We start from the raw sequence: 225,591 nt of genomic DNA, 5'->3' as shown, positions 1-225,591 counted from the left end.
AGGGCTACAAGGTGGCGTACCTTGACGGTGGTTGGCGCTGGTCGGCGGGACCGCGTCGCCGCTCGGGTCACGACTCGGTGGCAGGCGTTGAGCTAAACCGCCGACGGGCAGTCAAATATGGTGTTGCACTCGAAGGATCAACGCGGCAGCTTGGGATCGAACACGGTTCATGGTGCTGCGTTCTGCTGGCCGGTTCTCGCGTGGAGGCTTGAGATCGACCGGGCTCTCGTGTTTGGTCGCTGGGACAAGAGACGGCCCATACAGTTGAATCTGAATCGCTAAATCATCGCATGCGATCGCATGTGCTAAAAGAAGGAGAAAAAGGTCCCGTTCCTCGGCCATCTCTCTCTCGCTTGCCGCTGTTGCTCCACTCCTCCCTTCCCTTCCCCTTTTGTATGCCGACGGGCGAATGGGAGTCGTCGAGGCGAAACTCTCCGTGAAGGATGACGCGAAGTCATCATCGTCTCCTCCTCCACCGAACTTCTCCATGGATGGCGCGCACAGAGGACTCGCGAGCATGATGCCGGAGGAGAAGCCCTTGGACGTTGTTGGCGATCCCGAGATCCCAGAACCGGCTGACGATGTTGGTTTCGATCAAGATCCGGAGTCGCCTAAGAAAGGTGGGGAGGAGGGGGTGGCGGCGGTTATTTCCAATCTCTTTGACGAGGTTATTTCCGATCTCAACATGAAGCGGCGGATGTGGACACTATTGAAAAATCTTGTGACGATATCACATGTGAAATGAAAGAACATAATATAAAATCATCAATTCCTAAAAATATATTCAGATTGATGTGTAAAAATTTATGAAACAGAAAATCACGTGTGAGATAAATTATGTTAATAGGGAGATGCTATGAATGCTAACAAAAAACTAACAAAAATCAAAGGGGGTTAGGAGTTGGATAACGAAAAACGAATCATGTGTCGTCCGAGTGGAAATTGGTTGCTTCATTTTCATTTTGGTTGACGGTACCAATTTTTGTGGATAGTCTAAATTCAGGGTTACGATTACGGTTAAGATTAGGGTTTGGATCTAAGCCTTAAGGGATTATGTGGTCCCAAAAGAAAATTGGTTTTTATATCTTTTATCTATTAAAGTGAATAGTGCATTCAGTTAAGTACATTGCATCTCTTTTCGAGGGAAGGGGTGATGAATGCGCGGAGCGATGTCATTCGATTTATTGCAGGCAACGACAAAAAATGCAGAGGAGGATGTTTTACGTATCTGAAAATGATGGTTGGGTGCTTTTGTCGGAGCTCTCAGGAGGAGGGGGGGGGAAGGGAAAGGTGAAAGACACGTGGAGCGACGCATTGCAGGTGACGACAAGCGATACAAAGGGGGATGTTTTCTCTCTCTCTCTCTCGTTTACGACCCCTGGGCATCGTGGAGGTCTTTGTAATCAATTTTCAGTAAATTTCAGCCATGATTCTTCTAAGCTTTCCTCTGATAATCTGATGAGGTTTTGATAACTTTGTGCAATAATTGTCATCGAGATTTCGCATATGGATTAAGATTTTTGATAGTTTTTAACGGTTGGAAAATAAGCAAGCAGGGTATAACCCATATAGTCTTGTTTATTTTAAGCTAATATACTCATACATAAGAAATTAAGATTTTTGTTGGTCTAATCGCCAATCGAGAATGAATGTTATAGTGAATAAAATAGCATATCACTTATAGAGAATCTTGTTTATAATCTTATTTAAAAATAGTGTAGTCGATGTGGGAATTATTATTATTTTTGTATATTATTGTTTCAAAACTAATAATAATAATATTTATTTAAAATTCAGATAAGAACAATAAGTTAGTCTGAATTTGATTTTGAGTCGACATAATATTTTTATATATGCTTAATGTTTTTCTGGATGTATAAGAAAAACATTGCACATGGCATAACGGTTGATTTGTTGAACTAATTCATAAGATATCGTGGTCCAATGCAAAGGATAAAAGGTTTTTTTCTCTTACAATACATATAATCATGAAGAAGGTGTGAAAAGAAAAATGAAGGCCTTCAATATAGGCATGGCTGATTTGTTGGACTAATTCATAAGATATATGTATTATAGGTATGACTGCAACAAAAAAAAAGAAAGAAATAAACTATCTGAAAAAACAAGAATAACCACAAAACCACATAAAAGTCTCAAAACCAAATAACAAGTTCTCACCATAGATGGTTTGCTGAAGGCAAACTCAGACTTACTCTTATTGGAAGAGATGTTTGTTGAGAGGTAGAGGAAGTCTATGAACTGCACCAGACCTTCTACCTTACGTGGTAGAAATAGGGGGGTTGTAGCTTGAGAAAGAAGGAAGTGCTGGGGTGATGGATAGTGCCATTCGATCATCTGTTGCAGGCGGCAACAAAAACCGGGCAATGTTCTCTCTCTCTCTCTCTCTCTCTCTCTCGTCCGCCCCCGCCCTGTTGCAGGCGGCGACAAAAACCTTTGCAGCTCTTAGAAGGTTTCAAGTACTGAGAAATATTTTGCACCTTTGCAGCTTCTTTGCTAAAGTTTCTGATTGCAAACTCTTGTAACAGAGTCTCATTACTAAATTACTCAATGCAGCAATGATGTTTATTGTTTTTCTTTGTTGTTTCTATCTATTGTTTTGCTTTGATATGAATCTTATCTGTCTCGACATGCTATGCATACTATCTTCATCACAATGCCATTATTTTTATCTTTTGCTTTGCGATCTTGTTGAAGTCATGTCAAGCTTTCTTGAGTCTTCAAATTCATCAAAACAACAGCAGTTCTATATAATGACATGAATCTTCTTGTACCTGGTACAAATTACATTGTTGGATTCATTAGAAGTCACATCGTAGTCTTGCATGTGCTTTGGTTTTCCTTTTACCAATCTAAGCATTACCGATTATGAGGTTTCCTACTGATTCATTGCTATAGGGGTTTACAGCATCAAACTTTACCTGAGAGTTAGACGAGGCTATTTCCAATTTCAACATGAAGTGACAAACGTGGACATTATTGAAAAATCTTGAGGGCGACATCATGTGCGTAACGAAAGAACATAATATAAAATCTTCAATTCCTAAAGATATATTCATCATTGTACGAAGATTGATTGATGTGTAAAAATTCACGAAACAGAAAATCCCATCCTCCTAATAGTCTGACTTATTAAGTGTCTGTCTGTGTTCTCCTCTCTTTTCTTTTTTCCTCTCTGCCTTCCTACCTCACTGTCCATCGTAATTGCTTCTGCTCGGCAATGGATTAGGTCTTGGTGAGATTACATTTCTCTTCCCAAAACGTGATGATGAAGTGGGATCACGTTCCCTGTTCCCGACCATTAGCAACCATGGCATCATCAACTTCAGCTTCAAAGTCGAACCCACTTGCCATGATGATTCATTTCAAATGTTACTCAATCCATCATATCAAATATTTCCATTTATGATTCCGCATGGAATCCACCTATCTTATGATCTTACGAGAGGAGAAAGAAATGAGGCCATGTTATTTTATCAAGACTTTGAGGATTTACCTGACAAGTTATGCTTTAAAATTTATATCAATTTTGATTTATATATCTGCGTATATAGTCCACTTCTCGTTTACCATTCTATCCGAATTATATCATTCTTAGGACTAAATCAATTGCATGTCAATTTTCAATGAACCTTGTAAAGCTAGTAAGAGAGGTTTGATCTTGGTGCGTTTGTTCCGATGACCTAAATCATGAACATAGCTGTTTTGCACAAGTAGATAATTTTGTGTATATGGATTCTCTTCTAATTTTATATTATCGAGAGTCTTTGCGTAGGGTTATCGTATTCTAGTAAGTGGAGAAGAGAAGAGTCCTTGCTACAACGATAATCGTATTCTAGTAAGTGGAGAAGAGAAGAGTCCTTGCTACAACGGTATAAGGTTGCATCGTCGAGTTAGAGAAACAACCTCTCTATATTTGGAATGATGCATAATTCTTTTTATACATACATATATATATATATATATATATATATATATATATATATATATATATATATATAATCTTTTTCTGATAAGTACCAAATTAACTGGAAGGAATATTATCTTGAATATTATAATTTGATTTAGAACAACAAACGAATGTAGAAAGGAAGTAATATTAGGATAAGTAGCATCGAGTAAAAGAACTCCTAGGGATTCAACTACGTGGGAGGATCTGGGATTTGTTCTGCATCATTCATGGGCGTAGAACACTGGGCTTCTTCGGAGAATAGTAAGTTGGCTCCTCCACAATTTAGTCTGTCTTTGTAGATTTTAGTCAATATGGGGTCAAGATCGCATTAATGATGCTATTTGCATGATCATTAAGGTCACATCACCGGATGACCCTTCATAGTATGGTCAACCAGCCATGCTTTGGGTGGCATCAACATGAGATTTGTTTGTTTGTTGCAGAGGGGTTCACAAAATCAAAATCTTGATCATCATCACAAAGCTCAAGAATTTAAAGGACTTAGTATATGCTTTAATCGACTCTCATGAGCAAGTTAGGAAAGGGTCCTGTAATGTTTCAATATACTCTTCTCCTGATACCGTTTTGGTTTAATTGGGTGGCCATAAATCTTATGAACTCAAGTCAGGAAAAAGGTTCTGTATGTGTATGTTTCACTGATTATGATTATATGTTTTAAAGGAGAGACGTTTAAAAAAGTAACACAGTCAATGCTAAAGGAAGGTTACTTTTTTATTCAGTCACAAGTGAATGATAACGAGACATCACAACACAGACAAGACATGTGAGGCCTAATTACATATTAAACTAACTGTTGTAGTTAGATCGTTTAGTGAATACTAGTTTTTAAATTTAAAAAAATTTATATTAGAATCCTTATAATTATGAAAGTAAAATATCTAACTCTATTTATCTCAATCTCATTGATTTTATATTTATAGAAGAAAGTATCAAAACAATAAACAAAAAAATAATTTCAACGTTCCGATTACGTTTTCGATGGTGGTGGATAACGACATCGTTGGGGTTACGGGTGATTGTTGTGGATGAGGAGGGAGAGCGACTACGAGATGTGAGACAAAGAGAGAGGAGGAAGAGGACGATGCAGATGTCGTCAGCGTTGCTCGATAATTACGTCGATGCAGATGCAAATGCCGAGCAACCCTTTTGTCGCTCTGCATCTACGTTGGCATCGCTCGACAATTACTTAGCATTTGCACGCATTGCTCGACAATTATGTTAATGTTTTTCTACATCGACATTGGCGTCGATGCAGATGCTGAGCAATCCTTTGACTGCTCTGCATCTACGTCGACGCTGACACAGTTGCTTTGCATCGACATTGGTGTTGATGCAGATGCTGAGCAATCCTTTCACTGTCCTACATCTACGTCGACACAATTACCAAGCGACACCAACGACATCTATGTCTTCCTCTTCCTTTTCTCCTTTTATTTCACCTCTTGATTGCTCTCCGTCCTCATTCACAATAACCACCTGCGATCTCCAACGATATCATCGTTCACCATCACGAAAAATATAATTGTATAGTTAAAATTACTCTTTTATCTATCATTTGTTTTTCGTCAGTAAAACTAATGACCTAAATGTTTTACTATGAGGAAATTAATATCATACACCAGTTAACATCTACTCCGCAGCAACGGCGGCGGTTAACCATTGTATCTCGTCTGTCTGTCTGTCGTGTTAACAAGTTCCATATATTGTATGCAGCAAGTTATCTAGCTAACAATGATCCCTGGACATATCCATCTGTTTGAAGCAATGAACGTCTTTGCTTTATCCCCATGAATTGGTGTACAGGATCACAATATCAATAAATGAGCTTCCAACATATAAAAATCAGCATTTCTGTTCAAGTGGATGACGTAGGCACCGGGTGAACAGAGAAAAGGCAGATGTCCAAGACTTCATAGAATTACCAACCAATGGATGGAACAAACGAATTCCCACATGAAAGAGCAATAGTGGGATGGTTCAAGTGATGCAGTTTAGAATTGAATCTACGGAGCTCTCTCGAAGGGGTAAGTGTCATTGTAGCAGACATCCCAGACAGCTTCGACGGCATCCCTTGCAGCTGCATCTGAGCAGTGTGGATTAATTTGGACCGACTTTAAAGCCCGCCTTTTGACACATTCCTTCAAGCATTCCAAGCAGAGGGAAGCAAAGTAAGAATAAATAGTGATTTAAGCAACTCTAGGTCAGAAATCATAACCATTATCATATAACAACAAAACTTCGTATGCTGAGAAATCAAGAAAACAGAAAATGAACTGGACAAATAGATTGCATTGATCAGCAAAGAAGGTTTGTGCCACCAGAATAAACAGATAAGCATAGTACCACCAACTGGAGGAGCCAGCTTTATTTAGCTCTCTAGATTGTCTACATTCAGGTTTCTAGAAAAATTAAATCAATAAAAAGATGAGTGTTGTTTTATCTTATTTACACTGCTCGAAATTTTGGCGAATTCGATGAGAGTAAAACATAAAAACCATAAAAACCAGCATCAGCTATCCATCAGCAAATCAAAGTCTTTGGTGTTCTCTATGACAAACTCCACAAATTTCAATTTGTTAATGTTTGCAAGGGAATAAACATGAGAATCTATGGATTTTCTAAGTTGTTGCAAATGAAACATTTATTGGATGACCTCATTCCCCATGTATTAGAGAAAGCTGCAGGGTGGGTATGGCAATATCCATTACTATTTCTATCTGGGTCCAAAATAAAGATCCAAGCCGGGTAGTTATGATTGAATCTGAGGATTTAAATATCACCAGCATTCCTGGCATCATCAATGGCTGCATGATTCGTAGCCATGACAGACGCATTTCCATTATACAAGATAACAGAGAAAAACACCTCTTTAACAAGACAGCATAGAAGATCAAGATGGCCAATGAAGGAATTAAGGGAGTAAAAACCACCACACATCAGATGAATCACAGATGATGATGACAGTGCTACTGATCCAGCTTTTGTCAACCTCAATGGAGTGATTCAGGCATCAGTTACTCCGCACACAGACACTAGCACAAGGGAAATGCTCGTTGTGAGGATGGGGCAACACAGGTTGACATCATGATAAGAGAAGGAAAAAAATGGTTAATATGGAGTGTTGGCTGAGTTAGCAAGGACTGAATGTCCCATTTAGGCAATATGCCTAAGAACCAAGTAGCTGCCATCAGCACTGCATATTTCACAATAATTAGGTCTGTGGAACGATACACAGGAGACTGGTGCCATTCAGTACAGTTATCCTTGAACCAAACCATAATGAGGTTAATGCATCTCGATGCGATGGGACATGTATATCTAACTTATCACTTCCGGAAGCAGTAGAGTGCACTTAAAGCACATAAACTTAGTAGATTGACTGCCCGCATATCCATAGAAGCTTTTCAGAACATCACTAACATCCGGTAAACTATTACCAATTAACAAGTAGCAACATGACTAGTTAAATTACTTATACATATGTGCTCATTATAACAATAAGTTGCAATCAATATTATCAACATAGATATTCAAAATTTGCAGAATATGTTTGTAATATAATGGAATCAAGCATATTGCAATTCTCATGCTCTGAGAATAAAAGAAACTGATCATCTAAGATCCAGAGCAAAAAAAACTCACTTGTTCATGACCTCGTATTTTCATGAATCCGCGTAGCAGTTCGCGTTTGTAGTGGCAATCACCACTCAGGTGATTAGCACGAATCTGAATGAACACGAAGGACAGTTGCCTATTTATACTGTCTCACAAGAAAAGACAATTGCATACTTTCCTGCTAAAAAAATGATTATGAAATACAAAACTTCTGCCTTTCTGAAGCTTCACTTTACCTCAGAGCAAGCATGATGATAACAATTTTTCCAGTTGATGTTCTTTGCACGGCAATCATCATAAGCATGGATCAACTCATGAATAAGGACTTGATTTATTTCATCTTGGAAAGTCATATGATTGCAACAAATTGCTATCTGAAATGATTGGGAAAAAAACTTGTCAAAAATAGAAAGTAATTCTTACCTAATTATCACAACAAGGATAGTTAGCAATTGTAAAACTTAAATTATAAACTATAATAGGACTGCGGCAGAGTTCTGAATACCATATTGTACCAGTGTACCGATCAGCTATCGATACGATACGTACCAAGCTGTACCGCGCTATACCGACACACGATACACTAAGGTAAACCGATGTACCACTCGTATCGGTCCTCTATCAGACCGATTCATATCGCCCGTACCGAACGATACGGTACGGTACGATATTGCAAACCATAGACTGCAGAACTACTTAACATCTCAAAATATGAACTGTGATCTTGTGGGCCGATTCCACAAAGGAAATTAATGTATTAGAAGTTTTGCTTTGATAGTTTGATTTAAATTAGTTAACAAATTCAGTTTGAGTTGGATTGTTAGATGTTTTTAAATTATTTCATCTTATTTTTAAGTCTTCATTAAGGTCCTACATTTAGGATGAGCTTTTTCAAGTCTGAACTTCGAAAGTCCTAGGAGCTTGTGAAAGATGTTGACTCTGATTTCATTATGTTTCTAAAAGTTCTTGTTTATCCCCAAGTCAATTTTGCACAAGGAAGAAAATTAAGCGACTGATGTAACTCATTTTGTCACACATCGAATCTATTTTATGAATCATCATCATCATCAACAACAGCAACAAATTTAGTAAGCATGAAGAAGATGATTATGTCCACTATGGACCAGAAGGCTACTAAAATAAATCCAAGTCTAGTTATTTTCAATTTATAGTCAGATTGACAACCAAAAAAGCTCTATTCAGACCACTTCATGCCATCGAGCGGTCTTAGAGGAAGCAACATTAGCTTCTAACAGAAGTTCTATGGCCATTTGTCTACCACTCCTGATGCCACTGATATGTATTAGCTCATCATCATGCCATAGCATTCAAAATCTCCTTTGGACATGTCCAAGCCACCTCCCTTCAATCCATACTGTATTGGCATTATGTCTAAACCATCGCCAATATAAATATTTTCATTCCACTTTCAGTACCATCCTCATCCTATAAAATGCCCACTATTTTGAATCATCTAATTAATTTCTTTGGTTTCACTATACAGTCGAGTTCGCATTATGTAAGTTCATTGAGGTTTGTTCCCCTTTTTGTTCTATGGGTTGATGATTTGTCCTTGGTTGTCAATCAAACCATTATTAGTTAAAACCTTTAATTGGAGAGCTTTACTTAGTTTGAGCTTCTTTTGCACCTGAAAAGAAATACTAGACATAAATCGCGTCAAGAATTGGTCCAAAAGTTTCCTCTACATCAAAATTAACAAAAGAGCCAAAGGACTGAGATATGCCAGCGGCTAATACTATAGCAAGAACTAAAAGCAAATGAGGCAGAATGCTCCAATACCGGTCAGTAAATCTCAACTGAGAAGTGAAAGACATCAAAGAATTAAGGATATAAAAACTAGTCTGCTACTTTGTGAGAAGTATACAATAGAAGAAGAAGAAGAAGAAGAAGAAGAAAACCCCTTTGCCGCTGGTATAACCGCCGGCGAAGCCCTGATCCTTGCAGTTGAGCGGCATAAGGAGACGCACCCAGACCGGGCATCCGGCGTCTATCATGTGCTCCCTCAGAAACCTCACCTTGGGATCTGACCACAACCCAAAACATCACCAGAAGTCAGTTGTAATCCAAGAACTCAACGCATCGATTCAAATTCGTGCTACGCATGGTTCGCACGGTCGAGGCTCTTGTTGATCTTGTCGACGCACTGCCTGATCGACATCCCGCCATAGCGGGTGCTCGCCTCCACGCCCGTTCTCGCGTCCGGGACGGGCACGCCCTCTGCCGCCGCTGCCGTCTCCTCCATCGAAGGTGAGAAGAGACGACGGTGGAATCGCTCCTATTTGTTGGAGCGCCGCGATCGCACGAGTCGAAGGGTTTAGCTTTGGGGCTTAAGAGCACGCATCAGTCATTACCACCTTTCTACTCCTGTTTGTTTCGTCTCGACGAATCTACCCGTGTCACGATTGGAACAGAGCAGCGGGTCCCAGACACAACGTTTGAGTAAAAGGTATGTATTTTGGTTCAGTTTGCATAGGATCTTCTAAAATGTGGCCTTCATGTCTTGTCTCTATTTATTCCATAATATGGTTAATTAGCTTATTTTCATATATAATCAAAATTAATTTTAAGTATATGTCTTATTTTTAGAGAATCATATATATATATATATATATATATATATATATATATATGTGTGTGTGTGCGCGCGCGCGCGCGCTTTCCCAACCTCTACTATTCAGCCAACATTAATGTGCTTCATAACCATTCCATGAACTCCCAACATTTATGTTATGTTTCAGCAGGACATAAATGAAGGGTGGGCTGCTGCTCTCTCAGACATTATTTCAAACAGGTGGCGTGTGGTTGGTGCCCCAAACTGCTCACTGCTCCTCTTTCATCCGCAAGTCCTTTCCCCTTGGTCGAATTTGGTCTTGTTTTTAGCTGCTTGACGTCCTATTTTATCATAAGATGAAAGTTTCGACGGGTAGGAAGAAAATATGTATTTGAATTTTTGTTACCTGTGCAGGATTTAAATGCATTGATGGATTCGGAAGAGCAGTTGGATTACGGCGACGAGGAGGATGAGGAGGAGGATGGCTACGACCATCCTTACGATGATGTTAATGTCGGCCAGGGTGTCGCCGGGCCTGCCACTCCTTCCGGGAATGGTGGGTTACCAGATCGGGTTGCGGATGGGCCGACCGGCCTGGGCGTTCCCGTAGTTGGGCCGGACGGAAATAGATCCGAATCTGGCAGTGGAGCTTTACAACCTGAACTGAAGTCTGGTAGTCTTTTGCCTGGTGACGGTCCCGATGGTTTTCCTCGTAGAAATAACAGTGCGTCGGATGCGGTTCGAGAGAGTAATGGGGGGAGAATAGGCTTCCGAGGCAATTCCGCTTTGGCGCCATTACGCTCCAAGATCAGCGTAGATCCTAAGTTCGGCAATGCATCTCCGTCGCTACCATCAGATCCGGGCAATGACGGTGCCAAAAGCCAGCCACTGATGCCTCCAAACCCACCGGCTATTGCTACTGGGGATCGTCCGATGACCGATAATAGTTTGAGAACAGACGGCGGCCGAATGGATGACAATGGCTCGACGTTGCTCTTTGTTGGGGAGCTGCATTGGTGGACTACCGATGTTGAGCTTGAGAGTGTGTTGTTGCGGTATGGGAGAGTAAAAGAAGTCAAGTTCTTTGATGAAAAGGCTTGTGGGAAATCTAAAGGTTACTGCCAGGTTGAGTTCTACGATTCTACCGTAGCAGCTGCCTGTAAAGAGGGAATGAACGGGCATGTGTTTAATGGTCGGCCTTGTGTGGTGGTGTATGCTTCTCCTCAGACTCTGAAGAAGAAGATGGGTGTGGCTCACATGAACAAGAACCAAGCTCAAAATCATGCTCAAACTCAGGGGAGGAGACTAATGAATGAGGGAATCAGTCGAGGCTGCAGAATTAATCATCAGAATGGTGATGGGGGAACGAACCTTGGTAGGGATGGCTTGGGGGGTCGAGGCAGACAGAGATATCAAAATAGAGGCCAAGGTGGCACTGGATCAATGAGGGGAAGAGGTGGTGTCAGCTCAAAGGGCGTGGGCTGGGTGACCGGTGGCCTTCAGGCGATATTTCAGCAAGGACTCGCAAGGCCTGGATTTGGCAATCTTGCTGGGGACTTGATACATTCACAGGGTCTGATGGGTGCAGTTTTTGAACCAGCATACTTCGGTAGGGGAGGTCCTTCTGGTGGCTTTTCCGGTCCTGCTTTCCGGTCAATGGTGCCTCCATTCCATGCAGTGACACCACATGTAAACCAATCATTCTTTGGCTGTGGGGTAGCTGGAGCTGGGATGGGGATGATCAGAAGCAGTGGGATGGAAGGCCACTCCACAGGGATGTGGACGGATACAAGCATGGGTGGGTGGAAAGTTACAGATAATGGAAGAAGGATGAAGGAATCAAGGTATGGTGGGGATAATTGTGTTTCTGACTATGGACACAAGGAAGTGTCCCATAAGAGAACTGGCAGATCAAATATTCCACAAGATAAAGAAGAGGATCCAGAGCATGACTGGTCAGGAAATTTTGAAAGAGGGCATCTTTACAAGATGGAAAAAGACTGGGACAGGTCTGATAAGGAGCACTCAAGGGAGGAGAAAAATGGACATAGAGACCACGAGCAGAGAGATCAGGATTACAACAATGAGGATACCTTGGACAGGAGTAGTTCCTCTTCAAGGTCCCAAAGCAATTTTAGGATGGCACAAGAGGTTGACCATGGGTTTGGTTTGAGGGAAGCAGACTATGGGAAGAGACGTCGCATACCTTTGGAGTAAAGATCACCTTGTGGGTGCAGGCATCCTGATGGTTGGCTACTGCTACTTCTCACTGGTTTTGCTGGTGGCTTTTGACATGCAAGCCAGATCTGAGGAAAAAATTAAGTTAAAGATAGTGCTATACATTTGATACTGTCAACTTCTGTTGTTGCTTAAGGACATGCCTTGCTTCAAGAAACCGATATTTGTGTGCCTGAGAAGCTTGTTAGTTTTCCATAGCTTGTAGAAACTTCTGGAGCTTGGCCATTTACTGGTTGCAGCTTTGGCCAAATTCATCTTAAAAATTGACATACTACATAAAACATACAACCTAAAGACACAATTTCCTTTACTCAATGCAATTATGAATGTGCAGTTGGTATAGTCTATTTATTTTTTTGGATTCTTCTTTACTTTCAGCCAAACAGTATAGCTGTCTAAAGACATATCCTGTGGACATGTGCTTCTTAAAGACATACGTTTTACATTTTCAAGTTCAAAGTGATAGACTGATGAGTGTTGATGGATCTTATTAACTACGAGTTGCATATGTCTTTTATAAGGCCTGACTTCCAGTTGAGATTGGTTGATCCCCAATCTCATGTATGTCAAAGTCTCATATATAAGCTTTATGAAGTCAGTTGGATTTGCTTCTATATATTACTTTCATGTGACTTCTGTCTAATTACTGCTATTGAAATAATGCTGATGTGTTCTGCATCATCTTTTAAACCACTTCGCTTATAAGTGGGAATTGTTTGTACTTTCTTGTATCTTTTGCTTTTCCTTGTAACTAGTTTTTTCTTTCCTTTTTAAGGACCAGTTCCCTGTTATGTCATGTGTTTTGATCAGATGTTTCTAGGGCATCTATTACTGCATAAAAATATTTTTTTGGCCAGATATTTCAGCTAGGTTTTTTCTACTTGGCTGTCCAGATGTTTTGTGCTCAGCTGGCTACGTTTCTTTGGATCACATATTCCGAACTTCCACGAAATCCTATTCTTGCAGTAAGTCTGTAGAAACTATGATGACCAGTCCCATGGAAGTTATATCATCGAACTAGCAGTTTGTCTAGGTTATGCATACAAAATATGTGATTCATGAATAGGTACATTCATCTGCACAGATACATCTCTGTATATTACATTCTGGATGTTTCCCATTGGAAGATATTAGGTTAATCTTACCACATAGTATAACATATCATATGCCTTTATTTACTTTTTTGTTCTAGTTTGTCTTCTGGTGTCTGTTCCAGTTTAGTATTGTTTATTTTCTTATGGTGGATGTCTTATGCTTATCTTCTGGGGCATACACTAAGTTTTATTTTCTGTTCTCTTAAATGACACAATTGGGGACAATATACAAGTATGTTCCGACAAATTCTTCCTGTTTCAGTCATTTCTCTTTCAAAATAATTATCTCTCGACAAACATGAAGCTCCTGTTTTCAAGATGTGATTGTATAGATGATACAATCTCAAAGTGTCTGCCTTAATTATGTTTCACCAGTGCATTGTACTTGTGCAATTCTGCATGATCCTTCAAATTTGCTAAATGTCCTAAATCCTCTATTTCGTCTGACCTTGAAATAAAGAAAAGAGGTGGATTACAGGTTGGCTTTATGAATGCATCAAATTCAGTCGTATAGCACCAACTTGTTTGTTGTAGGAGACTGCTTAGGTTGTATATGTATGAGTCAGAGATTAATCATGTAACATTGCTCATGTAACATTGCTAAAAGCTTTTGATTAATCATGTAATCAGCTATTTGAACCTTCTTTTCCGTATCAAGCAGAATCTTAAGAAAGTAATTGTCGCTATTAGTCGTTTGTGAAGGGTGCACCAGTTTGATCCTGAAATTGGTTATTTTGTAGAATCTGCACTGACCTAAACTCTTGGACATATATAATTCATTTATTGAAATTTATTCACCAAATATAAAATCTACCACATCAAATGATGGCTTCAAAAGCTTAGTTTGACAAAGCTTATAGCTACTTCAAAAGGTAAAGCTTATGTTTTTATCTTATTTGAAAGTCGATTCAAATTTGAATCTTAATGTGGTCTTCTCTTCTTATATCAGTCAAGGAAGAGATCATTGATCTAGGCAAATAAATAATTTGTTGTGATGGTAACTGAATCAGACTTTACGAGATCAAGTGCATGTCGTTGGTGCCATTGGTTGCTACATGGTCTGGAAGGTTTCTAATTTTGCTGTTGCTACCTGGAGCACAATCTGCAAGACTGCATGATCTGTGGCATCACCTTGTTGTTATGATGTATAGTTTCTTGTTGTTTATGTCATCAAAGACTTACATCAGCATCACCGTACTGTTTATGTCATCAAAGACTTGCATCGGCAAGTAGGATTACTCAGGTCTTAAAGAACTTGTTATAGAGCTCATAGTGTTAGACCTGTCTGTGGTTTGTCAGATTTGCCATATTAGTGTTGTTGCAGCCGAGAAACTTGAGAATTTGTTTCCATGTTTTGTTCTGTAAAATATTCTGCACTTGTATATCATGTATCGGTCGAGGCCCGAGCATACAAAGAACCTTAGCTAGACAACCAATCAATTGCTTTTCTCTCTTCTCTTCCTTGGGGAGCAGATATGAATTATACATGTATTGTATTGTGAATTTTTTTTATTGTCGATCAATCATTTCTCTTCCTTGTATCAGTTATGCATGTCTTATATTGTCCTCTAAATTTGTGAAATATTTTGATTGTTGTGCAGTTCATGATGTGTTAGTCTATAGATTTCTGCATGTAAATATGTCAAAACAAGTGCCTTGTACATTTTGTTCCTTGTCCCTCATAGTCTGCAGTCTTTTGATGTCATTTTTTCCCCCCTTCTTCTCAGGAAAATTTCTTTGTGGTCATTTAATCTGAATTAACATGCTCTTTTTGGAAGTCATTTGATTTGATTAATTGACAGCTCGGAGATGGAAACACTTTTTTGAGTTCGTGTGACTCGTCTGAAGGTTTCCAAAACTCGTATGATCTTTCTTCCGTTACAGTTTCTCTGACTTGTTAGTTGACTTGCATCTACGTTAATTGATTTGTTGTTGCTGTGTATCCGAATAGTGTCTTCTGTTGTGTCTTTTAGTGCGACGCAATTATTTTCTATTGATTGCTTTGCGTTGGTATTTTTATTCTGTAAGTGGGACCCGCCGCTGCGGGTTGGCCGAGTCTTCGTTCTCTGCGGAAAAATACTATTTTTTCCTACTCGGTTTCGTACCCTGATATTGGTTCGTCGTCCGCTGGGACCCGGTTGCAGCTTCGGCGTCTTGGCCCAGCGACCAAACGCGTGCATCGGGGGCTCCTGGACTGAACGCTTAGGTGGGACCCGCCCGCCGTCACTGAGTCTTCGTTTCTCCGCCGTCAGGGCTACAAGGTGGGGTACCTTGACGGTGGTTGACGCTGGGTCGGCGGGACCGCGTCGCCGCTCGGGTCACGACGACTCGGTGGCGGGCGTTGAGCTAAACCGCTGATGGGAAGTCAAATATGGTGTTGCACTCGAGGGACCAACGCGGCAGCTTGCGATCGAACACGGTTCATCGAACTGCGTCCTGCTGGCCGGTTCTCGCGTGGAGGCTTCACATCGACCGGGCTCTCGTGTTTGGTCGCTGGGACAAGAGACGGCCCATACAGTTGAATCTTAATCGCTAAATCATCGCATGCGATCGCATGTCCTAAAAGGAGGAGAAAAAGGTCCCGTTCCTCGGCCATCTCTCTCTCGCTTGCCGCTGTTGCTCCACTCCTCCCTTCCCTTTCCCTTTTGTATGCCGACGGGCGAATGGGAGTCGTCGAGGCGAAACTCTCCGTGAAGGATGACGCGAAGTCATCATCTTCGTCTCCTCCTCCACCGAACTTCTCCATGGATGGCGCGCACAGAGGACTCGCGAGCATGATGCCGGAGGAGAAGCCCTTGGACGTTGTTGGCGATCCCGAGATCCCAGAACCGGCTGACGGTGTTGGTTTCGATCAAGATCCGGAGTCGCCTAAGAAAGGTGGGGAGGAGGGGGTGGCGGCGGCGGCCGAAAAAGGGGTATGGCCTGGATTTTCCCAGAGACCGGATGCGATCGATTGCGCATTTTATATGAAGACAGGGACCTGTAAATTTGGGTTGAATTGCAGGTTCAATCATCCCCCAAAAAGGAGACATAGGGTTGTGCCTCTCTTCATCATGTTCTTTAAGAGTTTCCTATTTCGCATCTTGATCAGGTTTTTAGGTCTTGCTTGTGCGTTAGTGATCGATTTATTTTCTTGATCTTGATTGCCAGGCCAAGCCGGAGAAACAATCGGAATATGTTCAGGTAAACAACTCTCATCAATAATTAATGATCTTAGCCCTTTGTGGTGTGTCTACACATCAAAAGAAAAGCGAACAAAACGGTAGTTAGCTTTGTCCAACCAATAATTAAAATGCAACTTTGTAGTGTATAATTTTCAGATGACAACAGGTTTTTTTTAAGAAAATCCATTTTGATATCTTTGTTTAATTCTTTTGTCGGCTTAAAAGGAAAAGTAAGCTTGTGCCTTTTTTACATGTTGGATTTTGCATAGGTTTTGTTTCCTGCTATGATCAATTGGTTTTGTCACTCTTGATCGCCAGACTTGTTGACATTTGTTAGAATTAACTGATGACACAATAATGGACTACAATCATGTATCTGAAACCTGCCGAAACAATAGACACCTAGCGACAAGAAGCTGTAAAATACCAAATCCCAGTATTTTCATTAATGTTAAGTAAGAAGAAGAACCTTTCTGTTTTATGAAATTGCATTGTTGGCCCATATAGTGGTCGCTTCTATGAAATTCTCCTGGATAACAAATTTTGTTGTCTTCTTCTGTTCTTGATTCACAATCAAATTCAAGTTTTTAGGCCCTGGTGAAAAATGTTTTATGAAAGAAAAAATCATGTCAGTCTATACTCCGTAGAGTGCCTGTACTAGTGAGAATATTGATGAATATACAGTGGTTAAGCTTGTCCATATAATTCTCGGTATAGAATTCTCTGAGAGCAAAGGTTGAAGAAAATTTTCTTGGGGTTTCTTTATTTAAGTATGTCTGGCTAGTGACGGAAACTTCTTTATCAGCATTTTCTTGCTTTATCTTCAATTTTTGGAACTGCAAAAAATAAATGATCCTTCATAGATTAAAATCATAGGATCTCTATTTTTAGTTACAGCAGTTTCTAGTTGACAGATCCTGTCTGTTTTAGAGAACTCTCTACCAAAAATTATTAAGTGGGTCATTTTGGACGTTCTTTTCTGAAGCTTTCGTAAGAACTAATACTCTGCAAAACCATGGTCACAATAATGAAGTGCATCAAACTATCTGTTTGGAGAGTATGACCGTAGCACTAAGGTGTTGTGAGCCTTTGGTTTCTAATGTATAAGGTCTTATCTCAAATGAATGTATGTCCAACTTTGCATTTGTTTGTGTAGAAGCCATTCTCCTTCGATAATGATAATCTAGTCCAATAAATTCCTTTCTATCCCTGTTGGGTTTTCTTGTAACCCTTATTTTGTCTTTCCCTCAAACCTTAGCCTACTTCTGGACAGGGTTGTAAATTTTACGAGGATAGGCTATTTATCACCTTATTTTCTGGGAATGGTATTCCTAATATTCCTTCTGGATTGTCCTCCTATGTATTTTCTTCGATTTTCAGCATTGATCCTTATCTTCTTACCAATGTTTCTTATGCTTCTATGACATCTGCATAACGCAACATCTAATTACACATAGCAGTTCATGAGGCCAGACGGTATACTGCCTTGTTGTATAGCAAGGGCATTAGCACATGGTAAACTATCCTTTTGTATCGTTCTTATGTACCTTTATATTCCCTTTTTAGCACCAAACCTGTCTCATCTTCCTCACCTTTTCCTATATATGATTATATGTTTTGTTCATAATGCATATTGGTTTCTGGCTAGTCTCCAGTTATGGCTAGAGTTCCTGTTGGAGATGTGAAGTGTTGGCATTATACTCATTGATGATTTAGTTATGTGTCAATATGAATGGTATAAAGCATAACTAAGATTTAAATTGTATTCATCAATATTGTTTTAACATGTGATGAATTCAGCTGATTTGTTAACTCTTAAATAGAAGTAGGCGGAACATATGCAGGAACACGTGGTTACTTTTAGCATATGAATAATCAAAATTGACTTGCCAATTTGTAAAGAATGTCAAAATTTCATAATCTAATGTGATATTGTTATGAATGAGTGATTATTTTCATTTTTTCTTAATTGTTTAAGACTATTAAAGCGGCACATAAGGGATCTGGTTCGGAAAAGATGGGTCAAACAACGTGCAAGGTGAGCAGTTTTTTTTTCTCCAACTGTTCTTTCAAGTTACTTATATTCATTTTGGTTTTCTTATCATTTTCGGTCACTATAATGAGTTTCTCACTATTGAAGTAGAATCTGTGAAATTCTTATTCATGTTGTACTCTGTTTTTCCTTTAAAAGTGAATAATTGTATTGCCAGGAATTTGGAAAGGTTGGTGAGAAGGAAAAGAAAGTTGCCCAAAAGAGTTTCAGGCCTGAGGTCAGTTTTTCTACAACCATTATTAGTTCAATTGGCCTTTAATTTTCATATCCAGTAATATTTAAGTGCTGCTATCATGATTGATTCATTTTGTTTATTTCTTCAAGCATGCGATCATAAGAATTACGTTTGCTATTTTTTCTAAGTAGAAGTATGACTGCAGTTTACATTTTCCAATTTATGTGTTGGTGTGACAAAGCTTTTGCTTTTCTTCTTTTTTCTTCTCCAAAGAATGCTGAAAAAAAGCAAAAGGGTACTGTACTAAAAAAGGTGGAGCAAACTGAGAAAAAGGTCAATATTCTTCTTATTGTTTCTTCTCCAACCGTTCTTTTGAGTTACTTATATTCATTTGGGTTTTCTTATCATAGACTTATTTTTCTTATCGTTTTAGGTAAATATAATGACTTTGTCATTACTGAAGTAGAATCTGTGAAATTCTTATCCATGTTGCACTTTATATTTCCTTTAAAATTGAATAATTTAATTGCCTGGAACTTGGAAAGGTTGGTGAGAAGGAAAAGAAAGTTGCCCAAAAGAATTTCAAGCCTGAGGTCAGTTTATCTACAACCAATATTAGTTCAATCGGCCTTTAATTTTCATATCCAGTAATATTTAACTGCTGCTATCATGATTTGATTCATTTTATTTATTTCTTCAAGCATGTAATCATAAGAATTGCGTTTGCTTTTTTTTTTTCTAAGTATGAAGTATGACTGCAGTTTATATTTTCCAATTTATGTGTTACTGTGACAAAGCTTTTGCTTATCTTCTTAATGTTTCTTCTCCAAAGGATGCTGAAAAAAAGCAAAAGGGTACTGTACTGAAAAAGGTGGAGCAAACTGAGAAAAAGGTCAATATTCTTCTTATTGTTTCTTCTCCAACCGTTCTTTTGAGTTACTTATATTCATTTGGGTTTTCTTATCATAGACTTATTTTTCTTATCGTTTTAGGTAAATATAATGACTTTGTCATTACTGAAGTAGAATCTGTGAAATTCTTATCCATGTTGCACTTTATATTTCCTTTAAAATTGAATAATTTAATTGCCTGGAACTTGGAAAGGTTGGTGAGAAGGAAAAGAAAGTTGCCCAAAAGAATTTCAAGCCTGAGGTCAGTTTATCTACAACCAATATTAGTTCAATCGGCCTTTAATTTTCATATCCAGTAATATTTAACTGCTGCTATCATGATTTGATTCATTTTATTTATTTCTTCAAGCATGTAATCATAAGAATTGCGTTTGCTTTTTTTTTTTCTAAGTATGAAGTATGACTGCAGTTTATATTTTCCAATTTATGTGTTACTGTGACAAAGCTTTTGCTTATCTTCTTAATGTTTCTTCTCCAAAGGATGCTGAAAAAAAGCAAAAGGGTACTGTACTGAAAAAGGTGGAGCAAACTGAGAAAAAGGTCATTATTTTTGTTTGTAAGTGGATTTGTTTCTTATTATGTCTACCAATATCTAAAATGAAGTACTATTTTTGTTTTTATTTTCTCGTCAACCTCTTATTGACAGGCTGTTGAGAAAGAGGAACAGACTCCTTCCAAAAAGATGGATCAGGAGAAGGTCAACATATCTTTTTACTGCTATATTTATTTAAAACTTTTAAATAAGTTTACATTTTCATAATAATACAGTAGCATTTTTTTTATGATTCTGGGTTTAGGGCTCGGAATTTATGGATTAATGTACCACACTGAGATGCATTGGTCCATCGAAGTCTTTATGAACCAATGTAATTAATGTAATACTTTAAAATCATGTTAATCTTAAAAGCCTTGTAAAAACATATCATATATCTCATGCTAGAAAAGAGAGATAAGATGTCTAACATTCTTTATTAAGAATGTAAATTTGGGTTGATTTATGAGTTTCCAAAAATTTTAAAAAATATCAATTTGTGCCTTTTTATAGAATTTGTATTTTCATATTATTTGGTATCTAAGTCTGGTTTGTGCTGCAATAGATGATGTTGTTGATCTTGATTTTCAGGTCACATTGAAGAAACAATGGAAGGTTGTTCAGGTAATACTTTGTTGGTGTCCTTTAGAATTTCTTTCATATAGATAGTTGATGTTATTTGTGCACATGCATTCTTTTGTATTTGGCAAGTCATTAAAATTGATTTATGCTGAAACATTCTATTTCCAAACAATAGGCTTCTATCTTACTTAGGTGAGGTCCTTTTTTTTTTATTGCTCCATTTCTGAATTGGTATGTGTAAACCCATATATATTTCAAGTTCATTACACTCCAACTTTGTTATCGCTGTCAGTTGTTTTTCCTTGAACCTTTACTTTCTTCTCATTATGGGTTGCAATTTGTAAAAGTTTAAAGCATTGGTTAATGATTGCCTTGTTGTTACTATCCAGGCAATGGCATATGTGGCTATATCTTTCCTTTTAGCAATTAGCACACTCAGTTATCATTTTTCTCATACTTGATTCTTATGCTTAAATGCTGCCATCAGAATGTAACAAGCAATTTAGTATAGAAGACCTTGTACATGCTAAATCAGAAAAATGAAATATTTAATTGCCAGATTAAACTGATGCAGAACACAGATCAAAAGTTTTTTTCTTGTATAAAAAATTTGTAGATATTATATTATGTGTGGTTCCCCTGTTATTTACTTGATACAAATGATTTAACATTTAAGTGATTCCAGACTAGGAAATGTTATAAGAGTTCCTTTATCAAGCTTTAGAGGACTGTTGAGTGAAAATCGAATATGAAATATAGTATTTATGTAAGTATTTTTTGGTGAATTAAGAGAACTGATATGTTTGTTGAGCTGATTCTTAAGGCATGGCTTGAGGGGAGCAAGACATGCGAAGTATTTTACTATTAGTTTTTTTTTTGGCAAAGGATAAGTGACGAAGGCAGGATTCGAGCCCAAGACCTTGTGATATACTATCAAAGCCTTTACCACCAGCTAAGCTAGCTAACACCTTCGAAGTGTTAGTTTTATACTCCTATAGATATGAAATTGAGTTATGTAATGGTGTCATTGTGAACATTAAACAAGATACTTAAAGCCCTTCTTCAGTCAGGTCCAACATGATCGGCTGATTATCTTCCAATGTACCATTGCATTTGCAAATGCAAGAAAAGTTAAATACTTTATTTTCTATAAAAAATCATTATCATCTTGGCAATCTCCTAATATCAACACAGGTTTCTACTTTGGATTGATGTTATCGTTGATCATGTTCTCTCCTTTCTTGTCCTAACTATTTAGAAAGCCGCTAGAGAAGAGCATGAAGAATCTTCATTGATAATGGAGGTACAAACATCATGCAGAGTAAGCAATTTCACCATTGACTTTGTTCTTTTATATAAAGATTGTACAAGTATTCTTTCATGTTTGTTTGACTTTCCTGGACCCATAAATGTATGATGCTAGTGTAGGTTTTTTATGGCCTTTCAGATAATTGTAGTGATCTATTAGTCTTGGAGTATATGTTGTAAGGTTCTTATTGGAATAGTACCTTTATTTGCTTTGATGTGGAATATTTGAAATTCTTGGAAAGGTTGATGAGAAAGAAAAGGAGATTGCCCATAGCTTCATGCAATTAAAATGCGAGGTAACATTTTCATAAAATCTTATAATTTATCATTGGTTTATTAATTCAGAGGTCTAGTTTTGTTTAAAGGGCTACATTTTTTATAATTTTTTGTCATGTGAACATAAGGATGTATGAATTGAGCATATTTTCCATTTCTAATTATGAATTGACTTAAATAAGTTAATTGGTTAGTATTGATGTGGTGTTTTTTCCCTCTTATTCTTCTTGTTTAAACTTTAAAGAAAACAGAGGAAAAACAAAAGGCAATCCTCTTAAGAACAGTGGAGCAGACAGAGATAAAGGTCAGTAATTTCATTCTTAAATTGCTCTTTCATTTTATTTTGTATTTGTTTAAAATGAAACAATTGAGCCAAATGGCCCAAATCATACAAGGCTATATTCTTTTAATGCCTTCTACTTTGGTGACTTGAACTGATAATTTGTTTAATTCTTTTGTGGACCTGATAGGCTGCTGAGGACAAGCAATCTTTTCCAGAAAGGATAGAGCATGAAGACAAGAATGTCGACATCCTATCATTACCAGAGGAGAAACAAACTCTTTTTGGAAGATCAGAGCAGCAAGATTACAAGGTCAGCATTTTTCCATACCATAAGTCCACTGTTATGGTCACCAATGATGCTAGCCAAGGTGATGGAAATACTAGAGGTCGGGCTCTAAGGGTGGAGTTGGCCAATTATACTGGTGGTGGTCATGATAATGATGATAATATTTGTGGTAGCAATGGTTGCAGGGTAGTAGCAGGACAGAAGTGGTAATGGTGGTGGTGGTAGTGGTAAAGTTGCTGCAATGGCAGTTATGGTGGTGATGACAGTGGCAGTGGTAGTGGGTACTGGTGGTTCCAGTAGTGGTGATAGTAACAGTTTGGTAATTGTAGCAGCAACGATGATGACTGTTGTAGTGGCTGGTGGCAGTAGCAGCAGCGGTCAGTTGTGGCAGTGACTTGCAGTGGTGTTAGCATTAGCTGTGGCAGGGTCGGAGGTGATGGTGGTAAATAGAAGGTGGTAGGTGGCAATTTGCATAATTACAAGTGGTGAATCTCAGGATAAAGAGAGATTCTATCAATAAATCTTTTATAGGAAATTGAAAGATCTTAACCTCTTCTTCTAAAAGTAAATTCTGACTTCTCCAAAGATTTACTTGAATGATGTTGCCAAACACCTGGAATTTTATAAAGGTTTAATTTTAATTTTGGCTTTTTGCTTTTTAAGCTACAGAAGACCTTTTGGATAACTAAACCAAACATGTTCAGAGAGTCCTAATATGTTATAGTTGTTAGTTGCTATAACTTGTATTTGGAGACTTCTAAGTGTCTCTTTTGGGATCCTTTTTGTGGATTATTAAGTTGTAATTTTTTATTACTACTATAAATAACAGCTTTATGTCCAAAATCCCAAATGATTAAGCTTGGGATGTTATCTTTAAGTTATGCAATGAATTTAGCTCGGTTTTGTAGATATTAGCTTTCCTCTTCCCTATTAACGTACCTACTTTTTGCTTGTTCTTTTGGATTTTCCATATTCATATTATCATTCTCATCTGATTTAGTTTTCATTTAAAATTACAGCACAAATAGATTTCATGAGAGAAGAGAAAAAACTTAAAAGTCTGTTACAGAAGAAACAATCACATGAATCATTATATCAAAAAGGATGTTGGTGGTTTGGGCTACCCAGAGGAACGTTTGCAACTTTGCATTACCAGTCATTTTATATAATGCTATAAGCCTCTGATATGGTGTAAATTTGCTTGTTATCTGTTTCTTAATCTTCAAATGAAAGGCTGCTAGGGAAAAGGGTAAAGAAACCACGTCAGAAAAGGGTGAACAGACAGAATTCAAGGTAATTTTAAAGCCTATGTTTGTGATGTTGTGTTGTTTATACTTTATACATTGGATAAAGTTCTGTATTGTAGACCAACCTTTAGATATTTGTTTTTCTCCTCATTATTGACATAACTACTTGTCTTTTTTTCTTTTGGATTTTCCTCATTCATATTATCATTCTCATCTTGTCAGTGATTTGAGCCACCTAGAGGAACTTTTGCATTAATATCATGTTATCTTACTGCCATGGACCTTATATGGTGTAAATTTGCTTGTTATTTTGTTTCTAAATCTTCATATGAAAGGCTGGCACAGAGGAGGGTAAAGAAACTACTTTGGGAAAGGGTGGCCTGATAGAACACAAGGTAAGTCCAGGAAGCTATAATTCAGATTTTTTTTATTTATGCAACAAATTAAGTTTGGTTTTGCGGAATGACTTTTAGATACTAGCTTTTCTCTTCCACATTGACCTGCCTACTTGTGAACTTTTTTTTTTTTAGATCTTTCACATTCATAGCATCATCCTCATTTCATTTAGTTATGTTTAGAAATTATATCGCAATTAGAGTGCATGAGAGAAGAGAAAAACACTCAAGATTGTGAAAGAAGAAACCAAGGTATGCAATACCGTACCGTACCGGTGTTTCGAGGTTGGCTCGGTATGGTACGGTACCGGTGTATCGAGCAGTACACCAGGGAATACCGAGCGGTACACCAGGGTGTACTGAACAGTTTTATATATTTTCTTTCTTACTGTGGCACTGTAGCATGTTCCGTCTGGTACCGAGCGGTAATACTATAGCACTGTAGCACGTTTCATCCGCGTATCGGTATGCCGTCAGACCGGTACGTACCGCTCGTACCGGGCGGTCCCCTTCGGTATGGCATACCATGGAAGAAACAATCCTATAAATCATTATTTCAATAAGTACAGGATGTTATTGGTGATTTGTGCCACCTAGAGGAACTTTTACATTACTATTCGTTTTACTTAATGCTACAGGCCTCTGATATCTTGTAAATTTTTTTGTTATTTTGTTTCTGAATCTTCATACGAAAGGCTGCTATGGAAAAGAGTAAAGAAACCACTTTGGAAAAGGGTGGACAGATAGAATGCAAGGTAATTTATAGATTTCCATGTATTTTACGTAGCTATTTTTTATCATTTCACACACAACTGTAAGAAATATGCACATGTCACAAACATGATTTTGTGAAGTCATTTTTGAATGCAATGTAAGTTATATATGATAAATTCTGCAGTTTTACACAATGCCAGGAGGTTGCAAGTATGGGAAATCCTGCAAATATGTTCATTCTCAAAAGAAAATGGAAGGCAATTCATCAAAATTGAACTTCTTAGGCCTTCCAATTAGACTGGTAAGCCTGCTATTTACTTTCATACATTTTGATGCTTTCTTTGCTTTGTATCAGACTTCTATGTAACCATACTGAATATGATCGTGGTCAATTTTCTTAGTTTTTGCCAGTGTCAGGCACCTACGGTTTCATATCATGTGTTGATGATTGCAGGGAGCAAAGGAATGCCCATATTACATGCGTACAGGCAATTGTAAATTTTCTACCAATTGTAGATATCATCATCCTGATCCTACTGTCGCAATGGTTGGACATGATCCTCATTCAGGATGTCAAAGTAGTGGATCTATGCAACAAAGTGCCTTTGGAGCATCAACAATGCCTGTGACACCCAGTCGTAGTCAAGGAACACTTAATGGACCAACTTCTTTTGTAGTTGCATCACCAGCCTGTTCCCCAGCTTCAAATTTGCATTCACAAGGGTTCCATTCAAATTCAGGATGCAATGGGTATCAGGTAATTTTTACAGTCCACGCGCTCAAGTTTATAAAAGTCTCCCCACTTTGCTTTAAATCTTTTTGTTTGGAAAGTTACCATGGTACCTCAGGTTCATGAAAATCCAACATAACATGAAAATGTAATATAGAAATCCTGTTGAAGCTTCAGTTTTCATACTGATATTCAGAGGCATGTCTACTTATTTCAGTGACCTGAATTTTAAGTATAAACACTGTTATCTTGAAGTTGTTTAGGCATTCGTAGTTGGTTGTTTCCAGATGTAGATTAGTTTCACTATACTGTAGCATCACTGGACACCAAAAAAAGAAGAAAATTTCAGTCACTCAATCACCTCTCTTAGATAAAAAACCTTTTGTGGTCTGCTACATTTTAGTGCAGAATATTCCAGTAAACTATTTAGAATTTGGTGTGGTTTACCTAAAAACAAAGTCAGGTTATGGAAGAAAGATGAAAATATTGATCATTCTAGACATATAGCCGCAAATGAACAAGTAAATGGAAAACGTGTATTTTGATGTTATGTCAAAATGTTATGAAAGTGATGCATGATGGTGGGTGGAGGAAACTAATAGTTTCAAAGGGAATGAGTAGATATTTTGATAAACATGTTGTGTGAGAGTTTGAGCTGCCCATATTGTTGATTGCTATTGCATTAAAGGGTTGTGGTAATAGGAGAATAGCAAAACTAAAGTGAAGGGGGCTTCTTGATGGAGCGATCTTTCTTTACATAAGAGTATATCAATAATTGGAAGCAGTGATAACGAAAGATGTTCACTCAAATCTTTGCTAAACATGTAATGTGTAATGTGATACATTTGCAAGTATAAAATATAACAAACCTGTTATAGACGTATATCTTGTATTCATTCATAATTTCATATACTGTTTGATTCAGTTTGTTCTTGTCCATTTTTCTGAAACCCAATCTATCAGCAAACCTGAAAATTTTGGTCCAACTTCAAACACACAGAACTGACTATGTTTGAATTGATAATATGATATGTTTGAATACCTTTAAGGCTTGTCAGCTAGCACTCCTGCCCCAGTTTAGTCCACATTGAAAGTGAGCAAAGCATATGATTAATTTATAGGTCTATGATTCATTTATAATGGTTTGATGGATGTACTCGTAAATTGAACTTAGCATCTTGGGCCATTGGTTAGTTAATGGGTTAGTTATCTCATCAAGCTGGATCATAATAAATGATATCAAAGCAGGCTAGCATTGGGGCATGAGACTCGAGTAAAAAGGGCATGTCATAGCATAGAATCATCATTGAGTTATGTCTCACATGCATCATGTTAAATTAGATTTTGTGCTATATTCAAGTCTTGATAAAGATGTCAAAGTATTTTTAAGTGGGAGAGGCTTAAGCATTTAAGCATCTTAAGGTAATGGTCCAGGCTCAACGATATTAATGGATCAATATTCCCATCATGCTGCTGCAGCATATAAAAATAATGCTCATAAGGTCTCTTCTTGCTTCTTTGAAGCAAGATACCATATTTCTTACTTGAAATAGGGGCTGAAACATCAGTTCTTGCTTATGGGAAGCAACCTACTGTCTCTCCTACTTTAAGTAGGGAGAGATTCACCACTTCTATGAAAGAGTCAACATGGTTGCTAGCAGATGCATTTCACTATCGCAGGCATAACAGTAGATTGAAACACAACTTACAAAGAAACAATTTTTCCGATGACGACAAAGGATGTCTTGTAAAATTCAAAATCGTAGTCAACATAGTAATCTTATCAAACTTGTCTGGAATGGTTTTGTTCAGGTCTCCATGACCTGTTTTTCTTTTTCAACCAAAGTTACATGTACAAATTTAGCTTCATCCATCATGAATAATGATGAAAATAAATGTGATTTCATTGTTCATTAGCAGGTGCACATCGATGAATATCCTGAGAGACCAGGTCAGCCAGAGTGCCACTACTACATGAAAAATGGGTTTTGCCCATTTAAATCAGTGTGCAAGTTTGATCATCCCAAGTCTCATCTTCCCACGAAATCCAATGGTGTTTCCATCCCCAGTTGCCCTCCACAATAGGAGTAGCGGCTATGGTGACATTGCAGATCCAAATGTTATGACAAGGTTGATCAGTGCTGAGACGTGAGATGCAATCTCGGACATTAGCAAAGCAATGAAAGTGATGTTTCTTCTCTATTTGACTGAAAACCTGAGGAGGGTCGATTGTTGCTACGGAGTGAAAGTTAAATATCTTCATTAAACGGAACTTTAATGTTCGTGTATGATAAAATTCATCGTAGCACGACATACCACTCAATATGAGCGGTACATATCGATCTGACAAGAGATCGGTACGATCAATATATGAGTACACTTGCATGTATCATGTGTTACGATTTGGTATAGTTCGTTATGTATCGTATCGATAGCTGATTGATATATCGGTATGAATCAGGTGAATTATGATGTATAGATTATATTTCATTTATCCTAATATGAACATAAAGTGAATTATCACTGCTATAAAAATTGTTAATAGCGGAGTAAGATTTTAAACTTATTTCTTTTAGGTTCTTTGGAATCTCATGCTGTCAAATACTCTGAAAGGAGTAGGTAGAACATACTACATGTTGCTCCATTTCCAAGATCTGAAACTGCTTTGGATTATCTGTGGCACTGTTCTACTATTTGCACAACACAATTAAGATTTTATTTGTATTATTATTAGCCTTAAACACTCTTAATTATCCAACAGTTCTGACGATGAAAACATCGAGGATATTAAAGTCGCACATTTGCCACATGGATAACAGAGTTGAGTCTCCCAAAACTACTACTCTACGGTATGGAAAAGATTTCTTAACGATAGATAGATAGATAGATATATATATATATATATATATATATATATATATATATATATCCCATCGAAATTATAAAAATCAAAAACGCTATTTGAGAAAAAGAAAAACATGAGATATTATATAATAAAAAAGAGAAAAAAAATTCTTTTTCAAAAAAATATCACCAACTTTAGTTTATTCAACATGAGACAAGAGGGCCTCGATCGACAGAGTAAATCATACTCATATGGCTCCCACTAATAACAAGAAACACAGTAATCATAAGAATATTAGGTTTCAATCCACAAAAAAATTAAATAAGTAGCTTATTTTTCAATCGATAATGAAACATAGCCATACTCCAATCGCAGTTGAAAGGGTAATAAATACAGTCTGACGAGGAGATTAAATGGGCAAGTCACACAATGTAAACTTTCTACAAAGACAACACCACAATATCCACAAGTAATATAAAACACACATCTCCTAAGCAATATATTGTTATATCACAGCCAGCATGAGATTAATTTCACAAACATCACCAGCGGAAATTATCTTCAGGTCATAACAAATCATTGCCCAAAGAAATCAATGTGAACAGCAATAATAATGCTTTTCTTGCAAACTCTGATCATTTTCCATTTCCAGAGTGTTGGCACACATGGAGATTGGATCTCTGCATGAGGCAACAGAGAAGTCAACAGTTAGCCTCGAACAGTGTCCATCATAAAGGTATCAAATAGACAGCAAGTCAAAGTCACCTGGTAATCTCTTGAGCTGTTCTTAAGCTGCTTATATGCTCAGAAACACACTGATATCAACACTGTAATTTTCCTTTTTTTTCTTTAATTTCATTTCTTCTTTATTCCCTGTATGTATATAATTAACCCGAATACTTGCTCAACTTGACTAAGATCAAACAGTGATAACCTCAAGGACGTAAACCTCCCTCACTCAGAATAGACCAACAAGGAGTGAAATGACACTTGTGTAAATTTCTTGGGTCATATTAAGCAACAATATCTCACATCACCAATTTCTTGAATGAAAGGTACGCCATACTGGTGCATATTCACTTCTCTTCATTGCTCTCATGTACAACCAGTGGTAGCTTCCAACAACCTGAACATAGATATTCGAGACAAAATGTCTCAACATACCTACAGTCTTTAATGCATTTCCCACACTGAATACACCTCGCAATGCAAACATCGCAAGCCCTGCACTGCTTAGAACCCTTTCCTCCACAACTCTCAGAAGAACAGTCGTAAACAAGCTTGTATTTCTGACACAACGGACACAACTCGATATCGATAATGCAGTCATCATCACAAGTAGGAGATGTGCGATCAGTGTGGTAGAACCTTGGTTTCTGATGTTTGGCTTGCTGAAGTTGCTCTGCACCTAGCAACAACTTCAACTCCCCATATTGTTCTTCGGATACAATGAAAAGCCTACCAAGCTTGAGGTGTTCTATTCCTGGCATACCTTGGGATTGCAATACTTTCAGGCTGTTTATAATGCCATCAAGACTTAGTCTCACACATCCAGGAACACTTAACTGCATGGGCCAAAAACGAATTGTTAATCTATCGTCACTGAATATAAACAACGTAAGGCCAAAAGTATGTAGAAAAGCATATCCTACTATGTTCTTGACGCTACAAGGGAATGTTAACTCAAAAATGGAGAATTATACTTTTTAACTCTCGAAAAAGTGGTCGCAACAAACACATGATCTTGATGCTACAAGGCATACACGATATACTATGGCCCATGCAGACACATATGTGGTTCATATTAGAATATCCTTACAAATAAACTAGCATATAAATGAATAATAAAGCTTCATCATTAAGTCATGGTCAATGTAAGAAATTATTGAAGGATATTTATATCGATTTAAGTATCCACTTAGGTCATAATAATAAAAATTCAACAAAACTTTACCGGCTTGATATACAGACCATGTGTAAGATTAAAAAGGAAAAGACCTAAAAACACAGCCCAATACTTTACAAAATATATCTAATGCACAAGGCTCCCTCCAAACCAGGTATTAGGGATGATAAAGGCAACCCAACTCTTGGTTTGTTTCATTTTTATTCGCACTTAATCAATGTGTGTAGCTTCCCTCACGCATCAGGACAGGTCTCCGAGAGACAAACCATGGTGTTAAGCCTCTAACAGCTTAACACCACGGTCTCTTTTGTCATAAATTTAAACAATATCAACAGCTAATTTATAGGTTTAAATAAACCAAGGGCAAGCCTTGGCATGACACTAAGCCTGCTCCTCTGCAACCTGGATGACCAATAATAAAATAGCCTCAGTGCTTGCAAAAATAAGGCATATATTGATGAGCCTAATGCACTAAGCCATCCTTCATTTTATTTGAATAGAAGGACGATCAATAAACATTTAGATTAAATGGAGTCATCATCAATGGACTAGAAGAAACCTATACATAGTACAACATGTAGTCAAGAAATGCATAAATCCTCCGAAAAATTGCAAGACACTCCATATGAAGACAACAATAAGAATAAAACTTCTAGATTGATGTTTAAAATTCTGATCTTGAATGGAAATAATTGGTCAAATGTGCATGCACGTTGACCATTCATATTTCGCTCCAGGAATAACTCATTTCGCTCCAAGTATACACATATAATCCAAAAAGTTCAAATGTCAAAGAAGTATGTTCGCAGAGTATCTAAATCTAAAACATGAAAGCACTTGTACATGTAAGTCTCCCTCGTAACATAAGTATATAACAAAGAGTCTAATGAATCTCTCATTAAAAAAAATCTTAACTAAGTCTTGATAAAATGTATGCTTTTTCCGGTTAATAATTAATTTACAGCAACAAAGAGGAAGCAACAGCAGAAAGAGTTCCCAAACTCCTTGAATAAGCTCATTACTCTAAATGGCTACACATGAACATTGATAAAAAAAAACTGACTAATAGCATGCATTACAATGATTATAAAAAAATAACAAAAGATATCATTCAGAAATAAAAAACAAAAGATCCACAATGATATTATATCTTTCAGCAACTTTAAATCACTTTCTTTAATTTCAAGATAATCTTATAAATTTCCAACCGAGTTGATAAGTCCTGACCCGCCAATAATAGCTTCAACCAAAGAACAAGTTATGCTAGACAAAACAGTAGATAGAACCCATGCATGGTATTGGCATGAAAATTTTCATGTCAGATGTTGTCACCAACCAGTAGTATCAGGTCACCTATAACAATGAGCCGTAATGGTAAAAAATTCATATCTGCCATAAATTTATGAGAAAAGAAAACGATCAGAAGAAGCAGCACCATCATATACAGAGACAATCCACATAATTTCTGCAAATTGAATTACAACGTAGGAGGAACATAACCAAAATAAGTTCAGGGTGATGGAAACAGTAAACAAACTGCTGCAAGATTTGCACTCATCGATACTAACCTTCCTCAGCCTTGGATTATTGTCCAGCACTCGCTTCAGGCCATCATCAGTGATCCTTGAACAACCCGTCAGGCTCAAGCACTGCAGATTCCCTTGAGCTCTCTGTGTTAGCCGCAGCAACACATCATCAGTTATCTTCTCACTTAGAGGAGAGTCGATATGGATACATCTCCACAAGAGAGTATCACTCTGAACAGCAAAACGCAAGGACCTGCAGACCCCTTCTACGGAGAGGAGATCCCGAACACCCAAATACCCGAGCGAGAAGAGCAGCCCCTCGTGTGGGGTACCATCATCTATGATGGAGCGAGCTTCTTCTGCACGATTGCAGTTTAAAGAATGTCCCATATCCAAGCCAGATTCCAAAATTTCATCTCCGGCTTCCCGAACAGACAATCCTGTGAAGTCCCCATCGTCCCAGCCATCACATTCCTCCATCCAACCATCATGGTAAAACTGAGTTTCAGGTGAATACAAGAGCGTCCACCCAAAAAAGTCACTGCCACTGACCTCGAGAAGGCTGGCTATCGCAACTCCCATACTGTCGTCAAGCCCCATCCCAAATGGATCATCGGGAAGCAGGTCGACCGGATCAAACGCACCTTCCACATCGGTCGACCCACTATCCCCTTCAACGTAACCATAATCACTTCCGGTGTCCCAATACGAGACAAGAGGGCTCCTCTCGCATCTCGATCGAGAGGACTCATCATCGGTATGAACAAACGGGGTAGAAAAGACAGAACAAGATGAAAAATTTAAGGCCATGCTAACGAACCCTAAGCACCCAAATTCTTTCTCGTTCAACCCAACTTGTGTATCAAAATCAAAAGAAAGAATTTTGATCTGTACTCCAATTATTCAGAGACGGTACTTTTAATCTGTATCTGGTAAGCCTAAGCTGACCTAATCTTCAGAACCCCAAGAAAACCCTCAATTTTTGATAGCAAACAAAAAAACCAGCCCCAAAAATTTCATTGAGCCCTCTTGAGCCGGACCCTACACGAAAGGAGATCGGAGGAAAGGATCGTCTACCAACGGCAGCACAAAAAAAGGATTAACAATCTAATCTAGCGCCCAACCCGACCCTAACACGTCTTCAACAATCAACCTTTCCCTCAAATCGATTCACCTAAACGGTACACAAAAATCTAAAAGACAGTTCCTTTTACCGGAGCAGATAAAAGGAGGGTAACGAGTCCACCACAGATCCAGCAAGAAAATCGCACGCAGGGAGACGAACTGATGGCGGAGAGAGAGGAAATCCTAGGGTTTCGGAGAGAACGGAGGCGAATACACCAAAACCTCTATTTCTCCCCTCTCTGCGGCCACGAGAAGAGGGTCGAAAGCGTCGGAGAAAGAGAAGGAACCGAAGGCGAATCTGCCGCCCCAATTTAGCCGCGTTGCTTTTATTTACATAGATCTCCCTCCCGAAGCCTAAATTTCGTTTCCAACACCCCCTCTAAATCCAAAATTCTACAGGGGCATATGCGTGACACCACTTCGGCTTTAAAATTCGTGCACAACACGGGCCGTGCGACGGAGTCGGAGCGATCGAAGAAAAGTACCAACTCGAGGGGTGTTTTTGCAATGTGGCCTTCCGTCGCCGTTCGTTCCGTTCGTTCGCTGTTCGACGGGGAGAAGGGTAGCGTCGATGGTTGGAGAGCCACCGACACGTGCCGACCCGCGGGACGGCGCCTGCTCTCGATCTTCTACCGACACGAGCCGGTAGCTCCGGGGTGATCTGGGCCGTCCCATCGGTTTGGATCGGATGACGATATGGTGGTAGATACGGACGGTTTTCGACCGTCGGATCGTTCGGATGATAAGATGGTTCCGTCTTCGGTCTGCCCGGTGTGTTTATCGAGGGATGAACGCGACGCGAGGACGTGTTACTTGCGTAGATGGACGGACTCTTAATGTTGTCTGTCACTTGGAGATGAGTAGTTCGAAGTTGTTTCTCGCGTTTCATCCTTGGATAGAAATATTTCAGCTCATCGGACCGATCTGCCTCTCTTGTGTATGTATTGTATTTGTTGGTGGTGAAAGGGAGAAACCTACACATTGCGGATATAGTTTGATCGGACCGGATGAGGAGGTCAACGTCAAGAGAAAGAAATTTGCAGATCCAATGCGTCGAGCAAATACGACTCGACTCGTTAGCAAACCTATTCTCGTCGTCGAGCAAATACGGTATCTTTATCGTCTTGCTTCTCGTCCAAGTCTATTCGTTTCGGGGAATGGATGAGCCTAATGGGATGGTGACTGCGAGGACTGCCCTCGAATGGTTGGTAAAGATTGCTTGCAGTCTCGACGAATAATAGAGTCTTCCCTCCTAATTAAATCCTCCATGTTAATAATGGAGATCGTTTTTCGTTTATAGATTTCAGATTTTAGATGTAATGCTATCGACAAAGAGTAATAATGATAATACATATGGATGCATCCAAGGAAAAGGCAGTGTGATCGAGAAGCTTTTGCTTGAAGGTTTACTTACATCATGCTGTGATACATTTCCTTCACGCCAAGGCCTTCTTCTTCCTCAGCTGTCACACTGCCATCATTAAAATGCAAAACTCGAGAGAGAACACGCGGTTTTCACGTTTTCAACATGGTAGATTTGATTGCGAGTTTGAAGATAACAAAAGAAAGCTATGATAAATGCGTTTGGTACCATGTGGATTACATATTTTAAAGAGAGCCAAAGACATGTCCTCAAAACTCGAGGCTGTTGTTTCTTACAGATCACGGAAAGGATAAACACTATAGCAATTATATGAACAGCAGTAACTTTTACAATTATTGGGAAACAATGTGACAGGATTTAACCAAACATCACAAGCACATGGTACTCATCAGGGGGGGCATAATAAAGGAGCAGACGATTTAATATCATGAAGAAAGGACCACAATAACTGTGGCTATGATCTCAGACTTAAAAAGGTGAGTGCAAATAACATAGTTCAGTCACATGATCACAAGAACAGAGAATCAAGCTGGCAAATAAGAAAGCACTAGTTTTCAATCTTGCAGGTACAACAAAAAAGAGCACTAGAAAAGAAGGTATGCATTTTGCTCTTGGATGCACAAGATTCCACAAAAAATGCTAATTCACAAGGCATAATGCGGAGAACAGAAGAATGAGATATCGGGAAAATGCTAACCATCTAAAAAATGAGACTCGAGGAAATTGTTTCCACACCGTTAGCTTCCCTGTACAGTTGGGAGGGAATATGTAAAGAAACCTATCTTATGAAAACAAAGCTAGAAGAATGACGACTTCATGCACGCACCATTTCACTAAGGGATGCAGAGTAATGATCCCCAGCATAGGATGCCAGCTGTTCGGATTACAAGGACCAAATCGGTCAATCCTCTATGTACAAATCATAATTAGACAGCCACCTTGTCACCAATCAAGCAGATCTACACACAACACCATATCCTTCTTCTGGGTGGGAAACCTCAATTTCCAAACTTGAATGTACGCCACGGAAAATAGACCACCTTGACCGCCCATTTAGCCGTCAATTAATTACCCCAAAAGGTAGCAAACTCTGCGTCCAAGAAGGTGACAGCCAAATCACTTGGGATGCATCATCTTCTGCAGATGTCAGAATCCTTAGTTCTGACAAGATCCAAGAGCAAAACCAGTGTATGGAGGAGAATACTGTCAATCGATCTCTCCCTCCTCGACATCATTTACAGGAGCACTTTTATGTTCAACCTCTTCCTCTTCTTCATCATCCACTTTCATGAATAGCCCGAGTCGCTCTAAAGGGTTACTCCCCCCAAGTCTGAAACCTCCTATGCCATCCAGAGAATAACCTGTGTGCTTCTCATTTTCAGCTGGAACTGTCCCGAACATTTCCAGATCTTTAAGAATCCGACAGTCTTCATTGATGTCCACTGTCTTCTCAATCTGCAATGACATTAGAAAAACTATGGTTAATAAAAACATACGATAAAGGACACTCGAAGAATCTTACCAAACATACACAAGTACTTGCCTTCAACAATGCCTGACGTGCTGCTTCTCTCTCAAGCTCTATTTTGCGCTTAGATTCAGCCGCAGCTGCAGCTTCAGCTCGTTTACGAGCATCCTCAGCAGCCTTAGCTTCTGCTTGAAGCCGCGCTTTCTCTATTCCAGTAGAGAACAAAAGTTCCTTAACAAAATGAACTTCAGTAACTGGTGCAAAGATATCATCGGTGATAATCATTATTACCTTCCCTTAGCTGACGCTCAATTTCCTCCCTCTCACGCTGCAGTTTTTCAGGATCCCCCTTATCACACTGAGCAGCAATATATATGACCAGTCAGGATTATGATGGTCACCCGCTACATGCATAAGAGCAGAAGTACTGAAATTGCAGCAGATTAGCCTCTGTTCAACTAACCTGACCAAGAGTTTTCTCCCGAGCTTTCACAATAGTATCAGCGAAACGACTCCTCAGTAAAGCAGCTCTATATAGCTTTTCCGGGGAGACTTTTCTCTCAGATGGTGTATGATCCCCTAAAATTTATAGGGGGGGAGATAAGCCAATCCATGCAAATAAAAAGCTTAGGACCCTAGGTAGTATATTTCTTCTTAGAAATTCATGCTTACCCTCTTCACATTCGTCAGATCCAACCAATAAGGGTTTAGGATCAGCATCCTTCTCTGAGAAATTCAACCCATTCGAAGGTCCTGCAAGTTGCCAATAGTTAAGTTATAGGACTGTTCAATGCAACTAAAAATACCTTGATTTTCTTTCCTTTCAAACCAACAGTTTCTAATATCAGAAACTCACGGTTCACATCAAATGGGTTCATTACATCACTTTTCTCTTGATCAGAACCTGCCTTATTTCCAGAATTTTTCTGATAGAGGACAGGAATAAAAAATTTCAGTCCTTAACTCTTTTTCTCAGAAGAACACATTTCTAAACAGTGCAAAAAAAAGAGAGCACTCAACGAAGAGGGGAAATTAGTTCTAGAGACACTATATTCATGGTCCAGAAAGCAAAGTTTGGAACATACCTTAGCATTCTTCGGAATAGTAACTTCATCCTCCGATTCGCTCTCGCTAGAACTATCGGAGTCTAAATACATGAAAAAATAAAGTTTAGGATCAACTATAATTGTCAAAAAAAAAGGAACTACTAAACGCATATGTAAGGCTACTAAAATGTACAAATAATTCAGAAGGCCAATGTTATTGAAAGCGCTTGCAGCACTTAGGTAAGCACTTAAGCAAAATAAGATATTTACCTTACAAAAATTGTAAAAAAATCTAAGCATAAAGATAATCATTGTAAAAATTTCAATCAAAACATGAGTTTTACATCATTAACTAGCCATCTCTAGATCACTCAATTAACAAAAATAACAATAAACACAATTTATTTATAAATCATTAAAAAAACACATTAATCCAAGAGCTCTAGTTAATGTAGAGCAGAAACATATTCTAGAAGAGTTTATTCTAGCCTAGAAACTCTATGAGTTGTGCAGAAAGATAAAAGAGTCATTTGGTCTTCCTAGGTATTAACCTTGGGATCCAACTTTTGTATTAACTGCTCCTTTTTTTTCTTCTCAACTGTGTGATAAGTTTTTTAAAGCTATTTATGTCTTCTAGAAGTTACATTTTGAGTTTCCAAAAGGCATACGCGTTCCCTAGAAGTCAAAGAAGGAAGCCTAGAAGGTTCCTCTTGGGAATCATTATCTTCATTGATTGTACTAAGGCTACTAAACCCTATAAATAGTGGATCTTGTCAATGGATGAAACAAATTAGATTTAAATGAAGAAAGTTGCATCTGCTCTCTTCTAGACTCTTACTCTCCTCTTTAATCTCACTCCTCTCTTACGTTCTTGCTCTCTCTCTACTTCTCTTTTTGTTCTATATTAGTTGGTAAGAGCCTAATAAGAAACCCGATATCCTTGCACCTCCAATGTCAACCCCTTGCATGTGGAGTTGGACTTTGGGGTGACTATCCCTACAGAATTTTATGCTTGGTAATTTTTGAAAACTTCACATGTATTTGTCAGGAAAAAAGTATATTTCGTTATATGGTGGCTTTCATCACTTCTTCCCCCATTTTCACCCCTTTTTTTATATATCACATTCTCTCTCTCCCCCCCCCCTTTAACCATGGTACCATTAAAATTTAAAACCTTCAAAGTTGTCACCCACCCAAAAAAAAGTGAGAAAAAATTGTAAGAACCACTTGGATCATTACACCTCTACCTTGTAGCAGTTAACAACATCATTAACAAAAGACAATTTGTCAATAGCATAAAAATCATAGCTAGGCGAGGTAGAAATCAACCCAATCTTGATGATTCCCAAATCTAACAGAGTGAGGTAGACACCCTTAGGACCAAACAAGCAGATCACAATACAACGTTAGATCACAACACAATGTTGAACAAGTTATCTGACCAACTGACCTAAGTCCTCAATCTTGAAAAGTGACCCATGAATGAGGAGGTTGATGAGTCGATTAGGCAATATAACCATTCTCCACAATCCATAACTATAAATCAAGTTATTTTGTTTACTCCCCAAGCTCCACTTTGAACGAATCCTAGATTTACCCTATGGATCACCTGTTCACAACTATGCTCCAACAATTCTCGAAGATCAAACTTTTGACCTTAATGATAAATTCATATACCCTGCTAGAAATCCATAAACCCAAGTAATGGGCCAACAAGTTCAATTTGCTAACAACCTAGGGGAAATGGCTAGAAGAGTTAAAGTGCATGTGCCAAACTTTAATAATAGGTTTGACCCAAATGTCTCTATTGACTAGTTAGATAATATGAATGACTACTTTGAGTGGTACCGAATGATTGAAATTGAATATGAGGTTTGCAAAAATAAAACTAATAGGGTCTTCTATGAAGTATTGATAACATGTCCAACATAGTCTTGAACACTTTCGTAAGTCTCTCATCACTTGACGGAAAGTCACGAAACAAAACTTATGAAAATTATTTGCCAACTACTTTTAGAGAGAATTATTTGTCAACCTACTTTCGAAGCCGACTGATCGAACAATTGTTAAACCATAAGCAGTTGAGTTATAGTGTGGATAAATATTTGGCTCGATTTAAGTAACTTTTACTTAGGTGTGAAATTGATGAGGACCAAATCATCACTGTCCAAAACTTTATTAACAAGTTAACACTTGACATCTAACGAAAAGTCTCACTTAGTTTTCCTGACATATAAGAAGTTTCTCGACGAGTCATTAAGACTGAGAAGAAACTTCAACAATATCCAACTTGTCAAGCATCTTCTCAATCTTTCAACAATGTAACCAATTCTCAATCAACCTAAAGTGGTGGCTTTGTCAAACCAAAAATCCCCATGACCAGCAACACCCCTAGCCTAATCATGATTCATCCAACTTGTTCGATCACTTGATTCTCAAATTGGTTCATGTTCAATTTGATGTCACTACTACCATAATAAAGGTCATATTGTCTCTCATTGTCCCAAACGTACGCTTACCTTAAAACAAGAACCAAAGGATCAAATTGAAGTAGGCCAAGTAGTTGAACTCGAAACCTACTTGGCTGATAAAAACAAAATAGAACTTGATAACCATGTCAATGTTACCTGCATCATTCTCTCTATTGGTAGTGTATCTAACGAATGGAAGAGGACAAGTATCTTCTATACTTTTATCCAAAGCAAGAGAGAACATGCAAGTTGGTTATACATGGGGGTAGTAGTCTCAAAAGAGTTTAAACTTTAAGGTAGAGTCAAATCAGAAGACATTCAAGGTAGTCTGGGTTGACAAAACCACCTTGCCCATGATTAAGAGTTGCCTGGTACCAATCAAAACAGGCAATTACCAGGATAGGATTTATTGCGATGTTCTATTAGATGGATGTTGCCCTCATCTTTCTAGGTCGGCCTTGGCTGTATAACCTTGATATTATCAATCATGGGAGAAGAATCACATGTGTCTTTTGGTATAAAGGTAAAAACATATCCTGCAACCAATGAAACAAAAAAAAAAGGGCAATCAGGAACTCTCAAGTCCCTTCCACAAGCCCCAACCACCAAGGAACTCCACTTACTAGGTCCTAAGTCTTTTTGTAAGACCATCATTGCTATAGATATTCCTAGCCCTTACACTACTCCTGACCTAACTCCTGAGGTTAAATCCTTGTTAGATAAATTTTCTGATGTAATACATTCGGAATTACCTAGTGAATTATCACCCTTATGGGAAATCCAACATGTTATTAACCTTATCCCAAGATCATAGCTCCCGAATCTCCCACATTAGAGGATGAATCAACAAAATATCATCAATCAGCTAGCCTAGAAACGAGAAGTTGTGGAAAAATGAAGAGTCTTTTGGTCTTTCTGGGTTTTAACCTTGGGACCTTCCTTTCATATTCAGTGCACTTTTTCTTGTCTTCTCGGCTCTGATAAATTTTGTAAAACTATTTAGGCCTCCTATAAGACATGGGTTTCCAGGCAGCCTAGAAGGTTACCCTTGAGCATCATTATCTTCATTGATTGTACTAAAACTCCTCAAATCCTATAAATAGTGGAGCTTGTCAATGGATGAAACAGTTCAGATTTGAATGAAGAAAACTTGCATCTTCTCTCTTCTAATCTCTTACTCCCCTCTCTAATCTTACTCTTCTCTCTCTCTCTCTCTCTCTCTCTCTCTCTCTCTCTACTTCTCTTTTTGTTCTACATCACACACCCCTCCAAAATGCCTTATCAATTAAATGATATGCATCATTTAGCTCTACATGTTCCAACATGCTTGGTGTTTAAAGAAAAAACAATTTGAATTAGAAGAAAAAGTAAAGAAGTTCACAAAATATTTTGAACTAGACCAGTTTTAGCATCTGGTTTATATTCCCAAAACAGAAGCTTCTATTGGAATTTCAAGTGGAGACGAGACGGGGACATGTGAGATGGAGTGACAAAGAAGACATACCTGGTAAACAATGTTGGCAGCAGAACAGCATCAAAGAAGAAGCATGGTGGCGTTAAATAGCGAGAGATAAGGAGCAAGAGGGAAAAGTACTGGAAGAAGGGAAGTGGAGCTAGTATAGAGCCAATAACTAGTTCCCACAAAACTTGAATATCTTAATAAATGGATGTTGAAATGGATCAACACAGAAATTATCTGATGATGCACATTTCATGCACAAATCCTTCTCTGAGATGTTCATATAATAGTAACTAGAAAATTGAAATCAGAGAGTGCATTATGTTAGGGGTCTTTGAGTTCATAATTTTTTTGTCAATAATGGTGGCATCAATGGAGTTTCAGTTCCTCACATAATGCTTCACTTTGTTGTCAATAATCTTATGAGGCCTGCAAGTTCCTAAGGTTGGCAACTCCTAGAAATAGTGATTAACAATTTAAATGATTGTTATTTTTCATTTTGATTAGGGACAATGATTGTTATTTTTCATTGTTATTGTCATTTTTCATTTTTCATTTTGATTTGGTAACTCCTAGAAATAGTTATTTTTCATTTTGATTAGGGCCAAAAGGCTCCAAGTCCAAGGCCATCAAACTCAGCCTAAAAAAGTGAGTCATCCACCTTAACTGAAGGGAAAATGGGGAACCAAAACCTTGCACTAAAGAAGAGAAATGTTCTACCATCAAAAACAAAATATGATGGCTTCAGGTGAGAATTTTCAAAATATTAGTCATGTTATTTATAGCCATTAAAACAACTTCAGTTCTCTAAAGTATCAAGAATATTAGGCAAAGCAAATCACTACAGAAGCACTAGCTCTTCCAAAAGACCAAGGAAACCACAAATGGTGCTCATCACCTCATCAATTATAATAAATGAACGATGAACGGAGGCTGATCTGTATATTTAAAAATGCAAACTAATGTAAGTATTATGGACAGTGACGACAATGAAGCACTATGTTAGCAGACATATCAATCGCAAGAACCAATTCCACAATTCAAGCAACTCATCAAACCTTACAGGCAGGAAAAGAAATAATGAGAACTAACCCCCCGTTGTTTATATCTTTGTTTACATAACATCCAACCCACATCTAATCCACAACTGAAGCCAGAAATGCATCACACAAAAAGGGTTGAGGATGGGAAAAAATAAAATGTGGAAGGAAATAGCGTACTTAGCTTACGCATAACTCTAAATCCACAAGCCATGGCCCTAAAAAAAATGACCCAAAAATTGTCTAATGTATTCAGAAGCCACAAACCATCATAAACACTTCCAAGTTACATGAAGATCTACACCTATATAAATCCACCACCAACAACCCCTTCCCCCCTCCCAAAAAAAAAAAAAACACCCATTCCGCTCCTCTTCTCTCCTAACAGCCAGACCGACATACTGGCATGACTGCTTAAAATAAAAACAAGAGCAAATGGATAAAAAATGTATGCATAAACTATAATGCATGCAAAGAAATACACACCACTGGAAGAACCTGAATCACTACTTGAATTGCTTGAACTGCTACAATTGACATTTGTTGCCTTTGTGTCCATTTGAATCTCCAGAGTAGGGTAGCTAGACATGGGAGGATCGTCACCACATATATCTACTTCCTCGTCAGCAAGATCATTGCCTGCAAATGAACAGGAAGGCACAAGACTAATTTTCTGACTTATTATAACTACACTTGTTCTTCAAAATACCATATACACAACGAGGGCAAACCTTTGCAAGGATGCAACTGTGAAGTGCTAACACCATTTTCATTCACTTGCTCGGCCTGGTGTCTCATTTCTCTCTCTTGCATATGGCTATCCAGAAGGTTCTGCAACTCAAAGAGTGTGTCATCGGCAAAAGATTCAATATCTATCTCTATTTCATCACTGCTTTGGTTTACATTGCCACTCCGTCGTCTCAGAAAATCAATAATGTGATCTGGTAGATCTGCCAAAAGCGACTCCAACAGTCTGGTCAGACTTTGTTTCTCCTCGTCCGTCATCTTGGGTTTTGTCCTCTTAGGCACAGGATTATTGTCGTCAGTAGGAGGCATTTTCCTCTTGCTGGAGGAAAACTCAGGCTTAACAACCTGAAATTCTTTCTTAATAACAGCATCCGCTGCAGCTAACTTTTTCTCTATGGTTTTCCACCGAGTTTCAAAGAACTTGCTGAGCTTATTTGCCATGATATGAACGCTATTACTAGGTGGGTTATAGGTCATTGCATTTGTGAAAGTGAGCCTCACATCTGCAGCAAAGCCCTGTGGGCTGGGATAGGCATCTGAGGATAATTTAGTGCTGATGGTGCCAAAGTCCATTGGATGCTTAATGACAGTGGAGTAATCTGGAATGTTCAGCTTCTCTACATCTACTGGTTCATTGAAGACCCAAGCATAGTGGTGTGTCATCAATCGACTGAGGAGCACCTCACATTCTTTCATCAACACTAAATTTGAATCGGTCACAGGAGGTGGAGGCACATTCGTTTTTGAAGACTCAAACCTTCCTGATATCCCACGCCTCATTTGGGAACCACTCCGCTGATCATGTTTTTTCTCACTGACATTAAACGAAGATGATGTGGTAATGCCAAGGGATGTCACACTCCTAGAAAACAGTTGCTTCTGAAACAACTGAATCTGTCCTAGCTCTGATCTTAGTCTCATTTTCACTTCTTCTCTCTGAGAACTAGACATCTTTGACAGGGAAATCACCTGCACTGGGACACCAAAATCATTGCATCTGGCCACATTTGCATTTACGCACTTCTTCCTCTTTGGAGCACTAGAATTATCCGAGGAGTCAACGTGTATTGCAATGCCAAAACCTTCTGATTCATTAATCTTCTCAGAGTTATGCTGGTAGTCATTGATGGAAACAGAACGATATCCTTGAGATAATTTCTGTTTTCTCCCCTTCGTAGCAAAAGAAAGATCATGTGAACTTCTCTTCATCTGTTTCTCTTTGGTGTACTCTAAAAGAACTGTAGGTGCCATACGGTAAATCCAAGACAACTGTTCACATCAGTCATTCAAAAAGATCACAAAAGATTATCCATTTTGCAATGAATGCAATCTATTTGCTGAAAATAATTTGGTCGTCTTTTCCTTTTGCAGTTCACTAAAAAAAAAAAATCAACAGGATGAGTGCATCTTTGTTCTCAGTCGTCAGCTGGGAGAAATATACAAGGTATCAGATTGCTCTTAATCATCCGATGTTTACATTCAAATATGCACAAATGAATCAAGTAACTATCACAACTAACCCTCAAATCCAAGCTTGCTGCCCAAGAAAATGTCAAAATCCTGATTTAAAAAATTTTATGCTTTACCAATCCACTCTCACAAGCAAAAGTCAATCTATAAATCCCTAAATACCTCAGAATCGCACCACGAGTTATCAAAGATCAAAATCCTAACTTACACAAAATTCTACCCTTCAGCAATGGAACTTTACCAGCAAAAGCTAATCGAAGCCTCTCCCAAAACCAGAAGCCAAACCCCAAATATACTTCTAAATCGTGGGAAAAATCCCCCCTACAAAATCGACCCAAACCTCAAAAGCACATCAATCAAAAGAAACCCTAAAACATAATTAGGTGCCGGGATCCAAAAAACCCGGTATCTCGATATCCGAATCCAATTTCGTCTATCCAAATCCAAACATGAGAAGGTACGAAAGCCCAGCCATATTCATCCACGAAACAGCAGGAAGCAAAACCTAAATCATTAAAGACCCAAAGCAATAGCAAATTCCAAAACCTGAATCGAAGGACGGAGCCACCGGGGGGGCCCTCTCAAGAAAAACCCTAGAAATCGAACGGCCCCTCTCTTTCCTCGCTTCGCGCCCGCCCCTTGGCCTCTCGCCTCTCCTTCTCCTCGACAACACGCGCCCACACGCGATCTCCCGAAGCCCAGCGACGGATAGAGCGAACAGCGACCGGATCCGAAAGCCATCGCCTGACCTATTTATAGGACCCGCGGGGTCGTCCTGGTCGGTGCTAGGAGACATCTGGACCGTTATTTAATCCGATCCGACGGTAAGAATAAGGTCTCCTGGTGTACGTCCATCTATTTCCGATGGACGGCCGTGATCCGATTCAGCGTCGGCTTCGCCGTTCAACCTGCGGAATCGACGTCGATGATTTGGCTACAAAGGTCACTAAAACCAGCACGTTTCTTTTGACTTAGACTTCTCTCGGCCTTCAGATTCCAAGCAAAAGACTCTGTAAATTGTTTTCTGCACTCCTTGCTCTGAAGCGACACGTGGGTGCGATCTGTGAGGTGTACGCATCCTATCGAGTTGTTTAAATTGTACTAGATGTGGCGCATCGTCCCAATCCCGAGCTGCAAATTCGGTGGGTCGGCCCGAACGGACCGAATCCGAATTGGGTTGGACCCGATTCAACCCGATCAGACTCGATCTCCGCTCCATCTTTATAATGCACCAACGAAGTTGATGTCTCCTCCGGAGATGCCTTTCGAATTATTGTAAATCAAAAAAATAATTCTAAAATAAAATCTTGAATTATTAAAAACTTGAATAATTAGTGTATCAAATATGTAATTAATTATCAACCGAATCACATATGTAATTATTTTCGGCCTCACTATACTAAAGATGTGAGAAGCCTTCCATAATGGATATTATGTGCATGTCAACAAACGCCACCCAGCGTTACTCCTTCAAATGCAAGCTTGGCCCCCACCAATGCTTCTTAGATGCTGTCTCGGCCGCAGCTTTCCTACGCATATTCTCTTCTAAGCAACGTTCAGAATGCGAACTCACGTAGAATCATTAGCAACGTTTCGTCAGCCCTGGTGGGCCCCGGGGAACTCATCCAATGGTTGCCCGGGTTTCTTATTTTGGAGGTGCGGCGTCGTAGTCGAGTGCGGCTTAATCAAATCATAGGCCGTTCATAAAATTACCCCTGGCATTACAATAAACCCCCAAATTGCCGCATCAATGAGAGGTTAATTATAGTTCTATGGTTAAGACTACCCGCCAAAGTAGAGTCCATTAACAATATAAATATGGTTAATTAAATGCTAATCAACCAAAGTGAGGTTGCATGTGTTGATTAAGGACTACTAAGGTTCCGAATTAAGACTATCGCTGCCAAATTGAAAGTACAAAGGCAAATAATTTCAACAATTATGTCATCCAAATTACACACCAAAAAATATATTTTCTTGCACGTGACATAAAATAATTGGTTTCACGTGTTAATTGAGGACTGATTGGCTTCCAAATTAAGACCAATACTACTTACTATGTATGTGTGTTGGAATTCTAATCGATACCAAATTAACAATTGGAAAAGTTGTGATTGCACGCACAAATTATGCAGAAAAAATTATCTTTTTTGCCACGTGGCATAGATTAATTGGTTTGTCTGTGTTAATTAGGTACTAATTGAGTTCCAAATCAAGACAGAATGATCTTTCTGCTTCCATGTATGTATGTGGAATTCTAATCTAACCCAAATTCAAGCACTAAACAGTGTGATTGCACGAATTATAAATGCCAAAATATATTAAAATAATAATTATTATTATTATTATGGATAGATTGGTTTCATGAGTTAATTAAGTGCTAATCGAGTTCCATCATTAATCCTCTTATATTAAATCCATTCTAATTCCGGTCCTGTAGTGGCATTCCAGTAATTTTGTGCCAATTATCTAAACGAGTAGAAGTAGTTGTTGCAGCAACAGCAGCTGTGAGAAGAGTGTGGCAACGAAACCGTGGAAACAGTTAAGGAGATCGAAGGAAGAGAAGCCCTAACGAGATCGGTGAGCGCTCTTCTTCCTCCGCTCCTCCTCTTCCTTCGATCCCTGCCAAAATCCGTGCAAATTCCCCTACGCGCGACTCACCCCGACCTGCGAATCCAGGAGAACTGGGGCCCTTCCTTCTGCGATCGGGTTTCCCGCTCGATTCCGGCGTCAATCTCTGAATGCTGCTTGTCCGTGCCACGAATTCGAGCTGAACGGGAGCGGTGACGCGCAAAGGCGCCAGCTTTTGCGCGTAGCCTCGCGGTTGGTGGAGAAACCCTAGGTGGAGGGGGGACAGATCGGAGGTAGTAGGAGCTTTGGGAGGTACGAAATCATGACATGTGGGATCTCTCGCGAGGGGACTCTGTAGTTTGTTTGAGATTCCTAGTTTTGTCCTGAATTGTTGCGGAAAGCTTGGATTTTTACCTAGAATGTCTGTCTGGTGCTTGATATCGGGCAGTCCTCTATCAGAATTCTGCAAGTTTGATGTGCTCTTGCTTCGATTTTGATGGTTTGCCACTTTGCTTGCTGACCAGTTTCCACTATTACGTGGCATTGTGTGTTAGAACGTAGAGAATAGTTAAGAACACGGCTGAAGCTGCCGACTGTTTCTAATTTGTTGTTTTCTGCATCAAAGAAGGTTTTGTTTGTTTTTTCTGCTCATTTTTAACGTTAGCATTTGCAAATTCTGTGTGATAGGCTGTTGCAGTGACATCGGCATCTAATCCTTCTGTATGGAAGGTTCTATGCTATTGGATTTTTTGGCATATGACAACCCGCATCGCCGAGCAAGGAGCCGGAAGGAATCTTGTCTGTAAGGAATACTGAAGGTGTGAAAGATGCCTCCTTCGCCCTCATCGAGGCGCTTTCCTGTGAGGGAGATACGGACGGAGGGTTTCCACACGAGGGGCCGCAGTTTAGAGAGTAAATTTCCACTGAGGGCCAAGGATGATGATCTTGTCCTGTTCAACGAGATGCAGAACCGTGAGAGGGACAACTTCTTGCTGCACTCTTCTGATGATTTTGATGATTCTATATGTAATGCCTCAACTCCACCCTTGCTTTTTGTTCTGTAGGTTTTCTTTATTTTGCATTCTTGTTCAGTTTTCTAAAACTGGCTTTCAACCGATCTCTTTTTTTAATGTCATCAGCAAAATTAAAATATTTTCCAAATTTCAAGCTTGGGATCACCATTCCAGCTCAAGGAGAGAGCAGTGATCTGCTCAATGCAGATGGCGAGAAACATGACTATGACTGGTAAGTTCCCCATATAAGAGAATCTGCATATTGATAACTCCATAGAAATTATTTTCTCCTCATTTTAAGTCCTTGTGAGGCACTTGGGTCTATTTCTATGTTTGTGCAAACTTTAATTGTATTATCAAGTGCCAGTACCTTAACAGCCAAATATTGAACCTGTTATAACTTCTCATGCTACTCTCTTCCTTTTTTAGTTTGATTATGTTGTATTCACTCAGCAATGCACAACACTTTTAATCATTGTTTGTGGTTTAGCCATGTGAAGTAATGACTAATTAATTTCTTGTTACCAAGCAGGTTGTTGACTCCTCCTGAGACCCCCCTATTTCCTTCGTTGGATGATGATGAGCCTCAACCTACTAATGTGTCCAGAGGCAGGATAAGAAGTCAACCCATTTCAATCTCAAGAACATCCACGGTATAACTCCCTTTTGTGACATTGATCTTGCATGTGTAACCAGTTTTTCCTTCACATTTCCCCTCTTTTGCTAGCAATGTCTTTGATATCTTTTTATGTGGTCACAGAGTGAGAAGACTTCGAGGACAAATAGGAGCAGCGCAAGTCCATGTCGATTAAGTTCATCTCCAACATCTAGTAGCAGTGTAACTCATTCACGAACTAGACCATCTTCAGTTCCCCGCTCTAGCCCACTTCCTGTTCCACGATCAGCAACACCCTCACGAAGACCTTCCACTCCTCCAGCCAAGCCTTCACCACTGACTCAAAGGTCTTCGACTCCCACGGTACGGAGGATGAGTACTGGGTCCACTGGGCCGGCATACTCTTCTGCAAGGGGAACATCCCCTGTAAGGACAAATCGTGGCAATTCTTCCTCACCGAAATTGCGAGGTTGGCAATCAAATCTTCCTGGATTCTCCACAGATGCACCACCAAACCTTCGAACTTCTCTAACAGATCGGTCAACATCACGTGTACGGGGTTTGTCTCCTGCATCTACAAATGGAACAGGTTCATCAAAATTTAGAAGGCAGTCAATATCACCATCTGCTTCAAGAAGTGCCAGCTCATCACAAAATAGTGAACGGAACCCCTTTAGCTCTATTAGTAAGCCATCTGTGTCAACTTCTTGCGATGATGATACTGATTCACATGCTTCTGTGGGAGTTTCTCCTATTGCTACTACAAGAAAATATGGTGCTTTTGCAAACAGCAGAGGTGTAATGTTCTCCAAAAAATCTTCCAGATCTTCATCTGCGAGTTCTGTACCAAAAAGATCCTTTGATTCTGCACTTAGACAGATGGTAAGGTATCAATTGTTGCTTTTTTCTTTCTTTCAATTTTTTTGTTACATTTTTCACAAAGTAGCATTGGCGTGCTGCATTAGGTACATGAATTCTGTAGCAGTACAGTATAAGGTTAGTGATGAGCCAAAAGGTACCATACATCTCATCACTAACCCCAGTTTTATCAACTTTGGCTTCTGTAGTAGCTGCATTGGTCCTTGGGTCACTTGTATTCTTCACAAACCTGCTTGCTTGCCAATCATCTCCATGTGGAGATGATGGGAGAAGAAGGACAGGAAAAATAGTGAAGAACTTAAGGAGGCTTCTATCTCTAGGGAAAAGTATCATAAATATCCCTATGTAACATCAAAACATAAAAACTATTCCTCCTTATGTCAGGGTAACATACACATCCCTGCAAAAATAAAAAAAAAGTGCCAAACATATCCCTCTTGTCATCCCCATTAACCTGCATCAATTTGAATGCTGGTGTACCAAATTTGTTCGTCAATTGCTCTGTATCGGGCGATTATCTTTTTAATCATAAGTTGCTGCTATAGTTGCAAAACAATAGCTAAATTTTTACCCTTGTGGTTTTGTACCTTATTATTCTTACTTAACAGGTTCTTAACCATAATCATAATTTCTAGAACGTCCTCTGTGTTTATGTTGCCAACCTTAGGGATCTCCAGATCTTGGAAGAGAACAGACAAAAACTGAAGAATTCATGATGCGAGGGACTGAAATTCTCTTCAGGATGCAAGCTACAAGAATTTATGGATCTGATGACAAACAGAATATACAATTACTGATTTGCATTTTCTACTTACTATCATATGAACAGTTTGCCTGTGAATGATTTACGCATGAGCTGTCGCACCATCAGATAATTTCCGTAATAACCCATATGGCAGTTACTAGGAATTATATTGAACATTCATCAATGAGATATTTAAAATATTATTATGCTTCTTAAAATTAACAGTCTTCACTTACCAAGTAATCTGGAGTAGTTTTATGAGAATTAGTCACATTCCACATAAGCTAAAACCAATTTATCAGGATGAAATCTGTCTCAACATTCTTATTTAGCATTCCGAATTTTATTAATATATTTTCCATTTAGCTGATTATTCTAATGCTTTTCCTCTACTGAAATTCTTACACAATCTCCCTGTGTGTAAAGCTTGTCCAGCAATTGCATAGATAGCAACCTTGCATGAATTGTATTCTTGTTTTTTAAAGATATCTAAACATGAAGCTAAAGAGGTGTCTGCTAATGCACGTTTATCTATTTCAAGAAATGGAAATTATCATATGTTTTGATTGCTTATGAACTTTTGAAAGCTTGGTACATTACTTAATATCTTCTCGATGTTTGCTTGTTTGTCTTAACTTGATGAGAATTACAACTACTTCGTTATATTCACTTGGTGTTGATTCTTCTGTCAACCATACTCTTTGCACTTACTGAAGTTTCTATTTATTCTAATAATCTGTAGGATCATCATAAAGCTCCTCAAGACATGTTCAGGCCATTGTTATCGAGTGTTCCTGCCAGCACGTTTTTTGTTGGGAAAACAACCAATGTGCATAGACCTATGTTCTCTCGGTATTCTTCACTTACAACTAGCAGCAATACAAGCTCTGAACATGGTGCCAGCGTTGTCCCTGATTTGGAGGACAATGACCATGACCGGAGCATTCTTACTGGTGAATTGGAGAAGACACAAGATCCTTCATTCCAGGAGGAAGTGTTTATCTTAGATGAGATAAGTGAACACATTGGCAATGACACTTGTTCTGCAAAACTTCAAAGTGGTAATGAGATTTCTGATTCAAGTGTGCGCAATAAAATTAACACCAAGTTGGACCATTCTTCAGGCAATGATAGTGATTCACTAAATACGGCAGTTGCTTGTCGAGGTTCACATGGTGCTGAATGTTCCAAGATTGATTCTAATGAAACAATGAGTATTTGCTTGAAATGTGATAGACACTTCGTGGTCACAGATGTAGATGTGGATGTTTGTGAAGAATGTTCTGGAACATATGGATCGATTGGTTCAGAAGAACCTCGGACTATACGAGTTGGAAACCAGAGTGATAGAAATGACACAATGGACCCCAAGGTGCAACCCCAAATAGAAATACCTGAACTGACTGAGATTAGAACTGGCATTGAGCCTTGCCAACATGAGCAAAGCAGTGAAGAAGTAAGTCATATCTCTGTGGACAGTGGATTATTTCTGTTGGCGAATGATAAGAGGGATGAAAACCTTTCTGAACAGGAAGTCCTTATACCAGCTGAATTGTATGCTCCAGAATCTAGTAGCAACTATGAATCTCAACAATCACAGCCAACTCCCAGTCAAATTGACCAGGTTGACAATTCTGAAAGCACAGGCATAGCAGTAGTTTTGATGAACAAGTCAAGCAGCAGAAAGTGGCCTGTCGTGCAAGGGAAGGCCTTTTCTGCTGCAAATATATTTCTCGCTGAGTCTTCTCATGGAAGAGATAATATCAATGTCATGAAGCATAGCCTTGGAAGGGATAGTTCTTCTGCTTCTTCCTCTCTTGATATGGGATCACGTGGACAAACAGATGGCCACACTCTACGCCAATTAAGCAGCACAAAGTGTGAGACACAGGATGCGAGACGTGAAAGTCATACTGGCACCCAGGGCTGTGGTCCACATTCGAAAACTTCAAGTATTGCCATAGAAACACTGGTCCATTCCCAAATCGAAGCTGAAGAAGTTTCATGTAGTATTATTGGAGCTGTTGAGAGTGATGCCATAGAAAAGATACTATCGGATGCTCAAAATCCAGAGAGATCTTTTGGAGATAAAGATTTGAATGTGATGAAGCATACATCCACCGAGCAAGCTGTTGTAGGCATAAATGTGTCCGGCAATGATGATACCTCTTTGGCAACACGTGTCTTGCCATCACAATCAAGTCAGCATATTAGTCTTCAAATGTGTGATGATATAGTTGAGAGCAGTGACTCTTGTGAACATGCTAAAGAAGTACTTTCCGGTAACAGCAAGAGGAGTCCAGAAGTAGAGGCACCAATTGCCACCCCAGATTCATCTTCCATTGAAGGCAATCATACGCCGAGCGCTACTGGCTGTCAAGATGATGTTGCTGACGTCGCAACACATTGCTCATCTGTTGCGACATTAGACGAGCAAAATGATATGGTCGGTTTCCAGGATTTACATGATGATTGTACATCTCAAATGCCATACTCTGTGGAGGATTTCCAAGAAGATTCCATTTCCACATCAGACAAGGATGTGTTGATTTCTGAAGTGGAACCTAAAATTGCCGAGGACCCTTCTAGTGGTATGTCATTTAAGTTATTATTTGTCCTTTTATAATAAACTTTTATAGACAAATAAATTGGTCTTTACTTTTTGTATTTATAAGTAAAAACTTTATTTGTTACTGACCATGGACTCTCACAGAAGAACCAATCATAACGGTCGAAGCTCCAAGGAAAATTGTGCAAAGAAGTTTTACTCTGGAAGAAGCAACAGATACCATACTGTTCTGCAGTTCTATCGTCCATGATGTGGCTCACAAAGCTGCAACAATTGCGATGGAAAAGGAGTCGGCTCTATACGAGTCTTCTTATCGGGCAGTTACATTTATGGGAAATTCCGTTTCCAATAAGAAGGATTTGCAAAAGATGGCCACCAAAAACAATCACAGGTCACGAAAGATTAATCGAAAAAAATTGGCAGCCACCAACGAGATGCCGAGTGTGGAGGTGAGAGACAATGTCAAGAACTCGGAGTTGGCATCTTGCAACGCTGAGGCTTTACACACAGGTGAGAGTGTGAAGCCCCCAAAGTTGGAGTCCAAGTGCAACTGCACAGTGATGTAGTCCATGTTAAAGCTGCATTATTCATCGGATTCCTGGCATTATAGCCCTAGCATAAGTTTCTATATTCTTTTTTTTTTGGAGAATGAGGTGTTTATATTTTTTCTTTAGGAGTGTTAAGAACACCCCACAGATTCTTGTAAAAGATAAGCGTCTCCTTGGCATCAGGAATCAGAGGGTTTGTGGCAAGATGCTACCTTTTTTCTTGGTAGGGTGGTGTTTGATGATGTTGTTGTTTTCCTGTTTTCTTCAGGAATAATGTAACCTATGATATTCTTTTGTAAATTTTGTGCTTCTTTGTGGCTTCGATGGTCGGTGGTGAATAGTGAATGCCCTCTATTTTGTATTTTAATGCTTTCTCTTTCTTTTTTTTTTTCCTTTTTCCCCTCCTTTTGATGAGAGGGATTATTTATTTAATAAGAGTGCCAAACATTTTTTTTATTTTTAAATCCTCACGGTTACTACTTTCTGAATTTTTTGAGCGATTGTGGAATAATTTTGTTTGGCGATCAAATTTTGAAGAACAAATGATGTCACGATTATTCGAGAAATAACTATTTCGAATTTTCGATGACACGAATTGGATGAATCGGTGAGTCATTTACAGACTAATTTTCAAATTAGGCATCAATCTTCACGGAGGACGAACAATTGTGGTGGGATCCAAGAAACGACGGAAGAGTTACTGATTACTGCACCATTTATGACTGATTTAGGATTAATACGATGATTACCAGAACAGTTGAATCGGAACACGAGGAATGCCGATGCTAAACTAAATCAGATTAATCCGGCGGGTTTTCTCTTTTCATGTGAAATCGCACACGCCCTTTCCGCCTTCCCTTTGAACATTATCCTACTATGTTTGTTCCTCCTAAATTACCAACTTTCGTATTTATTATCTTTACATTTAAGAACCATTAATTTTTATTTCATGAGTGCGATGGATGTACATTAGAGGGAGGATTCTAATACAAGAAAGGGATCCATATATATACTTAAAGATCAAACTATTTGGAGGGGTTGTTATATAGATGTTCTTTATAAAAATTTGGAGGGGCAAAAATACCATTTACAATCTTCGGAAGAATAGATATGAAGACTTTTTTTTTTCTATTCAACAAACTGAAACCTCGAACAGAAACACTTTTTCACTACAGGAAGAACTATTACCACATTAATGGACTCGCAAGAATCCCAAGGGACATAATACTCTACTGTTTAAACCGAACACCAACTTGAATTCAATTAGGATAGCAGTGGAAGGGGTTCATACCGATCATCTGGGCCGCAGAGAGGGAGAGCAGGGAGATCATCTTCAACAGGCAATCCTCCAAAGATTGCTGCAACTTTTCCGAATCATAGAAAATAATGGTACAAAAAGAAAAAAAAACAGTTCCATTTGCTGGGGAAAACTTTGTAAGGAGCACTGCACTGAGAAATAATTGATGTCAATGTTTCCAGTCAATATGAGAATGATAGGTTAGTTTGAAGCTCCCCTTCTTGATATATATATATATATATATATATATATATATATATATAAAGGAAAATTATCTGACTGATTCTTAGGGTCATCATAGTAATGTTCATGAAAGAGCCTTGTGAGCCTGGGAGGCAACTTCTCTTGAGGGTTTCCCAGCATAATGCCATAACCTATCATAGAAGACAAGAACACATGATTCTTATTTCAATCTTTATAATCATATATTGAATAATGATTTTAAGGAAAAAAAACTGAATGTTTTTATTCATGTAAAAAGAAGCAACAAGGGACATGATTCAGAGATGACCACTGCCAAACATCAAAGCAGACTAAGGCTTGCTGCAATATGTCATTAATTATTAGTACTTGGAAGGTTCCTCTCGACCCTTTTGAATCACATCCCAACTTAGCAGCAGAGAATTCTACATAACAGGCATAGGAGAATGGAACAAACAAGAGAAACCTTTATGATCACCTTTGCTGATAAGAGTTATACAGATATCTTTTAGTGAAGATCGCCCTGGAACATCTATCTATTTGCCTTTCTAGCAAGATATCGTTCACGGGCTGCCTGAATTTTACTATCCATGGAACCAGGTGTACCACTGGCATCTACCGCTTGCATAGATGAATTTATCGTTTTGTTCTCGAAGGTCTCATTATTTTCTGAAGCACCAGAGCCACCACTGTAAAGTTAGAAATTTATAAAAATCTTGAAATATTAATTTCGGTAATTTTTAAATAAAAATTTGAAAGCAAACAGCAAACAGTTCCACTGCACATGAAGAGGAATTATATGGTAAGGACTTCTGAAAATTTCTCCTGGTCAAGTGGATTACCTCAGCTTGTCAATGTTCATCTTCTCCAGTTTCTTTGAGATTGGTTGGACCCATGAAATTTCAACTGCACATACGTTTCTCATAAAAGGCCGAGAGGTATTTATGAGTTCATGGTAAACAACATAATCTGGCAACTGTCCATCTTCATCAGCTTCTAGCACCGAGGATGGATGAACCTGAAATGAATGGCTTCAGCAAATCATCACCACAAAGATGTTATAGGACAAAATTAATTATTAGTGATTTGGCAAGGGCAAAAGGCAAGAAGTGGGCACAAGATAATTCTGACCTAAACAGTGCCCCTGATGTATACAAATTTTAAGCATAATTCCATAAAATCAAAAGAGGATTTTGCTGATGACATGAACAACCTAATTTGTATTGCCATTTTCTCTGACTATATTGTCCACAAACTATTGACCTAGAAACTACATGGAACTATCCCAAGAATAGAGAAAGCAAATATGCAGTTAAACATCTAAGCTGCAAATCCTTCTATCTTCTGTCACTGAACATTAAGCTTCCACATCTCAGTTTCCTTTTCAGTGTGCTATTTGTTCATATATTTAGTTATTTAGTACAGCACAGCTATAACGAAAAGAAAATTCTTTTGCTCAGGTTAATTGTTTTTATCATCTTTCAACTAAAGTCATAGTGAATTGTTTTTATCATAATAAAAGATTTAACATTTAACTAGAATTTAATCTACAGACCAGAAAGGTCTGTCACTCAATCACAAGTTGAAAAAATGTTTCAGATATAAAACTCATTGATGTACTTAGAAATGATTATAAATTATGTTTAGATACTTGAATTTTCCACTGAAAATTAATCTTGCCAAGTGGCATGTTGTATGAAATCTTCTTACATTGATTACAGATGCAATGGTATAATAGTCACTTATGATGCATGCCATATGGAAATACTTGATTGTGAATAAAATAAGGGTTAGACAAAATATGAATGGAAGGTAGCACAAGAAAGTCCAGACCTATATAAATCACAAACATAGAACAAATTTAAATGCAATTATATGAGAACATAGTCGGAGAATTTGCTATTAAGTTTAATCTACATTAAGAGGAATCTGTTTTCAGGGTCTACATTACATGATAAGTTTTGGAAATGAGGATATTCGAACCATGCAGAGTAGACAAGCCATAGAATTATTATTTGATCATCATCAGAGAACTAAAAACTATAGCAGAAGTACATATTAAGTTCCGCATTGTGTGCAAAAAAAAAAATCCACATGGTATGTTACCATATGACTGGTGTAAATTAGGAAAATCTTGATTTTAGTGTAGGATAAGTCACAAATACCTGCACAAGTTGCGACCTGTAACCAAGTGTATGATAGCCATTGTGAAGCAGCATCCGTTCGGCCAACTGATTTCCGTAGCCTCTGCATAAAGCTCTCCTGAGCTTTTTGTAGTCTTTATCACTTTTTTTTTGCCGCATGCCTGATTCTACGTCCAATGACCCTGTATTTCAGAAACCAGTAGCCTTGTAACGAAATATTAACAAGCAGAGAACAATTTATGAAAAAGTTTGTTGCTCTGATAGAAAATAAAATGACAGGAGATCATCCAAGACGGTAGGTATGGACATATTCAAAGGAGACTTATAGATATGATTGGATAATGCCAGTCGGTTAACATTATTCATGTAAAGAGAGAGAGTGTAAGGCCTAAGAAGACTGCTAAAAGCAATATAAAGATATTGAAAGCTCTATATTTTCTTACCAAAGTACCAACCAAAAGGTTTCATATCCACACACTGTCAATTCATTGAGGGTCTAGGGTGACCGAAGTTCTAATCTGAATGTCTCCAGTCTTGAAAAAAATTCACCAGCAGATCTGGAAAATAGTGGGGTGGACTAGTTTTTGTGCTCTATTTGGATTAATTAATAAGGCCACAGTCATGATACCAATTTGAGTCAATTTGGCTGTAAGATATCGAGGGAAAAGAAAACGATTGTTCTCTTAACACAGATTTCTAAAGGTCAGGATCCATCTTTATGAGAAATATACTTGTATGTATGATCTAATGGCTAATTTTAGACCATGACAAGACAGGAGTAATGCATATACTGTACAGTTTACACCGAGATAGTAAATTGACAATACAGTAGAAAAAACTAAATGTACTAACTACTAAATATCAGTGGTTTCATTAGGCACTCAGGCGCTCACCTAGGCGCTCGGGCGAGGCGAGAGGCCTGAGTGCCTCGCTTCGTTTCCAGATGGCATGCTTCAAAGAGGCGCGCCGCCTGGGCGCTCGCCCGAGCCCAGGTGTCGGGCGCTTTGAGCGAGCGCCCGAGTTAAACCAAGCGATCGAACCAACGTTTTAGGTCTGGTTCGATCTCCGGTGCTTTAGTTGGTTCAATCAATCTAACTAAAGCACCGATATCAGCCTTCCTCTTGCAACTTCCCACCTCTAACCCTGCTCGCCGCTCCTGCTCTTGCTGCCGCTACTACCACTGCCACTGTCGCCGCTCCCACTGCTACCGCTACCACTGTTGCCGCTAGCTGCTCCCACTGCTCGCTTCTATCGCCGCCACTATCGTCGCTCGCCACTCCTGCTCCCACTGTTCACTGCTACCGCTGCCACTGTCGTCGCTCGCTGCTCCCGCTGCTCTCAGTCAACAGTCTCGATCTTCCTCTTACTCACACTCTTCTCACTTCATATATTATTAACAGTATACTACTAACTGTATACTAGTAATAGTATTTTTATTTATTAGATTAATAATACATTATTTTGATTTGAATACTGTTAATTTTTTTATTTGAAATTATTGTTATTGTTTTGAATTTTAAGACTTTTTGTTAATGTGATATTATAATTTTACAAGATTTTCTTAATTTAATATCATACTTTTATTTAAATAATTATATTTATTAATTATATTATATATTTTTATATTGCCTCACTTCACTCGGGCGAGCGCCTAGCGCCTCAAGCGTTTTTGGACCTTAGCACCTAGCGGTTTTTAAATCACTGCTAAGTATGAAAAATCAAATAAACACCAATGTAATAAATTGACCTTTTCCCAACTTCTGTACTATCTGAGATAGTTGCTTCCTCACATCCTTGCTAAACATCATGCTGCGGACCTGCAAAAGGTCCAAGTATTACTAAATGACATATTCACAGCTTGAAGCCAGGATGAAAATGTGACAGTACATTATTAACATAAACAACATTAGAAAGAGATCAAGGGCAGAGCTCACTAAAAAAATTGAACCTAAAAATTAAATATCGATCAGCTATGTTCATAAACCATTTGCAATTTTAGATAACTGATGAGGTATTATTTTCTAACAGGGAACTTACAGATCAACTTCCACAAAACCACATGAACTATGAAGCTGGAAAGTTGAGAAAAGATAGAACCTAAGGGAAGAAATAAATGATATACTTGATGACACTGGACTTTTTCCACCCATAACTAGATGAGTCACGAGAGAGAGTATAACCAATTATGTTGTAGAGGTGAGCTTTATTATTAGTTGGAAAGAAATGAATATTACAAGCAGATATAACAACATATGAAAATGAATAAAAAGAAGTCAAATACTATACAAATACTCACACATTTAAGCAATCTGAAGGTTTGACAGAGCTATCACAGAAGCAGACATGGAAGCAAGGTAAAGGCCCAAGGGCACAAGTAATAGGTCTTAGATAACCGTGTCTGGCTACTTACCACCATTATACCAGCCTAATATGCGCACTCTGATAACTAAACAGAGTAGACAAAACTTAAATTTCAAAAATGTGGAGAAGGAGTACTAATATAAATAATAATTGGAGAAGAAACAAAGAAAACAATCTGATATCCTAATCTTACTCCATAGTCCATAGCCTAAGAGTTTATCATCAGCTTTTCAGCAGTACTGAGCTTAGATATTGTTTACGGACAAAAAAATATATATCACATGATAGACTTGATCGCAGTAAAAGAACAAAACTCAGACATATGGATTGAAGATCAACAAGACAGAAGCCGTTCCATGACTCTGTTCGCATCAAGACCTTACATGGCCAAACAACTGCATACTTGTTGGTTAGAATTAGTCACTGTTCATCCAAACGAAGAACCAAAACCAATTTATAACCTTTAATCCATATTGGACACAATGAACCCAATAGATACTGTGTCAAGAAGAAATAGATGAACTATCTTGAGTCACTCGACTTACAATCTGGGATCATAACTACAACACCAAAGCCACAATTGAGCTACTCCATAATGTGGAACAAAATAGATGGCCTCTGCCATTAGAGAAATCCTGTTGATCGTTCATTAAGAATCAATCAGGTACGTGAAACCTTGAATTTATTATGTAGAAATTACTTCTCAAGCAGATACCAATGATCAGAATGTGACTAAACTGGTGATTCAACAGAAACATGAAAGCATTCCTAGTCCATCAAATGGCATCACAGAACTGGCACCGAAGCTAACATGAAAACATGCCATCATCATGGATGTTGGTTTCACATTGATATTACATGTGGCCCTAGTAGAAGACTAATTCAGGTAAGATAACTCTCCAAAATCTTCGATCTATGCAGTATGCATAACCATCAAGTACCATGAATTTTTGAAGTAACAAAAATTGTAATATACCTGCAAGTCATTGTCAGTGCACCAATTTGGATCATAGTCGGCTCGGTCCCAACTTTCATATACTTGAAGCAGTTGTATATGGTCACCCCACCCAGAACCATCTGGTAGTTTGGAAAATGATTGTTTTCTCTTCTTCTCTTTGTTTTTACTGTGCATGTATTGTACGGTGCAAGATGCAACAAGTCATTCAGCTCTTACACAAAGTTTATTTAGGCATGAAAAGTTATAGAATATCTATATATTTCAAATCCAAAACAATATCACCAAAGTAATATATAATTTCATTGTTTTATCACAGAAAAAAAATGAATAACTGTACAGGAGAAACTTTTGTGGATGTTCAAAGAAAATAACTGATGACTGACAAGCATCTTTGGATTCATATTCTGCTAATTATATGCTTTTTTTTTCTTTTTAATGTCATTCGTCATGAAGTGCATGAGTTAATGACACACAACACATTCCAGAAAATTCAACTTATGAATTATACAAAATAACAATGGAGGAAGCAATGGGAACAATGGAAGAGGAGGAGACAAGTACTAAGGACAGGCTGGGGGCGACAAACAACACAAGAGAATGGACTATGACATTTTAGGATTAAAAATGATAAAAATAGAACCGGACGATAGGCCCTGTACGGTATGTGGGCCATCCAAAATTGGATGGTCTGCATGCCAATTCATGCTTGGACTGGTAAATACTGGCCAGTACATGTCAATCCCGTATGAAATTGCATATCTTGGATGAATCACAACATGAGTAGGGTTCACCTGTGAGTAGGACGAATTGCAACTTCTGCTGATAGCATAGATGTGACTGTCAAAGCCTGAGACAAACATCCCAACTCATTTGCCTCAATTAAAGTCCTTGCAAGCGAGGGTTCCAATGGAAGCTCTACAACATAACCAAAAGGATGGCACTTAGTCAAGGGAAAGTGTCAGATGTGCATGATCCAGATAATTATACCCATATAACCACACTCATGAAATGTTTCATGCAATAGAAGATTAAGAGTACATACATGAATTCCTAGCAAATTAAAACAACCCCAGTTTACTATAGCAAATCATTCAATTAACAGCATTTACTAGGTTTACATATAAGAGTGTTCGGACCGTTCCTTGATTAAGAGAAACTCAAAAAGTGATCTCCAGAAAATGATTACAATTGTCGTTCAGAAAGATTGACTATTATAGAGAAAATGATTACTATCTGCCCATGGAAAGTGCAACTTGAAATATTGCAGGAAGCTTAAGCCCCAATGACAATATCCTAAATTAATCTGTAGCTGACCCCTACACTTTTTTCTTTTCTTTGATATGTACAATGTAACCTAACATCAACATAATGCCTTTTCAGTTGTCATGATTCAGATAGTTTATGTCCTAACATAAAATATTATACATGCATGGATATTTACTGCAGGCCAGTATACATTTCTTCAGATATTTACTGGTGCTTGGTAAATAGTTGTAATTATGTAAACTATTCAACTTTATGAGAAATGTAAACCCTAATTTTTATACTTTTATTCTGTTAAAATTACATATCAACAAACCAAAGACAGTGATATTTTGACATTTTTCAGATTTTAATAAAATTTTGAATGTTTCAAAGTTTTACAAAATTATAAAATTTTACATGGATCTCCAAATCCTTTGCTGAAAGCTTAAAATGTTAAGCTGCATGATCCTTTTATAAGTTTTATTTATGTTCAAACAACTTGTCACAGGAATTCAATTTTCTAATGTGTAAGGTTTTGCGACAACTATTACAAGCTGTGTCTTGATTTGGAGGCACTTCAAGCAGTCTCCATCAGTTCCTGATCATATATTTGGTTATATCAGTTTTTCTGGGAATATTTCTATGCTGCATATATATGCTCTGGAATATTTGAAAGGCATAAACCTTTTATTTTTAATTTAGTGCACTTGAGAACATGGTGACTTTGTAGCATAAGTTTTCTAGTACATCTTCTTGTTGTTTATTTTTAGAGCAATGCTTTCCAAATCATTTATACCTTACCCATCTACCTACCTGCCTTATGATTGGAGGCAAGGCCAATGTGCGACCTATATATCAGGTCATTGCTTACTATAATCACAGGGAAAGTGAGACAGTTAAGTGACAAATGGATACCAAAACTATCAATATCTATATCATCTATTTTTCTTTAAAGAATAAGATAAGAGTGTCTTTTTTTTGTGGAAATGCAGTTGCCCGTTCAATGGATTCGTAGAAAATTTGTATGCAATCATCTTATGTTTTGAAATAAACTGTTTTATCTAGAATCATCAAGTGAGCACCTTTTTTCATCCTAAACAAATGAAGGCCGAAAACAGAGAAATCATCAGTGCATTCAGGCATGAATATTTTGTATTAAACTCTTACCAGCCATAGCTTTTCCAATCTCAGTTATCTGTCCATTTTCATCAATTGCATCAATGAGGTATAATTGCCTTAAAGCATCTTCTAGTGATTCACCTGCGGCAACAATAGGCAGCTTAATATCTAAAATTAGGTTATTGAAAGAAGTCCATTTCAAAGAGAAACTTTCGTAGAGAATTTTATTGTCCTCCAACATCAACTTATTAATTTTGGTGAACAAACCATCAATATATCAACAATATAAGCACCTAAACGAATAAACAATCTCATACAAGATCAACAACAAAGAATGAAGTTCTTACGTGATGGTGGATCCAGAAAATCAAACTTCAAGATATCAATATCAGAAAGACTTAACGACTTCAGGTAAAGAACACTTCCAGCAAGAGATGATCGCTGAATTTCCGGTATTGTTGCATCAAGAAACTCCTCATCATAAACAGCTCTAGGAAATAACCGGTAACACTTGCCAGGACGAGTCCTTCCGGCTCGCCCAGCTCGTTGATCAGCTTGAACTCTACAACAATTCACGCCAACAATTCAAATCAATGAGTCTTGTCTGACAGCCAATCTGATTATACCTAAAATGCTTAATGGTTCAATTTCAAAGCATCATGTCCAAACACAAGAATAGTGAGTAACATCATTCCCACTCTCCAACCAACATGAGTAGCATTTTCTTTTTATTTCAAGCCATTTCTGTTACCATGGAAAGAAATTTATTGTTTTTTAATTTCCTATATGCACAAAAATAACAACAAATATCTACCATCTACAACAACCTACATGCACAATATAGCATCACTTATAGAACGAATGGACAAGAACGTGAATAGAGTACCAAGACAAAATATCTGGACACAACCAACCTACTTATCTGCACGATATCAAGAGAATACATTCCGGTCGAGGGGTTATATTGGCGCTGCTTCACAAAACCAGAATCAATGACATACCTAGCATGAGAAAATAATCAAAATATTATGCAGATCTTAACTTAAATCCAAAGCCATTAATTCAAGAGGAAATATAGTATATGCATAAAGGAACACATTATTCATTTAAAAGAAATTGGAGTAATATCTAAATTTGTTTTCAAGGAGATGTTTCTACCATTGGACTTTTCCAGTGGGAATGAGCGCAACATATCTAGTATGGCCACTAATTGGTTAAAAATCATAACATGAAATCTGCTACAGCTGATATATATACAAATTATTGATTATCTAATACAGCAGGCAGTGATGAGGATGTTGTTTGGTTTGATGCTGATTGCTCATTAAGTTACCAAATTTATTAAGAATGTCAAACATGTCATAATTATGCAAATACAACTTAGACAAAACTCTAATTTTCACAAAAGATTTACCCATGAACATCATGCCACACACAAAGATTATTGAGATACTAGAGAAACACGAGAGAGTTCAAACAAGAAAAATGTACAATCTGATACATTGACAATAATCCAGTCCAACAAGCTGTCGTGAGAAATCCAATTAGTTTCAACAATTCTTTGTATAAATTTCTGAGACAAGCAACAAATTAAGACTACAAATTACGTTGGAGCATAGATGTAAAATATTTTCAGATAAGAAAATTGATTACAAGACTTCAAAAGAGTATCCTAGTAGAAACACACATAAGTTACATAACACAACCCACCAATGAAGATTATATTAAACTAAGGTCCATCTTTTGTCCCGTAAAAAAACAAGTAACCTCCATTTAAAACCGCTTTTCCACAATTACAAGGAAAAATATTTTTGTCAATAATGGTTTTTTATAGTTTATACAACAATCGTCAACAACAATAGTGGTTCTTTCAACTCAAAGACATTATTCTCAATAACAAATTTCAAATAACATTTCTGGATATACATTTCTGTTGTGCCAGTGATATCTTCTGTTATCAGTAACAACAAATGTCATGCACAATTTGACTAATCATACATGAAAGAGCAATTAATTCAAAAAAAAACCAAATGCAAATGAAATCTAGCCACAAATAACTACATGGAATAGATCCTTACACGATACCATCAACAGTGAGAGAAGTTTCAGCTATGTTGGTAGCAACAATAAACCGTCTGCAGTTTGGTGGTGCTGGACTGAATACACGAATCTACGTTATGAAAAGCAAATGTGAGATATCAGCCATAATATTGATTTTAAGGTTCAATGATCTTAAGATATATCTACCAAGTTTAATATCTCACAGACAAGCAACAGAGTCACAAAAGCATCTTCTTTTTTCTTACATGCCACTTTAACAGGTCATGTTACACAATGCAACATTCAGAAGTTATTATGGTTTTCATATAAAAAGCAATCTAAAAAAAAAAAGAAATGCAATGCAGCTGAAGCATCACAAATATCAGCACATGTATACATAACGCAAATATTCTACATGCAAAATGCATGTCATCCTGTCCATAGAATTTATATGGCATAACATATTCACTTAAGTGAGCACAACATCTGTTTCTTTTTCATCACTGAAGAACTGCAAGGCAAAATCTAGTGGTACCAAGTTATTTAATAATGTTGAAAAGAAGAAAAAGAAAAAAAAAATGTAAGTGTAATTGTAATTGTACCGAGTTGTTTAATTTTAAGCATTACTACAATTTTACTTTCACAATGCAGATTTTATAATATAATGGTGCAAGATTTTTTGGTGTTTAAAGATCAGTTGTAACTTGTAAGAAATAAAATCCATCAATTACTCCATAGTGATAGTGGTTATGCAATCAGTTCTAACAATACAGTACTAACTAAATCAAAGTAATGCTCTCTAGTGGGTCCATAAGAGTAGTATTTATCATTTGTACAGTTGGAACTTGCTGCCTTTAGTTATCACATTGTAATGACTTCAGTTCACCACGTCTCAAATTACTGATGCTCAAGTACTAGGAAAAGGGTTCTAACACAAGGATAGATGTCAGTGCATTCTATAGGGTCAACTATTAACAACAAGAAATAAATGGGACATCACGAATAAATGTGAAACACCATTTTTAAAGAGAATATTGGTGTTTTGACTCATGTACTTGGACGTCATAAAAGCTACAAAAGATAGCCTTGACACCAACTACGCTGTATGGTTACAGAACAGCCAATGAGAAACAATATATATAAGAGGTTGGGCTGCTAGCCATGCATCTGCCAAATGCTGACTGGTACATATGCTCCATGTACTCTGTTGTGCTCAGCCTCTTATGTGCTAGGCACATGCTAGCCTTCATAGTTTGACATGGTTGTACATGAAAATTGGTGAGTCAATGTTCGCAATATGTTGGATTCAGAACATGAATACAAATCCAGTGTAAGGCTGTGGCAAACATGAAACGTACAAAAAAGAAGCAACTGCTGGTTATGACATGGCAAATCCATAATGAATTGTGGATCTTAAAGTGGAGTGGCATTAATGGGAAAGGTGAAACATAATATAATTGTTTTCATGGTAAATTAGTGTTAGAATCAGTTGAAGGTGAGGAAAAAAATTTGAGAAGGTTTATATGGTAAATTAGAAAGAGAATCAGTTAAAAGTGAGGAAAAACAATTGAAAAGGTTTGAACATGTCACAAAGGACAATTAAGTGAATAGGTAAAAATAAAGTTGCCACAACAGATGAGAGAAAGAACAAGACTGTTTAGAGTTTGTGAAAAAGAACATAAACCTAAATACAGCAGAGAAGGATTTGTACAATCTAACTCGAGGGGTTGTGAAACATTAGCATACTTCCCACGGTAAAAACGCTATTATTCTTTATAGTTTGAAAACTAAAAGGAAGCCAGACCCACTGTCTTATGTCAGTGGAATAAACAACCATGCCTTTTGATGAAATTGATCAAATCCCTGAACAAGCTTATAATACATGAAGAAAAAGGAAATTTATGTGCTACATCAGGTTGAGCACATACAAAACAGATTTAGGCATAAATGTGTATCACAGTAAAATTTCAACTGAGGATATGCATGCTCAAATGAAACATGTACATGCACTTTAACTCATGACACCAACACCACAAACAGTTATGCAGCTGACCGTTTCTTTTTTCAATTAAATTAATGTTCATGTCAGAAACTTAAAGTGACTTCCTAATATCTACCTTATATTTTTTCAGAAACTAAAAAGAAATGTAACTATAACTCTTACAGTTTAATTTATTTTAACTGCATATCGTTATAACTTATAACTTATATCAATAAAGTGATGTGTACATGAAGTACACAAATCTAAAAATCAGTTTTATCGATGTGAGTCATTATTTAATCTTATAGAAAATTGAAGAAAAAACCACTTCCAGGCTAACCAAAATAAAGCACCAGACACTCCCACGTATCTAAAATTCAAAGACTGAATAATTCTGAACAATCATAAAGTTTTTGCATGCACAAGTCTGAATGTAGCACGAATAAAGGAACCATAGAAACTATAAAGTTTTGGCTTTCAGAGCTTTATGTGTGGGTCAATCAGTCGTCGCTTTCCTCCCCAGAAGCATTCAAGTACTAGTCTAAGCTTCAGGTAAATATATCAAGCTCTCGAGCATCAGCCTCATTCATCTTCACGAAAGTACAAACTAGAAAGCAATATTCAAACTAAATTATCTCTTAGGCTCAGTTTTATATAATTGAAAATATAGATAATAATATTCATTTAATCCTAACAATAGGCCATCAAAGGATCCATTGATCTCACAAGTTTACACATCTATTATAAACACCTCAACTATCAAAACTAAAAAATTAAAAGATTCCTTCAAGTAATGTTTTTATAGTAAATAGAGTTGCTAAATGCAGACAACTGCATTTTATTGGATAGTGAGATTCAGGCCCATAAGAAAATCAACTGAATATGCTATAATTGCTCAAAGGTAATCAACAACCAACATGTTGGTGTAAACACACCCAGCAGAGTAACCAGTGAAAATGTAGGTAACTGATACTAAAGCAACAGTAATGGTACTTTGCTGCAAGACATGCAATTAAAAATCCATTATAAAAAATAGCTAGATCAACCAAAACTATGATCAAGTTAGATGATATTGCCTGCAATTCAGGTGGTAAAGAACCATGAAGTGGAAAGACTATAGCATCCATGCAAGAACCTTCCTCAAGGTTTTGAATCTTCTCCTCCAGCTTAAAAACCATTTTATCAATGTCATCCTATATTAGTTAGAAATTTGTTTAGTTTATAAATATAATAACAAGAAAAGAAAGCAATAATTCCTGTCAAATTCACGAGGTAAAACCGTAAAAGTATAATATTGCATGGCGATAACTCGGTTATCTGAAGATAAAATTAGCAGAGAGGTGCTATGCCAACAAAACCATCAAAATATGTAGAAAAACTCATAGGCAAAAGCTCACCTGTCCTGTCATAAAAATCAAGACATCTCCAGGCGGTTCACGGACATGTACATCTGTCAAGAGCAATATCGATGGTTGATATAAGATATAAGAGCATAACCTACAAGATAACAAAATATCTAATAGGCAAAACATGTCAACATACAAGCCTCTTACATGGAATTATCAAACAGGTTCCAGAGGCAAAATTAGTTGTCATCATATTCTTAGAAGTAAAATATTTGTTATTATTGAGTACTATAATTGCATAATTTATCAAATAAGTAATGGCAATATATACACTATATACCACAAAGAACTAGTTTTTCAGTTTTAAACTTTCCTACATTTATAAAAAATCATTGGCTTTTTGAGCCAACCTTACATGAAAAGTAGCATCATTCACAAAATTTACACATATTTGTACACTTAATGAAACAGAAAACTGAACAAAAATTAAGATTAGGCTAGATTACTGTGCCATGAGTTGTTTCCCACCCTTTTAAAAACTAAGTGATGTACATATATCCAAAAAATATTAGATTTAAAAAAAATTCTATAGTTTATACCCAAATTGTTGCTGGTTCTTTTGAGAAAATCTTACATAAACAGTGGCATATATATATACATGTGTGTATATATACATGTGTGTGTGTATATATATATATATATATATACATGTATATATATATATACATGTGTATATATATATATACATGTATATATATATATATACATACATGTATATATGTGTATATATACATGTATATATAATTATATATACATGTATGTATATATATACACGTATGTATACATGTATATATTCACATGTATATATATATATATAACAAAATGTGTATATTTCCAATTCTCTCTCTTTGTTGTTTCCTTCTTTCTGTGAAATCATTTCCAATTCTGTGTATGTTCTGGAGTAAAATTATGAAATCCTACCAACTTGTAGACAGTCTATTACATTGAAACTGACAATTAAAGAAGTAGAATCAGCAATTCAAACTTCAAAGATGATACCTCTGCATATAATAAGGTTCACAAGGAAATACTGGGTGCACTGAGTGGTATAGGCCCTACACCAGGTTTATCACCTGGTTTATGTCAGCATACTGATAAGCTATTGGACCAGTATTCGAACTGACAATTCCCATGTTGAAAGGGGGCATTAAAGAAGCAGAATCAGCAATTCAAAGATGATACCTCTGCGTATAATAACAAGGTTCACAGGTCATACTGGGTGTACCGAACGGTATAGGCCCTACACCAGGTTTACCACCTGGTTTACCTGATGTCTGCATACTGATAAGCTATTGGACAGTTATACTGAACTGTGACGTATGGTATTGTAAACCATGGATAATAAAGCTACAGGATGGAAGTTTGATTTCATTGAACATTTTTGTATCACTAAGTACTGCTCATGCTAATTTCAAGAAGCTGTATACTATCTAGTATTTAGCCCATTCCGTAATAATTACTTTCCTTCTTTCTGCCTCTCTCCATCCCAATCTTCATTGCAACCACAAGTTCTAAGGAAAAAATTACATTAGTATTGAATTCTCCATGTGCATTACATATAAATTTGATGATAGGACAAAAGCCATAACAGCGAATCAAGCAAATTCTCTAACTATGCTTGGTTACTGTCATTGTCAATATTCATCTCGCTCTATGACAACACTTGCAACCAATATCTGATTTTTTAATATAGTTACTTTCTTTTGCAAGTAGTCAGTAGTCACTATGGTTTTCTCATAAAATCTCATATGTTGCATCTATAGTGAACAACTAGGAAAGATAAGTATCGCTTCGATAGGGGATAAGATAAGAGAAAATCATTTAAGATTTTATAAGCATGTCCTTATGAGACCTCCAAATGCAATAATCAGAAAAGGTGAAATAATTAACATTAGTGATATGAGGAGAGGTAGAGGAAGGCTTAAAAAGACTTTAATTGAAACTATAAATAAATATTTAAGTACTCTAAACATAACTAAACATATAGCTTTTTTATATATCTCAATGGCGTCAAATGATTCATGTAGTCGACCTCAAATAGTTGAGACTTAGGGCTTTGTTGTTGTTGTTGCTGTTGCTGCTGCATCTATAGTGTTTCATAAAAAATATCAACCATTTCCCATGTCCTTGACCAAGTTTTGTTAAAACGATATCAGTGACATGGTCTTTTTGGTTTCTTTTTTTTTTACAATAAGAATTGTATCACTTGCTATTTACTTTGCTATTGGAACTTGGAATTATAATGACATATGATATAAAACAAAAACATACTAGCAACAAGAACATAAGAACCAAGCTTTTTTCAGAAATCAACACCACCATGTAAAACTATGAATTTCATATATTTGAAAAGGTAATCAAAGAATATGGTGGGCATTTTATTCCTACCTAGAGCAGTCTTCAGACAGCATTCGACATAATTTGTGGGTCGTTCAGTTCTGTATAATTTTTCCACAGGGAATAATATCCCTGGGACGTTTAATACAGGGCATCCGGAGAAAAATCTAGATACTTTGACACCATCAAGGGTTGCAGAAGTGATGAGAACTTTCAAATTTGAGGAGCGTCTATTGATTAAGCGTTTCATTAAGCCCAGCAATATGTCACTGCCAAAATGAACACCATAATAAAAAACTAGAATTACAGAATGCATAAACAACAATAACGAAATAGTAATAAATTACTAAGCAGAAAATAACTAACAATGAACAGTTGAATTCACATATTTAATGCATACATGAGACCCTGCTTGCACTTAATAAAGAAAATTTGCCCAGTGTCATAACATCCCATTGAAACTATCACTACACATGCCAGCACCAAGCCAACAAATGCAGTAATCAGAAAACCTAGCCAGCATAGAGGAAGCATCGCATGAAAATGTATAGAGTAATACCAGGTTGATGTCATGATACGGTAACTCAATTGCTAACATTAGAACACAAGAGCAGTTTTCTTTCCATTATTCATCAATGTGCATGTGTTCAAACAAAATGCAAAGTTTATGAATATAAATAAATGACTATTAACTCTTCAAGCAGCATAGGCCTTGATGAGGTGGGGGTGTTCTATTAGTCAACATATTGAACTGTTGGAATAACTAGAACTGAAAGACACCAAAACATTTTGTATTCATACAGCAGCTCAATTTCATATGAGATAGAGTGGATCTCTTATTGCTTAATTACTTCAAATTTAAGACAGATCAAAGATTCTTGAAAATCTTTATATACAGATCTTGTCCATGTTCCTAATCAAGACCCTTCTTCTATAACTAAACAAATTTAGAGTGCTAAGTTAACCTCCAACATAAGTTTGTTACTTAACATTAACACACACAATTTATTGCGAGAATAGAAGCTTTCAAAGCATCATCTTTAGATGCACATGTGTGCCCCTAGATCATGAGGTCTATAGTCTAGTTTTCTTACATTTTCCTGTTTCCTCAAACATCTAGGATAGACACTGATGACCCTGAAGAACAGTAAGTTTACACACAAACTGTGGAGCATATATAGCTCACTACTTTTGGGGTTTTGCATAAAATTAGAGAAAACTATTTAAACATATGCTACGTATTAAGCAATTTAATTTCATTAAATGGAGTACAATGTACGAATATAAAACTACTTCCAACAAACACAGAAACCATAACCACTCCTTTCATCAGATGAAAAAGGAAAAAACATGCCCAAAATTCTAAATTCTAATACCTTGAACTTTGTGTAGTGCTAGTTAAGAAAAAGTCACTTATAAGACTGAACAAAACAAGTGTCATACGTGTTCAAACTGCGTTCATGAGCTTCATCCAAGATAATAACTGAGTACTGGTTAAGTTCTGGATTAGATAGGCTTTCTCGAAGAAGACAACCATCAGTTAGATACCTGAGCATTGTGTAAAATGGAAGTTATTGCAATATCCAAATTATACACCAGAACAGGTTTATCCAGATATAAATGCTTTCTGCAGAAGTCCAATCTTTTGCTTAGCCCACTTCTTCGCCAGATTGTACAAATAATTTCTTACTTAATGCAGGTTTTATCAGAAGTCCGATCTTCGAAACGAATTGCATAGCCCACTTCTTCACCAAGTCGAGAACCTAGTTCAAATGCAACCCTCCTGTGGAGGACAAAACAAACTTGTTAATCCTAAACTAAAGTTCACAGCAAAAAGCATGGATGTCAGTAATATCAATACAAATGTGAAATCTACATTACAAAATTATTGTTGGGAAATCCTCTAGAAAAACAAGCCAATGCGCAATTTATTTCACAGAAACTTGACAAGTAATATGATAGAGAAGAGAACCACTTATGAAGAATGAAAAGCAAAGGATAAAAAGCAAAAACTAGAAGCTCTACCTTATTCAATCACCCTAAACCTAAAAAAAAGTTGGACTGCCTGCTTGGTCCTGTTTTGATCAATTTTTGGCTATCAAACGACTCACTTTCCAGATTCCATATGTAAAATGACAAGATTATGTTAATAAGTCATTTAAATATTAACATAATCATACAAATTGAAAAGAAAAACAACAAAAAATAGATATCCAGTAAACATCTAATGTTGGTAGATGAAAACTGCTACCACTCACTTTAGAAGATATAATTACTCGACTTAATGCACTTCAAGTAGACCTAGAAAATTTTGTCATGAAGAAGAGAGGGGATGCTGCTTGTATCTTATTGTTGAAAAAAGGGTCTCATATCGTAAATTCAAGATGGAGAGGGAAAATGCTTGATGTGAGTACCGGTTAAGTCAGAAAGAGAACTTAAGAGGTTTTTGCAGATACTTGAAGAAGGAACATAGTATCTCTTGTTTGTACAAAGAGAAATTTGTTTCCATCACTCAATATTTTCCTTTTCACTCAAGGAAAACTCAGTGTCTGGAGGGCCACGTGATGGATAATTATGCAATCCTTGAAGAGAAAAAGGCAGTTTATTGAATATATGGAAAGATTGACCAATTACTCCAATTCATATATAATTATGATGATATTGAACATGTTTTAACAAATATCAAAGAAATAAAGAATGCATACTAAAATGTTAAGAACTTTGTGCATAAGACTGCATATGAAAACAGCCATATGTGATCAAAACCAAGGATTTGACAGTCATGATGATTCATTATTACCAATACACTTTAAGTTTGAGACATCAAAATTTCTCTTATTTTTATTGTTTCAAACAAAGCGTTCTTCGGTATCCCTCCTCTCTAGCACCACCAATACTGATAGCTCATGTCAAACATTTTACTTAAGCAATGCACTCATAAATCTTTCATGCACGACTCTAAATTACATTAAACAATTTTCCCTAATTTTGTCCCTGATTTGTGCTATTTCAAATGTCATTTTTTCATGGTAAAACCACACATCATCTCCGCAACATCAACTTTTTTAATATGTCATGTCCTAATAATTCAAAAATTTTAATGACAAAACAAAGGTGACCTTGTAGCTATAATAACAACAAGCCACCAACGTCCCAACTATTTCAAGTTTGCCACATGGATCATCTCCCATCATTCAGTGGCAACATCTGTAGTCCCAACATTAGCTAACCAATTAACCGTTTTATAGAATATATAATAGACTTGTAAAAGTTGACTTTAACGCACCAATTAGGGGTTCTCCTAATCAAAATTTGGAATCTCTACTCTCTATCGGTCCAACCAAGTACCAGTATTAAACATATAGCTAAATACTGCTGCAGCACAATCTTTTTTTTTTTTCTTTTCGATCACACTGGGTAACAAGTTGGTATAGTACTCGATATATCTATACCATGCCGGTCCAGTAAGTTGCTGAAAGTAAAACCAACTTGAGATTTGGACTCTTGTTCTAATAAGGATTTGGTTTTAAATAACAGTACAATATATTGAATTTTGAGTGTTGATTAAGGGTTCGCTTACCATCAATTGGGATTTAGGCTCAGCATTATTAAATGAATGTAGAATAGTAAAACTCATTAAAAAAACTACATATAAATCAGTTAGTTATTATTAGTCAAGATTGCATTTAGTGAATTTGAAAAGTAAGTTATAAAATGATTCTTAAAAACAAGCTTATCAATTCGTTTGATAAAACTACTTCATGAATTGAATGAAATAACTAAGCTACTAGTTAGTTCTAGAAAAATAATTTGGGAAGCAACTACTTTTTGGTGTTTTGTCTGTCATTTCCTTTTCCAATAGATTTCTTTAATTTGCCTATCTTCTGCCTAACACTAGTTCTTGCTAATAATCTACAGGATACTAGACCACCAGTTACAAAACAGTCTTAATGCCTCTGCCTCTCCCTTTTTAACCCTCGGCAGTCAGTCCTGCAAACAATATCTTCTCAATCTTAGTCTTTTTGTTGATTATGACGTCCAAGATATTAAAAACATTTTCAAAGTTTCTTATAAATGTATATCGACTAGGCAACTACACCTTCAAATGTTCTCCATAAGTTGTTAAAGCTGCACTTCATATTTGGTTCATAGCTCGAATTTAGATGAATCCTACCCTACTATCATCGTTAACGCGGCATCTGTTAAGACATCCTGGTGGCAAGCGCACTGTTGAGCAGTTGATTCATTACGACAGAACATACAAACAAAATGAAGAGAAAGAGAATTTTCGAATCCTAGAGTGGATTCAGAGTTCAGAAACTCCATCTTTGGCAATGGTTCCATCGGACAAACAAGCGCCAGAACGCCCGCGTTTCTTGACCGCAAGAAAGGCGTGAGGGTTTTACCTCGCGACGGTGACCGCGGCGACCCGGCGAGGCTGAGTGACGGCGATCGCACCGGAACGGGTGTACCCCCGACGGTGCAAGATCTGGGAGAGCTGCGTGCTCTTCCCGGAGCCCGTCTCGCCGATGATCACAACCACCGGGTTCTCCGCCACGGTCTCCGCTATCTTGTCCTCGAATTGGAGGATGGGGAGGACCGCCATGGACGCGGAGAGACGGTTGAGGATGGGTCGGACGCGCGCAGAGTTAGGGTTGGGGGGTTTGCGTTTGTCTTATAGATTTGGCTCCACACAACCAACACATTTTTTTCTTTTAATCTATAAAGATGTAAATGGAACTCTTCGAACATCGACACCGACGTGATTGACTCTATCCATCTCCACGTATATGACATAATCCAATACCTATTAATATTATAATAATAATAATGATAGCGTACAAGATGTTTTATCTAGAAAAACCTTTAATATTATTTTTTTAGCAAATAACTCCTCCTTAATCGATTTTTATTTAATGATGCTTTTTTTTTTTTTGATCCGTCGATGTCAACGCCTTCGTCATCACTGCTCCCGTCGAGAGTAGTATCTTCTCATTTTCCTTCCCCTTCTCTTCGATCGTCAACCGATTCCTCTTCGAGCATAAGCACCCATGGGATCGACACTATTTTCGTTGTCAGGGGCTTTCGCCTCATCATCTTACCTTTGCCCTTTATCGATACTTTCATCACTTTTGATCGAAGAGGGAGGAGGGGGAAGAAGAAAACGAGAAAGAAGGAAAGGAAAGGGGAAGATGTTAAATTATATATCTCTATATTAATTAAATAAAATATATTATATATTTAATCAGATTTTGATTATGATTATTATTCAGTAAAAATAAATTTTAATTAAGATAGTCTTAAATGATCGAGGAACTAGACAAGAGATGAGGAAAAAGAAGCAATAGAGGGTGGGGAGGGCGAAGAGCTAACAAAGTGATGTGGTCTCCCCTGAGGTCGATGATGAAGAGCTCAGAGAGATTGACGACGATACTGAGATCATGGAAAAGATTCAAGAAGGCGATGGGGAGGTTGTCATGCTCCCTCAACAAGGAGCTCTTTTATCAAGAGGAAAAGGGGAGTTCATCAATCGTGATTACAACACTACCGCCACTCTGCACGATCCTCATGGAGGGATCTCTTTGATTGTGAGGAAGAGAGAGTGACAGAGGGCAACACAAACAAAGATGAAGAAGGAGGAGCAATGGAGAGTGAGAATATGGTGGCATTAAAAGGTAGAGGGGATGGGGCGATAGCAACAGTGCTAAAAGGTGGAGAGGGGAGCCGAATGTCACAAAAGATGAGATGAAGTTAGCAAAGAGGAGCAAGAGAGGGTGTGACAAAGACTAAGGGGGCAACGTTGCTCGTGGTGGGAGTTGGGGGCTGAGCCGATGGTGACGATGATATTGGAGATAACAATTATCAAGGGTGAAGCTTATTTTATTTAATGATGCTTATTTTTTATCATTTCGATAAAAATATTTTTACCTCACCACCCGCTATTATCGATGTCATCGCTTTCGCTGTCATTGTCTCTACTCCCATTAAGAGTAGTATCTCCTCCTTTCCCTTCCTCTTCTCTTCTTCGAGCATCAATCAATTCCTCTTCGAGCGCAAATACCATCTTCGTTAATAAGAACTTTCGTCTCATCATCTCACATTTGTCCCTCGTTGGCACTTCTATCACCTTTGATCAAAGAGTGAGAAGGGAGGAGGATGTTAAATTATGTATCCCTATTTAATTAAATAAAATATATATTATATATTTAATCATATTTTGATTATGATTATTTATCAGTAAAAAATATATAATTATGATATAATTCTTTAATAAATGATCATTCTAAGAGGAATTAGGCAAAAGATGAGGAAGAAGGAGCAATAGAGGGTGGGGAGGGCGAAGAGCTAACAACACAATGTGGTCTCCCCAAAGTTCGATGATGGAGAGCTTGGAGAGGCCGACAACGATGATGAGATTATGGGAAAGATTCAAAAAGGCGATGGGGAGGTTATCGTGCTCCCTCGACTAAGAGCTCTTTGATCACGAGGAAAAGGATTGCCCATCAATCGTGATTCCAATACTACCGTCGTCACTCCTCCTCACGAGTCTCATGGAGGGATCTCTTTGATTATAAGGAAGAAAGTGTGACGTAGGGCAACATGGGCAAGAATGAAGGAGCATTGAAGAGCGAGACTATAGTGGCATTAGAATGTAGAGGGGATAAGGTGATGGCATCAGTGCTAGAAGGTGAAGAGGAGAGTGGAAGGTCACAAAAAGAGAAGATGAAGTTAGTGAGAAAGGACGAGGGAGGCTGTGGCAAAGACTAAGAGGGCAATATCGCTCGTGATGGATGTTGAGGGTTGAGACGATGACGATAATGGATATAACAACTATTGAGGGTGACGATGACTAGTGAAGTGTCGAACATATTTTTATCAAATTGATTACAAAAATATTACAGATAAAAATTAATTAAAAAGCATCATTTGATAAAAATCTAACATTAAGGATAGTTTTTAAAATAAAATGCCGAGGTAAGAGATAAAATTGCCACATTTTAAAAATAGGATTTGATTAGAATCAGAATTAAATTTATAATCCGATTAAAAATTAATAAATTTCAAATTATAATATGCCAATTGCCACCTTAGTTAAATAGACCTTCGATCTCATTGTTTTGGTTGAAATCCAATAAAGCGAATTTAAATCTTATAAATTCGCTTATAAAAATGATCTTACAGTTAAAGAAACAGAATTTAAATCTTATAAAAATGATCTATTTATTGGATGAATCAGTCATGTTATTCCATCGTTTTTTACCTGATTAAATAAAATACTTAAGCATATGAATTTTTTAAATTATATTTTAAAACTCAAAATTTGATTACAATAGATTTTTTAAACTTTATCCTTTTAATCTGTTGTTTTAATGTCTTATTTGTTTTCTTAATAGAAATCCATACACACTTATTTACTCTTTGACTTAAATTATGCCCTATATATTTACTACAGAGTAGTTTGATTCACTCGAGACGAGCGATGCATTTCTACATGCTTAAGACCCCAAGAAGACTAACATCTAACCTTGAAGGTATGGGACAAGCAGAAACCTATCAACAGAGCTCTGACTTCAAGATGAAGTCAATGCAACACACAACTCTTCTTCCCACCTCTAGTTGAGCTCGCTCCCTCCCTTCCCCGATGCCGCCCTCGTCACGAGCCTAATCCCCCTCACCCAGAGCTCGGCCGCCGCCTCCCCTCCCTCGCACACGAAGTGCACCTCCCGCTTCCGGGTGGTCACCACCCTGAACAGCCCTGGCTCGCGGGCGTCGCCCCTCCCCTTGCTGTTCCTCACGAACGCCGGGCTCGCCCCCACCTCCGCCTCCCTGCACACCACGTTCCTCCGCCCCGAGCTGCCCCACCGCAGAACCCCCGCCGCCGCAACCATCCTCAACACCTTCCCGTGCGGCGGCCCTTTCCCGCGCCTTGTGTGCTTCTTCACGTGGCCGCCGCGCACGACCAGCACCCGCGCCAGCTCGTCCAGGATTACGCTCTCAGCTTCCTTGCCGAGCTTCGCGTTGCTCCTCGCCAGCGAGAGCGCCGTCTCGCCGCGGCGCGTCTCGATGTCGCACCTGGCGCCCTGGAGGATCAAGAGATGGCATGCCTCCGCGTGGCCTTCGCGTGCGGCGAGCATCAGCGGTGTGTAGCCGTCTCCATCGAGGGCGTTCACGTCCCACCCCGTCTTGGACAGGAGACGCAGCGCGGCCATGTCGCCCCGCCGAGCCGCGAAATGGAGAGCGTGGAACCCCCCGGCACTCCCCTTCTCGAGTGCGAGCTCGAGCATCGCCTGCTCGAACATATCATGGTTCTCGTTCAGCCTGAACAGATCAATGGCCGTCTCTCCTGCCTCGCTGCGGAGCCTCACGTTAGCGCCGGCGAAGACCAAGACGCGGAAGGCTTCCACGTGACCCTCTTTAGCCGCCACCATGACAGGGGAGTACCCATTCCCATGCCGTTGGTCGATGTTGATGTCCGGTTGTGTCAGTAGCACTTGCAAGGACGCAACGTCTCCGTGCTGGGCTGCGAACATGATCGGGGAGAAAACCGATGGATCGCTCGATCTAGGAACCGTTCCCGAGCGAATCACATCGAGGACAGCATGTTGGAAGCCGACGCTCCAATTACTGGAAGCAGCAATTGCGGCAGCAGAGGCACCGGCCAAGCTCTTTCGACCGAGATCGGCGTCGCTCGACGCAAGAATTCTGAGGCAGTCACCGCGCTTGTAGCGTGCGCATAGCATCAGCGCCGTCTCACCGGCGTCGGTTGTCGAGCTCAAGTCGCACCTCTTATCGACCAAGACTTGCATAACGGAAGCCAGGCCGAGCCGCGCGGCCATGTGGATCGGCCGGAACTCGGTCTTCCGGCCGGCCCTGACCGGGAGCTCGCAGTCGGCGCCGCAGGACAAGAGGGTGTCGACCGCTCGAGGGTTGCCGCAGAGGATGGCGTGATGGAGGAGGGTCCGGCCATGATGTGGAGCATTAGGGGAATGGTGTTGCAGGAGCAAGCGGAGTATGGTGCCGGTGGACTCGAAGTACTCGACGGCGCACCACGCGGGGGTGTAGGGCTCGGCGAGCCCGGCTCCGACGCGGAACTCCTCACCGGTGGCGGCGTCCCACGACCACGCACCGAGTCTCACCTTCGCGTCCATCCGCGCTCCGGCCTGGATCAACGGACTCATCATGAATCCATCCATTCACGTACTCTACCGTTGCATGAGTGGTCGCAGTGTGGGAAGTACCTGTAACAACCGGCGGACGACGGCAGCCTGACGGCCGACGATGGCGGCCACGAGCGCGGTGCAGTCGACATTGGTGTGCAGCGCTGGCTTCAGTGAACGTAGCAGCAAACGAGATGTCGCGTTCGCGTCCACTCCACACTGCAAACAGATCCCCCTTGCAAATCAACCCAAGCTCCACTGGTGGACCAAATGCAATCGCGGATGGAACGGTGGCAAGCATGTACCTTGATGAGGCCATCGACAACGTCGACGAATCCCCGAGAGGCGGCCGAGACGAGCGCATGGACGGCGACGCGGGGGCGCACGAGATCGGATCCCATGAGAAGCTCCGCGAGCCGCGCCCTCCCGTGCAGGCACGCCTCCACCACCCCTTCCTCGCATGCTGGCTGCGATGCTCCGGCCTTCAGCAACACCTCCACCACCTCCGCGTGGCCCTCCCTCACCGCCGCCGTTATCGCGTGGCCCCGGAACAGCTTCTGGTTCACATCAGCGCCTTTCTCCTTTACGCACCACCGCCCAGCAATCGAAGCCACCAAAATTAGCCACCAAGAGCAGATTTTTAAGCCCGAGTTACATCATAACTCCGCTAATCGAAGCAGCAAAAGCATAAAAAAGAAGACGTTGGTAAGATAAAAAGGAGCTCCACGACTGTAGCACGATGATCTTTTTCCCCCCCTTTGTCTCTTTGTTCTTTATTTGGTCGCTCATCATTCTGGGCAGTACCAACCATGACAAAGAGTCGGAACAAGGGGGTATGGGACCGGAGATCTGAAGCCAGCAACTAAAGATATCGATACATTTCTGTATTCAACACTGGACTGTACATTTAAGACGCAGTGTCTGCATGCGCCGACGCTGAACACGCCTATCTCTTCACCGAAGCAGGCGTTCCGAAGGAGAACAGCTGGAGGCAGCATGACACCAGAGAGCCACAAACGTACGAAATCGTACAGTGCAAGTTTGTTCGATGGTCTATTCACCACTATATTGTCTCTCTTCTTTAATCGTTGTTTGGGCTACCACATTACGTCAATCAAGAGGTATAATCTTATTGGAAAACTGTGGAGCAATCACAACGAAGGAGTTTTGAGCAGGGCGGAAGACGGGAAGTACCCAAACGAGAGGGATGGGAGTCGCATTAAAGATGAAGAGGGAGACCACGATGATGTCTGCGAAGGATTCGAGGAGATCTCGGGATGGCTCCACATGTCGCCGTCCAACAAGAGGAGGGCAATCGAACGGTCCAGATGAGAGGTCGGTAGCCCGTGATACGGCGCCGCGTGCGCTGTCCCCTCTCCCATCGCTTTCCTCAGCCCGAATACGTAGTGGATAAGCCACGTGACCGGGGCACTCCCAGTCGCAGCTACTGCGGAACTCAAGAAGCCCCTAATTGCACCCCCCCCCCCCCATTTCATTAATTTCCTCAACAAATTAGAAATTTAGTAGGAATCAATCCGTAAGGAGGGTACGAAATTGACCACAATGAATACATGCTAGTAAATGAAGAGAGAGGAGAGAGAGAGAGACGGGGGCACAGTTTGCCAGCTAGGTGGAAGCATTCCACCCCTGTCCGTCGCAGGCGAGGCCACGCGAATCACGAGGCGGAGAATACACGGCCAAGATTCTGCCACGGAAGATAGCATCGGCGTCAAAGTGGACGACGGTGAGGCATCGGGAAATTGGGAATAACGGAACAGAAGGAGATGGATTTCTTATGGGGAAAATGAGGCTTATCCTCTAAATTGAAAGAAGAGTACACTAATTGGGTGTAACTAAGATCAGATCCGAACCCGATAACCCGTCCATTATGTACGAGGGATGTGTAATTTCGGATCAAACTGGAATTGGAAACCCAACCCGAGTTCGAGCCTATTTCTAAGTAAATAAGAGAGCGAATAAATGCAGAAATTAGCGCAATAATTATCGAGAAGAAGAGTAAAAATAAATGAATAAAAAATATATCTCCGTTTGATATACGAGAAGAAAACGTTGATCTCCAAAGAGAAAAAGGAATTCGAAGTAGGGGAGAGGAGATCGCACCAGGAGAGTGCGGACGAAGGGGAGATCGCCTGCTTGGGCGGCGAGAAAGAGAGCGGAGGCGTCGGTGCGAAGGTCCTCCCACTCCACCCGGACCTCGTCGGCGGCCTCCTCACGGAGAGCCACCTCCACCCGGCGTCCCCGCAGGCACACCGCCCCGACGTGGTTCACGTCCACTGCCGGGTCCGCGAGGCACTCCGCCGCAGCCCTCGCGTCTCCGCGCTGCGCCGCCTCCACCAGCCGTTGCGATGCCGCTGCCGCTCCTCGACCTCCCGAACCTCCTCCTCCTCCGCATCCTCTGCCCGTCGAGTGGGAGAATACCGCCATCTCCGCCACCGATCGGGGCCACCGACGAGGCATGTGCTCAGGAGTCGCCCCTAGCGCATCGATTTCCGCCTCTTCCCTTGTAGATCTTTGGGTCACTACCACTGCTTCTTCTGCTACTGTGCTCTCTTTCGCCTCGGTGGGTTACGGTTCTCGGGAAACTTGAAAGGAGAGGGCGCCAGGGGAAAGAGGAGGGGGGTGGGAGTTAATTTATAGTGGGAGAGTTAACCGCGGTTAATGAACGAGGCAACAGAGTTATTTCTTTTCTTTTTTTTTTTCTCTACCTTTTCTTTTACCCGCAAGCAGGCGCGACCGGCGGGTCCCACTGCGGGATTCTCGGTACGGAGGAGGTCAGTGGTGGCGGTGGTGGCTCCAGATCTGACCAGGTTTTTCCAATACATTTTGTAAGTCGGTTGAGTGAAACCAAGTATTGGGTTGGTAATCAAATAAATTAATTACAAATTATTTGATTGTTCCAATGTCTTTAACTGGTAAATAAATTTTTTTCTAGTATGAAAGTAAAATTTTTATGAAGAAATATTTCACCTAAGGCTCGAGTGTTGCAACACTTGTTTCCATGCTGGTAATGTAATGGCTTCATCGGAGTTCCTACTCAAACATGTCAACAGTTGTCTCTAAGCTTCACTGTGGACGTGGACGAGTCTCGTGTATGTGATCACAGAAAGAATTCCAGGAAGCGTCAAATATTTTTCTATGACCAAATAAAAATGTCAAACGGTAGAAAGAATTATAACAAACCAACTTAGTGTATGGCCTAAAAAACAAAAAGCCAGAACGCAACCTATGAATCTTAAACTGGTCAAACACAACATCCCAAGGCAGGGAGAGGCATTGCTCGGCATAAAACTTCCAATGTTTCAAGAAAAGAAAACAAAACAAAGGCAGGCTTGTCCAGATGAGAAGTACCAATAGACATTGGAGTGAGGAAGTGCTGTGCTACTCGTAGGGTGGGGATGGGGATTGGGGACTATGATTTATTGTTGCCCTGTACCACCTTGTTCTTCCTCTTGTTTCGGTAGGTACCCGTCCGATCCTACTACACTGTGCTCTCCTGCCATTGATGGCACCCGGTTCACTCCCCTAGGAACAAAATCCCAATGGCCTTTGGGATGTCCCTCCTCATCAACCCTAACCCTCTGTTCAGGACTCAGCTGACCATCCACCCTACTCATTCCAATACATTTCTTTTCACAAATTATAGGCACGACAATCAAGAAAAAACTTGCATGTAATAGGGTAACATTCAAATTCTTCTAAGAAAAATATCACACTGGTTAAGGAGTAATGTGCATAGCATAATCATCAGAGTCGAATATCATCTAGACAATGAGAAAATAATAAATATAATAAGAACACATGAATATTCTTTAAAATATTCAAATATCTTTGATGATAAATAAAAAGGTTGATGGTATTTTAATCGATTTAAGATTTAGATGATCTAATTAGCGAACCAAACCGATCGAAAGTGTTATTCGATTTTTAAGATCCACTTAACTGGATTTTATAATCAGGAGATGATAGGTCCACAAATACCTGTTTGAGGGTCCATCGAGCTGCAGCTTAGCCGAGCCGAGAGCCGAGTTCCAAAGCACGTTGTAGTACCCGTAAAGCAAGCGGATGCAGCCACGTGGCTGTCGTCGTCCCCGGCAATCTAAAAGCGCCGGGTTCGCCTGCCGCCGGTCTGCGGTGCACATGAAGAAGGAAGACATGAAGGATTAAAGCGGATACCATCGCCCCTCTTTCTCTCGGTCTCTCCAAGATTTTGTCTCATTAGAAGAATAGGTCAGGGAGAGGACTGCAGGCCAATAATATATGTATGAAGGGAGAGAACGGAACAGGCTTTGTGGCCGGATCTCGTGTGTCATTCTGCCTGTGTGACAAATGCGGCTATTGGAGTTATTCACCGTGAAAATAGGAGGAAGCTGCAGTGCAGTGCACCTCGCTGTCTGCAACTAGTCTTCGTTGAAACATGTGAAGAAGGATGACGGTGTCGATTTTACCTATCACCCCGGAGAAAAATTAACTGTATTTTCCATAATTGGTGAATCCATACAGTAATAAGAAGAAAAAAAGAATTGGACTTTATATATAAATAAAAATATATATTATGTGATGGGTTGAGTCATCTACCATCGTGAGAGAGTGTGAAAGCCATAAATCAAAAGAAGTCTTAGATGGAATGACATCGATTAAAAATTAAGAGGAAAAAAACTCCTCATACATCGGAAAAATATATACATGTTTGTCAATTAATCAAGATATGAGGATGATTTTAGAAGTGATGATCAGAAGGGTCATTGATTTCAGTTCTACCCAACGGCCAATCTGACTGAACTCACAACTCCCCCAGTTCATACCACACAAATGGGAAACCAGAACCCTATAACCACAGGAGATCTGGAATCGTGACCCAGGAGCCGATCGACCTGAGGAGGAGAGTATCTCAAGGCATAGGATCCCCGAGAAAGGAGACGTGTGCACTCACATGCAGCGTGTCAGTACATCTCAGGAGATAATATTCCCAGCCACCTTATAATTTGCATGGGTCTGCATGCCATCACCCTCCTCCAACAACCACCGTACGTCCATATGCCTCAATGTCGATATGCACTCATAATAAGTCAAACCTATCCATGCATATATGTACCAGATCATGGAAGATAAAGGCTTAGAATATGTACCTTGGTTGATGTGTTTGTAAGCTGGATTATGGTCATTAAGATCTTGTGGGGGCAGCACGTCACATGCACCATTACGACTGGGTTAGCACTTAATTCTGTCGCATTTATTTGCCTTGGGATTGGTTTACGGTGAGAGGAGATCGACATGGCAGGAAAAGAGTCGTCTTCATCATGGCGATGGTCTCCGTTGAAGCTTCTCCCGTAAACTTGTGTCGAGTGCTATCTTCGGCAATCTGCTTGCATGAACTCCTTAAGGTTATCCCCATTTTGATGGTCGATTAGTTGTGCTCTAATTAATGGGGAATTAAATGCGATCTTATCATAGCACCAAGTCCATTCTAGTCCTAAAGTATACACCATTTGATGAGATTCATCACGAGGTATCGTCCACACAAGCACTCAAGGAGAATCTTGCGAGGGCTTTTTACCCTTTCAAGGTGGACTATGCTCCTTATCAAACACTAGCTCTTCAACTCTCTCTCTCTCTCTCTCTCTCTCTCTCTCTCTCTCTCTCTCTCTCTCTCTCTCTCTTATCATGGTTTTCTATGAAAGACGAGTATGGACTCTGCCATTCCATTACCATTATATGATATAGATGATCATGCATAGAGATGCGCAAGCATTAAGATTATAAATGCAGGTTCTGCTACCTCCATGTCAGCCTTCCCGCAGCTATTGCTATCAAACTAATATATAGCTATGTATCTCTCTGCATCAGCACACGTTTAACAGCACAATTCCATTGTCTTCTCTAAGTTAAAAATGATGTTCTACTCTACCATAAAGTAACTTACAAAGTATGACACTTGTAGGGTTTGTAGCAGCAATGCCTGAGCCAACTTCTTCCTCTTGGTGTGTATAAATCTCTGGTGTCCTCATGCTTTTAGATGTACCATCTAGCCTAAGCCTATGGTCTAGACCATATATGCCTCACCTGTTTGGACCTTGAAAGCACTTGTTATCCAAACAGATAAGAATAACTAGCTTGTCAAAAACTGTGTCATGCCTCTCATTTGTGGCCTTCCAAAAACTTGGCAACTACTCTAGGTCTTAACCCTTAGCCTTCAGCTCACCCTATGGAATAAAATGCCCTTATTAAAGGAGGCCCAAACCCTAATCTAGCCTTGTAGGCATGTATCTCGAGACCTTCAGCAGGACATCTTTGTCCCACTGGCCAAAGCATCACCTAACTTCAGGCCTACTTCACTCCCACCAATCCCTTTTCTAGCAGCTCTTAACAAGAAGAAAGTGCTCTGTGAATTACAGGTAGACTTCACTAGATCATGGTGACACTTGTTGTGCTTACAGTAGTGCGGGCTCAAGTTGTCCTCTTATAAATAAATGGTTTTGAAGGGTGTCATCATGGTCCTTCCAACTTTAGGATGGAGACAAAATCATGGCTAATCCATTGGTTCCATCAAAAAGGTCCCTTCCATGGTGTTTTGGGTCTATATAATATTGAAGGCTCATGAAAAACCTATGATTGCATAAAGTGCAACTGAGGTGAAAAAGAAAAACCCAAAGGGTCTCCACTCATGTTTGCTTGTGTACCAAAGCTCCCAAGCCCAAGCAAATATCATTCCCACTCAGTCTTCCCATTCAATGTGGTCCTCCTTGTTCTCCCCTTTTAATGCAGGAACTATGTGTGAGACATTACTCAACAGAAACGGAGATGACTGTAGAAACAGACCATGGAAAAATAAATACACAAACAATCATGATTCCTCATTCAATGGAATTGAATGAGTTCATGATGCTAGACGTGGAAGTTCTTTCGAAGGCCATCAGGTCTCATGGAGTGCTACACCCTTGCATGCACAGTCCTCCTGAAAGATCTTGAAGGGAAGGTGGACCATTGCAGGGGTAACCTAACTTAACTAGCTGTGCCACCATCTTCATCTATAAAACCGGGTTTCAGTGGGTTCTTTCCCAAAGAGAATCTGCTCAGAGTGCCAATATAAAATTTGACAGTTAGGAAGACTTCATTTGATTCTTTTGCTATTCTATTCCAAGACTGTTGTGGTAAACATGTTTGAAGTTTGAGCCATGACCTGCCCATCATAGACAGCATCTTTCCTACTTCAACCTCTACAGTCATAAAAGATCAAGAAAAGTAAAGAACTGCCACCAAGGAGTCAAATGTCAACAATGCACTATAAATTTTATAGTATACTGACCCGGCTAAGTACCTAAGCTACCCGAGAATTAGGTGCCTATTTTTCTATCCAAGCCCGTGTTTAATGAATCGAGTAAACTCCAAAAATCTTGGATCTAACAAAGTGAAAGGACCTTAGTTAACTATCTTTACATTTCCACAAGTATCTGCTCAAGTTGTGACATGGTTATAACAAAGTTAATGTTCCGGTCACAGCACCATACTTGCAGAAATTCTTGTCGATTTTTCGTGACTGGCATCTAAATCTGATAACAATTAGCCGCAGCTTAATGCATGCTGAAAACAAATAGCATCAGTTATTCATAACCACTAAGATATGATTAACTTGTAAGAAAGAACGGTATCTAATAATCTTTGTAAGTGGAAGAAAGGGAAGTGTTTGAGAGAATGTCTCGACGAAAGTCTAAGCCACAGACCTAATATATATCGTCCGGCTCTCTAGCGATGTGGAACGATTCCTTGGTCGTCCTCATGTATTTTACTAACAACCTTAAACTTGAGCAATCTCATGTAGAATCATGCCCTATCCTATCCTATCCTATCCTATCCACCGGCGCTTGAATCTCGATTAACCACGCCGTTCACTAAAAAGCAAGAGAAGCGATCTAGGGCAGAAAGCCTCCATAAACTTCCGTCCAGAGCACGAAGTAATAATGGAAAGAAGACAGAAGACGTTTCTCGCAATTCTGGACCCGTTTTCTCGAGCGATTAAACGAAACAAAAAGAGAAACCGACAGAGGAGAGGAGGGGAATACCGGGTTCGGAGAATTCTTCCCAGGCGGAGGCCATGGCGCGCGGAGGGATTCCCCAAAGCTCGACGGCCCCTTCAAAGCCGTGGGGGACGCGAGCCTAGCAGCGCCAATCCATTTTGCTTGGTTAGAGCTGCTACCGGGGATGGATACGGCCCAAATGCGCTCCCAATGTAGTCTAATTGGTCGCTTGGGTTGGGCTCCCAATCCGAGCCGAACCATCATCAGCTATATATAGTAATATATAATACACACCATCAACAATGTGAAAATACTAGCAATTACACTGAAAGAGCGCATTTTATGTATTTTACTATGTACTATGCCAAAAACAGATAGTATGATAACTTTGTTCTTTTTATGAGATTTTGCTATCTTTACGAGAAGGTTTTTGTTGCATAAGCACCAATTCGAGTCGTACAATACATCCTTTCATTTTATATATTTTTAAAAATTCAGCATAAACCGATGTATCAAGTGTCGATACACTAGTACGATCGATACAATATCCTATATTCTACATATATCAAGAAATGATTCAACAAAAAGCATAACACCAAAGATAGATGACACACTAAAACAGTCGATTGTTTACATACGACTATTACAGAAGGTAAAGATGACAAGTACCATATTTTGTGCCTGGTAGATTACTAGAAGTACCACATGAGCAAACCAATAGCTGCAAGTCCAAAACAAGTGCCTGGGTTTGCATACAAATTATAGCAGATAAAGATCAGACAAATCCTACAATCCGTCTCTTTGACTGTTTTTCTACTGCATAGAAACGAGAATAAACCTCACTTATCCTTCCCCAGCATTGAGCGGACTCTCATAGGAAGCCCGTATAGTCGGATGAATCCAGCAGCATCAGCCTGGTTATAGATTGATCCAGTCTCAAATGATGAGATGTCCTCCCTGTACAGGCTGTACGGGCTTTTCCGTGATGCGACGGTCACTGACCCCTTGTACAGCTTAAGGGTCACAGACCCAGTAGTGGTCTCTGTGATCTTCTCCATGAAGGCATCCATGGAGTGTCGAAGGGGATCAAACCATCGGCCGGCATACACCAGCTCGGCGTACTTAAGTGCAAGCATGTCTTTCATCTGTATGGCCTCCCGGTCGAGTGTCAAGGACTCCAGCTCACGAGCAGCCGCCCACAAGATGGTGCCACCTGGGGTTTCGTAGACACCACGGGACTTCATACCAACCAAACGGTTCTCAACCATGTCTATACGTCCAATACCATGCCTTCCACCAATCTCGTTGAGTTCTGAAAGAAGAGATGCAGGGGACAGCTTTCTTTCATTGATGGAAACAGGTATGCCTGATTCAATCCCAATTTCCAAATATCTGCATGATGTTTCACTAATTATTTAACAGAAAAGGCAAAGGTGCATGGCATGCTTGAATAGTCAAATAACCAGCATACACATCATACCATCTATAGTACTCTAACACGTCACATATACACATTTTGAATGTTTTAGAAACATGGCTTATGGATAGTTAATAGCTTATAGTAGCGCTTATGAACACACTAAGCATGGCTTAGTTACTTGTCGGTCTGTTTAGGCATAATGGTTATGGTGACACAACTGATGTGAAGAATAAAACACTCTTAATAATTTAAAGGTAAAGTTAATCAAGAAAGTTTGTGATATTCAATCCAGCGTCCTCTGCTTTAACATTCATAAGCTCTAGATGGACTGCCTATAATAAAACCTAGAAGGCCGATTTCAAGGTTGAGGGATCTATGAAAAAGAGTCCTCCAAGCACCCCTTGTACAAGGCTATCTAGATGAAGAGGAGAAAAGACAACATCCCAATAGCTCCACATGGATTATCTACTAGGCATAAACTATATGTAAAGTAACCAATTCTAGTTCTTTATTAAGGTATCCCCTTTGATGGAAATCAGAACACTATGTGTCTATTTCAGTTTCCCACATTGCTCAAGCAGAAGAACAACAAAGCCAATGAGGAAATTTTTGAAAGAAATTAAATTTTAGTTTGATTGAAGATTACAAATCTTTTGATTAAAGATTCCACCTTTATAAGAAAATACTATCATTATAGAAAGATGAAAGCCTATCAATCAAATATATTATAAAAAAACCAGTAGATTAAAATTTAGTTTCCCATAAAACAATCATGTTTTATCAAATCTTCAAGTCTTTCTTTCTCTTTTTACCAACTCTATTCTCAATCCCTTAAGCTAGAGCACGCTTTAAATTGTCTTACATCACCCTTCTTACTTGAGGAACTTATAAAGGTGGGATTTAATCAGCAACCAAACTGCATGTCAAACTAACACTCATATATACCACCGACTTCAGATATATATCCATAAGTTTTCACACTGAAATACAACCACAAATCTACATTAGCTACAAATCAACATGCACAATATCATAACTATCATCAATGTGAGAAACAAACACAACAGGAAAAGGCCCCACTTACTCGGGTTGATTAGGTGCGTCTTCTGGATCAACACTCATCATGTACATGTCTTTCTTTGGCTCATTCGCTGGGTCCTCAAGAATGTCACCCTTCAAATCAGAAAATGAACTTACAATGGCCACATAAAAAATGTTTTTTAATCTTGTTACACACTCTGGTATTTGCAGCATAAAGACTATGTCGAGTGATATCAATATATCTTGTATCTACTAGCATAGTTCTTGGAGCCAAAAGTATTCAATTGGAATCAAGGGATGGTATATTGTATTGACCTCTATTAACTGGTTTTTGAGCAAACAAACTCAGTTAAACCAGAAGTTAATAATAGAAACTCGTGTCAGCGACTTTAGGTATACAGTTTCTACTATTCATTCTATTGTCAGCAACTTTAGGTATACAGTTTCTACTATTCATTCTATTGTCAGCAACTTTAAGTATACTATGTAAGAATGCACCCATCCCCCCAAACTAGTCTTAACTTGTTCCATTTTCAATTGTTTATGGTTTTGTCACTTAATACAAATGCCGACAAAGAAACAAGTGATTGGATAAAGAAACTGGAAAAGGAAAGGACAGCTTAGAGACACTTCATACAAACAGCGTCATAAAACTAAGCACAGAGTTCAATAAATGAGGAAAGCAAGCTACTCAGTTGTCTACAAGATTCAATTAAACCACTAAGATTCAATTAAACCATGTAAATAGATATAGACAGTATAACAACCCAAGCTAGTCATCCAAAGCAAGTGAAGAAGATTAGCCAAGACGAATAATTTTTTGCTACTATGGTGAACAATTCCATCTTAATTTGATAACATCATAGAAAAAGATGAAGTGGCAGAGATACCTCATGGCTAAGGTGCCAAAGATTCCGATCTCGGCTATAAATTGATTTCTTTGTAACGGGTATAGGAATATTGTGTTTTTTCGCATATTCAACAGCATCCTCTCTCCCTGTTATCTCCCATTCCCTCCAAGGTGCCACAACTTGAAGTTCAGGGTTTAAAGCAAAGAACGTGAGCTCAAAACGAACCTGTGGCCAAGGTTGTGATGGAACAAAAATGAACAAGACATACATTTAGAAGACCACAATTACTGAACTACAAGTACATACCTGATCATTTCCTTTTCCTGTGCACCCATGTGAAACAGCATCTGCACCAACTTCTTTAGCAACATCAACCATTGCCTGACATTAAAATAAAGTTTTCTCATTTTTGTGATCAGTCACAGGAGTAAGAGTAATTATCACTTGGTCATTCATATGTTAATACAGTCATAGTCAACATATATCACTTGAACATTTTGAACTTGCTTAAATAGGAAGAGAGATGGCAGACTGTAAAAATGTTTATCTTGTCTAACCTGATTCATGTTATGTCATGCTGCTGGATGCCATCTACATACACAGTGTACGATGAAATTCCCACCAAAAAAGACCCATTCATATCACCATGCCTTATCACATAGCATGTGGGTGCACGCTTTGTTTGAGTGGCATGCTGACCGTGTCATCATCAGTTCAACAGGATGTGCCACAAGCCATGTCATATTGTGACATAACTATATGCATCCAAGAAATGGGTTCATTAATGCATAAAGAGCATAGGACTTAGTTTTTATGTTCTGCAGCATCAAAAGAGAAAAGGAAACCATAGGAGGGCAATTAAAAGAATGTCATTTATTAGTTGCACCAGTAACAGCTACTGACTCACCAAATCTTAGTAAGATTCTCTTCAGTCTTCACCCTCAGACATCACTCTCAAGGTTCATTGTACAAAACCAACCAATCACGACCACCTAAATCTATCATGTAGATCACAATTTTTGTGCCAACTTTTCATTTTCAGTATCTTTCTAACAACTTAGTGGTTTCTCCAAATTGCAACCCCAAAGACCAACAAAGTCTAAACTAATAGATTCTCTGAACTAACATCATCAAGTTATGTTCACATATTAGCACTTTTTCAAACATTTGCTTTCTCTCAATTTCAGATCCTAAAAAAAACACTAGGTGGTTTCTCAATATTGAAGGCACCAGGGTCTGTCGTACCATACTTTACCGACGTTTCGACCCGGACTCAGTACCGGTACCGGTACGGTGTACCGATCACTGTAACACCTACGGTGCTACAGTGCGGACCGGTATGTACCACCCGTACCGGGCGGTACGATCCGGTATGGCAGACATTGGAAGGCACAACCAAGAAAGTTTAAGCTCACTGCTATGTAGTGCCTTCGTAAAATTATGCCGGCGTCTAGCACTTTTCTGAACATTTTTGGATCAAAAAAATCAAATAATATAAGAAAACAGAAGACATATTTGTCTGGAGGATGATGAATATTGGAAATGATATGATGTTCAAAAGATCCTTCCCAGTAACTACACATAAATCAATAAGTATTAGTTTCTGGATTATTTCTTCAGTAAGCTCAAGTGTATCATGTAAGCATGTCTAGGTGCCAGGTGCAACTACATTGACAATATAACATAATCCCTAAAGACGTATCAGAAGTGATAAGGTATATTTTGGGACCGGGCTATGTCACCATCAACGCCGCGCCACATCACCGCCAGGTCCGCAAGAGAAACACTCCCACGTGCTAAGCCAGGATCCGTACCAAGGCATTCCTCGGTACATCTCGTCCCGGAAATCTCGGGACGACGCCGTCGGGCGCCGTTCCACGCGTCCTGGGACGGCGACCGCACAAAGGTACCACCTCACCCCTCGAGGATCGGCCGCCACGCCAAACCCGCGTATAGCCAACCCTCGTACAGTAGTATAAAAACCCATGGCCAGTATCCGACCAGAGGGAGGCAAAAAAAGGAGAGAACCAAGCACTCACTTACTCATCGAGGGGCCAAAGTTGGGAACCACCCGACGAGGGCCTTCTGTGCAAGAAAGCGACCACCCCTGAGCCACAACCAACATCCCGATCGAGAGACGCCAACCAACACGGACGATGCCAGCACCCCGTCCAGAGGGTGTGACCAACCTCGACAACCACCCCTCAGCCACTGAAGACTCCCGACATCAACCCGCGGACCTGGCCGTGCTGACTCATCAGCCACGACGCATCAGTTCATCAACACTACTTGATAAGGAGAGCAACCACCCCCTTCCAAGGCGCAACCATCGGCAATCGAGAGATGTATTCCTTCAGACGAGTCCAACGTCCCGATCGGCGCCCAGTACCATCTATTCAAGAGACCGGACACCATCAAAGTGCTACCGTCTCGACCAAGGGACACCGACCAACATCCCGACGATAACGCCCGACCTACGATCGATCAACCTCGACGACCCGTTACGCCGATCTTCGACTCCCGACATCGACTCGTGGACTATGCCATGCTAACTCATCAGCCACGACACCTCAGTTCATCAACAAGAAGAATACAATAAGTAATTGGATTGGCCATAAATCATCGAGATATATCAATTGTCGAGAATATCTAGATCAACCAGGAACTGGCTAGAACAAGTGGAGCCAAGAATTGGTGTAAGCTGTAAGAATTGGATTGATGGCCTAATATAAGCAGGCAGGAACCAATTGTTTTCAACAAACCGATTCTTTGAAACAACTGGTTGAGTCCAATACGTTCCTTGAAAATTCTTAATTGACAACATTTATGCCCAAGCATAAGCATCACCTTGGCTATAACAGGCCGAGCCATTGAAGTTCCAAGCAAATATTTTCTTTCATACACTGCACCGGCTCGCAAACAAGGAAATATATAATCCTGAACAAATTCCTCCTTTAAATCCTTTACAACAAGTTGGCTTGCACCACTAGCCTTGGCCTTTTGTTCCAAGCCATCCATCTCCAGGTCACCCTGTAGAGGAATAATCAACACACAAGGAAAAAATAAATGATATGTATTTAACATCTGTGGGAAACTAATGTATTTAAATCTAACATGAAAAAGAAAAATCCAATGTTGATGGAAGCAAATGGACCAATCCGACAATAAGGTTCCATTTAATTCAAGAATTCTTAAAGAGAATAAGTAAATTATTCCAAATAAGTTAATTACTTGTACCTTTGTTGGGTTAAAAAAATCACAAACAAAATATATCCATTTAACCAAAACGGAATAGCTAACATGAAAAAGAATAATCCAATGCAGATGGAAGCAAATGAAACAATCTGACAATAAGGTTCCATTTAATTCAAGAATTTTTAAAGAGAATAAGTAAATTATTCAAAAAAAGTTAATTACTTGTACCTTTGTTGGGTTAAAAAAATCACAAATAAAAAATATCCATTTAACCAAAAGGGAATAGCTAGTGTTATCATTATGGGAGAATAGGTTAATCTGTTGATCACACCATTTGACCAAATAACTAACTATAACCAATCAACTACTTAAAACAGGGCAGTTGTTTCATAAGTTATTAAAGGATAAGTCCTTTAATTCATCACTTGTTCTTCAACCCAAGATTCCCTAACTAATGAATTGCAAGTCCATTACTTCAGTTAAGCACACAAGAACAAACAAAATTGTGTCAAACATTTAGGCAGCCTCCTATAAAGGAGGCAATTAAAATTTGAAGACATGAAAGATTTATAGGGAACCAAAAGCACAATCAGAAAATGAAATCTTTAGGCTATAACACATTAAAAACCTAAAATCATGAATCAGTAATAATACAAGCGCATTTTTCTTTAGTAAAACACAACATATAATGTACCAACATAGAAATATAAATTACACACTTGTCCAACATCTGCAGTGAAACACACAACTTCACATCCATAGTTCTCCCTGCAATTTATAAATGTTAGAAAATGATTCAATAAATGTTAAAATGGGCATATGGACTTGAAACGTACAAGTCAAAATATCATGAACAACTGCTTATCCACCCAATAACATTGAAGAATCTTTCTGGAATATCAGAATTCAAAACCAACAGAAATTCAAGGGGACAAAACAACAAAAATCCAAAGCATGGTACACTAAGGCATATGTTGTATAAAAATATAACAACAAGCCGTGATGTCCCAATTTGGGTCGAGCTACAAGCATCTTTTCTTTTCATTGAGTTCAAGGCATGTCTTTCATGTATTCCAAAATATGTTTGGCAGTGCATCAGGCCTTTTTTTTTTTTCTTATTTTCAATTACCTCAAAATAAGTGAGCCAAGGATTCACTTCCTCCTCTAAACCGCAATAGCAAATGCATTAGTAGAATGCACAATTACAATGGCAACCACTAATAGAAAAGAATATTCTTATAAAATACAAGTTATACCTTAACCAAGGGACTATCACTGAGGTGTCCAAACCACCACTATAAGCTAAAACCACTTTGTTCAACTTTCCACGCAATCCACCACCACTGTTGCTACCAAAAACATCAGTAGTTTTGGAAAGCACATCTTTATTTGTTTCACCGGTGATAACATTTTGAACACCTGCATATTACAAAAGCAAACAAATTAAAAAATCCATAATACACAGATGATATCTTTTTGCCATTACATGATACCATATTGTGTTGGCAGACACATGCCAAAAATAGTTTAGTCACATATCAGCACCTCTAACATGGTTCAGTAGAATCAACTCACATGTCTATCAATACATTTGAGCATGATATGTTTTGTTTATGCCGGTGCATGCCAGAAAACACAAGCCAGCAAGACAATACGACATCACCTATATCATGGTTGACATATTGTACGCCCACGACATTATAGTTTGTTTCTTGCCCACGTGTCGCAACAATCAAATTTAATGTTATGGTGAATTTGTTGAATCTTTTCAGCCAAAGGTCGTGGAATGATCTCGGATGTGTCCATACTTGTGGAGCAGTTAGAATACATGAATTTGTATCCGTATGATTAAAAAATCCTTTACGAAAGCACGGATATATCTTCAAGTCACCATCGCCAATCATGAGTGCTCCACTCGATAGGATAACAAAATAAAGTTCTCCTTCCGAAGGAACTATAATTATGGAAATTCTTTATATCTTCTTTGGCCTCCCTCTGCGTATGTATTTAAAAATATGACAATGAGCAAACTACGTGAAGGTACTTTGCTAATGTCTAAGCACTTAAACAAGAAGTTACAGACACTTCTATTTACACTAGTGCAATCACTGACTTCAGTTTAAAGAGATACACAATGGTTTTACCTATATGCCGTTCTGCATGGTTATCACTATTTTTTGTTTCCCCAAAATTCAGAGAAGATTACTGGCTGGAACTTGGGAATAGCCAAACAAAATGCACCATGCTGATATCTCACGTAGAAAAATAAAAAGAAAGAAGATCATCCGAGTGGTTATACCTTGATTCCGAGGTACATTCTTTTTCTGTAGACCTTGATAACTCATCACTTTACCGTAAAATCCACTATAACTTGCACCAATCTAGGGACACGTGAGCTTAACTATTAATAAGTTGTTCTAAATGCACAAAGTACAATTAAAAAATGAACAGAATTTGAAGTAGCAGATTAAATGGCTTCAGTACCCCCTGGAAGAAGCACAATTTCCTCTGGCAGCCAAAGTTATTCCGATGAACTGGCGTCCCTACATCACATTCGATGGATATATTTCAATTATATTGCACCAAAACATCCTTAATACGCACCGGTTAACAAAGAGAAAGCGCAGTTTATAGTATATTTGAGAAGATTTAAGAAGGTGCAAATATGATATTGCGTTTGTCTCGGCAAAAATTTCTCCGGTCGAAATCCAAAAAAGGAACCGAGAAATGTTTCGAGAATGAATTGAAGCGTTCCAAATCAGCAGAGAAATGCGAACTTCGACGTCAATATGGCATCAACATGCACCAAATCACCGTCGAGAACCCACTTTTAGAAGCCCAGAGACGGAGAGAAGAGCGAGGAGAAACGGAGATGAGATATGGGGCCACCTTGGAACCCGATCTTGGAGGACGAACAAGCACTGTTCGCCAGCAACTGAGACATCCCCGCAAAGGACCATCTCCCGAAGGACGACCTCGGCGGCGATAAAAAAGAGTAAGGAGGCCCGAAGGCAAGCGCAGCCGGACTTAGGGTTTCTCCGTCGTTGAAACCTCAGGGAACGACATACGAAACGATTGCGATTACGACAGGCCTCCTCCGACACGAGTCTCCAAAGTCGCTTCCCGAGTCAATTTTGCCACGTCAATGAGTGTCCAAAGTCGCTTCCCGAGTCATTGTCGTAAATTGGAGCCGTACGATCGACGATGGACGGTGTAGATCCATTCGTCGTGTAAAGTTTGTAAGTTTTGGTTCTGGTGGTATATTGTAAATTATATATAGACTTCTTTTTCTTATTTGTTCATAGCAAATTTGTACATAATTGATGTGACATTTGATTGGATATAATTATTTATTTATTATTTATGATCAATTGCAAGGTCGTTAAAATTATTTATTTTTCATATGGCTCAACTTAGCATGATTAATCCATACTTTATCCTTTGGGGTCATGAGATAGGAGTCTTGAAATTAAATCTTCGGAAAAATAAAATTATACGCATCATTTTGGGATCCACATTGAAAAGGTGAAGTCATAAAAGGGCCTAGTAAAAAATATATATATTATAGGACTAATGATGACTAATCAAAATCTAATCTTGATAGTGTTTGATCATGTGCTTATGATTCTAACCAATATTTTATATAATACCCTTTTGATTGATCATGTGTTTATTTTGAAAAGACAAAACAGATACATAACCAATATTTTATAAAATTTCCTTTTGGATCACCATCGCAAAAGCAAAATCATTTTTTTTTTTATGGGTCGTGATCCATTTTAAAACATATGATTTTTCCGTACCATCATTTAAAAAAATATAACATATTAAGTATGAGTAAACAGATATTAGAATCTACTTACGTGACATGACATGTTGACTCATAATAAATTATTAATATAATGACATTCATAATTTAAGTTTAAAATATTTATTTTAACTCTTGTGGTTTTAATCATGAATCACTTAAATCTTTATGGTTTTACTTGTGTCTAAAATAATTTATATATTTTAAAAATATAATATATAAGTTATTTCTATCGAGTTTGATTTAATAAACGTTAGAATATGATATGCTAACTTATAATAAATCATTAATATAATAATATATATATATATATATATATATATATTAAAAAAATTGATATCACCATCAATGACATGATGAGATGTTATCATAGAAGCAACCACCGGTAATAGTATCGAGATGTTATTGGCTAGCAAGACATCGTAGGCACACAACTTCTCCTACCCTAACGGCAAACTTAAGAGCTTTTAGTCATATCTTAGGTGGATGTGCGTTGCCCAGTCAAATGTTATGTTATGTATACAATCGTTTGCTAATCCTTCTACCTCCTCTTGGGTGGCTATGTTCATATTGCTTCCCACTTTATTTTCTCTAACGCTTTCGCCTATCGTGCCTATGATATGATGGTTCAACTCTCCCTTACCTCGACCTTTGACCTCTCATATCTTTATCTCTTTATCTTCGCCTGTCGCTACGACTTTCGTCGTTTCCTCTTATTCGACAAGATAGATATTTTTTAAATATTTAAATTATATATATCGTTATATTAATAATTTATTATGAGTCAATTTGTCACGTAAGCAGACTCTAACGTTTGTTAACTTAAATTTGACGGGAGGAATTTATATATTATATTTTTAAAAATATAGTGGTTATTTTAGAACAAACAAAACCATAAGGACTTAAGTGGTTCATGAGGAAAATCAAAAGGGTTAAAATAAAATTTTTTAATTTAAATTATAAGTATTATTATATTAATAATTTATTATGAGTCAATATACTGATTAATGAGAAAAACTTAAATATTATATTTTTTTAAATATAAGAATTATTCGAGATATGAGTAAATTATAAAAACTTAAGAGATATATGAGTAAAATCACGTTAAAATGAACTTTAACCCAGCTTTATCACGACTTGTAAAGACAAATCGTAACTTAGTCACGTTCGACCGATTGCATATGGCTCTCGTACGAAAAAATAATATATATATATATTTTTTATTTTATATAATAATATATATTTTTTATCGATATACACAATATCGTGATAAGTCTCGGTGACTTATTTTATTTTCTTTCTCTTATACCGATGTCTACGTAAAATCTCGATCGATTAAAAATATTCATTCTATTATATTTCGAATGGTAAATAACTATATATCTCATTAAAAATGCTACGGAATATATATATCGCGTCACCCTATTTTCTTAGATAAATAAATATTTTAATTCGTTAAATAGATCATAAACTAGTTGCGCTATGGGTGGGTGGCTTTCACATCTCAACCGATCATATATCTCTCACAATAAATCAGATTATTATAATAAAAATATTACTATGTCTTTATTCCACACGAGTAGATCAAGTGGAAAGTTAAACCAAAAAATAAAAGAAAAAGAAGGATGCGAAATAATAAGTCGAGAAACCATAAACAATAATCGCCGTTCCAAAACAATAAAAGCGTTATCCAATTAATTATATAATGCTCGTCAATATATACTAATTATAAATCATATTACCATTGTTTGATACAGTAATGGCATTGACGCCTTTCTTATCTTAATAATTTCAATTAAAAAGCCACATATATATATATATATATCTATCTATCTATCTACCTAAAATAATTCATTAAATCACCTTTAAAAAAAAAGAAAATACTTTATTATCATCTTCTCGATCAAGCTTCTCGCTGCTCAAGAACAATCATCGTACATTGCAAATTTCTTACGTGCTTTTAGATCAAGTTAATCAACCCACATCATTCAAGAATCATCCAACAAACGAAGAACGAAACCATTTTTTTTTCCTCTAATTTTTCAAAATAAAAAAAAAAGTATTATAATTTAGGAATATTCAGCATCTCGGAGGCGCCGCCGCCGCACACCGATCCGATACGCTTCCGAGCGGATCCAAATCCCTCATTCGGATCCTCGTCTCCTACGCCCGCAACCCGTATGTCCACCCTAAGTATCTTGTGCGGCGGAGCAACGAGCTCGACTCCTCCTCCTCCCCCGAGTCATCTCATCTCTCCTAGAGGGTGGATTCGTTTCCTCGATCGCAAGTCGTTAAGGTGAGAACGATTTCTTCTCCCTCGCAGAAATATCGATTCCGTCTCTCCAATCCGTTCTCGTGGTGTCGAGTTTAAGATTTCTTCTTCGTAAGGATCAGAAAGATTTGGTCTTTGCTGATGGCGTCGCCGCTCATGGCTTCGTGCTCATCGATCTTCGGCGCAAAGGTGCGATCTTTCTCGACGGTGCCCATCTCATACCTGGAAAAAAGTGTCTGATTGGTCTCGTCCTTGGCCTGCAGAGCGGATCGAGCTTCACCTCGTGTTTTTCGCCTTCGATTAGAGCACATAGCCTCCGAAAGCATGCTTTGAACAAGGTCCTCGCAGTCATGGCGCCCGCGCGATCTCCCCGCTCTCCGTCGTCCACTGGATCAGTCGGGAACCGTTCCTTTTTATTCGGATGTCTCGAATGCTTGTGACGTTCCCTTTTGCTGGTTTATGGTGCTTAGGATACGTTCTATTTGTGCAGGTGAAGCATGCGATGACAATGACGGAGAAGATTCTCGCACGAGCATCAGAGAAGTCTCATCCGGAACCTGGAGAGAATATCTGGGTGAATGTCGATGTCTTGATGACTCATGATGTCTGTGGCCCCGGGACTATTGGGATCTTTAAGAAAGAGTTTGGCAAGAATGCAAAGGTAATGACTAGTTTTGATTCCTATGGTTGTGCTGAAGTTATGGTTCAGGAGTCTTAGACTTCTCTTATACCCAATTTAGTTGCGAAACTGGTTCTGCATGAAATTACCTTTGAAGCAAACGAATTGCTAGGAAAGTTATGATACACTATCTTACTGATGTTATGTCTCCACATGGAAAACCATATCGTTATTCTTCATCACCCATGCACAGGCTTGCAGTAGTATCTGTAGGATGTAAAATGATGGCCTGTCATGGTCAAATCTTGTAGTTATTGCTCATGGTATAACATTTTTTTTTTCTTTTTGATTTCCACCATTACTTATTTGGTATGATTATGACCACGATGAACTTCAGGTGATTCTTCTGCCAAAATCCTGATGCACACGAACCTCCTCTGTCGCTAAAGCTTGTTTTTCATATGCTTGCGTCATCTCATTGTTTCTTTTTCTTTAGCAATCTTTGTGAATCATTTTATGCTTCATTGAACATGAAAACGGCATGATACTTATCCTAGTCTATTGCTGTGTATCTTTACTCCTGTGTATATTCCCATGTTGGTGTTCCACTCTTATGAACATCTGCTGATAATATAACTGTTACCAAGTGCATGTATGAATTAGATGACAACAATTAGAATATGATTTGTAGTTTTGAACATTCAAATAATGCTGTGAGATTGGTCGTTGGTGACCTCTGCAGCTCAATTGGCAGGTATACTGGTACTTGTAGAGCAGTACCCTCATTACTTTTCGAGATTTTCTTCATGAAAGTGATTGTCTGATTAAGTTAATAGGTATTGTGTTGTAACATTTTTTTTCCCTGGTTCTTGCTTCCCGATGTTGACATGAAGGCAGGAAATTCCACATTCAAGTAATGAAAACGAGCTAAGCATGCAGAAGAGATAGTTTTGCCTTTTGAAATACTGGCATTCCTTTAAAAAACTTCTAGGAACATTGTTCTTCACTACTCCTACTAAAGGATTTTTTGCATATTCTATTGGCCATGTACACATATATAACAAAAAAAGGCAGTCCCTTGAAGCACCCATTTTTTTCAGCATATTTGCAGTTTCATTGTAAGCTTCAAATGACAATTGCATAAGCAACCAAGCTTATCTTGGAGGAAGTTGAGGCCGAGTTTAGGACTATATAAAAAAAAAATGAAGTTGATCTTGAGAGCATCCTCTTCTGGACTTCAGCTGGTAACGATTACATCGAGAATTCCTTCATATAAAATAAGAAAATAACAGTTTTGCATGCTGTCGCAGATGACTTATTATCATTTAGAAGTTGAAAATCTACAGAATTACTATAACCATCCCCATTTTCTCACTCTTTTGGAATATCAATATGAAATTTATAAGAACTTCAATCATCATGGCTATGTTAGCTTTACAGCATTGCTCAAAACTGAGAAGTTTTTTGGTTATTTTTTGTTTGAATGTTACTTTAGGTTAGCCCACTAGATCTTGTGCCAAATGTTGAATCAATAGAGATTCAGGCCATAAACCTGCTTACCTTAATTCCGAATGATCAATTGGATCCAGTCATTCTCTTGTTCTATTTGAAAATTAAGATGACTGCAACTGTTTGTGTTCTGAACTGCAACATTCTGTTGCCAACTTAATGATGTCCAGCAAAATATCTACAGAAAATTTGCCATCAATAATATACTTTGGAATGAAATAACTATATATAATTGTAGTAGATATTTCAGTTCCACCATCACGGGGCATGTCGATGACATCCCAACATGTCACATATCTAATGACACTATAGAGTATGGAGTTGTGCCAATTGACACAGGCAAGGTGCTCAGTTAGGGGTATTCCCAAACACGTAGTCATGTCTCAGGATTACCTTGCTGATACCATGCTAGCACTTTGCCAGTCAGCCTCCATGATCAAAATGTGCATCCTTGTACAGTCTTGCTTCTTGAGATTCTTGTGTGGTATCTTTGAATTTATTCATTTAGTGTTTTTCTTAGGGTACATTGAAAGCTTTGGAGCTTCTGTCTAGTTGCACATGCTCAGGCCATTGCCTGTTGGTGTTCTTATGGTTTTATTCCGTGCTGTCCGACTTTCTCATGCATTGCAGTTTACACTTTACAGTACTATGAAAATGTGTGTTTGAACTTTGACAGCATTTCAAAGTTGCTATGCTTTCTGTATACTGTTCTGTTGTGGCATTTAAGGATGTGCTCTCTCTTCTTAGCACTGGTTGAATTGTGAATCCCAGGTTTGGGATCATGAGAAGATTGTTATAATACCAGATCACTACATTTTTACTAGTGATGAACGTGCAAACCGGAATGTGGATATTTTGAGAGACTTTTGTTTGGAGCAGGACATTAAGTATTTTTATGATATCAAGGATCTTGGTGATTTCAGGGTATGGGATGTTCTTGATTTTTTGGATGAATATCGAATTCTTCCCGGCATGCTTGTTACTTTATGTATAAGTTCCTTCTTTAAACATGCAGGCCAATCCAGATTACAAGGGTGTATGCCACATTGCGCTGGCACAAGAAGGCCATTGCAGACCTGGAGAGGTTTATAGTGTTTTAAAATAGTCATATCAAATTTGGTTCATGATCTATATCGTATTATGTTCTAAAGGCTTCAACTGTACAGGTTTTACTTGGCACAGACTCACACACATGTACTGCTGGTGCTTTTGGGCAATTTGCTACTGGAATTGGCAACACTGATGCAGGTTTTGTAATGGGAACAGGGAAGATTTTATTGAAGGTCTGAAAAGTCTCCATTTTGATGTTCATGAATGTTTTCAATAAACCATATGATCTGGGAAGATTCTACAGAAGATCCGGAATAGCTTACTTTGTGATTGTATGTTTTGGGTAAACCGGTTTCTTATTATTATTATTTTAATGTAATTTTCTTATTACAAGTTACGACGTTCTCTGTTCTTGAATAGAAGTACCTTTCACTTTTAGATGATAAAATGTGTCAGGAATTTTTTTTCCCACAAATAACCTCTTGTCAATCACTCTTATCAACCAACTCTGATTTATGGTCATTTTAGATTAAACTGCCTCTGGATCCATTTCACTGCCAACAATACAGTTAGTTGTATGTTTGACCATAGACTTAATGAGACTAAATAGTCTAATATTTACATAAAAAACTATTAGAAGTGACACTCGGATGATCAAAGTATATCAATTGTTTAATTTGTTTTAAGTTTTCCAAAACCAAATTTCAACATCTAGTGTTGGCCATGCGTGCTCTACTCGTTCTGTAGGAAGAAGCTCTAGTGTGTATGCCCTTACTCTTGCAAGTTCAAAGGTTATTTCTGTGACTAACTTTGATTACCCAATAATATAAACTGAGAAGTTGTTTTGTAGAAGTTCAAATTTTCTCTTCTAATTCCTTGCATAACAAGCTCTTGAGTGTTTATGTTGCCTAAAATTTTAGTAGACATGCAGGAATCCTTCTTAATGTCAGTATGTTCAGCGCATTAAAGAACTTTTCGTAAGATCTTCCTTCGGGGGTGTGTGATAGTCATTTATTATAAGTTTGATTATGGATTTGCCCTCTCAAAATTGTAGCTGTGAGTCTAGAATTACATTTAACTTCAGTTAAATACAAAATCGAGGGCCAGTCTTGTTCATCCTGGCAAACTAAATTTTATAGCTTAAATAAGTAGATGGAGTGATCTTTTTCTTCTAGAAGTTGATTAACATGATAAATTGTTGTTCTAAATTGTGATTCTAACTGGTTGTTAACATTAGTAACTGTCATCTTTGTCAATCGAGAATGAATGATTATGAGTGTGAAGTACTGGGAGACTATGCTGGAATTACGTTGAGTTTTGGAAATGCAGTTAAAAGCATATATTTGTCTTTTCTCACTAGAACTATTATTGTTCAAATTGATAGTTCACTCTCCATTAAGCCTTCTCTTGGTACTTCGATCATGTTGTATCAATTACATGATAATTCCTTTAACTGTTAATGGCTATAATTTCAGGTTCCTCCTACCCTACGGTTTATACTAGATGGAGAAATGCCGAACTACTTGCTTGCCAAAGATTTAATTTTGCAAGTAAGTTAAATTACTCTACCTTTGGTTGAGTCCTTGATAGTGGCTAGTTGCCTTCTGGATCAAAGGGCAATTTATCTATCTCTTTCTTTAAGAATTTGTTTTTCTCACTTTGCTCTTATCATCCAGATTATTGGTGAAATAACTGTTGCTGGTGCAACATATAAATCCATGGAATTCGTTGGCTCTACTATTGAAGGACTAAATGTAAGTGCTACAACATACTACATTTTAGGAATTTATTTGATAACAATCGATTTATGTTAATTTTGCTTAAGATGGAGGAGAGGATGACCTTATGCAACATGGTTGTTGAAGCTGGGGGAAAAAATGGGGTGGTTCCTGCTGATGAAACTACATTCAAGTACCTTGAGGTATGAATGTCATTCTTGCTATGATGTGAATGTGTCCGGTCAATGTTTAGTTAGTATGTGCTAGACATACTTGTTTAGATTGCAGTTCTTATAGTTCTATGTTTTTAAAGATAGATATACATTTGAACAAGCCTCCATAGTTTGTGCAATTATGTGAGCTGTTTGCTTGATATAAATATTGCATTACCTTTACCTGTTTCAGGATAAAAATTCCAAGAATTTTGAGCCAGTGTATAGTGATGATAATGCCAGGTAATTGTGAATTTAACTTTGTGGAATTTTCCTCCTTCCATAGAGGTTCCATCGGTGTGTCATTCATCTTGAAAGAATCCTGTTTATGGATTCTTTTTAACTTAATTCTGATGCTGCTTTCAATTGGTAAATGATTCTGATAACCAAACAAAATTATCCCCAAGAACTATTAATGACGATTGTAATTTATAATTAGAGTTAGAGATGTATACTTTGATCTACTGATACCATTTTTCCTAAAGCATCTAATGGGATAAGGCATTAATAATATAGTGCCCAAGAATTTTATCATAGACTGTTTTTTCTCAACCTCATTAGTCATTTACAAGTAATTAAGGTGTTGGAAGTCATGGGACTTGGAGAGAGTTATGAATTCGAGTAGGTCCCTGCATGTTTTGTTTTGTTGTAGAAGACTACCATGCATCTTCCTTCCAAGCAGACAATCTTACATCAGTTGCCAGTTTTATCCTTTTACTGTTTGAATTTGAGTTTTTTTTCCTCAAAAATTCACTTGTCATAATTGTGCCCATTCTTCACTTTTCCACCATGATATTCTTACATGGTTCTGGAAGTAACCACTGCTTTTTGTATATTATTATGTTTTGATGTTAATCCTGTCAGGCTAATTAAGACAAATAACTTTCGTTCGGTCAATCTCCAAGATCTTATTTGTTTATTAAATTATAATCTATCTTGCAGATTTATTCAAGAATATAGAATTGATGTGTCCAAGTTGGAACCACTGGTTGCAAAGGTGTGTAAACATTTTTACTGAGTCATTCTTTTGATTCTCGTGGTTATTTTACATTTAGAGTCCCACCTTAAATAACATGAAGCATAATTTTTATCCTCGAGTACTGTCATGCTAACTAGTTTCCTTGACTCCCTGTTTGAATATCCAGCCACATTCTCCTGATAATCGTGCTCTAGCAAGAGAGTGCAAGGATGTCAAAATTGACAGGGTCTACATAGGCTCTTGTACTGGCGGAAAGACGGAGGATTTTTTTGCTGCTGCAAAGGTGTTCCTAGCTTCGGTAAGGGGCTTTGTGTCTTTTTCATTTTCTGTTATTGATTTTAGTTTGTCTTGAAGGATATCTTCTGTCTGCTGAAAAGGATGATTAGACAATGCTGTAGTTCATTCAGATTTGCACAATTGATTCTGCATTCTGCTTCCAGCAGTTGATTTATAAATTTAGTTACATGACTGATTATATCACAATGCATATTAAGACGTGCTCAATAGTAACCTGAAATTCGCTCATGTTTTGCGTTGATATCTTGCAAGTAAGCTCTTTCTTGATGTCTTATAATTTTGATTTGAAACTCCCAAGCTTATGCAGATCGAGGATTCAAGTACCAAATGGTACCGACCTTACAAACCGGTACTTGTTGATCCGACCTCATATGGGTACATGGTATGCTGATGATATTGAAGTATTAGTATACTGTACCATATGATGTTAGCGCTAATTACAAATTACCCCTGTAGTTATCTACCTTTAGCATCTCTGTCCCTACGTTTTAAAAAGTTACATCGACATCCTTATAGTTATGAAAGTGAAACATCTAGATCCAATTACTCTAACGATATCGATTTTACTAACAGAAACACGAAAACAAAGGGTAAAAAGATAGTTTTAACGTTCCAATTGGTGGTGGCAGACAGCGACATTGCTGGGGGTTGCCGGTGGCTATTGTGGATGAAAAGAGTGATGACGAGAGGTGAGAGCCGCTTTGCATTTGCATCAGTGTCGACACAGTTTCCGAGTAACGAAATGGCCACCGATGTAGTTGCCGAGCGACACCGCTTTGCATCTACGTTGGCGTCGACATAGTTGCTGAGCTACGCTGCTCGACATCTGCATCGATGACCCTTTCATCACTTGGCAACTGCGTCGATGTTGACGCAGATGCAAAGTGGCCCTCACCTCTTGTCGTCGCTTTCCTTATCCACAACAACCACCCGCGGCCCCCAACAGTATCGTCGTCCACCACCACCAACTAGAATGTTAAAATTATCTTTTTGCCCTTTGTTTTCTTGTTTTCGTTGGTAAAACCGATGACGTTAGGATAAATGGACTTAGATGTTTCACTTTTGTAACTATAGGGATGCCAATATAATCTTTTAAAGTGTAGGGACCGGTATGTTAAAGATAGCAAACTAAAGAGGGTATATGTAATTAGCTCATGATGTTACTATGCTTGTGTGACAATGGACTGGTCTTCGGTAGGGAAGATACTTGAATCCTCAAAGCAGATTTCCTTGTGGCTTACGCATAAAATGAGTCTCATTTATCTTCTGTATCCAAGAAGTGGCCAGATTTTAGAGTTGAACATGTATGTTTGTTTTGCTAAGAGAAGTTTTGTGGATGCCACTCCTTTATAATAGATCCAGGACTAGTGAGTCACAAATTTGCCAGTTTTGTTCGACTCGCCAATACTGATTGGTCCCTACCAAACAGTTTAACCAAAAAAATGAGAGTATGATTGCTAGTTAGTTTTGTTGGTAAAGGCCTTAGTTCTGATAGCAAGGTCTGGGATTAAATCCTGCCATCTCCAATTACCTTGTCAAAAGGTCAACAAAGGGGTAAACTAAAAATTGAGAAAGCAAAACTTTTTGTTATGATCAGGTCATCAATGTGTTGGATAGCCCACAGTATGAGAATTCTGCACTTAAACAGTATTCTTAAAAAGGGATGGTAGTTTACTATTAACAGCCGAGATGTTGTATAATGTTCCAGAGTATCTAGTAAAACTTGTGTTTAATTTAGTTTACTACAAACAACTATTCTATTAAATTCAAGGGAAGATAATTTAAATGTGATTGTATTAGACTTGTAGGTATCTAATCGAAGGGCAAGCTTTGACCTAGATCTTATCTTATCTTCAGGGAATGGATATCTTGTCCTTAACAAGAAGCATGAGTGGGAGTCTGGACTTGCTATGGATTATTGATGCATGTTGAAACATAATAAACCATAGGTTCGGAACAACAGTAGAATTTTGTTTCACGATATATAGAATATCAAATTGTTATCAGTTTCAATAACAACCAAGTCAGGACCTTCATGACATTTCTTTAGACTCTAGATGTACAAACCTTTGAAAATCAATTCCTGTCTATGATCTATTTGACTTCAATGATTCCAAAACATAGCAAACATGCGATATATATTCCTTGTATAAACTACTTTCTAAAGCACTAACCATGATCACCATAAAAAATTAGCATCAATATTTGTGTTTGGACTTTGGAGTACATTTATGATTGTATTCTACTCATATGATTGGTTGTTATAAGTTTTATATATAATGATCTTAGATGGCCTAATATCATAGAAAATTGAAAATAAGCAATTACTAGTTGCTGTAGCATTCTGTCATGTCCTATGCCTGTTGTGTCTGTCCATACATATTTCGAGTTCATTTTGGATCACTTTTCTTGTAGTTCGAATTTTCTTTGTTTATCTGAAACATCAGATTAGCTGATGGAGCATATTAGAACCTGTCTCCTGAAGTTTGAAGATTGTCCATGCATTTTGTCATGATTATTTTATCTGTAACATTTATAGCTGATTTTCACAAGTTAAGTGATGATTCTGTTGTTTATGACCAGGGGAAAAAGGTTAAAGTTCCCACTTTTCTTGTTCCTGCCACACAAAAGGTAGTAGCAAAACATGATGTCAGATTGAATCTGTGTAAACTACCTACAAATCAATGAGTTCGTCATCAACTTCTGTAGGTATGGATGGATATATATAGCCTTCCTGTACCAGGATCAGGTGGGAAGACCTGTTCTCAGATATTCGAGGAGGCTGGTTGTGATGTTCCAGCTAGCCCTAGTTGTGGGGCTTGCTTGGGCGGCCCTCGCGACACTTATGCGCGGATGAACGAGCCACAGGCAAGTTACAGCGGTTTCATGCTGCATATCGATCTCCTCTTAGAAATCACTGGGTTTGTTTGATCAAGATCTTGATTGCATCTCGGTCTATGATCCAATTGCTCTTTTGTCTCTTGCAGGTGTGTGTTTCCACCACAAACAGGAACTTTCCTGGCAGAATGGGTCACAGAGAAGGCCAAATATATTTGGCTTCGCCATATACTGCAGCTGCTTCAGCTTTGACAGGATATGTTGCTGATCCCAGGGACTTTCTCCTGTAAAAGGAATGATATCGTTTGTTTGTTTCCATCATCATAGAGTCTGTTTGATGATATATATCATCTGGTGTCTCATCCAATATGTAACATTAGAGAAACAAATATTTTGAACAGAGCAATCATGGAAGTCATAACAGTCACCTCTATATTTATGTGAAGTCAATGATTTTGCTATTTATGCCTCCAAATTTATGTTTCATTTTCTTATATATCCTTTCAAATTTGGAGTTTTATGAATATATGTTCAAAATCAGGAACTTGAAAACATGTCCTTGCAGTTTATTCTTTGGAAATTGATATGGCATAGGCTTCCTACCTACCTTATCTTACCTTTGGATTTCTTCAGTGTCGATAGAATCCTTACCCTTTTTTAATTTGATATCATATATCTTCTGGAAATATACTATGAACTATCAAGATGTTTATCGATTAAGTTAGATCTTTGATTCATATGTTACTTATCATTTTACCTTAAATGAGCAAATATTTTAATTAAGAAAAATAATTCTATTATGTTATTTTCTATCAATTTCATCGACAATGATGAAATGTGCTATTATTAATATACTATTTAATTATATTAGTAAATTTTCAATTTATATGTTCTAACGCTTATAATAAAATGCTCGTTCATGAAATCATATACTCTATCTAATCTTATAATGAAAAGAGATAAGATTTATTTGTCTTCATGAAATCTTATATTTTTATAAAATTTTATATTAATTGTTACAGTGTTTAGATATTAATAATAATAAATACGTAATATAAATTAAAGATTTAAGGATCACTTTTGGTTGTGTATATCTAACCGTTTAAACGGTGCCTTCATTCGACCGTTGCGTCTGCCCACCCTCTTGACATCACCGTCCTCGGCCTCCTCCGCCCGCTAACCGCTGACCCGAGTGCACCCGATCCTTGGACCACATCCACTCTCCTCGTCTCCGGCGTCACCAGCTATTCCTTCCTTGCTGCCGAGGCCGCCGTGCTTCTGCTTGTCTCTGTTGCTTCTCCCATCGCCTTTCAAGCCGTTAAGCAGATCCACCGCGTCCAAAGTGATCAACACCATCACCTCTTCGATGCACAGAGCACGCGTTCCAATTTGGTCTTAGTCGTGCATAGGCTTATGGTGGTTTATGGTGCTTTTCCTGACAGATACGCCTTCCCGGTTTTGTTCTCTTTATGTAGAATGCTTGTTCATGTGCGTACGGTCCGTGGGGAATACATCGAAGCAGGGCTTCTGTTTGATGAAATGCTCATCAGAGACGTGTTCTCCTGGGTCGGTTGGTCTCGGGGTATGTGAAAGGTGGGTTATTTGGTATGCCACTGGAATTGATAGCTTTGAAGGACGTGGAGCAGGACGATGTGACTCTGGTTAGCATCCTTGACATCCGTGGGACATTGGTTAGCATTCTGGGCATGTGCTTGAGGTGCAAGAGTTTTTATGAGCTTTCTGAGAGGCATAGTCCCATGGATTAGTTTTATAAGTAGGATAGTGCAATGCAAGCATCCATAAGAAGCAATGAATGGCTAAAGTAAAGTGGAGCTCAAGAATTTTATGTAATTACTTGGTGCAAATTTTTTATAAGGGAGTTGTTAGGCTAGCCATTCTTGATGCATATGAGCGTTGGATCATTAAGAGACAAGTACAGAAAGTTTGCATAGTTAAGATGAGACTGTTGCAGTGGAACTCTATTGATAAATGACTTTCAGAACAACAATTCTGGTTCTCATGCAATTTCAGATGCTAATGCTGTGTTTTTGATAAATGATTGGACTTAAAAAATAGATGGAATGATTTTTGTCTACGAGAAATAATATTATGCTTAAAATAATCATGGGACTTCACCATCAAATTGCACACACAAAGTTTATGATGTACACACGAAGTAGGTAGGAAAGCTTCACATTACACATCTTATCATGCGTAGGATAATATGTCATCACTAATTTCAACTTTTTGCATGGTGCAGCATAGGTCTCTCTTAATCAGAATTGAGTAACTCCTGAACAGTTGCAGTTCAAAGAAGACCATCACATCCATCCGCTGACGGCTTGGTACCTTTCAAGCAAGATAAGGTTTATGAGCCCCCGTATGGATTTTTAATGATTTTTTGTGTTATTTCTTAATACAAACACTCCAAAAGGTCAGTTTGCTTTTTGATATCTTTTTCTTTATAGGACTCTGATAAATGGAGTTGACATTAATTTGTATGTTTTGCCAATGTCTCAGTGGTTCTGGATTAAATTTTCTTTTTCTTCCTTCTAGATTAAGTTGAACAATTACAGATCAGAGCTCAGCTAATTTCTCTTAATTTTAGAACTAATTCTATTTTACAGAAGTATTTGTAGAGGAAACATTTGTGGCTTTCAAATTTAAGGAACTTAAGTATGAACAAAATCAAATGCAAGTAAAAGCTCATCGAGGATGTATTTTAGGAGATTGTATTATGAGAGAATTTGTGATTGTGACAGAAGAAATGAAGGTTGTGATTGAAGGGTTGAACTGACCAATAAATCGGTGCCATTACCGATCCTAACAGAACTAGGCCTTATTCAATTTTCTAACTACTGTGCTGGTCTCTCTACATGACTTCATGACAGGAAGGGCTGAAGTGACCTGGAAATTGTTAAGGCCAGTAAAGAGGTGATTATTTTCTCCTGGTTTAATGCAATGATGCTAATAACTGAATTACCATCAAGCCATCTGGGATATGTCAATTGGTGTTTGGTATCATCAAAATCCTTTCAGATCCCCAAAAACAATGTGCAGTTCCAAATGATGATTCCTTGGAAGTTTAGGCAGGTGTTTTATATATATTTATATATATATATTTATTTATCTGATGTACCTTCTTCCACCACATCCATTCTCCCTCTGGCAGTTGAAGAACATTGCAGCTACAGGATCCCCAAGGTTAAAAGCTGCTGCAAAATCCCGCGTGTTGAAGTTCTGTCTCCATCCAGGTGCATACATGGTTTGGCAGACAGATTGCCGGAACAGAATGAACACGAAGCGATGGATCCCAGCAGTTGGCCGTGGGCTCTCATAGGAGACAATCTCGTTGCCTAAAACACAAGGTCAGAATTCATTGCAGTTTTTACTTGTAGAAGTTATACCCTCATGGAGCTTTATACTTAACATAGTGTACATATCCTTCCAAATATTTGGACATTGCATGTATTATATTATTTATTACTTCAAATATTTAAAAAATCATATATGCAACTGCTGTTAACACCAGTTGAAGAAAGATATATTTTTTTAAAATATTGAATTTTGAAGTAGCTTAAATATCTTTTGATACTTTCTTTAAGAAGCTACTTATTTTTGGAATATATGAAATAATTTTGAAGGGTATTAATGTCACTTGGAGCTTCAGCATTATTGTATTAGTTTTGACAGAACCTCTAAACCTTATAAATAAATTTATTCAAAAATTGAAACATGATTTGCGATTATTTTTTAAACACAATGCTGGTGTAAATGAACCCAATATGGCATAAGATCATTAGTGTAGCTTTTGAGTGGGTTGATCTTAAAAGATCAGCCATTATTCTATTTCAAGGTAAAGCATCTTACTTTGCAAATTAATGCTTATATTTGCAAATAATAAACTAGCCATTTTATTAATGAGCCATTTAATTACAAATAACTCCTGTATTACATGTCATATTGTGAGTAGTGAGCATTGTGTTTTCTCTAGAAAAAAATATGACCGAATATGAGGTTTGTGTTAATGCTTATTTGTTAATGAAAAAGTTTATGGTGGTTTTCTCACTCACCATAGCTTGCATTTGATGTTTCTGGGATATCTGTCACCAACCTAGCAGACAACAAAAGAATGATTATTATATCCTAATTCTCACCATATTTATATGAGAGAATTACTTGCAATCGTAACATGTTTATCTTACCAGTGCAGGTACTCTCTTTTTGTTGGATTGCTAGGGCTTGGTGCATCAGGGTCCACCATCACCTTATTATATCATGATCATTAGGAAATAGCAAGACTGTTTATGACAAGATACATCAGAAAAGTAATGTTGTACTTGATCTTAGGATCTGTTAACTCAATGTAATGTGATACTGACATGAAGAAGAAGCGATCATGTAGCAAAACTCATCCTTCTACTACTAGTGAAGCAGACATTACCAACTATTCTTAGTTAGATTGGATTCTGTTCATTATCAACCCAAATGGATTGACCATGGTAAAGAATTAGGGTTGCTGATAGTTGTTTCCTAGAACCAAGATTTCCCTTTTCTACTTATAAGTTGATATGCTTTCTGTGTCTCTGGCCGTTGTCTTGTCCTTGGTCTTTTAGCCAACAAAGTTGAAAAAGTGAGGATTTATTCCCATGGACTGATAAAGTCAAACAGTCTTATCAATCCAAAGAAGAAAAGGCCTGAACAGTGATTGCAAACTCCAATGAAGATTCTTTGACTGCTGTCCTTGCCACAGAAAGAAAACATTAAATCTTTACCAGGGTTGGGCTAACTCTAGCTTGTTGTTCCAATTGGATTAGATTTAGTTGGAATTGGACACATGCAACTCTAACACATTTCACTGTTGATCTTGATAGACTCCATAGATTAAACTCAATTGGTACTTACAAGAGTGTAAAGGATCCTCGAGTTGCGTCCTTTGATCTCGACTCTTGGCTCAACCGCAACCATTGACGGTTTGAGCTCACACCCATTGGTCAACTCCTTGTTGCCATAGGACACCCTCATCGTTGCCGACCTGACAAATGGGTCCAGCACGTCACCTACGACGTTGCCGACGACAAGTGGGTCCCTCGACATGGTCAACCAGAATGGACTAACTACCACCACGGTTGCAACAAGAGAGCGAGTGTTGTTGAACTAGCTGGGGAGCTCAGTTGGGCCTTGGCAGTGGCAGGGTGATGATCCATTTATATAGGAGGAGCCTAGTAATGGTCCAAGAATCTGGTTATAATCAAATTATAATCTATCCATTTATATGGATAGCTGTGGATGCAATTATTTTAAGAGGATCCACCCCATGGGCCTCCACTAGGGATAATGGGAGTGGGGATGGGGCATGACACCATTGTGAATAAAATCATCTGGCAGAGTTATTCTCCAGATCTGGATACTCTTGAAGGGGAGTGAGAGATGATGCCAATGGAGAGGAGGTGGATTGCCTTTTGTCTGCCTGCCTTTAAATACCTTTTAATGGCTCCTCAGGGATCCACCCGGCCATGACGGTCGTCCCCGGTCTCAAATAAAGGGGAGTGAGCTCCTTTGGCAAGTAAGAATCTGATAGCTTTTGCTTTGGGGGGGATTCTTTCGACCTACCAAGTGTTTTATAGTTTGAGACCATGGCAAATGACTTCAGGTCAAGCATGACATTCCATTTAATGGTGTAGCAAAGAGGGTGAATCTACGCAGCAATGTTGAATTGTGACTAAAAAGAGATCATGAGTGAACCAGGGCGGGAAGATGCTTTTCTTGCAGGATTTGGTTCTCAGAACATGAACATGTTTTTTGGGCTTCGGTTAGTGACTGTAAACTGTATGAGTACACAAGGAGGATGATCAATTCTTGCTGAACAACAGTGTAAGTTGAGAAAAAATTGTATAAAGAAATCCCTATTCATTTTACACTCTTGGAAAGATCCTTTTAAGAAGTGTCATGTGGGTGTAGGACAGTGTAAAAAAGCTTAGGATGAGAGGTGGGTTGTATCTTTGCTGATTTGGGGTGGACATTATGTGATATCTTATTTTGTTTTGGGGAATGCATTCATCATTTCTAAATAAATCGTGTAAAACTGTCGCTTTCTCTTAGGAGAAGAATTATGCAAATGTTTCTACAGGTTAGTATTTTCAGACGTAAAAGTATATCTGAAATCAACCACACACGAGAGAGAGATGAAATCCATTAAAGGAAAAAGATCATGGTTTGGCCATTCTGAGGTGCTTGAAAACTGCGGGCATGCCACCAGTACCAGTTCGAAATGCTCTTTTTGCATACATTCTCTATATTCTCTCTGCCAATGGAAGCTCCTTTGAACTTGCATTTTCTTAAGCTGGATAATCATCTGGTTTGTTCTCAGGTGGTTTAACTGCTTACGAGCAAATAAATGTTGGATGGTCAACAAATTTTTCAAGGAATGGACTTGATATATCAAGCTCAGTTAAAATCTTTGAATATATTCTTGAGTCACATGTTATTTATGATTGTTGTCACTTGATCCTTGTTCAATATGCAATGGCAGGTGATCTATGTTTCCCATTTTCCATTCAAGGCCAAACATTACCAACTGTCAATCTAATAGAAAGAGAATTATATGTCAGCTTCCAAGGTAACTGCTATACAATTAACAACTTGTTTTTTTTGGTCAATATAGTTCAAATTTTAACAAAAAAGAAATGGATTGCAGGTTTATGTACCATCAGAGACATCTGAGATCTGTGGAAGTAAAGAATGGCTTGAACAAGCTTTCGGTCAAACAGATTCTCTGGTAATCCACCTAACTGAGATGTATTAACTCTAGAGCTAGAAGTAATTTATGAACCATAAAACAAGTTGTTGAATGTGTTGGATTGCCCTCTCAATATATATTAAGTTCACAAATGGAAAATAGATTATTTCTGCATAGAGTATGAAGTGAGCATCCCATCAATGCGGAGTCCGAGGAGGGTTAGTGTACACAGAGATTATTTCTTTATAAGGTAAAGTAAAAGGAAAAAATACACAATACTTAAGCAATATAAGCCAATCACAGACTAATGAAAAGTAAAATATATTTTGAAAACACAAGGAAGAAAGTGAAGGTATAGCATGATGACCTTCAAAATTAATATTGAGAGTGTGGTTGGAGAGGCATTCTTGAGCATGGCCTGACCTAATATTACTTGTGTTCTTGTTGCAATTTTTTTATATATGATTATTTATCTATTTATCATATTTTTTTAATAATTATCAACACATGCTAATATTTTTTAAAAAATCCAAGCTAACACTTTGCAATCTAACTGTTCAGATACTTATGGAAAATTATAGAACATTAGTTTTAGCAGGTATCACATTTAGGCATCTAATATGATGGTTTTCAAAAATAATAAAATAAATAAAAATAGAATTAGTCATAAATAATTAAAGTCCTTTCTATAGCAGAACTCCATATTACCAAATCCTCTCTATAGAATGATTCTATATTTCCAAATCAATTAAATTTAATAAAACCATAATTTTAAAAACTACATAAAAAAGAAAATAAATATGATTAATTAGAGTCATTCCTGTAGGACTCTGTGTTACCGAAGTCCTGTTTATAGAAGGACCAAACAAGTTAGCTGCAGAAGCTTCTATCTTAGAAAGTTAGAAAGTTAAACAACTGGGATTTATAAAAATATATTATATATCTTTACTTCTAGTAAGTGTTAGATATTATTTATATAATTATTTAAAAAAATCAAAAAAACTTTTGTGAGTTTTTAAAATTATTCTTTAATTTTAGAAGGTTTTCTTGATTTTCTAGATCACTTAATAGAGAAGTTCTTCGTACTCTTCCAAGCAACTTTGGAATGGGAAGAAAACTGAACAATTGAATCACATATAGATGAGCATTGAAAATTTAATTTATGCTAAAATATAAACCAAGGAAGTAGATCAATCTTCTCTACTTTTTAGACCAATTTATGCTAAAATTGGTGGGAGTCTCGTGTACCTTTTAGAAAGAAAACATGGGAATAAGGATGAGCATTTGTTGAATGAGTCACCAAAGTGTCACCAACGAACTTTCTATTCTAAATCTTCTGATTCCTGTCCCACTTCCAATTCTAAATAAGGATGGATGAGCAACTTATGCATTCTGGAACTACTTGTCACCAATATATTCTCAAATTACTTCACTTCAATCTTAAATAACTCAATTTAGGCTCAGGAATGACTTGTATCAGAGTCAGCTAGAAGAAACCTAAAGCTTAAACCAAGTTAAGATATGCTTACTTGGGTATGTGCTCATTATCAAACTTGAGGCAATTATCCTACTCAGATATGACAAGAATCAGTTTGGATTGGCTTCATCAAATGACAAGACTTCATCAGATGCAACTGGGATGGTTTTTGTTGAATTCATGCATCAAAGGTACAAGGAAGGTGAAGCAAAAAAAAGGTTTGTTGTGTGCTTAGTTTATATCAGTGGGTTTCACCAAACTCCGTGGCGGCAGAATCATATATTGTAGCTGGATGAAAAGATGTTACATGGGAGCAAAAGAGAATCCATCAGTTGTTCTCTAGGAAATCTTAGAAAGATATAGTGATCAAGAATAAAGGAGGTGATTGCATGGGCATCAGCGCACAATCATCAAAAAGACAGATGATCCGCTAAAGCCTTGAGCTGCGGAGAATAATATTCCTGACTTGTTCTACCTAGCTTTCTTAACTTAGATTAGATGCAGTTAATCAGGGTTAGTGGGTCTTTGCATGTGTAGTTTATTCATGAGTTGCTGTGTCATGCATATGATTGGATCTACAGGTCTATATCATCTACAGATCTACTAGCTTTACTGTTTCTTCTACAACAGTAATGCTCAGTGATTCCTTTTTTGGCTGTCATAGAAACCTTTAACTAGCCTAGGAAGTGTTATATCAGATTATTCCAGGTATTTAGCTGTCAAAAAGCTGGTTTACGAGTTTTCTTAGCTTCCTACAATGAGTAATGTTCTCATTTTTTCCTGCAGCAATCAACAGCTAGTCATGATGTGCAAACCCTAGCTATGAGATGCTTGGGATATCCCAAGCTGATATGCTGAGATAGTATTTTATTGGACTTGCTGTTATAACTATCAAAACCAGCATCCACAGAAGGATTATATTCCTTTGGCTTCTATTTTATTGTAGAATCTGCACTGTAATCAGAGGACAAGATGCAATCTTAGTAGGCAATAAATACATAGGTGCTCTTAGGATTGTTGACTAGATGATATATTCTCAAGGAACATTACTACACCAAAAAGTATACAAAAGCAGCCAGATGTTGATTCTCCAAACAGAGCATATCAAGACTAAAGCAATGGAAGCCCAGACTAAAACCAAACTCTTGCTTGCTTACCGGTGAGTTTGCCCTACAATTTCTCTGTGAAAGTACAATTGACAAGAATTCCATTTACTTGTGTATATACTTCACATGTGAGCTGCACCACCATTTTAACATAAACTATGTTCTTTCTCAGCAGATCCTTGTTTGAAAAGATTGAAATATTGGAGGCAACTGCAATGTGGCTGAAACAAATATATATTCTTCCCAGATAAAAGTTTCAGAGCTGCAACAGCTAATTTAGTATTCCATCACAAGCTTGTCAGTGTATGCAGCAGATGATAATTGGAATCAAGAGGCAACCTTATGCCTTGTTTATGTTGCAGTCACCTTGACACTAACTTTCTTTTACCATCGCTGGAGGATGCTATAACAATTTTGTGCTCGAGGAAGCTCTACCATTGATTTGTATCACAACTCATCAGCAGGGCATTTCTCATGAACTTCTCGATCAAACTATTAGTAGAAGAGATATTTTAGTTGTTCTATTTTGGAAGAATAGCCACAGAGCTAAATGTAAGACTAATATATCAGAAGATTGCAGACAGGGATTATATCCATTTTTGAGTTGAAGGAATAATGGTTTTCCACATTACAAATGGGTTTCCAATTCTTTTTCTCCTTGGAGTTGATGTTGCTGTGATAGCTGTTGTGCAAAGTCATTTTCATTGTCAATTGCCACATTTCAGAACTCCATCAACTCACATCTATTTATTGGCATTAGGGCCCAAAACTATTCAAACAACCGAGTCCAGGAACTGATTCAGGATACATCCACACAAACCCTAACTGGAGTTGGTTCTCCTGAGGCTAAGAACACCATGCATTTCTTAGTCTGCAAGCAAGATTGACATCCTCTCATGTTACAATTCTTGAAGCCATGCATGGAATTAACACCCAACACTTTGGTTAAACCTCGGAAGCCTTAATGTCGTAGTGACCAAGGTATGCAGTACCGAATGATACCGTATGGTATGGACGGTACGTACCGATCCAATGAAATACTGGTACGTGGACCGTCCGATACCACTACAGTGCTACAGTAATGAAAAAAAATAAAATTGTTCGGTACACTGATACCGTATCGTATCGAGTCCGGATCGAAACGTCGGTACAATACGGTACGACGAACCTTAATGAATGGAGTAATACATAAACATCATGTCTCATATGCCGACATTAATACATAAACATATATATACGGTACAATACGACGAACCTTAGTGACAACATACATAAACATCATGCCTGCAATAATACCAAACCAAATAAGATGAATGGAGTCTTTGAGTTAAGCCTCGGTAATCGTAATGGCCTTCGAATCCTCTAATCCCTTTTTTTGGTTGGTTGGTTGGTTGGTTTTTGGTAAATGACAAGGGGTGAGGTTAGAACTTGATCCTTGAACCTTACTAAACTCATGTCATGACAATTCTAGTTACTCCTACAGCATATGCTCGTAGAGGAGGCATTAGGATCAACTTTTGATTAATGAGTTCTTGCTATTAATCACAGTTACTAAACAAAAATGAGCACCAAAGAAAGAAAGAAACAAAAAAACATTAAAGAAATGTATGACAAAGAAGAAAAGGATGAAATGAGATTAAGTTCATAAGTTCATAAATAGTTGAAACCGTATAAGGGATTAGGTTAATCGAGATTCGGAGAATACAATATCAGAGAACCGAAGCTGAGTTGGCCATATCTACGTGAACAGTCAGCAGGTGTTGGGGATGTTTGGATTCTGGTAAGATTCTACATATCTTTCCCTCAATCGCGGTCGATATCGTTCCGGAAGTTGGATCAAACAACTGCTCCCTGTTGATGTCTTCTCGTTTTGCTGATCTTTACATATCTCATCATCAACTCGGTGTCTCTTCTTTGCTGCTTTCCTGTACTCCAATGGAGGGCCTCAAAAAACACGGTTTGAAGGTGGTGCCTTTTTCTCTTTCCTTCTCATTATGATGCCTTTGATTTCCTTTTCTGTAATTTGTTCGGCGAGTCGGTAGAATTTTGTGTGATGGATTTGACTGATGTTGGACTCGTTGCAGATCCATGTGCCCGTTCGTGCCTTGCGTTCTCTTGTTGGGAACTTGAAGGAGAGATACAGGAGAGAGGGGAGGAGTACAAGGATCTACAGGTGGTTTTCGTGTGCCAGAAACACGAGGAAGAAGGGCTCTCTTCCTCGCACCGAGAACGAGTTCCAGGAAGAACCGAAGCAGCAGAAGAAGAAAAAGGATGATGATGGTATGTTGATTTCTGTGGACTTCGAATCTGATGTTGAGTATAATTTAGTGCCGGCTTGATGCTGTGGTTCTTCTCGTTCTTGCTGTCTTTGATTCCTTTCTTATCCATATAATCTCTCTTCAAATCTCTTAGATCACTTTAATGACATTATTAATTTATAGGAAAGATAAAAGGCTTTTAGGACCAGTATCAAATATTAAAGAGTTTAAGGCTGCTACCAATAATAGCTGAATTAGAGATTAATTTGGCCCCAGAATTAAGAATATGATGTATAAAAAAAAAACAATGTTTTTGGATTGTATCAGATCAGAATACGGTATGCAAGGTTTGCAACACCGTCTCGTACGACACAGTACGAGCAATATATACCTGTTTATGGACTCGGGTATACGTGTCCCGATACGGTTGGTATAGTATCGGATAATACAAGCTCTATATCGGGTAATCTTTTATATTTTTTATAATATATTTTAGTCTTTTTTCTAAGGATCGATATGTATTAAGTGTTGGCACACTAATACAGATCGATACGGTATCACTGTGAATTCTACAATCGAATAATAGTAAAAAATAAGATGAATTCTATGGTTTGATGTCAGCTCTTGATCGGATTGATAAGTACCAATTGGTGCATACCAAATGCATTTGTATTCCTTCTCCTAATGGAATCATCGTACTACTGATCCTTTTCTCTTGTCTTAATTTTCTTCAGGCACAGAAGACTCTGTAGAGGCATCTTCTACGCCGAGAAGTAGTGAACTTGAAGACCATCCTCCGACTCCTATTGTTGCTGTGCCTGAACTATCTTTGCATGAACTGATGGAGAACACTGACAATTTTGGGTTAAGATCAATGGTTGGGGAAGGATCACATGCGAGAGTCTACTATGCAGTTCTAAACGGCAAAGAAATTGCAATAAAAAAGCTTGACATGCCACAGAAACATGAGACCAATTCTGGTTTCATGTCACAGGTGATTTGCTGCAATGATTAACAATATAAATTGAGATACAATAGTATCGGAGTTTGAATCTTTATCATCGTATGAAAGATTCAAACTTGTCTATGTTGTGTTCTTACCATGCACTTCATCTTTCGATGTCAGCTCGCATTTGCATCGAGATTGAAGCACAGGAATTTTGTACAGCTGTTGGGGTATTATGTGGAGGGAAATCTGCGGCTGCTGGCTTATGAGTTTGCCGCCATGGGATCTCTGCAAGACATCTTGCACGGTGAGCATCATCTTCTTCTTCTTCTTCCTCCTCCTCTCATTTGCATGAGTTGGAAGCTTTGGCTGCACCTTCTTCTTCTTCTTCTTCTTCTTCTTCTTCTTCTTCTTCCTCTCATTCGCATGATTCCATGTTGCAGGAAGGAGGGGTGCTCTGGGAACACAACAGAGGCCTTTTCTTGTGTGGGAACAGAGAGTGCGGATTGCGATTGATGCAGCAAAGGGATTGGAGTATCTCCATGAGATGGTTCAGCCACCTGTTGTGCATAGGAACATCAGATCCAGCAACATCCTCATATTTGATGACCGCAGAGCAAAGATTGCAGACTTCGATCTGCTAAACCAGGCTCCTGATATGGCTACACGCCTTCTCTCTTCGCGGGTTTTGGGAACCTTTGGCTATCATGCTCCTGAGTAATAGCTCAAAAATCTCTTTCGTTTTGATTCTTCCTCCCATGGAGTTATACCATCTTCCTTGCTTTGATATCGTGATATAGATGAAGGAAGGTGAATTTTTTTGGAGTGATCAATGCATCAAAACGTAGGTGGGATGATATGTATTGAATTTGGCTTTATGGTGATCTTAATGATTCTGATAGACAATAAAATTCACATAATCTCACGATGGATGGATGGATGGATGGATGGATATTAGGATTCAGATTTATTTCTGAAGGAAGTATTTAGGACATTCTTGCATCATTTTTAGTATCAGAATTTTATTGGACTTGTTCTCCTAGTAAAAAGCATAGGAGTAATAACATAAAAGCTCTTTCATTTGGTTCTTCCTTGGAATTTGGCTATCTTCCTTGCTTTAATCTTGTGAATGTAGAAATTCTATGCTCTTGTTCTTCAGATATTAGATGATGACAGGTGAGACATTTAGAACAATCGATGCATCAGACCTTAGGTGGGATGGCAAGTATTGACTTTGGCTTATAGTGGAGATGGAAGACAGTTTTGTGGTCAAATACTTTTTCTCCAGATTGGTGATCTTTATGATTTTTTATAGATAATCTTAAGAAAATTCATCACTAGAGAAACCACCAGCCTCTCTCACCATGAAGAGCTGATGATCCTGGATCGATGTTAGTATTCAAATTCCTTTCTGAAGAAGTTTATAGGAGATTTTTGCATCCTTTTCGGCATGAGAATGTTGAGTAATAGCACAAAATCTTTCATTTGGTTCTTCCATGGAATTTGAATCTCTTCCTTTCCTTAATCTTGTGCTGGTAGAAACTCTAATCCTTCTCTTTAGTTGGGGTGATGACAAGTGAATTGTTCAGAGCAATTACTGCATCAAAACTTAGGTTGGATGACATGTATTGAATTTGGCTTGTGATGGATTAGTGCTTAATGACCATCAAACCAAAAAGGAAGATATGATCTTAATGATTCTGATACATAATATGATTCATCATAAGAGTTTTTGAAGACTAACAAATGCTGATTTCTCCATCCTCATTTCTGAAGAAGATGATAACTCTTTAGGAGCTTGTTTGTCCTGCTGGTAAAAACTATATGAGATGGTAATGTTCGATGTTGATGCAGGTATGCAATGACTGGTGAACTGACCCAGAAGAGTGATGTTTACAGTTTTGGAGTTGTGCTTTTAGAGCTTCTAACAGGGAGGAAGCCGGTGGATCATTCCATGCCTCGCGGTCAGCAGAGCCTTGTTACATGGGTGATTTCTTTGTCTTGCATCCCTTCCCCCTCCCCTTCTTCTTCTCATTTGACATGTTCTTCTTGCTTCCTGCATCCATATAATAGCATTGCCAATATGTCACACAACAAAGAAAGAATACCAATGGTGTGTCATCATTCTTTTCTCCAAAACCATAAATGAGCAACTTCTTTACTACATACATAACTTGGAGAGACAATTAGCATGCCATTCTCTTCCTCCTCAGATGATCACTACTAATCTTGCTTATTTTAGCCTCACAGTAGGCTTTCTTTACAAGTTGCAACCTAAAACCTCAGTTTGCCATTCAGAAAAATAGATGCACATTGAACTTTGTCCTTCTTCTGTTGAAGGCTTCAAAAGTTTGTTTAGCTTATTTGACCAGTGCTAATTTTTTCCCCTTCAATGTAGGCAACTCCAAGGTTGGGTGACAAGAATAAGGTCAAACAATGTGTTGATCCAAGGTTGAAGGGACTCTATCCACCTGCAGCAGCTGCACAGGTATAATATATATCCATGTGTGTCCTGCCATGCTTTTATATTGGTTAGATTAAACAACATTGAATTGCACTATAAATTAGCTTCTCTCTTTTAGTCAAAAGTGAGAAAAGACTTAACTTAGTATATAATAATTTGAAGTATATCACAAGAAAATTGATTATATATTTTAGATCAGTGATTTAGTCTCAACAAAGTCGATAGATTATCCCATCTGATAGTATGCAAACATCACTGACCGATACCTTAAGCTGCATATTCTTTTCTCTTGGTTGTTTCAATTGATCTACTGCTTTGTAGGGGTCATCGATGAGATTTAGTTCTTTCTCAAGAAAAGTTGAACTAGATTAGGAACTTCCTACAGGAGCTATCAGTTTGACTGGTTTCATTCTCTGCAGTTTGCACAAGTGGCAGCTGAGTGTGTGGAGTATGAAGCTGATCGCAGGCCGGACATGAGCTCTGTGGTCAAGAAACTTAGGAAGATTGCTGTCCAACTCTCGCTGCCATGATTTGTCATCCTGGAGCTTTTGTGCCTGCATCCACCAAGCTGAATTGAAGATGAACTTTATGTTTGAATTTGCTACATGATTGTTCTATACTCTTTTTTTTTTTTTTTTTTTCTCTTCTCTTTCATGGTTGCCAATCACTTAATCTTTCATCTTAACTAAATCCTCTTCTGCTGCTGCATAGAACAGATATAACTGTTCAGAAATAAAATTGTGTTTCACACAATCAAAAAAAAAAAAGAAGTATTGGCTTGAGGAATTATTTCCTCTCTTAGCATGTTTTCACAAGATAGAAATTACCTTTTTAACAAGTCTTAGTGTGCAATTAGTATTGCTTATGGTAGCATCTGAGTTGTGTGATCCAAACAATTTATGAGCTGCCATTTATCTCACTGCCAAATGTATTGCTTAGTTAAGGCTTTTATATGATGTTGATACTGATATTTAGGAATGAGGATGATATTGTGGCAATACTTCAAACGGAAATAATGTATCGAGGCCTTAGATGATTCTGCTGATGAGCAGTTGAAGGAAAACAAGTTCTATAAAGGATCACTTATACTGAATAAAAATGAAATAGTTTGTTTACATATGAAACTACTTTTGTAAAAAAGATTTATAGAAAACACTAGTAAAATTTTGCAATAATTTATTTCAGTGATGTGTCGAAATAAAAAAACTCATTAGATGTAAGGTTCAGTAGAGAGAACTCACATACTAGAATTTCTATTATATGACGAAATTACACAGGTTTTGTGTGTGTGTGTGTGTGTGTGTGTGTGTGTGTGTGAATATAAATATTATATATATATATGTGGAATTTTAATATTTATAATTCTCTTAACATAATTATACTTGCATCAAAGAAGGAGCGCTTCAAGCATTCAATTGGAGTTGTGACATCCAACATCAGTCACCGCTCAGGTTCCCATCTCATGTTAAGTAATAAAACAAGATAGACTAAAGAATAAGGTTTAGCAAATGGGAGAAGAAAGAATGACTGAACTAAAATGTAATGTACATTTGAGGTAGGCTTTCGGAAATCACTACCGAGTGCAGAAAAGTTCATTTCACAGCATGCTGACTTACGAAGAAGGCATCAAATGCATGGCAGAAACAGAGTCAGGACCATTGCTTCTGTTCCACTGGAGCAAGAAAACCAACATTTTCTCAAGTAAGTTTAAGGCGATGTAGTGGTTCCAACTTCTGATTTCCATTGAAAACCTTGTCGATCCAGGAACCAGCAAGAAAGATGTGATGACCATGAGCATTACACAAGACATACGTCAATGCAATGTAACTGGAGTAATTAATCCATTAAAAGAATATAGAAATGTGCTTCCATATTTTCACGTAAATATAGCTGAAATAACAATATGTTGCTAGGAGAAGTCTAATTTTTGAATATCATGACTGATGTTTGATCAACCTGCTTGAACTGCTGACTTTGTTCCTTATCTTGTACATCAGATCACAATAAGATTTTCCAACAGAAGCCAAAAAAAACTATTCTTGGTAACTCATTTGTATTTTTTTTATCCACTCGGTAGCTCGTCTGTGTTCTATAGGTCAATAAAAAAGAACTCTCCGAGTATACCTGTTGCAAAAAGCCACTGCAAAGTGAATATGCTGAGCATCTCCAAATTTAATCCAAGTATCAACTGAGTTTTTAGTATATAGAGGCAAGCCACAATGAGCGCGGTAAGTGTTCAGTTTGATTCTGCTGAAATTTAACAAAGCAAACAATACTTCAATTTTTCGATTCATATGATCATTCAACTTTAAAATAAGTTTTTCTTTTGCCAAGTTGTGCTTGATTCTAATGTTTTTGACTGGAATTAAGCATTAATTCTGGTGAAATGTCATCTCATGCTAAATGTGCCTAAACTATTATATACTAGCAACATTTTCAATGTATCCATATAAGAGAATACCTGTGCAAATGAATTGCCAAGTTATACCTAAGCTGGGTGTCAGATAGAAAGCACAAGATATAAAAAAAATTAGAAGAATTAACTTATCTGAACAAAATACACTAAGCTCTCGTTATGCAAAACTTTCAATCCATTTGCACTATTCATTTCCAAAGGTTGTTTCCTGTTTTTCAACACTAGAACCACCCACCTCATCCATGGACAACCAAAATATATCTGTTAAGACCCCTGATTTGTTTGTCCTTCAATTTTTGCCTACTAAATTAAAAACTAACCTAGGAAACCCCAAAACAATGGATTCAGCCTAGAGCCTAGGCAGTAGTTTAGGTGACTTGGCAGCAGGGACAACAAACTCAGCAGAACGTCATCTCATCCTTTCTTTTTTTTGGTGTCAACTAACACATTTGATGGGAGATGTTATAATTAGTATACTTAGAAAATATTATATAACATACCCTGACTCTTATGGCAGAAAGATGAATTTATAAAAGCACTTTATAAAGACATTGTAAATTAACCTGTCTCACATGCACAAAATACATAAGCGACACAGTATATGTGCTGCTTAAATTCATAACATGTTCATAGACGAATATAAGAAATTCATAAGAATGAATATGTACCATATTAAATATAACTTTGACCCTTTTACTACCAAGTTACTAGCCCAGGATATGGCTCCCATACAAACAGTGTTTTTGCACAAAACAAAGTTCACTTAAAAATTATGCTATACTTTTAAGTACTTAGCTCTACACATCCATATTCACAATCTACATAGCTAAAAGCAATTTAATAAGATAAGATGAATGAACTGCACCAATGGTGTTCAATTAATATTAATCCTTATCAAAATGCTTCGCTATTATTATCACATTAATATGCATCTTAGTTTTAATAAACACACCTTAATTATCATATGGTTAAGTTTTATAAGGATCAGAGTGATGCCTCAAACATGACATCAAATGGGCAAGAGAGGCTGTCTCTCATCATGTCCAATGTGGTGGCTGGCCTGAAAGAAAGCAGATATCATGCATAAGGATTTGCCAATTCATAATTAACCAATTGTGCTACATGTACAATTGTCTTACATCTTCAGCAGCACCAGCAGTCATGTCTATGAAAGAAGCTTCCTTTGACCTTAAAAACAGACACAAGAAAATTAGTAATTTATAGTAGTTTGAATTTTGAAAAGGTACTTTATCAGTAAACAAATGTAAACTAGTATGTTCAAAATCTGAAATTTCTTTATTAAAAAGCAATTCAAAGTCTGAGACCAAATCTTTAAACTGCAAAGTGAAGTTATTTCCAATAATTACTTTGTGGTTGGACCAACTTGTTAATAAAATATATTAAGACCATTTCCAATGAGAAACATATTTAAAAAATGATAAAATCAAATAAATAGGTGATTAGGATCTCTTGAGTGGTACTGTTGTTGTCAAGATCACTTCTGAGACAGAAAAGGTCAAAGAATTAAAAAATTGAAAGGATGTACCTTGGATGTTGATCTTCCATCATCTCTAATTTTCTAAGTGGTGTCTCATCTTTTACTTTCGCAATCGGAGAGAAGAACTGACAGAAAATGTGTCAAGATTTTCAAAGATACAAACACGTGGAATAAATTTAAAACCTAAGCCTGGTAAATACCTGGTGCATAGATATAAAAACTATGGATAACCCCAAGATGAAGTTCATGGTCAATGTATGACCAAATAATGCAGCAGATGCGATGCCAGTAAAAGTTGTGGCAACAGTAGATGAATACTTCTTCAAGATTGTGTCTGCAAGCACCATTAGCACAGAAAGGTTAAGTCTGAAAAAAAGGGGAAAAAACACACCAAATATTTGCAAAAGAAAAAAAAGTACTTAGCAGTAAGTGAACGACAAAAAGCACATAGCAATATACCGGCATATTTGAAGAAGAATGATGAAAGTATGCCCTGTGCTGCATTGTTAAATATCAAAAACATCGTCGCCTTTGAGTGGCCTTCGAGGATATTAAAGCTATTAGGTCCTGTAAATGTTTAAAAAAGTGAAACAAAAAAAAAAAACAAATATCTCTGATCTCTAGTAAAAGTTATCAGCAACTTGCAAACAGCGTGCAAAGATATTAAAACACAAATTATTACAAACAATCAACTGAACATGTATCCATTAAATTCTTAGCAATCCAACCAAACCAAATCTCTGATGGAATGAAATGACAAGAAAACAAGAATATTAAACTACTGATGTATGTATATCCAATTTTGTGCCTTCCACCCAGCAAGTACATATATATAATGGACAGAAACCTCTATGTCTGAAACTCTGAATTAGAAGGAAAACTAACCAACAATCAACAAATCAACATATAAATATGAAGGAGAAGATAAGCATCTTATGGTTACCTACACCAAAGGCCATTTAAAAGAGCATGGCAAGATTCTTGGTATAAATCCACACAAGAGGTGCAAAAGTCATATTAATGAATATTGGTGATTGTTAAAAAGGTTCCCAATCAGAAGAATATGAACTTGTTGGTATATTAAGAGTTAAACTAATTTAATTTAATATTCCCAACTTTTAGGACCTCTTAGCTGTGAGCATAACATATAAACAAGAATGAAACGCATCGGCTGAAGGGTATAAGAGGTTTAATGCCAAAAACAATGAAACTGCAGGGAGTTGGATCTAAGATAATGCAACTGGACCAAGAACTCAAGATATCATAAAACTAAGTAAACTTCCAATTAACTAAGCCTTTGACTGTACAACTTTTACAAGAAAAGAGATCATAAAACCAAGTAAGCCTTCCCCTAAGGCTTCATTGTGCACATGCAATTACTTTATTCATGAGTCAGATATATGAACAGCAAAAAGCTGCAGCCTTTACAGGAAAACATATAGTTTGAAATTTTGTGGTTTAAGTAATGAAACCACCAACTGTCAATCAAACCATTGAGATTTTTATATTAGTGACTGAAGAATATGCATCAGAAAATGGATTACTATGTATTGAATCATGAAGGATGTGAAGCAGAATTTATATAGGTAATTAGTTATGAATTTTCCTACTACTAAAAATGAAGGACCACCTAATACCTCTTTCTATCTTTGAAAAATCCGTCAATTCAAGTAAATTATTTTCTTGCTTTAGGATCATTAAAAGAAGGTAAAAGGAACTTAAATGAGTCTAATATCCAGATTGAATTACACATTAACAATTTGTTCTCCTTTGGGGTTTTTCTTCTTTCGTTTGTATTTGTGGTCATACATATTCACACGAGTCACCTTTCTGCCTAGAATTTGCATAAGCACAAATTTGGCACAATCTTTAAGAGCTTTGATGTCACACATTGACATCTAACCAACAAATTTAACAAACCATGACAGAGCCTTTTTGATCTATAACTATGATCTATAACCAAAACTATATAGATTTATCAAAGCTTACACTAAATAGAAATGTAGTTTAGTTGGTGTATTTGCCAAGTTTCTAGTCATAAATAACAGACATCATTGATTCTCAACCTTGACGATCTATCACTTCTTTTCAGGCTACATCTCTCTTCCCTTCAAAAATCATGTTTGCTGACACTTCTTTATGAGCATGCCAGGTCAAAAATTACTTTGGGTTGGCCCCAATATTAGAAGCATAGGAAAAAGGGCTGAGGAATTCAGGGAAATGTCAAGTTGCCTTTAGTAGAGCAAGCTATGGATCGATCCGTATGGGGTTTGGATTCGACAATCTGTCGATTCGATACTTTCAAATGGAAGTTTGGCGAGGGAGAGAACTATGGTAAAAAGACCAAGCGTAAAAACTGAAAGAAAACAGCCTCTATTGTTTGTAAAGTCAAAGTACTAACTACGAGGCTTGAAACAATGGAATAAAAAACGTGATAGTAAGTTTATGGGTGCGTGAGAATGCAGGTTGTCTTTAGACAGCACCCCCGGTATGTTGCGGTCACTGTCGTTTTTGGTCTCATCTCTTCACTGCAGGAACCTCCTCCTGAGGTTTAAACAGTAGACAGTAGGCATTGAGGACTTCTCACAGCAGCTGGACGAAGCTTTGGGGTGGAGCTTTGGGCTGCTGGAACTTGCAGAAGAAGGCTACGGCTGAGAGGAACTGGCTGCACTGCATAGAATTCTTCCCTTCTCTTCTCGCTGTTCTTCACTGCTCTAAGGCAGGAAAAACTAGGGCCGACTGGGCTCTTTACCGATGGCTTCTTGGTTGCTTTGGGGGATGCTTTGGATGGGGCTCTCCTCCTTTTATCGTTATGGAAGGGGTGGAGTCCTAACTAGGTTAGGACTTAAGAGAGTTTTAATGCAGTTAGGACTTAGAGAGTCCTAACTAGGTTAAGACTTAGAGAGTCATAATGCTTTTGAGTCCTAATATATTTAAGACTTGGAAAGTCCTAATATTGTTAGGATTTGTTTAGCGTTGGCGCATGGAAGTTCTACTACTATTAGGGGTTGGCCCCACCATCTTCATGTGGTTGTCCCTATTTAGGTGAGGGCTGCCCTAATCCTAGTCCAACTAAGATTGGGATTGAGATTAGTAGGCTGCTATGATATGGGCTTTGCTTGGCCAAATAAGGCTTTGAGATTTCATGAGTTCCATCAATAGAGCTTGGCCAATTCAGTTGAGGGCTATTGAGATCGTCCTTGATCATGGATATGGAGCCAACAGTAGATATTGACATTGTTAATGCAACCTTGTATAGAAACTTTATCATTCTATTATATATCCTAAGAACACATTAGTATAGCAAGCACAAGAATAATGTAGTCAGAGTTAGATCCACTCAACTCGTGTAAATGATCGATCCTCAAAAGCATATCAACTATGTCTAGCCAATATTTATCATACTTTTTAATCAACTAGAGGCAAGATCATGTACCTTTGAAAAGGGCAGTCCCTACAATGCCCAAAAAGTTGAATATTGCACCATATCCATACAAAAATAAGTTCTGAAAGATGTAATAAAATATTATGACTCTCTTCCTCCAGCTATTCACCTGCTGAAAAAGTAATTGGCAAGGATACGTTCAGTTATAAAAAAGCCAGTCACCTGAAGGTAAATACTTGTTTCAAATTGGCTTTTCAGAGCATATTCATTGTAGACGGAGGCCATTGATGGAACAGTAACCTGCAACATCATAATACAAAGTGAACATGAAAGCAGAACTAATTATATAACCAATACCATCAAGAATCTCTGTACATCTGAGGTTTCACTTAAAAGCAGCTTGTTCAAAACACATAAATTGTTCATTCTCTAACTTGTTAAAAATAGAAATCTTCAAAAAAAAAAGCTATTATGAAGGATGGTGACACTCCAAGAGGTCACATTTACCAGTTGGACTATAAAGCAAAGGCAAGGCAAAAATATTGATAATTTACTTATCATTACTCTACATGATGAGATAACTAACTAATTAACTTTGTTGAGCCTAAACTACTAGTCCGAAAGACATAAGCCTAAATTAATAATAGTGCACTTATCAAACTAGACCCTCATGAGTCAATTTAAGTAATTGTCCACTTCCATTATGAGACTAAATTAAGGTTTCAGGATCTCTCCCATATTTAAGGGTTTGACGTTCTCGTCAAATGTCCACATGAGATATAGTCTAATGATGACTCCACGTTATACTGTATCCTTCGATATCATCCATGGTTAGTCCTTTTCTACTTGGGCCCCTCATCATGTCCAATATAGCATGATCCATGTGAGGCCTATCCTAGTAATATCTCCACGATGTGATATACCCTTTGGTTCCATTCATGTTTAATCCTTTAATAAAACTTTTATTGTAACCCTAGTTTAGTCCCACATCGAAAATGGACAAACACTTAACCAGCGATTTCAATAAGCGCTCGGGCGAGGCAAAGCGAGGCCCGAGCGCCTCGCTTCAAAGAGGCACTCGCTCGAGCCCAGACGTCGGGTGCTTCGAGCAAGCGCTCGGGTTAAACCAGGCGACCGAACCAATGTTTTACGATTGGTTCGGTCTCCGGTGCTTCAGTTGGTTCGATTAAACCAACTAAAGCATTGATATCAGCCTCCCAACATGCCTCTCGCGACTTCCCCAACCCGGGTGCTTCGAGCAAGCGCTCGGGTTAAACCAGGCGACCGAACCAGTGTTATACGTTTGGTTCGGTCTCCGGTGCTTCAGTTGGTTCGATTAAACCAACTAAAGCATTGATATCAGCCTCCCAACATGCCTCTCGCGACTTCCCCAACCCTAACCCTGCTCGTGATTCTGCCGCTGACATTTCCTCTCTACTGCCGCTGCCTCTCTCCGCTATCGTTACCTGTCTTCGTTGTCGCTGTTTGTCGCTATCGTCACTCCCGCTCCCGCTGCCATTACCGCTACTGTTACTCTTACTCCCTCTACTCATATCGACTCGATAGTATACTGTTAACAGTATATTAACTGTATACTAGTAACAATATTTTTTTTATTTATTAGATTAATATTATATTATTTTGATTTTAATACTACTAATTTTTATTTATTTAAAATTATTGTTATTGTTTTGAATTTTGAGATTTTTTGTTAATGTGATATTGTGATTCTGTAAGATTTTTTATTTAATATCATATTTTTATTTAAATAATTATATTTATTAATTAATTTTATATATTTTTATATTTTAGCGCCTCGTTTCGCTCGGGCGAGCATCTAGTGCCTCGGGCGTTTTTGCACCTTGACGTCTTTTAGCGCCTAACGCTTTTTAAATCACTACACTTAACTAGCTAGTAAGGTACTACAATTAACTTAAAATTAAGTATTTCATATTAAGTATTTTTGACCGGTAATAAATCTAGTATCCTTTCAGATGTGTTGTAACACAACTTCATGAATTAGTCAGCCATATAACACTTGAAGTAGTCTATTATATAAGAAGAATAGTATTACACCAAAATTTAACCAAATCTGAACTTTTCCATATTTAGATGTTCACATCAAAAGTCTCAAATTCCAGATAAAGGAGATAAAAACTTATTTACATCTTAAAACCACATGATAAAAAAATTACTGTTTGTAAATTAGGGATGTTAACCTAAGAGAAGTATTATTGTGATGATAAACAATTTTAAGTAAAATCCAGCTATTTAGAATTTTATACTCAAGTTGACAATTATGTAGAAAAGTATCGTCAAGTACTGCATCAGTCAGAATGGATCAGCCCATACTATGATAGAAAAGTATCGTCAAGTACTATACTAATACATGGTGAAGGTGCAAATATACAAGGACATACCATTTGCATGACAGAACTTAATACCACACAAGAAAGTTGTCACCAAGCACCCATAGGTCCCATACTACAAAACATCAATTCTTGGGACAATAAATATAATATATATAAGGTGCTCCAATTATCAAATTTATGGTAGATCAATTATTAACAAGTTGTAAAAAAGTTTCCAAAAGGATTATCAGACTCTAATAAAGAGAAACAAGAAAAAAATAAATCAATGAAAAAAAGATAGAAACAACGATGGTTAAACAAATAAATGATGTGAGTGATAAAACTTACAAAAACTAATGTATACACATAAGCAACCATCGTAACTGGAAGACCCAGTGCTGTGGAACCCTCAGGCAGTGATCGGAGTTGATTTACGCTTATCCCAATCAGCAAAAGCGCAAGAGCCTCCCACTGCCCATCAGTAAAAAAGAAACAAAGGAAAAAACTTAATGACCAATAATAAAACATTATCATTCGACATAAGAAATCATAGACGTTGCTGAGAAGTTATATGAACATAATTAGGTTGCCACAAATGATCATCTCATACAAGCACTTATATGTCTAGTATAACATATTTCACATCTAAAATTTGACAGTGGACTTTTCTAAGTCTTATCCATTAAAGTACATCATGCAACATGAATGCAACTGATTCTAGAGTCCAAACTTACCTGAATTATGGAAAAACGCCTCCGCATTATTATCTTTAAAAGGACAGCGATCACCAAAACCTACAAGTAATTTGCATAAAGGTAGCACAATATCAATGATTTGGCTTCAAGAAAAAATTCAGTTTTCAGCATCTTGTATGAACAAGACGAGCAAACGATGGAAGAGCACAATATACATTCAAAATAGAATTAAAGAACATATCCTTGAAATTTCTTGACTGACAATAATGGAAACAGCTAAAAAACATGCTTCAGAAATACACAATGTTCTTCCGCATGGAAAGCCAGATATATAGATATATTCTGTTTGGTACATACATCAAGCTAGTAAAAAAAGAAAAAAATTATCTAAGGAGCCATGCTACAAAACATGTTCATGTCCATCAACTCCATTTGCCTAGAGAAGGAAAATTATGGCACTGATATGATATGTTGTATTAACCAAGCAAAATCAGTATATCAACTTATAATGTTATGGTTTAATATCTATGAGTAAAAAAAACTTTAAGAGAAAGTTCCATGAATACTAATCTATTCATCTACATTAACCTCAGCACAGATATTGCAATGTAATTATTATTACAGCAAACAATTCTTATGTTAGAAAACCTACATTGAAATGAATGGTTTAAAAGATTAAACATAAAGCCGAGGATTTATAGAGTGCTACCTTCAGGTTGCTCAACATTTTCACAGTAGCAGGATTGAAGTATAGCTGCAAAGAGAGAGAAAATAACAAAAGGACAATCATAAGCATATCAAGTACTCCAAAGTCCAAACCACAAATAACTAAAAAAACACAAAGAAAATTGTTGGGTAATTTTTTGTCAGAATATATGAAGCTAGAAAAATGTTTTCATACAATATGCAGCTAAAACACACCTGCATGGTAAACTTTAGATAATTATTGATTGCATATAGAAGAGCAGGAACAGCAAGAAGGACATTGTTCCGAGCTGCCTGCAAAATATAGGCATAAACTTCGAATCAGATCATACCATGAATACATGATGTAAAAAAGACAGATATTTATCCATTTTTGCTGCATTTGTCTGTTGTTTTTATTTTTATTTTGTTTTCTTTTGCACTCAGAACACTCTTTTACGGCCGCAAAAATGGATAAAAATTAATTGAGTTTGCACCTAAGGAAATTCACATTATTTTCAGATTCTTTCTGTAAGTGAAGTCTGAATTGAACAGACAGAAACTGAATTACATTACTTGATAACTCTCTAGGTTATGAAGAACCCTGGACTCGATGACAGCAGGATAATCAAAGTTGAATCCAAATTATCATATCGGTATTACTACCAAAACCATCTTAATGACAAGACAATTTTAATTAATTTGCAGGAAAGTACAACAGGAAAAAGTCACATTAACCTTCCCGATTTCTTTCTTACTTTGCAACTGAAACCAATGAACAAAGAATGAAGGATCTACAATCATTGTTTAAATTTTTATTTCCACAACAATTTTAAAAGCACATACATTTGATTAATTTGCAAAACTTTCATTCTTAAAACATCCTCTAAGCCTCCCCATTTCTAACCTTTGATAAACCAACCAAAAATTTAAAAAAGAGCTATATATCCATAATTATGAAAATGATATAGGTACATCGTGTATCAAGGTTTTGAATACCAGACCAATATCAGATTGGGTAACCTATTGCCCTGGTATAATATTATATGTCAGCCGATATATTGACCTATATCACTTGGTATTATTGAATAAAATAAAAACTAAATGGTATATGCATCATTATTGAGCTATTTATTGTATCATTGAATAAAATAAAAAGAATATATGGTGTATGTACTACTATCAAGCTATATATTCCGATACTAGTGTTTAGTTGGACCGAGAAATACCGGTTAGCAAACATATCAGTCCAACTAGTATCCAAAACTTTGTTTTGTTATAACCTTGTGGAAAGATCAATGCATCTTAAAAGTTCGAATCAATTTTACTAGCCACAATTGAAATTTCATCTAAGAATTTGGAACATACAAAAAAAAATTCTTACTTTTACACGTCTACAACTTTAACTCTTCACCTCTCCATACACAACTTTAAGTTTAAAAAATAATCCCGATCCATACTCACTATACGAGGTGATTATATTCCATTTGCAAATGCATTTTAGGAGTTGTATTTACCTGGGACCATATACAACCCTGAACAACATGTTCTGCCTTTGAAGAAGTCTACTTTGAAAGGTTTAACAATAATGCAAAAAAATGGTTTGAGCAACACATACTTCTCTTTAGTGGTTTATATTGAATAGAAATTAATTTCGCAGTTGGACAGAATTGCTCTCCTCTAAGGCCAAGATAGAGGGGACATTTAATCTAAAATCTTCTTCCTGTTAAAGACTGATGAATTTCTTCTACTTACTGACAAATAAACGGTCCTGTGTTAGAAGTTTGGAGTCATGAACAGAACTGTGGAATGCCTGTTGTGGAATTAAATAATAATCACATTCCACAAATGCAGTTTTTTCAAGGTTAGATGTGGTCCATGGTGTCGTATCAACTCACAAGTAAAAGTTTAGTAAAGCACTCCAGTCCACCAATACAGATTGAGGAATACCTTGCCAAAAGATGTCTTGGAAATAGTTTTGGCAAGCATATAGACTCAGTCAGCCAGGAGATTTTCAAAATTTAGTCACATTACTTCTCATATTCTCTGTTGTTGAATTCTACAGCAGTTAGAAGTTCAATACAGCAAAGATCCTAATATAACCTAAGGATCATAATACTTATTGTTAAAAAGTACCATATATAAAATCAATATAGCAAGAAGCACTATCCACTGACATAATTAACTGCTAAATATTGGATGTTACAAAATAAAGAAAATTAAAAAGAATGATCACAAGAAAATATGGAAAGATAAAAGAGTTTAATGATCATGACATGAATATTGACGTGCAGAGATACTCTACCTGTACAAATGTAGAAATTGATAGAAGGGGTTTCTCTCCAACCTTTTGGCGTCTACCCTGTTTAGTTACAAATATCAGCTCTGGTTGTAGCAAAATATTATCATTGAAACAGAACATTGTGGTAGCATTAAAATATAAGACTAGAAGAATGGGATTCATACTTCATTAATACTACTAGCAAAAAGCTGAAAATCAAACAGCACAAAATAAAAGGAAAAAATCGAAATGTAGAACCATCAGTAGTTACAATAACTAATAAGTGACTTATTATATGATACTTGTGTTCTTTGCTTTTCCAACGAAGTTGACTACACATCCGACATGATTTTCTTAAGTTCTAGATAAATCTGGCAACTTCATGTCTGTTTATTTAATATAGATTCCCTAGAAAGAAAGATATCTATCCAAGAGATGCACATCCCTAATAGTTCTAGCATTTGACATCTTGAATCCAAGTAGCCCAATACTATAGAAAACCAGCTCTGTCAGGAAACTTTTATTTATCTTGGAATTATGTGCAGTTAGGATTTCTTTTTATTTTTTACTCTAATGAGAAATTATTAAGAGTACCTTTAGACATATTGGACACTAAAAAGTTAATGAGTTGATTTATCTAATAAATGACTGGTAATCAATATTAAGAGTCCTTAAGTTCAAATTCTGAAGCAACAAGGGTTTCAACTGGTTGAATGGTAGTAGTTGGCTAATTCTACTACCACATAAGTCATAACAGGAGCAGCAAGTGTTCTTTTTAAATTATGTAAGCTGATGTGAAGAAGGCCCTTTTCATTTGTAAGTGTCTTAATTGGAACATTTCAAGATTTCAAATTGATATTTGTCCTTTCTGATTTTTTTAATAAGAACCTGTGTAAATCAAAGCACATGGCAACTAAACCTATTAATTGGCGACAGTTTTTTCGGAAACATAATTCAAAGAATACACCACTTGGCTTTTTCATTCTATTTCATCTATGCACATGTGATATACTATCTTCTCCCACCCACGAATATCAGATTATAACTAGAAAAGCTCTCAAATTTGTAGCAAACTTGAAAGTTGAGTTATTATAAACAATTTAGCTCAAAATATGAACACAAATTTTCTTAACATACAGATTGATTTATATAAAATATGAAAACAATCATATGGTCACCACATGATATAAAGTACAGATAGATTCGTATGAACAGACCAGTATTTACTGGTTCGACCAATCATCAATGATAGAGTAGATGATTGGGTTTCAGATCATAAATGTGCAAATTCCTAAATGAAGGCAAGTCTAGACAAGAAAAAGGACTTCTATTTTGACAAAAAGCCTAGTTGGACAATATAAGGCCTTATTAGTTGCCGTTTGACATGATGCACCCAGCGAGTAATTCTCCTACAATAACTTAGAATTGGAAATACTCTAAAATGGAGAATTGCAAGCACCATCTGTTCATAGTATCCCACAAAATAATATTACTATAAAAATAAGGTTATAAGACAAACCTGGAATAATAACATAATGATGGCAAAGAGAACTTTTGCAACTTCTGTCAAAAAATTTACACTGATGGGACTAAAATTGAACTTCCCATCCACCTTGGACATATAGACTAGTATAGGCTGCAACAAATTACAAAATCTGCTTAAGCACAATCCAACAAAATTCCACAAAGTTCTGCATAAACAAAAAAAGCCTACAACATAGAGTTTGCCTCAGATACTTTGAATACTTAAGGACTACACAGGTGCCAGCTTATAACAAGGAACATCTTTGTTGTACCATGTTGTCATTTGTGCAGCAAGTGTTATGCCACAACTTTCACTGGTGAAAGATATTTATGCACTGCCAAGCATACCATGTTCAGTCTCCCAAATCAGAAGTAAAAGCACAATGCAAGTAATTAAAAAAATCCAGCATATGAAATCAACTGTAATCACATCTGAAGCATGCATAAGATTCATTGGCTATTCACACATCATTCAATAAACAAAACATATAACAAGTTGCCAATGTTTTAACCCATGTGCTATGGCAAATACTACAACCAAAAGTCCGACTGAGACAGTCACTGAGCACAGATGTTAAACCTTTGGCCAAAAGATAAATGCCACTCATATTTCAAAAGGAAAAATAAATCTGAAGAAAAAAAAAATGAAGATCTTTCAAAATAAAGTACCTGAAGACCAACCAAGATACAATCACCCACAACAAGAAGAAATTTAAGAGCACGATATCTGGATGATACTTTGCTCCTATGCTTATCATATGCCCTTGATACAGATCTTGGGCTTGGCGAGACTATTTTGGAATGACAAACACTGCATTCTACCATCCCGTTCTTTAGCATCTCAAAAGTACACCTTTTGCAAGTATTACTTGGCCACCACCTGGCCAATAGATCTAGAAATCAAACTGTTCTCGTGATATCAAGTCAAAACTGTAGCAAACCTGACAACATAAGAGAATATGATAAAATCATCACAATTTAGAAAGTAAAAAATCAGCCAACAAGGGAAGTAGAACCTCTCATAAAATCAACAAACAAAGGAATCTACTATTGAACCCAATGAGTAAGTCATTTGCTTATATAGTTTCTGTTTTCCCTAACTTCCAAATCAAACAGCAAGTGACCTTTATGTAAAATAGAACAATAACACTGCAAATTGAAATTCATATAGGGACATGGAAAACCAAACAGATTACTTCCCAATCTCATGAACAATCCAATTAATCCATATTCCCTGTAGCAGCAATGAAAATAATGCAAAAAAAAACTTTTCCACCTTCCCATCAAGGTCAAATATCACAACGACATGAATTTCATCCCAAAAAATGAAAGATAGACAAAGGAAAAGAACCAACGAAAGAAAATTGCATATCCACAATAACACGCCAAGATCCAGAAATCAAAGCTGTTGTTGTCATATCAAAGTCAGCAAACCTGAGAAGTAACCACAGTATATAAAATAAAAACCAGCTTGCTCATGATTTCTAAAGGGCAAACCAGTGTATGGGACTTCCGCGATTGCATGTCTGAGGAGGGTCAATCTATGCAGCTTTACCTTTATATTTAGAGAGGCCGATACTACCCTCGTCTCCTAGATCACAAGGGAGCAACCTGACTGTTCTACCAAAGCCCACCCTTTCTCATACGATTTCCATCTTCCTCAATCTCCAAATCAAATTGCAAATGACCTTCATATGTACTACAATTATTATCGTACAAACTGAAATGAAGCATAAAATTCTCCCCGAAGCTCATGATGGATCCTATTACACTAGACTATCCGTTTCAGTAACGAAGCAGTGATTGGAAAGGTGCTTTTCTCTCAACTTGCCAGAAAGAACCAACATCACAACAGCTCGAATTTCCTGCCGAACCGATTACATCAAGACGAAAGATAATCAACACAAACAAGAAACCGCATCGTCGCCACCGTGAATCCACCCCAATTATGAACATTCCTCGACGACATAAAATTAAAGCCACTGCAGAATTGAGACAAGGAACCGAGAACTGACCGAGATTCCAGATCCAGATCCAGATCCAGATCCACCTAGCGCAGCTTCAATTGCATTCCTCCCAGAACCAAAGGGCCCGAGACCAGATCTGATCCGATCGAGCCCAATCGGAAGAGGGATCTAACCCGCACAGCCCTCAGATCCGGCCGCGATCACGAGAATGGAGTACTTCTTGATGGGATCCAGAGAACAGTAGGGTTCTTAAGATCCAGATTCCAAGGACGCCAGGAAGAGAAAGGAGAGGAGAATAACCGGAAAGCGGGAGAGGCGAAGGCGACGATGTGGGGAAGAACTGGGAGCTTCTTCTTATTTATATAAGGCCACATAAAAAAATTGACTCACCCCTTGTGCCAGTGTCCCCCCGCTTTACCCACAGGTAAGCGGGCTCCACCAACGGAGCCCACATTTTCGGATCCAATCAGAGTACCGGTGTTCGGTAACAGAATAATCGGGTCGGATCGGACGCTTTACATCCCGGATCGGGTTACCGGTTCTTCTCTGTTCTATGAAACCAAACAAAAAATTAACTCACTCTCATGAAACGTACCCTGAAACTCCTCCAGGGAAGCAGGCTCTACTTTTAAACCCCACCTGTTCTTTGCCAATTAGATTACGGGTAAAACGGGTAGGAGTAAAATCGGGTTGGCTCCGATGCTACATTTCCCGGATCGGGCATGATGGGTTGCCGACCCGACCCATTCATATCTGGTCTTACTCCTCGATAGGTGCCATCGCGAAGCATCGTAAAGCCTTCGCTGTAGCTCCTACGGCGTCGATTGCGTCCTATCAAGATCCTCTTTGCCGATCGATTCGACCTCTCTCGCGAAGTTCCCCGACCAGCGATCGATTTCTGATGCTTAATCGGTATGATTTCTGTTGTTTGGAGTCGGATCAATTCTTTTTTATTCTTGGTGATGCCCTTATCTTCTTTTGATTTCCTGTTTCGTGGCGTAATTTCTTGTTGTGAGGCAGTGATCCAGTCATAGATGATCGAGTTACTTCAGCCATCTACTCAAGTTCTAAATTACTGCCTTGATGATGCACTTCAGTCATAGATGATTGAGACTGAGTCAGTGATTCCACTTCTTGAGCTAATGGTCTTATAAGAAGGTCAATCTAACTGTGATTTGAGGGGAATCTGGGAAAGATCACAAATTTTAATTACAAAGTGCCCCATTTTGCAAAATCTTTTCTACTCTTTATTGGCAGATCTACATGACCTATTCATTGGCCTTCCGTCTTTTAGAGAAACTATGGTTTATGTACAGGAAGTGCTTGCTGATATCAATGACGGAGAGCCAGTGTAAACAATGCTGCATGCTGTCCTATGGAAAGAACCGAGAAAAGGAACTCGACAAATTCGGAGCTTTTGTGCAAGCTCTAAGGAGCCGAACTAAAAAGTTCGGATCTGTGGTGGCTGTAGTTGAAGCAAATTTTGGCTGGTCTCAGGAGGCATTGGAACGCATCTGTGCCTCTCGAGATTGTAGAGTTAATCAATCCATGTTTCGTAGAGTTATATTATGACGATGATGCAAATGATGAAGAGGTGTTGGTGAACATGAAAGAAAAAGTCTTTTAGCAGATATGTCTACCATAGCTGTTGGTCCAGGAGTTACAGCAGTTCTTGGTGCATCATCACCATCAAATGTTGTTTGTGCATCTACATTTATCAAGCTTGCAACATATAAGATTCCTGCTACTTTAAAGTTTGGCTTAGCTCAGCTGCAAAAGGCAGCTACTATCGGACTTGGTAAGCTCCTTGGCTCAACAAATTTACTCACACATGGGCTCGCAGACACTGGAGCCAAGGCGTCCACCTCAAAGTTCACAGCATCAGCTAAGAAAACTTTCGCCATTACCCACTCTCTGACAGCATTAACTGAGAGATCAAGCTTGTTGGCCATGAGGGCATCATTTGTTGATATTATGAGAAAGAAGAGTGTCCAATCAACAAAGTTTTCACCATTGTCTTGCGGCATGGTTGCTTGCACTGTGTTGCTGGCTTATGGAAATGAGGTTGAGTGTGCTGCTGAGTCATTGCTATGGCTGCATCTGTGGGTTGTGGGCTTCAGAGCTTGCACCTAGATACATGAAGCTTTACAGTCTCTGATGTACAATTTTTTTGAAGAAAATGAGGGCACAATGAAGAAGGTTAAAGATATCCATTTATGATTAGTTTATGTTTAATCAATGGCCACAAAAGAAGACTATGTTTTAGATCTTCAGGAAACAGCAGTTTTGATATCACTCTATGCCACAGCTTTGGTAGAGGTTTTGCCCCTTCCAGCAACAATGTGGATGACGCTTCTGAGACCATGGTTTTGTGACTGTCTCGAGTGTTTCTTCCTCCATGCAGGTCACACCTACCCAAATCAGATGTTCTCTTCAAACTAGTTATGTGCATCAACACTGACATGTATGAAAGTTTTTAAAAGGTGTTTATATAAATTACAATAACCAATAGAGACTAACTACAATGACATGTATGCTTGGTTTCAAGTTTTGGTTGGTTATATATGCTAATCTCATATTAAGAGGGTCTATCAGAGTTGGTTTTCTTCCAGGCACAACTAGAAAATTTTAGTCTTGATGCTCAAGTAAAAGATTGTTTTCTTCTCTTATTATAACTGCACCAGTTTGTCCCACAACACTGAAAAGGAGATCCAGACAGCATGGGATTTCAAGATGGCTTTCTCGCAAGATATTTAAGGTCAATCATTCATTACAGAAGATATGCAAGGTTAGGAAGGAGTGAAGTAAGATCCTGCTATTGTCTTATTGTGGCAGTATCCTCACCCAGGAAGCAGGCATTTATGACCTCAGAGCCAATACACAAGAATCTTGTGCCATTGTCTTCTTCCACTGACATTGAACCTTGACAATCTGCATGGAAAGTGGAACTGTGGAACCACATTTTTCTTTCCTTGGCAGGCACCAAATGGCGGCAACAAGTCAGTTAATCCCCCCTGTCTTGCTTAAACATGAAAGAGATGAAAAAATGCTCATGTCACAGAATGCAGCCATGACGACAAGTCAAAATGAATCTAGAAGTAGAGGCTGATGATGGAATTATAGAATACAGTCACCCTTATTCCAGCATTACAGATTCTTCTAGTGCCAGCATCTCAGGTTGGCATATTGTCAAAATATCAAAAGAACACATTTTTGTTACTGCACTAACAGTAAAGGCTAGTTACAAAGATGACAGGCTTCAACGACTTGTTTGAGCAAATAGGAAAGGGATGCCGATTGCCAATTGGGAAATTATAGCTAAAGTATAGGGATGACAAGGAAGAGCAGGTGATGTTAGTGACCGATGCTGATCTGCAGGAGCGCATGAAGGTATTGGATTATACCAGATCAAACAGAGTGAAGCTTCAAGCATAGGATATGTCATATCATGTCGGCAGCTCAGCAAGTAGTAATTGCCTAAATCCATGAAAAGCAGAGAGACATAATGTTGAAACCTCACCTGCTAATCTTTGAGTTATTAAAGAATTGTTGTGATGGCAATCGAAGCATTATTTCTTGAAGTTAGACACCAATGTTGTCATCCTTACATGCAGCAGATATAGATATCAATTTTATGTTCATTGGAAGTCCTGTTAACAAACTTCCTGTGACCTCCATTTTCGAATATTGTCACCTCTATGTAAGTACCTTGCATGTTTTTACAGAGGGAACTGTTTTGTCAGTCTTCTCCCTACATTCATTTACCTACAAACACACTTTTCTCCTGGTTTTTGGTTGAGTTGAGTTTCATGGTGTTGTGTACTTCTGCAAATTTAGAACACAATATCTATATTCATGTTCTGCAAGCTCATTTACGGTCTTTTCCCTGTGAAAGATGGTACTATATGTCATTTGTTTTTCCAAACTGTAATTTCAGAAATCCTATGTTCTCTTATTTCTGCTTAATCTTGTGTTCATACTGGGGGATGATAAGTTTATACCTCTGATTAATCAGGTAGCTATCAATTAATTTAGATTATTTACTACTGTTACATTATAATGTGAAGTTATTGTCTCTGATCAACTTGTATGCACCTATTTGCAGTTGGCCAAACTGTTTTTGGACCAAGCAGGTGTTGGAGTCTTCATCTAGAGCTGCACGTTAGCAGACATCATTCTGAACAAATCTAAAATTCCAGGTTATATTATCTTAGATGTTCATGACGGTTTGATGGTTCACTTCAGCTAAAATTCAAGGGTCTTTATGACCATATGCTGCATGACTTGAATATGAATGCTCTGCTTGTTGATAGACTGTCCGTTGAGTTTCTATCAATTGTACCATGATGGCTTTAAACTCATCAGTTGTTCTGGAAATCAAGATCTACTAGGATGAACCAGAAGCCAAGTTATGCTACAACGCCTGATAGATTCTGGGTACATCAGTTCATCCATGATCATACCTAAAACATGATTGGCTCACGATTTTGAACCAATATATGCAAAGGATGATGCTGTTTTCAAAGGTTCAAGAAAGTTGCCATGTCATTGATACTTTTCAAAATGCTGCTGATGACAGAAGTATGGATCCTAGTTCGGTGTCTTCATGTATTCAGGGCATAAAACTCTTGTACACACAAGTTTTCCAGTTTCGGTTTAGATCAAGTAACATTGAGAAATCATTCAGCATTTCTTGAAATGATATTCCCATATTTCATCCTCGTGCTTGCGATACTACTGTAAGCTGTTGACTTATGTTGCATGATGAACATGGTGGTTCATCATGCAACATAAGTCAACCCCCCTGCTGGTGAACCATCCATATTTATTTTATCTGGTGTGTCAATTATGATTGCCAAATCTACATGACTGCTGCATTCCTTTTTATACTGAATGTGCTTAGATTTGTTTCATTTTTCTGGTAATTTGTTTCAGCACTTGGGAAAGAGATACTGATATTGGCTAAAACATAATCTTCCACCAACTCTGAGCTGGTTGGCTAGATCAAGCTCCATAAATTTTCTGAAAGAACAATTGGACTCAAACTTGTGTGTACATACATATATAAATCAACAAATCATGAGCTTAAACAAACAATAAATAAGAATCACAGTGACATAGCGAGCATTGCCAATCTTCAAATAAACTAGCTGAGCACCCAATCAACAGCCAAAGCGAGCATTGCTTAGACCTGTAAAGGCCATTGCCAATTGCTCACATCCCCCTCCTGCTGCACCTTGGCGCTCCTCCTCACGCCGCTCCCATCCACATAGGTGTGGTACCTCAACACGAATGCCAAAGCCATCACCACCCACTCCATGCAGAAGATGACCAGGCAGAGCGCCCCCGCCATCTTCAGTATCACCGCCCCGTCCTCCTCCCGGACGTAGGACCGGAGGCCATCCGCCAGGAAGTCCGACGTCCTGGTGAAGACGAGCACGGCGACAGAGCCCTGGAGGATGGCGGTCAGGACGGTGGCGACCATGTGGGCGCCGTACCAGCGGCTGGAGGAGCCGGAGGCGGCGGCGCACCCGGCGATAGCAGAGGCGATGGTGAGGGCGTGGAGGAGGATGAGGAGGAGGCCGCAGGCCGAGGGGATGAGGCGGAGGGAAAGGGTGAGGAAGATACAGCTGGAGGCGGCCCCTAGGAGGACGTAGTTGCAGAGCAGGAAGGCCTTGTGGGCGCGGCAATGCGCCGGCGAGGCCGCCTCGGGTGGCGACGAGGCGATGGATATCATCCCCATGGCTTCTGTAGTGAGCGAGCGAGCGAGCGAGCGAGAGAGAGAGAGAGAGAGAGAGAGAGAGAGAGAGAGAGAGAGAGAGAGAGAGAGAGATGACTACGAGAGAAGCAGAGCAAATGGGTTTATATTGTAAAGCCAGAGAGAGAGAGAGAGGGGGTGGCGGGGAGCGCTGGGAATTCGACCGTTGGAAGAGGATGACACCTGGTGAAGTAGCACAACGGCTGTTATACTCAAAAGGCGGGTTCGAGAATTCGACCGTTGGTCACTTTATACTCTTTCTTCGATATATATATATACATGTATGTATATATATGTATATGTACATATATATATATGTATATGTACATATACATATATATATATACATATACATATATATATACATGTATATATATATGCATATGTACATATATATATATGTATATATACATATATATATATATGTACATATATATATATATATATATATGTATATGTACATATACATATATATATATATGTATATATATGTATATATACATATATGTATATGTATATATATATGTATATGTACATATATGTATATGTACATATACATATATATATATACATATATATATATACAAATACATATACATATATATATATATATATACAAATACATATACATATATATATACATATACATATATATACAAATACATATATATACAAATACATATATATATATATATATATATATATATATATATATATATATATATATATATATATATATATATATATATGAGATCTCAGTTTACTCTTCTAAATCAGATATAATGTTATGATCTTTTCTATATGAATGATTAATATATGTTTGACAAAATGAGTGGGGAGGAACTATGGGTTAGTGTGCCAATTAACCATCACATCTACTCGAGTTTATTTGTTCTCTTGCCTTTGCAATAAAAAGAGACATGATAGTTGACATTAAGTCAACTTGAGAAAATTCATTAGTCTGGAAGAATGCTGTGATACCAAATAGACAATCAAGAAAATGTAAAAATAAAATAAAACGAAAAATAGTAATTACAAGATTTAGGTGATTCATCATCCTTTGTGAGAATAATAAAATTCAAGAAAGTACCCATAATCCCTCACATAGATATTAAAATATTTTTTTTCTCTTCAACTTTTATAGATAGAAGATGATGAGATTTTTGTTGTTCTATACATGTATAACTAGAAAAAATCTAATTTTTCATGGAGTCAAAATAATAAAATATAAAAAATTATGAGTAAACTTTTAAAAAAATCTCATGTTTTTATTTTTTTCTTTCATAAAGTATTATTTTTTACTTTCTTCTTATAGAATATCCTTTATTTTTTATGAGATAGTATTACCCCTTAGCCTCCGTCCTATCATGATTGTCTCCATCTCGCGTCTATCATTGTTACCATGGTCTCGTCTGCTACCTTCATCTTTACCCTTATATCTTACTATTATCATTGTCCTTGTGTCATTGTTTGTTATTATCGATGTGTTGCTAAAATCCCATCACGAGACTCTTGCCCTCATCCTCTTATTTTTATCATAATTAATGTCATTGTGGTCATTTTCCTCCGGTTTCCATCTCAAATGTCTTATATTGTACCTTTTTTAAGAAGGACATCCTCAACCACCTCCTTCACCTTCTAAATTTTGAGCCCTCATATTAAATGAGTACACTCCTACTCACTTTTGTTCTTCGTTGTTATTCGATCAAGAGAGCATAGTAGCTTGAGAAGGAGCGCTAGTGGCAGCTTATGCGATAGGTCATTTGAGAGAGGAGAGAAATGAAGTCTTATGGTAACCATCTTTTTTCTTTTAATCGAAGTTGATCATCATGATACATGAGGAGGGCCCAACAACTGATATAACGAAATGTAATAAGGCATTAGTGACGGAGGCAACACCATGACTCTCTTTTTACCCTCAACCTCATCCACGACCTCAAATAGGGCCTTGTAATAGGGTGAAAACGGTAATCTTATCTACTAGAAAATATGGGTTGCTTTTGAAAATAAAACAAAAATAAAATATTAACTTTTAACTTAGAATTTACTGAATCTTAAACCTAAACTCATATAAAAAAACCTGGGTTATGATCATGGATTTAGAATCATGAATGATGCCATGTCATTCACCCACTTACACACACACCTTAAAAAAAAAAAAAAAAAAGGTACACAACCTTTTCATGGACAATTTTGTTTAAAAAAAAAAAAAATCTTACCCACTTACATGAATGTTCCATATGTGGGTCCTTGAACTCCAATCACAAGCACTAAACATGTGTAGGTGTTGCCCTTTTTTTCATATTCAATTGATGAACAGAACATTGACCTTTTAAAGTTAAATTTATAATATTAGTTCCAATTTAAGATATTTGTTCATGATGTTATTATGCACCAATTGACTCACAAGTGAACCAAATTGCCACCTCATAATCTTAATGGATTCAATCAAATAGCTTGATCAAATCCAGTGCCAATAGAAGACCTACTAAAATATCTTCTTCTTATATTCTCTATCAAATAACAAAGTTAGATAAATTGATAAAATATTAATTATAATTTTAAATTTTAATATAATGGACTTAACCCTCTAAACAATTTTGTTTAATTTTAATACAATGAAATTAATCATTGGTGTTTAGTTAGGTGTCTAAATTCTAAACATTGGAGGAATATTTGTGTGATTTAAAAGCTTTAAAAGGATGTTTATGCAATTTCTTTTAAGTCGACTACCCAAAAATTTACCCTCCATACATCTCGGGTGGGTCCCTTCACCTATGAAAGCAGAAAACAACCACGCCGCGGTCCGGAAACCGCCCGCCCTGTATCGCCCCCTAATTTGCCCCCTCTCCCGAAAAGAAACCCTAAGGATCGACCCCGCCTCGCCGGAGATCCGCGGCAGGGCCACAGTCTCCGATCCCCAACGCCCAGGTGATGGAAGGACACGGCTCCCGGTCGAAGAAACCTAGAAGGCAGCCCTTCTCTCTCAACGCCCAGGTCGGATCTCTCTCCCCTACAATTGATCTCCTCTGTCTGCTCCTGTTTCTTGCCCTCTACTTCGATCCTTCTGTTTCCTTTGTACCCTTCAAGAGTTTCTCCGTTACTTTCTTCAGATTTCCGGTTTTGCCTTTTGTTTTGCGTGGCTATTGTAACTTGAGATACAGAATTAATCTATAGCTTGAAAGGTGCAATTTTGTCCCCCCAAAAAAGCGTTCTTTTATAGTGTTTCTTGGCTTTCTTTTTATGCCAATTTAGGATGTGATGGGAGACGTGGGTTTGGAAGGGCTCGACGGAATGGAGGATGATGAGTTGGATGATGGTAATGCCGGGGCTGAAGTCGATGACAGAGTGCCTGAGGTGGGCATGGTGTTTAAGAATCATCAAGAGGTTTCCAGATTCTACAAGAGGTATGCACGCCGGGTGGGGTTTGGCATTGCGATAAGAAGATCTGCCTTCACTGAAGACGGCCACTGCCTGTACCTAGAGCTGATGTGCTGCAAGGGAGGTCGGAATCGACCTGAGGCCAAGTACCGGAAAAGGAACTCAGCAAAGACGAATTGTCCAGCTAGAATCAAGGTGAAGCTGTGGGGAGATGGGATGCTGCACTTGGTCGTGGCTAATATTGATCATAACCATCCGGTCAGCCCCTCGATGGCACGGTTCTTGAGCTGTTATAGGCAGCTATCAGGTGCTGCCAAGAAGCGCGCTGAGCGTAACAAGGATGGAGAGACAGTACAGCCAAGATTGCCTCCAAGGATGCCCATCGAGCGATTAAGCGCGCTTGAAGAACTACTTTTTAGTGAGAGTGAACATAGGAGTTTTGTGGAGAGGGGTCGATTGAAGCTCGGAGAAGGGGATGCCGAGGCACTTCGTCTCTTCTTTACTAGAATGCAGGCGAAGAATACAAATTTCTTCAATGTCATTGATTTGGATGAGGAAGGCTGTGTGAGGAATGTATTCTGGGCAGATGCACGGTCAAGAGCTGCTTATCAGTACTATAATGATGTCGTTGTGCTTGATACAACCTATGTGATAAATAAATATGATTTGCCTTTGGCCACCTTTGTTGGGGTGAACCATCATGGTCAGTTGGTGCTCTTGGGTTGCTGTTTGCTCTCGGATGAGACCATGGAGACCTATGTATGGTTGTTCAAGGCATGGATAGCATGTATGTATGGGGAGTTTCCTAAGGCCCTGATCACCGATCAATCTAAGAGCATTCAGAGTGCGGTTGCTCAAGTGCTCTCTGAAGTTCGTCATCGCATATGCTTGTCGCAGATAATGAAAAAAGTTCCTGAGAAATTAGGTGGATTAGCGGAGTATAGAGCTATTAATAAGGCAATGCAAAAGGCTGTTTATGATTCTTTAACAGCTGAGGAGTTTGAGGACGACTGGAGAAGGATGGTTGAGATGTATGGACTTCATGGTAATGAATGGTTCAGGTCATTATATGAATGCCGACATTCTTGGGTCCCTGTTTATCTAAAAGACACATTTTGGGCAGGTATGTCGACCACCCAACGTAATGAAACTATGGTTGCATTTTTTGATGGGCATGTGGAAGCAAAGACTTCCCTGAAGCAATTTCTTAGTAAATATGAGATGGCATTGCTGGATAAATACGAAAAGGAAGCTCAAGCAGATTTTGAGACATTTCATAAGAGACGACCGTCTGTCTCAAAATTTCACATGGAAGAGCAACTGTCCAGAGTATACACACTTAATATGTTTAAAAAATTCCAGGATGAGATTGAGGCCATAATGTACTGTCATGCATCACTGGTCAATGTAGATGGGCCGGTATCTACTTTTGATGTCAAGGAATGTATCTTTCTTGATGATGGCAAGAGGACAATGAATAAGAATCACGGAGTTTTATACAACACAGAAGAGAAGGAGATTCAATGCATATGTGGTTCTTTTCAGTTTAGAGGGATTCTATGCAGGCACGCTTTGTCTGTATTAAAGTGGCAACAAGTGCATGAAATTCCATCTCAATATGTTCTGGATCGGTGGAAAAAGGACTTCAAGCGATTGCATGTTCTGGCTCGATCTTCAGATGATGTGATCGCTAATAATAGAGTTGACCGTTATGATTATTTATCAATGCGATGCCTTCAGCTGGTTGAAGTTGGAGTACTTTCAGATAAATACCAACTTGCTCTAAAGTTGATAAAAGAGGTGGAGAAGTTTCTTCTTAGTGACAAAACACATGATGATACACAACCTAGGATTAAGCTTCGTGTTCCCAAAGCAAACAGATTGAACCGGAATCACAATCAAAATGCTGGAAAGAGTGTGGCTTCTGAAAATGGAAATGCAGTGCAACTTCTTGGTGGGCAGCCACAAATGAATGAGGCCCATGTGGAGGTTACGTTTATATGAATGCAGTGGTTGATTAATTAGATGCATTTATGTCAGTTTCATTACTTGATTTATATTGCTAACTTTTTCTTTAACCTTGTTGTATGAACAGCCTCCTCATGGAATCACAAAGGCTGCTGATGGTAGCTATGAGTTCCAAGGTCTTCCGACTCCGTATCTTGCCACCCAAATCAGGCTTCAACCAAACACGAGACCAACGGTTCTCATAATTTTAGTGTCTTGCATCTTATCTTTGTTTTCTTAGACTATATAGAATTGTTCATTTTCATTGGCAATGATGTTTATGGCAGGAAGGAGGAAACACAGCTGTCTTGCCTCCTCGTGGTCATTTTGGTATACCACTGAATGGGAACCAAACAACAATGAGACCAGGCATAGTATACATGTTCCCGGTTTGTTTCTCCTTTCACCCCTTCTTCTTGCCTCCCTGAGCTTTATCTTTCTTGTAATGTTAATTTAATGCTATGTAAAGTTCATCTATACATTAACAAGTGCCCTGAAAGAGGATGTAGGCATGGCTTCTTTGTTTCTCTTATTGAAAGATTATTTGAAGTGCCTTATCCAGCTCTAATTCGGGAGGTATATGCATTACAGGGTGGGTTTGACCCTCAGACTTTTGGAAACGGGCCTATGATGCCATGGATCTATCAGCCAATGCTCCAGGTTAATTTAGTTGCTTTGTAGTTGCTTGCATGGAATATTTCTTACTGTATTTCTTTCTAATGAGATAATCTGAGAACATGTAGGCTACTCAGAACCCAAAGGATTCGCCTGCTCCGACAGTTGTCCCACCAAAGAGACGAAAGATGTATCGTGGCCACAAGTCTTTGCAAGCAACTCAAGAACCAAAAGAAACTTCTGGTGCAACTGGTTAATGAAAGTGCATGAAGTTGTAGAATATAGCCCTAGGTGTGTCCACGCATCCTACCAGAACATGTTTGGTTATGAATTTCAAATTTTTGCTATGTCTTGCATCTTATTCTTTCATTTCGTCCTTGCTTTTCATGTTATGATATTATGTGATATCCAAGCATCACATGCAAGCCTTACTTTTGCAGTTTTAGCACATTTGTATGTTAGGTCTGTAAAAAAGCAGTTGAGATCCAAATGTGCATTTGGAGGAAGATTGAAGTCTTGAGGGAAAATCAAGATTTCAGCATCAAGGCACAATTTATATGGGATCACTCATGGTACAACCTGCAACTTGGAGGAGCTCCCAAGTCTCACTACTTTGGGATATGTCGGCTCTTCAGAAGTCTCGTTTATGGGATATTTCTATATCTATCGAAGAATGAGCTTGCTGGAAATATATAATTCATGTTGGAAGCTTGTATCAGTTGCCTGTTTCCCTAAAGTCTATGTTAATTACCTGAATGTAATTCTACCTTTACCCTGGGTAGGAGGCAAATTATCTGCATAGCCATGCAGCTGTAAAATTGTGGGAGTTTGTTGATTGTGCCAAGGAAGCCTTTGATGTCATGGACATTAGCATTTCCGAATAGGTGTGGTTTAATTACTTATAATGATTGTTTGTGACTAGCTTTCCAAGAATTTTAATCTGCTTGTCTTATGAATAGCTCGGTGTATACTTTTTTCCTTCCTATTCTTTCTCTGCTGAATTCTTGCAAGTGTGATGAATTTGTTTGATAATTAATATTTACGGTTGTTGGATTGATGCACATCAGGAATCGATGAGTGAGTACATGTGGTGTTGTAACTAGTTATGCTGCGGGCATGTCATACAAATTGATTGGATTCTCACTGGCATTTCACTACTATTTTTACAGTTTGTTGCTTATTCTCACTGATACAATACATATGTGTTGGTATTGGATTTTATGACTTGATATTTGTTACTTTTTCTTAATCCGATTGGTAATTGTTATGCATCATATCAATCCTGAATGATTCATGCAGAAGTGTTCGGTTCATCGATTTTTATTGATAAATTAAATATTTATTCATCATTTCGATTCATCGATTTTTATTGATAAATTAAAAATATATTTTTTATTCTTTAAAGTGTTAATTTTAACAATCCAAAACGGTTCTGCAGAAGTGTTCAGTTTCGATTTCGATTCGATTAATCGATTTTAATTGATAAATAAAAAAAATAATTATTTGGTCAACATTCGACTCAAGTCAATAGCACCGATCACTAGCTGCCAAAATAAAGGTCAAGTTGACAATTTTCATCAAATCATTTAATATCAATAAAATTGCATTATCTGTAAGGTCGAAAGGACTGACCGAGCCGATCACCGCCGTCAAACTCAAGCTGCCGTCAGAGATCCTACCGCCCAATATGAATCGTGTCCGCATCATGGACGGTTCAGATCGTTGCCTACCTCTCCCTCACGTCGCATGTAGAACGATTTGAATCGAGCAGACGTCGAGGATCGAGCCGAAGGCGTAGGAACCCTCGTCGTCTCATTTCAAAAAGATTCCACGTTGCCAACGGATCTGTCGACGGAATGGGGCGAGATGTCACGAACGAGCCTCCGAAGCTGGAGAGGAGGAGCTCGAAGAAGTCTCTGGCGAAGAAATTTGAGGCCAGGAAGAAGCTGAGCCCCAGAAATCCACTGAAGGAGCTCAACAGTGGCTCCGTTCCTCCTCCTTTTGGCTCCGCCGAGGCTCCCAAAGGGGGTTGCTTCAGGTTCTTGCTCCCCAACTCCTCTGCTAAGGAGCCGCTTGCCCGATCCAAGCCGCGTCCAAGAACTCCTCGATCGGCGCCTTCCAATCCCAGAAACGACGCCACCAATCCCAGGAACCTCACAAACCCTTCCAGGTACCGGACCCAAAAGAATGAATCAAAATCCAGTCCTGGTGTCCCCAAGCAGCTCGGATCGAGTAAACCCTCGAAACCGAGAACCCCAGACCTCCTCCAGCTCTGGAACAAGAGAAGACCTGCCTCCAACGAACAAAACCCCGACTCAAAATTCGATCTTGAAGAGGGTTCGGAGGGAAAGGTAGGTTCTCGTTTGGCTTCGACTCCTGAGAAAACACTTCAGGGTTTTGATGCTCATGTCGTCTTGGAGGCAGCGAAGGAAGTGGAACAAATGATAACTCTCACACCGACTTCGGCCACCACACCTCCCGTTCAAGCATCCATTTCGCCCGAGGTCCCCGTGGATGCTTCTGCGGTGGTTGCCACACCTGCTTGTTTTGCCGCAGGCCATGTGATCGCCAGAGTGCACGACCGGAGGAAATGCCGGCCGAGAGGCATACTGACTATCGGCGGATGTGTGTTGGACATCGAAGATGCTAATGTTGGGGGTACCGATCCAACTCGGGTCTCTGCAATACCTCCTCCTCTTGCTGTGGCATCTATACGTTGGCTGTCTTCACCCTCAGAGAAGGTTAACTCCGATCTTGGTAGCAGTGTTAGTTCTAGCTCGAAAGTTCATATGGTGCATCGCCCTGCTGAAGCTTCCGTGGATTGGCTTCTTCCCACTTGTGAAGGTGGAGACAGCATACCCAGAGATGAGTTCTCATTGCAGACTAGAACTTCACTTGATCATGGATTTTGGGGGTTCTCTCCTAATAATTCAAACATGGTGAACTCACCTGACCTCAGGGGGTTGTTGGATTTCAAGCCTCCAGGTCTAGAAGAAACACCATCATCTGGTATTGGAATTCAGAAAACCCCTACTACTGGTGGTAGTATTAGTCCTTTCTCTATGATCTTAGAAAGGATTGCAAAGACATCTAAAAGCAAACTTCTTAGGCCTCAACAAGAGAGGGGAGCACACCGTTATGGTTCTGCATTGGAGAGCTCAACATTTTCTGGCAGCTCTTGGAATGAAGGCCATGCTATCTGCACCCCATCATCTTCCTCGAGCTCAACAAAGAAATTAAATTTGTCTGACTTGAAGATTGACAAAATGGCAGAAGCTATCGAGAACATCAGCTGGTCACCAAAGCCAGTAAGCAACGAGACAAGTTGTCAAGTGCCATCAACCAAGCTCAATTTCCAGTTTGGATGCCTGGCAACCCCATCAAACTCTGTTGATCTAAATCGTTTTCAAAATCCATCATGTGACAGAAACTCTGCAGTGAAAAATATTTGTGCTAAAGAACAGGTATTTCCAAGTTCTCAGACAAGGATATCATGGAGAGAAGGACTGGTGAGTAGGATCTTTGAGATGGGTGAACTGGATGGCAGTCAGTGGCTATCAGATGATGAGGATAACTTCAATCACCATGAAGAAGACAGAGCAGGACCAATTGCCAATCTTAAGTTTGAACCCAGAAGTAGCAGCTCCATTCTAAAGAATCAAAATGAACAGATTGCAACAGCTGGTTTTGGGTCTATTGAGTTCGTGTTTGATGCGGAAAAGGTTGAAGCAAAAGTTCCTCCAGAAGGACCGACCTCATGTGCCGAATCCATTAGCATAGAGGGACTTGTGTTGGATTCTTCTGGTGATTCTGATTGGAAATTTTTCTATAAAAACCACTTATTTGAAGTGTGAGATGCTTTGCTTTTCTCGCTCATGTCTCCAACACCATGTATTGATAGAATATTAGATCAAGCTTTTAAATGTCCAGAACTATCTTAGTTTTTTACCTGCAATGATCTATGAGTTTAGTTCTCAAATTCTATCCATGTATAGTACATTATTAACTTAAATGATTTGAGCTACTTACATAACTTCCCTCGCAGGTGTTGTTGGCTATATAGAAAACAAAAACATAAAGTTTACAAATTATGTGTTTCTTGATATTTGTAGAGGCTTAATCCATTATTACCGCATTAGAAATTTTGCAGTTACTCAGATCACCTGGTTGTAGAAAGGAAAAAAATGAAGTGTTATCTTTAGTCATGCTATGCTAGTCAATCTACTGCTAATGGACACGAAAATTTTCCTTCAATTTAGTGTTCATCCAATTTTCCTTTGAGTTTCATGATTAATATTAGATACAGTAATTGACAAGAAAATTGTCTCCCTCATAAGCCTGCTTTTAATGTTTGCAGAGCTTTCATTCTACCTCTTCAAATTTAGGGCCTTTATGCAATTCTGAAGTTATGTGATTGGAGACTTGGATTTTAGTTATCGATCTACCACTTGCAACTTACTATGGATTCTATCTGATAACTGCCACTCTCATATGCTAAAAAGGGTGTTACTGTTACAGCCTTTGCAGATAACATATGGTGCTTATGGGCCTTAATTAAATCAAATCTTGAAGCTTCTTGCTCAAGTGTTTTACATCGTCTTGCTAGTGACTGTACTGTACACTAATCAAATTTATGCTTTGCCTAGTATGGGGTTTAAAGTTAATAAAGAGCAGTTTGGAAATTGTAGCATGTACAAGTTGTACTATATGCCTTCATAAAAATCTTGAAAGGCTCTATTTTTTCCTAGGTTGTGAATTATGATACAAATGCCTTATCTGAGGCATGTGGAAAACAGGTGTTTCATGCTTACCATTTCTAAACATGAATGATCCTTACCATTGGTCACCAAGCTAAGATCTCTTATGATTTCTAAATGCAAACATTTAACAAGACAATTCTAAACAAGTTCTCATCTCTTTATGAGGACCGTAATCCTAAGTTGGTTGTATATGCCAAGATTTGAAACATGACTAGGGCCAGATGCTCTTTTGCTTTAAAGACCAATTACTATCCTCATCATTGTTACCCATGTTTCTTTGCGCTTATTTTCTTGTCGCTTCAACTCTTATGAGATTGAATTTAGTCATGGAAAGGTTTCCATTTGAGGACTTCTTGAGTGGATACTTCTAGGTTTTTCAATTTCGACGTGTACCGCCCGGTACGGGCTGTATGTACCAGTCCGAGAGGATACTGGTATGCAGATCACCCTCTACCCGACAGTACCGGTGTTTTGACCTCGTGTCGGGTGCTACGAGGTCTATACCGAGCGATAACAGTTGAAATTTGGTGCGTACTGACCGATATGCCTTGGTACCGATCGGTACACACTGGATTTTAATCGTTACTGAGGTGTACCGATTGGTACGTACCATAACGAGCAGGGCTCGGTATATCTGTACATATTGAAATTGAGATCATTTGGATACTTCTACTTCATTAGAATGCTTTGGAATTTGGATTTGATCAGGCCTATTTAAGAATTTAGTAGAAAAAAATCCTAAAATCAGACATCACAATTTGAAACTCAGGAGCATTCTTTCGATGATGACAAAATTAAGTGCTTTTTTTAAATACTTGAATGCATCCTTCCCTTGGTTCATTTTTCTATAGATATTTGAAGAGATTGTTAGAATAGTGTATCAAGTAAATAATTCCTGATTCACAAATCTGATGCTTATCTACAGAATTGTTTACCATGTAATAGTCTACATGTTTTCACTAAAAAATAATAGAAATAGAAAAGGATAATAATTTCATTATTATCTTTTGCAAATTCACAGTTTTGTTGTTGTTGTTGTTGTTGTATCTTCTGCAAATTTGCATGGATTTTTTGTTCCAAATTCCTGACCTCATTCTCCTTGGGATTTGATCGGGGAGTTTCAACATGCAAAGCATGTAGCATTTTTTTTGACGTAACCCTTAAACTTTCTATCTTGAAGTGTTTAGAAGACTTGAAATATTGGTGTCAGTAATGACAGTAATGCCAGTTACCACGAGGCCATGTTTTTAAGCTAATTCTAGAATGACTTTCTATTAGTTCTTTTGGTCTATGTTGCATTTTTCTCTAAAGAAAAGGGTGTAGTTGGAGTGTGTTATTCATGTTAATTTCATTTTGTTGGTCTTTCATTTCCAAATAAATTGTTCTATTCGGAGAACACTGGATTTAATTATGTACAGAGTTATGAGAATTACCATAAGAGGTTTTTTCTCTAGCACAATATTTATGGATTTGTTGCTTCTCCTTGATGGTTAATACTCGTGTTGCTTTAGTATTGTACAAGCATCTGGCATGTGCATTAGGTATTGCTTAGAAGTTGGGCTGGCTGTATTTTCTCAATGTGCTGCCTTTGCTTCCTTCATACTGTAGACCATTTCAATGTACCAGCACATCTAACCATATTTGTATATTTGTATATATGATCTTGATATTAGCTGGGAGTTGGTGAAGCTCCTATGCAACCTCTTCCTCGGAGATCTCTTCTCATATATAAGAAGTAAACTAAAATGCTTCTAAGAAATTTGACGAAAATGAAATATATTGGAAATTTGCTTACTTCTAATACCGAAACAACTAGAAAAAAAATCTCAATTTTGAAATCATTGGTCTCATGCGATACCAATATCATGTGTGGCCAATGACATTGTCATAGACAAGCTTGATGATGAACAAAATCCATGTAGCCAACCCCAAATAGTATTGTTGTTGTCATTGTTATTGTATGCAATTTAATGTGTTCCTACTTCTAAGTCTTTTTCCTCTGACTTCCAGAACCAGAAGCATCACCAGGCATGCATTCTTTTACCAGGCCAAATATTTGGATCAACCAATGACACAAAACACAAGATAGTCTATGGTTGCAGCCCACATCTTGACTGTGCCGTTTACAATTTGGATGGAAAATCATCTTCTGACTGCTAAACTTGTTCACGTACAAGTAGAACTTATCTGATTCCCTTCACTTTTCCTGCTTCATCTGTAAACTGTTTCATATAAATTGTCCTCATTGTGACACCATTTAAAGCAGTGACTGGAACTGGAACTGGTCATCGTTGAGACAGGTATGTCAATTGGTTGTAAGGTTGCTCATCTGCCACTTCCAGAACCAGAAGTCTTCTTCCTCTGACTTCCAGAACCAGAAGCATCACCAAGCATGCATTCTTTTACCAGGCCAAATATTTGGATCAAATGATGACGCAAAGCACAAGATAGTCTATGGTCGCAGTCCACATCTTGCCTGTGCCGTTTACAATTTGGATGGAAAATCATTCTTCTGACTGCTAAACTTGTTCATGTGCAAGTAGAACTTATCGGATTCCCTTCACTTTTCCTGCTTCTTCTGTAAACTGTTTCATATAAGTTGTCCTCATTGTGACACCATTTAAAGCAGTGATTGGAACTGGAACTGGTCATCGTTGAGACAGGTATGTTAATTGGTTGTAAGGTTGCTCATCTGCCACTTCCAGAACCAGAAGTCTTCTTCCTCCGACTTCCAGAACCAGAAGCATCACCAAGCATGCATTCTTTTACCAGGCCAAATATTTGGATCAAATGATGACGCAAAGCACAAGATAGTCTATGGTCGCAGTCCACATCTTGCCTGTGCCATTTACAATTTGGATGGAAAATCATTCTTCTGACTGCTAAACTTGTTCATGTGCAAGTAGAACTTATCGGATTCCCTTCACTTTTCCTGCTTCATCTGTAAACTGTTTCATATAAGTTGTCCTCATTGTGACACCATTTAAAGCAGTGATTGGAACTGGAACTGGTCATCATTGAGACAGGTATGTTAATTGGTTGTAAGGTTGCTCATCTGCCACTTCCCTTTCTTCATCTCTTAAAGATTTTAGATTAGCCTGAAAACTACAGTCAACTGCACTCTTTATCATGATTAATACTTGGATCCTTCTTGCATGCTTGTCTCTTTCAGGACTGGTGAGATTAATTTAGCCCACAAATCTGGGCTTATATATCCATCATCATTGCCATTTGACTGCCATTTCCCATTCCAACTCCATGATGTGGTAAGCCAATGCCTTGAATAAGCTTGCTTACTTTGCTGCAACGTGAAGAAAATGTCATTTTCATGTGATGCCCATACATCATGACCTTTTTTCTTTCTTTATGGTGAGGACGGCAGCATAAGGTCACATGAGCTTGGCTTGAACAGGAATGTTGGATCATTCCTGTTGCATGATATTGTTGTAACAGTGACAAGATTGACCTGTGAGTTCATATTCGAATGTATCATTTTCTGAGTTCATAAATGAGATCATCTGTTAGATATTGGGACAACTAATTAGCTCCAACCAGTTTTGAATTGATTGTATGCAGGAGTATACAACAACAATAAGAACATGGAACACTTGGTCTGGGCCACTACAGCAAGAACAATGAAGGTTCGGTTTCCTCCCCCACCTGAATGTTCTCTTCCTGTTTTAATATTCTCAGCATTTTAATGGAATAAAATAAAGATTGATAGTAGAAAATGATGAATTTTTTTGGCCACTTTATATGCAACATAATATGATTCTTCCAAGGCATCAAGAAGCATGCATGGACTTGATTCTCTACATTAAAAATGTGTTATTCATATATCTCTAGGCATTCTTTTCTGTTTTTAATCTCCCAAAGTGTTGCTAAAGATGCTCTGCATTTAATCAGGAAGAATCTCTACACTTTATTGCAGGTTCTGCCTCTCATTACAATATTCTATAAAGGTTATCATGAGTAATTAATTATTAACCCTCTCTCTCATTCAATTACTTTTATGATATTATTATGTATCTGATTGTTATAATATGTTATAACCAATGTGCCAATTATCATAAAGATGAAACACTAAAAGATATAATTAGTTTTTTGTTGAGTAATTATGGAATTAAGAATATGATAATTCATCATTATTATCTCTCATTCTGTAAGACATTATTGGCTTATATTGACCTTTTTATTTTGTATTTTTTTCTTTTATTATTATTATTATTATATATATATATATGTATATATATATATATACATATATATATAAATGTTTGACCAGATCAGATTTGTTTTCTCTCCAAAACAAAAAAGCAAAAAACAAAAACAAAAATCAGAAAACACTTTTCCCCTGCTTTGTTTTACGAAGTCGCGCGTCCGCTACGCATGCGTTTATATACGTGTATATGGACATCGTGAGTGCGCGCATCGTATCCCATGTGATGCAACGATATAAAGCCGTCGACGGCCAAACCCGCCTTGGTTCCGTCGCCATTTCACCTTTCCTTTCGCTTCTTCTTCTTCTTTCCTTCGCCTCTAAGGAAGAGGCGATCGAGAAAGAGAAGAGAGCGATAGAGTGCGGGAGAGGAATTGAGGGGTTTGGATTTTGGAGGTACGCAATTGGTTGTCTGTGTTTGCAGTTTTTTTGTTCTGGTAATGTAGGATCAGATCTGGCCCCGATGTTATGGGCATTCGCTGCCGCGGTGTCGGTTTATGTGTTGGCTTGATGATTCTTGAATCGCTGTTAGGGTTTTTGCTGTCTTTCGTCGGATGTAGCTTCGGTAGATTGATTTGGGCTTTTGACTGGCGTTTCCTTCTTGTTTTTGGACTTCTGCGTCTTCTTCTGCTTGTCATTTCTGAGGTGCTCTCGTGATGGGACTTCCGTTTTGACATGAAGCTTCCATAGCTTAAAATTGATTCGCCTGTCGTAATAATGACAAAAGTTCTTCATCTTATATTTGGTCTATGAACTCCAGTCTTTCAACAGCAATTACCTACATATCTTGGAAGGTTGGACTTATTGGGATGTTTGAATTGTTTGTTGAATCACTAGTTAGACAACTTCAGAATAATTTTCTATATAAGTTTAGAACCCATATGATTTCTGCTTAATGTCTTCTCCTCGTTGGTGCATGTCATAAATAATTCCGGATATTTTTTCTGACACCATTGAACAGCAATGACAAAGTCTTTTTTGCATGTCTTGATCATAAATGAATGCTGTTATATGATGTTTGAATGCTGCTTCAATCAACTTAACTTGTTCATCTTGGAGAGAGGAATGACATTATGTGTACTTTTAACTGAATTGCTTAGTGGTCATCATGTTTTCTTTTCAGATTTTTTTTTGGATCCAACTGAGGCTAATAATTATGGATTTTGGTGCCACACTTTTAAGAACGGCTACTGAATCTGTGGTTTTCAGATTTGGGATTTTTAGTTGGCTCGTCACTGCTGGATCATTTGGACTTCTGGCTGTTGTTTATGTGTTCCTAAAGTTGCAGAGGCAGGCATCCGTGAACTGGGTTAAAGCCGCAGCTAGAGAAAAAAAGAAAGCATGGGCACATCTAAAATGTCCAACTGCGCCTCATGCATGGACCGAAGACTGCTCTCATAGTGGTCAACCATCCACATGTTTTGTTTGTTTGTATTCATTAGCCTCCCCACAAACTTGTGGTGCCAATGGGACAGGGAATGGTCTCATTCACCGTTGCACTGTTTGTGGTGTTGCAGCTCATTTTTACTGTTCTCAGTATGCCACAAAAGACTGCAAACTTGTAGCACAAGCAGGTGCATCTCACCTGCTGCATCATTGGTCGGAGAGATGGGTGAACTCGGATGAGAACCCCGAGATGTCTTGTTTTTGCTGTTACTGTGATGAACTATGTGGCATACCTTTTCTTGGTGCTTCTCCCATTTGGTGCTGCTTGTGGTGTCAGCGCCTTGTACATGTTGATTGTCATGCCAAATTACTGAAAGAGACTGGTAATGTTTGTGATTTAGGCCCTCTAAGACGACTTATCCTTTCTCCTCTTTCTGTGCAAAACCCAAATGGGAGACAAACAACTAGTGGTATGTTGAATTCTATCAAGGAAGAGATAATTGCTTCATCAATGAGGGGTGGCTTGAGAAGGCGGCAAAACCGAAGTAAATATGGCAACAACCATCCAGTGCCTTCTGGAATTCCTAATAGTAAATTGCAGAGTGATGTGGAGGAAAACTCGCTATTTGAATCAATGCTTAGAAGGCTTGCTGGATGGAACAAGTCCAACAAAAAGAACAATCAGGATGATGGATCGGCAAATCTTAGAAGCACTAGCAAGGTTCTCTACAAGAAAAACAAGTACACTGTTGATGTTGATGGAATAGACAAGTATAAGGTGGTTGATTTGCCGCAGGATGCCAGACCACTTCTTGTTTTTATTAATGCCAAAAGTGGTGGTCAGAATGGAACTTCTCTAAGAAGGAGATTGAACATGTTACTGAACCCTGTACAGGTCAGTGTACTTTATGTTGTTTCTTGGCTATTTAATTAGTATTTTCTCTCTCTTTATACACCATATCATGTTTTTTGGTAGTGATGTTTTGGTGAAAGCATATATGTTCTGAATATAGTCTTATTTTTATTTTCTATTTTTCTGTTTTTTATTTTTAAAATTCTTTTACCTTTATATTGTAAATTGTGTGTTCCAAACCATAGCGGTAGATGATCTTCAAGTAAGGTAGCATATGTTAGGCACTCCTAGCACAAAATGGCTCACCAATAATAAAAAACGATGGGAAGTCCAATTGAACAAGGCTCTTGCCAATGCAGGATATACAAATGGTCAATTTTTGCAGAATTATCCTTTGAAGCATAGATGCATTCTGTGACTCAAAACTCGATCACCTAGATCATAAAGAAGCAACCTCGTCGGATGTTACATCTCACTCTCTTCACCAGCAAAAATAATTAATTTATAATGTACATATGTCAATGATTGCTATAACAAAGGTTCAAATAAATGTTCATATTGAGTCAACCACAAGTTTCACATAAATAGAAATGCTATATAATATCAGAATATTAAAATGCACTGTGATGTCCACTTATAGTCTGTATGTGAGAGAGTGAGAGAGAGAGAGAGAGAAGGATTCAAAGTGCAGGGAAGGGAGAGCATGCAGAGGAGAGAGATTGCCCTGGAGTTGCAAGGTGGGATAGGTGAACAATCGCCTTTGCTAGTTAAAAAGTTGTTGCTGGGTTGAAGATAAAGTCAAAATCTTTTCATTGTGACATTGTTACTTGAAAACCTAGAAACACATTTACCTTGTGTTAACTTAGCCTTTTCTTAACAGATTTATATCAACCTGCTAGTTAAAAGGGTTATTGGGCTTGGAGCACCTGCTAGAGCCCGGAACTCAATGGCCACTAGTCTGTTATAGCCTACTAAAGTAACTGTAAGTTAAATCACAATATTACACTACTGCAAATGATGGCGCATAGCACTATAAGCTACCATAGTGACCATTATAGTGACTGCTATGGTTGCTTTTTAGAACAATATCCTTGTATTTGAAATAATAGGAAAAAGTTTTGTCTTGATTGTTCATGGACAATCATATTTCAAACCTGGATAATTATATTTTTGGATACTGTTATAGCACTTCCTGACCTGAATGAATACATATTCGAAGGAGTATTTGATAGCCTTTATGATAGATCTGTTTTATCAGTGACTTTAACATGGAACACTTACTGTTTATTAAAGTTTGATTGGAATTATTGACCAACACAGTTCTATGGTTTTAAATTAATAGTATCCAATGAATTAGTAGTTCTGCTAATTATAAAGTATATAATTTCAGATCTTTGGATTAAGCGCTATGCGGGGACCTGAAGTTGCATTGAAAATGTTCCATGATATCCGATACTTCAGAGTTCTCGTCTGTGGTGGGGATGGTACCGTAGCCTGGGTTCTTGATGCCATTGAGAAGGAAAACTTTGAATCTCCTCCTCCTGTTGCAATACTTCCACTTGGCACAGGGAATGACTTGTCTCGAGTTTTACAATGGGGAGGAGGCTTGTCTTCAATTGAAGGGCAAGGTGGCTTAGAAGCCCTTCTTCATGATATCGACCAAGCAGCACTTACTATGTTAGATCGTTGGAGTGTCACAATTAAGGAACACAATGTGGAGAAAGGCAAAAAAGTGAAGCAGTTGAAGTTCATGACAAACTATCTTGGTATGCTTGCTTAAACTGTTGGCCACTTCGATCAGCAATGAGTTTAGTCTAGAACATTTTGAATTCTTTTCTGTTTCTCTCTTCCACCATTCTCAACTAGGCATTGGATGTGATGCAAAGGTAGCATATGACTTCCACATGACTCGGGAAGAAAGACCTGACAAGTTCTATAGCCAGGTAATTTCTTCAGCCCTTTTTATCCCTTGAGTATTTTCTTTATAGGTGATTTCAGCTAGACATCAGGGTATTCTATTTTATTAACTTTTCTATTTATATTTCTTTGGGGTTATTATTTCACTGGTTGACTTTGCTTCAGCATTATACTTGTCTAGAAGCAAAAAAATATAAGACGGAAGTCTGCTTTAGTTGCACTTAAGCAATTTGATAGATAAAATTCCTTTTATAAGTTGAATTGGCGGTGTCATATAATTGACACAACTATTTTGGTCCTTAAGACCCAGTAATGAAGTTTGGCTTTTGTTTTTGAACAATGAGCAATTGTACTTGTTCTGTCTGGTCAAGGTCTAATATGTTCGTTTATCTTAAACATTCAACACTATCAATGTAGTTATAATGCTCTCTGCAATACAGTATTGTACCTTTGCTTTTAAAGAATACGCACATGCTTTGTATTAGATAAGCATGTGCGTCGTATTGCACCATGAAACATGAATGTGTCCTGCTTTTTTAGGATGACCCCCTACCCTTTGTTCAAAGAGAGAGGCATTATGCCATGAAAGTCGTCATGATATTTCAGCACTGGCAGTATAAACCTAAACTTTGTGAGAACTTCTGTTACCTTTTCCAAATTTGAAAGAGCATAAATACAGAAGTGGAAGAAAGGTTTCTCATAGTTAGCTGCATGCTTTATGATGCCATTACTAAAATGATCTTATTTTCATCGAAGCTGTGGTCATAATGTAATTATGGGCCTAAAATTTTATGTCTGACTGATAACTATTTTACAGTTTGTAAACAAGTTGCGATATGCTAAAGAGGGTGCCAAGGATATCATGGACAGAACATGTGCTGATTTACCATGGGAAGTAAAGCTTGAAGTCGATGGTCACGAAATTGAAATCCCAGAGGTGAAATTACACTCTTGTTTTCTAGCTATTCCATATTATCTTCCTTAGGGTCTATCTTATTTCACTATCTTTGGCACTTCTCCCAGGATGCAGAAGGTGTGCTTGTGTTAAATATCAGTAGCTACATGGGAGGGGTGGATCTATGGCAAAATGACTATGAGCATGATGATGATTTTGACATGCAGTCGATGCATGATAAAACACTTGAAGTTGTATGCATATCTGGGGCATGGCACCTTGGGAAACTTCAGGTTTTACTTTCTTCTCTTCTGATTTTCATTATAATATTGTTCTTTTTCGGCTATGACTTGGTAAATTTGGAGGAAACAAAATAAGGAAATGATAAAGCAAAAAAGCAAATACTCTTTTTATTAAATAGGAAAAAGAGAAGTGTTGTAGAATCTTGAAAGATTCGGACATATTTTTCATAGGTCATCAGAAAGAATTTTGATCTGTTCAATGGTAAAACAGGTAGGACTTTCAAAAGCCCGAAGACTGGCCCAAGGAAAAGTAATAAGGTTACACATGGACAGTCCCTTTCCTGTTCAGACTGATGGGGAACCGTGGATCCAGCAACCTGGTTGCCTTGAAATAATGCATCATGGACAGGTATTTTTCTTTTTCCTTATATGTGCACCGGCTGCTTGCTGCTAATGCTTTCTACGGTAAACATAGAAGAATATCTCTATTATGGATTGCATGAACAAATCTTTAAATATGTGGATACACAATGTTAGTAACTCCTTTGGATTTCCATAGTACGTGCATTCGACTGTTAATATGCCATTCTGTGGTGAATAGGAGAAATTTTCTATCTTACACAACCCTCAGGCATTACCATTTATCAAACTTGTTATATTCTGACCAGAAGGTGCAGCTGTTGAAGTACTTGTATTTACCAAGCTGGTATTTTGAAGCAGCAAATATTAGATAATGCAGTGATTCTGCTATATGCAGAACTATTATGCTTGTTCATACAAAGGTGTTTTTCATCTTTATGAAGTCAATATTTCTTTTATCTTTATAAATGATTACTGTTATAACACTTGTAGACAATTCTGGGGAAGGGGCATTTAGTTATAGTCGATCTATCGTATGCACTGATTAATTTTCCTAAGGGAGCAATAAATCACTATTACAGGCGTTCATGTTGAGGAGGGCATCTGAGGAGCCTACCGGACATGCTGCAGCGATCATGACAGAGGTCCTTGTAAATGCCGAGTGCAGTGGCCTCATCAATGCTGCCCAGAAGAGAGTGCTCCTCCAGCAAATGGCACTTCGTCTATCCTCCTAAAATCGACTCTCTCATATCAGCTTGTTGCGATGGAGAGCTCAAGAATAAGTCATCCTTCAGCATCACCAATATACTTCTTTAAACCCCTTTCATATGGGTTGTCAACTCAGATAGTTTAGAAAAGAATGAGTAGTTTTTTTATTTTTTAATCCTCACTTGGTTAGGTTTTCCCAGGTGGGAGTGCAAGTTGAAACATGCCAAATTTTGTAATTAGATCGACACCAACGTACATGAGCTGCTGGATGGATACATGGAAAGGAAAGAAATAGATAAGAAAAACAATTTTGAGGCTTGACCTTGAGATGGAAGAAAGTAATCCGTTCCAGGGATAAACTTGATCTCCTTGCATTCATTCATCTGCAAGCATAACATTTATTTGTTTGAGGAGAAATGGATTTCTTCTACTGTTGCAGACACACTATTCCGCATTCATTTGCAAGTTTTATTGTTATCATTATTTGTTGTTTGTTTGTTGGACTTTCAACAAGGAAATCTAGTTTTGCATTACGGAATGCATGCTTAATGAGATTTGTTGACTGACTTCCCGAACCTATGGCTTTGGCATATTTATATACAGACCATTGTATATGGTAGGCATATACAAAATCGATGTCTTAAAGATTAATTTCTAAGATGTCACTACAACATTTATAAACAGCAAGGCTTACTTAGTAGTTCATGGCAGCATAATTAATCTTGTTGAACTAGTAGTTTCACCAAGAAAAAATAACAAAATATTTCAGCCAAAATAAAGTTGGATTTTCATAAGAAGGTTTGCTCGTCTCTTTTAAATGTAAAAATGTATGAATCACACACACAGTTGCACATATCTTCCGCCTCCATTTTTTATTGCACGAGGCATTGTTTATCATTTCAAAAGTCTCTCATGTGGATAGTCATAATATTATCATAAACTCTAAGCAAGCAAATATCTACTCTTAATGACTTGCTAGAACATTTATGTTAACTCGTTGTTATATTCTTCTTTCTAAAAGGAATGTTAATCTCTAAAGAAACAATGCAACGAAACGTGATGGTTGTAAGGTTGCCGAATCGAGAGGGTTCTTTTTAGTGGATGGATGGATGGATGACAAAATGTGACTTTTTTGTGCACATCTTTACGAATTAAAATAGTTCCAATGAGAGTGAGAGCTGCTGCGTTCATGTTCCGGACCAGATTCATCTTGTCCTTCTCAGAGGCCACATCCAGCACGCACTAGTGTTGTTTGCCACCTTGTGGAATATGTGGCGCAAAGATGTCCATGATTTGCTCTTCCCCTCCCCTTGTTGGATAACCAATGCCATTTGTCACTTGAAAATTGGTACATAATAACATCAGAAATGAGTCACATGATGTGATGTGATGACGTCATAAATGAGAGATCGATCGATGCAGTCATTTCTTATTTATAATTGAGATTGACAACTGTTTATGGAGGAGAGAAGAGTCACCGATCCAATAATATACTAACATAGGTAGGTAGGTAGGAGGATGAGTGCTTATTGTTGTACATGATGAAACAAACAAAAAATAATAACAAGAGAGTTTAGAGCAAAAAAATAAATTAGCATTTTATATTAACTCATATATATATATATATATATATATATATAAGAAGATACATAGTTTCGATATAATTCTAGAAATTTTTAGTTAGTTATTATTAAAAAAAAATAAAAAATAAGATAATAATGTTCAACATGGATAGATATAATATCTGAATCGAAACTCACTACCAAGATTTTTTTAAGATAAAACGTGTTGCACTTTGGTACGATAGGCACATTTACCCCGTAAACTTTGTAGATAATAATGATATCCCATATTAATAAGAGTTTTAATATACTAATTTATGTTTTTTTTTATTGAAACAGGAAATGCTATTAGTTTATCTTTAAAAAACTATATATGTCATGCAATGTGTATATGATTGGAGCTGAGGGAAGAGGATGTTGTGTTGGGAGCAAGCAAGCAAGCATTGTCTGACAAAGAAGCATTGAAGGGGAAAGAGGTGGTGGGAGCAGAATAGAAAGAGACAGTGAATAGAGGGTGGCCAGGTGAAGGGAACCTTCAACATCTATCACACCCCTCCTTTGGCCCTTCTCAGAAGCCATCTCCTACCTCTGCACCCTCTCTCTCTCTCTCTCTCTCTACTTTCTTGTTCATGGGTGTTAAGAGTTTGTAAAGATATTATTACATTCGTTTCTGACGATGAAGCTTCTACGACTTTCCATCCTCGACAAATCTAAATAAATATCATCAGAAAATTATGTGTTTGGGATTCACGAATCCTGATATAGTTTTTGTTTACGATCCCAACAGGAAAAGAAATCCAACACCACTCATGTCCCCTAAATTTGGCATGGAAAATAAAATAGGATCATGTCATGATTACATATTATGATGGCACGGTGGAGACTGTAGCAGTGCATAAGTCGCCACAACACCAACCTCATATTAAAGGAAAGGATGTTCTAAGGGCTTCGACTGCAACACAAACTATATCATGAATTATTAGTTTATCTTTGGCATCATCTAATGTTGCTTCCCGTGCATGGCACACCATTTTTGTGTCACAGGCTTCCTTCCTTTGGCTGCTACAGATGGAGATCCTCACACTCTCGTCGGCTATGTCGTGACACGAGGAGGGGTGTGGAATGTTCCACTCCAACTTTCCTGGATGTTGGAGGTCTGGAGGGAGGGGTCGACCATAAAATGGGATGCAATGCATCCACCCACAGAAGCCGACACAGGTTTCTCTCTTTGTAAGCAAAGCACCATAAGCACATCTGGTGTTGCCTTTTCCTCTCTCTCTCTCTCTCTCTCTCTCTCTCTCTCCCTCTCTCTCTCTTTCTCATCCTTCTCCCCTACATACATGCATGTGAGCAGCAAAGCATGAGGAGCAGGGACAAACACATGCACTCGAGTTCTTCTTTTGCTCGAGGAGATCAAACCTTGTTGTCATGTTGGCTTTGAGGTTCAAGCATGGTCTCCATTCAGACTTTCTCCTTCCCGTTTCCTTCTGGTAAGACTCTCTGCTCTCTTTATTTGAGGGGGAGGAAATCAATCTATCTTCAAAGAATTGATGGAGGTATCGATCTAGGAGTTTATGAAGCAGTATGATGCACTGCATGATGGACATTTGCTCGATCCAATATGTGTTCCTTAGAGATTAAATTTCTTGATTAGTTTCTGTCTCACGGAACTGACTATTCTCCTATGGCCAACGTGACCAGGAAACGATTTCTGCAACGGGAGCTCGGACACTATTGCTTAGATTGAGCTCATCTTGGACTCTCGGTTCCTCGTTCAGGAATTCAGCCACCGAGTTAGCAGTTCGCCCTCTCGGTTTCATCGCTTCCGATCCTAATCTGGAAAGAACTCATTTGACTTGGTAAGATTCCATATTGAGAATCGTCGTCATTGGTGGGAGTTGAAGACGATGATTTGTTCTTCCTGAGAGACACTTAACGCCAAAAGTTCAGATTGGCAGACAGCTTGACCGAGGTGCTTCGATGGAAGGAAGAACTCGGAAGGATCATCTCGCAGCCGATTCAAGAACCGTCTATGGAGGATCCACCACACCACGAGAACAAAGCCATACATCTTCCCCCTCTAAATATTTTAGTGCAGAATCATTGCTGCTACTTCTTTGCCTCACTGCCTCATTGCTGATACTTCCGGTGATACTGCCTCCGCTGCCGCCGCCACCTCTTGCGCTACTCCTACTCCCAATCGGCATACTCGTTTTGCTCATGATCTTGGCATTTATGCCCTCGGATGTAAGCAAGATTGCATGCCCTTGTGAATGAGTTGTGGATTGTCATCTTGTGTTCATGTCTTGAATGAGTCTTTTTCCTGTTCATTCCTGATGTAAATGCATAAAATGGTTATGTAATATATTTCTAATCATTTTGTATATGCTTCACCAGAAGTTTTGATGATAGGTTGGCAACAAGATCAGGCTACTTGAGCATGAAAATATTGTGTGTAGATGTAGAATATTAGGTTCAAACTTCTCATTTAGAATGTAACAGCTACTTGTACCTAAGAAACCACAAACATTTGATGTGTGCTTGAAACTTTCCTTTGTTCTTTTCTCTTATGCAAAGAACAACAACTGCATAGGGAGTAAAACAGAATAATTTGACTTGCCAGTGTAAAGTGCTATTGAAACAGCTGAAGTATGGAAGAATCATAATCCTTATCTGGAATTGAAGGCAGAGAACACATCATGGTTAGAAATAGGACATAGAATCATATGTTTCACATACATCCCCCCTCCTACTTTCAGCAAGCTAACAACTAGTCAATTGATTGGATGAACCCCATTGTGAAGGTTTGACTTGATCATAGCTTCAATGTGACTAAATCAAAGACTAGGGTTTATGACACACACATGGAAGAAATCATGGTTCTTGGTGGTGATTACTATCATCAAACCAATTCCTTGAGTTCCTATCCTGTGTTGGAATCCTCTGCTGTGCAGTGATTGAGTTTTTTTGAGCTTCAACATGTTCTGATGGATCCATAACTTTCTGTGCTTGATCCAAAAATTGTTGTTGACACAGCTTGTCTTTCTCACCAACTTTGGTGCAAGGAAGCAGTGGCTTCAAGTTGTTCTTCAACAGATATCCTATTCTTTTATGTTTTCTGGAGACATCCTCTTACATGAATCATATCCCTCTCCCCATGATTTCAGGATTCACTTTGTTCCACTAGCATGAAGAATGGGGAGAACATTTCCAAATTGTTGTCAAGCTTTTGTTGGTAACAGGCCATCTTTGTTCTGGATTTTTGGGGATCATCTTTGTTGATTTTTCACAATGATAATAATGTTCATGCAAGAATGGTTCTTCCTGGAATACTTGAATTATATGATGCCAGCATTTCAATAAATCAGGGGAAATTTAAATGCATATGCCTACTTGGATATATCTCATGTTTATGGATATCTATTTACTTTATTATTGTTAGTCAACACAAGATTGTAGTAATCCTTTGCCTACTACTAATACTAAGCTCAAAATATCTAAGTCAAAATTAATGATAATATACTTATCAGTATCTTATAAATTCTAGCATACTCTCCTTGATCATGTTGAGTACCCTGAAAAATGTTTTTGCATCTTTCACATGACATCAATCAGCAATAATTTTCTTGGTTTGTGAATCACATCTTTGTTATGCATTAACATTCAAAACCTTATTTGAGTATTTCTGAGATTGTTAATTTTGATAATCACAAGTTGAGAAAGTACAAACTGCAAGTTATCCATATCCATAGTATCATATCTATTTTATTCTCTTTGACACTCTTGGAATCCTGCCCAACACAGTGGCAAAAAGGAGTTGGCACAAACTTGAGCAGTGGAGAGAGGAATGTGAATAAGTTCTCAAAAGTTGGACAAAAATCTATTTTTATTTTACAGATTAGACCGAACCAGAAAATTATAAAAAAATTATGATACATTATGTTTACATAATGTAGCTTAGAACATGATATATAGTTTATGAAATTTGATTATCCCTTTCGAGAGTCGTAGAATAGAACGATGGAATTATTATGGACGATAAATAAAAATAATATTTTTTTTAATTAAGAAAAAATTGTATACTCAATGCATGAGACTCTGATTGATGTAAAATATACGAGGAGATATTCATATGCATATATTATTTCGGAGGTGTAATTTTATCATTTTATTGAAACTTATTCTTTTTTTCCTCAAATAACTATAAAAATTTTGTAAATTATACTTTAGACAAAAATGAGTTATTGAATTGAAAAAAAAGTTGTTGAGTCCTATAGTGGAATCCTATGTTGACTAAAAATATATAATAGGTAAATAAACCTATAATATTAAAAATAAAATTTAAGGAGTATGGGATTGAGTCATAATCACGAATACACACGGAATTATAGGTTTCATCAAATAACTTCAAAGTCTTACGGAGTTCAAAAGAAATTTCAAGGATGGAAATAACACTTGGCTTTTATAACTTTGATTGAGATTATTTAACATTATTATGAACACCATGAAAGCTATAAATAAATTTGACTATAAATTTTTAATAGTCATATATTTTGATATATAAATATAAATAAAAAAAAAGTTATGATTAGATTCATGATTCTTTTTGTATTAAAAGGAATACAATAAAAAAAATATTTTATGTACTATAAAAGAAAGTTTTTAAAATGAGCTAAAAAAGCATTTTATTTATTTTATTTTTATAAAAATAGAGTGCATTGTCACTTATTTATTGATTTTAATTTTATAAAGAGCGAAGTACAGCTTAGCTTTGCTACTCCATCGCCACTGCCATCTGTAGCCTTCCTCTGCTGCCGCCGTGGCCTCCACCTTCGCGGCGGCCGCTTGGCCCCCTTCGAAGCGTCCGAGATCTTCGGTGCACGCCTCTCACCGTGGCCTCATCGCGGCGGCCGCACTGGTCTCCTTCGGAGCGTCCGAGATCCTCGGTGCACGCCTATCACCACCGGTCGCTCGGCCTTTGCGATTTTAGTTCGTCATTTTTCTCTAAGACCCGCCCAGATAAAGCAAGCTGCTGTTTCTCCCCCATGAGGAGCTCATGAAGTAGTCTGGTGAGACTGACTGCTCGACATCTCGGGCTTTTACTTTTGCTTAATTAATGGTGTTCATGACCTATTTGATAGAATTACGCACTTGGGACTGTCAACTAATGCGAAAAATCGCGATCGATCGCATAAAAATATTTTCTTGCCGGTAGGCCTCTTGGAACGGTACGAGATTCTAAAATATCTCAATGGACTTGAACTTGTTGCCTGTTATGTTCTACTCATCCCCGTTCGTCGGTATATAATCACATTCATTGTAGGGATCTTGAGGATGATAAAATTTGTCAAACTCATTTAGATTTATACCTATCTAAATTGTCGGATACGATTTTGACAATAGAAGATGCTTCTGACAATTCCTGTTTTCAGTTGTTCTTTGTGGCGATCATACATACTCCTTTAAGTAGAATTAAGGATTTGATGCTGCCTCTTTCTTACTAAGCATCGATATGTCACCAGAAACAAGCTCAGTCAGCTCCACATTGAGCTATTATTTTGTCTCGGTGGTGTGGTACCCCAAAGCAGTGTCATAACGTATGCTTTTGGGTAAGTTGAATATTGACCGGAGTGGGTGCTGTATTCAAATTTCTAATACCTGAAGGATCATTCATGCTCTGACCTCCTTGCAGCTTTGGCTATGATCCTTTTGGGTTGAGCAAGAAGCCAGAAGATTTCGCCAAGTATGTGTGCCAGATAAACCGAGTCATCTTTCTCCACTCACATTCCTACAAAATCTTTGGTGTTGATTCCTTTTCGCCGCTGTGCCTTACAATTTCAAACAATGTACAGATACAAAGTCTATGAGCTCATCCATGCAAAGGTGGGCAATGCCGGTGCAGCCGGCTTCATCATCTTAGAGGCCTTCGACGACGACAAGTTTGGTGCAAATTGTGGTCCGGAGGCTGCCTGGTTCAAGGTATTATTAGTATTATGCTTATTTTGTACCTGACAATCTTCATAGCTCAAGCAACTTCACTTTTGAACTGCACCTTCTGTCATCTACTATGTGATATGTTCATCTATAGTGTCTGCTCTGACCATTTTTTCTAAAGACTATGGACCAATTCCTCCTTAGAGTTATCTATGGATTTCCTCAAGTAATACAATTTATATATATAGTAAGGTTGCTTCGTTATGATCCTGAAGATTTCGAGCTTGGGAAACGGCTCTCTATATTAGAGGTATGACTATGTACATCGATCATCCTCATATCCTGCATTGACGGGTGGATATGCTTTTTTTGTTGGAATTTATGCACAGTGCAATTACACGATCAACTTTCTAGGCAATAGATATTTGTGCCAAAATGCATGAAATATTTTGCTCATGTGTCTCTTGACTAGATAATCCTCTTAATCCAAAGCATAAAGAAGATCTAAATGACTGTTGGTTCGTGCAGCTGACTAACTTGGTGGCCTGTTGATGTGTTTTGCAGATGGTGCTCTTATCCTAGTTGGAATTACATCGAATTATTTTGGAAGTAACATTCCAATCAATCTTGTGGTTGCTGTCACTGCTGAGATCATGCTGGTTGGAGGTGCTGAATACTATAGAATTATCAATGGACTGGTAAGGAAGACCTCAACATCGAAATCAGTCATTTACTTTGTGTTCTGTTAAATTAGATGATACCAGACTGCTCATAGTAGAAGGATTTGGAGGACAAGCTCAACCCTGGAGGTCCATTTGATCCTCTGGGGCTGGCAAACGAAGCTGCACTGCTCAAGGAGAAGGAGATTAAGAGCAGGCGGCTAGCGATGCTCGCAATGCTTGGTCTCTTCCTGCAAGCCTATTCGACTGGGAAAGGGTCAGTGGAGAACCTGATGAGACATCCGAGCGAACCAGTCGGAAAAAATTTGCTCACTGTAATATCCCAGCTGCTTTTTCTTCCATGATTTCTATGCCATGTAAAACGATGAAATCACTCGAGGCAATGCAAAATGTCACTGTAAGCTTCTGTACGAAACCTCGTGTACGGTTCTTTAGAAACAAGTGTAGTGATGATGATTTTGCTTTGAATTCTTGTGTTTGATCATTTTCTGTATCCGATTAACACACTAATGAAATTTTATTGAGCATACAAAAAAAGTAGAGTGGAACAGATGTATCATTTGATCATTCATACAGAGTTCTCCAGGAATGGGTAGTCTGTGTACCCAACAACTGGATCAGAGGTGTAGAAGGTGTTCCTGTCATACTTGTTCACTGCAGCATTCAGCTCAAATCTCTTGGGCAAGTCAGGATTCGCCAAGAACAGTCGGCCAAAAGCCACCAGATCTGTGTATCCCTCATCCACAACCTTGTTACCTTCGTCGCGATCGTAGCCTCCTGCGACGATGAAGGTTCCCTTGAACGCCTTCCTCATGGGAAGAAGCCGGTGAGGGATGTGATACCTGCCATTGACGACGGCCATCCTGGGCTCTATCATGTGGCAGTAGAGGATGCCGTGCTTGTTCAGTGCTTGCACCATGTAGAGGGCAAGTGCCTCGGGGTCTGAATCCCAGCAGTCCATGTAGTCCAAGAACGGTGACAGCCGCATCCCAACTCTGTCAGCTCCGATCTCACCGACGACCGCTTCGACCACCTCCAACGCAAAGCGACATCGGTTCTCCAAGCTCCCGCCATACTCATCGGTTCGATCGTTGGCGCTATCTTTCATGAACTGCTCGATCAGGTAGCCATTTGCGCCGTGGATCTCCACTCCATCGAAGCCTGCACGATTCGGACCCGTTAAGAGAATGCATGAGAAAAAGAGGAACTTGTAGTAGCGAAAGCATCTCACCAGCTTCGATGGCGTTCCTGGCCGCCAGTCTAAAATCCTCGACGATTCGAGGGATCTCTTCTGTTCTTAGTCTTCGAGGACGAGAGTACTCTTCGATCGAGCCATCGTGAAGCACTTGTGTCGGCACCTGCTTGTCGGTGCTCGAGATTGGATCTTGTCCATTAGGCTGGTAACCTGCACACACATTCGTACAAGGAATCATAAATGCCAAGCTTCTACTTGAGGACAGGAAGGACGGGGGACCAAGCAATACCGGTGTTGGAGACTCTGCCAACATGCCAAAGCTGGCAGAAGAAGACTCCGCCCTTGGCATGAACGGCGTCTACGATGGGCTTCCATGCCTCCACTTGCTCTCTTGTCCACACTCCAGGAGTATCAGGATATCTATGCATGAAGAACAAGTTTTACCACCAAACCGTAATCAAATGATAGCATTTTTACTTTGGCTGCTACGAATCATACCCCTGAGCAGTGTCTGAGACTCCTGTTGCTTCCGTGATGAGAAGGCCTCCATCGGTGGCTCTCTGAGAGTAGTACACGGCAGCATGTGGCTGAGGAACGTTCCCGTATGATCTGCTTCTTGTCAACGGTGCCAAAACAATCCTGTTGCAGCAGAAGACCAAAATACTTCTTTGGTGAATACAACAAGAAGAACAGGGGAATTATAATCTCAACGAGCATTGACAAATTGCCGTAGTCAAACAATTCGAGCAAAGAATTAAGCTCAACACCCACACACGTGTCAACAATCCAAGCAAAGAAGAAGAAGAAGAAGCAGTTCTGACCTGTGAGAGAGATCAAACTTGCCCATCTTGTAGGAACCAAGCAGAGGGATGGCTGCCATTCTTACTAGCGCACACAAGAAGTGGATGCTCTTTCTCTTTCCTCTTCGTCTCCCTTTTCCCTTGCTTTTGCTCTAACTATCCGCCTTAGTGCTCAGAGGATGCGGTGGGTGATGGGTATTTGTAGATGCAGGGAAGGAGGCCTGAGGTTGACCGAGCAAACAAGAACGTGCACTTGTTGCGCTCTCCGCCTCTACAGTGCAATGTTTCTGGTCTAACAAAGCAGGTTCCATGCTTTCAAGTGGTCAAAGTTCAACCCCCTCTCCTCTCCTGGATGATTCCCTTGCCGTTGCTTCAAGCGTGGAGGCTACAAAGCTTGGCCACAGAATCAAATAATTGTTGGTAGTGATGTGCAGATCGCTTCTCCCTGAAAAGTTTGTGTGCGTATCGTATCTGCCTACGTATTCTCTTCTTCATGTACGCGCAATTGGAATAGCCGCCCCACGTAATCATATTCCTTCTCACGTCATTGCAAATGTCAACGTCAACCACCACACGGACTCTGATTAAAAGCACGCCACTTATTATTATTATAGTAATTATATCTGGTATTGGTTAATTATATTAATAATTATTATTATTATAGTAATAATATCTGGTATCTGTTAGCGCACCGCAAGTCTGATCAATCTCAATCGATGGTTGAGATTGAGGATCAAAGAGACGGAGGGTAGAGATGAGAGAATTGGAGGGGAATCGATTTGGTAGAGGTTGGAGAGGATCCGAATCTTCTACATGGTTGTCGTCAGCGACGGCTATGACTATCTTGACCAAAGATGCTTGATAGGGGTCATTTTGTCGGATGTCAGCGCATCTATGGCGGACATCTAAGTAAGACTTCATATCACCAACCCAAAATAGCATAAAGTGCATTTCAATAATCATCACCTTATCAAGATCAATTAGAACTGATCAGCAACAAAGATCTCGGAATTAGGTATAAAAAGCAACTATCATGCGGAGGGGAACTCTCTACACACTAATATAATCATACAATTTACACGATTACTCACTCTCCTTAACTTAAGCATAGAAGGGTTCATGCCGAACAACTCGATATTAATCTATCATGCTAGATTGTCGACAAAGAGCGAGTAACTTCATTGTCAGGATATAGACACGCAATCACAAGATAAATCATCTCTCGAGGATACTCATATGACTTGACCTAGAGAGGTAACCTTGTAACAAGAAAGATCCCGAACCGCTCACCCGATCATCCCGAACTAGGTTCTCATCGACAAGAGTACTTCTTACTGGGTCGCTCATGCGATTTCACCTCACTAAGTCTCCCATGTCAACTAGAAAGAGGCACCCGGATAAACTTAAGCATTTGGAAGTAAACAATATCAATGAACCATCCTTTTAGCATTAGAAGGAAGATCAAATTTCACAAGCGCACCATTCTACTATTCTTCTCGGTGAACGCCTAAGATAAGGAGGACCCCTCCTCCATTTTCCAAGGGACAAAGGCTAGCCCCATACTTACCTCATCAAAAGCGCTTCTCAAGCTTCGACATTAGGGGGCTAGGTATTCTATACTCTTACTACACCCTTAGCAACACCACCCCCTGATCTCTTTAAGCCAGTGCGTAGCCTTCTCCGCTTGTGGGAGAGTCTGATCCTTAATTACTCCCTATAGGATATTTTGATGAACAAATCATAAAAACTCAAAGATGTGTATGATCAAAATTCCATAAGATTTCATTAAGTATGTGTACTAAATAAACAAACATAATTGTGTTCGATTCCTTCGCTCATATTCTTACAAAATCTTTAATGTTCGATTTTTTTTTTTTTTGCTATTGTGCCTTATAATTTCAAACGATGTACATATACAAAGTCTATGAGCTCATCCATGTAAAGGTGGGCAATGCTTGGTGCACCCAGCTTCATCATCTAGATGCCTTCTATAATCATAGATAATTTCTCCCTTAACATAAATTAATTACTATAAATAATATATTATCTTATTATTAACTTATATATTTATGTACTATAGTTAAAAAAATAATTAAATTTAATTTCCTTAATCACATGAATAAGTTAAAAATTCTACTAATCAATTAAATTATTAATTAATTTATTTCCTAATAAGTGATTTGATATTTAGGAGGTAAATAGTTTATATTCTATTTTTATGAGTGAACTATAGAAAATAAATATTATATTACTCTTTTTGTGTGGAAAAACAAAAGAAAAAGGGGGCTACTCCTCCGTCGTTCCCCATCAAACCTAATAATGAGAGAATTAAGAAGAGGACTTCCAAAAGAGATGATATCGAGGAAAGGATAGTCAAGTAGAGGTAGGATCCTTTTTTTTTTAACTAACTTTGATTTATATTTTGAAATCTTGATGTTGAGATTGTTAAAATTTTATGATGCATAATGATGTTTTAGTTTTAAAATTTTATGATTAATAAATAATGATAATTATTTTATGATGTTAGAATGACTATTTAATTTATGTTGATATCTAAAGTTTAAGTGAATTTTAATATTAATTTAATTATTAAAATTCTTATTTTCGGATTAACATAATAGTTCTAATTTATTTAATTAGATATATTTATATTTCAAGAATTATATGTGAATTTCTATAATATAATTAGTTTTAAATTTAAGATCATGAATTTAAAGTTTTTATTAATGGATTTGAGTCCTTCTTTAATAATTTTAAATATTAAAATCTAATTTGATAAGATTATTCTAATTGGGATCTGACTTCAGTTAAGTTAATTTGGGATCGACTTAGCTCATGTGGTTATGTATAACCTAGCTCGTGTGGTCAAGTACAACCTAGCTCATGTAACTAAGCATGACTCAGCCTATGTGGCCTAATATGAGCCAACTCATGTGACAACGTATGACTTAACTCATGTGTCCTAAGCATAACCCAACTCATGTGGGTAGGTATGATCCAATCTATGTGGTCATGTATGACTCAGCCCATGTGGTAAGGTACGACACAACCATATGGTCAAGCATGGGCCAGCTCATGCGACTATGTACGACTCAGTCCATGTGATCAGATACGATCCCAATTCATGTGTCTAGGTATGACCAACTCGCGAGCAAAGCATGACCTAGTTCAATAGTAAGGCTCAGCCAAACTTATAAGAAAGGCTTAGTCTAATCCATGAAGTTAAGGTTGCTCAACTATGCGATTGACATTAGATACATCGTCGCTCCTCTATCTTATCCCATTGTACTTAACTCGATCTCCTTGGAATAGATATATACGGTGGTGCTTGTGACTTATTCAATACTTTGGTGGGTTGGCTTGGTTTGGATTAGCATGTTATAGTATAATTTATTTCTCACTTTATTGATTTGAGTTATGTGAATTGAGCTATTTGGATATTAGGAGAAGGGAGCAAGAAAAAATTGTCATCGTCAACGACCTAACAGACTTCGATTAAATGCATGCCACTTATTATTATTATAGTAATAATATCTGGTATCTGTTAGCACACCTCAAGTTGGATCAATCTCAATCGAAGAGACGGAGGGTGGAGATGAGAGACTTGGAGGGGAATCGAATTGGTAGGGGTTGGAGAGGATCCGAATCTTCTACATGGATGTCGTAGACTGAGCAACGAAAAGGACGCGAAGCTTTCTCGGTGACGGCTATGGCTACCCGCCTGTCTTGATCTTGACCAAAAGTGCTCAAACTTGAATGTGGAGGCCTCCATGGCAGACTCCTCTTCCTTTTCCTTTGGCACGTTTGTAGTTTAGCGACGTCGCTCGTTTTCTCCATCATCATATCAGTGATGGAGGGTTAAGATGAATCATCACATCGTCAATTACCATAACGCCAGGAATGAGGTTGACCATCGAACTCACGCAGTGACGGTAGCGTTACGCCGGTAGTCCTGTAGCAATGCACGTGAAGTAGAAATGAAGGAAATCGGACTGGGCTACTCCTCAGTCTCAAGCTTCACCCTTGCATTCCTACAAATACCAAGCACTCATCCCCATCCTCTGCACGCACAGTCAGGATCCACTTGGTTTATATCTCCTCCAAGTTTCTGAGCATGGCAGCCATCCCTCTTCTCGGTTCCTACAAGATGGGCAAGTTTGATCTCTCCCACAGGTTAGTCATTAGACTCTTCTCCATTGCAGAGTTATGTCGATCCTTGAATGAAACCTGAATCTAATAAAGCTTGCGAATTAACAGGGTTGTTATGGCACCGTTGACAAGATGCAGATCATATGGCAGTGTTCCTCAGCCTCATGCTGCTGTCTACTACTCTCAAAGAGCCACCGATGGAGGCCTGATCATCGCAGAAGCAACAGGAATCTCGGACACTGCTCAGGGGTACGATTTGTTGCAGACAAAGTAAAAATGTTAATATTTGGTTACAATTTGGTGGTTCTTCATGTATAGATATCCTGATACTCCTGGAGTTTGGACAAGAGAGCAAGTGGAGGCATGGAAGCCCATCGTAGACGCTGTTCATGCCAAGGGTGGAGTCTTCTTCTGCCAGCTTTGGCATGTTGGCAGAGTCTCCGACACTTTGCTTTGTCCTATCCTTCCTGTTCTAAAGTAGAACTCTGACATTTACATCATCATGCTTCCTTTTATGATCCTTTGTACAAATCTGCGTGTAGGTTACCAGCCTAATGGACAGCATCCAATCTCTAGCACTGACAAGCAGGTTCTATCACAAATGCCTGACGATGCCTCCGTCGAAGAGCACTCTCGTCCTCGAAGACTACTGACCGAAGAGATGCCTCGAATCGTCGAGGATTTTAGACTGGCGGCCCGGAACGCCATCGAAGCTGGTGAGATGCTTTTACTACAACAAGCTCCTCTTTTTCTTATGCATTCACTTGACAGCCGAGAATCACACAGGCTTCGATGGAGTGGAGATCCATGGCGCAAATGGCTACCTGATCGAGCAGTTCATGAAAGATAGCGTGAACGACCGAACCGATGAGTACGGCGGGAGCTTGGAGAACCGATGTCGCTTTGCGTTGGAGGTAGTCGAAGCGGTCGTCGATGAGATCGGAGCGGATAGAGTTGGGATGCGACTGTCGCCGTTCATGGACTGCTTGGACTGCTGGGATTCAGACCCCGAGGCACTTGCTCTCTACATGGTGCGAGAACTGAACAAGCACGGCATCCTCTACTGCCACATGATAGAGCCCAGGATGGCCATGGTCAGTGGCAGGTATCAGATCCCTCACCGGCTTCTTCCCATGAGGAAGGCGTTCAAAGGAACCTTCATCGCCGCAGGAGGCTACGATCGCGACGAAGGTAACGAGGTTGTGGATGAGGGATACACAGATCTGGTGGCTTTTGGCCGACTGTTCTTGGCGAATCCTGACTTGCCCAAGAGATTTGAGCTGAATGCTGCATTGAACGAGTATGACAGGAACACCTTCTACACCTCTGATCCAGTTGTTGGGTACACAGACTACCCATTCCTGGAGAACTCTGCATGAACAGTCGAAGACGGATTTGTTCCACTCCACTTTTTTTTCCATACTCAATATAACGCCATTACCGTGTGTTAATTGGATACAATAAATGATCCAACACAATAATTCAAAGCAAAATCATCGTCACTTTCCTACTTTCTATGTTTTCATACAAGAGCTGTCACAATGGCTTATAGTTGGGTGCAGTGCTTGTTATCGAAGCAAGTAGTTCATGTTCTACGTAATTTTGAGCTTCACACTTGGTGGATAGATAGTCTTTCAGATTTGCCTGATACCATTTTATTTGTTATTGTGCACTGAGATTAAGCAAATCTTGAACGTAATCGTTGATCACAGTTTCACATGCTGCACTCACACTGAACCTCACATCAACCACTTCTCAGTGTCCACAAATTGCTGGTGCATATCCTACTGCAAATGTGAGATGAGACTTTGAGCTTTTTCTCGTTTCTGCTTGGATGATATGTGCTGTAATCCTCGCCTTCATTTTTGTGCATGACATGGCATGCAGACACAAAACAGAATGATTTGGTCTTAATTCATGCAATCAGAGAGGCAATTAAAGAACCTAGGTTTATCTATGTGATCTGATAGATGATAGCACGGACAAAATTCTTCTCTCGACTCTGTATCATGAATGCATGTCTGTTTGGAGATGAGCAGCTAGTCATAATATTATGTAGATCCATCATTAGTGGGAGTTGTGATGTGTGACCTTGAATAGTGTTTGACTATTTGGAACAATTATCCTTCTCCTCCCCATGAATCTGTGGTGTTCCTTCCTGCAAATAGTGTTCACAGAACGTGATAGTTGGTGACACAACAAGCTCCGTGATAGCAAGAACTCCACGTTGTTGCAGAAGGTTGGTAACCGGTGGATGTCGATGGTTGTATGAATAGGTAGTGAGATGTGGAGTATTAATGGCTGAAAAGATGTCCGAAAGAAGGCTTTTCCGAGGTGACGGTGTTCTACTGCTTTGCTTCATTAAATCTGAACATAATTTCTGTGGCAAAGGAAAGAAGAATTGAGAGAGTATTTATGTGGTTGATGTAGAAAATGCAAGTGAAGAGGCAATTTCTTTGCAACAATCGATTCCTTTTGTGGGGGAAAAGCTTTTTGAACAATTCAAAAAATCAAAACAAGTTCTCTCTTTCTCTCTCTCTCTCTCTCTCTCTCTCTCATGTGCCCAGCGCTGGCTGCAAACTTGGATGATCGCCAGTATTTGCACTGCAACTTTACAGGATGAAACCTGGAGCCATGAAACTAGCAATGACATGCTTGAAAGGACAAGTCCTGAATCCAGTACACTTCATACTCGAGATCTCTGCATGCATCACAAATAGGAAAGAGCCATTGATTGGCTTCCCCAGTGCTCCATTTCCCTTCATCTTATCTCCTCCCTCGCTGATATGGCTGTTCCTTCATCATCACCATGACAAATAGCACTGCTACTGTTACCAACAAGTGAACACTGACGCCTCACAGTTCCACCAACCGCTTCGAAAGCTCCATTTCACTTTTGTAGAGAGGAGATGGGAGTTCCCTTTAGTGCAATTTGCCCGTTTCAGTCAACAAAAGGGCAGCTGTTTCCATCGATGCATGAAGAGCAAGGAAGCTTCTTTCTTCCTCTCTGCAGCAATCACAGTCGATGTCTCCATCACACACCGTTCACGTCACTTCTGAGTCTGATTGCTACATGTTTGCGGAACCTTTCTTTTGACAATGGATTCACTTAAAGGCCCTCAGTGTCCTCCGCATGCCTCCAAATGGCATGCAGGTGGAGTTCACGTAGCATTTATAGGATGCAGATTTATCATGCAGCGGATCTAAACGAATCCATGTTAATGCCACCCCGTAGCCGAAACCATGTCCTGTTCATCATCAATGTGTTCAGTTTGCATTATTGAGCTGGACCTGCACTCACCCAAGCACAATGACCCTATGTTTCCGCAATGTGGCTCCGTCTGACCCCAAGTCGCTAACCCATTTGGTGGCATCTCCCTCCCGAAGATGACGACGGCCGGGGTCGTACGGAGGCACAGTACACCCTCCGTGCCACGGTCAAGGTTTGGGGCCCCACCCGCCGTTCCGCCGGTTCACTCCCCCTCGCCACTCGCCTCGGAACATCCCCAAGCCATCCGACAAGCTCTCCATCCTTCGTCAATGGACGCCAGTGGAGCAGGAGAACGATCCAGCTGTCACGCCAATTACTTCAACAGGGACAGCAGACCTTATCCCTCCTCCTCTCCTGATGCAATGCATGCAATAAATCCAAAGATCTGGACAGACCACGTAATCATTGATTCAGATCTCTCCTCCTTACGTGCGTGGGGCGCAGGTGCAGTAAAACCAGCGATGCGCAGTCCTCTGAATTCCTCCAATCCACATCTGCCTTCTGTGCTATATGTTTCCGTGCTCAGATTTCGCTTTGGTGCGTAAAATATCGAATTGGAGTATGGATCGAATGAGGATCGCGATTGGAGGAGTCCACCAAATCTGTACCCATCTCGTGCACTTACTAGGAAGCTCACTTCCCCCCTCTAAACGAGCTCCATCTGTACATTAAGCTCATCCCCGTTGCCTATTTATACTTCCATGAACACTCTTAGCATCTCATATCATCATCATCTGGCTAGCAAGCTGAGCAGTTCGGTGCGGAGATCAGCAATGGAGCAGCTGACAGAGATGAGAGCGGACTTGGCGGTGCAGTACCGAGGGGTGAGGAAGAGGAAGTGGGGAAAGTGGGTGTCGGAGATCCGGGAGCCGGGGAAGAAGACCAGGATTTGGCTGGGGAGCTTCGAGTCGGCGGAGATGGCGGCGGTGGCGCACGACGTGGCGGCGCTGCGGCTCAAGGGGCGCGACGCGCAGCTCAACTTTCCGGAGTCGGCAGAGCAGCTGCCGCGGCCCAGGAGCTCGGAACCCAAGGACATCCGGTCGGCGGCGCTCGAGGCGGCCGCGAGGCTCCGGTGCAGGACCACCGCCAGGGCGGGGATATCGGCGGGGCTGGAGCGGCTGGGGAACGACGAGCTCGGCCTCGACTCGCCCAGGTTGTGGGCGGAGCTGGCGGAGGCTCTGCTCCTGAGCCCACCCGCCTGGACCACTGAGGTGACCGAGCTGGAGGAGTGGGAACAGCACGGATCGTTGTGGGATCCCTTTCTGTGAACTATTCCATTTCCCTCACAGACTCTGCATCAACTCTCGTCCTTGATTTCGAGGAGAATGACCGAGTGTTTTCACTCCAAAAAGTTCTGTAAATGTACGTGATTGCTAATGCATGAATGCTTACCCTTTCCTCCAACACTAGACTTCAGAACCATCTGGTTGCGGTGAAAACAGACACAAGAGGAAGACAGCAGAAACACTTAAATAATACATAGAAACAGCATTCATAAAGCTCCTAAATAGCATTTTGATAAGATAGCAGAAACACCGACAGTTTCTTGTGATCTCCATCAACGAGTTGGGTTTCCTGATGCCAAAGTCTACTTGCAGAAGAACGAAGTCAAGGTGAGACGACCCAAGAAAGATTTCATCTGATACATCCAAGTATAGAGTTCGGGGTTCTTTGGTTCACTTCGATCGAGTCATAACACTTGCACTGTGAATGTGTATGAGCGAGCCTCATCTTCTCAGAGAACGCTGTTCCAACTTTGACTACTCTGTGGGAAGATCAAAGAGACATGGTAGCAGGAGGACACGCATCTCGCTTTTCTGACAGCTAAAAGTGCAGAGAAAGCAAACAGGTGGATGCATGGAAGCCACTTGCAGGTGCTGCAAAGACTGCGACTGCATCGTAGGATTAGGCTTCGACGCCATCTCAGTCCTGTGACGGTGACATGAGATCCGAACGACGTGCAGTGTCGGGAGAGGATCCGCTGCGCCGGGCGGAACAGAACGTCCTGGGTTTTCGCCGCGTCGGGGTGCTCTTGGCCTGTGGGGCCAACAGTCTCGTGTCGTCATGGGTGCTGGATCCTGGTTTGGCTGGAGTAGCAGGATGTCTGGAGGGGTCGATGGGACTACGAATTGTATCGAGACATCGTGTGTGGATGCGGCCATGCAGAAAGAAAATAATGCACATATACGAGGGAGCGACCTCATGAAATCGATATATGGTGACCAATTTGAAGAGATAGGGACTACAATTTCCCAATTATGTGACATTACATGAAGCACTTTTCAGCTGATGCATTTCAACTTGATGTCAATTTAGGTTATATAGGTGTAGTAAAAGTCTTTATCCATTACAATGTCTATTTGATTAATGTTCAATCGGTCAATATTCAGAACTCAAATTCAAATAATTAATCTGGTAAACTGCAACAATGGACCATTCATTACATGTCCATGAAATCATAGGCTGTGTATGATGTGGTCTCCAATTTGATAGTCTTTTATAAGACTGACTATCTAACAATTAATTGTAGGCTAAATTGTGGCACTTTGAGAATTCTTAATGAAATCCATATATTTACACATTATTATTCAAAACATATATATATATATATATATATATATATGAATTTTTCAATAGTCGAAAATTTTTAGACATGGAAAAATAAATTATGTGTTAAAAAAATTTCTCCCTATAAAAGGAAAAATAAAAATAAAAATAATAATGGGTGGGCCAATCTGGTCACGTGCATCGCACGCGATACGTCCGATAAATCAATATACATGTTTATTTATTTATTTATTTATTTCATGCGTCGTGACTGTTCACACATGGGTGGGCCAATTTGGGGACGGCGGAGCCGCGGCGTTCGGTGCTATCGTGAAGGACGGCGGTCTCAAGCTCCGTTTATGATCTGTCGCTTCCGCTGCGTAAGCAATCAACAAACCCTTGAGGGAGTCTCATCGAGATTCTTTCGGCGTTGCGTTTGATCGTTCTAAGAAGCGGGCTCCAACAGTCTCGGTGTGGACTCTTTGAGTTCTGGGTTTCTTGGATGGGGTTTCGTTACCGTCCCCTTTTGATTTCCGGATCTGCCGAGGCTTTGTCGGAGTTGATCGTCTGGATGGATTTCAGTTCTGAGACTTGTGCACCGTAGGGTTTCTTGAACTGACCACATTAAGGACGATACTATTCTCGAATGGATTTATTTGGCGTTTCCGTTGATGACGGTAGCAAGCATATTGTTATTCCTCATATTTACTCCCTCTTTCTTCTTCTTTGCCCTCTTGCCTTTCCGTCTCTTTTATTAAGTATTCTGAATGAAAGGCACTTGTCTGTTAACAGGAGGATAAATGCCAGCATTCTGAGCCGAATGAATTAAGCTAAGCTGCTTTCTAGAATTAATTAAGAGGAGCTTCTTTCTTCTTGAAATTTCATTTTCTTTCCCCAAGTCCAAACTTGTTACAGTAAACGATTTTGCATATCAATTCTTTATTCTCTTTGTAGGTAAAATTGATTTTTTTAATCAATAAATAGTTGTAATCAAAGATCCGAAGAAACTATTCTTCATAATAAACTGTCATGATGGATCATCCCGACAGAAAATGTTATGCCAAGCGTTAGGTACTTCCATGGACAGAAAAATGTTGAGAGAATAATAGCACCATAAGAAATGCCTTTGTTCATTTAGCTTATTTTCCATCTGCATATTTTGGGTCTATGGCTCCGGTTTTGTATTTGATAGAATTGTCAAGTGGAAAGCTTGTAAACCCATTCCATTCCTCTTGTTTTTGTTTTGTCCCATTTTGAGATACCTGGACAATTTCGAGAATGATAAAATAAATCTTCACTTGAGCAAATGTGTGATGCATGTTTTGTTTTGATTTGGAAATTTATCCTTTGTTGGAACCCTTGGTGTATGGCCATATGCTGGTTTTCTCATCTGTGAACTCTTGGTTTATATCCATGTGTTGGCTTTCTCATCTGCTTTCTTAGTTACATGTTGAAAGTTTTGCTAGTATTTTAACGTTCAGATAGATTAAATCTTGGAATTTACAATGTGCAATTTCCCTCTAGTAAACAATGTAAAGGGGTGCACGCCAAAAGATTATATCATCGGACTATACCATTGATCCGAGTACACACGGAGAGGATGAGCCTTGGTGTCGCGGTTACTTTCCTCCTTGACAAGATGGATTACCAAGATTCGAGTCATAGAAACAGTGTTTCTGCTTATAAGGGTGAGACTGCATGTATTAGCAATGGCCTCATGCATTAAGCCATCATATTCAAGTGCAGATAGAGTAGCCTTATCGCATCTGTGATATCTCTATATGAGGACATCAAATTGATGGATCCTAAAGCGTTTGTTTTGCATGACATTGAATTGATGCTCTTTAACATCACTGCTATGTTATGTGTTGCAGAATGGGGTCTACGCCAACAGACATCTCAGTGTTGCCCAACATACATGTGTGTGCTTTTGGAAAAGTGTTAGTCCCTTTTGCATAGAATATTATGATATGTTCAGCATGGGGCCGCATGACAGTCCGTGATGCAAGTGTTGAGTTACCTAGCAGTTATAGGTTGTTCAGAGTTACCTATCTTTAATTCCCTCATTTTTCTTGTTTTTTGAAAAATTGATTGGATATTCAGTCAGATTTATATTTGGCTTAATGGTTTTGTTATGTAGGTGGGATTTGTGGATACTGGATCACATTCTTTCTCTAGTAACAAGATAATTATTGCAGGCCACCATGTCATCTGGTCAGTCATGCCACTATACTGTTATGGATTGAGCTTTTGATTAGTTCACTTGAATATTTGTCTAGTCTGTGCAATTAATATACAGAATAACATTTGATGAAGTTCATCTTGAAATTGCAAGTTTTTTTAATTGTGCATAAGGGTGCCGGAGAGTATGATGTAGGTGATGAAGAAACAGGAAATAAACCATCCAGCATATATTGTTGTTACCCATGACCAAACTTCTGTTCGATTCTTCCTTTGTCACTACTTGCTGAATATATTTTCCTAGATGACATAGCTTATGTACTATAAGAGTATATCACTGTTATTTCAAGACCAGTCGGCCTAGAGAGTATATATTGGTGTTCTCCAAACCTTGCTAGGCTATACCATCATTCATAGTCTTTCCTACATAAATGTCTGGTATTTGAGATTAAAAGCAATATACATTGTGATCAATATATGCGCCTTTTCGCTGACCTTTTTGCTTCATCAGTTCAATATATTGTTTGGTTAGAAACTCTAAATGGTTCACCAAACTGTGATGTTATCTTAAACTTCATGAAACAGATAAGTGAAATAAGAATCATTTAGTTATCAGACTTGCCACCACCTCCTGTTTACAGAAAATATTGCATCATGCAGCTTGTAAGCATGCAATAAGTTCCAAATCAGTTTTGAGTTTCTCTGGCTTGAAAATGGTGTTCATATTTACATGCTACTATTGTGGATGCACTTGTTTCAGATATTTAGTTGATTATATTGTTCCAGATAGAACAGACCTTGGCTTCATTGCCATCTCATACTCGAGATTTCCTCTGGTTGCTTCTCCAGAGACGCTCTACAAAATCTTCCAAAGGTGTCAGAAAAAGCTTCTTTGCTAATCACAGGTGCTTATTAATGTTAAGACAGATTACAATTCTTGCGTGAACAAGATGAGTTCTTGCATTTTGTATGCTGTGTCGAGATTGTATGTGGTACATGCTGCTCATTTGCATTTGGTGTTGTTTTCAGGTTCTTCGACGTATTAAAGAGTAACCGCTTGTCGGTGTGATGAAAGACCTTTTATAGGTTGTCATTTAAGCACTGCTATAAATATATACATATTTCATCATGTGAGCGGTGTGATTTTAATCCTTTGTTTCTGTTCTCGTGTCGCTGTAGCGGCTATTAATCCCTTCAGACGTTGACCAATAATGAGGTCTTGTTGCCCACTATGTTTCGTGCCATAAATCGTGTTCTTAAGTAATATGTCGATGTCATGTGTACACTATTTAAGGAATGGGAAGGTAAACAGCGGGCCCTGGTCTAACCCATGGTCTCGGTCAGCATGATTGACTCATATAATTCGGTCCGATCGAACCGCATCGTTGTTGCCTTGGCGGTGTTTTACGAGAGATCATTTGTCAAAAAGCTTTGATCTTGATTGGATTGAATTAATATGTCGCAGTTGGCGGCTGGTAGTGGGCCGGGCTCGCATCTCCCACCAACTTGGAATTATGGCGGTCCAAACACGCGAAAGGAAGCTCGTGGTCCAGCCAGCTCAAGCCGTCCTCCGGGACACGTGACGGAAGCTCAACCCACGACGGGCCATTTCGGTGTCTCTTGTTCGGCGTGGGGGCCAAAAAACCATGGAAGGAAAAGTAGCGATCGTTTCAAAACGAAGCGAGCGAGGGCATATAAGTCGAAAACGAGAGCGCTTCTCCCCAGACCAAGAAAGAGAGAGGGGGATCGAAAACGAGCGCGTCGTGGGTTTCGCTCCCCCCACCCCTTGCCGCCGCCGCTGCCTCCTCTCCCTCCCCTCTCCTTTCTCCACCGAATCCCCGGAGGTTCGGATTCTCCCTCCCCCTTCCCTATTCCTTCCCACTCTGCATCGTTCGCATCGCCGCTCCTAGAGCTGTCTTTCGATCCTCTTCGCGGCCGGAACGTGGCAGCTTTCGCGAATTCTAGGTCAAAATCTTTCCGCGTCGTTCGGTCATCTGGAGTTGGTTACACTCTCAATGTTCTTTCCCCTTTTCGGATTTTCTTTGGAATCTTGTTGGATTTTACTGTTTCGTAGTGGATTCGTCACGAACAGCTTCGTATTGCGTCTCCGATAACATGCTTAGCAGAGAAGTGTCGGATGATTTAGGGTTTAATTTTGTCTATTTCGTTGGTTATCTTATGGATCTTTCTGATCTTGTGTGGTTTCCTTGATCGACTGAAATCCTGTTTTCGGATGTTTCCTTTTTGAGCCAAGTCTAATATTCGAGGATTGAATCGTGTACGATGTTATTTGTTCGATGTGCTGCTTATGTGTATCTTCTTGCCGAAGACAAGTCTTCGTTGCGATCAGTATCTATTCCTCAAGTGGCTGCCTTTGCTTGACAATTTAGAAAATTAGTGTTAGGGTTTTGTTACTTTGTGTGTTCTATCATGATATGGTCGTTCGGTATTTAGCATTTCTTCCAATGCATAGTTAGCATTTAGTCAATAAGAAAAGATACTAATTTGAGACTGGTGATTGTTTATTATGTCTTTTCCTTTCTCTCTTTTATTTTTCCTTCTGTCTCTGCGTGCCTGTACAAACTTGAAAAGCATATTCGTCATTTTTTTTTTTGTTGCAGGAGCTGAAGTTTTTGCCGTTTGAAGGTTAGGAGATTTATATTTTTTTTCGATTCAGGATCTTTATATAGTTCAAAGAAAGTTATTCAACAACAGACATGCCTCTCTATAAAAAAAAACCGTTATCCATGTCGGAGGCACCAAAGGATTTGGACCCACATGAGCCGGTCTTCCAAGTTCGGTTCACAAAGGAACTTTTCAGGGATTATGAGTATCCTTTTCTCTGATTCTTTCTTTTGAAGTCTATCTACCTGAATTTGAAGTAAAAAAAAAAAATCTGTCTAGAACAAGCAAAGTAAAGAAAATATCTGTCTAGCTTTCCTTGGCATCTTGAAATAAACCTCAAGTAATGACACTTCAGATTTCTTGATGTTTGTTTATTAAAATGGCAACTTTGTTGTATTTCATGATGACACGCCAATGGTTGCTCCTTCTTTAACGTATTCTAGAGATTATTTAAAGAGAGTGAATCTTTATCGCCAACGAGTGTGGAGATGTAAAGTTACTGGGAAGTCAAATTTGACTTACGAGGAAGCTTTGGTGTCTGAGCATCGTGCTACTGAAAATGTTCAACAGTTCCCTAAGGATTTAATGCCTCGGGTGCTTCATATGATCCAATTCAGTAAGAACAGAAACAATGCTTGCAGTTATTTCTTCCAATTGATAACTTTTCTAACTCCAGTTTCTTGTTCTTTGATGATAATGTTCTATTATGCATTTTAAGATGGTTGTTTTCTTCTGATTTTTTCTATTAGCATTTTTTTCGTCCTGTATGCTGGTTTTGAGTGTTTATCCATTGATGACTCACGTTGTGTTACCACCTTATGGTTTGTTTTATATTTTCCTTTTTGTATTATGCACTGTTGTCTAATTTATTAAGGTGATCATCAAAATTCAAGATAAATTAACAAAGATATTGTAATGTGCATGTGGTGCTATAATAATTGTGACTGCAAATAGTTGTGTAGTATATAGGTGGGAGAAAAGAGAGAAAATCCAAGAGACTGATTGTCTAGGAAGTATTATGGTTGGACAGATAGTGGTACCTATAAATACGACAGTATCATATGCGAACTTAAAGACTCTGATGCAAAAATTTTTAACAAAAAACATTTTAGCTGGTTAATTAACTGTTGATAATTCAGAATATGCTTATAGTTGATAAATGCATTTATATTCATTAATCTCGGGAACTTGGATAGCTAGTTGAAGTAGAGATGAACTGAAGTCTGGCAATCCAATTAGAGGCAAAGGCTACTCAAGTTCCTGGTGTTTTGAGGTGGTGTTCTAGTGATAGTTAAAATTTTATATTTCCTCATTTTGGTTGTAATGTTCCACTTGCATTTCTTGGTAATCATTTTTATGGGATTTGGTATCATCTGCTGACATTAATCTTGAATGAACTACAATGCCTTGTGAGCTATAAATAGCAAATGACCCTACATTTTAATTAACACTTGTGGTTTTATGTCGACAACTTGATATGGTCAGTGGAAACAAAAACAAAGACTTTATGAACTTTTCAGTAGGCAACATGTTGTTAGGGACATCTGATATGGGTTGCCATTGCCAAAGTGTGAGTGGTTATAAACAGGTAGTATTCAATCAGGTTATGGACAAATAGTTATCAGAAGAAATATAGATACTTGGATGGAGTAGTGTAGAAAAATTGCAGCTGGTTGCTAAAGACTTCTGACTCATTGCCTTATCTAGCAAATTCTTACAAACACAACCTCCAAATAGTGAGCACATACTTGGATGTATGTGTTCACTATTTGAGATATACATGTGAGTGTTATTGTTATTTATTTTTGTTTGTCTGGGTACTGTTCCACCTATTAGTTATACTAGAAAGTGTACTTCTTTCTCATGCTGTGTTCACTAGTTCTTGTGGGAGTATAGATGTTTATGCGTGTGTTCACTCTTTGATGTATACATGTGAGATTTATATTCATTAATTTTTTTTTATTTTCTAGGTGCTATTCCACCTGTTAGTTAGATTTGATAGTGTGGTGTAAGTCGGGAAATAAAAAATGGTACTTTGGTTAATTTAATGGATTATGTGTCCGATGGTGATTGAATAACATTCTCCGAAGGCCTTTTCTCATCCCTGTTACTTAGCCTGCATTAGTATTATATCCATTTTAGGCAAATTATTGAAGTGGAATGTAAGTGTTCGACATGCTCTGGAATCTTCTTTGGGAAACTTATTTTATGGAATTATTCTGTTGTTGAATATTTATTCCATGCTCTTTTTTCTACTTCATTTTAATTTATGAACTGTGTTCTTTGCAGGCACGTCTACCTTAAATGATCTTGTGAATGAAATGTATTACAAGTTACAGGAAAGCCTTTTTGAAGGATTAGAATTGCAGGGAAGGAAAGAAGACTCTGTTTATTCATGTAAAATTCTAAAAATTTTAGATGATGGAAATACTGTCCAATACCAAGTAGGTTGGTTTGACAAAGATAAGAAGATAATCGACTCTTCCATAGTAAAAACTGAAGACCTGATACACAAGAAGAGGCCATTTAGTAGGAGAGTACTGAAGGAGTTCATTAAAGAATCAACTTATCAGACTTCTCCATGGGTGGTTCATGAAAATGTTGCCAAGAAGCACGGGATCATGACTGAACCTCCAGAAGAATTGAGAGATATACTTACTCTTCAAAATGGAAGGATTTGGAGTACTAAGAAGAAGTGGGTAAGTATTTCTATAATATTCTAACCCCATCTTTATACCTGCTTTCTCTGTCATTTTTATGCTCCAAAGGTTCACATTATCCTCAGGATTTTCAAAATTCCAAAATCAACAAGAAAAGAAAAGAAGCTGAAAATGGAAATTTAGCAGGACCAGACAAAAAAATAAAGAAAGGTATCTTCAAGAAACTTGGATATTCTTGTAATGTATGTCAGTATGGAACTGCATAATCTGTTTAGTCTTTTTTGTCTTTTGGATTATTAAGTAATTTAAGAATTTTCTGTTTTATTTTTCTTACATGGTCTACATATTCACGGATGAAGACAATCCAAATGCTGAGCCAGTCAGATATCCTATTGATGACCTTTTAGTGTGCCCTGCTCCTGATGATCCTATTTTTACTGAACGACCTCCTTTGTCATTGGAGTTTAATGTGCCAATGAACTGTGTGGGAGACCTTCTTATGGTGTGGGACTTCTGTTGCACCTTTGGCAAATTGTTGCATTTATGGCCATTCAGTCTTGATGATTTGGAGAATGCAATTTGTCACAAGGATAGCAATCTTACTTTGATAGTAGAACTGCACTCATCGATACTGCAATTGCTCATCAAGGATGAGGGTGACTATTTCTTGGTCACTAGGGACAAAAAAAGGAAATCAAAGGTGAATTAGTTTTGCTAGTTACTAGATTTCTGCAGCAAGATTTTTGACAAAATATTTTCTTTCGTGGATCAACTGCACCAAGTTTCTATTTCAGTTTTCTAGCAGAAATAACAGAGTGCTTTCTGACATTTTATAAATTTCAGATCAGACTAATCAACTGGGCTGAGTTCTTATGTGATTTTGTGGAGATGAGAGATCGTGAAGAGCTATCAGGTTATGTGGGAACTATCAAACGTGGGCATTATGGTCTTCTAGAAGCTCATATAAAGCTGCGTATATTGAGGGAACTGGTTGCGGAGGCTCTTGGAACTGATGCTATTAGAGTTAATTTAGAGGAACGGGTTGAACAGCAGCAAGCACTTGCAGCTGTAAAAAGGGATGAAGCCAGAAGGCAGAAAGAAGAATTGCTGAAAATGGAAAATTCTGACAATAAAGGAACAGCTGCAGGAAACATAGTAGAAAATGGCAGCAGGAATGATCACAGTATGACTCTAAGTGAATCATATGTAGATTATGTTGATGAGGTCCATATATCTGATAAAAATCATATTGCAGAAAATCGGTATGCTCTAAGAAGATATAACTAATATCTTCATTGTATTATAGATGCTGAAAGAGCACGCTTTTTACTTTTTCATGTCACAGAGAAAAAAAGCATTATTCCTACATCTCAGCAGAAGCAGCAAAGAAGCTGAGAATGGGAAATGGGTGTAATTCAGAAGGTATGAAGGCCCAAAGAAGAGGAAAGGATAAAGACAAAGAGACCCCGAAGCCTGAAGCCACGGTCTGTTCAACTGTGTCTTTTTGCATGTGCATGTGAATGTGTTTATGTACAGGCATGATTGTGTTTCGTTGGTGTGTGCACTTGGGTGGTTGTTCTTGTGACTCAATGTGCATAGGTGTTTGGAAGAACGAATATTACATGCTTGCTTATGTTTATTTTACTTTGTCCAATGCTACAGAAAGAGCACCTTGAAAGAGAAATTGAGAAGTTATCGGTGCGGACTAATTCTTTAGGGAAAGATAGAAACCACAATAGGTATTGGTTCTTCCGGCGTGAAAGAAGACTATTTGTTGAGAGCTCAGACTCTATGCAGTGGGGCTACTATTCCACTAAGGAAGAGGTGATCATTCTGTGGACTTGTGTAATTATGTTACATCCATTTTTTGGTCTCCAATTAAGATGCTGACTTTACTTGCCATCTATGTATAAGCTTGATGCACTTTTGGGCTCGCTCAATCCAAAAGGTGAGAGGGAAAGGGGCCTTAAAAGGCAGCTTGAAAAATACTACAATAGAATAAGGTATGCTTGTTATTTTCTGATTGTGTATCCTCTATCATGCTTGTTACATACTGACCTTGTTCTAAATTATTGATTTGACTTTTGAATGTCTAATTACCTTTGTTTGCTTGTATATTGTGATTGTATTCTTTTTATAATTTAAATAATCCATAACCATTACAAAGAACTTATGAAAAACATAACCATCTACAGAATCTCTCTTTAAGCAAGTTTACATACTGACCTTGTTCTAAATTATTGGCTGACTTTTGAATGCCTCTTGTGCTTTGTATTATTTAGCTTGGCATTACAGAAGAGATCAAAAGATATTGCTCAGAAGGTCCTACTCGAGGAAAACGTACTTCGGAGGTCTACACGTGTGCGTGCACAACCTAGGGACAGTTCAGCTACAGCATTTCTTAGATACAAGAACAAGTGGAAGGAGAACTGATCTACCGCATTTTCAGGTAGCACTATTTTAAAAATGTAGCAGTTTTTCATGGTATGCCATTCGTGAATTTGTATATGGGTGACCTCATTTTTTTGGACACATCAGTTCTCATTTTAATGTATAACTCTATCCAAGGACATTTCATTTTCGGGACATGAGAAATATAGACTCATGACTGAGGTGCCTGTCCATCTCATCCCTGATATGTAAGGATGTAAGGACATCCGATGGATGATATAATCTAACCAATGTTATCACCGCTACTCTGGGTAAAAGCTTTTCTGATTCACACTCAAAATTTTGTAAAGCTTTGATGGACAAATGATTTATTCGTTACTTTTCACCTTCTGCTGAAAGGTCAAGGTCTGCTATAGGCCTGCAATAATAATGTCTATGTTGCTTCAATTTGATCAGTTTAGAAGACCCATATATTTTTTTTATAAACCGGTGATAAATGTGTATAGTTTGTTTGGTGGATTTGATTACCTACAGACAACAGATACAAATTTTAGTAATAGGTTGGTGCTCTTGTCTGTTTTTTGGAGGCACATATTAATGTCATCTCCAGATAAATAATGAAGCATACAAGAAAAAGATCAGTGAATCTACATAAATAATGAAAATATTGTCGACTCTGAAATTTGGCCATGTGTAGTTTCTTCTTTTGATGTGTAATTGTTGTCTTTGACTTCCTTCCTAAACACTGTCATCGAGCCAAAGCATCTATATGAAACTTTTATGATGCAGTAGTAGTCTCCCTGCCATGTGCAGTTGTATATGCACTTTCTAAGCCGAAAACACATCCTTGGAAATGGGCATTTTGAAGTCCACATTGGCTTATTGGTAATGTGTGTGGACCGTGTGGTGGTGTTGATCTGTTCTACAAAACAAAATGTTGACGGAGGTTGTCGTTTTTATTAGAACTTCTATTTTGTTAATGTATCTGATAAAACATGGATGAGATTTACTTTTGGTTTTAAGTTTCCACCCTTAATATCGAGCTAATTATAGATTTTTTTTAGTTTCTTTACTATCTCGGTCTTTATACCTAAAAGATTTACATCCAAATATCTATAATTATGAAAGTGAAATATTCAATTACATTTATCATAACATTATCGATTTTATCGATAATGATAGGTAAAAATATAATTTCAACATCTTAATTATGTTTTCGATGGTGACGGACGATGATGTTGTTGGGGGTCGTGGGTGATTATTGTGGACGAGGAGGGAGAATGACAGACGAGAGTTGAGGTAAAGAAGAGGAGGAAGAGGACGATGCGATGCTTTATATCTGCGTTGGTGTCGCTTGGTAATTGCGTCGGTGACTTGGGTTTTGCGCTTGGTAACCTCGACGATTCGTGATGCGACAACAATGATTAGCCTTGTAAGCACTCTGGAGCACTCCTTTAATCACTAGAGTGTCACCCAACTACCCCTTTCCACTATCACATCCTGGTCCCGAAGCTTGATGGCGAACCACAATGCAGTTGCGAGCGCCACTTGTAATGGCAAGGTCACGATCGTTTCCTAATGTGGGCTATCGCTTCTATGCATCATCGTCCACTTCGCAGCCCCATCCTCCGACTCTAGCCTAGTAAGACAGTCTCCACCCTCTCCTCAACCACTCCACGTTGTTGCTTCGTGGTTGTCCGTCGAAGATCTACAGGCTTCTTTGCTTGTGGCATCATTGTGGACTCGGAGGTAGAGAGGCAAGAACTAGAGGACAAGGAGGGCACATAGTGCGAAGGGGAGGTAGTAGGAACGAGATCACAGGAAGTGTAGAGGGGGTGGACCCATCACGGACCTACGTTGGAAACATTGCAGCTAGCGTTGAGAGAGTGGTAAACATTATAAGTCATGAGGAAGTTAGTGTCGTGGATGGACACATCGTATGCCCAACAAAGGAAGGTTGCTTCCAGCTTGTAGTAGACCGTCGCTCTACATTTGCATCGCTGTCGATGCAGAGTGACATTACTCTATATCGTCCTCTTTCTCCTCTCATTTTGTCTCACCACTCTTCATCGTTTTTCTCATTCACAATAACTATCCACGGTCCTGAGTGGCATCATCGTCATTCGCTATTATCGAAAATAAGTTAAAATTATTTTTTTTATCTATTATTTTTATACTTTTATCGGTAAAACCAACTGTGTTAGCATAAATGAAGTTTAGATGTTTAGTTTTCATAACTATAAGGATTTCAATATAAAATTTAAAAATATAACGATCAACCCTTTAAAATATTAAAGAGAACTAACTACATGTAATTCGACCCTTTAACATCTCTCCCTGTCCATCGTAATAACTATACAAGTATAGTTCTGCATGAAAGAAGCTTAAGACTCGCATTGGTTTATGGATACCAGATGAGGATGCTAATATTAGTTTGAATTTGAAGCATCCTGGTTCAGGTCCATCAAATTAACGTCAGATTAGTCAAATATTATTACCATGGATTAAACATTTTGGGTTAGTCATTCAGATCATTAATGAGTCGATTATTGTATTAAATCAAATAATGGTAATAATGATATTAGAGGTAATAATGAGTCAATTCAAAATAGCTCGATGTTCATCGAACTCAAGTCGTAATTGCCACGAACCAGCATGACCCTACTCTTTCGAAGCCATTTATCTTGTTGTCAATTGAATGGCTAGCTAGCTGTAGCCATATAAATAGGGAGCTAAATCAAGCTTAATGCCTCATCATTTCCTTATCAAGCACAGGCTGACCATAGAAAACTGTAACCTACGACATCAGTGAATTATTCCCACCCTGTCACATGCATGAATCTTATGTTATATAATCATCATCATCATCATCTGGATGCATAAGTTCATAGGATTTGAATTGAGATCCAGAAACGACGAGTATTTTCCTTCGGCAACACGACAACGACATGACTAAACAAAGTTACTCGGTTTCAAATACAGACGATCACCCCAAGGTTTCCAAGCCGAATAATCTACTGCATAAATAACATTCTCTAATCAAACTAATATCCATCAAATCAAACAGGTTCAAAAGCTCATGCAAAACGGGTGCCTTGGCAGTCTTCGCCATCCTGTTACTCAAAACCTACGAAACCCTCGGTCCAGGAACCTCCCTGATGGGCACTCAAAAGCCATGTGACCCCTCCCACCACAGTTGTGGCAGATCATCAGGGGACCCATGCAATCCCTGCTCATATGGCCAACCTGGTTGCAGCTTCGGCAGACGACATCTCGCAATCTGCTATGAAACGCACCGCCGGCACTTTCGCCGAGCATTCCTGCCTTCGGACACTGCCTGGCCACATGCCCTGCTATGTTGCAAAGATTACAGACGGGCTCGTTTTGACAGTCGCGAGCTAAATGACCGGTCTGCCTGCAATTGTTGCATGCTTTCTCATTCGTGCAGTCTGCTGCAATATGCCCCTGCTTGTAGCAATTGTTACAGATTCTTAGGTCACCAGGAGGAAGATGAGGAGCTGAGCAGTCCCTTGCGAGGTGGCCAGTCTTCCCACAGGTGTGACAGATGCCCTCGTTGGGGCAATTGCTCGCCACATGCCCAGGTTCTTTGCAGTTCCAGCATAATGCCTTTGTAGTGCACTCAGCTGCAATATGGCTGAACAGAGGCAAAAACCATTTGGTGTAGGTTAATGCAGATAACAATGACAAAATCATTCAGATTGTACTATATCTTACACATCAGAATGCATCTTATAGCAGCACATATCCAGATTTAATATCACAAGATTCCTTCTTTTATTAGCGCAGAAGGTGACTGCCCAACATACTGTGCATTTTCTTTATTATCATGCACTTCACTCGAGTAAACGGAAGCATCAAGAACCAGCAAGGTCAGATGTACAAGTCTAGAAGTTACATGGTGACTGGTGTGAATTATATATAATAAAAATCATGGGCATGAGAGATTTTGATTATTACCCTGGAAGGCCACAGTTATTGCAGACAGCCACATTTGGGCATTCTCTCGCATAGTGTCCAGGCCGTTTGCAGTTCTTGCACAAATCAAGATTCCTGTAATCAAGAAGAATAGTTATATTTTTTGCGAAAAATCATTTGAAGAAATATGAATCCGAAAGACCTTCGACTACTCACAATACTCACATACTTTTTTTTTTCTACCAGAATTGTAATTGATACAACAATAAGAAAATCAACTAATAATTAAAGAAAAAAGTGTTAACGCAGCACCTATACATACATAATTTGTATGAACAATGAGAATATTAAGGCAAGCATATGATTAGTAACAAATTTCTGGGCAACAAAGCTGATATTTACCAACTAATACACCAAATAATAAACCAATTTTGGTTTAGACCATCTAATAAGGCATTATACGTTTTGTAGTAGTATATATCAGTGAGATGTCAAAATGTGCACCAGAGAAATACAATGAAAAAAGTAACCAACAAGAAAAAGATCGCATTGGTATTTTACATACACATGTAAACCATCACGACAATCATACAAATATAACGCATGCACTTTAATAATCTATACAGTCCACCAATACAAGGAATTACTCATTACTGGTGATCACAGAAGGATGAAGCAAATTGTGGAATTAGGCATCTTTGGTCAAAAAAATCTAAGGGATGTCCCTGGTCCATTTATTATATGCAACAATAACATACACACATTCAGCATACTAAGTTCTAAATTGAAAAGATGCAGTCCTTTTGCAGAGAACAAAAAGCTCCTTGTCCATGATAATGATCAGCTTATCTGTCACTATGGAACAGTATGTACCACTATAGTAAGCATGTAGCATAAAACTGAAAGATTGAGCAATCAGAAACCTTGAGCCACGGCGGAAGTCCCTCCTATATGGTGCATCACGATATGAGACTCGCTCTGTTCGCATCTTGTGATCCCTCGGAGGACTACGGCTGCTTTCGCTCATCTTCAGACGTGTTTCCTCTATGCCAATGGTTGCAGTCGATCTACACCAGCACAACACAAACCACCACCACTACCACCACTGCCACCAACGACAACAACACCTTCCTCCCTGTGCACCACAAAACCATGCATTGATAGACATCTCCGTAAGTCCGAAAAGAACCACCAACACTCTCCTTCCAGAAAAGAGAAAAGAAACCAAATTTGGATGTCATAAGAGAGGTCTCCCCAAACATGCAGAGCACATTTTCCATGCCAACTTACTTGTACATCACTGTCCATGATCCCACCAAATTTTAGTCACCATTTCAGCTTTCTTTCTCTTATTTCCAATCATTAACAACCATGACCCACGACAAAGGAACACAATCCATAATTCCAATCGACCACGTTCAACAAATTCTTTTCTATCGTACTTAGAAGAATCAGCATAAAACCATATATTGTACCAGTATGTTCTTGAAAGAGCCAAAAAGATGAACAAACATACACCTAAAAGTCCATAAAAGGAGACTAAAGCAAATGGGAAATCTAACACGACCATATTAAATAAAACCTATCTGTAAAAGTGTTTAGGTCTTCTTTTTATGGCATCGAATACCAAAAGATTGATGATCTGCTCCCTCAGAAAATCAAATCAAGTTGAAAAGAAATTTCCAGATCCAACAAAACTAATCAGTCAGCGCATCCATAAAGTTATAAAATTAATCAATTAAAATTATCCACACAACTTAAGAAAAACAGAGAGAGAGAGAGAGAGAGAGAGAGAGAGAGACCTATATCTCCAATATGTCTTGAATCTAAAATGGATAATATCATCCTATTGATCAAATAAGACCAACCTAAATTTTCAAGATATCCTGCGTTGCCAATTGCTCGAAGAATCACACAAAGATAATCTTTTTCCCTCCCATGCAAATTACTCCTTTATTGATTTAATCAATGAAAACAGAGATCCACCACAGTAACTAATATAATAGCACTCCTTTCCTACCGCAATCGAGAAAGAAGACGATTTATCACTTCAGATTATGTTCCCTCCCTCTTTCCCTCCGTGTCTTGCACGTCGATTGTTCAACCAATCACCCAAAGACTAATTCTTTCCCTCCCTTTGCATTACTCCTTAACAAACCCGATAGAGGAACCAGGAGATCTCCACAATAACTAAGATTCAGGAGAAGAAGAACGACCCTTTAGGTTTCCCAGATTTCCACAACAGCTAAGATTCAGGAGAAAAGGAGATCTCCTTCAGATTGCGCGAACCTCCCTTCTGCCCCTCCGACGAGAAGGAACAGATTACGAAAGATACCGACCTCTTATCGCCGCGACGAAGATTTAGGGTTCCCACCGCCCCTTCTCTCCTCCGCACACCCTTCGTCGTGCGAACCCTCTCTTTCTATCCGACTCATACATTATTATGCGCCTTACGTGTCTTTTTCGGGCATCTTCGGCGGCCCCACCGGACCTGATTAATATTAAACGATACCCGCCACATCGGTACCCAAAATCTGCACCCACATACATCAAGACATGCGTCCGGTGACGACGGCCACCGAACCATCTGCAAGCTCCTCGTCTCTCCACGAGATAGCTTTACTGCTAAATCCAATCTCTGTCCTTCGTAAGGTATGGTTTAAACAGGGAAGGGAGCCAAGCTCGTGCTTCATCTGAAGCATCGTCGAGCTCAAAGTACAAGACGAACGCACGGGGCTTAGGAGGAAGACTAAGACTCATCAGGCTTCATCACCGTCATCATCATCCTCCCCGTATGTTGGTTCCTCGAAGAGCAGTGATGTGAAGTCAAAAGGCGCCCTCCGTTTAGTCTTATTAATATAATGGCCATTACAATTCGTGCATGGTGCACAAAGTCAAACACAGCCACACTGTCACCATTGAAGGACACAAGAGAACAGCTTTCACCACTGACACAAAAGAAGATTGAATCAACAGAATTGCTATCGCGACCTCGTCACGGACCATGGGTCGCTGTGCCATCATCATATCAACCGAGCTGAGAGATGATGTCCAAGGCAGTGCCGCACAAGCGCTTGAGGTCCTCCTCCCTCTCGGCCATGGCGTCCGGGTACGCCACGCCGGAGCTCCTCTGGTACAGCCTGCCGCACGCGCTCGCGTACTCCTGCGCCGCGCTCACGTGCACGTACGCGTAGTCGTAGTTCTCCCCGGCCAGCGAGTCCAGCGCCGACCGCAGCGCCTCCCCGGCGTACCTGTACTTCTCGGCGCAGGTCCGGAACCCCGACCGGGCGGCCGCAGCCTCCGTCGCGTTCTTGGCCTGGGCGGTGGCGTACCTCGAAGTGCTCTTCGCCGTGGCGGAAGCCATCGTGACGGCGATGGTGGATAGAGACCTGACGTCGTTGGCTTTCAGGCTGTGCGGGTCGGATTGCAGCGTCGCCACGCAGAAGTCGTAGTTGGATGTCAAGCTGCAGGTGCTTTGGATCAAGCTCGACGGAGATGGAGATGGGGAAGAGGCCAGTGAGCACGACAAGAAGGGAGAGAAGAAGAAGAAGAGCAAGTAGAGAAAGGAAGCCATGTCTATGATAGCAATGAGTGAGCAGGCCAAGGCGATGGCTTTATAGTCTCCAAGATTTGACTTGTGGAGGAGAGATTTGGTACACCAAAAGCGTGTCCACAGAGCCCACACGGAATTCCTCAGCAAGAAGGTCGAAGGAAGTGCTCACATGTATTCCTGCAAGTGTTGGTACACTTCCACTGATCGATGCTGGTTTAGGATCTCAAGCTTCAATCAAGCAAAGAAGAAGATGATGCATCTGGCCTACCTTGTGGTACTAATTTATGTGAGATGCGCAATCTATGATAGTCTAACTGTGGCCGCACAACCTTTTCGAATTCAAAAGGTGATAGGGAGAAAAGGAAGCGATGGTCTTCGTAGCTGGGGTGTGTGTGTTCATATTTCTGGATCATCGGTACACCTCCACTACCGGTTTTGGTTTATGATCTCAAGCTTCAATCAAGCAAAGAAAATGCTACATTCTGGTACTAATTTATGCGAGATCTGCACTCTCCTCTTTGATAGTCAACTGTGGCTGTACAACCTCTTTGAATCTAAAAGGTGATTGGGGTGAAAATAAGAGATTGTCTAATAATTCGGAAGAATTAATCAACCTAAAGGATTGGTGAGTTCAATTCTGTTCATGGAGATCCACAATGATCTACTTTGGGTGAAATAAATGCCTTAGTATGTCCTATTTAGAGTGACAATGGATATTTCTCGAACAAAAAGTGTCTATTATTTTTTTTTTCTTATATGGTATTTTATTATTTTTTTATAATATCATAAATACTTTTGTCTTTTCTCTTCATCACGTCACCTCCGCTCTATCACGAGGTCTCATCGCTTTTGTGTGATACCACTCACCCTCAAGACGCAAGAAACAAAGTTGGGCATAGGGTGGTGTTCAAAGCAAGTGACAACGACAACGTTAGGAGTGAGGAAGGACAAACTATGTTAGGAGCAAAAACGGTACGGACAATGGTGATTAGTAAGAAAGAGAAATCGAAAGCAAAGGTAATAAGATCTAGTAATGAAAACGAATGACGATACATCGAAAGCAAAGGTAATAAGATCTAGTAATGAAAACGAATGACGATACAATGAGAGAGAAGAAAGGAAGAATAAAGAGATTTATAATATTAAAAGAAAAATATGTGACATCAACGAGTTTGGCCCATGGGCCCCCTTTTGGGGCCCAATTGTATGTGTCTATAGAGAAAAGAAATAATTTTAAGCTGGTCATGGTGTTCTATTTATCTAAGAATCACATAGTAGGCAGTCAAACCCATCCCAAATAAGGCAGCAACACCACAATTTGACTTTGAGATCCCAGTGGGTTTGGTTTGACTCTAATGCTTAGATTGTTGAGCACACCAACCAATCCGAAGACTTTGGAATTCTCAATGCAGTCAATTAATATCAATATTAGTCAATGCGTTTATTAGGGTCGCCAAATTTGGCCATTAAAAACAAAAAGGCACATTGGAATAAAATCTTGTGATTCGACTTTTTCTACTCTCTGCCAATAACGTGAGCATAAAAGATTTGCAAAATTAATTACGGAGAATCCTAAGATTATTTATCATTGGATTCATGCAACGTCTCAAATATTCTGATATAATTCATCCATTGTCGATCAAATATTTAGGATATGATACTAATAAATGCTTTATTTTCTTTCTAAAATCAGAGATATTTCATTAGAAGAAAATTGAATGAAATTAAGGATATAAAATATATAATGTATAAAAAGGGCCAAAAAAATATTTAGCGGAAACTTCCTGGGGTCGTTATCTTTGACGGTCACCGAGTGGGGAAAACGCTGACGGCGTCAACAAAGCACGGCCCAACAAAGGTGCCACGAAACGGAGGCCGCTCGCTCCTCGTGCCCATCTCCGTCGCGGCACACGGTGGGCTCGTTGGGCGGATAATGGATGCCATCATGTCCTGCCGTCCGTCATCATCATGCATGCATGCATCCATGCCTTCCTGATGACCATGATGGTGAGGGGGAAGAGAGAACCGGATGGGAGGATGAGGGTAGTTTTGTCATTCCATATAACCTGCTACAGCTGTACCACGTGAGGAGCGGTGGATGGACACACGCTGCGCAAGAGGATTGTGGTGAGGGCCATTTTGGGAATGATCTTTATTACTCGCGTATTTTCCAAGTATCGATTCACTCCGATGCGTACCTGAGAGGATCTGTGGCTTCGCCACGTGGGCCTTGCTTTTGTCTATCCACTAATTGGAAGGTACCGTAAGGGGTATACGCAAAACGGGTTGCGCAAAACTGTACGATGATGGAGGTATTTAGTGATGGGACATTCCATGGAATTCCCGAGACCCTAAATTTGGGTCCCGCCTTACCCGTCCAACCCCGGAGGGTAAACGAGGGGTATCGGAGAAACAGGTACACATATATTTGACTATTTGCTCTTTCTTTCTTTCCTTTTTTAATCCCTCTGAATATAACCTAATAATAATTTCTTACATAAATAATAAATATTTTTTTTTTCTCAATTTTTTCTTTAATGGAAAATTTTGATTGATTTACTAATTTTTTTCATTGTTTTATCCAGTTATTGATTAACCAATTAATTAGGTTAAGTTATATCCCACTCATGATCATAACAATGTTGACCCTAAAAAGAATAAAAGAAGAAGAAAGAAACGATCTCTCTCTCTCTCTCTCTCTCTATCCCAATTGCACCATTTGGATAAAACCAAGAACATGTGAACCATGCAAGAAATGTTCTCTAATGGTGCAATGCAATTTAGATGGCACTTCAACTTAGAGTGCAATAGTGCATGGTGGCTTTAAGCTTTATGATTCCATCTTTTACCCTCACCATTGCCAGATAATTGATTCCATGCATATGATTCCATGGGGACCTTCTTGTTGATGAAGTTTAGAGAGGGGAGGCAAAGAAGAAAATAATGAAAGGTTGTTGGTGAAGTTTCTTTGAAGGCAATGAGAGATAGTGACACATTCAATGGGCTGTTAATGGTATTTTATCTACATCAAAATTTAGGCTTAATATATTTTTCGATTTTATTTTAAAGAAAAATATACTATCGTAAATCGTGGTTTCTAATTTTGATGAAAAATAAAATAAAATAACAATTCTTTATCGACCAAACATCTATCTCATCACTATATTTTGGTAAAAAATCAATGAATTCACATGTTAGAATTGGGTAATCATTATAGTCTACATTAATAGTCAAAAAGATATTATTTTGAATAATAATTCAGTATTAAAACCATCGAAACATATGATAATTATAATAAAATCATAATCTTTTAATTATTTTGGATCACATAGAGTCAGTGATAATTTTCTTCGTATAATTTTTAATAGGTAAAGAAAACTTTTGTCCAATTCGAATAATAACATATATTTAGTTGAAATATTAAACATAAATTTTACCAAAAGGACATTTGCATGGAATAAGAGAATGGTATAATATAACACAATGTTAAAATATTTTAAAATCAATATAACACAAAGTATTCGTTGTATGCAATATCTCTCTCTCTCTCTCTCTCTCTCTCTCTCTCTCCTTATGGAATATTAGATGGAATGTTGTCGATCAAAACTCGCGATTGGTGTGCAACTACCATCTTAGAATAAGAGGCCACCAACCAATGCTTTTGTATTATTGCTTGATCCATGCTTTCCTTTTCTTAAATAGCTATTCATATAATTGGCACTCCCATCCCCCAAACTCTCCCTCTAGAAATCATTCATTGTGATTGAAAAATCGTACGTAGGGTTTGTGTGGTGGGGGATGCATCACCGATCGTTTAAATCATTATCATGAGAAATTATATAATATTTATTATTTTATTCAAATCAATACATATCGATTTGATAATTGATTTTCGCTATATGTATACATAAGTCTTAAAAATAATTTCATAATATATACTAGTTTACCATATATCAATATGCTAATAACTATTAAAACGATATCGAATCAACCAATGTAAAAAACAAAAACAAACGAAGGTTCAAACTCTGTCAAACATAATTATTTTTTTAATAAATATATTAGTATTTGATTGAAAATATTTTAACAAATTAAATCAGTTCGACAATTAGCCACCATCGAAACGCCAACATGGAGGATGAGAGCCAAGTCATTCCTCACTCCGCAACAATATGGGAGCAATAATAGCTTGTCGGGACCCATGGACAATAGTCCATGGGAGACCGTTTGGACTGATTTTATTGGCCATCATGGATAGTGATTCCCCCTCAACCGGCCATTGTAGATGACAACCGAGGTTGTTCGAGCTTATCGCACCCTTTGGACAAAATGTTAAAGGGAGATTGTTACGATGGTTACAAGTAACCCCCTCGGTCACCAATGTATAAATGCCAACCCTCGATGCTTACCTAGGGGTCGAACCTTTTTCTCGAAAATCCTTCATATTCTATACAACCCCCCCCCCCCAAAGAGCTAACTTGAGCGTCGGAGGGGTCAAGTCAAGAGCTCCCATCGATACTAACCTTTGTACAGGAATCCATCGATGAGACCAAAATCCTCCTCGATTCGATCTTGAGACTACTTAGAATCCTTAGAAGCCACCATGAAGATCACCTCAGAAGCCATCTTAAACACCACGGTGCTGCGTCAACTATTGCTTAGGGCTGCCCCAAGGGTTCCTCAAATGACCTTGTGTCCTCGGGATAAGACCAGGCCATGTTGACTCACGATCGACGGTACTCAAATCATAACATTTTGGTACTAGAAAGAGGATCCTAAATGTCACAAGAGCGTTCACCCATGAACCCTCTCAACAAGTGCTTTAGTGAGAAGATGCCACCACCCACCCACAGTACCTTCATGTAACGAGGACAACTGCCCTCCTTGCCTTATATGGATGCATCATCTCAACTCAAACACCGAGGTGTTACTAACACATGTTCAATAACCTTGAACTCTCACCTCCCAGGGTGAGCATGGGACACATGGTTGTCAAAGCCTTTCTGAATCTCATGTACTAAGTGCAGACCCTTACAGGAATGATGTAAGTCATTGCCCCGCTTTTGCCCCAGTTGGCTCAACATGTAACACCACCTTCACAATCGTGACCAATGCTTTAACCACCACTTGCACCCATGCCCTCTAGGGTTTTCCCAATCGACCCAATGTCGGTTGCCTAGGACTGCCCCCGATCACCCAAAATGCCAACCGAAGCATCACGCTTCCCGACGATAGAATTCAGTGCACCATTGCATCACGGGCCAACCTTACTCGAGTTGGAGACCTAATTGGCAAACTCGATGAATGACTCCCTAAAGGCCCAATTACAACAAATGGATTAGCGTTTAGAAAAAAATACAACAAAGGTTCTAACAATCAAAAGGGGAAGGCGCAGACAACCCCACCTCGAGTCATTTCTCATTCATCCAAAGTATTAAGGAGAAGTCAATCATGACGAACTTTTGCCTCCTATCACTAGAAGCTTTTGACGGTCGCTCTAACCTAGTGGAGCACACCGTAACTTTCCTAGCTTAAATATCGCTCTATTTTTGCAGATAAGGGAGAAAGAATTTCTAAAAAAACTACTATCAATGAGGGCCCCCTTGAAAAAAAGAGACAAATCGAAGTATTGTTACTTCCACCAAGACTAAGATCATGACACTAAAGGTGCCGTAATTTAAATAACTAGATTAAGGAGCTCATTTACTAGTGCATCTCGGGAGGTTCCTTTATAAACCCTAAGATCCCTTGCCTCACTCATAAGGCCCGGTCGAAAGATAAAATGATATCATCGTCAGTGGACCCACTGAAGGAGGGGCGGGGGGATAGTTCCTCGGGACACAAAGCTTATGCCTAAGCTACCATCGAAAAACACTCGAGAAAAGAAAGCGGTGTTGAAATTACTTTTTTAAGAAAGGAGATGAAGTACCTCAACCCGAACCATGATGACATATTCGTGGTCTCTAAGGATGATCAACGCTTGGGTGAAAAGGGTCATAATCGACATAGATAGCTTCATTAACATATTTTATTTCGATGCATTTCAAAAGCTCAGATTGTCAACATACGACCTCTCCCCAATATCATCTTCGCTGATGGGATTTATGGGCAATTCTATTTGCCTGCTTAGGACTGTGAACCCACATATCACTTTCGGAGAGGAGCCCTACTTCAAGACGTTGACGACCAAATTCATTGTAGTGGACATTCCCTCAACCTACAATGTAATTATCAGTCGACCCACTCTCAACCGATTGAAAGCGATGCTATCCACATATCATATGATGATAAAGTTCTCAACGAGGGCTAGTGTCGAAGAACTAATGAACAACCCAAGGGGATCCCGACAATGCTACATGATGGTAAACTCACTATCAAGGAAAGCCTAGTCCGAGCCATTGCCGATGGATCCTTGAGATTTTGATAAGTCGCTCCCACACCCATAGTCAAAGAAACAACTTATCGAGGCACCACTGAACAAGACCTGACCTGATCAAGTCATTAAGGTCGGAGCAGCTCTCCTCGAGGAGGAGCATATATAACTAATCAACTTCCTCAGAAAAAATGCTGAGGTATTCACTTGGTCACCAAAGGACATACTGGGCATTGATCTAGATGTCGCCCAACACAATTTGAACATCCTCCCTAACAAAAGGGTATAGATGCAAACCCCGTAAAGATCTATACCATAACCGAGATGCCCCCACCTTGGTCCGTGAAGGAGGCACAATAATTAACGGGATGACTAGCAGTATTTAATTGGTTTCTACCCCGATCTAGAGATAAGTGTTTATCTTTTTTCAAAGCACTGTAGAATCCAAAGGGTTTCCTATAGATCAAGGCATGTTAGGAGGCATTCGAAGGACTAAAGCATTACCTCGCCTGGTTGTCATAACTCTCGTCCTCTATCCTGGGCGAAGTGTTGAGCTTGTATCTCACGACTCAAAGGGTCAAATGCTACCAAGCATAGTATTATATAATTAATAATCATCTATACCGTATATCCTTCAGCCAACCCTTCCTTTGATGCTATCATCATAAGAGGTCGAGAGGGCATTGGCCGAAGTGCACGTGGGATTTATGGAGAGCCATCGCTTTTAAGGTTCTTCAACAAGGATTTTATTGGCTATCCGTGCGCAAGGATGCAATTGTCTATGCTCGAAGGTGCCAACAATGCCAAAGGTTCACTTGGATGCAACACTTGCCTAAATCCCTTTGGGCTCAATCGATAATGTGTGACCCTTCGCCCAACGAGAATGGACCTCTTAAGGCCCTTCTCACTGGCATCGAGATAGAGGATATTCCTTATTATGTAAAGGCTGAACCACTAGCGTCAATCGTTGAGAAATAGGTTGAAGGATTTGTCTGAAAGAATATAATCACCAACTTAGGAATCCTAAGGGCTCTCAACACTGATAATAGAACTCAATTCAACAACATAAAGTTCAAAGGGTTACGTTGGTCTAACGGAATCCAGCTAAGGTTCGGCTTAGTGGCTCACCTCAAAACCAATGGTCTGGCCGAGGTCACCAACCGAGCTATCCTTGAGGGATTGAAGAAGAGAGTGGTCAAAGCAAATGGTACTTAGGTGGACAAACTGTTAGGAAACACCATGGGCATCACATGTGTAGTGGAAATAAAGAAAAGTTTCTCAAACAGAATAGCATTGGATCATCGGGAGATGACTAGGAGAAAAACTCAAAATCTCATATAAGGGATGAGACGTTCTCACATTGGAGAACTCGTATATCTACAGGCATAGATCTTGGCTTGCTGAGTGAAGAAGCTCTCACGAGCTCCTCTCTAGCGAAAGTCCACATGATAGACAATATTCGCGACGCTCCTCCTCATAGCAGACTTTCTCTTTAAGATGTCGCTCCACCCAATAGTAAAGCGGCAACAACATTAAGCAAGGAAGGGAGTGGCCCTTTTGCTCTCCACTCATATAAGGGAGGTTACGAGAGAGAGAGATGGAAAGAAGGAGATGGAAGATTAGCTTCTCCAAAAGGGTCTAGCTTATGACCCTTAGAGAACCACTTTCATTTACAGAGAATCCCTCTAGATAACCCTAATTAATTCTGATGTAAAGACTTAATGGGTATTGGATCCATATCCAATAACCATTTCAAGCTCCATGCTCCATTGGGTCTCACCCATTAGATCCATTAAAAGGCCAAAAGAGGCTTATTGGATATCTCATATCTAATCCTTTATTTGTCATGTCATTTGTGTTATGTGTATGACCCTCTAGCCCTAATATTGAGCTGGATGTGAGTTGTATATATCAGAATCTCTTCTGACTTAGAACTCTTTCTGACTCGATGAATAATTCACTCAACTTATCAACTATGAATGTATTAGGTCACTATGTCATAGTCCTCAAACGATACAGGGGATCTAATTCATTAGACCTATCTACCCTCAATTACCATGTATATATAGTCCTTAATTCATTTAATATCTTAGAGACCAAATATTGGGCATGGTAATATCAGGCTCATATAGAATCCATTTGAATCTCACTCTTATCAGATTCTCTTGGAGAACTCATCATCTCTTAATTCGATTGACCTTGGTTAGAGATTTACTTGAGTAAGAATACACAAGATATTTCGCTCATAATACCGAGAGTGACTGATTCTTAATTGACATATAATTACCTTTGCAAGATTGACAATCATTCTCAATGATCGGTTGTACTAGATCTAAAACTTCCAGATCTATAAGTCTCATTAAAGAATAAAGTACTCAAACAAGACATCCTTGGTGTCTCAAGTCCAAGGACCAGATATATAGTCAGGACTACAGAATTATTATTTGACGATGAGGTATCATTAACCATCTAATATTCTATAAGTGGATCATTTAGTGGACTCATTCTCAAATGAGCACCTACACTATAACTCTAGTATCTCCACACAAATAGATATGAGACTAACTATCTCCGTCATATAGACTGATATATGTTACACTAGTTTCTCCGAGTATCTTAATATCCTTCTCGAGTAATTTATGACTATGAATATTTAGAATCTGTGTTTAAAGAGAATTGTTCTTATTATCATGATTTCATCATGATCCAATTTTCTATTGTACATATTTAAGGCTATCGCAATATATATTCATCGTATAGAGTGAGAAAATACCATTATTATTATTAACCAAAAAAGATTATGCATAATTATAAGTGTCATCACTAACGTGACTAGCTTGCAGAGCACCTTAAACTAGTATAAACTCCCGAGTATCCTACAGGCATCCCACACCACACACAAGTCACCCTTAGATAAATTTTACCTATAAAAGCCCTAAAGACCTTGGATAAAAGTCACCCTTGACGACAACGACCTAGGTAGACCCCTTCTTAAGAGTTTTGACCTTGACACAAAGGTTATCAATCACCAAAGATTGTTGGCTGATCATAGCACTAGTGTCTTGAACCCTATTTATCAGAGTGGTCATGTAGTGATGATGCTACCAATCAAGAGCGGGTATCAATCGAGATCTCCAAGGGGGAATAATACATTTGTTTTGTTAGATCCCAGCATAGCAATTCTCGACAACACTACTCTGTTGATTGTGCCCTCACTCCACACCCTTTGAGCCTGCTTAAGGCCCTCCTAGCGGGGTTCCAATGCGGCGTTCGGAGGGGAGTCGATGAGGTCGACCATCTACAAGGTCATGAAGGGTAGGGATTTACCCCTATACAAGTCCCACATCGATCACAGTCTCACCATCTTCTTTCCTAAACCCGTCATGGGATTTCAACCTCCTACAGAAGTAGCTAGAGGTGTTCGATTCCCCAAGTTGAACCCTTGGGCATAGAACCTCAGCCTCCTATAGGTGCCTTCGAGGAATGAGCCGATCCTTTGAGCTGAACCTTCTACAATGTTCCTCTTCTTGGTATATAGGGCCTTCTATAATAAGGCCTTGAGCGTCTTTCTGGGTCACTCAATACTATCGCGACCCGACCAAGGTGGATCAATTGGCTCCACAAATGGCTCTCAGGTGGTCGCCTAGGTTGATCGAGGCCATGCAATGCTTGACGTAGAGCCCGACCCCTTCTTTAAGTGTTGTAAGTGCATATCTAGAGACAATTCATGCTGCAATATAAGATTAAAAACAAAAGTCAAATAGAGAAAAAAAGGTTTGGGTCGTACCCCATGGGGCCGAGTTGAGGCTGCCTTGACTAACCAATCCTCATTCATCTTCCTTATCATCTCGAAGGAGGAAAGAATCTCTCTCAAGTGATGTACATGAATCGCCTCCTCATCTAATATAAAAAGAGTGTTATCAGTGTTCCACGTTGACAAAGTGAGGGTGAATCCTCATTCCCGACTGATGCTCATGAAAAAGTAGTGCTCCTTCGAACCTTTATTGTTTGAAGAGGCACCACCTTACTAGTTACATATGCTCTGTAAGCCAATCACGTTAGTGATGATACGTGTGATACATTATACAATTTTTTTGGTTATTATTATGATGATATTTTTTTACTTTATATTGGATGATAAATATATTATAATACCCTTGGATCTGTGCAATGGGAATTGGATCATAATGAGATCATGATAATAAGATCAATTCGTCTATTAACACAAACTTTAAATATTTCTGATCATAACTTACTCGAGAGAGATCTCGAGATAATCAGATAGACTGGTGTACTATATACCAATTCATGTGATGGAGACAACTAGTCTTATAGCTATTTGTATCGGGATACTAGGGGTATAGTGCAGGTACTCATTGAAAAATGAGTTCATTGAATGATCTACTCATGGAATGATAGATTGTTAATGATATTTATTATCAGACAATGGTTCTATGGTCCTAATTGTGTGTCTAGTTTTTAGACTTGATATACCAATGATGCCCTATATGAGTGCTCCACTCTTTGATACTAGACTTATAGATCTAGAAGTTCCAGATCTAACACAGTCGGTCATCAGAAGTAGTAGCTAACTTTACGAGGATAATTGAGTGTTAATAAAGAATCATCCGCTCTTGGTGTCATAAGAGGAATGTCTCATGTGTTCTCGCATAGGTAAATCTATGACTTTGGTCATTTGGATTAAGAAAGGAGTTCTCCGAGAGAATTTGATTAGAGCGAGACTCGAGTAAATTCCGTAAGGGCCTAATAGCACCAAACCCAATATTCAGTGTATAAGATATTAGATGGATGAGAGACTATAAAAATATAGTAATTGAGGGTAGATAGGTCCAATGGATTAGATCCTTATGTATCGTTTGAGAAATTATGGAGTAATGAAATAGTACGTCTATAATCAATGAGTTGAATGAATTATTATGGGATGATAATTCACTGAATCAGAAGAAGTTCTGAGTCAGAATGAGTTCTAACAGATGCAACTCATGGGTAACTTGACATTGAGCTTAAAGGATCACACACATATGATAAATGATACGACGAATAGAAGATTTAATATATGATATTTAATAAATTCCTATTTTATTGGATCCGTTGGGTGAGACCTAATAAGAGCTTATAGTAGATAATTGGATAGAGAACTAATTTTCATTAAACTAGAGATAATTTGATAGAGATCCAATAACCAATAGGGTAGGATCTATTAGGGTTAACTATAGGAGCTCTATCTAAAAGGGTTATAAGACAGGAACCCTTACCTGTCGCCCCTTATCCTTCTATGCCTGCTTCTTTCTCAACCGACTGCCCTCTCTCTAGTGCGAGAGGATAGCAAGAATGACTACCCCTGTTGCGTTTTTACTTCATCCGTCGTGTGGATCACCGTTGAAGAAGGGAATGTGAGATCTCCTTCATCCATGGACTGAGATCTATATATTAGGGATATACAAGTTCCCTTAAGTGAGATTATCTCGTGTCTTAAGTAGTTTTTAATTTTATAATTTTTTTGGCTCCCAATCGTCGCACATGATTTGATATAAATATATTTCTGAAAAAATTGATTTCTGTTTTGTGTTTCCGCTGTGCATATGATGCTCTCCCAAGTTTTCCAACACACCTAACCTAAAACCGCCTCAGGCAGCCAAGTAATAGCCACTTTGTCCCTTGCGCAATCGAAAGCGAAATGAGAAAAAGGTGCGAGTCGAGATAATACAGGTACCTCGACACTCCTCGATGAATGCAACAAGATAGCATCATGAGTTAGGTGCCATCTATGAAGGCAAAATCCTCTACCACTGGAGGTATGATACAATGACCAAATAGAGTAAGAGGTTAAGTCCCACCTCGAAGGGCAACATAGGACAAGTAAAAGCCCCTTAGAATCAAGTGAAAGGGGCATTGCCCAGGTCAGGAAATATGTAACTTGAAGTCGATCGAGATGTAATAACATGATTGTAGGTGATCCAAAAAGAGTGTACTTACCACCCAGTCATAGTCTTGAGAGCTCATCATGAACTCTAGGTCCTGAAGAGCTCTCGAGTTCTCAGGAGATGCATCCCCGAAGACGACTATTATGACTCTTTTTCTGAGCTTTTGAATAATGTTTATTGAGTCTATTTAGTTTAGTTGTTTATTGAGTCTGTTTAGTTCAATTAAAGTCGGGTAGAAGTTTATTTAATATTTAATTATTATTAAGAGTCGAAGTCCTGGTAAACTCTAGGTGAAACTCTATAAATAGTGATGTAACCCTTTCTTTTAATCAATCAATCAATCGAATTTCAGTCTATGGACAAACCTTAGGAGGTCGATCCCCTCGAAGTGATCATCTCATTCTCTTTTTTCTTTTATGATAAGACTTTAGGGTCTTATTAAGGACGAATCGACTTGCTCTACCCTCGAACTGCTTGAGGATAAAGCATGGTCTTTAGTAGACTAGTGACTATAAAACTTAAAGGAGCTAGTGTGAAAAAGAAAGGACATCCTGACTTGAAAATGAGAGAGTAGGGTCGACGACGAGAAGAGAATAATGAAGACTGACTAGCCCTTCCAAGGCAATGTAAAAAATGATCCTTTCTAGGAGAACAGATGGGAGCTCCTGAAATCCAAGAGAATTTGGAGGCTAGAGGCTTTGCTATAAAATAAGCCTACTCCTTAGTGGATGAGGGATTTAAGGAGGAGTAACTGATCTCTCTCCTCCCATGGTTAAGACTTTTGGGAAATCTTGAGGAGAATCATATGCATAGCGAAAAATAAAAGCAAAAATCAAATTTCCAAAATAGGTTTATCGAATTGTCATGTAAAGTTTGAGAGTGTAAAACTTATAAAAATAAAAAATTACTTAAAATATGTGAGACACTCTCACAAACTCTTCTCTAACAGTGATCCACATGATGGATGAAGCGACGATGCACTTCCTCTCGTAACATATTCTTTTCTCGTTTTCGTGCACCATCACACAGTAATAAAACAAGAAGGGGTCGACTCTTCTTACTATCCTCACGCCCAAGTAGGGATTGGTGGCAAAGGAAAAAAAGAAGATGAAAAGATAGGAGGTAGGAGGTAGGCGACTAAATGAGTCTAGCCTATGACCATTTGGTCCATCTCTTATTTATATATAACACTTTCAACTTAACCATAATAAATATTGCCCTATCAGGTATTGGATCTTCATCCAATTACCCTGACATATTAGACACTAGATCTCCATCCAATCATCCATAGCTTAATAAAAATTAGTTCTCTATCTAAATATTCACTCTAAGCTTTTATTGGGTTTCACCCAATAGATCTAATAAAACATAGGCTTATTGGATATCACATATCCAATTCTTTATTCGTCGTATCATCTATCAAATGTGTATGACTCGTTAGGCCCAATACCGAGCTGGTCATGAGTTGCACATGTCATAACTCCTTCCGACTCAGAGAATTATTATCCTTATAATAATTCACTCAACTCATCGACTACGAACATACTAAGCTACTACGTCATAGTCCCAAGATGGTATAAGAGATTTAATCCATTGGACTCATCTATTCTTAATTATTGTATATTTATAGTCTCTCATCCATCTAATATCCCAAAGATCGTATATCGAGCATAGAGCTTTTAGACTTATATGAAATCTATTCGAGTCTCACTTTAATCGGATTCTCCCGAAGAACTCCTCTCTCAATCCGAATTTCATGTTTAGCAGATTTATTATAATTCGATCGACTCTAGCTAGGGATTTGCTTGAGTAAGAATATATGAGATATTCCTCTTATAATACCGAGAGTGGATGATAATCTGTTGACACTCAATTGCCCTCGTAAGATTGGCTACCACTCCCGATTATCGACTGTGCTAGATTTGAAACTTCCAAACCTATAAGTCCAGTATCAAAGAGTGGAGTACTCATATAAGACATCATTGATATCTCAAATCTAAGGACTAGACACAATTGAAATTACAAAATCATTGTCTGATTGGGAGGTATCATTAACCAACCAACATTTTGTAAGCAGATCATTATGTGAACTCATTCTCCAATGAGCACATGCACTATATCCCTAGTGTCTCCACGTAGACAGCTATGAGACTAGCTACCTCCATCTATGGATGAGTATATAGAATACCGATTTATCCAGTTATCTCAATGTCCCTCTCAAGTAATCTATAATCATGAATATTTAGGGTATTGTGTTTATAGGGGAATTGATCTCACTATTATGATTTAATTTTCATTATACAGATATAAAGATATTACAATATATATATATATCATCCAATATAAAGTAATAAATAATAATAATAATTATAAAAAAGATTGTATAACGTGTTATTACTCACGTAATTGGCCTACAAGGTACTTGTAACCAATAGAGATGAGTGTCCTCTTTAGAATAAATCCAAAAAGCTCCAAATGGTGGGAAACCGTGAAGCATACGATAATATGAGATGCCTTGAAAATTGCAACGATGGTGTAAGCCTCAAAACCCACTATAATAGAATTAGTAGAGAAATCTATCATGTTGAGTGAGAGTTCTAGCCCACAACGACGGAAGTATGAGATCTACCACAATAAAGAAGGATAGAAGACCCAATATGATGAAAGCTCGAGATCTATTATGGTGAAGAAGGGAAGAAGGCCCTCCACAACGAAAGTTTGAGATCCGCTATAACGAAAAAGAAAAGAAGGCTTGTCATGACAGAAGCCCAAGATCTGCTACGATAGAGAAGGGAAGAAGGCCCATCATGACGGAAGCCCAAGATCCTCTACGATGAAAAAGGTAAGAAGACCTGTTACTGTGGAAGCTCGAGATATGTTATGATAGAGAAGTGAAAAAGATCTAATATGGTGGAAGCCTAAGATCTGCTACGATTGAGAAGGGAAGAAGGCTTGCCATGGTGGAATTTTGAGATCCACTATAATGGAGAAGGGAAAATGATCTACTACGATGGAAGCTCAAGATCCGCTATAATGGAGAAGGGAAGACCCACCATGATGGAAGCCCTTATTCGCTATGATAGAGAAGGGAAGAAGACCCTCTACAACAGAGCCCAAGACTAGCTACGATAGACTATCAAAGACAAATGTGTCCGAGATGTGTGAGTCAAAAAATTAGACCTATGCTAAGACATCCACTATGATGGACCCTCTAAGACAAAAGTGCTCGAGACATATGAGTCGAGAAATTTGACCCATGCTAAGACATTGGTTATAACAAATCATTCGGGACAAAAATGCCTGAGGTGTGTGAATAAAAAATTTTGACTTGCACTAAAACATCCGCTACTACGAAGACTTCAGGCCAAATATGCTCGAAGTGTGTGAGTCGAGAAATCTAACCTACGCTAAGACATTCACTATAGTGGAGCTTATAGGCCAAATATGCCCGAGTTATGTGATTCGGAAAATCCGACCTGCGTCAAGACATTTGCTACGACGAAGACTCCAAGCTAAATATACTTGAGATGTATGAGTTGAAAATTTTGACCTATGCCAAGATAACTGCTATGATGGAGCCTTTGGGCTAAATGTACTCGAGATATATGAGTTGAAGAATTTAACCCGTGTCAAGAGGAATTTTCCATGACGGAAGTGCAGACCTAATACACCCCAAGATAGTCAAAATTTAGAAAACCCGACTTGTGAGATAAGACCCGAAATGCTCTTATGTTGAATAAACTGAAAGGCATGCCTCGAATCCCTTTTCAAGAATTCTTAAGCATACCCTCGAGGGGAGGCAAATGATAGAAAATATTTTGGTAAACCAGACCAGCTTGACAACTGGTTACCACCAAGACATCAATGTGGAGAACGAGGACCAAGTCATTCCCCACTCGACAGTGACATGGGGGCAATAATGTCCTGTCAGCCTCTGTGGATTTTATCGATTGCTGTGGATAGTGGTCCGCAAATGACTATTTAAGCTTGTTCCCCCTCAGTTGGCCTTCGTGGATGATAGTTCACAGGAGATCATTCGGGCCTATCGCTCTTGTAGGCAAAACACTAAAGGGAGGCTATTACGACGGTTACAAGCGATCCCCTCGATTGTCCAAGTATAAAATCTAACCCCCAGCACCTACCCAAGGGTTGAACCTTTTCCCTAAAAACCTTTCACATTCTATATAACTCTCAAATGACCTAACTTAGCATCAGAGTGGTTGGATTAGGAAGCTCCCATTGATGTTGACCTTTGTGCATGAACCTATTGAGGTGATCGAAATCCACCCAGCTCGACTTTAGGATCATCTTGGATCCTTAGAAGCCACCGTGAAGACCATCTCGGAAGCCTCCTTAAATATTTCGATACTACGTCAATCATTACCGTAAAGACCACAAGGGTTCCCTAAATGATCTTGTACCCTTGGGACAAGATTAGGTTGTATCGACCCACAATCAACGATATTTAGAATATAATATTATCATTATGTTAGTGTTTGAAAAATATGTTACTAATATAATATTAATAAAATTTAGAGACATGAGAAAAAAAATATTAAGGATTTATGTGAGAAGGTATATAAAGGATCTCAATTTAGGTTAAATCATTATTTTTATATTTTGATTATTCTAATATGATAAAAAAATTTATATTTTCTCTCCGTATATCAAAATTCTCCACCTACAACATCAATTGTAAATTTAAAAATAAGATATATCTAATATTAGTTTAAATCTTTTGGTTCTTATAGCAAATGATAGTCTAATGAAAACTAACTAACAAGCAAACATGAAATTGTTTCATTTTTTAATGTGGATATATATATATATATATATTATATAAATTATAATCTTAGAGGGATAAGCAGAAAAACATCAATTTAATCGAATGTTAATTATATAATTTCATTATAAAATTCAGACGAAACAAAATAGTATTAATTGATATTGGTTATGGACCGGTCGGTGACGTTTGCCTTCCCGTCACCGAATGAATCTGAAACGATCACAGGGTAAAGCGACACGAAGATGCCTCGTGATTCACGCTTGGGCCCTCTTTCGTTATTCAAAGTCATGCTAGGGGTTATTTGGTAACTCAGAAGATATTATAGTACTTGCCCCACCCACTTTTTGTCCCCTTACTCGCTGTGAACGCGCACGTATATCAATGTTTGTGCTGGCACTTTATCTACCGTCGACGTCGACTAAGCGAGCCCATCATGCCCGTTCATCCTCACCCCGACCGCATATAATATTTATGTGCGGTAGCGTCACATGGATGCATGCATCATGGATGTGGCTGTCCCTCAGATGATGACGGACGCCGTGATGCCCATCATACATACATATACATGAGGACAAGCGGCAGCAGCTGTTGACTTCACAATTCACATGGAGAGGAAGAGGAGGAGGAGAAGAGATGAGAAACCAAGCGAGAAGATGTTAAGGGATTAATCAAATCCACGAAACGTTTGACGTCCGCCAGTGCACGGGTAGATCTCCTCTCTCTCTCTCTCTCTCTCTCTCTCTCTCTCTCTCCCGCTGAAGAAGCAACCGAAATCGAAGGCGAACAGTCTTTAATCATATTTAAGGCAAACCCTAAGTCCATAACCGGGTGGGAGCTGTGGAAGCTCAAGTGGAGGTGGGGGAAAGGTGGAGATTTGGCTTCAGTTCTGGGGTTTCTCCGTCGATCTTGCCGGGGGAGGATTCGAACGCTGTAAGTCCGTCTCGATTGTTCTTTCTTGCTAGTTTTTCCTTTGGATCCTTGAGAAATTTGGCTCCTTTGGGTCTACACGCCGTGATCCGAGGTGGGAGAAACAGCGTGGGATTCGATTTGGTCCGGAGTTTTCGGTACTGGTGTGGAATGCCCTAGGTGTCGGAGTGGGTGTTGAGGTTTTACTTCGGGTTCCAACGGGCCAAGTGGAGAAGATCGGTGTGAGCAGAGGGGAAGTGGACAAAAGATCAGATTTTGAACTCATTTGGAATCCTTGCTTTCCGTTCCCGAGGAAAAGATCTAATCTTCTTTCGCTATGTCTGCTTGATTTTTGTGGGCATTTTGGTTGCCCCGGACAGCGAGAGGAAGCGATAAGGTATTTCATTTTGTGGAGAATTTGATGGACCGTTCTTGTTTTGATCCCACCTCTCTGACTCCCTCATCTTGCTCTGTGTTTGAAAGGAAAGGGTTTCTTCCCCTGTCAGTGCTGATATGTAATGTTGAGACCATAAAACCGTGTTGATCTAAGCAGTGTTTCCGTATCGGCTACTCTTTTTTTGCTTTCCAGAACATGGTGCCGTCAGGTTCTTCGAATCCCATCGGCGGATCTCAGTCAGTGAATCCTTCCCTTCTGCGGTCGAATTCAGGGTTGCTCGGAGGATCCCAGCCTGGTTCAATCCCATCACAGACCCCTTTCTCTTCTCTGGTCTCTCCTCGCACCCAGTTCAATGGTAACAGCTTGCTTGGAAACATATCCAATGTTTCAGCCCTCAACAATTCATTTGGAAATGGAGGGACTGTTAGTGGGCTTTCCATGCCAATGAATCTCCAACAGCGAGGTGGTCTTGGTGGTGCAGTTGATACGGTCAGCTCCGAGCCTAATCCTCTGTCATCGTTCACGTCTTCGTCAGGCCAAAGCCAAGGGCAGCAACAACAATGCTTCCAGAACCCTTCAGGCAGCCAGCTTGGTCCAGACCAACCACAGTCTCAACTTGATGCAGTGCAGAATTTCCAGCAACAATTCTCTGTTCCTCAAAGTCAACAGCAGCAGCAGCAGCTGCTGCTACTTCGAGGAGGATTTAGTAATGTGGGACACATGGGGCCTGTTAAGTTGGAGCCGCAAATTGGTCCTAGCAATCAGATTGGTCCATCACAACAGTTACAGATGTTACGCGGAACTGGTGCAGTAAAAATGGAGCCACAGCAGTTGCAATCCTTTAGAAGCATGGGTCCTGTCAAAATGGAAACTCAACATTCAGATCCTTCATTGTTTCTGCAGCAGCAACAGCAGCAGCAACAACAGCAGCAGATTTTGCAGTTATCAAGGCAGAACCCTCAGGTTGCAGCTGCACAAATGAATCTCTTGCAACAGCAAAGGCTGCTGCAGTTGCAGCAGCAACAGCAGCAGCAACAACAGCAACAGCAACAGCAACAGATTGGCAAGGCCTTCCCTCAGCAAAGAAGCCAGTTGCAGCAGCAGCTTCTCCAGCACAATGTTCCA

The 225,591-nt window shown here is 38.7% G+C and overlaps 25 protein-coding genes and 4 long non-coding RNA genes across 67 annotated transcripts in view; 17 read left to right on the top strand and 12 right to left on the bottom strand.

Annotated features, from left to right (window-relative positions):
* Positions 1–5,804: 5,804 nt before the first annotated feature.
* LOC135606219 (mitochondrial inner membrane protease ATP23-like) lies at positions 5,805–9,943 on the bottom strand. The gene is made up of 5 exons (XM_065097139.1): positions 9,740–9,943; positions 9,526–9,650; positions 7,843–7,980; positions 7,634–7,717; positions 5,805–6,129 (listed from the first exon to the last, which is right to left on the bottom strand). The coding sequence occupies exons 1-5, from the start codon at positions 9,867–9,869 to the stop codon at positions 5,995–5,997; spliced, it is 612 nt and encodes a 203-aa protein (XP_064953211.1). The 5' UTR covers positions 9,870–9,943; the 3' UTR covers positions 5,805–5,994.
* A 664-nt stretch (positions 9,944–10,607) lies between these two features.
* LOC135604866 (uncharacterized) lies at positions 10,608–12,543 on the top strand. The gene has a single exon (XM_065094521.1). The coding sequence runs from the start codon at positions 10,608–10,610 to the stop codon at positions 12,393–12,395; it is 1,788 nt and encodes a 595-aa protein (XP_064950593.1). The 3' UTR covers positions 12,396–12,543.
* Positions 12,544–16,036: 3,493 nt separating this feature from the next.
* Positions 16,037–28,708, top strand: LOC135585812 (zinc finger CCCH domain-containing protein 65-like). Of its 5 annotated transcripts, none has more exons than XM_065097135.1 (21): positions 16,053–16,545; positions 16,661–16,693; positions 18,653–18,712; positions 18,885–18,944; positions 19,176–19,235; positions 19,448–19,495; positions 19,735–19,794; positions 20,007–20,054; positions 20,294–20,353; positions 20,460–20,510; positions 20,937–20,969; positions 22,186–22,248; positions 22,478–22,531; positions 22,756–22,815; positions 22,982–23,104; positions 24,314–24,373; positions 24,663–24,722; positions 25,418–25,477; positions 25,621–25,737; positions 25,891–26,193; positions 28,087–28,708. In XM_065097135.1, the coding sequence occupies exons 1-21, from the start codon at positions 16,174–16,176 to the stop codon at positions 28,249–28,251; spliced, it is 1,950 nt and encodes a 649-aa protein (XP_064953207.1). In that variant the 5' UTR covers positions 16,053–16,173; the 3' UTR covers positions 28,252–28,708. The 5 variants fall into 5 exon arrangements, with proteins under 5 accessions (XP_064953210.1, XP_064953209.1, XP_064953207.1 ...); XM_065097134.1 differs by having other exon boundaries at positions 28,084–28,708; XM_065097138.1 differs by lacking the exon at positions 28,087–28,708 and having other exon boundaries at positions 16,037–16,545; positions 25,637–25,737; positions 25,891–25,940.
* A 608-nt stretch (positions 28,709–29,316) lies between these two features.
* LOC135606218 (F-box protein SKIP14-like) lies at positions 29,317–34,044 on the bottom strand. 2 transcript variants are annotated; one of them, XR_010484723.1, is made up of 3 exons: positions 32,486–34,044; positions 29,777–30,576; positions 29,317–29,691 (listed from the first exon to the last, which is right to left on the bottom strand). XR_010484723.1 is itself a non-coding variant. In XM_065097133.1 (2 exons), exons 1-2 carry the CDS (start codon positions 33,251–33,253, stop codon positions 30,088–30,090), a joined length of 1,257 nt encoding a protein of 418 aa, XP_064953205.1. In that variant the 5' UTR covers positions 33,254–33,912; the 3' UTR covers positions 29,317–30,087. The 2 variants fall into 2 exon arrangements, 1 of the variants encoding a protein (XP_064953205.1); XM_065097133.1 differs by having other exon boundaries at positions 29,317–30,576; positions 32,486–33,912.
* Positions 34,045–35,606: 1,562 nt separating this feature from the next.
* LOC103976576 (transcription factor GTE9) lies at positions 35,607–45,373 on the bottom strand. Of its 4 annotated transcripts, none has more exons than XM_018822432.2 (10): positions 45,200–45,373; positions 43,168–44,558; positions 42,923–43,075; positions 37,506–37,567; positions 37,277–37,346; positions 37,093–37,173; positions 36,884–36,999; positions 36,712–36,778; positions 36,496–36,626; positions 35,607–36,407 (listed from the first exon to the last, which is right to left on the bottom strand). In XM_018822432.2, exons 2-10 carry the CDS (start codon positions 44,432–44,434, stop codon positions 36,159–36,161), a joined length of 2,196 nt encoding a protein of 731 aa, XP_018677977.2. In that variant the 5' UTR covers positions 44,435–44,558; positions 45,200–45,373; the 3' UTR covers positions 35,607–36,158. The 4 variants fall into 4 exon arrangements, with proteins under 4 accessions (XP_018677977.2, XP_009390112.2, XP_064953203.1 ...); XM_009391837.3 differs by having other exon boundaries at positions 43,168–44,452; XM_065097131.1 differs by having other exon boundaries at positions 43,168–44,421.
* Positions 45,374–47,127: 1,754 nt separating this feature from the next.
* Positions 47,128–53,922, top strand: LOC135584676 (uncharacterized). 3 transcript variants are annotated; one of them, XM_065097128.1, is made up of 8 exons: positions 47,128–47,233; positions 47,333–47,536; positions 47,912–48,250; positions 48,364–48,469; positions 48,770–48,890; positions 48,998–49,735; positions 51,220–53,068; positions 53,191–53,922. In XM_065097128.1, exons 3-8 carry the CDS (start codon positions 48,052–48,054, stop codon positions 53,610–53,612), a joined length of 3,435 nt encoding a protein of 1,144 aa, XP_064953200.1. In that variant the 5' UTR covers positions 47,128–47,233; positions 47,333–47,536; positions 47,912–48,051; the 3' UTR covers positions 53,613–53,922. The 3 variants fall into 3 exon arrangements, with proteins under 3 accessions (XP_064953200.1, XP_064953201.1, XP_064953202.1); XM_065097129.1 differs by lacking the exon at positions 47,333–47,536 and having other exon boundaries at positions 47,158–47,233; XM_065097130.1 differs by having other exon boundaries at positions 47,159–47,536; positions 53,194–53,922.
* A 999-nt stretch (positions 53,923–54,921) lies between these two features.
* Positions 54,922–75,365, bottom strand: LOC103976574 (probable pre-mRNA-splicing factor ATP-dependent RNA helicase DEAH4). 3 transcript variants are annotated; one of them, XR_001976859.2, is made up of 17 exons: positions 75,090–75,365; positions 72,374–72,466; positions 72,127–72,231; positions 70,735–70,952; positions 68,338–68,390; positions 68,017–68,133; positions 64,998–65,089; positions 63,834–63,920; positions 63,267–63,481; positions 62,968–63,060; positions 61,347–61,470; positions 60,574–60,721; positions 58,984–59,053; positions 57,258–57,418; positions 55,935–56,110; positions 55,571–55,781; positions 54,922–55,265 (listed from the first exon to the last, which is right to left on the bottom strand). XR_001976859.2 is itself a non-coding variant. In XM_009391829.3 (16 exons), exons 1-16 carry the CDS (start codon positions 75,287–75,289, stop codon positions 55,625–55,627), a joined length of 2,109 nt encoding a protein of 702 aa, XP_009390104.2. In that variant the 5' UTR covers positions 75,290–75,365; the 3' UTR covers positions 55,411–55,624. The 3 variants fall into 3 exon arrangements, 2 of the variants coding, with proteins under 2 accessions (XP_009390104.2, XP_064953199.1); XM_009391829.3 differs by lacking the exon at positions 54,922–55,265 and having other exon boundaries at positions 55,411–55,781; XM_065097127.1 differs by lacking the exons at positions 54,922–55,265; positions 72,127–72,231; positions 72,374–72,466; positions 75,090–75,365 and adding an exon at positions 72,232–72,358 and having other exon boundaries at positions 55,411–55,781.
* Positions 75,366–78,048: 2,683 nt separating this feature from the next.
* On the bottom strand, positions 78,049–88,079 carry LOC135606216 (uncharacterized). Of its 6 annotated transcripts, none has more exons than XM_065097120.1 (9): positions 87,920–88,056; positions 84,989–85,221; positions 83,841–84,307; positions 82,830–83,468; positions 82,568–82,661; positions 81,963–82,444; positions 80,147–80,422; positions 79,923–80,060; positions 78,049–79,844 (listed from the first exon to the last, which is right to left on the bottom strand). In XM_065097120.1, the coding sequence occupies exons 6-9, from the start codon at positions 82,317–82,319 to the stop codon at positions 78,297–78,299; spliced, it is 2,319 nt and encodes a 772-aa protein (XP_064953192.1). In that variant the 5' UTR covers positions 82,320–82,444; positions 82,568–82,661; positions 82,830–83,468; positions 83,841–84,307; positions 84,989–85,221; positions 87,920–88,056; the 3' UTR covers positions 78,049–78,296. The 6 variants fall into 6 exon arrangements, with proteins under 6 accessions (XP_064953192.1, XP_064953193.1, XP_064953194.1 ...); XM_065097121.1 differs by lacking the exon at positions 84,989–85,221 and having other exon boundaries at positions 83,841–83,988; positions 84,212–84,307; positions 87,920–88,052; XM_065097122.1 differs by lacking the exon at positions 84,989–85,221 and having other exon boundaries at positions 83,841–83,988; positions 87,920–88,043.
* A 385-nt stretch (positions 88,080–88,464) lies between these two features.
* On the bottom strand, positions 88,465–97,430 carry LOC135606214 (argininosuccinate synthase, chloroplastic-like). Of its 2 annotated transcripts, XM_065097118.1 has the most exons (10): positions 97,271–97,430; positions 96,866–96,924; positions 96,681–96,762; positions 95,638–95,800; positions 95,101–95,149; positions 94,034–94,216; positions 91,493–91,567; positions 91,226–91,411; positions 90,379–90,467; positions 88,465–89,266 (listed from the first exon to the last, which is right to left on the bottom strand). In XM_065097118.1, the coding sequence occupies exons 1-10, from the start codon at positions 97,323–97,325 to the stop codon at positions 88,714–88,716; spliced, it is 1,494 nt and encodes a 497-aa protein (XP_064953190.1). In that variant the 5' UTR covers positions 97,326–97,430; the 3' UTR covers positions 88,465–88,713. The 2 variants fall into 2 exon arrangements, with proteins under 2 accessions (XP_064953190.1, XP_064953191.1); XM_065097119.1 differs by lacking the exon at positions 94,034–94,216.
* A 2,962-nt stretch (positions 97,431–100,392) lies between these two features.
* On the top strand, positions 100,393–110,144 carry LOC135606213 (3-isopropylmalate dehydratase large subunit, chloroplastic-like). 2 transcript variants are annotated; one of them, XM_065097116.1, is made up of 16 exons: positions 100,393–100,485; positions 100,584–100,650; positions 100,725–100,856; positions 100,952–101,122; positions 103,361–103,513; positions 103,605–103,673; positions 103,756–103,872; positions 105,115–105,189; positions 105,316–105,393; positions 105,465–105,560; positions 105,763–105,812; positions 106,512–106,566; positions 106,715–106,846; positions 109,429–109,476; positions 109,555–109,713; positions 109,833–110,144. In XM_065097116.1, exons 2-16 carry the CDS (start codon positions 100,603–100,605, stop codon positions 109,971–109,973), a joined length of 1,524 nt encoding a protein of 507 aa, XP_064953188.1. In that variant the 5' UTR covers positions 100,393–100,485; positions 100,584–100,602; the 3' UTR covers positions 109,974–110,144. The 2 variants fall into 2 exon arrangements, with proteins under 2 accessions (XP_064953188.1, XP_064953189.1); XM_065097117.1 differs by having other exon boundaries at positions 100,407–100,485; positions 100,578–100,650.
* A 658-nt stretch (positions 110,145–110,802) lies between these two features.
* LOC135606212 (uncharacterized) lies at positions 110,803–119,625 on the top strand. Of its 2 annotated transcripts, none has more exons than XR_010484722.1 (6): positions 110,803–111,344; positions 111,944–113,051; positions 116,216–116,302; positions 116,381–116,461; positions 118,686–119,058; positions 119,181–119,625. It is a non-coding gene; the product is annotated as an uncharacterized LOC135606212 (long non-coding RNA). The 2 variants fall into 2 exon arrangements; XR_010484721.1 differs by having other exon boundaries at positions 119,178–119,625.
* On the bottom strand, positions 112,810–114,849 carry LOC135606211 (protein VERNALIZATION 3-like). Its single transcript, XM_065097115.1, has 4 exons — positions 114,589–114,849; positions 113,889–113,950; positions 113,757–113,797; positions 112,810–113,039 (listed from the first exon to the last, which is right to left on the bottom strand). The coding sequence occupies exons 1-4, from the start codon at positions 114,778–114,780 to the stop codon at positions 112,810–112,812; spliced, it is 525 nt and encodes a 174-aa protein (XP_064953187.1). The 5' UTR covers positions 114,781–114,849.
* A 2,335-nt stretch (positions 119,626–121,960) lies between the features above and the next one.
* LOC135605074 (PTI1-like tyrosine-protein kinase 2) lies at positions 121,961–122,961 on the top strand. The gene is made up of 3 exons (XM_065094760.1): positions 121,961–122,257; positions 122,390–122,516; positions 122,653–122,961. Exons 1-3 carry the CDS (start codon positions 122,105–122,107, stop codon positions 122,928–122,930), a joined length of 558 nt encoding a protein of 185 aa, XP_064950832.1. The 5' UTR covers positions 121,961–122,104; the 3' UTR covers positions 122,931–122,961.
* A 3,529-nt stretch (positions 122,962–126,490) lies between these two features.
* Positions 126,491–141,816, bottom strand: LOC135584661 (CMP-sialic acid transporter 5-like). 3 transcript variants are annotated; one of them, XM_065097113.1, is made up of 16 exons: positions 141,523–141,815; positions 140,177–140,448; positions 139,503–139,619; positions 138,008–138,064; positions 135,940–136,017; positions 135,728–135,772; positions 135,058–135,117; positions 134,672–134,794; positions 132,195–132,272; positions 132,024–132,093; positions 129,047–129,154; positions 128,788–128,921; positions 128,636–128,712; positions 128,229–128,277; positions 128,042–128,149; positions 126,659–126,797 (listed from the first exon to the last, which is right to left on the bottom strand). In XM_065097113.1, exons 2-15 carry the CDS (start codon positions 140,345–140,347, stop codon positions 128,099–128,101), a joined length of 1,218 nt encoding a protein of 405 aa, XP_064953185.1. In that variant the 5' UTR covers positions 140,348–140,448; positions 141,523–141,815; the 3' UTR covers positions 126,659–126,797; positions 128,042–128,098. The 3 variants fall into 3 exon arrangements, with proteins under 3 accessions (XP_064953184.1, XP_064953185.1, XP_064953186.1); XM_065097114.1 differs by lacking the exon at positions 126,659–126,797 and adding an exon at positions 126,805–126,923; XM_065097112.1 differs by lacking the exon at positions 128,042–128,149 and having other exon boundaries at positions 126,491–126,797; positions 141,523–141,816.
* A 456-nt stretch (positions 141,817–142,272) lies between these two features.
* LOC135606210 (uncharacterized) lies at positions 142,273–146,193 on the top strand. The gene is made up of 3 exons (XR_010484720.1): positions 142,273–142,386; positions 142,495–145,174; positions 145,580–146,193. It is a non-coding gene; the product is annotated as an uncharacterized LOC135606210 (long non-coding RNA).
* Positions 146,194–146,438: 245 nt separating this feature from the next.
* Positions 146,439–147,280, bottom strand: LOC135605073 (uncharacterized). The gene has a single exon (XM_065094759.1). It carries the CDS (start codon positions 147,215–147,217, stop codon positions 146,660–146,662), a length of 558 nt encoding a protein of 185 aa, XP_064950831.1. The 5' UTR covers positions 147,218–147,280; the 3' UTR covers positions 146,439–146,659.
* Positions 147,281–150,042: 2,762 nt separating this feature from the next.
* On the top strand, positions 150,043–154,213 carry LOC135606209 (protein FAR1-RELATED SEQUENCE 6-like). 3 transcript variants are annotated; one of them, XM_065097110.1, is made up of 7 exons: positions 150,043–150,229; positions 150,488–152,602; positions 152,709–152,816; positions 152,908–153,009; positions 153,212–153,280; positions 153,364–153,526; positions 153,698–154,213. In XM_065097110.1, the coding sequence occupies exons 1-6, from the start codon at positions 150,167–150,169 to the stop codon at positions 153,490–153,492; spliced, it is 2,586 nt and encodes an 861-aa protein (XP_064953182.1). In that variant the 5' UTR covers positions 150,043–150,166; the 3' UTR covers positions 153,493–153,526; positions 153,698–154,213. The 3 variants fall into 3 exon arrangements, with proteins under 3 accessions (XP_064953182.1, XP_064953181.1, XP_064953180.1); XM_065097109.1 differs by having other exon boundaries at positions 153,682–154,213; XM_065097108.1 differs by having other exon boundaries at positions 153,676–154,213.
* Positions 154,214–155,091: 878 nt separating this feature from the next.
* On the top strand, positions 155,092–157,089 carry LOC135604865 (uncharacterized). The gene has a single exon (XM_065094520.1). The coding sequence runs from the start codon at positions 155,092–155,094 to the stop codon at positions 157,087–157,089; it is 1,998 nt and encodes a 665-aa protein (XP_064950592.1).
* A 5,382-nt stretch (positions 157,090–162,471) lies between these two features.
* On the top strand, positions 162,472–169,124 carry LOC135606207 (diacylglycerol kinase 2-like). Of its 2 annotated transcripts, none has more exons than XM_065097106.1 (8): positions 162,472–162,610; positions 163,338–164,495; positions 165,844–166,219; positions 166,320–166,396; positions 167,188–167,307; positions 167,394–167,558; positions 167,779–167,916; positions 168,449–169,124. In XM_065097106.1, the coding sequence occupies exons 2-8, from the start codon at positions 163,371–163,373 to the stop codon at positions 168,599–168,601; spliced, it is 2,154 nt and encodes a 717-aa protein (XP_064953178.1). In that variant the 5' UTR covers positions 162,472–162,610; positions 163,338–163,370; the 3' UTR covers positions 168,602–169,124. The 2 variants fall into 2 exon arrangements, with proteins under 2 accessions (XP_064953178.1, XP_064953179.1); XM_065097107.1 differs by lacking the exon at positions 168,449–169,124 and adding an exon at positions 168,176–168,436.
* Positions 169,125–170,660: 1,536 nt separating this feature from the next.
* LOC135605072 (uncharacterized) lies at positions 170,661–172,521 on the top strand. 3 transcript variants are annotated; one of them, XR_010484298.1, is made up of 3 exons: positions 170,727–171,355; positions 171,492–171,627; positions 171,839–172,521. It is a non-coding gene; the product is annotated as an uncharacterized LOC135605072 (long non-coding RNA). The 3 variants fall into 3 exon arrangements; XR_010484297.1 differs by having other exon boundaries at positions 170,728–171,367; XR_010484296.1 differs by having other exon boundaries at positions 170,661–171,627.
* Positions 172,522–174,899: 2,378 nt separating this feature from the next.
* Positions 174,900–177,235, top strand: LOC108952159 (chlorophyll a-b binding protein CP26, chloroplastic-like). Of its 6 annotated transcripts, none has more exons than XR_010484717.1 (7): positions 174,900–175,206; positions 175,279–175,348; positions 175,660–175,746; positions 175,830–175,880; positions 175,990–176,116; positions 176,636–176,769; positions 176,853–177,235. XR_010484717.1 is itself a non-coding variant. In XM_065097105.1 (6 exons), exons 2-6 carry the CDS (start codon positions 175,305–175,307, stop codon positions 176,651–176,653), a joined length of 327 nt encoding a protein of 108 aa, XP_064953177.1. In that variant the 5' UTR covers positions 174,900–175,206; positions 175,279–175,304; the 3' UTR covers positions 176,654–177,235. The 6 variants fall into 6 exon arrangements, 1 of the variants encoding a protein (XP_064953177.1); XR_010484715.1 differs by having other exon boundaries at positions 176,850–177,235; XR_010484716.1 differs by having other exon boundaries at positions 176,847–177,235.
* Positions 177,236–177,244: 9 nt separating this feature from the next.
* On the bottom strand, positions 177,245–178,929 carry LOC103976563 (putative 12-oxophytodienoate reductase 5). Its single transcript, XM_009391815.3, has 5 exons — positions 178,768–178,929; positions 178,445–178,585; positions 178,236–178,366; positions 177,983–178,156; positions 177,245–177,912 (listed from the first exon to the last, which is right to left on the bottom strand). The coding sequence occupies exons 1-5, from the start codon at positions 178,824–178,826 to the stop codon at positions 177,320–177,322; spliced, it is 1,098 nt and encodes a 365-aa protein (XP_009390090.2). The 5' UTR covers positions 178,827–178,929; the 3' UTR covers positions 177,245–177,319.
* A 3,931-nt stretch (positions 178,930–182,860) lies between these two features.
* On the top strand, positions 182,861–184,274 carry LOC135605071 (putative 12-oxophytodienoate reductase 5). The gene is made up of 5 exons (XM_065094758.1): positions 182,861–182,919; positions 183,004–183,144; positions 183,214–183,350; positions 183,438–183,611; positions 183,682–184,274. The coding sequence occupies exons 1-5, from the start codon at positions 182,861–182,863 to the stop codon at positions 184,272–184,274; spliced, it is 1,104 nt and encodes a 367-aa protein (XP_064950830.1).
* Positions 184,275–186,769: 2,495 nt separating this feature from the next.
* LOC135605070 (ethylene-responsive transcription factor ERF021-like) lies at positions 186,770–187,558 on the top strand. Its single transcript, XM_065094757.1, has one exon. It carries the CDS (start codon positions 186,868–186,870, stop codon positions 187,432–187,434), a length of 567 nt encoding a protein of 188 aa, XP_064950829.1. The 5' UTR covers positions 186,770–186,867; the 3' UTR covers positions 187,435–187,558.
* A 1,421-nt stretch (positions 187,559–188,979) lies between these two features.
* On the top strand, positions 188,980–190,915 carry LOC135606206 (uncharacterized). Its single transcript, XR_010484714.1, has 3 exons — positions 188,980–189,093; positions 190,238–190,401; positions 190,588–190,915. It is a non-coding gene; the product is annotated as an uncharacterized LOC135606206 (long non-coding RNA).
* A 1,690-nt stretch (positions 190,916–192,605) lies between these two features.
* LOC103976561 (uncharacterized) lies at positions 192,606–198,901 on the top strand. 3 transcript variants are annotated; one of them, XM_065097102.1, is made up of 12 exons: positions 192,606–192,738; positions 193,516–193,540; positions 193,610–193,724; positions 193,963–194,135; positions 195,809–196,218; positions 196,305–196,389; positions 196,539–196,879; positions 197,023–197,441; positions 197,525–197,663; positions 197,842–198,003; positions 198,094–198,182; positions 198,462–198,901. In XM_065097102.1, exons 3-12 carry the CDS (start codon positions 193,612–193,614, stop codon positions 198,610–198,612), a joined length of 2,082 nt encoding a protein of 693 aa, XP_064953174.1. In that variant the 5' UTR covers positions 192,606–192,738; positions 193,516–193,540; positions 193,610–193,611; the 3' UTR covers positions 198,613–198,901. The 3 variants fall into 3 exon arrangements, with proteins under 3 accessions (XP_064953174.1, XP_009390085.2, XP_064953175.1); XM_009391810.3 differs by having other exon boundaries at positions 192,616–192,859; XM_065097103.1 differs by having other exon boundaries at positions 192,616–192,859; positions 193,516–193,724.
* A 2,541-nt stretch (positions 198,902–201,442) lies between these two features.
* Positions 201,443–204,949, bottom strand: LOC135606205 (zinc finger protein GIS2-like). The gene is made up of 4 exons (XM_065097101.1): positions 204,846–204,949; positions 203,430–203,641; positions 202,549–202,641; positions 201,443–202,225 (listed from the first exon to the last, which is right to left on the bottom strand). Exons 2-4 carry the CDS (start codon positions 203,531–203,533, stop codon positions 201,691–201,693), a joined length of 732 nt encoding a protein of 243 aa, XP_064953173.1. The 5' UTR covers positions 203,534–203,641; positions 204,846–204,949; the 3' UTR covers positions 201,443–201,690.
* Positions 204,950–205,534: 585 nt separating this feature from the next.
* LOC103976605 (pectinesterase inhibitor 28) lies at positions 205,535–206,080 on the bottom strand. The gene has a single exon (XM_009391872.3). The coding sequence runs from the start codon at positions 206,078–206,080 to the stop codon at positions 205,535–205,537; it is 546 nt and encodes a 181-aa protein (XP_009390147.2).
* Positions 206,081–223,761: 17,681 nt separating this feature from the next.
* LOC135584620 (transcriptional corepressor SEUSS-like) overlaps positions 223,762–225,591 on the top strand; it is an 8,575-nt gene continuing 6,745 nt past the window's right edge. Inside the window, exons 1-2 of one of the 5 annotated variants that reach the window (XM_009391805.3) lie at positions 223,762–223,869; positions 224,659–225,591. The exon at positions 224,659–225,591 is cut by the window's right edge and continues 93 nt beyond it. In XM_009391805.3, coding sequence (XP_009390080.2) covers positions 224,662–225,591 — 930 coding nt within the window. In that variant the 5' untranslated portion in view covers positions 223,762–223,869; positions 224,659–224,661. The other 4 variants (XM_065097099.1, XM_065097098.1, XM_065097097.1 and 1 more) reach the window with 4 other exon arrangements.

This window comes from Musa acuminata, chromosome BXJ2-2, assembly GCF_036884655.1.
Source record: "Musa acuminata AAA Group cultivar baxijiao chromosome BXJ2-2, Cavendish_Baxijiao_AAA, whole genome shotgun sequence".
NCBI classification, from domain to species: Eukaryota; Viridiplantae; Streptophyta; class Magnoliopsida; order Zingiberales; family Musaceae; genus Musa; species Musa acuminata.
The sequence above is the reverse complement of the archived record's forward strand: the minus strand, read 5'-3'. Positions and strand labels throughout refer to the sequence as shown.

Bases quoted from the DNA above. Each gene is read 5' to 3' on its own strand.
- LOC135606219 (XM_065097139.1), bottom strand. From the start codon at position 9,869: ATGGAGGAGACGGCAGCGGCGGCAGAGGGCGTGCCCGTCCCGGACGCG. The intron at 9,651-9,739 runs GTGCGAACCATG...GGTTGTGGTCAG, and splicing joins GATCAACAAGAGCCTCGACC to ATCCCAAGGTGAGGTTTCTG. The intron at 7,718-7,842 runs GTAAAGTGAAGC...GTGTTCATTCAG, and splicing joins ATCATCATGCTTGCTCTGAG to ATTCGTGCTAATCACCTGAG.
- LOC135604866 (XM_065094521.1), top strand. From the start codon at position 10,608: ATGGATTCGGAAGAGCAGTTGGATTACGGCGACGAGGAGGATGAGGAG.
- LOC135585812 (XM_065097134.1), top strand. From the start codon at position 16,174: ATGGGAGTCGTCGAGGCGAAACTCTCCGTGAAGGATGACGCGAAGTCA. The intron at 18,713-18,884 runs GTGAGCAGTTTT...TTGTATTGCCAG, and splicing joins TGGGTCAAACAACGTGCAAG to GAATTTGGAAAGGTTGGTGA. The intron at 19,236-19,447 runs GTCAATATTCTT...GAACTTGGAAAG, and splicing joins TGGAGCAAACTGAGAAAAAG to GTTGGTGAGAAGGAAAAGAA.
- LOC135606218 (XM_065097133.1), bottom strand. From the start codon at position 33,253: ATGGCCTTAAATTTTTCATCTTGTTCTGTCTTTTCTACCCCGTTTGTT. The intron at 30,577-32,485 runs GTTAGTATCGAT...TGGCCCATGCAG, and splicing joins ATAATCCAAGGCTGAGGAAG to TTAAGTGTTCCTGGATGTGT.
- LOC103976576 (XM_018822432.2), bottom strand. From the start codon at position 44,434: ATGGCACCTACAGTTCTTTTAGAGTACACCAAAGAGAAACAGATGAAG. The intron at 36,779-36,883 runs GTTAGTTGAACA...ATTGCTGCTCAG, and splicing joins GGGAGAAAACTCTTGGTCAG to TGTGATAAGGGGGATCCTGA. The intron at 36,408-36,495 runs GCAAGTACTTGT...ATGTCATTGCAG, and splicing joins CACGTCAGGCATTGTTGAAG to ATTGAGAAGACAGTGGACAT.
- LOC135584676 (XM_065097128.1), top strand. From the start codon at position 48,052: ATGCCTCCTTCGCCCTCATCGAGGCGCTTTCCTGTGAGGGAGATACGG. The intron at 48,891-48,997 runs GTATAACTCCCT...ATGTGGTCACAG, and splicing joins CAATCTCAAGAACATCCACG to AGTGAGAAGACTTCGAGGAC. The intron at 53,069-53,190 runs GTATGTCATTTA...GGACTCTCACAG, and splicing joins TGCCGAGGACCCTTCTAGTG to AAGAACCAATCATAACGGTC.
- LOC103976574 (XM_009391829.3), bottom strand. From the start codon at position 75,289: ATGGCGGTCCTCCCCATCCTCCAATTCGAGGACAAGATAGCGGAGACC. The intron at 68,391-70,734 runs GTAGGAATAAAA...TGCTCTTGACAG, and splicing joins CTGTCTGAAGACTGCTCTAG to ATGTACATGTCCGTGAACCG. The intron at 63,921-64,997 runs GTAAGGATCTAT...TTCTCATGCTAG, and splicing joins CTCACTGTTGATGGTATCGT to GTATGTCATTGATTCTGGTT.
- LOC135606216 (XM_065097120.1), bottom strand. From the start codon at position 82,319: ATGCCTCGTCGGTGGCCCCGATCGGTGGCGGAGATGGCGGTATTCTCC. The intron at 80,061-80,146 runs GTACATGCTTGC...ATCTGTTTGCAG, and splicing joins TTGTCGATGGCCTCATCAAG to TGTGGAGTGGACGCGAACGC. The intron at 79,845-79,922 runs GTACTTCCCACA...CCGTTGATCCAG, and splicing joins TCGTCCGCCGGTTGTTACAG to GCCGGAGCGCGGATGGACGC.
- LOC135606214 (XM_065097118.1), bottom strand. From the start codon at position 97,325: ATGTCTCAGTTGCTGGCGAACAGTGCTTGTTCGTCCTCCAAGATCGGG. The intron at 90,468-91,225 runs GTATCTCTGCCA...TCTGATTTGAAG, and splicing joins TTTGGCACCTTAGCCATGAG to GGTGACATTCTTGAGGACCC. The intron at 89,267-90,378 runs GTAAGTGGGGCC...AACATCATGCAG, and splicing joins GACGCACCTAATCAACCCGA to ATATTTGGAAATTGGGATTG.
- LOC135606213 (XM_065097116.1), top strand. From the start codon at position 100,603: ATGGCGTCGCCGCTCATGGCTTCGTGCTCATCGATCTTCGGCGCAAAG. The intron at 103,514-103,604 runs GTATGGGATGTT...TTAAACATGCAG, and splicing joins AGGATCTTGGTGATTTCAGG to GCCAATCCAGATTACAAGGG. The intron at 106,567-106,714 runs GTGTGTAAACAT...TTGAATATCCAG, and splicing joins TGGAACCACTGGTTGCAAAG to CCACATTCTCCTGATAATCG.
- LOC135606211 (XM_065097115.1), bottom strand. From the start codon at position 114,780: ATGTCGAGGGACCCACTTGTCGTCGGCAACGTCGTAGGTGACGTGCTG. The intron at 113,798-113,888 runs GTAAGATAAACA...GTTGTCTGCTAG, and splicing joins AAAAGAGAGTACCTGCACTG to GTTGGTGACAGATATCCCAG. The intron at 113,040-113,756 runs GTGAGTGAGAAA...CTTGTGTTTTAG, and splicing joins AACATCAAATGCAAGCTATG to GCAACGAGATTGTCTCCTAT.
- LOC135605074 (XM_065094760.1), top strand. From the start codon at position 122,105: ATGGAGAACACTGACAATTTTGGGTTAAGATCAATGGTTGGGGAAGGA. The intron at 122,258-122,389 runs GTGATTTGCTGC...TTTCGATGTCAG, and splicing joins ATTCTGGTTTCATGTCACAG to CTCGCATTTGCATCGAGATT. The intron at 122,517-122,652 runs GTGAGCATCATC...TCCATGTTGCAG, and splicing joins TCTGCAAGACATCTTGCACG to GAAGGAGGGGTGCTCTGGGA.
- LOC135584661 (XM_065097112.1), bottom strand. From the start codon at position 140,347: ATGCTAAAGAACGGGATGGTAGAATGCAGTGTTTGTCATTCCAAAATA. The intron at 129,155-132,023 runs GTACATGATCTT...AAACATTTACAG, and splicing joins AGGGACTGCCCTTTTCAAAG to GACCTAATAGCTTTAATATC. The intron at 128,278-128,635 runs GTACATCCTTTC...TCTGTTTTTAAG, and splicing joins ATGGAAGATCAACATCCAAG to GTCAAAGGAAGCTTCTTTCA.
- LOC135605073 (XM_065094759.1), bottom strand. From the start codon at position 147,217: ATGGGGATGATATCCATCGCCTCGTCGCCACCCGAGGCGGCCTCGCCG.
- LOC135606209 (XM_065097110.1), top strand. From the start codon at position 150,167: ATGGAAGGACACGGCTCCCGGTCGAAGAAACCTAGAAGGCAGCCCTTC. The intron at 153,010-153,211 runs GTTTGTTTCTCC...TATGCATTACAG, and splicing joins GCATAGTATACATGTTCCCG to GGTGGGTTTGACCCTCAGAC. The intron at 153,281-153,363 runs GTTAATTTAGTT...GAGAACATGTAG, and splicing joins TCTATCAGCCAATGCTCCAG to GCTACTCAGAACCCAAAGGA.
- LOC135604865 (XM_065094520.1), top strand. From the start codon at position 155,092: ATGGGGCGAGATGTCACGAACGAGCCTCCGAAGCTGGAGAGGAGGAGC.
- LOC135606207 (XM_065097106.1), top strand. From the start codon at position 163,371: ATGGATTTTGGTGCCACACTTTTAAGAACGGCTACTGAATCTGTGGTT. The intron at 164,496-165,843 runs GTCAGTGTACTT...ATATAATTTCAG, and splicing joins TGTTACTGAACCCTGTACAG to ATCTTTGGATTAAGCGCTAT. The intron at 167,917-168,448 runs GTATTTTTCTTT...TCACTATTACAG, and splicing joins AAATAATGCATCATGGACAG to GCGTTCATGTTGAGGAGGGC.
- LOC108952159 (XM_065097105.1), top strand. From the start codon at position 175,305: ATGCGAAAAATCGCGATCGATCGCATAAAAATATTTTCTTGCCG. The intron at 175,349-175,659 runs GTAGGCCTCTTG...ATATGTCACCAG, and splicing joins ATAAAAATATTTTCTTGCCG to AAACAAGCTCAGTCAGCTCC. The intron at 175,881-175,989 runs GTATGTGTGCCA...AACAATGTACAG, and splicing joins AAGCCAGAAGATTTCGCCAA to ATACAAAGTCTATGAGCTCA.
- LOC103976563 (XM_009391815.3), bottom strand. From the start codon at position 178,826: ATGGCAGCCATCCCTCTGCTTGGTTCCTACAAGATGGGCAAGTTTGAT. The intron at 178,586-178,767 runs GTCAGAACTGCT...CTGCTGCAACAG, and splicing joins AAGTTTGATCTCTCTCACAG to GATTGTTTTGGCACCGTTGA. The intron at 178,367-178,444 runs GTATGATTCGTA...CTTCATGCATAG, and splicing joins GTCTCAGACACTGCTCAGGG to ATATCCTGATACTCCTGGAG.
- LOC135605071 (XM_065094758.1), top strand. From the start codon at position 182,861: ATGGCAGCCATCCCTCTTCTCGGTTCCTACAAGATGGGCAAGTTTGAT. The intron at 182,920-183,003 runs GTTAGTCATTAG...GCGAATTAACAG, and splicing joins AAGTTTGATCTCTCCCACAG to GGTTGTTATGGCACCGTTGA. The intron at 183,612-183,681 runs GTGAGATGCTTT...AGAATCACACAG, and splicing joins CCGGAACGCCATCGAAGCTG to GCTTCGATGGAGTGGAGATC.
- LOC135605070 (XM_065094757.1), top strand. From the start codon at position 186,868: ATGAACACTCTTAGCATCTCATATCATCATCATCTGGCTAGCAAGCTG.
- LOC103976561 (XM_065097102.1), top strand. From the start codon at position 193,612: ATGCCTCTCTATAAAAAAAAACCGTTATCCATGTCGGAGGCACCAAAG. The intron at 197,442-197,524 runs GTATGCTCTAAG...TTCATGTCACAG, and splicing joins AATCATATTGCAGAAAATCG to AGAAAAAAAGCATTATTCCT. The intron at 198,004-198,093 runs GTGATCATTCTG...TCTATGTATAAG, and splicing joins ACTATTCCACTAAGGAAGAG to CTTGATGCACTTTTGGGCTC.
- LOC135606205 (XM_065097101.1), bottom strand. From the start codon at position 203,533: ATGAGCGAAAGCAGCCGTAGTCCTCCGAGGGATCACAAGATGCGAACA. The intron at 202,642-203,429 runs GTTTCTGATTGC...TCTTGATTACAG, and splicing joins GACTTCCGCCGTGGCTCAAG to GAATCTTGATTTGTGCAAGA. The intron at 202,226-202,548 runs GTAATAATCAAA...GCCTCTGTTCAG, and splicing joins AATAACTGTGGCCTTCCAGG to CCATATTGCAGCTGAGTGCA.
- LOC103976605 (XM_009391872.3), bottom strand. From the start codon at position 206,080: ATGGCTTCCTTTCTCTACTTGCTCTTCTTCTTCTTCTCTCCCTTCTTG.